Here is a 243793-nt window from a genome sequence, read left to right as displayed (position 1 = left end):
CTAAGACAAGGCATTAGCTTTTCCCTTAACCACCAAAGAGGTGATGATGTAAATGAAGGGGACTCTATAGAGAGTAAAGGGAAATTTTATTCAATTTCCCATACTAAAAATTGTTTCCATGAAGGAAAACCAGTGTGTGAATATGATTAAACCTTGGACTTGGTATTAAGACATCTGGCCAGGATCTATCAACCAGCCAAGTAGCTTTGTGTTAGGTGTTTCAGCTCTCTGGGTCCCTGTTTCCTCATCTATCTCAGGAGAGGATGGGAACATCTATATGAAATGAACATATGACAGGTCCACAGCGAAAGAATGACCAATGTCCAGTGGTATGCTTGTCATTATTTACTTATGTTCCTGACTGAGAGAAGTGCAGATTGAGGAATACCTTGAGGTCTTGAAACCTCCTGCACCAACTGATTAAACTGGTCATGGAGGTCTGTTCACCAAATAAAAGTTCCGGTGTTTGTAGCTTGTGCTTCAGACCAGAATAAAGAGAGTGTCCTTGTTTTAAATTCCCAGGAGCCTTGGCTTCTGCACGCTCGGAAGACACTTCCATTTCCATCTATGCTGGAGCTACCAAAACCAAAGTACCACTGATTGAGTGGCTTAAATAACAGAAATTGTTTGGCTCACAGTTCTGGAGGCCAGAATTCCATGATCAAGGTATCTGCAGGATTGGTTTCTTTGAGGGCTATGAGGGCAGAACCTGCTCCAAGCCTCTCTCCTTAGCTTATAGATGGCATCTTCTTTCCATGTCTCTTCACACTGTCTTCCCTCTATATGTGCTTCTGTGTCAAAATTTCCACTTTTTATAAGGATCCCAGTCTTATTGGATTCGGGTCCACCCCAATGACCTCACTTTAACTTGATTACTTCTGTAAACACCTTATCTCCAAATGAGGTCACCTACTGAGATATTGAAGGTCAGGACTTCAACACATGAATTTGGGCGGGGGACATAATTCTCCTTATAACACCATCCATATGATTGCACCCACTCCACTGCAGTTCCTAGGTCATGTCACAGTTGGCAGGATGCGCCTTTGGTAGTGAGTCCAGAAAATGACCACGTTCTCCTTTAGGCTCATCCATCTCATTTAGCCTCAGTCCTCCTCCCCTCCCCCTAGTTCTTTAAACCAGTATTTGTTTCTTTTTTTGTTTTTTATTTAAATTCAATTAGCCAACATATAGTACATCACTAATTTCAGATGTAGGTTTCAGTATTTGTTTCTTATATTCACAGTCCCTTTGATTTGGTGAGTGGCACATACGTATGTGCATGTGTTTGTGTGGGGGAGAGAGAAACATTAGCACTCAGTTCCTTCTGTCAGTGCTCCTGCTCTGTAGAGAAGTGGCGCATTCACGTGTAGGCTGTATATGTGTCTAATTCCAAATACCTAACTAGCTTTGGGCTCTTGTCTTAGGGTTTCCCTGGGGGCAATCTTGATAAATGAACAGTAAAGCTCTGACTTCCTGGGGTGAAGCAGTAACCTCACATCCACACCTCCCGGAAAACCGTCTCGGTGTAAATCAAGTCTCATCTCAGCAATGATCTCATCACACATTTATTTTGGGTTGGGTCCCAACGCCCTACCATAATAGCCATCATCTCCATTGTGGACTCAAATGACCCACTTTGCAGTTGAGTTCATCCTGGAATCCCATCGGGAGAATGGGGAGAGTGAGGGCCCCAAGGAAAGTCTGCGACTGGTGTCTCTGGTCCTCAAAGGCTGAGGCCACTAGACTTGGTGGTGTTTAGGATGGAGAAACTATCTAATCAATGCCCACCTGTCCAGGGATCTTAGCAGCACATGACTTCCAAACTTGGGCTCCCAGTACATTTTTGACCTTCTTTTGGGTTTAACTACTAAAGTTAATACATGATCTTGTTCACCCTATGACTAGTTAAGTATTTAAACTAACTGGGCATAAGTATCTTAAGCCCATTCCCCTAAAAATGTTCCAACTTCATGTACTGGGTCTTTGTAAAGCATGAATGAAGCAGAAGCAGGTGATTTGGAAGAGGTAAGAACTCACGCAGGGAAGGCTAACAGCTGGATTCCCATCTTCATTGACTCAGTACATGAAGATGAAGCCTTTAACTCCTGGTGCCCAGTTGAAAGTCCATTCCAGCAGACAACCCCACTGTCTGATGTGATTCAACTCTGTAAAGCTGCTGGATGAACATTCCAAAGCTGATGGATGAGTATTCTGTTATTCACTTCTCAGTTCTGTCAATCATGATGACACTGGACCTTCCCAGTTTCCAGGGTTGGAGAGAGCTTTCTCATTCTAACACAGCACAGGTGGTACTGGGGCATGCTGGCAAATTACAGCATGAGTTCTACTTATCATCTGAAAGTAAGCAAACAACATAAAGCGAATATGGGATGGACAGAGGGAGGAGTAGGGAAGGGGTAAAAAAGCTCAGGATTCTCCATCCTCTGAAGATCATTGAGAGTTGGTAAGAAATGGACCACACTGTCTACCACTTTCAGAGTGAACAGTAATAATAGGTGATATTTATAAGACATATGTTGTGTGCCAGGCTTTGTGCTAGGTGCTTGTGCATTTTCCCATTGAATCCTAACAAAAATCTTTGGTAGGAACCATTTCTAAGAGTAGTGAAGATCAAATGTGCTAATGAGCGTAAAAGTACTTAGAAATGATGAAGTGTTATCAAGCCACAAAGATTCAACACATGCTACTATTTTTTTAAATGACCCCTGAAATACCTTTTAGTCTAAGACTTACATAGTGAAATAATAGATGCCTAAAAGATATGTGATATGGCCCTATCATATACCACAAAGCGTCACCCAAAGAAATGACATCAGCTTGTTAGAGAAGGAGAGAAATGCTGTGTGACCTGCTCAGGGAACCACAATTATGTAGAACCTTCCTTCTAAAACCATGAGGGGACTCCGGTTAGATAAGTTGGTGACCCACTGAGACATGCATGTGGTCACCCCCTAGCCCTGGTGGAAAAGAGGTCAGATTTTGCACTGTCTTTTGTACTCTGATTAGTGACTCTGATCAGGAATATAGAATTTCCAAGGTTTGATCTCTCCTGGACTCAGTCTTCATATTAGTGGAACAGCACTAAATGAGCTGATGTATTTGAAAACATCTATCAAAGCGCTGACATTCGGGAAGTAATAAAAATAATAATTAAACACCCACTGTTCTAGCTTGGTTGGGAAATGAAGACTCAGAACTGGTGGGGTTTATTTAGACTGACACATTCTATAAAATGGGTGGTGTTTAAAGGAAGTGAGTCTAGAGGCATCGGAGCTAGTGGAGTCTAAATGCCCTTTGGGCAAGAATCTTGTTTGTTCCTATTCATACAATGCCACCCACCTTGTCATTTGATCATTTGCTCTTTGTTGGCAATTGTTTTTTCTGGAGTGTAGAGGCCTCTGAGGCAGTTTGTGAGGGGACATTGTAGAGTTGTCTTTAATCTCATTAAGAAATATTTAGTGAGAGGGGCACTTGGGTGGCTCAGTTGGTTAAATGCCTGCCTTTGGCTAAGGTCATGATCTCAGGGTCATAGGATCAAGCCCACATTAGGCTCCCTGCTCAGTGGGGAGTCTGCTTCTCCCTCTCCCTTTACCCCTCCCCCCTTGTGTTCTCTCTCTCTCTCTTAAATAAATGAATACAATCTTTTTTAAAAAAAAATAAAAAGAAAGAAATCATTAGAGAGGCCAGGACTAAAGCTGAGAACATTCAACTGTATGAGGGAACACCTAAAGAAAATATGTTGACGATGTTGAGCAGCAGCATTAAAACAGGGACTTCAGAATTTGGCAGACTGGTGTGTTTGTGGGCAAATTCCTGAACTTCTCTGAACTTCAGCTTCAATAATGAGCTATGGCAATTCATAGAAACCACTTGACCCATGCATAATAGATGTTCCATATTATTATTTTCAACGTACTTTTAAATACATCGTTTTAAATTGTTTTATTTGGAAGTGAGATGAACAGGGTAGGAACTAGACACAGAGATTTTCAGGTCAATGGGCTTCTTAATACCTCCAGCTCTGTATTCTAGTTCTGACCCTGATAACAACCCGATCCAGCAGCTGTTGATCTGCCCTTTGCTATCGGGTGGAATGAGACTAAATCATCTTCATATGATGTCCTTCAAATGACTGTATAATCACATGTGTTCCAGAAGTGGGAGATGAACTCTGTCAATAATTAGAAGTTGAGGTCTGAGGGCAGAGAGGGTGGAGAGGTGAAGGTCAAATCACATGGCTGCCAGTCAATCACAGGTTCTTTTGAAGGACTGGCTGGTGAGTTCTGGAAGATGGATCATCCCTAGCTCTTGGGCTTCAGAGTTGCAGAGGCAGACTCCCAAATGAAGGAATTCTTGGTTCTTTCCTATGGCCTGACTGCTCCACACAAAGTTGGGGTGTTGGGTTTAGGGGAAGGCCTGGCTACACTGAGATGAAGGAGACAGATGGAGAGATGGAGCTTGGCAGATTTGGTGACTGTGGTGACTGACTTCTTAGGGGCTATAGCTCATCACAGCTAACACCCCAGATACCTGTAGGCTGGCTCTGGTCTGAGACGCCTGGAAATTTTCTTATGCACAGTTTCCCCCAGGTAAACTTAGTTGAGGGGGGAGTCTGATTCCACATTGCCACTGCACTCTGAGAGCTTCTGGTCCCAGCCCAAAGCCCGTCTCAGCAATTTAACCATGGAGAGAGAGTGGGCAGCTCACATGGTTTTGGGAGGGGACATCAGCAGCAGTGCCTGGGATAAACTTGCCTGTTGATTGGATCCAGCCTTCCTGTTACACATGTTCTTGAATACGCTGCTTGTCTTGTCCTCCATATGCTCAGTGTTAAAACTCTGAAGTCAAATGTAGCCACTGGAGATGATAGATCACAATTACGCAGCGTAGGAAAGGCAACATGGTCTTCTGGAAGCCCAGCATCTTCCCTCCCAGCGGAGTAGCAGCAGAAAATTGGTGCTGCCTTCTGCCCATTCTCTACACCCAGATCCAACACGCTGACCCAATGCATTGCAGCAGGCTTTTTTATTTTATGTATATGCAGTGTGTGTATTCTGTGTGTCTGTTGTTGGATTACTTGTTTAAGATAGACTGCTGTACCTCAAACAACACTCTTCTAACAGCAAGGACCCTCTCCTTCAGAGTTAGTCTCTAGAGCTTTGAGTCATGGGTAAACAGTCTGCTCTGCCTATTTGGTGGCTTATTACTCAAAATATATCTTTTTTTTTCCTTTGGCAGGGCAAAGAGAACTTGGCTAGAGTGACAAAACCTAACTTCAGGGCCCCTGAAAAACCTTTATTCTTTGTCACAAAATGGTCTCAGATTTTGTCCTAGAAATGGCAACCTGCAGAAATTCTTTTCTTAAGCTTAAGGCTTTGTTCCCAGGCAAGATGCTAGAAAAGCTCTGTATAAGAGGACACATATTGCTCCTATCTCTCAGGATGAGTATCAGCTTTTACAGAAAATTAATTTTGCCAGGGAAGAGATGAGGTTGTTTGACTGGGTTGTCAGGGAGGAAATGGGAGGAGGCTGGGAAGGCTGGGAAGTGGGACTCCCTTTAAGAGGACTGAGGCACAGAAATAACCCTGCAACGATAAAGAAGCAAAGCTTTCATTTTTCATAATTTCGAGGAAAACCTGCCCTGATAGTGAGGATCTGTGAACACCGAGGTGCGCTGTATTCTGTGCTTCTCTTCAGCCAAGCCACTGTTAAAGGGTAAAGCCACAGCATTACAAAATGGACACAGGTCAAAGATTTTCTGTAACTTAATAATTAATGAGGGAACCGGCAAGATGTGACTACTGGTTTGAAGGAGAGTCAAAGAACTGCACAACCACAGACTATGCAGGATGCCCAAATCAGTAATAAATGGTGACATTTCCTGAACTTGCCCCAACTTGAATGAAACACCCTATCACCAAAAGCCTTCAGTGCCCATTTTATTGATTGTGGGACTTGGTGTCATCTCCAGCAGCACTGCTTCTAGTTTTTGAAAGTGATAATAGCAACCTGATTCTGTTGCAGTTAATCGTAGAGGATTGCTGCAAAGAGGGTTTCCCGGTGTTGACTTGCAAGCCTCTGGACTGCTTTCTGCAGAGGGAAAGGCCCTGTCTTGGAAGGGATGACAGAGATGCAGGGATCTTTCTTCTTCACCGCTGACGTCCTGTGTGATCTAAAGAGATCCACATCTCAGTTTTCTGTTCCCAAAAAGAGGGATGAAAAGAACAGCTTTGACTTAATTTTCCAAAAGTCTTTGCAGGAAAGCCAGGAAAATGCTTGTCGGGTGAATTTAAACCACCACCGGTCCCATATCCCAGGACATAGAAGTTGTTTGATTAAGAGGAAGAACGTCCATGGCCCTGCCCAACCTGGTTGGTGGAATCCTCCTCAACTCACCAACACCCTTGTCATTTCTCCTGGCAGCCTTCTCCATGCTGTTTGTTTGCAGGGACATGACACGCTGGCGCCTGGAGACAGGGCAGGGCGGGGAAGGCTTTGGAATCTGTGCAAGCCATTGCCCTCCCCACCCCCGCAAAGCTTTGTCCTCAAGCTCTGTCTCTGAGGCCCTTGGATCAGATTGCTTGCTTCCAGGTGCCAGAGAGACACTTTTCTGTTTGCTCTCCCACCCAGGCTGCCCTCGGTTTGTCCTTCCCCTAGGTGGGGGTGGCAAGTGACGGAGGCCGTTGAGAAAGGAGTCTTTCTTCTTTTTCCCCTCCCTTTCTTCCCCCTACCCCCTCAAATTGCAAGAGCATTTTGGCTTCTTTCCATCACTTGGGGCTTGTGTTGGAGATTTGAATCTGCTCTTGTTTCCTGTAAATAGCCCAGAAGTTCAGGTACAAGTGCAGTCTTTACAGGTGAGCTGTTTGTGGAACATAAGCAGGCATGCATGGAGCTGGCTGCATTGCTGATAGAGGATCTCTTCTGAGCCCAGTCCAGTGTAGCCTATGGTCTCCCCAATATTTCCAGCCTGGTCTACGTAGCCTTGTCCCTGGCTTATTTGCTAATTCCCTCAGGCATAAAATATCACGGAATTTGAGCACCGTTCATGCCCCCAAACAGCTGGCAAAGATTCCTTGTCCCGCTGTTAACCTCTCTGGCTTATGCCTCTTTCCTAAGCGTATTGTCTTTTTGAAGAGGGGAACTATTGGTTATTTGGATGGCAGACCTTGTACTTTAGGGAGGAAATTTTATGTTGCAAGTGGATAGAAACCCAGCTCGCACTAGTTTAAGCAAAAACAGGAAGGGAAGACTTCACATAGCTGAGAAGTCCAGGGGTGTAGATGAATGCAGAGATCCAAAAGATGTCACAAAGACCAGGCTTCCTGCTGCTTAGGCTGCCATATTTAGCAAAGAAAAATACAGGACACTCAGAAAAGCTGAATGTTGGAGAAATAACAATTATTTTTTTTTAGTACAGGTATGTCCCATATTGCTTCTTATATTTTATCTGGCTACATCTACCTGACACAGCAGACTGTGTCAGCTTTTTCCTCCTGCATATGTTGGGATTACTCTGAGGCAGGCTCTAGCCATGAGGCAACAGAATGGCTACTGGCAGCCCTACACTCATATTTCAGACCTTAGGCACCATGGAAATAGGGCCCTTTCCCCCAAAGAGTTCTAGCAAAAAACCAAGATTTCATCTCCTTGATCTGGCTTGGGTCTTGTGGCCACCTCAGAAGTGACCACTCTGTCCATGGGAATAAAATACTGGCTAGGTCTGGTCATGTTTCTGCTTCTACTGGGATATAGATTTAGCCATGTATGAACCCCTTGGATTAAGAGTTGGTGGGAGAGTCCCCAAAGGGAAACCAGAGTGCTGTTACTAGAAGAAAGATGTTAGCCAGAGGTCAACTCTGTGGTCCAGTGGTTGGCATGCCCTTGAGCAACGTTCCTTGGAACTCCACACATAACACACTGGCTTCTTAGAGTCTGATGCAGATCACAGAGGAGTGGGGCATGGTTTTTTCCCCTATAGGATGAGTTTGGAGGATGGGTGGCAATCTAGGTAGTTCCTGAACCAAACAGCAATGGCAGTACAAAAACATTTCTTTAGTACCTTCTCTCTGTGGCCTGTGCTACCCAGAATGAGTCCTATGTAAAGATAAAAAGGAAGGCATTGCTGATGTCCATGAACTTACCTTCTAGTGAGAGATATCATCATGTTATACTTTGTTCTAGGATCTCATAATACTTTCTTTGTTTCTATATACAGGTAATTCTGAGTATATAAAGAGGGAGTGAATTAATTCCAGATAAGGCTTACTGGAGGCGATGCATTTGAGCTGGGTCTTAAAGGATGGGTAGAGTTTAGACAGGCAGTGATGAAAGAAAGAAAGAGAAAAATCCCAAACAGGGGAACTAGAAGAAGCAAACCTGTTGACTTCATGTTGCTGCTAGCCTGCATAAGATGGCATGGCCTTGACATCACTCAGGGTCAGACAGATGCTTAGAAATCCCAGGCAAATGAATGGTTGGGTACTCTGGCATTCCTTCAAATACTTGTTCATAGTTAATTTAAAAGAGAAGGCTGAGTGATGGGGTGGGGTGCAAAGGAGAGTATTTGGGGGAAGAGGAACCCTAAGTGGGAACACTCAGCTCCTTTTCTACTGCCCTTGGTAATTCCACTCTGGCTCCAGACCAACATAATCCACTCAACAAAGGAAAGAGTTGTGGATAAGTGGACTCGTCTTCCTTATTTAGCAGCTATCAGGGTAACTTATGCCTAACTCTGGGTGGAAGGGGGGCCTTAGCTCCTTGATCTTGGGTTCCTTTTATACCGTCTTCCTGAGGTGTGTTCTAATCCATTCTATTTTCTTATGTTGCCAAGGTATTTCATTTCCCTGGTGATGTGATGGTCTGCCTCTTCCTCCAAATCTGACACTACTCTAAAGGGCTGAATATTGGAAAACATTTTGCCCCTATAGTCCATGGCTGCCTAAGTGTGCTGCTCAGAGAGATCTGAGTGTATGCTGCTGGCCTCCGAGGCAAGGGCCACACAGAGTGTGAACTTTTCTCCTGGAGAGACCATCAAAGGCTGTAGTAAAGTCTGGGAGCATGGACTGTGTCCCATTAGGATGAAATTCCTGGGTCCTCCATTTACCTTACACTGAGTGATCCTAGAAATTCAGGATAAGAATTGAGATGCCATTGTCCATCTGATTATGCTTCTCTGAGGACTCCCACCTTCAAGGATGCACATCTCTTTGGTGGTGGTAGGAAAAGTATCCAGCCCTTGAGCCCACAGCTCTTCCTACTCACAAGCTGCACTAATCCCTAGCCCAGAGATCTCTTTCACTCATGCCTCCAATTGATATTGGCCTGATGAGGATCCTTACACAAAAAATTCTGGATTAAGTTTTGCTCGAAAAATGTTCTTGTTTCAGGTTTGTGTCTTTGAGATTTTTTTAAATGACAGATTCCCGGATGTACTATATGTCAGCTAATTGAACTTAAATTAAAAAAAAAAAAAATGAAGACACATTTCCCTGTGTTATAGTGAGGATCCCCTAAGAAATGAGCTGGGATATGTGACTCTAAAAAAAAGAGCAATGAACAAAAAACTATCCAGAAAAATAATCATTTTGACCCACATAGGGTCAAGTTATACTTTTGAAACAGTGAGTGGAAATTTAATTAAACTAGACAAGAGAAAAACAACATAATGGAATAATATGGAATGCAATGAAATAATAGATCTAAATGAGGTTGTATCATATTCCTGTCCCCAAAAGAAATCGTCCCTACCCTCCTGGGGCAAAACTGAGTTGTATTCTCTACCAGGGAGGAAATGGACCAAACTTCACTTCATTTTAGGGCTTGGCCATCAAGTTAGTCTTTGTGGACAAACTCAAGGTCCCATGGGCCCCCCCGCCCTACCCTCCCATGGTGTGTGTGTTTATTTGTGCCCCTGCTCTTTACCACGTGCATGTGTTGCTCCTTTTATCTTGGGATTTCCTCCTCCAGAGCGACTTTGTCTTTTGTTTTTCAGCTACTGGGTGCCAAAAACAATAGCTCAGCCTAAAATTTGTCTTTCATCTGTTCTCATTCTCCTCATCTCTCTTGAAAGGCTCTCTTTTCTTAATGTTTTAAAAAGGAGTCCTCCTCAAGGAGCCTTAAACGCACATGGCCAAGTGAAAGAAACCAGTCTGAAAAGGCTGCATACCATATGATTCTGACTATATGATGTTCTGAAAAAGGCAAAACTATAGAAACAGTAAAAAGTTCAGTAGTTTGGGGATACGGGAGAGGAAAGTATAAATACGTGGAGTACAGGATATTTTTAGGACAGTGAAAAATATTCTGTATGCTATCATAATGGTGAGTGTACAACATTTACGCATTTGTCAAAACCCATCGAATGTACAATATGAAGAGCAAACCCTAATGTAAACTATGGTCTTTAGTTAATAACAATGTAATACTATATTGTCAGATGTACCACATTGATGCAAAAATAGGGAAACTGTGCATGGTAGGGAGAGAATATATGGCAACTCTCAGTACTTTCTGTTCAGTTTTTTAATAAACTGAACACTACTCTTTAAAAAAGTCCAATTAATTTTTTTTAAATGTCCTTTTATCCCATGTACTTTCCTCCTATTTTTCCTATCTCTGCGTCTCCCTTCAGGAATGTTTGAGTTGAAAGTACTTAGATTTACGGAGAGTCAAATTTAGATCTTCAAACACTCCTGCATCCTCCACACTTCAAATTATTTCATTAAAACAAAACACAAATTTCTGTTTCTGTGCTAATCATAAATAACTGGCACATGTTCACTTAAAACATGAAGCTGAGTCTTGGGCAAACTTCAAGTTAACAAGATGTTCTTGCTGCCTTTAATTCTGTTCTTTCAGATCACAATGTCGTGGTCCTTTTTTTTTTCCCCCTTTGCCTTCTCACTGACATAAACACTGTCCATAAGAAATTAATGCAAGGTGCTTGTAAGCAGGGATCTTGTGCGTAACTTTACAAAGGCCCTTTACTCTTGGCCTGGTTGGGGAGAACTTGATCGCATCTCTTGCTGACCCCTTCTGACCATCCTTACATGCCTCCCAGGAGCTGACCAGGGAATCCAGTGGGTTTGACTTAAGAGTGTGGTTCATTATCTTAAAAACCCTGGTCACACATATCTGGGATGATCCCTGAAGACTCTCCAGATATTTATTTAATGAGAGCAGCAAACCCAAACAGAGAGCTGTGTGGTTACAAAAAGAATTTTAAACAAAGTCCTTGAGTAGTGTTTGACCCCTCTCTTCTATAAACAGGCCCTCTCTGTCATCACGCTGGCTATTCCACAGGGGCCAGAGTTATCTGTCTTAAGACACTGAAATCATGGGGTACTGTGCTTCCTCAAGACAGAGAAAACAGTCCCAGACCTCAGGGATGGAGGCTCACTGGCAGATGTGTTGGCAAGGCTGTCTTAGGAGCCCCAATATTGTTATTTCCCCACTTTCAGTCCTGAAAGTAGGGTTCCAGGCTGAGAAGTAGAGAAGGAAAACTCCTCTTGGGCATTACAATATGTCAGGCACCGTTTGAGGCATTTTAAATGAGCCGCTCTACTTAGCTCTTGGAGGTGGGTATAAGGATTCCCCTCTTTACAGATGAGGAGAATGATGGGCAGAGAAAGAAAGGAACACATACAAGGTGAAAACATTAGGATCGGGCAGCCCTGGTGGCTCAACGGTTTGGCGCCTGCCTTCAGCCCAGGGCGTGATCCTGGGGTCCCAGGATCGAGTCCCACGTAGGGTTCCCTGCATGGAGCCTGCTTCTCCCTCTGCCTGTGTCTCTGCCTCTCTCTGTGTGTGTCTGTCATTAATAAATAAATAAATAAATAAATAAATAAATAAATAAATAAATAAGAAAACATCAGGATCATCCCTCTAGGGTGACACTATCCAATGGTAACGTAACATAATGCACGAATGGGAGCCACATATATAGTTTTAATTTTCCAGTAACCATGTTTTCTTAAAAATTAAAATAAGCAGGTGAAATTAATCTTAGTATTTTATTTAATCCAATACAGCCAAAATATCATTTAATATCATATGATAATTTTGATGAGGTTATTTCCCCCTTTGGGGTTGTATGAAGACTTCAGAATCTGGTGTGTATTTCAGGCTTACAGTTATCTCATTTCAGACCAGTCACATCTCAAGTCACACAGGGATCAGAGCCTCTATATTAGACAGTGTGTTCTGGATCTTTTGCCCTTATCCTTGGTCTGTTTTGCCCTAGCATCACCTATGGTCTGTTTTGCCCTAGCCTTCCACTGAATTGTGTATTAACGTGATGCCCTTGACTTTGAGGGAAGAACACAGCCATATGGAGTGTCAAAGCCTCTGCTGTGGGAGAATTACTGACTATAGATCATTCACTACCCCTTACAGCCTCATGCTATATCAAGGAAGTGTTTTATTGTTGTTCGTCCAAAATGGTATGTCCCTTTTTTTTTTTCCATTTTGTAGCTGATTCTGCGTTTTGTTTTGCATTGGCTACCAGGAGGCTTGGGGCCAAATTGAACACAATTTTCACTAAGGGGGGCAATACAATAACATAAATATTTTGGACTTTGTGAAGATGCATGATATGCTCACAGTAAAGTTTTCTTTTTGGTAATGGGCTAAACATACGTGTTTCCCTGCCCAGGCAAAAGTTACTATATATAATTTAATATGTGAATAGCCCTGAGGAATCTGCTGTTAAGTTATGAGATATAGCATGAATAATTTTTTAAAATTTTAACATACTTTTGAGGCTTTTAGTAGGCTTTTCTTTCTTGAAAACTTACACTGTGCTTCCAAAATTAAGTAAACCATGAAGTACTATTCTCGCTTTCCTTTTTGTGATATGAAGAAATACAGAAGAAGAAGAAAGAATAATATTTTTCTGAATGATAGCAAGAAGAAGACTTTCCTACTTCTGTAGAAATGATACATAGCTAACGATCTCTTCCTCTGACTTCTGTTAAATTTACAGGGGTTTAGTACTATTCCCTCTATTTCATGAAGCCAAGCCAGAGAGGTCCTCCCAGCTGGTGTTGCTGCATTGTTGGCTCTATCAAAGGTATTTGCAAATCACTGTAGAAGATAAGGTGATCTTTGAGGTCATCCAGTATAACCCCCTTATTTTACAGAGAAGGAAACCTTAGCCACATCACCCACAGGGATCAATAACATTTGTAACGGTGTCATTTAACAGATTTGCAAAGAGTGGGTGCATTAATGGACTCTGCAAGAGGAAAGGAAGGCCATCTCACAGACATGAGAATTCATAGGATGCATCTTCTTATCCAGACTCCAAACCTGATCATTTGAGCTCAAATGCTTTTTAAATCCTCAGTGGTGTCACCCTGCCAACTGAAGCCCAAGCTCTCACCACTTAAAGAAAGTTTGTTTCTGTCTAAAATGCCTTATATTGTTGGTTTATCCCATCTTTGATGGTTTGGGCCACCAGGTGGAATTGGAGTGCTTGTATATATATGTGTATGTACCAGGCATCCACCAGAGTGATGCAGAAAAATAAGATAAGCTCACGTTCCTTGCTTTTAGGTATGCAATGGAACCCCTCTTCTGCCTCCTTTTTATACTCCACCACCAAGTCTTTTTCTCTTTTAGTCTCCTCCATCTTACTAAAATTTGCCATACCACAGTGAGGGACACTGGCCCAAACCAGGGGGTCATCCTTGATTCCAAACTCTGCCTTGCCACCAACCAAAACTCTCATCCAGTCATTTACCTGTGTTTCCAACTCTAACTCCAGCTCACCCTCTCCACTCCTCTCCACCTGCACTGCCATCAGGCTGGATTAGATGCCATCACCTCCACGTGAGCTCCTAGACTGTCCTGGCTCTACTCTCCCTCCTCTACAATCCATTCTTCACAAAGTAGCCAGCAAGGACTCTTAGAGATCGAATCAGATTATGTTACCTCCTGCTGAAGGCCCTTCAGCAGTTTGGGTTACATGCAAACTTTCCAAGACGGACTGTAGCGTTTAGCCCCTTCCCACCTCAGCAGCCTCATCTCACTCTGCTCCTGTCTTCACTAACAAAACCCCAGCCACATGGGGCCCCTCACATCCCCTTGGCTGCATTACCTTGAATTAACCTCACTGTATTTCTGTATAAACAGTGTGATGTACCTGTTAGTTGAGTGTGCAAGTTGGCTTCCATCTGAGCTCTAGGGGGGAAGTTAGATAATATTTTAATCACCCTAATAAAGAATCTATGCTCCAGAAATGGCCTCAGCAAGTGCTTTAAATATCAATTTCTAAATCTGTGTTAGAAGACATATTAATTACCATACATAATGCTAAAAATAAATTTTCACTGATGAAATAAGTGGTGTTCAAGATATATGATGGGCTGGAAGATTGTATAACACCTCCACCTTTGCATAAATAAAATGTGAGAAGCTGGAAGGTCCAATGCCTCTGAACTTTCTGAGTGACATCCTTGGTCTAGACCTCCTTTTGGCCTTGGGTGCCGCTACTTACTAGATGGCCCTGACAACACATCCTAGTGTCAGAATATTGTTGCCTTTACTTCAGCATTCACATTTCAGACAAGGTATTGTGGGTGCCCTGAAGACCAGAGCAGGATGTGTGGCTGTCTTTCTATGTGCTCACTAATAAACATTTGAACATCTGGTGGCATTTGCTCTGAGGCTTGCTTCCATTGCAGTGTGCCACCTGGCACATGGTTGTGGAAGGGCCATGTGGCTAACCTCCTACTCTGATTGTCTAAAGAATGTGATAGAAACAGCCAGATTGGCCTTGGATGAGGCCCTGCCACCTCCAAAAAGACAAAGCTCCTTAACACCTCAGGAACTTCCATTTCTTTTGCCAGGAGTGCTCTCCTTCCATGTCTCCCTTGATGGTCATCTGATTTTGCTAGTTTAAACTTAAATTTCAATTTTTTGGAGTGGCTGTACTTGACCACTGTTTCTAAGTAGGTCCTCCTATGTCAGTCACCCACCTGATTGCTCCCTGCTCATTTCCATTCCACTGTGAATCACAGGGAATGGGCTCTGGCTAGATTTGGCCAATGGGAGGCACTAGTAGCATCCTGGAGGGTGGGGAGAAGCCAGGGTATTTTTCTCCTGCTTTATCTGAGTTGGCATCTCCCAGTAGATCGGCCCTCACTTCTAGTTCTTACTTCCACGGAGAAACAACCCTTCTATGATTGTAGCTTCCAGACAGTACCAGGTTCTGGGCTCTGCTCATATCACCTCTTTCCACTGCCCTCCAGCCCTGGGGGTGGCAGAGGACTTCCTGTGTTACTAAGCTCTGAAGGTTCTCATAGCCCTTTTTCTTTCCATCATGTGTACAACATACTTCTTGTATTTAATTTTCTCTGATTATGATACCTGGATGCCTCTGTTTCCTGAGTGGGCACTATTCTAATACGCCCTGTAATAGCAGAGTATGTCACCTTGTTTTGTTTTTTTCTCCATAGCTCCGTTCACAAGTTGTAATTATTTACTTGTTTATTTGCTTATTAACATCTCATCTGTTTCCCACATCAGACTGGTATCTCCATGAGAAGGGACTCTAGGATGTGGTCACAGCACATCTTCAAAGTCTTCAGAAACCTAGGTGCTTGATAATAATTTATTAAGAGGATAAATAAATCTAGTGCCTGCATTTTGAAATCTTGGATCTATGAGCCACTCAGGGGACCCATGGATGAGCTTCAGGAAATAAATAAACCTTTGACATTGAATGAAAATATTTGTATTAATTTGTTTGTATGTTTACCTCTCATTGGCAAGAGTACATGACTTTCACTAGAGGTTCAGCATAGTAAGACTTGAAAATTAAGACAGTGCACCTAGTAGAAGAGATACCCACATGTTACATTGTTATTAGACTTTTATAATATTGATATTAACTAAAGTACAAGAGGAGGATTGAGAGGCCCTCTTTTCAGTTGTTGAAGCCAAAAATGTAGGAGTCATCCCTGACATCTCATTTTCCCTTATTCTTCACATTCAATCCATCAGCAATTATATCAGTTGGCTCTACCTTCAAAACACACCCAGAATTCGACCTCCACCAACATCACTCTGGTCCAAGCCACCATTATCTCTTTTCTGGACAGATGAAAAATGACTCCTGTCTGCTGCTACAGCTCTTCCCCTTAAATAGTCTATTCTCAACACAGCATCTCAGTCTGACAGAAGGCAGATCATGTTAGCGTTTCCTCCAAATTCTTTAACAGCTCCCATCTCACATAGAGTTAAAGCCGAAGGCCTCCTAAAGCCCTCTATCATGCAGCTTCTTGCTCTTTCTCATTCTCTCTTTCTTTCTCATTTCCTACTTAATTCCTCCATGGTCCAAACAATCTGCCTAGTTGGTCTTTCTTTTCCTACCACAAGACCTCTGCTCTTTTCTGCTGGTATGTTCTTCTCCCATACAGCTTAATTTTTGTTCTTTCAGCTCTCCAACCACGCAACAAATAACACCCATACACCCCTATCTCTCTAGTCTGCTCATCATGCTTCACTTGTATTCATAGCATGAATACATACATTCACAGCCATCAAACACAGTAGAGATTACCACCTGACACAATATAGATCACATCTTACACAGCAGGGATCATCATCTAACATTACACAGCTCACCATCTAACACAACAGGACCACAATCTAACACAGCAGGGATCCCCATCTAACATAGTATAGATCGCCATCTAACACATGAAGGTTCCCTACCTAACATGACAGGGATCACCATCTAACACAGCAGGGATGATTATCTGGCACAGCATGGATCGTCATCTAGCAGAGCAGGGATCACTGTCTAACTTAGTATACATCACCGTCTAACACATTGAGGATCACCATTTAACACATGAGGGATCACCATCTAACACAATGAGGATCACCATCTAACACAGCAGGGATCACCATCTAACACAGCAGGGATCACTATCTTACACAGCAGAAATCAACATCTAACATAGCACAGTCACCATGTAACACAACATAGATCACCATCTAATATAGCATGGGTCACCATCTATTTATTTACTTATTTATTTATCATCTCACTTTTCCAGTAATGTATAAGCTCCACCAGGGCAAAGACTATATAATTCAAGTCCAGAAGAGTGCCTGGCACATGGTAAGTTCTCCCTACACATTTGTTGAATGATTGTGATGGTGGCAACAACATTCATAGAATCCTAAAAGATGAGTCTGATTTGAAGGGGCAAAGAAGGTTGGGTGACCGGGAAGGAGAAAGGTAAGTGACAAGCATCTGTCAAGGCTTGCCTGGGATAGAGTTCTCTCTTTCTCAGTCTGTTTTAGTTTCAGAATTTTTCATTCACCCATCACCCATTTTCCCTCCCCAGAAGTCCTGCCTCATCTGTAGAATTGGCTCCCCCTTTTAAATTTCTTAAACTTTCTTTCTTTCTTTCTTTCTTTCTTTCTTTCTTTCTTTCTTTCTTTCTTTCTTTTCTTTCCTTCTTTCTCTCTTCTTTCCTTCTTTCTCTTTCTTCCTTCTTCCTTCCTTCCTTCCTTCCTTCCTTCCTTCCTTCCTTCCTTCCTTCCTTCCTTCCTTCCTTCCTTTCTTCCTTTCTGTCTTTTTCTTTCTTTCTTCCTCTTTTCTTAGTCCATGGATATAAGTGGCAGAGGTCAACTACTGACTTAAAGGAAGTCAGGCTAGAGAGTTTTTTATGTTCTTGACTTGAACACTATTGCATTCTTGACAGGTGTGTGCCTGGCATACTGATGAATAATGTAGCAGGTGATTGGATTGGGGGGGGGCAGAAATTGTTGATGGGGCAGGGGCAGTTAAAGTTAAAGCTTGAGCAAAGTTAAAAGGACATATATGCATCTTACATATATAAGTGAGAGAGAGAGAGAGAGAGAGAGAGAGGCTGAGGCGAAACAAGACCTTCCTGAACAGTGGAGGAGTTTCAGGTCATCCAGTAACTCTCGTCCAACCTCTCCATCTGTCATCCCGAAATGCTGGTGAGATTGACTTCAAGGAACACAGTCAACTTTTGTTTTTGGAGACTGCAGGGTAAATATTACAGATCTGGAAATTGCTGGCTTACAACTTCAAAGCCTTGAATAAAGCTGCTGGACGATTTGGAAGCCACCTGGCAGGAAATTTAACTTTTGCAGTTTTGGATACTTTTTTCCTTCTCATTCCTTAATTCCTACCTGCCTTCTGCCTCCTTCCCAACTCCAAATTAGCTATTTGGATGCTGTAGATGCAGTTTAGACCTGGGTACCAGCCAAGGTCAGGAGGCTCAGTATATGAGAAGTGAATGCCAGCTGTATTTCAGACAGAATCTCCAAGGCTGGAGAGGCAGAGGAAGGCAGACCTTGGTTTCCTGATGCTGGATTTTCTGCTCTTTTCTATACGCACACGCATGCACATGCACACATGCATGCATGCATGCAATGCACTCTATCCCTTTCTACCTTTTCTACCTTTTCTACTTTTAATTTCTTGCTTTTAGAAAGAATGGTGTGGTGACTCTGTCCCTTTTCTGTCTGGATTCAGTCCTCCTCTCTCAGCCCCCTTCTCCATGGAGGCACTAGCTCTATCCTCGAAAGGGTAAAAATAGAGAACAGTCAGTAGGGAATCAAAGAAACAAAAATAATAAATGGACCAGAGGGTTCTCCAAAGTTTAACAAGGGCTTTTGAAACCTAACTTCACACTCCAGAAGGGAATAATAAGCATTATAAACTGTGATAACTCAATTCAAACAAAGATGTGATTATAATTATCAGGAATCATAGAAACATGGCCCCAATTCATGAGTTTGCTAATTATTGACACTGCTGTCAATGTTGAAACTAAGTTCAGGACTTTCCTCTGGATTATTATATATAACAATAAGCTGTATCTATCTACGTACCCATCTATAGCGCTATAAATAAATATAGATATGATCTATTTCTATGATGGCTCAATGTTCGCACTCTGTGGTCAGCGTACACTCTACAAGCATGTGCTTGGTGTGACCCATAGTCAATCTGTCTCTGCCTTCTAAATACTTAAGATCAACCCTGTTTGTTCTTTATGGTGTTGACCCTTGTACTATAGAATTTTGAAAATCTGTCTGATATGAAAACTAAAATAAAAGCAAAGACTAGGTTTAAGATATGCCTCCTCATTAACTTAATGCAGCCCCTCCTTATGTATCATTGTAAACATCATATTTGATTTGCTTTTAGAAAGGTCATATCTTGGTTCCTTCACAACCCCCCAAAATCTGTATTTAAGCAGTGGGTTTATAAATGTGACACATTCACTCAGCAAACTTTTTTTTTTTTTTTTTTAAGTATCTGCTATGTACCAGGAATGGTGACAGACTCTAAGGGTACAGAGTAAATGAAATACTGTTTGCCTCAAGGAGTTCACAGTGCCACAAAGATTCATGCAACAATAGTTCAAGGTGACAGGTGTTGTGATACAAGTAGTTGACACAGGATAGGGTAGGAACCACCAGAAAGTATACCTGACCTCCAAGATGCTCTCCAGGGAAGGGATTCTGGGGGAGGTGATGGAGTTTTGAAAGACTAGCAGGAGTTAAGGTGAAGGGGAGGGTGTGGGAGGTTAGAGAGTGTGTTCAGAGAGTGGGTGTGCAAAGGTGCGATCTCCTCAGCAGGTTGTGTGCCACTGAGACTTTGTACCTGGCATCTCCAGAGCAAGGGTGTGGAGAGATTCAAGGCAAGCAGGCTGACAAGATACTGAGTGAGAAATAAGATCTTAATGGTTTAAAAGAAAAAGAAAAAGAAAAAAAAAAAAAAAAGAAAAACCCTAGGTACATTGTGATCTAGAGGCCAAATTTACAGTTGAGAAAAATCCTTTCTTCCTTAACTCTACCCCATCATTGTTTCAAGAACTGGGTCCTTGTTTTACCAGTTTTACCAGCAATGAATATAGCTCCTGAGGAAATGACTTTTTATTTTATTTTATTTTATTTTATTTTATTTTATTTATTTTATTTTATTTTATTTTATATTTTTTAATGTTACAGTATTTCTTTCTTTTTTTAAAGATTTTATTTATTTATTCTTGAGAAACACAGAGAGGAGAGAGAGAGAGGCAGACACACAGGCATGGGGAGAAGCAGGCTCCATGCAGGGAGCCTGATGTGGGACTCGATCCCGGATCTCCAGGATCACACCCTGGGCTGAAGGCGGCGCTAAACTGCTGAGCCACCTGGGCTGCTCAATAAATGACTTTTAAAATTAGATTCTACAAAATGATGAGCACCAATTACAAGCAGAACCCAGATCAAATAGAACAGTTGAGTATATCCTAATTTTCAGAGATATAGCAAATGTCACTACCAGATGTCTATTATTTGATTAAGGCTGGTAAACTTTTAAGGATTAGCAGGTTTTTAAAACCCTTGGCAATGTAATGCTAAGAGGTGGTGGCCTTTAGGGACTCTAAGACAAGTCCTAGAGTGGAAGGTCATCTTGGTTTCTGACCCTTGCTGGCAATATTAGATGACAGAAAAGGAAGAAACCTTCCCAGCATGACCTCCGTGAGAGACTATGTGTCCAGGTTGGGGATGGAGAATGTAGTTTGGATCCAGACTGGAAGCTTGGCTTGGGGCTAAGGGTGGAATCTTGGCTCCTCTACCTACTTATCAAGACTCCTTCTCTGTGTCTCTGTCTCCCATCTGTAAAATAAGGATACTTACCACAGCCTACCCTTTGGGGCTATGTGAGAATTAAATATAAGTGAGAGTGTGTCCAACATTTGTACCCATGCCTTTTGGGTGAGAAGTATAAAGGAAGGAATATGGTCCAGGAGCCAGGGGACCACATGACCTACTGGTGGTCCACTCGGCCCTCAACTGTGGCTCCCTAAGCAGAGCCAGGGTCTTGTCCATGGTGTGTGAATTGTTGGTTGTTAGTCTGCTGAGCCCTCTGCCCTGCTGCGGGGAGACACACAAAGCACAACTTTGCCCCTGGGAAAACTGCATCCTTGCCATGCCTGGGAGAGTGCTCTGTGCCACTCTGTTCCCCGTTGGCTTTGGATTTTCTCCTTCAGTCCAAATGCATTTGCATTGTTCTCTAAGTCTGACTGAGGCTTGAGAGGATTCCATGTAATCCCTGGGCTGGTTTCCTTTGGTTACACACACACACACACACACACACACACACGCATGCTCACACTTCATTCTCACCAGGGTCCCAGGAGGTGAAAAGCCCACTTTAAAATGTGCCAGGTTTAGGCTCCGAGGCGCCCTGAGACTTCCCCATGAGCACAATGGGCTGATTGTGCAGGCTTGTCTCAGTCCTGTGGCAGGTCGGCAGGCCAGCTCCAAGCTCATCTTAAACAACTGCCTCCGACCTTAAACCCAAACACCACGGCTGCGCCCCTGGATCCAGGTCTGTTTTCCTAGAATATCTGGTTACAGCATTTTAAAAATGAGCAACCTCATTATCAATAGTGTTTCTGAGAACCCGGCATTCTTTTAGAAAATGTTAGCTCTCCAGGGCTGGCAAGAGCTGCAAAGTAGACACATTCTCTTGCCTGCCACCCCTCCCTCAGGTGACACCCAGCCAAACCCAACAGCCTGGCTTAGCAAAAATGAACACCAGGACTCCATTTCCACCGAGGAGCTGAGGTCCTGGGTGGCAGAGGGAGGGAGTAGGGTCTCCTTCCCCAGAAGTCTTAAAGAAGAAGAGAGACTTTTTACTTGTGCTGAGTCAGCATCACATTACCCTGTGAACACTGGGTTAGAACCTGGGTTTTGTTCCCCATCTATAGCATGTAGCGTTGTGTAATCTCCAACAAAGTATTGCAATTTACCGAGCCTCTGTTCTTCACCTGGGAAATAATACTTATTGTGAGGACCAAGCGACATAATGTACGGAAAAATGCCTTCCAAATTAGAAAGGCTTCAATGTGTAAAATTACCCCATTCCTCCTAATATGATCTTTCCTTGTTTCATACATATATGTGTATGTATGTGAACACATGGGACTTTCTTATTCCCTTCAACCACGTTAGAATTTTGAAGGACAGAAATTAATTTGAAATAAATTTAATATTAAAATACTGCTCTTGACATGATCCAGGGCAGGGAGCAGACAAAAAATAAATGTATGAAGGAATGATTAAATTATGTTGTTCATCATCTATTTAAGAAGGTAGGGAGCTATGCACTGAGTTCTTTTTAAATTCCAAATTTATCTCTTTCTATCATGGCTTTCTATCGTGTGTGTGTGTGTGTGTGTGTGTGTGTGTGTGTGTTTCTTTAGTTTCAAAAAATAACTATCTCCTTCTAGTAGACCAACACCCAAGGGTTTCTTATGTTTGAGGGAACATAGAGCATGGAATCTTTACTGAGAGATACCATTCAAAAGTCTTGCCCTTGGGGCGCCTGGGTGGCTCAGCAGTCGAGCATCTGCCTTTGGCTCAGGGCATGATCCCGGGGTCCAGGATCGAGTCCCGCATCAGACTCCCTGCAGGGAGCCTACTTCTCCCTCTACCCAAGTCTCTGCCTCTCTCTCTCTCTCTCTCTCTCTCTGTCTCTCATGAATAAACAGATAAAATCTTTAAAAAAAAAGTCTCTCCCTTTGCTAACTGTGACTTTAGGCATGTTACCTAACCTCTCTGAGCCTCAGATAGGACATCGGTAAAATTGGGTCAATGTCTATCTACCTCACCAAGTCGTGGTGACGATGGAATGAGATAGTATATGCAAAGCATCTTTCATGTTGCCTATTCAATCCAAGTCTGACATTTTACCAATGTGGTGAATAGGGGAGGAGGAGGCGGGGCGTGGCAGACATATGATAGGGATAACACATGAAGTAGGAGCCCAAGGCAGAGAGGAAATGCCCTTTGAAGATCTTTCTAAGAATAGAGCCCGGCCCTATACTGCCATAGCCCTCGGAGTACAAAGAGGATGAAATCAGCATTTTGAGACTGAGTGTACACTCCCATTCTGATGAGAAACTTATGGTCACTCAAGACTGACCTCCCAGGAGACCCATTTGAGAGATATCAATGGGCCCATCCAAGGAAACAGTTGAGGTTCTGACTTAGGCATGTGAAGAACTGAGATGAGAAATGGGGACTACATCATGAACATCTTCTCTTTCTCCATTCTCTCCTGAGGTCATACCACCGCGTCTCAAAGCTTTAGACATCACCTATGTGCTGATGACTGCCTCTCTGTACTTCCACTTTGGACATGTCTCCCAAACTTGAGGCTTACAAATTTAGTTGTCTACTTTATATCTACTTATAGATAAAAATACAGATATCAACTTAAAAAGTGCAAAACTCAGTTCCTGGTCTTCCTCTCTTTCTGTATAATTATCTCCTAATATCCCTTAGATCTCATGATTGGGTCCATGTTGTGTAATTTTTTAAAAAGCATTAATTGAACCATGTATCTATATGGTTTGAGGGACTGTGTTCAGCACTGGGGAAATAGAATAAAATAAAGGATGGTTCCTGCCCTCAAAATGTTCCCTAAGTAGTAAGGTTACATGGCACATTGTCCTGAAAGTATTTTATTATAAGTCTCCACATTGCAACATATGCTGTAGAGAGAAAGGACAGAGAGATGTCCCCACAGAGTGATACTGAAGGGGTGACATTTTGAGTTCCTTCTTGAAGAATGACAAAGAGGCTACTGTTTGTGGGTACTGTGGTGTTCCTGTTCTCAATTAGTTACTCTTGACCTATTTGAGAGGATTGCACATACCCACACCATAGATCAGCTTTGGCTGTGGGACTTGAATTTGGCAAATGGAATGTGAGCAGAATTGTTGCAGGCTGTGTCTGAGCAGAAACCTTCAAAGGAATCACCCGGTTGTGTTGCTCCTTTCCTTCTTTTGCAAGCACACTCTTTCCCAGGGAGCAGCGTCTCCTTCAGCCTGGGTCTCAGAATGAAGAAGATCCATAAAGAGCTGCAGCCAGTGTAAAGGTCAGTGAGAAATAAAACTTTGTTGTTGTAAGCCACCAAGATTTTTGAATAGCTTATTGCTACAGCATAAATGAGTAAAGCTGACTAATAAAAATATTGGTACCAGAATTGACGTGCAACAGAAAATCCACAATGTGTGCCATTGGCTTTCAGATTAAGCACTCCTGCAGCAAGGAAACTTCTTTTTCTTAAATTTTTATTTAGATATATTTTAATTAACATATACTGTATTGTCAGTTTTAAAAGTAGAGTTTAGTGATTCATCAGTTGCCTACAAGACCCAATGCTCATTACGTTAAGTTCCCTCCTTAATGCCCGTCACTCGGTTACCCCATCCCTCCCCACCTCCACTCTGGCAACTCTCAGTTTGTTCCCTACTGTTAAGAGTCTCTTATGGTTTGCCCCCCTCCCAGTTTTCATCTTATTTTATTTTTCCTTCCCTTCCCCTATGTTCATCTGTTTTTGTTTCTTAAAATTCTTGATGTCTCCCATTATTCAGAGGAGAAACATTTGGTAGACCTGTTGCTTCTAGTATCTTGGAAGGCAGATTATGTACCTGTATAAGAGCTAAATCTATGTAAAAATCTAGTGAAAAACCACCCCAAGGCTCAGGGTACACAGAAGTAAGCAGTTTTTTTTTTTTTTTTAATTCATGTACCTACAAGTTGTCTAGAGTTCAGATGATCTAAAACTGGATCTGGCTGGGCTTGCTGCCAGCAGTATATTGAGCATATCTACCTTATGTGTTTCTGCAAGTCCTTGGATCAGTGGCTAACTGAGGCATTTGCTTCTTGGGATGGAAGGTAGAAGTAGGGATCTACACTCCTCCCATGGAGTGGGTCAGAGAGGCAGTGGATATTTGCTAAACCATGACCTGGTTTCCTATAGTATCTAATGAACTTGGGACTTTAAGTGAGTAAATGGGAAAGAACACAGAGATTGTAGTCATGTGTACTATTTTATTTGTCATCCAACAGTAAGTAGATGCTTGCCTTGGGCAAGCCACAATTTCTCTAAGTCTCATTTAAAAACCATGAAAAGCAAACCAGTAGTTTTTGCAAGGTATGGAAATCCTAGCTAGCTCAAATAAAGGTAGTGATTGGGTAATGGTGTTTCTCATCAGAAACATTTTGTGGAGTCCAAAGGAAGCTTAACTCTAACTGGGACTTAGGACAGAGGAATCAGCAGCCCAGGGGATCTTCAGTGACCTGCGGATCTTCATTGATTGTTCTGCAATTAATTTGACTTAGATGAATCGCATGTATCTGTTTCTGTTCTAGTGAACTTTAGTTATGTGTGCATTTGTGTATAGACACACATGTATTGCAATCTTATATACACACAACACTCCCAAATCTTTCTGTGATATAGGAATAGAATTCATTTTGCTCCTTGGAAGGATGGGGATATAAAAAGAGAGCTGTTCGACATGCAGGTTTTCAGTAGAGTTAACTAAAAATATGGTGTTTGGTGCAAGAATAGTTTTTCCTAAAAATAAGTCAGGTGGTGGCATTTCAAGTTTGGGTTGGTGTGAGGCAAAGCAGAAATTGTATTCAGCTGGAGGTTAAGGGACCATGAATACATACATTCTGAGAAAATAAGAGATGTTATGCATGAAGCTTTGGGTTTAGAGGGAGTTTGAATTAAGTTTGCCTAAGTCTGATTAGCTCTATTCCAGATCCAGGTGACCAAGGTCCTTATTCTGGGCCCTCCACTTCAGAGGATCCCTTCCTGGCTCTCCTGCAACTGGAACATTCCCTTTGGAGTAAGGAGTTTTCAGAGTCAGTGATATGCACATCTGGGACACATGCCCTTCACAGGACTCTGGAATCTCCAGCCCAAATGGTTTCAAGCTGGTTTCCTAGGTCTGCACAGGTCTCTTGCCTAGGACCCTCTGAAGAGAGCATCACCCCACCAGTTATATACTTCTAGGCCAGAGGAGTGGCTAAGGAGATTTGGTAACAGACATGTGGATATAAGCTGAGTGTTGGAGCCTAAGATGACTACATTCATACATGTGAGGCCCTTCTGGTATTGATGGGATGGGAAGAGTAATGGTGTGGACAGACGCCTCCATTAGTACTCTGACTCCAGACCCTGCAAATCTGAGAGGAAGGGTTGTATCTGAAGGACAGGGAGCCCCAGCTGACATCCCACAGAATATAATTTGAGGAGCATTGCAAAGCCCTGCCTATAATACAGGGAATGCTTTAGGCAAGCATGCCCTGAGAATTAACCACGAACCTCCTTCTTAACTAGTATAGTAATGAGGCAGTAAGAAAAATCCAGCTACAATTTTAATTTTCGAAAGCTCATTATACATTATGATCTTGTAAGAAAAATATCCCATATGCGGCCATCTGTAGAGTGAAATAGGCAAGACTGGGTACTCACACAAGGCAGTAATTTCTCTATTTGGAATGTTAGCAATGTTCTCTCCTTGGAAAGTTTATAGAGCTTATATCCTGCCTGTATGCCTTTAATAAAGAAATGTTAAATATTTTAAAATAAACTTTCTTTAATAGGCTAGAAATACAAATCCTCCAGGTCTTTTGCTTCTTTAAACATCCTGAGAGCTATAAAACCCCCTGGGTTGGACCTAGTGCCACGTCAGAGTGTGCCCACTTCACTTAGTTTTTGGGGTCCTCTCTGGTTTATGGGACTGCAGCTGGGGCAGGGAGAAGATTCTGGACATCGCCGTTCATTTATTTGTGTCCGTCATCTATCTATACTCTTCCTTCTGCTTGACAGAGTGAACTAAATGCTTTCCAGCTTCGGTCCTTACTTTTCTTTGCCCAAAGAGACTTAAACTCCTCATTATGTGTTCCCCATCCACACAGGACTCTTTCTGTACAAAGCAGTGTCTAACCTCTTATCCCCACTATCCCTCATCCTTCTCCAGGATTCCTCTCCTGACTGTAGCGAGGAAAGGGTACTGTGCTTGGAACCAGATGGCCAAGATTGCAAATCTAAGGCTCTTCATGGACTAACTGGGTAATGTTGGGAAAGTCAGTTGAAATACTTCTATTATAAAGAAGCCAGGCATTCATCAATTCCTTCAAAAAATACTTACCCAGGACTACTACATGTTAGCTGGGGAGGCACCAGGAAAGCAAAGATGAAACTCCCAGGTAAACAGGGAGTGAGCAATTTACCTTATTTCGTTATTTACGTTATTTCTTAAAGAGATGAGTAACACCTCCCTTGTCTTTCTCCCAGGCGAGTGGTGAGGGTCAAATGTGGGACTACTCTAACTGGTCTACTGATACAAGTGGTCAAATAGGAGAATGCAAAAAAACAAAACCAAAAACCAAAAAAACCTAATTTCAGAGTTCTGCACATAGTTGACGTGCAGTAGCTGCCCGAGCCAAGTAAATCTACCTTTCCAGTATTTGTAACTATTGTTTATTTTTTGTCATCTCATCCACAACTTCCTTTAAAAATATGCGCAGGAGAGCAAGAAGGTTGAAATGAATTACAATAAAGTTTGTTTTGATGATTTGAAAATGGGATCCCCCTGGGATATTTCAAAACCAGGCTCAGGACCTCAGTCTTGGAATAAGTGGATGGTCTTTCATATTTAGAGAGGAGGAAAACAGTGGGGAATCTCCAGTCTAACAACAGAGATCATTGTACATGGATGGGGCAATGGGGTCAAGACTTAGAATCAGAATAATCTGAATACAAATCATGATATAGAAAAAGGAAATTTTCCATCTCTACTAACTCTATGAGCCATTGGTTAGAGTTACAGATATGCTCTTCCCTCAGCAGAGATGTATTAAGACCATATGTGAAGATAAATATTCTGGTTGGAGCAAGATAGGAAAACAAAAAGCGAAGAGCACATCAGTGGGGCACCTCATGGACTGCTGTGTTTCCACCCACACTAAAGAATACTCAGAACCACAGGGGGTTTAGATCCTGTTCGCCCTTTCATTTGCTCATTTATTCAACAAATATTTATTGAGTGCCTGCTGTGGGCTGGGAATTCAGAAGGAAGCAAAATCTGGCGTGGTCCCTGTTTTCATGTGTGTTAGTAAAGGACACTGACATTAGTCAAATAATCACACAAACCATCTTTAGTTGTGGTGGTGATGGTTGCTGGGAAGGTGAAGCACAGGACACAGGAGGCGACCACGCAGAAGAGATTGGTCCTCTCTGTAAGAGAAGACGCAGTAGGGTCTGCTGAGGATACAAGGCTTGACCTCTCCTCTCATTGTCACATCTTTCTCACTGTGCCTCCTGCCCTTACCTGCCATCTTTTAGGGATCCTTGTGACTACATTGGGCCCACTTGGATAACCCAGGATAACCTCCCCATTTCAAGGTCTTTAACTGAATCACATTGACGAAGTCCTCTTTGATACAATAGGTGGCATATTCACAGGTTTGGGGGATTAGGATGTGCATGGACTAGCTTTGGGGAGTCATTATTCCGCCCACAACACCACAGCATCCGTATTTAAACGTGAGAAGGCGTGGAACAGTAAGTGAAATATGGAAAGCCATTTTCGGTTTTAAGTAACTGGAGATCATAGCCTAACGGCATCAGGCTCAGTTGAAGAAAAGTACTGCAGGAGCAGTGCTAAGTAAATGAGATGCAGAACCCAGAACTTAATGCCTGAATGAAATGTTTATGGTGTATAAGGCTGGTTCACTCTAAAGGCAAATAAAATTCTTGATAATCCAAGGGATTTGCGAATTGATTTGAAAGTACATGCATTCTGGCCCTTTGCCTTGCCTTGTATATAGCCGGGCTGCCTGCGACAATCCTGGGGTGTTATTCCTCTAAATGCATCACCTTGCCCTTGGAAGGAGTCTGGTTTCCTGCTTCTTTGAAGATTCCAAGTGTGTGCTGTTTATTAGCACCACGATCCACTCCTCACACATACCTCTTTTCAGAAGAATCTATGGTTTAATCATGTTATATGTTTCCCTAGTAGAATTTTTCCAGTTCTAGCTTTCCCAGTTTGCTTTTATGGTAGTATTTTTTTCTTCCCTCCTCACCTTTCTCAGACATAAAAAATGACTGGCTCCCTTGAGCCCCCCCCCCCCCCTGCCCGGTGAAAAACTCAAGGGCCTTTAGGAGTAGAAATCAAGGGAGCACCGAGAAGAGATTCTACGCTGCACCTACTGTGCCTGGTAGGCTCAGTGGCAGCTGCGGTTGGCAGTGTTTTGCTAATGTTGACTCAAGCCTTCTCTTTGCCTTCCATTTTCAGGGTATAGGGGAGAGACCCCTCACATTCTCCTGACCTGTAAGAGGCAGATAATGACATCCTATCTCAGGGGAGATGATGTGTGATAATGTATGCGAAGTGCTTATAACAGGCCTGGGATCTAATAAGCTTTTTTTTTTTTTTTTTTTTTTTTTTTTTTTTTTATGATAGTCACAGAGAGAGACAGAGAGAGAGGCGGAGACATAGGCAGAGGGAGAAGCAGGCTCCATACACCGGGAGCCCGACGTGGGATTCGATCCCGGGCCTACCAGGATCGCGCCCTGGGCCAAAGGCAGGCGCTAAACCGCTGCGCCACCCAGGGATCCCTAATAAGCTTTTTTTTTAAGATTGTATTTATTATTTATTCATGATAGACATAGGAGAGAGAGAGGCAGAGACACAGGCAGAGGGAGAAGCAGGCTCCATGCCGGGAGCCTGACACGGGACTCGATCCCGGGACTCCAGGATCACGCCCTGGGCCAAAGGCAGGCACTGAACCACTGAGCCACCCAGGGATCCCCTAATAAGCTTTTAATCCAAGGGGCAGGATGATGATGATCATCATCGTGATTCCTCAATTACTTTAACCCTTTTCTTTTGGTTGGGTTCTCTAGCTTCAAAGAGGTGGGGATGCTTAAAAAAAAAACAAAAAACCTTTTAGTCCTTTTTCATATCTTGCTATACTGATAAATAAAATTCTAGTAACTAACCCTACCCCTTGCTTATTTGGCCTACACTTTTCTCAAATTTAGCTTCAATTCTTTGTTATTTATGCCTTGGTTGGTTTTCATCAGTTATCATCTCTAAGTGACTGCCGTGTGATGTTGCTTGTCAATTATGATCCTCTGGGGAGTAACTCTAGAGAGAGAGAGAGAATTCTATCGTTTCTAGTTCTTTAGGTTGCATTCCTCCCAAAGCACTTTTTAAAAAAATGTGAACTGTGAAACATGCTGAGCTGTTCTGGCTTAAATCATTGGGTTACACATTTCCCTTCTCCTTGTAAGTTGGACAGTTCAAAGTGGGTTGTGAAGATGACCTGCTAAATGTTTGTTGCCCCCCTCAAATAACCAAGTTGATTAGAGACAGACCAGTGTCTCAGATTTTCCTGAAGACCCCTTCATGACCCTTCTGCTCTTTCATGTCTTGCCCCCAAGGAGCCCTTTCCCATCTCCCTCAGAGGGTCTAAATGCTTATTTACAAGACTCACAGAGGGAAGGAAGAAAAAGAACACCAAAATGATGGTTCATTGCTCAGTGCAGCCCCTGACAACAGATCCCCCCAGCTTCCCCTCTTTGCAGCCTATAAACTGCTCTGTAAAAATTAAAAAGCGTGAATTTACAGGGCCCAAGAGGAGCTAAGAGGTAAAGACCCATCTCCAACCAATGGGTCAGGCATGCTGATGAAGCAGGAATATGAGGCCTTGCCAATTTCTGGCCAATAAAATATCTTCCCTGCCTTCCCAGATCCTTGACCTTCTCTTTCCCACGCAAAACTAAGTAGAGACACAAATGAAGGGGAAAGGTCAACAAAAAAACCAGCAAAACAAAGCAAAATACCCAGCATTCCCTGGCTTTGAAGCAAAATAGTTGGGTCACAATGGCCTCCCTTCTGGGCCCTTTATTCCTCTGTGGATCCATTGGCCATCCTGCCTGCTTAAGCGCTTCCTGATTTTCCATTTCAGGGAAGTCTGGGTTGGTCACTAGCAAAGATTGTTGCCAAAAGACTTCCAGCTGGAAATAGAAGCCTAAGGTCCTATGGAAATAGGGGTGATCAAGTGAATCCCTTTGAGGTGATAGAAGAGAGACAGGAAGAGGCTTGAGGGACATGGCTGGACTGTGCCGGCTTTGTGATTGGCAGGCCACTTTAAATATGTTTAAGTCTCAGCTTCCTTATCTATAAAAGGAGGACAGTGGGCTGGAATGGATCTTGAGATTTCTTCATCTGATATCCTCTAGTTCTGAAGCAGGTCTGGGACCAGGGCAAAGGGGTAGCAGGAATTGGCAGGGAACAAATGGGACAATATGGGACTAAAGCTCTGAGCCTTTGGCTTAACCTGTATGACCACTGTCACCTGCATGTGGCCCATTTATCTAACTCTGGCCAAGATTACAGATCTGTGTTCATATGGCTGGAATGTTTCCAATTCTCTGAGTTTGAGACAGAAAATGAGAGCAAGAGTGGGAAAGAGAGAAGAACAAGATTAAGGATGGACAAACCTGGGTTGGGTAAGAGGAATAACTCTTACAGAGGTACCAAATACTGAGACAGACAAAATTATGATAACATTCCTTGGTTTTTCATTTAAGGATAAGAAGTATCTTCTCTGTAACTTGAGGATGCAGCCAGTTACCCACCCCACACAAACTTCCCGGGCAGGCAATGAATTTGAATTACCACCAATCATCTTGTGGCATGTTGTATACAGGGAGCATAGCAGTGGGGATATTCAGATGAGTTACTGTTTGGGTAATGAGTTGCTGCAGAAACCTGAATTTGATGAAAATAGATATGGCATCCCCTTGACTAAAAACCGCTAGAACCCAGAGAAGGCATCAGTTAAGCCGCTGGGTGGGCTTGGGCTAAAACTAAGGGCTAAATGTTCAAGGTTCATCCAGACCAAGATGTATATGTAAAACAGGGATGGTTCAAAATGGACTTTTCAAGGTAAAAGAAGGTCAAGACAGCCTTCCAGAGATGTACCAACTCCAAGATCCTGGATGCAGTGAAAGAAATACCTGAACTAGAAGACAGGCTCTAGTTTCCTCTGTTGAACAAGATAATCGGAGGTTCAGAAAGCAGAAGTAGTTTATTTAAGGCCACACAAATGGTTAACTAATAGGCTGAAATTCATACCCACGTTCATTCACTCCTTCGCCAATAGATATCAAGTATACCTGTTGTGGGCTCTAGGGTCTGCGCTTCAGTCTCCCAACACCTGCCCAATTCTCTTCCTGGTGGATCATGAAAACTTGATTAAATGTAGAAAATTGGCAAAACTGCATACTTCTTTCCTTGCCGAACCTTTCTTCCTTTTGTTGAGATAATGGGTTGGAGAAAAAAAGCATAGATGATAGATGTTTTCCATTTGGACCGAGAGTTGTGATCCTGAGTTAGGGATGAGATCTCTATATGTATTCTATAAATACTCCCAAAGTAGCCTGAGCTTCTTTACCTATGGCCCTTTACCAATAAAGCACTCTAAGGGGCTTTGCAGGGAGTTGGGGTATATCTTAGAGCCAGGGAGACATATTCAGAGGGGAGGTGCAAGTTCAAGCCTTGGAGAAGTGACTCAGGAGAGCAAATCTTTGCTAATGCCCACTAAGTCAAAGTTGTTCTATAAATAATATTTATTGCCTCTGTGGTAAGGTCTTGAGTTTAGTGGTTATGTATTTTTTTTCCTTGTTCAGCTTCTTCCTTGGTCGTATATGTCTTCTGCATCCAAAAATGGGCTTTGGAGCTCCCAATGTATACATCTGGGTGTATGTGTGTGTGAGTCTGTCAAAAGAAGGACATCTGAGCCTTGTTATTTAGGGTAGATAGGGCTCAATGAGGTCAGCCGGGGTTTGAAGAGTTCAGGTCAAGACTCCCACTGGCAGGGAACAGTCACATCTTCCAAGCTTACTAGCCAAGTGCACGCTCTCCTGAAAGTCACTGAGCTGAAGATAAACATGGAGCTTGTAACAGCTTTTTCACTTGATGTCCTTTATTACATGTTCCACACTTTAAATTCCTTTGCTTCACTCCTGTATTCTTCTGGCTCTTTCAGAACAAACATTGAAGTGGTGTGTGTATGGAGAGGGGGGGGAGGCAAACTGCTCTTTCCCCTCCATCCTTCCCATCCTTTCTGAGTGACTCACTTCAACTGGAACAATTAATCTTAATCAAGATGGTATGACAGTAGAACGAAGATATCCATAGCAAAGCCCCTCGGTGCCAGAGACTTGGTGAAACAACCAGCTCCTTCCTCGGAGCTGCAGTGGGGGCAGCCTGGAACTATTTGGTTGTTTTAAAAATAACATTTTGCAAAATTAGAGCTGCTCATATCTGCAGGACAGGCAGGAGTTCAGGAGTTGTGAAATGCCTGTGCATACCACCAAGTGTGAGCAGGCACTTTTAATAGTGTTGGCTGGGAGGTGAAACGGATCACCAGGCCCAAATGATCAACTCCACCTTCTCTGGGGGAGACGGAGGACAAATCATTCCTCGTGTTTGCACTCGTGTTTTTCTCTGGAGAACTCAGAGCTTCCGTGCATGTGGCCTTAGCCATTATCCTCATTTTCTGACAGGTACAATTACTCATCTCCTCTGCTCTCCTCTGCCCATCTCCTGTTTTGTTTTTCTCGGCATGGGTCACACTTTCCAACAAGCCAGGGCTACACCTGGAACTCTAGAAAGGCTGGGTGAACAGAGTGTACTTCTTGCAGACAGCTTAGCAAGTCCTGGGACAACCAGAAGGAACCACTTCATCACCTTAAGAATGTGGTCACCTCTTGTAATTTGCAATTAACTGGTCAAATCCTCATTAACAGGAAGACTACTATTCCTCTCTTAAGGTCCAAGAACTCCAGGGACACAGTCCAAAGTGTACAATCTTATTTCCAGATACAAAACTGAGGGAAAACTGGAGCATACTGTCTACCCAATTACAGATGTGTTGTTTTAGCTCCTTCCACAGGTGCCTTTCTTAAAAGTTCCCCGGGTACAGACTGATTACCTGCACTCTGTGCCCTTGGGGGCCAAGATATGAGGTTTTGAGGCCACACATGGGCACCAGGGTTCCAGCCGCAATGACTGATGATGTGAGAAAGGCTGTAATTAGAGGTGATGAGGTGGTGGTGGTGTCGAGGGAGAGGTTGGTAGAAGGGGTTTCCAGTTCATTCAGGCAAATTCTCTCCTTAAGAGGCTGTGGATCCTTGACTCCTAGCAGATCTCAGCTGGGACCATCCCAGTCTTCCTAATGTTCTGACTTAGTCTAGTCAGGCCACTGTAACAGAATACTGTGCACTGGGTGGCTCAAACAACAGAAATTTATTTCTTGCAGTTTTGGAGGCTGAGAAATTAAAATAAGGATGCCAGTAGATCCAGGACCAGTGAAAGCTCTCTTCCTGTATTGCAGATGGCCTCTTCTTCCCAACATGGTGGAGAGCAGAGAGACGGGAAGCTTCTTGTGTATCTTCTGATGAAGGTACTCATCTGATTCATGAGAGCTCTACCCTCATAACCTCATTACCTCCTAAAGGCTCCACTGCCTAATACCATCATGGGGAGGGTTAGGATTTCAACATATGAATTTTGAGGGAACACAAACATCCAGTTCATAATATGTCTCAACAAGGTCCCTCCCTCAGGGAGCTCTTCAGCACTTTTCCCCTCTGCATTTTTGTGAAAGGTATCAGGCCATTAAGGTTTCTTTATACTCTTTCCCCAGAGGAATGGGGAAATACACCGGCTGGCCTTAAATTCACAAAACTAAGAAAAATCCAGTTATCTTTCCTATGATCTGCTACCTGTGGCTTGCTACCTTCTCTTCCAGGAGTTTGAACTAATGATTTTCTATATTCTGTCTTATGGTACACACTGTTGTACTGGGAAGAGGAAAAAAAACATCCTTTGGTTGGATTGTGCTCCAGGGCACCCAACAGCCTTCAGTATTATTCACAAGTACTGGGTGCTATATGAACCCAATGAATTATTGAAGTCTAATCTGAAACTAATGATGTACTATATTTTGTCTAATTAAATTAAAACAACAACAACAAGTCATTGGTTGGAGAACAGAAGTCATAATGTAAGATCAGACTCCCCTGGTATCCCTTCATATTGGGTATGTCAGTTCAGGCGCCTATTGATGGAGCATTTTCCAAAGTCTATTTTCATTCATGATGTAGGCACTTCTTGAGCACTGACAGTATTCCAGGCACTCATTGGGGGATATTGTAGTACAGAGAGAAAACATTGAAGGTACCTGCAATAGTTACGTAGTCTAGTGAGGTGGGGTTGTGTGCATAAGCAATCGTGACATAAAATAAAAGTAATAGGTTTGAGTAGACTCTTGAGAACAGAACCAGATGCAAAAGCTATCATGCTACTTCTTTAATGGGGAGTGCAGACCTATGAAAGGAGGAATGAGGAGAAAAATGTGTGAGGAAGGAAAGGGGAACAAATGGTAAGAGGATGTTCTACGCAGCAGAGCAGGATACCACTTGGTAACAAGTGTAACTAATGGCTCAGTTGCATAGGACTTTCTTTCTAGAAGCCTATGAACTGAACTGCCAGGACCCAGGAACGTACATGAGGGATTGGGAAAGGAGAAGGGAGAAATAATTCACTGTTTCCTGTCTCCTATTGGCCAGAATTTCACTGCAGGAGACATTAAGTCCCTGCACTTATAGGTTTGTGAATGTGTATGTTTCATGGATTCATGGATCTCCCATTGGGTTGAATGCCGCAGTAGCAACAGGACTTCCACTAAAATAGAAGACTAGGGGTTCCAAAGAGAGACATGAAGGAAGTCACTGTTGGATTGTACTCATATGAAATTGGTCAGAGGCCACACAGGGCTGCTTGGTGACAACTGAGGCAACATTGGCCCCCTGAAGCACCCTAGAACTGGGGAAATCTGAGGTGATGCATAATGGGAACTTATCCAGTAACATAAGTATGGTCTAGATAAAGTACTTTGGGGATCTAGAAAAGGAATTGTTTCTTAGAAGCAGACTGGGAGTTGAGGGAAGATATTGGAAAAGGTGAACCCTGGGTGGTTGCAGATGGTTGGGATTGAGGGGTAGAGTTGTGTGGGGTGGGGCTGGGTGGAGGCATCCTGAAAAGGGCACTATGATTGCAAGGACATAGGAGAGTACTGAGGATGAGTGAAGACCAGGCTCTCTTGGCCAGGGAATGGGAAATGTGAAGGGATGTCGAAGGATAAGGCTGAAAATGTAGTTGGAGCCAGCTGGTAGAGCTGGGGTGAGGAGTTTTGATTGGAATCTTCTGACAATGGGAACCATTGGTGCTGTTGCAATAAAAGTTTTAATTCAAGGATGTGAGCCCCTCTTCTTCGCTAATTCTGTTCTGTGTAGTCAGCCACTTGAGCACATAGTGACATTTTAAGCAAGAATATTATGGACTAGATTTTTAGAATACCAGATGTCTATGGAATATACTTAAAAGTTCAGTATATTGTCTTTTCCATTTGCCAAAAGAATGCATTGAGACTTGCAACACATCATAATTGAGAGTCTTACTTTTACTGGTTCTTGTATTAGAGTCCAGCGGAATAGGTCTGGATCAGGCATGGGCTGAAACTGAGCGCAGATGATGTGGTCAGGACTCTACACACTCCACTTTCTAACTGTCCACCCTCCTGTCCTGGCTTCAATCTCAAATAAACACCCCTTGGTGACAAGGGCCATCAGTGGCTCCAGGCTTTAGCAAGTTCCAAAATTAACAGTGACTGGAGGAATAGAATGCCCCATTTAGAGAGAGAGAGAGCGAGAGCAAGAGAGAGAGAGAGAGAGAGAGAGAGAGAGAGAGATTCTGGCTAGAAGTGGAAATGAAAGAGAATGGTTGTCCACCTCCAAGATCAGAAATGTATTGGCTTTACTGAAATTAGAGCTTAGTTCTCAACTGAGCTGTCTCTTGGAATTGGTGATAGAGAACAGGGTGGAAATAGCCATTACTACTTGTTTTTTATTTTTAAAGTTCTTTGGATAAGACAGCTTAGATTAAGGTTCAGACTTGCTGAAAGAAGTCCTATTCAATGTTTTGTTTTGTTGTGTTTTGTTTTAAAAAGGAGACCATAGCCTTACCCTACATGCAGCATTGCTTATTTCAGCCTTTCTTCTCTTGGGGAACTGAAGTGGGAAGCTTTTCCTCTGCATATTCCATGAGGGGGAACAAGGACTGGAATGTGGCCTTTACTACCCAGCCATTCTGGAAAGGAGCTTAGGCCCTTGCATCAGAGGAGTAGACATAAAAATATAATCCTTTTAGAGAATGAAAGATGGCATGTCACCATTTTGGGTTTTTGTTTCTTTCTTTCTCTCCCCTACTTGAATTAACATGAAGTCAAACCAGATCTTAGAGCAGAATTGGCTGCCACATAATTTAGACATGTTTGCATAACATTCCAAAAATAATTCAATAAGAATAGGTTTTTCTTGGAATTTATCACTGCCTGGCAAATTAGAACCCAAACACAACAACTTTGTGCTAAAAAGGCATGAGACCCAGCAAATGGAAATGACAGTGGCAGAGCAAAAGGAAACCCAACAGCCAGTCGACTTTCATTATCTGTGATGGTGTGAAGCAGAAATAGAAAACAAGAGACAGGAGCAGGGACAGACACAGCCTGTACTTCAGGCTCCCCATCTTATCCCAGACCGGGCAGCAGCTGACAGGCCAAAGTGGCAAGAGAAGGGTATCTTAGGTCTCCAGGAATGGTTCTGAGAAATTCCCTCATGCTGTATTTTTCTGCATCTTCAGCTGAACATTTTTTTTTTCCTTTTGGGTTCTAAAGGAGAGGATCCATATGTCTAGAAAATAATAAACTGACAGAAACATATAGAAGCAATGAAGAGTAATTTCTGAGGACAGGGACAGCGCAGTAAAACCTAAATCAGAAGATCTGGAATGATTTTAGTGTTTTCCATTCTCACCGGGACAAGTAACGTCTCCCCTTTTAAAATGAGAGAGGATGGGATGCCTGGGTGACTCAGTGGTTGAGTGTCTGCCTTTGTCTCGGGTCGTGATCCTGGAATCCCAGGATCAAGTCCTGCATCGGGCTCCCTGCAGGGTGCCTGCTTCTCCCCCTGCCTATGTCTCTGCCTCTCTCTGTGTGTCTCTCATGAATAAATAAATAAAATCTTAAAATAAAATGGGAGAGGATGCTAGGTAGCTCTGATCACAGGGAGAATCACTATTAGTGTAGTACTTCATAGCTGGGGGGCATTTTAAAACCCACAGGATGTATATAGGAAACCTCGGTGTAACTCTGGCCCTTTCATAGACGGGGGTTCCTTAGGTACCACTGCTGATAGGCCACAAGCTAAAGTCCTTGTAAGGCCGATTATATGCTCAGATCACCTGCCTGTGGTTCAGTGTGTGGCCATTGGACTCTTCCTCACTTTGGACCTTAGTAATTGAGTGCTATGGGCAAAGGGAGGTCTCTGCTCCCTTAATGTTGGTATCCCCAGGACTCATCACACTTTCCCCCATCTCCCTGGTCACCTCATACATGCCATGGTGGTATAGTCCTCCAGATGTACTGCCCAGAACCCATATCTTTAGCTTAGACTTCTCTTCTGATCCCCGTTGTCTACTCAACCCCTTGGACTTCTGGCAGCATCCCACCTGCACTTGTTCCTATCTGAAACTGGAATTGTTCTTCCTCTTCTTCTGTGCCACAGGGTCTTAGGTGAGTTCAGGTAACTATAACAGAATACCATAGACTGGGTGACTTAAATAATAGCACTCATTTCTTACAGTTCTGGAGCCTGGGAAGTCTGTGACAATCAAGGTGTCAGCAGATTTGGTGAAGGACTTCTTCGTGGCTTTCAAATGGCCACCTTGTTACTGTGTCCTCACATAGTGGTGAGAGGAAGCTCTGGTGTCTCTTCTTCTTATAAGGCCACTAATCCCATCATGGGGGCTCCACCATCATGACCTCATCTAAACCTATTTGCCTCCCAAAGGCTCCACCCCCTAATACCATCACATGGAGGGCCAAGGACTCAACATATGGATTTTGGGGGAACACAAACAATCAGTCTATAACACATAGTGAATGATTCTATTATCACTTTAGGTGCTCAAGTCAGGCACCTGGAAGGCAGCCTTGCCTTCTCTCTCTCCTTCACCATCTATTTTAAATATATCAAGGTCATTCTGGTTTCTATCAGCCCTCAAATGTGTCTATTTTTCTCTATGATTGCTACCACCACCCTAGCTCAGGTTCCTGTTCTCTTGTTCTGGACTTTGGTCATAGCCATCAGATTGGTCTTACTGTCTCCAATCTGTCCCCTTCTAGTTCCTTCCCCATGCTGTAGCCAAATGATCTTTCTAAAAAGCAAATCCCATCATGTCTCTCTTCTACTTCATGTTCCTCTCTGGCTTCCCCCTGACCTGAGAATAAACTCTAAATTCTTTAGCATTACTTACAGGCTTCACCTCCTCAGCTTGTCCCACCCCTGCCCTCAGCCCTGTTTAGTGCCTTCCATGCACTGTGGTCTCTGTGCTTCAGAGATCCGAATCTTCATACAGGATGAACAATCTCTTCTATGCCTTTGCCGGGCACTTGCCCATTCTTCAGGTAACTTTTACTTCCTAGAGAAAGCCTGCCTGGATTCTCAGTCTTACTTAACTGCAGTGAAAGAGGAATTTCCTAAGTCCAAGGTAGAAACTAATACCAAGTTCTTTTCCTCTACCTAAGTGACTTTTCTACAGAAGGGACAGGCTCATCAAATCTGAACAAAGCAAAAGTAAGTTTTATTGTCATCTCCCGTCTCTAGTGGACCCACTGAAAGGGGAGTGGGAGTCCCTAGCTCGTGGGAAAGAATATTTAGACTTCTGGGCAGAATGCAATCACTCAGTGTTAAGGGCATATGGTGTCTCAGCACTTGCAGGTCACCATAGGGTTTTGGGTCTAACTTGCCTGGTTGGGGGGAAGTTTGGCAGGTTCACCAGTAGCTTCTATCAGCTATAGTAGCAATGACATAAACAATGAGTGCACATCCTCCATGACAGGAGCAGAGAGAGGCCCCTCCCTCTCAGATGCTGAACTCTTCCAGAGCAGCTAGGATTTAGCTAAATCATCTTTTACAGATAATCATAAACATTCTTAAATATTGCCAAAGCCAACTATATTCTAATAAATTCAAAAGTAGTATGCTGGCTACAACACTTTAAGAGAGATATATCATCTTGTCAAAAACTGAAGGCTATAGTTTTAATTGATTTAGAGAACATTCTGGGGACCAGAAGGAGTCTCATTACAAGGTGGCATTTCCCTGAGACAAATGTCCTGAAGGGGGGTATTTTTCTAGGGACTCCTATGAAGCCTCCTTCTTGGGTGGAGCTAAATGCACCTTCCTGTTCTGGGATACCATATATCTGCATACTTTTCCCATCATAACTCTTGATTCTTTGCCAAGGTGGCTTATGTAATACTTCTCCCTCCCATCAGAGCCTAAACTCTGTAAGTGTAGGGACCTGGAGTGGATTTTTTCAGTGCTATTCCCTAGTCCCTGAGATGAACTATGAACTCAGTAAGTTATGGTGGAAGAAGTGCATTTTTTTTTAATTTATTTTTTTTTTTGCTGCTCTTGCTCAGGACACTGGTGGGAAGGGGGAATAAGGCCTCTGCAAGTGCACTGGCTTCCTTCTGAACCAGACAGAACAGCACTTTCATTTGAAGACAGAGTATTCTGTAGAGAAGCTACCCTATCCTTGGGTTAAGAGCAACAAACAGAAAGAAGCTTGTCATCGTAGCAACCATAAAATGAGGTGGTGGTGGGGGAACAGACAGAGGTGACATTAGAAGCCCATAAAGCAAGGAGAACCTGGTGTGTAGGGTCAGAGGGGAGGCAAGTAGGGCAGCAGACACTTGATCAGTTTCTCTCGTGTCACCTCAGGTTTCACCAGCAATTAGACTGATGGAATATGTTCCAAATCCAAACACCTCATGTCCCTGAGGCCCTGGTGGTCTTGATGAATAACCTCCATTGTGAGGCAGGCTACAGGCACTGCCCTGTCTACATATAAATCATGCCGTCTCTCCCTTCACCCATTCTACCCACCTCACCCCCAATCCCAACCCTTTTACTCCCTTTTGTGCCACAAACTATTAGGAAGACATTAGGTAAATCATCCCAGCAGGAGTAAGACTGCAGGAGAAACACTTCATTCATAACCACCTCACCACTCCCTTTGTAAAAAGCAGGGTGAAATGAAGACTCTAGTGTCCTTTGGAAAAACTCAACATCTGGGAAACATGTGCTAGGAAATGCTGTTTCTTCTTCTCCAAATCTTAGGTAAGATGGATGACCCCACTGTGAGAGGGCAAGAAAGCCGGGCTGGGGAAGCCATAGATTGCTGTTCTCACTCAGCACCCCTGAATATCTCCAAGATGGACCATGGTGTTTGGGGATAGGGGTGGGCCTGAAAAGGAACCACAGTGAACTAAGGCACACCTTAAGATCTTACTTGTGGACCCAGATCCACACTACCAAAGTTGGAGTCCCACTTGCACTACAGCATAGCTATGCGATCCTGAGTTAAGTTTCTCAACTCCTGTAAGCCTCAGTTTTTTTTCTGTGAAATGAGGATAATAATCATACCTAAGTAAAGGGTAATTTGGCATATTGAATAAACTGATGCAAGAAGAGGACTCAGTAGAAGGAATAGCACCTAAAAAGTCCTCAGTAAAAATAGATATTATTAATATTGATTCTTGGTAAAGCATCTAAAGTGGCATGCTTAAAAAATTAATATGAAGACATTCACAGAAATGTTAAAAGAAAATATGACTTCAAGGAAATTTCCTGACTGTAGCAGGATACCTGAGGTTATACCCATGATACATAATTTACTTATCTTTTCTTTTTAATGGCTTAATTGGAAAGTTTTTGAAGCCTTGAGTCAAATACCCTCCCCATTCTATTTATCTGTGTGTCTCTCTTTATCCATCCATCCTTCTATCTTCTATCAATATTATTTTGTAGTTATTTAGAAAACAGAATTGAAGATCTAAGAGAACATCTTAAGTTGTGAAACCAGAATCAAAACCTAGAACCCAGAGTTTTTGTTCTTTTTTTAAAAATTTTATTTACTTGTTCATGAGAGACACAGAGAGGTAGAGACACAGGCGGAGGGAGAAGCAGGCCCCCTGCAGGGAGCTCAGTGTGGGACTCCACCCGGATCCCAAGATCATGCCCTGAGCCAAAGGCAGACACTCAACAAGTGAGCCACCCAGGCGTCTCCAGAGTTTTTGTTCTTTTATCCATTCCTATTTATGCTGATGCTCACTATTCCCAGTGAGCTTTTGAGGCACACAGGGAGGGCTTTCTACATGCCATTTGTACTCCTCATCCTGAAAAGTGGGCATGGTTATTTCCATTCTGCAACTGAGAAAACAAAAGTTTGGATAAGTAAAATGAGCTGACTTGAAGGTCATGGTGGCATTAGTCTTTGACCAGTTGAGCTTGGATGTATCAGATGCCTGAGAAAGTGCAAGGAACTTTGCATTCTAGCAAGAGAAGGGAGGATGAAAGCAATAAGAGGGGAAAGATGTTTGAAGGTCTGTCCACTGATATATCCTGAACATCTAAGAACAGTGCCTAGCACTTAACAGATAGTCCATAAATATTTACTGGGAAATGCTAAGTGAATAAACGGATATTAAACATAGTAAAAAGCCAATTCAAATGTTTTTTTTTAAATTTTAAAACTCATGAAAGGCATTTGCATTACTAGTTTGCCTCTTACTAGCATGTTAGTCACTTTCTCTTTTTTAAGAAACAAAAAAGAGTTGCTTCTTTTTCTAGAAGCAACAAAAATTGGTAAAACCCAAAAGGTTTAAGAAAAATTACACTCTATACCTCAGAGATCATAGAACATTCACCTTTTCAATCTAGAAAATCTCTCCTCCGCTGAATTTCTGTGTAATGACACTCTCATGCTTCTTCAATAAAATCATCCCTAAATTTCTGACATCCACTGTCATATTCTTCTGTATTCTTTCCATTGACAGATTCATTCATTGTCACAATTTCTACTACATCCTGTGTGGGGAAGACCCTTAAGTCCCTGGTTTTAGTCCCACCCTTTCCTTCAAGCTTACTACATAATTTTGGTGCTTGACTTGTCAGCCTCATTGTCTTTCTTGCTGGTCAGAAATGGAAGAAATTCTCTTCTCTTCTCCTGGCATGCTCATTTCAGTTAAAGACCTCACCATCCTCCCAAGCACTCCATACAGAAACTTCTGTCATTAGTGACCTTCTCTCTCCCTGACTCAGCACATCCAATTAGTCACCAGATCCTGGGAATTATACTTCCTCATTTCAGTCCCTTTCTGTCCCTTTCTGAGACTAGTGCAAACTTATACACTATTGTTTGACCAAACATCTTGAAACCCAGCCCATTCCACTTCTCTCCATTGTCCATAGTTTCACATCACTGAAAAATAGTTGGAGCACCTCTCAAGACTCTCGTTATTCAACCTGAACAAAATTTTTACTGATTTCCTCCAACTTGCCTTTATATTATAGTACCAGCATTTCCAAGTTTTCAAGATATGCCTAACTCCTCTGGTCCTGTCTTTTGCTTATGTTGATCCCTTAGCCAAGATGTTACCTTTTTGCTCTTCTTCCTCCTGCAATTTCAGAGCTGGGATAGAAAAGGTGAGTACCACATGAAAAGATTGCCTCCCTGTATCCCCAAATACTGTCTGTCCTCTGAGCCTTATAAAATACCATATTTTCATAAGCTTCTTGTCACATCCAAAGATGTGTCACCATTTTAGATGAATATGTTGTGTCCAGCCTACTAGCTGTGAGTCCTTTAGGATCTATACCTGGTAAATGTTGCGGAGGAGCCAAAGACTGACATGATACCTCACACTTGTGCCAGATTATTAGTTTTTACCCCATCTCCTCTTTTCCCTCTTTCTTTACTTCTTTCTTCTTTACTGAAGATGGACTTTGGCAAGATTTAGTAGATGTTAACATAGTAATTCATCAAAATTTTCCTAAGAGGCAGAATTTATCAGTACAAGGACTAGTTCAAGTAGTTCAGCACTGTGAGGGGGACATGAACATGAAGCATAAGAGAAAATGAAAATTAAGAGGTTCCATGGGAAACAAGGACACCTCAGCTGAGGTCTGGTGTCTGTGATGTCATCAATATAATTTTTAATGATGTGCATTGATGGATGTTTCCCTCAAAGATGATGAAATCACTTACTGATAAGGTATATCTCTTAATTCTCATGAGCTGTACATTAGGCAAGCATCAAACACTAAGTTGCATGCTGATAAAGCTGGAACTGGGATATCCCCCTCCACACCCCCGAATCATTTAAAAGTGTGTTTACCTAAAAAGTCACAGAAATCCTATGTAGTTTAAAGACGTAATGATTTCCTTTGCTCACACTGCAAGAAATTCAGAAGTAGGCACACTAGAAGTGGGTATGGCAAGAAATGCAGAAGTGGGCACGCTGTGGATCTGAGATGTATCAGGAACCCAGGCTCTTTCTCTTCTTTCTGTTTCGGAGCATTTACCTTCTGCCTTCTTAGTCACATAGTGTCTGCTGCACCTACTAATTCCACATCTGTGTTTTAGGCTTGAAGAAGGCTGAGAGCCAAAAGGCTTTACTTGAGGCTTTAACTATTTATTCAGACATTCATTTATAACATGTTGGCTGGATTTATGTCACATGAATAATCCAGGCTGGATGATGATTAAGAACATCAAGTAGTTGACTATCTAGCCTCTTTTACATAGGAAAGCAAGAGAGAAGTTGGTTAGAAATGATTTTTAATTGAGCCAAACTATTTTGGTTATTATATCCTCTGACTCTCCTCTACCACTATTATGGTCTTTGGAAACAGTAACATGCATCTAGCTTGCATGTTAAAACTGCATAGTAAAAACTGGGTTCTGGGACATGTATGTATGTCAGTATGTATTTGCATCCCTGCTCTAGTGCTAGGTATTTTGCTTATGAATCCATTGGTATGTGTTATGATAACTCTATTTGTATCAAATTTTCTTATACATTAAAAATAGGGACATAAGAACTTGGCTTTCAGTAATCTAACTCTGGAGACACTAAAGGAATCACCCCATTCCACCATGACCCCATAGATGCTGAAAGAACACTGTTGAGGAATCTGAGAGTCCTGTCATGTGAAACTAAGCACCACTATTTTTTTTAACAAGTGGAGAAGATATTATTTAGACTTTAAGAATCTTGTCCTTAAAAAAGAGAATGTTGCCCTTCAATTTCTCTGGGTTATAATGTAAAGGGCAATTTGAATTTTGGGCTTTAATTCTCCCTGGACGTTTAATACTGGGAGGCAGTTAAATTCAGGTTTGAATCACTCTTATTCTACTTACATCATATTTAAGATTGTATTGCCGTTAACTTTTGATGAATTGTGTTAGGCATCTCGGCCAGTGACAACTTGAGGTGGGATATAGGCAGGGAAATGGATTTCAATTCTGGGATATTTAACTGATGTACCATTCATATCCATTTCAGAGCCTTCCAGAACAAAGGTGAAACTGTCTTCCGTGATCCAAGGGGTCTACTACACATGGAGGGGAGGTCAAAACAGGGAGAGACTTCACAAAGTGGGAAGTAGAACTGCCCTGAGAGATTCCAAGGGAATAGTCTAACTCCTGGTAGACCATGAGTTCCTTAACAACCAATGGTTTACAAGAACAAAATCTTGAGAGTGTTGGAGGAAATATGCTCCATTCCTCATGTTTTCAAAAAAGGGCGAACATTTCCACCTCATTACTCAGAAAGGAAAAGTAGGGAAACACTCTCCTCTCCTTCTCCACCTTTGTCTTAAGTGTGATTGGGTTTTAAGCCATAGGAGCCTGTGACTCAGTCCCTTCTGAGTTTTCTTTTTCATGGGCCTTTGCCCTTTCTTTCCTACTGAGCTCATGAGGGTCAGAGGCCAGATGTGACTAATTACTAGAAGTTGTGCAGGGGACACACTTTCTCTTGACTGCTGGGGCCTTAGTGGCTGTGAGGGAGTGAATGTGGGGAAGGGATTATTTTCAGCAGACCCTCACACTCCATTGAGAATAGGTCCTAAGCTCTAGGTCTGAGAACTGAGAAGTATTTAGAAGGTCAGTTGTGGCCATGGATCCAGGCCATAGTTTCCAAAGTAGTTTTATTAGCCATCAGGCTGATGTTTTTCTCTCCCCATCATCTGAGTCCTGCGTCTAAGTTTCAGTTGGTGCCAAAGTGAGGTGGAAGAGATGACATTAACTATCTTCTCTAAATCCCCAACAAATATTAGCAAGAGAAATGTTTGTTGGTTCAGTAGAACATTCTCCCTGAGGGATCTGACCAGCCACACTTCCAGGGTGAAGCCTGCGTGAATTCTGTAGGGGACAGATAGAGTTGCACAAAGACTGACTGGGTCCCTAGGGAAAGGAAGAAGGAGAGATGCCCAAGAAAGATGGGATCTCAGGTTGTCCCCTGGGGGAAGACTCTGTATAGACTGATAAGTAATTCAATGAAAAAGCAGAGAGAGTTTTTTTGTTTGTTTGTTTTGTTTTGTTTTGTTTTGTTTTTAAACAGTATCTGGAGCTACCTGGTATTTGTGAATGATTCATAATAACATTTTCTTTCTGGTGCTGTATCAGACCTTCATAGCTTTCCAAATATCACAGGAATTGCTAATGGGATGCATATATCTGAGATAGTTAAGAAATATCTATTAAATGCATTAAATGAATATGAGGATTTCTATTTCATAGAATTAATAAGAAATCTAGCATACACACACACATACACACACAAAGACAAAGAAAAAAAAAGACAAAAAAATCTAATAGGAGATGATTGGAAGGAAAAAGAAAAAAGAAAGAAAGAGAAGAAAGAAAAGAGGGAAGAAGGAAGAGGGAAAGAAGGAAAGAAAGAAAAAAAGATTTTATATATATATATGATATTTAGTGGCAATTATTACACTATCAAGCTGACCTGACACCTTTATATTGAATACTTTCATATTAAAGTCTTTCTTGCAAATTGTTTCATTGTTACTTCAAGCCTGAGGACAATACCCTAGAATGACCCTAGGTGAGACTGCAAATACAGGAACATTCAAAGTATTTCCTTTGTGTTAAATGGAAAATTGTTAGGGTCACAGATGCCAGGATGAAGGATGGAAAAGAGACAAATCTAATCAGGAAATGCGAAAGCTAAGATTTTAGCAAATTAACTCACCCTGATGACTCATCCCAGATGTATTAAGTTTTCACATTTTACAGCCTCTTCATTGAAAATACTAAATACCATCTGTCTCCAACAGAGGAGTTAATGTTAGTCTTAAAGCCTTAAAGTTCACATTTCCTAATTCTTTTGTTTGGAAATAAATAACCTTTATGTTGCAGTGACATGGTCTCGGGAATGTAGTTTCTTTGCCCAATTGGGAGGAAGAAATGCAAAAATTACCAAACTGAAATCTCAGGTTGTGAAATGTTTTGTGGGTCAAAGGTGGTTGGTCCTGTGTACAAGCTGCCTCCACTGGATTCGTCCCTGGGATTCTTTTTAAGATTATGTTCCTTGCCTTTTTAGCCAAATCTCAGTTCTTGCTAAAGTTGAGCCCACGTGCAACACAGGAAACGGGAAATACCTGTCTGGTCCAATCATGATCCTTGGAAAGTGCTTGCAAAGGACAAACAATGGCCCTTGCATTCATCCCGACCCCTATACTCAACAACACTTTTCTTTTTTTTTTTTTTTTAGTAGAAAAATGCTATTTGGTTTGTGTGAAAATATTTGGCTTTGTACACTTTGGGCGCTTCAAGTAGGAATGGGGAAAGTTATAAAGAAAATTCACTGAAAATCTTTTTCACCCAAGGATAAGAAGAATGATAAAGTGTAATTAAAGGGAGAAAAGACTGGCTCTGCTCTTGGGATTCCAGGGACCCAACTACAGACACAAAGCTATACCGTGAATTTGATGGGGATAACGACTGGGTCTCATTCTAAGGTTAGATTCTGGTTCCAAGCTGGTCACCGACTTGCCAGTGACCATGTGCAGGTGACCTCCTGCCCTGGGCCCAGAGTTTTCCTTCTTCAAGTCTGGAAGTAGGACTGAGAGGGCCTACGGCAATCTACAGATCACACTGAAGCAGAATCTTGAGTACAAAGGGAAAAAATTTATGCATGGACACATGGTTTTTGGTAAACTGGATTGGCAGCCCCGAGACAAGTGCTCTGAGAGCATTTATTTCGCTTTGTCCCATGCTCGTACTTCAGTTCTGGTGCTCCAGGCCTCCTGAAATTGGGCTCCAACTTATCTTTCCAATTTCTGTTACCACGTCTTTCCTGCGCCTGGGTTTTTTCTGCAAACACCTTTTATGTTCCTTTCCTGGCTGTTTATGCTACCTTCCTCCTTTGCTCACCCAAATCCCACTTCATCCCCTAATCACAAATGAGGTTTTCAGTACATCCTTCCTGACATCCCCTTGCTTAACCTTTTCTAACAATTTAATACGACTTATCTTCCTATAATCTAGAGTATCTGAGCCTCGGCATTATTGATATTTTGGACCAATACTATTTTGATGTAGGAGACTGTTCTGCTCATGGTAGGACATCAGTAGCATTCCTGGCCTCTACCAACTAGAGTATCCCCCTCTCATCCTACCCCCAAGCTGTGACAGGTGACAATGTCTCCAGAGATTGCCAAATATCTCTCAGGGGCACAAAATCACCTTCAGTTGAGATCACTGCTCTAACCCTTCACCCTCCTCATGATATTAATGGGTTCAAAACCATGCAGACCTAAATTCAAAACCTGGCTCTGTCACTTCTTACTCCGTGACCTTGGGAAAGTTACTTAACCTCTCTGGACTTTCATTTTCTTCTGTGCAATGTGAAGGTAATAGTTTCTGGCCGGCAGAATTGTGAGGATTATATGAGTTTTAGGAGTAATTCAGACATGTTTGGGATTGTGGATTGTCTGTTCCTTGGGAACAGCCCTCCAGAAGCTGGTTTGCAGTGGGTCTGAGGAGTCTTTTGAGAGAGAATCGCTTCTCAAGGAAGCACTTGGACTCTTAGCAACCACCACACAAGAAAATACTTATGTAGTGCATCCATCAGTGGTCTAGGTGCATTGGATACAGTATATAAATTAATCTATAGCAAAACTTAACAGATGGATGGAGAGTAGGAGTGATCCTGAGAACACCTTGGTGATTCGCATGTAAGTGACATTAGGTACTGTCCCTGTCATCCATGCCTGGGTTGCTGACATTGAGGGCAATGTGACTAAATGCTAACACAGAAGTTTAACTAAACACCATGTTATTTGTCACACAAGTGTCACTCATGTGGGACCTGTTTCCTACTCCTCCCCCAACCCCTCACATGAAGAGAAGGGAGTTAAGTCTCTACCTGACCAAATTTCTTAGTATATTTGTCACAAGGAGGGCTCCAGTTGCAAGGGAGCGGCTGAGGGGCAGTGTCTGAGCCATGTCGGTGACTGAGTTCCCTGGGGGAGCTCTGGTGCTCCCTGGAGCAGAAGGGCAGATGGAAGGCATGTGCAGGTGGAGGGCAGTGTCAGCACGTCAAGTGTAGTACTGCCTTGCTTGGGCTGATGGTAGTATGGCCTCCTGAGGGAATGCGCCATGCCCAGTGGAACAGAGTAACTGCAGGCTAAGCCCTTGTGGAAGTATCCTGGGGACTCCGAGAATTCTTCAGCAGCTGAAGGGTGCAACAACCCTGGGAGATTGGAGTTACTATAATCACTATAGTGCAGATATTATGCATCTACCTATTACACATCTATTAGAAAATGTGTCTGACACCCAGTATGGTGTTAGCTCTACCCTTCGCCCTTGAACTAGGTGGTGATCTCCTGGCGCGGTTGAAATCATCTACCATCTTCACTTGCTGTAGGGCCAGCCTGGCTTGGGAGGATGTTATTCACCGTTTCCATTGTGTGGAAAGAACTCTAGCAATCAATTTGCCCATCAAGTAGACAGCAAAAACCATATTTACAGAAATGCTCATAAGTGTTTCATCGTAAGCAGGGAAGTAAGTGACCTAGGTACCCTGAGGGCCATTTCATGCTGAGCTTTGGCTTGGTGCAAAATGGCAAGATGGTGTCAATGATGACATCTGTAACTCATGTACATTCCTGGACTTAAGAAGACCTCCTGCAGGCTCTGGTTTTCCATGTTGATGATTGACTTTGGGAAATGTTAGTGCAGACTCAGGCACCAGCACTACCGTATCTTTTACTCATGTAGATTGGTTCAATTTTATTCACATACACAGATGTGTCATTTGATTATCACTAGCACAATTCACCAGACACTTCAGGCTCTCTGCCTTCTGGGTGAATAGTAGGATTGCACTTCCCAGTGATCTGCGGATTGGGATGGCGCCATGTGACCTGTGCTGACCAATGAGCTGAGAGTGTAAGCGATGGGTGTCACTTCTATGCTAAAGTATTTAATTGTTGGTATGAAGCCACTCAGAGTTTTCTTTCCCTCTGCCACAGTGACCAGCAGTGCCCCAGACGGCAATTGCTTCATGGGGCTGGATCCTATTGTGCGGGTGGTATGGGACAGAATGTACAGCCAAAACACAAGGGAGGTGTAGCATGAATAAGAAATAGATATTTGTTTTTTTGTTTTTTAAGACACTGATATTGGAGGAAAGGGAAGGATTATATCATGGCACGACTTGGCTGGTACTGAATGATGCATATCATGTAGCTATAGGTCTAATATTACCTGAGCACCTTCTTGTGCCATACACCATGTTAAGCTGTCAGAGAAAGGTATGAAGTTATCAAACCTAGAACTTACGACTAAGCCATCTCTTCCATTCCGATGAAAGACCCCAGACAGCTCCAAATTCTGTAAAGCATAATTCAAAATCTTTTATTTTTACTCTCCCATTTACTTCTAATTTCCACTGACCACACTGTAGTTGCCTGGATATTAGAGGGTCTGGAAGACCTTCTATTCTCAGTGTATATCTACCCTAATATATCCTCAGGCAAGAGAGCGTGTGTTTAAAGATGACAGAGACCCTGGAGTGCATCCAGACCACTGGTGTCAGGAACCTCACATTATACCTCTATTTGCATAATGATACCTTACTAGGACACAGTGACTTTTATTTACTTCAAGGCGCTGTCACATAAATTATCTCACTCAATGGGCTGGTAGTTTTAATCTGACTGGCCTGGTTTTCATTACAAAGGGAAAGGTCACACAGCTAGCTGGTAGTGAAGAGCTAGGATCCTTCCAGATCTTTTTATTTTTTCACTCGACATGGTTCCAAGTCCATGCTACAATGCAGGGTGCCGGGCCAAGATGCCAGCTACCACAACCCAGGGCAAATGGAGTATGTGGAAAATATGTACAGATTTCATGCTCTGACACTTACCACCTACCTCTCAACAAATCTTCCTGCTTAACTTTAGCAAAATAGTGTCTTTGAGTGGAAAAAAAAAAAAAAGAAAAAAAAAGTGCGGATCATCATGTCTGAGTATTTGAAGGTCATTCGTCCTAAAGCTGACCTTTAACCCCCTTCTTTTAACCAGATTGATCATCCAATCTGATCTCTTATAAAATTCATGACCAAAGTGCCAATGCCAGTGCTTTTGTCATGAAACCAAAGGGTTCACTTAAGATATATAAAATACTAGACTTTTGACTTATTCTGGTTTGATATTTTGAAATACTGGCCCATGTCTTGCAAAAACAAGTTCTTCTTTCTTCTTGCATTCTCCCTGGCTTCCTTACTCTGTCGCTCTGTTCCTGCTCATCTGTTTCCTCTCCTGCTTCTCTCCTCCCCTTCATTCCTGTCCCCCTTATGAAGGTATATAAATAGTCTCCTGGGCCACAGCAGGATCTGGGTTTCGAAACATGAGCTGAGCCAATCTCCCACTTAGCAACAGGGTCTCTTTCACAGAATTCTTGACAAAAGTATTTGGCCTCTGTTTAAAGTGTTCAGTGCTCCTTCGTTCTCAAAAGAGCTCATTCTAATGATTGATCATTTTAGTAATTACATAGTTCTCCAGTTTTTAATATTAGCGAGATAGGAAAGAGCATACAGGCTGTTTTGCGGGAGACGCTCAGCTGCCTGGTAACTTCGCTATGTTATTTTCCAAGAGACCTTGGGCAGAGCGAGTAGCTCGCGCATCTCCCCCTCCCAGGCAATGAGTCTCTGATTTTTAGAAACCACAAAGGCTCAGTGTTTGAGACCACTCTTAAGGGCTTTAGTATGCATTTTGAGTTTCAATAAACTAAAGTGAAGTGGGCCCCAAATTAAGTGTGGTATGCAAGAGAGGGCAAGTTTCAAAGCCCTGAGAGAAGGACAGTTGGCAGCTGTTCTCTGAGATTCTCTGCTTCACCCAAGAGGGTACTTTTTGATGACCTATGACCTCCATACACTTCTGCTGGCTGGCTTGCGAATACCCCTGGCCTCTCCCGCATCACTGCTTCTGCTCCTTGCTGTTCCCTTTGCCTACATCTTTCCAAAGCTTCTCGTGAATTACCAACCTGGGCTTTTCTACCCTCTACTAGAACAATTGATATTCTTGCCTCCACTTCCTACCCATCTCACAGTAATAGAAAATTCTTGCCAGTAAGAAGGCAAGAACTAGATATGACTTATGTTTTTAAATCCCTGCCCAGCACCTAGCCCAGTGCCTTGGCTTCAGAATGGGTCTGCAGTCCTAGAAAAGAGAGTCCGTGCCATTTATGGCCTCATTTATTCAAGGTGAGGTCACTCTGATAGGAATTTCACTCCAAGGAAGTAAGTCCAGCCCATCACTCACTGTGAAAAAAACCACAGCTCATAAATCAGCCCGGGCATGTTGTCCTTCCAATGCAGAAGCCTTTAGGCAGAGGACAAGCTGCCTAACCGAGCAGGAGTAGGGGGTGTTACGGAGGAGTGGCAGCGAGGAAGCTGTTGCATGAACTTCCCTGAACCTCTTATGTCACTGACTTGCCAATAAATTGGCTTAAAAGACAAACAAACAAACAAAAAACTAACATGCCCAGGCCTAAATCTGATCCCTCCCCAGAGAGACAGGAACATCAGGCTGCAAGCCATGCCCACACTGCACCCTCTGGTGTGACCTCAGAGGGCAGGGCCAGGAACTGAAATCCTGATTTAGGGGGAAACAGAGCTGTGTAAACTGTGCCTCTCCACTCGTGAGTGATGCCAACATAATTTAAGGGTGACATTTACCTTCTTCTCCTGGCTCTGGTGATAGCCAGGGTGAAAAGCAGAACAGGACAGACAGGAATGAGGGTTAGCATGTCATTGGTGTATGGGATGTTCTCAGGGTGCGTTGGGGTGGATGCAATTTCCAAGACAGTCGAGGCAGCCCTGACAGCTTCCCCACTAGTGACTGAGAAAACTCTGTGGGGCTATGTGCAAAGGTGGAGTGGGTAAGGTAAGAAGCTGTCAACAACATCCCTATGTAGTATCTTCATGCTACTGGAGGAGCTTTCACTTTTTTTTTTTTTTTTTTTTTTAAATGATAGTTGTCTGGTAAAATAGAGAAAAAAGGCTGTGCAGGGATATGGAAGCCTCAGAAACCTCACCTGACTGTGCAGGGGGAGGGGCGGCTGTGAGCAAGTCTGCCACTCCCAACACATGGCTCCGAGTCTGGCTCCATCACCCCTCATTCTCTGTAGAGTTCTAAACCCACAAATAGCACTTTATGATATGTTACCTTACAGTAGAACTGTCCGTAATTACATAATTCACATAGTAGCTTAATCTTTTAGTAATTCAAGATAAGCCTTTTTGTCCTTAAATGGTTGTCAATGTCTAGAAAGCTTTCTGATGTTCTCTTTTGTGGGGTTCTTTTGTGCCCCATCATGGTTGACATAATTCTGGGCACTACCCCGTGGGTATTTGTGAACAGGCTCCGTAAACAGCTTTATTACCTGACGTTGATAGAATTGTCTAATTTTTATTCTGCTGTGACATACGAATGAAGTCTTCTTTATTCTTCTGTGACAGTCTTCTGTGACACTTCTGTGACAGTCTTCTAAGGGCTGATAGCCGAAAATAAGAATGAGCATGGACACTAGCCATTATCCTTGTAACCCTCTCTATACAAGTAAATGAAGGGACAAGGTCATGCTGTTAAAAGAGATGCATGTGAGTGGCTTAGAGTCCTGCATTGGTCCAACCCCCAAGTGGGTGGCCTACAGTCAACGGAAGCACAATACTGATAAGAACTCACACTTATTGGGCACTTAGTATGTGCCAGACATGTCCCAAGCTCTTTTTATGTTTTCACGCATTTGATCCCCACAACAGACCCTGCAATTATAACTGTGTCAGAGAAAGGAAATTCTGAGGGAAGTTAAGCAGCTGGCTTCCATGGACCGGTGGGCCTGTCTCTGAACACAGGGAGCCTGGATTCCAAAACCATGCTTTTAATCACTGAGCTGTACAAGAAAAAAATACGTCTGCTCACATTTATACCCTATCTCTTGATCTGTTTTAAAATAGATATGGAAAAAAATTGTTTTTATTTCATTGCAATATGGGGAAATTTTGTTTTACTTTGCTTTCTCAACTGAAATGTTAGGCCAAGCACAGGGTTGTTGTTGGCCATCAGTTTGGCATATAGAGCTATCGATTGGCAGCTTGGATCCATGCATGCAGAGAACATCTCTGGGAAGGGATGTACTGATTAAAGATAAAATGAGGCTGATGTACTGCTCCTGGGAAAAGATTACATGTGCCTCACAATGGAACAGTAGACATGACCATAATTAATGAAGCAATAATCACTTTTGGGCTTATATAAGATCTGATTCTTTGGTTACAAGTGTTTCCATTTGAAGAGAGCTGGAAGGACCCTTTGGCCTGTGGTACATAATCCATAAAACTGTTTCATCTTCAGGTGGCAGTTATGCTTGATCAATTTATCTGTCATTTCCAAAGAGCTTCTGAGGCTTTCTTCTTCCTGTCTTTGTGCTTTCAATTGGTTTTAATCAGAGGCAAGATGCTGATTCAGCTTCTAGCCTGGATTTATTCAGCTGGTGCAAAGAGTCAGTTGGAGGGTTACATTTACATTTTTATCACTGTCTTTTTAAGCCTGAATAATTTATCTTGTTCTTCCTAACCCCTTCTCCCCCCTCATTTTGCAGAACCAGAGTGAAGTTCTTGCTTTTGGAATCAAACTTATTTTGGATATGCCTGTCATTTCTTGTGGGCTTCGGACACCATCCCTTTTCCATCAAGGCAAAGTTTGGGGAATCGCTTCTTGGCCTCTTGGCTGAGATCAAGTGTAGGGCAAAGTCTGAGAGAAACCTTTTTTTGTTTTCCCCACTGACTGATTCATGTTAGATTTGTCAAGATTTCTTGGGTTCCCCTTTCTTTGCATGGCTTCCCTTTCTAAGCGTGTGGATTCTGCAACAATTAACTGGTTACTAAATGAAGATTGCTGGCTAGGAATATATATTTTTTAGAGATGTTTTAATTTATTCATGAAAGACACAGAGGGGAGAAGCAGAGACACAGGCAGAGGGAGAAGCAGGCTCCCCCTGGGGAGCCCAATGCAGGACTCAATCCCAGGACCCCGGGATCATGTTCTGAGCATGACTGACCCTTAACTACTGAGCCACGCAAGTATCCCGCTGGCTAGGAATCTGATATGTTCCTTATAAATGTATTTTTTTTAAATGAAGAGTTCAAAAAATGACAGTAAACTCTAGGGACATAATCTTATAGAATTCTACACGGGGGCTTCTTTCTTGAATAATTTCACTGTATAAAAGTAGAAATAATAGTCCTGATAGAGTCAACAAATTATGTTCATGGAAATAAATGCTCCCCATTGTGCCAATAACTGAGATATTATAGTTTATATATGCATGAACATGCTCAGGTGCACACTGGTGGAGTAGATCTGAATGAAATGATCACGTACTTTTGTCAGTTAAGAAACAGGGAGGAATAAACACATATCCATGCACACACACAGCTCAAGCCAAGACATTTAGTGTATAATAGAGAGACATGAATGCTAAAAAAATCACTACTTAATTTATTATTTTCTGAAAAAATTCACCTTAGGTTTGTTAAAAAACGAGCTCTTTTGTATATTTAAAATGGGTGTTGAATTACTAAAACCTTAAGAATCTCTTGATCTTTTTCAGGGACCTGCTTTAGGGTGAGAGCTCATTAGGATTTATGACTCCAAGGGAGTACTAATATTCAGCTGAATTTAGCTGATGTGTTTCCTTCCCCACCACCCCTAGGCACAACTTCCCCAGAGGCACTGAAGCCTGGAGCACATGTGGGAAGAGAGATTCTCACTTCTCACCAATCACGGATTTCTGAGTATAAAATTGGAATCCTTTCTGGGGGAGATTAATAAATGACCAACAATGGGTTAATTTCACATGTCAGCTTGGCTAGGCTGTGGTATGTAGCTGTTTGGTCAGACACCAGTTTAGATGTGGATGAGTGTAGTTAACATGAAAATCAGTAGACTGAGTAAAACAGACGACCCTCCATACTGTGGGTGGGCCTCATCCAATCAGTTGAAGGCCTTAAGAGCAAAGACTGAGTTTTCCCAAAGAGGAAGCAGTTCTTCCTCAAGACTGCAGAGTAGAAGCTCTGCCTAAGTTTCCCCACCTGTTGATCTGTCTTGAGGAATTCAGATTTTAAGATGGCATTATCAGCTTTCACTTCTAGCTTGCCAGCCCCCACTTCAGATTTTGTATTTGTTAACCACCGTAATCATGTGACTAATTCCTTAACATCTATTTTGCCCTCCTTCCCCACCCTCCTCTCTTTCCCTCTTCTTCTCTCTCCTCTATCTTCTATTGGTTCGGTTTCTTTGAAGGACCTTGACCAATACAGATGGCAGGCAATCCTCCTCCTTGCTCCCCAGGTTGGTGACACCCCAGCTCAACACACTCTACAGTCCTTTTAACAAAAAAATTTTAGTGCACTTTTTCATGGTCAGATCCAAACTGCAATTTATAGCAGTTGATTTGTAATGGTAAAGAGTGAGATTTCTGCCATTCCCAATGATAAATTTCAACTCTGGCTTCCTTGGACTCAGTTCACAGACCACCTCTTCCATAAAGCCTCCCCTGAGGAATCTTCCCCATCCCTAGCCTGTGGCAGGTTCCCCTCTTCTCTGTTCCCATGGCCCCCTCTGCATATATACTACTTCATCATGTTTAGCATGCTGTTTTGGAATTATTTAAATATATCTTTCCTCTCACTAATCTGAGCTCTGTAAGCCTGGGGTTAGAGTTTACTTATCCTTATATCTCTGGTAGATAGCATAGCATTCCCACAGTGTAGGTGTGCATATATTTTACCCTATAAGTGAATAAATGACAGTTTTATTTCATGTCATCCCTAGAAGGTTTGCTCTATATCTCTAGAATGCATGGAAAGAGTATAGACATTGAGTCAGACACTTCTGTCATCTGTTCCAATTCCCTCAGCATCTAATCTTGGACAAGTCTTTCAATGTCTTTGGCATCTTCCCTAATTTTTAAAACAGAAATGATAAATTGTGCCTCCTTTATTGTATTATCATGGGGACTAAATGAGATAAGACGTGTCTTTTCTCTCCCGTATCACCAAGGATTTGTTCCAACACTCATCTAAGTTCTTTGAAGTTGTGTTTTCAGAATGCACAGTGGTCTCTGGCTATCCCCTTCAGTCCCTCATTTCTGGTCCCTTGCTGGAAGGAGGATCTGAGCACTCTAGGCTCTGACTCAGCTCTGGATCAGGATAATCTCTCACTCTAACTAGAGGTATTTCTTTGGGGTCTTTTGTGGAGGCAGAGGAATTATTTTATATTTACTCTCTGAGATCCACCTCAATTGGTGATTCTTAACTGGCAGTGATTTGGGCTAGCAGGGACATTGGCAATGTCTGGAGATATTTTGCCACAACTGGGGTGGGTGAAATGATACTGGCATCTAGTGGGTAGAGGCCGGAGATACTGGTCAATAACAATGCAAAGGATGTTCCCAGACAACAAAGAATTATCTGGTCCTAAATGCCAATGGTGCTGGAGTTGAGAAACCCAACGGACACTTCCCTCTTCAATACATAAAGGAAGACACAAGTCACAACCATGCGTCAGAAGGTTGTTCTGCATTTTAAATTGTTAACAAATTTCTCCATCCATCTTCCCACTTTGTTTCCAGACTAGATTACTATTTATTTATTCTTATTCTACACTAACATTATTTTCTTAAAGTGTATATTAATATAAATATGAGTTTCAGTTGGATGCTGGGCCATGGCAGAAATTTATTAGCGTCAGATGGTCATATAGGATAGAAATGAAGTGAGGTGCAACAGCACACTCACCAAATCTTCTAGCTTTATTGGTGGTTGGAGATATTCAACAACGTAACATCACTCCACTCAGGCTGCCCTGGTGTCCTTCCCTGCTCTGCCAGCAGAGAATATAAGCTGTGTGATATCGCACAAGTTACCTGACCTCTCTGTACTTTGGTTTCCTCACTACACAATGGGAATAGTGCTTGCCTCAGACTTGTAAAGATAAGTTACATAAAACAAGGAAGAACTGTCTTTACCTTGGCTCTGCAACTTTGTGATTCTGAACCAGTAATTTACCCTTTTCAGGCCTGAAGTGCCTCACCTATAAGATGCGAATATTGATAGTACCTATTTCTCGTGATTGTTGTAAGGATAAAATGGGTTAACATATGGGAAATGCTTTTGTACAAGTGAGCCTTGATAATCTGTAATAGTTTCTCTTCCTTGAACAGCTGCTGCATGGAATCAGCTGGATAAATCATGGTGATTCATTCACTCAGGATGAAAGATAGGGATTGGTCAAGGGGGCCCAATGATCATCCATGAATGTCACTGTCTGGACTTGCTCTCATTCTCTCTGGGACTAACACAGTGAGGAAGGGCCATCTGTAGAAAATGGGATATAGTAAAGCAAGAGTAACTTCAGTACCATATTTCTTGAAGCACTTAAAATATTTCCTTAAAGCTGAGGAGAAACACAGACTATAGAGAACAGAATCCTTTCTCTGCTTCCCATCACCAGCAACATGTTCACATTCCCTTATTCCCATGATATTCTGCAAGTCCAGCTTGGAAGACTGGCCTAGTAACAGAATTAACATGGTGGTAATTTGGGGAAAAATTTCTTTCTCAATTGGCAATAATCACTTCTAAGCTAACCCCCTGGGGCCATGATCCTGTCACTGAGTGGGGCTGAGTGATGTTGGCCTTGGACTTATGGGTAAAATGTAAACTGCAACATAGGGCATTAATGTGGATTCGGGCTAATTGGTTGGGGGGAAGAGCAGGGGACCATCAATCTGTCTTTGGGTTTAGGCTTGCCCAAGGGCAATTATAGGCAAATTAGAGACTAATTCTGTGAATAAATGACATCAAGAGAATATCCTACTTGCCTGGTAACTTTTGGCAATAAGACCTACCCTGTATCGGGGTAGAAGATGGATGGGAGGAGCTTCAGAATTTTATTTTTATTAAGGGATTATTATTAGTGTTAATAATTCACAGAGAGTCATGCCTTACGTTATGTTTGGGTTATGTGAATTTTCTGTGGGGTGGTGAAAATTAATCAGAAAGCATCTAAAGCACTAGAAAGAAAAGGAGATATTATAAGTAGGTCTTATTTCCAAGCCAAATTATACCCTCCATATCCCATACAAAAGTGGTTTACTTTATTGGACCTTGCAAAGAAAATGAGCAAAGAGATAATAAAGATGACTGGGGAGATTTGAAAAAGATACAAATAGGACATGAAAATTAAGAATAAAGGTGCCAAAATTAAATATTCAGTGTATGGGAAAATAGCATATTATACACAAACTAAGAGATAGTTATTGAATTGGAAGATTGTGTGAGCAAAGTACCCAGAATGTGACACAAGGAAACATGAAAAGTAGGGGAGTGTGAAGAGAGAAGGAGGCAGAGTGAGGATGTGGTGGGAGAGTAGAGGAGAAAAAAAGAAGTATAAAACAAGTGGAGGAAAAAGTATTAAAAAGGAGATGGTAGAAATAAATGCGATTATTCCAATAATCTCAATAATCTGACTGGACTAGACCTAAAATTTAAAGGGCAGAGATCCTTTTTATTGGGGTGAAAGAAGTATCAATGATTCTTTTTACAGGAAACATAAGGAGATGGAATGCCTGAAAGTGAAAGTATAAAAAAAGAAAGAATGGGAAAATGCATGGCAGAAAAAATACCAAAAGAAAAGTCTGGTAACTATTGAAAGCAAAAGGTATTATAACTGTTTGAGAAATACATAAAATTTTTACAATGTTGAGTTTATCAATCCATATTTTTGTGTCTTTAATGTATAAAAAGTATAGATACTGAAGGTATACAATTATATATATAGTGAGAAAAAGCACAATCAAGCTAAATAACTTGCCCATTGTATCTGCATAGTTCCTACTGTGTGTGTGTGTGTGTGTGTGTGTGTGTGTGTGTGTTTGAGAAGATTTAAGGTCTATCCTCTTAGCAAACTTCAAGTATACAACACAATGTTGCTAACTGTCGTCATTATGATATAATTCGATCTCCAGAAGATACCATTTAAAAAAATATAAGGGACACCTGGGGGGCTCAGGGGTTGAGCATCTGCCTTTGGCTTGGGGCGTGATCCCAGAGTCCCAGGATCAAGTCACCATCTGGCTCCCTGCATGGAGTCTGCTTCTCCCTCTGCCTGTGTCTCTGCCTCTCTCTCTCTTTAGGTCTCTCATGAATAAATAAATAAAATCTTAAAAAAAATAAGACTAGTCACAGACTTGGAGAAAATGATTTGCCACACATATAGCCTCTTTAGAATGAATGGGTATTTTCAGCTTGGGGGACACAGTCCATTGAAACAATAGGAAAAAATCTTATTTTAATATCTCTCTTTATAATGTCCATAAACATATCTGCATGTTTTAAAAATTTATATAAATGACATATTATATTTATTATTTTGCAAATTAAAAAGGTATTTTTAGTAACAGAAAGAGTTACTACATAATAATAAAAGAGTTAATTACATAAGAACTTTTTTAATACCAGGCAGCCTGGGTGGCTCAGTGGTTTAGCGCTTGCCTCCAGCCCAGGACGTGATCCTGGAGACCAGGGATCGAGTCCCACGTTGGGCTCCCTACATGGAGCCTGGTTCTCCCTCTGCCTATATCTCTGCCTCTCCCTCTCTGTGTCTTTCATTAATAAATAAATAAAATCTTAAAAAAATAATACCAATTATAAACTTGTAAATAATTGACTATGCTTGAAATAATGAAAAGAAATTAGATGTACAGTGAGAAAAGTATAAATCTACTGTCTTCATGAGAGATTTCAACATATACTTCTCAATTATTGATAGATCAAGTAAAATAATAGTAATAGTAATAGTAATAGTGATGATGGTTAGCATATTAATAAATGAATATTAAACCACAAACCTGGCTTAATAACATATAGAGAAGCCATATCCAAAAAAGCAGTACCATATATCCATTTGAAGTCTATGTGGAACATTTATAAAGACCGGCCTTATTCTACGCTATGTAAGTTTTCACAGATGTCCAACATGTAGATATTTATTTACAGGGCATGTTCTCTGACAAAGTGAAATTAAAATAGAAATCGTTAACAAAAAGATGAATTAAAATATATCGATTTTTGTTAATTGAAGAAGGTCTAAATGTCTAATGTTCAAAAATAATAACATTAAAATAAATCTTTACAACTAAATGAAAATACTACATATATAACTTTTAAAGATTCAGTGAAAATAGTACTAAGAAGGAAAGTTAGAGCACCGTCTAATTATATTTGACAAGATGAAAAGTTTCTCTTTAGTAACTTTAGTAACTGAAAAGTAATGAGCTAACAATCCAAATAAAGACATTAAAAATAAAATAAAAATAAAATAAATCTCAGGAAGTAGAAGAAAGGAAATAATAAAGATAAGAATAGAAATTAACAAGATGGAAAGCAAATGAAATGAACAAATGAAATAGACCAACAAAGCAAAACTTGACTTCCTTAAATGTTTTCAGAGAAACATCTTTTGCCAAGATTGACTGAGAAAGAGATGGCACAAATAAAAATATGGGACATGAAAAAGGAACATAACTATAAACATAAGAGAGGTATACAAAACAAGAAAATAGCATAAAAATTTTGTGACAATACATTTGGAAACCTAGATGAAATAACATCCCTCAAAACATAATAAAACAAAAAAGGAAGAAAAACATCAAAACTGAGTCAATGAAAAATAGAAAGCCCAAAGGGTTCTATAAAAACTAATGAAATTCAATCTGTAGTTGACAATAAGCCTGTGAAGGAAACAATAAGCCCAAATTATTTTACAGGCTGGTGTGTTGTAAGATGTAATTTAAAATCATTAACAATGAGTATAGCGTGTGTCCTAAACAATCATGTTCAATGCCACTCATGAACAGTCGGCATAGGCATGCTGCTACGCATTTAACCGAATGTCAGCACAAAACTTTCAAGAAAATGATCGTTCCAATATTACGAAAATCTCTAGAGATTAGAGAAAGGGAAACTTTCCCTTAAATCATTCTAGGAGGTCAGCGTAATTTTGATTCAAAATCAGGCACGGACAGAAAGAAAAAATAAAAGTACAGGTCAATCTTACTCTAAACATGGATGTAAAATTGTTAAATAAAACATTAGCAAGATAAATTGAATAGTACATAAAACTATGATACATCATAATAAAATTCAGTACATTCCACAAAGCAATAGTGTTTTCACACTAGAAATCTATAAATGCAATTTACTACATGAACTGAACACAGAAAAAACAATATATAATCATCTCAATAGATGCCAAAAAGCATTTGATGAAATCCAACACATATTTTATAGATTTAAATATACACGGATACATGTGCACTTTATAAATACTTATGTGTATACATAATTACATGTTATATGAATATCCTTATATAATTTTATAAGTATAGTCTTAAAAGTATATATAATGCATATATGATCTATACTTATATAAATGTACAGTTAGATATAAATAGCATATATATGATGATAAATGCAAATATTTATATACATATTTACTTATATATGAATAAAGGTATAGATATGTCATTATATATGAGTATAAACATAGATGTATGGTAGGATTAAGTTCAATTGTATGCTTTTATTTTGGGAGTGACTTGGTTATTCATGGCTCTTTTTACTTCTATCTAAATTTTAGAATTCAGTTGCCAAGTTTCTAAAGAATCATTTAGGGCTACTTTAATGGGAATTATACTGAATGTATAAATCACTAAAGATGGAAATAATTCTATCTATGATATTTAGGCTCTCCTTTCATGTAGCTCTTTTTTCAGTTAAAAAACTGAAAATATAAAGGACAATATTTTTATTTTTCTTATCCTTGAGAAAGGAAGAGATCTCTTAAATAAGACACAGAATGGCTAGCCACAAAGAAATGAATAATAGGTATATAATAAAAATGAAAATTTCTCTTTATTAAAAGATATTATAAAGAAAGTGAAAAAGCAAGCCATACGTTATAAGATGTTTTATTGGCCCAAGAATTAACAATGCCCCTGCATATTTGAAAATGAAAAAAAAAGAACTTCTGCAGGTCAGTAAGAAAAAATATTAACAACAGAAAAACAGAAAACATTTGAAACAGCACTTAATAGATGAAAATGTAAATGGCAAATAAAAATATAAAATGTTTGGTCTTATTAATATACAAGAAGACACAATACTAAGATCAAAATGAAATACCCTTTAAAGTTCTTCAATTGGCAGTATCAAGAAGTCTTATAATTCCAAGTGTTGGTGAGAAAGTACGTTAAAGTGAATTCATAAGTTGAGTCTATATTAATACAACTACTGTGCGAAACAATTTTGTCATTCCTTATAAAATTGAATCTTTGCATTCCTCCAGACCCCATGTTTTTTACATTTAGGGGTATACTCCAGAAAAATCCTCACGTATGTGTACTAGGAGACATGTAAGAGTGTTTATGGCAGCATCATTAATGAGAGTAAAACCAGGAAGTGTACACTGATAAAAAAATGAATATTCATTGGTGGCATTTTGCACAAAAGAAGAGTTTGAGTGGAAATGATTGATCTATAACTACAGGAAGGAACAGCAATCAATTTCAAAAACAGAAGTTGTGTGGGAAAAAAGCCAGGTGTGGAAAATTCTGTAGTAGGCCTTGCCATTTTCATACAGTTTTGAATTTAGCAGAAGTACTAAATTGCGGGGGTGGTGGTGGTGGTGGTGGTGGTGGTGGCAGTTAAGTACAAAAAAAGGCAAGGAAATGATCATGACTGAATTTAAGAGAATGATTAAGATAGGTGGTATGGAATAGGAAGTACACATTGAGATAGAATGGAGTGGGTAATGGTCTAGCTCTGAAATCGATATACAGGTACATGAGTTTCTCTTATTATTGTGGGTCAAAAATGTATAAATATTCTTTTGAATGCATCAGACAGACGTATGTAGATAGATCTACACATATGTAGTATAAGCTATGTTCCTGACATTTGGAATCGAGAGAAGTCCTAATTTCCACTAAATGGGAGCATTGCTCTTCTTTGATTAAATTACATAGACTAGGCTTTAATGTAATACATCAGACAGAAGAATTTTCCAAATATTTAGAATGAGAGTGAGCTCCTGTAATTTGAAGGAAATTATTGAAATGAGAGCTCCTAGAAGTTTCAAAGTAGATGGTGGGTGGAAGATGAACCATAAGGTGACCCCCAGTGAACCACCCTCTGTGGGTAACTCCCTTGAAAGTGGTCAGAGCTGATGACCTGCTTCTAATCAAGAGTAGAGCAAAGGTGATGAGATGTCAGTCCTGTGATTAGGTTACATTATAAGGTGTAAGTGCGAGAATGTCTCTCCCTCCATTATGTTTTGTTATATAAGCCTTTGTCTTAGAAAATAATAGAGAGAGGGATGCCTGGGTGGCACCGTTGGTTGAGCCTCCAACTCTTGGTTTCAGCTCAGGTCATGATCTCCCCAATCTGGGGTCGAGCCCTAAATAAGGCTCTGTGCTCAATGGGGAGTCAGCTTGACAGTCTTTCTCATGCTCTCCTTTGCTCCTCCATTCTCTCTCTCTCTCTCTCTCCCCTGTGAATAAATGAATAAATAAAATGAAATGAATAAATGAATAATGAATAAATGAAACCTTAAAAAGGGCAGCCCCAGTGCCTCAGCAGTTTAGCACTGTCTTCAGCCTGGGGTGTGAAGCTGGAGACCTAGGGTCGAGTCCCACATCAGGCTCCCTGCATGGAACCTACTTCTCCTTCTGCCTGTGTCTCTGCCTCTCTCTCTCTCTCTCCCCCATCAATAAATTAAAATCTTTAAAAAAACAAAATAAAACCTTAAAAAAAGAAAATAATAGAAATTCTCTATGAAAAAAGAAAAAAAAGAAAATGGTAGAGAGAAATTTTCCTTCTGTCCTTGAGGAAGCAAACAGAGAATGCCATGTCACAGAAAACCGTGGGCTGTCTCTAGGATCCCAGGGCTGAGAGCCAGTAAGGAGCTGGGGCTCTCACCCATATGAAGGAAATGAAGCCTTCTAACAGTCTGCTTGAGCTTGGAGTGGATGAGAAAGTGATTGGGCCGATACCGTACATGCAGCCTGGGGACATCTTGAGCAGAAGACCTAAACATGCTGTGCTGGAACTCTGGACCCCAGAAACTGTGAAGTAGTACATGTGTGTTATTTCAAACTGCTAGATGAGTGGGAACTTGCTATGCAGGAATAGAAAACGAATACATGGATGTGTCTGCTTGTTTCGTATTCCTACAACACAACACAGTGCTTAACTCAGAGACAGCAGAGTGTCAGTGTTTTTTTTGTGGCAGACGGATGAATGGAAGAAGTAAAACAAGCACTCCCCCTCTCCAAACCCGTCCACCAGGATGCTGAGCAAATGCTCCTGGCAACAGAGAAAGGCTTCCGTCTTGGAAGGTGGGTGGTAGTGAAGCCAGATCCGTGAATTGGTAGGCAGGGAGAAGGGAGTGTCTGGCCCCAGACTGTTTTCTCAAGCTCTTGACACCTGGAGAAACATTCTCAACAGCAGGGACAACTCTAGCGAGAAGCTGAAGAACGTAAGCATCAGGGCCTCTCCCTAATACCAGCTGGGAGAGTACCTCGCAATTTTGTTTTTGTAATTCTGTAATCATTTCATTTAAGAGGGCCTCATAGACTACATACGCAGAAGGCCCCACAAAACCTGGATCCACCCTGAATAAAACAGAAGGGAACAGGTAGCCTCAAGTTTCACCTTTGAACTTGCAGAAGATCAAATATGATGCTTGCAAATAGAGGTATTAAATAAGTAATTCAACAGCATTGCTAAATCCCCAGAGGAAAGATTTCTTTCATTCATTTGTTCCTTCCTTCCTTCATGTATTCTTAAAACTGGAGTTATTGGTTGCTTATTGTTGTTTATAAATTGTTACAGTGTATAATTGTTACTCTTTGATTTGTTACTTTTTTTCCCTTTGACTTCTGCCTCTAGGCTTCCTTGAGCTTGGTCATTTCTTTAGTGATCTAGTCAGGAGGCAGGGACTTAGACCAAATCATCCAGTGAAGTCCTATCCAAGTTCAGAATCTGATTATCTGATCTATCCAACATTTCTCAGCAAATAAATTGTTTTGTGGAAGAACAGTATCTGTTTTAGGTTTTAGGTCACACTGGTCTCATCTGAGGACCTCGTACATGTTCAAGTAAAAGCCACAGTAGAAATCTGAGTCATGAAAAGCAGATACAAGTATTATTAACATTGTACCTCGTCCCTATTTTTATCAGTGGATTTCTTCCTTTCCTTTCTTTGAATTACCAGTTGTTGGATGTCTGTTATTTTGCCAGGGTTTGGGGTCCTACTATGTGGGTGGACATTCTTTTGGAAGTCTTTATAACTATCTGTCCCCTCAGAAGTGATAGATAATTAAAGCCATGAATCTCCAATAATATAATGAAAGCATTTGAATGAGGTTATTCCATAAAAAACATCCAGCAGTCATCCCTTCCACCTTCTCCTTCAATCTGTCATAACTGGGAAAAAGACAGACTTTCGTAGAATCTCTGGAATGTTCTATCCTCCTTGCTCATCACATCCTCCCCACGTTCTTATGTCTAGAAGTGTCACTAAAACTTAGTGTCTGGGAAGTGAGTCCATGTAAATACCCCATTTTCTTCAATATTTCTCAGAGCCTCTGATTCCCTCTACCCCCTTTCTCACCCCTGCCACTCCTTTGAGCTTCCTGATTGCTGCACAGACTACTTAATGCCTTGCCGGCTTAGCTGGTACTTGCCAGACTCAAGGCAAATCCAAGCTCCATTTTAGTGGAAATCACTCAGGGCCCTAGATTCTTCTGTGTCTGTCTTTAGGCACCATGTATCAGTTCCTAGAGCCTCAGGACACACATTTCTCTCCCATGGACTCTTTTGTAACCACTCATGTTCTGCAATGCAAATTGATTATACCATTGGCATACAGGGGAGTGATGTCAGTATAACACGGTCAGTGGGAGTGCAGAAGCCCCCAGAACTGCTGCTACATAGCCTTGAGGAACTTTTCAGCGGTATTTGAAGAAAATTAGAATTTTTCCATTGCACTCAGGGTTTTCTCCCCAGGATCTCACCCCAGAGGCCTGTGGCAAGTTGCAAGAGCTCTTTGGCCACCATAAGAGCAACACCAGCTGCCCAGAGCTCTGCAGCAGTCAGCCTGCCCAGCACCCTCATAGGACCTGCTCTAAATAAAGCAGGCCACCCACAGATCCATTTGACAGTCATTGGGCATTTTTAATGTTCAATGACACCATGGTTCTGATGATTTTTGTTCATGTTCTGGTCACTAGGCAGATTTGAGGTAATGTACCCTCTCCCACTTTTCCATTGGCTCCATTGTTTGTAGTATACAAGGGCTTTGAAATGTTCTTCTCACATTGGGTCAGAAATGCATATTGTTGATGCAGCTCTGCCCCTCCAGAAGTGTGCGCTGAGGTGCCTAGGATCTTGGAGACCTCCCCTAGGTGCCCCATCTGCTATAAGTTTGCCTGTTTCACAGTCATGAGGTATATTACTTCTTTAAAAAAAAAAAAAAAAACAAAACTTTTTTTTTTGTAGATTTTATTTATTTATTTGAGAGAGAGAGATAGCACAGCAGGGGAAGTGGCAGGCAGAAGGGGAGAGAGAAGCAGGCTCCCTGAAGTAGGACCCTGATGTGGGACTTGATACCAGGACCCTGGGATCATGACCTGAGCCAAAGGTAGATGCTCAACCGCTGAGCCACCCAGGCGTCCCGGTACATCACTTGCCATGTCGTAGCTTCATGCTGGCCATGCTTATTCCCATCATTTGAGCCCAATGAGCAAAGAACTTCTTTCTCTTAATTTCATCAGCTTCTCACCTGTTGCAGGCTTTCTCCCATACCTCTTGGCCAATGGGGTCATCACTGTCTTTCTAGAAATCACACTGTGCCTGAGTGTCTGGGGATCAATGCTGTGTTTGCTTTGCAGGAGGAGGCTGAAAAGCCCAGTGCGACTATATAGTTTGACACTGCCAATTTCCCCCCAAATCTGTTAATGCGCCCTGGAGCTGAAAGTCATAGGCCACAACTGCTCCACATTGAATGGATAAACAAACCATAAATAACTCCAGGGGCACGTCGTAAAACGTGGGGCCAACTTGCCTTTTCCAGTCCATCTGTCTCTAAAAGCTAAAGGGGTAATGCAAGGGAGGGGGCCTCCTTCCCAGAGGCTTTGAGCAACACGAAGGAATCAAAACTTAAACCAGAAGTTCCTCTGGTGGGAGGGGAGCAGCTGGCCTACACCTTTCCTAAAGCCAGGCTGAGAGGAAGGAGGTTGCTGTAATTGAAGGAAGGGGAAAAGGTAGACCGGAGGAAGAATCAGAAGAACCAAGACTTGGTTCTAAGGGGGATGGAAGGGTTTTTTTGGAAAATACTTAAAAATAAATCTTTTGCCAATGCATGGACATGCACACATGTGTGTGTTTACGTGCACACACACACACACACACACACACACTTCTTTGTGACTAGAAGACACTTTGATCCTCGCCTGTAAAAAGAAAAAGAGAAAATTGTAACCAGATCTGAAAATAGGCCAAAAGCAGGTTGAAACTGGCCTGTATGTGGGTTCTCTTTAGTTCACAAAGGTTTATAAATACTTGTGAATAAAATGCCTTCAGAAAGTGTATGTATTCTACAAACTGCCATAGTCTCCACCATTCCCTAATGTCACACCAGACACTCTTCACTGTGTCTGTTGCCTCTCTGGCCCCTAGAACAGGATTTCTCAACTTTGATACTAGCAATTCTTTGTAGTGGGGGCTGTTCGTCCATTATTGTGTGCTCAGCAGCATCCCTGACCTCTGGGGATGCCCATTGAACCCACTAGCTCCCTACCACACCAATATTTAGTGACATCTAAAAATTTCCAGAACAGAATTGCCCCCAGTTGAGAATATCACTCTAGAAATATGTGACTTCACCATCCACAGGCTGGAGGTTTTCTGAGACTGAGAGAGGCAAAGGGATGTACTGGCAGTCCTGTAACTACTTAGTGCCAGTCCCAGAGGTAATTCTGTGAGCTCATACTCTTATCACAGTGCTCCCTCTCCCACAATGTGGACAGTGGATCTCCAAGTCCTTATTTTCCTATTATGTTCCCTGAGTCGGATAAACAGTATTTATCAGAGGTAGCATACTTACCAGTTTCAAAATACAGTTTGGAGTGAAATAGTCAGGTGTATAACTTTGCGATGACTTTCCCCATCTCTGAGCTCAGTTTCCTCACCTGTTCAAGGGAGCCATGGTGGTCCCTGATACCAAGCTATTATGTACACGTATGGCCAGAGTGGTGGCTGAGGTGAGCATTTTCTGATTGGCTTGTGGTTCTGGCATATTTGTTGTTAAATATTTCAAATATCTTCCTATTTTATAATTTATTTATTTGCTGTGAGGATTAAGTAAGATGACACAGTTAACATTCTAAGCTCATGACACTGTTACCTATTATTTTCATTGCCCAGTCACAATCAGGTAAAAGGAGGAAGCCATCTACCACTTTGACATTATGTCCTACCTCACTCTACTTTTTGAGGATGACCCACTTTTTCAGGACCAGCTGTAAACTAGCACACAGCTTGCCCTCTTTTTTGCTTCTCAAACCAAACCAAACCAAACCAAAACAAAACACCCACCCTGTTCATTGTAAGACTTTCTATCTAAATGTTATGTAAATGTAGACAGGAATAATGTAAGTACTAAACACAGGGAATCTTATGGATGTCTGTGGATCCTGACTCATTTTCTTAGGTGGTACATTCAAGATTCCTTCTCTTTGAAATCAGTCTGGTTGGCTTTCTCTCCTGAGTGCTAAACAGAGGAGCTTTAATTTTATGTTAGCAGGTGGCTGTTTTTATAGGCTCCTCAGCCCTTCCCAGAGCTCACATTCCAATCAACTCTCCATATACATGCTGCTGGAGCTATGCTCGGACTTTTCTTAGAGAGGAGGAGGCTACTCCCTTGCACTCTCAGAGACTCCCCCCTTCAGTGGGCTGTAGACACTTCGGTCATCTTCAGTTCTCACTCCAAAAGTGCACTTTGTCTTTCCAGATGATCTCCATTGGCCCCACTGCCTGCCCAGGTGACTCAAATCTTGGAACATCATTTTGACCAAACACCAGAAGAATATGTGTAGAAAGACAGTACTCTGCAGACCATCTAGGCTTTGTACATGAAGGAGATGGTTACCCATCTAGGGATCTAAACAGCAGGACAGCTGGATGCTTGAATGGAAATTCAACATCAGAGCAAATCTCTTTATAGAGACTCAATTTGCCACCTACAGGAATGGCCACTCTTCCTTTGATGTTACATTTAAGAGCTAATTCTTGTTACTTCACTCTTGCAGCCCAAGCTATTCAGAGTTTAGCAAGTACATCACAAGACTCATGGCTTTCAGAGTACTGGGAACATGAATGCTAATGGGGCACATGAGTTCTCAGTGGTCAGTCCAGTGTCATATTACTTCAACACCAAGTGAACCCTGATATTGTGCCAATCTGGTCTTTTTTAAGTGAGAATTAGTTGGGGCCCAAAGATAATATTTTTTCTGAGACTATAAGAGGGAAACATGATCAGTAATAACACAGATCATCTGCTTTTGCTCCTGCTTGCTCAGACACAGCTTCCCCAGGTGTTTCTTGGAGTGTACCCTAGAATTCACTCATATGTTCACCACCCAATCTGTCAACTGTGAGTCACTATCAGCTTAGCCTCTGTATATTTTCTCTCTCATGCCCTGGTCTCCTGATCATTGTTTTCAATTTCCAAAGCCATTTAGAGGACTCCTAAGGATGCCAGTGTTTATACCAAGTGGAGCACCTCTCTCAGTTGTCTGTCAAGCATTGTCATGATGGCCTAGGCCAAGGTAGGGCAGTGACACACTCCTCAGTTCTCTGTTGCATATATTTCAATTGAAATACAGCTCTTTTTACTAGAAGTCTGAACAAACACTATTTTTTTCCCTTTTTATCACTGAAAAACTATTTTGAGTGAATGATCCCCATTCCTTTTCCATAATTATGGTCAGGAGCCTGAAGGGATCCTGATTTTCCCCTTTCCTAGGCTCTCTATTGTGGTTAGAATGAAGATTTTCAGAAGTGTGAAGATTGTAGAGATTTTTATGATTCTTTTGTGATAAAGATACCGAAGGGAAACTGGAGAGATGAGTGATATATGACATCATAATATTAATAATTTGATTATATAAAATATGCTCAATGAAGTATGCAGCATGCAATATGTCTGGTTCAAACAAGGGCTGAAAATATTTAAATACAAGCACATTTAAACATTTACTTTTATTCACTTGCATATTAATTTACTTATTGCTCACTTTGTTCTAAAACTGATTTACGACAAGAGATCTAATTTGGATTTGGTTCATGAGATAGAGGCCTACAAGTTCATTTAACCCACAAATTCAATGTGATCCTAAAGTAATAACCTCTTGGTGACCACACAGTGTAGACCCTGTCTGGAGAGAAGGATTCATCCCTGCATACAGCACCTTATGAGGGCAGACACAGATGGAACAGAGAGCAAGATGTATAGGATGGTTAGAATCGTCATCATATGAAGAATTTTTGAAGAGCTCAGGGATTTGAGATTATTCTTGGGAAGTAAAGAATGAGTCTGTGTCTGATAATATATTCAACTATCAAGAACTTTCAAATGGAGCAAGCAGCACTGCTTTCTAAGGCTGCACCAGGATGGATATCCAAAAGTTGTAGTAATGCAGATTCTCATGCAATAAAAGGAATAATTGCTAAACAAAGATTTCTAACAGAGCACATACTGACTTGTGAGGCCGCATGTTTACCTTTACCAATGAGGCTTAGAGGCTCAGTGACCACCTGCAGTAATATCATATGGAGAGTTTGTCCTCTCTGGTCCTCTGTGAGGACATGAGTCAGGGACGCATGGCCTGGATGCTGAGACAGCCCAAGTGGCAACAGTTACTGGAATAATAACACCCTTTACCTCTTTGGTTAGGTTTATTCCTAGGTATCTTATGCTTTTGGGTACAATTATAAATGGGATTGACTCCTTAATTTTTCTTTCTTCAGTCTCATTGCTAGGGTATAAAAATGCCACTGATTTCTGGGCATTGATTTTGTATCCTGCCACACTGCCGAATTGCTGTATGAGTTGAACCAGCCTTGCATCCTGGGGATAAATCTCACTTGGTCATGGTGAATAATCTTCTTAATGTACTCTTGGATCCTACTGGCTAGTATCTTGTTGAGAATTTTTGCATCTGTGTTCATCAGGGATATTTGTCTATAAAAACTACAGAACACTTCTGAAGGAAATTGAGGAAGACACAAAGAGATGGAAAAATATTCCATGCTCATGGATTAGAAGAATTAATATTGTGAAAATGTCAATGCTACCCAGAGCAATTTACACATTTAATGCAATCTCTATCAAAATACCATGGACTTTTTTCAGGGAGTTGGAATAAATCATCTTAAGATTTGTGTGGAATCAGAAAAGATCCTAAATAGCCAGGGGAATATTAAAAAAGAAAACCAGAGCTAAGGGTATCACAATGCCAGATTTCAGATTGTACTACAAAGCTGTGATCATCAAGACAGTGTGGTACTGGCACAAAAACAGACACATAGATCAATGGAACAGAATAGATAATCTAGAAATGGGCCCTCAACTCTATGGTCAATTAATATTCAACAAAGCAGGAAAGACTATCCACTGGAAAAAAAGACAGTCTCTTCAATAAATGGTGCTGGGAAATTTGGACATCCACATGCAGAAGAATGAAACTAGACCATTCTCTTACACCACACACAAAGATAAACTCAAAATGGATGAAAGATCTAAATGTGAGACAAGAATCCATCAAAATCCTAGAGGAGAACACAGGCAACACCCTTTCTGAACTTGGCCTCAGCAACTTCTTGCAAGATACATCCATGAAGGCAAGGGAAACAAATGCAAAAATGAATTATTGGGACTTCATCAAGATAAAAAGCTTCTGCACCACAAAAGAAACAGTCAACAAAACTAAAAGACACCCTACAGAATGGGAGAAGATATTTGCAAATGACATATCAGATAAAGGGCTAGTATCCAAGATCTGTAAAGAACTTATTAACTCAACAGCAAAGAAACAAACAATCCGACCGTGAAATGGGCAAAAGACATGAACAGAAATTTCACCAAAGAAGACATAGACATGGCCAACAAGCACATAAGAAAATGCTCCACATCACTGGCAATCAGGGAAATATAAATCAAAACCACAATGAGATCCCACCTCACACCAGTGAGAATGGGGAAAATTAACAAGACAGGAAACAACAAAAGTTGGAGAGGATGTGGAGAACGGGGAGCCCTCTTGCACTGTTGGTGGGAATGTGAACTGGTACAGCCACTCTGGAAAACTGTGTGGAGGTTCCTCAAAGAGTTAAAAATAGACCTGCCCTACGACCCAGCAATTGCACTGCTGGGGATTTACCCCAAAGGTGCAGATGCAGTGAAACGCCGGAACTCCTGCACCCCAGTGTTTATAGCAGCAATGTCCACAATAGCCAAACTGTGGAAAGAGCCTCAGTGGCCCTTGAAAGATAAATGGATAAAGAAGCTGTGGTCTATGTATACAATGGCATATTCCTCAGCCATCAGAATCGACCCACCATTTACTTCAACATGGATGGAACTGGAGGGTATGATCCTGAATGAAGTAAGTCAATCAGAGAAGGACAAACATTGTATGGTCACATTCATTTGGGGAATATAAAAAATAGTGAAAGGGATCATAGGGGAAAGGAGAGAAAATGAATGGGAAATATCAGAGAGGGAGACAGAACATGAGAGACTCCTAATGCTGGGAGACGAATAAGGGGTGGTGGAAAGGAAGGCAGGCAGGGGGTTGAGGTGACTGGATGATGGGCACCGAGGGGGCACTTGATGGGATGAGCACTGGGTGATATGCTAAATGTTGGCAAATTGAACTCCAATAAAAAAATTAAAAAAAAAAAATAAATGAAAAAAAAAAAAAAAACAGGACCTCTTAAGAGGTCCTGTGCCAATGAAAGGGATGCAGGCAGTAAACCTGGGAATGACATTGAAGGATGGAGAGCCAGGTGTGTCCTGAATAGGTCACTAAACATGAAGGGCAGGACAATTGGAAACAGGATGAATAGGGTAGGGGTGGCTGGAGACAAATGGGATCTGATTTCATGGACTCAATCCACTGGTAGTTGCATTTTACTAACAGGCAAGTTGATTTGTTTCACTGATCCAGGTGGGTATTTTTAAATCAGACACCCACTCCTGACAGATTCCTGCTTTAGTAGGAGGTTAGATTCCTAGGTGATATCCTACAAGCCAAGAAGTCAATATCCGTTTTTGCTTGGCTCTCTTATTTCTGTCAACGGAGTCCCAAGAATAACCCTATGACTTCATGCATACCCATACCCTTCAGGTTCTTGCATCTTCTCAAAAACTTGAGTATTAGGTTAGGGAGCTAAATACCTGACCTTAACTGCCCTGGTCTTCAGATTCCTTATCTGTAAAAAGAAGGACCTGTGAGAAATTCTCTTTTGTCACTTGCATATATTTTTCCTTACCCCAGGCATCATATTCCACGACAAATATTAGCTAATATATTTTTTTTCCTTGGCCTTCAAGTGCATTCCTCTGGTTCCCAAATGATGTTACAATCTGGTGAACCATTTAAAACATGACTGAATTACTTCTCTAAAAGTACTGGCTCTAGATGTCATGGGACTCTGGAATGTGAAGATTAAACAGAGCCCAAACAAGGTGGTAGGAAAGAAGAGTGTCAAAAGTGTCTACATATGGGAATATATCTTCAAGGCCTAGTTTTAAAGAGATTTGTAGAATGAGAGCAATGTCTAAGTCCAAATAACAAATTCTTACTGTGGGTTCTCCCAAAAGCAGAGTCTTATACAAGGCAGCTGTGTGAGTGGTATACTGAGGAGTGTGATCCTAGAGTGTACATGTGAGTGTCAGGGCAAGTGATTTGGGAAGGAGGAAGAGTCCATCAAAAGTGCATCACTGGCTTGGTAACCACTAGGGGTGGCTAGTTCTTTGGCCCGTTGGACTGTCTGAGAAGCCTTATAAAATGAGTCTTAGAATTATTCCCCTGGGGGAGGAGGGGATAAAAGGACATCTATCCATTAGTTCCCATTTCCCATTTTCAAGGATTACCCCCACCCCCACCCCTGGTATTAACCCTGTAACTCCTTAGAGCTATAAATGGAAGCGCTGAGGGATTGCCATGAGCATCCTAAACTGTGACATTAGCGAAGCTTCAGGGCATGAAGCAAGGAGATGAGAGCTATTGGATAATTCATGGCTAAAGCTTGACAAAGTCTTCAGGGAACTGGTCCCCACAGCCACTGGGGAATCGGAGTGAAATAGATAGGTTGTGCAGTAATACACAAGAGTTGCCCAATAAATATGCATAACCCATGTTTCTTTAGATTTTATCCTTTAGGGTATGAAAATTGAGTGACCCCAAATTCCCTGCCTCTCACTGCTACCCCAAAACTGTAGTTCCCAGCTGGTAATTTCACATGTGCTCTTGAATAAGTCTGATCAGCTTCCCAAAGGATCCACTGAGCACTCCTTCTGCTTCTTTGGGGGACCATTGGTCCCTTTGGGGTGCTGTCTCCTCTGCTGGGCATCTCTTTTAGTCCTGCTAAGTATCACCAGCTCTGTTCCTAGATACCATGATATACTTAAAATCCTTTTTCCTCTGCAATTAACCTCAGGGCTTGGTTATCTGGCCAGACTTCTTATTCCTAACTCATTTATCCTTTTCCAAGAGATTTCTCAGGCCTTCAAGGAAATAGATTCTGGGCAATGGGTAAGTGTAAACTTACCTAAATACTAGCCTGAACACTTACTGTAGACATAAAACAAATGTCATTTATGAGATCTATTCAGAGGAGTTCAAAACAGATGAAGCAAGGAGTAGAAGATAAAGAGAGATGATGGGGAAGGTGCGGTAGAGAAGGAGAGTTGATGCTCAGCTAGAAAGCAGAAGAAGTGAAGGGCACCTGGGTGGCTCAGTTGGTTAAGCATCTGCCTTTGGCTCAGGTCATGACCTCAGGGTTCTGGGATCGAGGCTCACATTGGTAGTTGGCATCTTTGCTCAGTGGGGAGTCTGCTTCTCCCTCTCTCTCCCTTTGCTCCTCCCTCCTATTCATGCTCTTTCTCTCTCTCTTCTCTCAAATAAATAAATAAAATCTTAAAAATAGAAGAAAACAAAAGAAGTGAGCATTCCAAGCCTCCTGTATTTTGCCCATGCTACTATGACAATTTCACATCACTTGATACATGAAAAGTGATTAATGGTCTTGGTACAAATTGCTATTCTTGTATAGATTCTGTAAGTCATGTCCTCCATGTTCTCAAGTTTCTAAGATTTTCCAGAGAGGGTATTTCCGTAACTTGCATTAGCTACCTAATCCTATTAAACTGTGCTCACTGTCTAGAATTCCTTGCAAAAGATTACTCTAAAGCCCACATCATATCCTGAGCTTATTTCTGAGTCAAAACCCAATAGAAATGGAGAATAGCTGCTATATTCTATGTGCCCTGTGGAGTTTATGAATATGCTTTGACCAATTAAACTAGGTAGTTACTCTTTCCTGCATCTCAATTTCTCATATTTTTTGAGAGCCAGGGATGAGTCGCTACTCAGTCATTCCAGTGCTGTTAATTTTGGTTCCAACAGAAAACACAAGGAAAAGCCATCAACAGGGTTTCAGCCTGCAAAGGCTTCTCCTCTGGGCACCCCTTGTTCTCACTCAGAGTGTCCTTAGGGCGCTGAGGCTGAGGCTCTTTTCAAAGTCACATAGGGGCACCTGGGTGGCTTAGTTTGTTAAGTGTCTGCCTTCAGCTTAGATCATGATCTCATGGTCCTGGGATCGAGCCCTGCATTGGGCTCCCTGCTCGGCAGAGAGTCTGCTTCTCCCTCTCCCCTGGCCTGCCCCTCCTCCTGCTTGTGCTCTCTCTTTTTCTGTCAAATAAATAAAATTAAAATCTTAAACAAAATGAAGCACAACACAAAAAACAAAGTCACCTAAATCCTTTTGAAGATTAAGTTAGCTTATCTTCTTATGCTCCTTGTGGAGGGTGTGAGTGAGAGTGAGAACAGGGTAGAGGCAGGGAGCCATGAAGATGCCTCTTTAGGGTCAGCAAGAAACTGTCAGGAAGGGTGACAATATACAAAATATTGGAGGGCGAGACAAGTTTTTTTTTTTTTTTTCTTTTGAGAAAGAGATAGAGTGCAAGGAGGGGCAGAGAGGGAGAATCTCAAGCAGGCTCCACACAGCATAGAGCCCGATGTGGGGCTCAATCTCACAACCCTAAGATGATGACCTGAGCTGAAATCAAGATTCAGATGGTTAATCGACTGAGGCACCCAGCCACCCGTTGGGGGCTGAGACAAGTTTGCTATACAAAGTCTTTTCCTGTTTCTTTGAGCTCAGCTCAGCTATTTTTGTCTGTTGATCATGGTTGCTGGACTAGTAGACACTGACAGATAGAAATGGACCCATTATCCTTATTTCATATATGAGAAAAGAAAACTAAGGATCAGTATGTCAACATTTTTCCCCCACAATCACACAGCTACTGAGTGGGGGTCAGGCTTGCAACCTAGGATTTAAACTAGTTTCTCTCTCTCTCTCTCTTTTTAAGATTTTGTTTTATTTTGAGAGAGTGCATGTGCAGAGGGAGGAGCAGAGGGAGAGAGAGAATCTCCAGCAGATCTATGCTAAGCACAGAGCCTGATGTGGGGCTCTATCCCACGACCCTGAGATCATGACCTGAACCTAAATCAAGAGTCAACGTTTAACTGACTGAGCTAACCAGCCACCCTAAATCCATTTTATTTTTTATTTTTTTTATTTTTTATTTTTTTATTTTTATTTATTTGTGATAGTCACAGAGAGAGAGAGAGAATGAGGCAGAGACACAGGCAGAGGGAGAAGCAGGCTCCATGCACCGGGAGCCCGACGTGGGATTCGATCCCGGGTCTCCAGGATCGCGCCCTGGGCCAAAGGCAGGCGCCAAACCGCTGCGCCACCCAGGGATCCCCCTAAATCCATTTTTTTTTTAAAATTTTTATTTATTTATGATAGTTACAGAGAGAGAGAGAGAGAGGCAGAGACACAGGCAGAGGGAGAAGCAGGCTCCATGCACCGGGAGCCCGACGTGGGATTCGATCCCGGGTCTCCAGGATCGCGCCCTGGGCCAAAGGCAGGCGCCAAACCGCTGCGCCACCCAGGGATCCCCCTAAATCCATTTTTTTTTTTTAAATTTTTATTTATTTATGATAGTTACAGAGAGAGAGAGAGAGAGGCAGAGACACAGGCAGAGGGAGAAGCAGGCTCCATGCACCGGGAGCCCGATGTGGGATTCGATCCCGGGTCTCCAGGATCGCGCCCTGGGCCAAAGGCAGGCGCCAAACCGCTGCGCCACCCAGGGATCCCCCCTAAATCCATTTTAAAACTGTTTTAGTTAGTTTTTTAAAGATTTATTTATTTATTTATTTATTTATTTATTTATTTATTTATTTATTTAATTGAAGTTCAATTTGCCAACATATAGTATAACACCCAGTGCTCATCCCATCAAATACCCACCTCAGGGCTTGTCACCCAGTTATCCCATCTCCTGGCCTTTTTCCCCTTCCACTACCCTTTGTTCATTTCCCAGAGTTAGGAGTGAAGAAAATCAATCAGAGAAGAACAATCATCATATGGTTTCAGTCATATGGGGAATATAAGAAATAGTGAAAGGGATTATAAGGGAAAGGAGGGAAAATGAGTGGGAAAAATTAGAGAGGGTGACAAAATATGAGAGAGAAGATTTTATTTATTTATTTGTGAGAGACACAGAGAGGGAAACAGAGACATAGGCAGAGGGAGAAGCAGGCTCCCTGCAGGAAGCCAGATGTGGGACTTGATCTCAGGACTCCAGGATCATGCCCTGAGCCGAAGGCAGACGCTCAACCACTGAGCCACCCAGGTGTCCCTTAAAACTGTTTTAAATCTGGCTTTATACAGGTGTCTCTGATCCCAGTGGCCCAGTTCTTAGCTACCAACTAAACTGACCTGGTATATATACTTTTTCTTGTTTGCTTTGAATTGTAGCAGATACCACTCTGGCCTTTTAAGGCACAGAGGTAAATAGTAAGGCAGATTCTTCTGGTTTTTTTAGAAGAAAAGACAACAAAATGAATCATTGTAACATGAAGGAAGGGTACTATAGATTCAGATAAACCACTATTGAAATAGAGCAAATGAACAACCATATAAAGCGCTGTAAGCACTGTGGGAATAAAGGATTTAATTAGGAATTAGTCCACTGCTTGAGATTTATGGAAAGGACTCTGGGCTCCTCATCCGTTCTCATTTGCCAGAAGGATCCTTGATTTATGCTCTTTGGGGTTGTGAATCCTTCCTTGGCAGTTCTGTCCCTCCCGGGGACCACAGCCTGAGTTTTGCATAACTAGCTATTAGTAGAAGTGTCACCAGAGACTGGCTATGGCTACCTAGCCAGACCACCACATGCTTCCTCTCCCGGGTATCCATGGCACTTCTTACATGTTCCATTTATACTTGCTTCCTATACAGCTGGTTCAGCGTGCACCCCCTGCTGGTTTGGGCTTAACAACTGGGAAAATGCAGAAACCCACTTCCCTTCAATATATAAAGGTAGCCTGGGATCATTGTCTGCTTTAACCAAAGCACTCAAAGTCTTTATGAGGATGAATAGAATTGTTACTTCAAATAATGCTTAAATCATTCAGTATTGGGGGATTTGAGTGGAGAGGAGGGAAATTAAAGTGCACAATTAAAATGAACAACTAAAATGAAAGAAAGATGGTTTTCAGAAAATATGCATAAGCAGATGAATGAATGAATGAATGAATGTGGTCAGATGTTGAAGGAACCCCCTGACACGGTGGCCACAGGAGAACGTAAGCTCCACTACTGGGTGGGACTTTGTCCTCACAGCCCGCGTGCTACTCTGTAGAGATGCTCAAGCGGCAAGGCTTGCTCAGTGAAGGACTCAACCAAATGAGGCTCATATCTTATGAATTATGCAAAATGAAAAGTCAGTAGAGAGTGGGCTTGTCACTGAGTAGGCTGGAGTCTGATTGCTCTTGGCAAAATAGTTCAGCCTCGTCAGAATAATGTAGGACAACATTGGCCGATGAAGGACCGACCAGAACCTCACATCCTGATTCCCAGGCCTGGGCCAATTCAGTGTGACCAGAGAAGTTTCACTTCTACACTTCTCCGAGCCTCAGTATCCCCCATTGGCCAAATAACATTGGATTAGGTGGTCTCTAAGAATATTTTGAGCCGTGTGATTGGATAGAGTTGGGAAAACACAGAAAAAGCCAGTATCCATGCTGGGAAGGAAGTGGGAGATAGAGGTGGGAAGGAAGGTGTGATACCTTTGAAAGGCCCCCATCTTTCATCTCCATCCTTTCCCCTTCTTCCCCTCCTTTCCACTCTCAAGGTTAATGGGCTCCTTGCCTGGCCTCTACTCTGCCCGGTGCCGATGTTTCCTGGCATCATGCTTGGCAGGCACCCGTTGGAGTAGAACAGAAGGGGCATCACTGAGCAGAGCAGATGAGGATAGAGGTCACAGACCTCGACGTGGTGCTGGGCTGCGCCAGGCCAGACTCAGAGGGCAATGTGTGTCCCGGCCAGAGCCAGGAAGTGGCAGAGGCAAGCCAAACGAACACCCTAGGTCCCTCTGGACTCCAACCAGCACTGGAAATTTTCACGAATGCTAAATCCACTTGCTACTTGACAGGAAAACTGACCCTTGAGCCATCTTTCCTCCAGCAGTCCCAATTTGTTTTTCCAGTGACCACTGCGATCTGCCCTCGGGCTCATGGAGCTAAATTGACCCCCTTGTTGAACCCCCAGAGGCACTCGCATGCACACAGGAGGGAAATCACGTGACCACAAACACCCACACTCTCCCATAGGCCAAAACACATTTGTGTGCCTCCTGGAGTCACCCCCAAAATAAATTTCTGGTCATTGAAATTTAAAAAGAACCGAGAAAATTCCAAAGCAGAGTTTCCTGCCATTTGAACACCTAAATTCAAGACCCACCCTCATTCTAGTTCATCATCCTTATCATCATTTTGGAGAGCAAACTCATTAAGGTGACGATAAATTTATTTTGGCATTTCAGATTTTATTGTCTAAGAATTTCCATGTAATCCATCCATTTCTGTGATCCAACGAAATCATCTGGCAGAGACTGGGAAGATGTGTACAAGTATGTACCGACTTTCTGGATCGCTGTTACTGCTACTTATGGTTATCAAGAAGGACAGGGAAGCCCAGGTGGCTCAGCTGTTTAACGTCACCTTCAATCCCGGGGAGAGATCCTGGAAACCAGGGATCGAGTCCCACATTGGGCTCCCTGCATGGAGCCTGCTTCTCCCTCTGCCTGTGTCTCTGCCTCTCTCTCTCTCTCTCTCATTCTCTCTCTCTCTCTGTCTCTCATGAATAAATAAATAAAATCTTTAAAAAAAATAATGACAAACAGGAGGATTGTGCTTGAACACAAAAAGTGGTAGGGAGAACACCAGGCTTGGATTCAGAAGCCCCAGTTCAAGTCCTCCTTACCAGCTATGTGGTTTAAGCAGTGTAATCCCTTTGAACTTCAGTTACCTCCTTGGGAAAACTGGAATAACAAAATCCAAGTAAAAGATTTAAAATGAAGTTTAAGAGAAACAACAGAGGTGTGAGTACCTGGCACACACAGACATTCGGTCACCTGTAAATCAACTACGATTCAACCACGCTCAGTAGAGTTAATTAATCTCAAGGCTTGGAAAACCTAAATAACCATATTTTCCTCCTTGGTCCTGGTGATAAGTATCGTTCAAGATGACATCTGTGAAGCGTTGCAGAATTTTGGTGTGTTCCACGAGTAACCAAATCAAGATGAAAGCATATGGTTTTTATATTGCAGGGATTACTAATTTTTCAAGAAATTAGCAGGCAATAAAATAATTTGGGTATGAGGCAATGCTCAGATTTCAGATAATGAATGCAGCCAATTAACCAGAATAATTCAGTCTCACTGACACAATCATTTCCATGTAAGGAGCCACACCTGCCAAACTCAGAAAAACAGATCCTTTGTGACTTTTTCCTGGAGCTCTAGCATTGAAGAGCTGCCACGGGGAAAGGAAATGCCCTTTTCAATTCTCTTTAATTCCTTTGACCCATATTCATCAAGATACTGAACATTTTCAGAATGGCTGGACTTCCTCCCTCATTCTCTCCCCTAGTCACTCTGCTACCTAGAGGCTACTGAATGGGACACGACAAAGTGCACTTTTCTCTGAGACGCCAACTGGGCTTTCCTTTGAATTCGATGCCCAACAATGTTTGCAGCCTTAATTCTTTAGTCTCCCATTTAAAGTCACAATTAAAAGAATGTTTTGGGATGATTTCACCCTGGTTGCAGAAGCTTCTGACTAGATAGCCATAGAGGCACTCATGGGGCTGCACTCTCCCTGCAGCCAGGCTCCTGGATGGACTGGGCTATGGCCGGACAGGAACAAAGGTCACTGGAGGAATATGTGTGGGGTTTCTTCGTAATTGTCGGGCCCTTCACACCTAGAAAATTGGGGTTGCTCTACCCTTCTGCATCAGCAAGAGGCGTTAAGCCCCTTTTCAACTTCCTTTCTGCCTCTTGGCTCCCTTAGAAAGACAATCCAGTTATTATCCCTTGACAGAGCTGGATCTGATCAGGAAATCATTTTTTAAAGAGACCGATGAAGTGCTGTGAGGGATAGAGATATCTCCTTCAAGGAAACCCTTCAGTCTTCCTGAATACAAAGAGAGATGGGAAATTCTTTTCTCAGTGAAGTTTTCCTTTTTATTTATTTATTTTTTTGAGTTGGCACAGAAGTATCTTTCTTTAATGAACATGCATGTAGTTTAATTTTCCAGAAAGGAGCATAGTTTACCTGAAATTTTTTTTATTTTTGAATTGGTTCTGTGTACAAAACCTAAATATAAACTAGATAGAGGCATCTCAGAACTTTCAAACATTTACTAAACCTCATTGTTCTGAATGATACCATTTTTGGGGACTTGAGTAGATATATGTCACCTCCCAACTTTGTAATCCTAGATCAACTACCTCAAATGTCATAGGACCTAGACCCTCTAATGATGGATGGGATCCAATAAGACTTTTGTTTGTAGTTCTTATAGTTAAAACATACAAACAGAAAACCAACTTGAGAATCCACATGGGGTTATCCAATCTGGCAACCTGTGTCCTTTATTTGGAGAATACAGCTAATATTTAATGTAATTACTGATATAGTTGAGTTTATATCTGCCTTTCTTTTTCTTTTTTTTTTTTTTTTTTTTGCTATTTGGCTCATCTGTTTTCTGTTTTGTTTTTTTTATGGGTTTTACCCTTTCTTGCCTTATCCTAAATTGAAAATATATTATTACTATTCCATTTTTTCTTCTGTGAACATATTTTTCTTTTTTTTAATAAATGTATTTTTTATTGGTTTTCAATTTGCCAACATACAGAATAACACCCAGTGGTCATCCTGTCAAGTGCCCACCTCAGTGCCCGCCACCCAGTCACCCCTACCCCCCACCCACATCCCCTTCCACCACCCCTAGTTTGTTTCCTAGAGTTAGGAGTCTTTCATGTTCTGTCCCCCTTTCTGATATTTCCCACTTATTTTTTCTCCTTTCCCCTTTATTCCCTTTCACTATTTTTTATATTCCCCAAGTGAATGAGACCATATAATGTTTGTCCTTCTCGGATTTTTCTATTATTTTTTAGTAATTATCCTAGGATTACAACATGCAGCCTTGATTTGTTATGGTCAAACAGATTATTACCTCGACCACTTCCTCAACATTGCTAGAACCTTCTGATTTTATCACTTCCCTTGTAAAGCATTATTTTTGTCATTAATTTTAGTTTTATGTATATTTTAAATATAAAATATTGTAATTACTGTTCTGAAGATAATATTATTTTAGTTTTGCCCATATGTTTACATTTTCCAGTGTTCTTGACTTCTCCTAAGGTTCAGTTTTTATCTGAGATGATCTTTCTTTTGCTAAATTAATTTTTTTTTTTTTGTATTTCCTGTACTGCAAATATAGTAATGCAAACTCTGGTATTTTTTTTTCTGGAAAAATGTTTATCTTTCAGTTTACAGTGTATTTCCACTGGTTATAGATTTCTGTTAGATATTTACATTCTTTCAGTACTTTAGCTGTCTCTTATCCCCTTATTGTCTCCTGGCTTTCATTGTTTCTTCTGCAAAGTTAGCTGTCTGTCTTATTGATGCTCTTTAGAAGGTACATATCTTTTTTTTTATTCTGAGTATTATTACGATTTTTCTCTCTGCCTTTGATTTTCAGCAGTTTGGCCATTTTGTGTTGGACATGTTTTGTTTTGTGTTTATCTTGCTTGGGTTTCTTTTTTAAAAATATTTTATTTATTTATTCATGAGAGACATAGAGAAAGAGGCAGACACAGGGAGAAGCAGGCTCCTTGCGGGAAGCCAGATTCAGGACTCAGTCCCAGGACCCCAGGATCATGACCTGAGCCAAAGGCAGATGCCCAACCACTGAGCTGCCCAGGCATCCCTCTTGCTTGGGTTTCGCTGAACTTTTCAAATCTGTGTCCTTTATTAGTTTTTGAAAATTCTTGGCCATTATTTCTTCTAATATTGCTCTTGGCCACTTTCTCTTTTTACTTCTTCAGGAATGTCAATCATACCTATGTTAATCTTTTGGCATATTCCACATGCCTCCTCCAGTCTTTGTATTTTTCCCCCTCCCTCAACCTCAGTTTAGACACAGCAAAACACTTGAATCAAAAACATCTTACCTGTTATTGAGCCCATTTATTGAATTCTTAATTTCAGACATTTGCACCTTTAAATGCCTACCTGACCCCTTTAAGAAAATATAGATTCATATTGCCTATGAAATTTCTGCATACTTCCAACTCTCCTGTCTATCGTTTCCTCTATTTTCTTAAAATATTGTGTTTATAGGCATACCTCATCTTGTCACACTTTGCTTTATTGTGCTTTGCAGGTATTGTTTTTTTTTGTTTTGTTTTGTTTTGTTTTGTTTTACAAATTGGAGATTCATGGTAACCTTGCATCAATTGAATCTATTGGTACCATTTTTCTAACAACATTTGCTTACTTCATGTGTCTGTGTCACATTTTAGTAATTCTCACATTTCTAATATTTTCATTATTATTATTTCTACTTTGGTAATCTGTGATCAATGATTTCAACTCACTGGAAGCTCAGATGATGGGGAGCATTTTTAGTAATAAAATTTTTTTAAATTAAGGTAGGTACTTTTTAAGACACAATGTTATTGCACACTTAATAGACCATAGTAGAAAGTAAACTTAAATTTTATATGTACTGGAAAACCGAAAAATTCATTTGACTTGCTTTATTGTGATATTTGCTTTATTGTGGTGGTATGAAACTAAACACACAAGGTTTTTGAGGTATGCTTGTATTTCAAAGCCCTTAACTGCTAACTCCAACATCTGAATTATCTCTGGATCTGTTTCTATTATAGAATGTAGGTTGTGTATAAAACAACCACAGATGCTCTGAATGAAATTAACTTCTACCCAAGAAAGACCCACCTTTCCTCTATTAGGTAGAAAAGACAAGTCACTGATCTCAGAACAGTCAGGAATGGAGCTTGGTCCGGGATGGGTTGCAGTTATAAAACTCAATTCACTTCTGATTTTCTTTTGTCAGTTATGAATCCAGGCTTTTGATTGAAAGCCTAAGTCCCAGAATACTATGGAGATTTGGTTCTGACCTTCACAGATTTTTAGCCTTGCTCTTTAGCCCTGTCCCCACATAACTTAACAATTTGGTGATATCTTGAGGCAGGGTTCCTCCCTTGTGGTCTTTGTTTCCTCTGCACCATGTGTGAAATTTCACTTGTCCTCTTTAAAGCTTTCTGCTTAGTTCTCCAGGCTTCCTTACAGACTCACAACTTAGTAAATGTTCCATGCAGCCATGCCTTTGAAACCTAAATTTTCTAACAGATAACTTCTGCTCCATACGACTGTCAAAATCTTTTTATTATTATTATTATTATTCTTTTCCCTTTCCTTCTGTAAATGTTCTCTATCTTGGAAAAGGCAACTCTCATCCTACCACTAAACTTGTCAAATGCCCCCTTTGAAAAAAAGTGAATGATGCTGATTGTATCACCTTAAAATAATTTCTTCTCTCTGGCATTTTAGTTGTTCCAGTACTTATTGCTTCCACAGATCATTCATCCTTTAAAACTGTGACTTCTTTGGTAATTTTTCTGGATTTCTCTGTCTGTGGCAGTAGGAACAATGACCTACTGTGATCTACTGCATTCTTCCCAGAAGACTTTTTGGGAGATTTTTTTCCCAAAAAAAATCATAATTTTCTGAACCATGCCCTCATTGGCTGATTCTAACCATTGTCAATTTTTTATTATAATGAAACATGGGTGCAATAGCATATGAATAAACTCAAGACAGAACTTGCCCTTTTTTTAAGTCCTCCAATCTTTCAAAATTATAAATCTGTTATTTTGGTAGGCACCCAATCAAAATTTAATGCCAGTTTTCTTTCTAAGAACCTGAACATCTATTTAATAGCTAATATAAATTGTAAGATAAATTTGGAATTTTAATACTCAACAACTGAATATTTTGCTTCTAACAGCTTGCAAGAAAATCTCTCTAGAATAATGTGACTATCAGCAACTCTTTTGGACTTTTTATCTATATTTGACACCTATAACAGACACCATTAATAGGGAAAACTACATGATATAGATCCTTCTATGATGTTTTTGATATTGAACATATATCCTTACATCTTAACACAACTATAAAAATAAGTGTTGGGTAAAACTATCTGACAGATTATAGAATACATTCGAGGGCTCTAAAGTATATTGTGTTCTGGTTTCTCTTATTTTTAGCCTACTATTTGATTAAATGAAATAATCTTCAGATGAACAAGACACATGTGCTGATGCAATAAAGAGTAGAGAGTAAATTATGATTTTATACACTGATAATATGGTTTCATTGTCACAAATCAGAGATGATCTTGACAGTTGGATCTAGCCCTTAGTATAGAAAGTTAAGTTCAATATCAGCACTGGCCACATTTTTTTCAAATTTCAGTGGGTTTCTATCAACTTACTCCAAATGGAAAACTAAATTATTTAATTTAGAGAGATGTATTTAGCAGTTATTTCAACATAGTAGATTCTCTAGGAGTCCAGGCACCCCAAATTGGTCATTCCTTAGAAGCATTATTGAGGCTTTAATTTTTTTTTTTTTAACAGAGAAGTGGAGCAACTGGTTGGAACTTTTTTCAGTGGTAACTAACCTTGGCAAAAGCTCCAAAATGAAGCACTTTGAGAAATCAATTGAGCTCTTTTGTGTGCTGGAATCTTATCCAAAGTGCCTTTGAGGAGATGGCAGATGGCAGGCAAAAGGCCTAGGGAGGCTGCTCAACCTTCCCATCAAGACTTGGAATATATGCATCTGCTCTCAGATACTTCCACGAACACTAACTATTCAGTCCTCATCAAGTTCAACCTTGAATTGTCTGCTATTTGACATAATGGAAACTTGACGGACAAGAGAGATTTTAAAATCTGTTTGGTTCAAGTTTGACTTATCTGGGAGAATGGGCATTCTAAGGCTTTAAAAATTGTTTGTTTAATTAATAAAAATTATGTCACTTATGCTCTGCGATGCCATAAAGAACTCAGGAGCACATATGAACTCTTTGCTATATTTATGCTAGCGCTTTGGTCTATATATCTGTTTTCTTCCTTGTCGTGGTCTGATTTTTCTACTTTTCCATTTTTCTTTGTTCTTATTTAACCTTTACTTCATTGAGTATATTTGTGCTATAAGCTACATCAAGTCTTTTTGAGCATGAGGCAGCATATAAATACATATATAAGTTGAATGTAAATTTCCTTGAATCTGTGGTATCTTCACAGCTCTGTGACTCTTGTCAGTTTTGACGGATGTTCAAATGATACAAGTATCTACTAACTCTAATCATAACTCTAGTGGGAACTATCTGGATAAATTCTCCCTTTGAATGATTAAGAAGAGGTCATACATTTTTCTGAGCTTTTAGTTCTCCCAGGGCTTCTTTACTTCTGTCAGGATTTGAAATTATGAGCACTATGATTTTGAAATTGCATAATCCTATTTAATATAGTCACCAAATCTATCATCTATCTATCTATCTATCTATCTATCTATCTATCTATCTATCATAATCATCTATCTATTATCCATCTATCATCTATTTATCTATCTATCTATCTATCTATCTATCTATCTATCATCTATCATCATCATCATCCATCTATCTATCATATCAAATCTGGAGCCAAGATAGATCTGGTGAACCAGGAAGCAGAAACTGGGGGATAATCATTCCCTCAGGACTTTATTTGCATGAAGACCCTTCAAAATGACACCGGAAGGGGAATGTAAAATAACAGCAAAACTCTAGAACACTTAGCTGCTACTTCCCTGCACTTCTATGAGATGAGTACTGACCCAGATATAGAAAGAAAGTGTTAGTAGGAATTGAAAGTGCTGTTCTGGTTGAGCCTTTTTTCCATGATGAAATGTGGGATGTTCAAAGTGATCCTTGAAAACTAGATGTTCAGGGATCCCTGGGTGGCGCAGCGGTTTGGCGCCTGCCTTTGGCCCAGGGCGCGATCCTGGAGACCCGGGATCGAATCCCACGTCGGGCTCCCGGTGCATGGAGCCTGCTTCTCCTTCTGCCTATGTCTCTGCCTCTCTCTCTCTCTCTCTCTCTCTCTGTGTGACTATCATAAATAAATAAAAATTTAAAAAAAAAAAAGAAAAAGAAAACTAGATGTTCAAATTCACTACAGAATTAAACACTAGGACAAACCTGTGCAAGGTCTACCACTTGGTGAAGGAGAGAGCACAACAGTAGCATAGCAGGGGACTAGAGGAGCAGCGTTTTCACCAGGGCACCCCCACAGCAGCAGAAGTGGGCAAGCACTTCCCTTGCAAGACCTGTGAGTACCACTTTGCCACAAGGAGATAAGAAGAGACAAGAATTTGAGCATAGGTCAAAGCATGGATGAAAGCAATAGGAAATAACTGGTTTCTGAGTGCAGATGAGACTCTACTAATACCTCTTAGAAACTGTTAGGGGAAGACTTCAAGACTCTGCTAATGCCTCATAGAAACTGCTAGGGGAGACCACAGCAGGTGTGAGAAGTCAGTGCAGTGTTACTAATGTCATTGGTGAGAGTTAGAGCAAAGATGTCTGGTGTTCTCTCTGCCCAGGATTTTGGCCAATCAAATATTAACCCTGAGACTTGAGTCAAATGGGATCAGAACAACAGCTTTGCTGTCCAGATGACAAGGCTTCCTGGAAACTATTTTGGGGATGCAGATTAAGTAGGAGGCCAAAAGTGGGATTCCTATTCTCACATTTTAAACTGAACTAATTGGCTTCCACTATGACTGCCTCTCCCCCATTCTCACCCAGCCACTGGTAGAGAAGCAAGAAAAGAGAGAGAAAAAATCTTATCACTTATCTACTTAATGTGTAAATGAGTGCAAGGCAAGCCCACTACAAATGGGAAAGAGAAAGAGCTTCTTGGTTTTGAAGCCAAGTCACCTTACCTAGTAGCTCAGGGAGGGTGATCTACTGGCAATCAGAGCCTCACCAACTAGAGAATGACTCTTCTTCTTTAAGAGGAGAGCTAGTAAGGGCTAAGAAAGACTCAAAAGGTGACAAGAGTTCCTTTCTCTGTGGGTCAAGACAATCACTTGGTTAGAAAAAGAGAAGGCTTCCTTCATGTATGAATGCTACCTCACTGAGCCCATTGGCTGGTGGGACCTGGCCACATCTGGGTTATATGCAGACAAAGGCAGGCCTTTGTCACAGAGTATCTACAGATATGTCTATGGGGACAGTGGTTACAAGACAGGTACAAGATCAAGAAGGCAATGGGTGGCCTAACTGTGAACAATTATCCAGTGGTGCTATAGATCTGTCTGCTATAACCAAGGCCACGTGGCCAGTATTGGAAGGTGTGACCTGTGCTTTTTACCTGTTGCTCCCCTTCATTGAGCTGTAGCCTTTCAGGCTTTTAGTCAGTCTTTTGTGGTGAAGTTGTCTGAACTGTCAATACAACCAATTCACAGAGGCAGTTCTTCAAAGTCATCTTATGGGGATGGTAATGGACAAGAGCCTTTTGAGGACACCCTGTAAGGGCAAAGGCACAGAAGTATATGTAATGAGGTGTAGGTAAGGGAGAGCTACGAGTACAGTACCATATGTTCTGGATGTTTGTGATATACACATGCCTTGAAAAATCCCCAGTCTACGTCAGTGCTTTTGCTTGTAAGTGTCCCCGTCTCTCTTGTAACAAAGCCCTACTGAGAAACATGCACTTCAGATTCAGTTTGAATCACATCAACTGACACTGTGATACAGGGGCAAAGGACAGAGCTAGATAGTGATTCAGATTCATGCCCCCAAAACATTACAGATTATGCTTGTAACTCGTGTCTTTCAGGGTCATTGGCAAATAGACACAACTAGAGACTGTAGGTTGGTAAGTGATGAGAGTTGTTGGAGATGGGAAATGAGTTGGGAGGATGCGATAGCATGTGAGGTCAGCACGGAGGGCAGATATCAGTCCACTCTCTTTCCAGAGGAAAGCCTTATCCTGAGACAATGTGGAGTCAGGAGAGACCTTGAGGCAGAGCCCTGCCAGGACCATGTCCATGAGCTGTGTGAGGTGAGCTCTGAGCCTGGCAAGGTAGAGGATGCATACAATCAAGGCAAAATGTTTCAGTATTTTAATGATTCCAAATTATATATTCCACAGTACTTCTTTCTTTGAAATTATTTACTATTATCTTGTGGACTATTTGCACAACACCATTCACTTGCTAAAATTAGAACAATTGGATAAGGTACTAAGTGTTGTTTTGCCTATTTGAAATCCCAAAAGTAAATCTGGCAAATAATGCCACAAAATGGCCCAGGTGTTTATTTCGTTGCTGCCATCGTCCCTTGTTTTTTATTTTTATTTTATTTTATTTTATTTTATTTTATTTTATTTTTTTATTTTATTTTATTTTATTTTATTTTATTTTATTTTATTTTAATTTTTTCCTGTTTATCTTTATTTCTTCCTTGGTTTGGTTTGGCTTAGTGGTGTGATGCTGGTATTCAAATTTATAAAGCTGTTTCATGGCCTTCTACTTTTCACGTGGAATCCATCCAGTGGGCGGCCTGCCCCAGTAGCCAGTGAGGCCCCTGAGTCCTGTCTTCTGCATCTCATAGTATCTATCTTCTGTTCAGGAGAGTTAAGTGTTAACCTTGTCCTGAATGCATTTGCCTTTCAGGAAGATTGATGGGAGTTCAGCCCGCAGCAGATAAACTCATCTGGGAGGGGCAGGCCAGAACTAAGCTGTGTCAACACAGCCTAAGGGCCAAGGAGAACCAAATTGATTACCCGGGTTATGTTCACCCTCCTCCTAGGTCCCCCTGCATTTTCAAATCTAATATAATGTGATGTCTGTATAAAAGTGGAGGGGGAGTTGCTTGTGTGGCTCAGTTGGTTAAGCTTCTGACTTTGGCTTAGGTCATATTCTCAGGGTCCTGGGATGGAGTTCCACGTTGGGCTCTGTGCTCAGTGGGGAATCTGCTTCTTCCTTTCCTTTGCCCTCTGCCTCTCCCCTGCTCGTACTCTCTATCCCTCTCAAATAAAGAAATAAAATCTTTTTTAAAAAGTAGAGAGAGAGAGAGAGCACAAACTTATGGAGGACTGTTTTAAGTGCTAGTCTTATGAAATGCTAAAATGTACCTAGAAATTCAGCAAAATGGACACACTTGAGTTTCCAAGGAAGAACACCTCAAGGCATTGTGAAGGTTGGAGGAGGGATGCAGGTACAGATAGATGATGTCCTTTCCCTCAATTCCTTTCCAAGGAGGGTGAAACTGTTGAGGATGAGATACACTTTTACTAAAAGAGGGTTACACAAACTGTTTTGCAATAGAGGCAGAGGGCCTCCCCAAGGTCACCCATCCTTTCCTCAGTCAGCAAATGACTATCATCTCAAATAAATTATAAAATAAATATTCAAAGGAAGGCACCCAAAGTATTATGCTGCCAGGGACATCTGTATGGAATTGCATCTCCAGGATCTTTTCTGCCTGGAGACCTTCTTCTGGCTTCTGACATGGATGGGGGTGGTGTTCAGATGGATCTGCTTTCACCTTCTGTGTAGTAATGGTCTCTGCAAGGTGATCGTGGCTTTAAAACTCCTCCTCCAAGATGCCCTTAGTTGCCAACATTTGGAAAGTTTCTTCTCAACATTTCCCCTGGGATTTCCTCCTCTCTCTTAAGGGTCTCTCTGTTTAAATGATGCAGTGGTAGGGTCAACACCTTCAGGGAGGTTTCTGGCTCTCCCTGATTTAACAGCAGTGAGAAGAGCCATTCGCTTGCTGTGAGACTTGAAATGAGCCACTTCTTGGGCCTCCATGTTCTCTTTACAGATGCATTACTATCTCAAGCTATCAAATTTAATTCCCTCATTCACCCAGTCTTGCAGGATTGTCATATAAGATACATGATGCTGACCTATTAAGTAAACATTAGCTCTTGTTAACACTACCGTCACTGCTAATGCCAATAATAATGAGGATAATAGTGTTATTTTGCCAGCATTATAGGAATTAGAAAATACTACAGGACTATGACTTAGTAGTCATATACATATATTTGCATCAGAAAATAGTGCTATCTGCCCCCCTTTACACCTCCTGTCAATATAACTTTATGAATCGTTGCTATGGATGAAATGTTTGTGTCCTTCCCAAAATTCATATGTTGAAACCCTAATCCCCAGTATGAAGGTGTTTGGAGATAAGGCATCCAGGAGGAAATCAGGTCATGAGGATGAAACCCTCACGATGAGATGAGTACCCTTATAAGAGATATGAGCTGACTTTGCTTCCCAATCTGCTATCTAACGTGTGAGAACAAAAGGGGAAGATGGTCATCTGCAAACCAGACAAAGTGCCTGCACCAGACACCAGATCTCCACTGGCACTTTGATCTTGGCCTTCCCAGCCTCCTGAACTATGAGAAATAAATGTCTGTTGTCTAAGCTTCCCAGTCCATGATAATAAGCCAAACTGACTAAAATGATGGTCATGTGCTATAGGAGGTCATGCAGTAAGATTTCTGGCTGATCTCAGGGTCCGCAGCACGGATGCCACAGGCAGTCCTTCTCCCCAAGTCCTCCTTCCTTACCCTCTGCTATAGAAGAATTTTCTTCTGTGGTTCAGTGCTCATGGTAGATGGATATGGGTGACCCCTTACCCTCATGTCCATGGATATACAGAGGGAAGATTGTTGTCCCCCCTCACGTCTGCTAGATTGGAGTGTTCCCAGCTGAGGACAAATGACACTACAGGAGAATGAAACTCCTGAGAAAGAACTTGCTCTAAGTGACAGGGCAGTCTGAACTTAACAACTAGACTCAGCCCCGAGGTCTAGATCATGAGAAGGAGGTAGGGAAAAGGGGCACAATGTGCTGCCTGCACTGGAACTTCCAGATCCAAATGGGCACATGTGTCCTATGAACACAGGCCAGGTGAGTGATACAGTTATTTCAGTATAAACACTGCCCCGTGTTGATGCTCAAGCAGCCAAGTGCAACACAAAGGGGCATTGTCCTTCTCATTGCACAAGGTCCATAAGGAGGACTCTAGCTTTGCCATCTCAGGTCATCATCATTTGATACGGCCGGCCTCCTGAGTAACTGCCACCTGGGCCTCTAGTTTCAGAGTCTTGGCTTGAAGGGAGCAGCTATGCTCCTTGCTTATAGGAGATCGGCTAGGATTGATTTGCAGTCATGGAATATTCTCTGGGATAGTAGACCAGAGGAATCTTGGAATGAGCTAGACATTCTAACTAAGAAAGGCTATATGGTTTCAGAGCATGTTAGCTTGGGCATAAAAATGTGTGAGATCTAATTAGTTAGTACTTGCTATTTGAAGAGTTCTATTGCACAAGGTGACCAGTTCCCTAGTTTGACTGAGGGACTGAGGGTTTCTCAGGACCTGAAACTTTCCACTTTAATAAATAAATAAATAAATAAATAAATAAATAAATAAATATCCATGTACATAGATATAAACATAACAATAAAAATAACCAGACTATATGTGAGACGGTGCAACAGTCGCTGTGGGAAGGCTCATCCTCCTTTTCACTTGTCATGTCTTGGACTTCACTCATATTAAGGAAACATTCACCCAGATTTTCAGGTGGCTTAGACCAGAGAGCTAACCTGCAGAGGGAGGTGAGCTATTCAAGAGCCGAGCTGGAGGAAAGAAGGATTCCCAACGGCAAAGAATAGGACTTGTTGTGCAAAGTCTCCACCACCTGGAACTGCCCCCCTACCATGCATCTCCACCGGCACAACTTTCCTTCCTCTCGCCAGGATATGTTAGAATGGATTCTTTCCAAAAAGGAAAAAACAGAGCCCCCAACAGAAACAGATCTCCATTCAGGGAAAGGAATGCTTTCTAAAATTTTCTATATTGCCCCATTCAGAAGCCCTCCAGGAGGCAGGCTGATTCTCTCCCTTGCAGAAACTGTTACTATGAGGCTTTAATGCGGGACCCTAAAAAACTCCCATTTTCAAATTGAACAGTTTATCTTGTAGGTGGGATTTTGTTTTCTTTTCATGCTGGACCTAAATTTGGCATCCTATGGAAGTTTTATTGCACAGCATTACTTGAGACCTCAGCCAAATCTCCCAGTTCAAGAATGGCAGCTGGGAAAAGTTGAATGAATGGGCTATTTTTTCTTTATTTCTTTCCTTCCCTTAACTCCATATGTTTCTCAATTTCTGGCTCATAAATTTAATTAAATAAATATTTTTAAACACAGAAGATGGAGAATGTGAGAACTTGGTAAATATGAAATGAGATTCTAAGTCTATGGGTGTCCATTTGGAAGCTAGTGCTATGTATTTAGGGAGATAGGTATTGCAAAGCCTTCATAGGGAAGATGAATTGGGATCTCTCTGAAAAAGAAAGATTTTGGCATTGAAACATATAGATAGAGAAGACATGGGAATATGGAGAGCTTGAGGAGGTAAACCTCTTACTATAAACTTGCAAATATATTTTTGGGAAAAGGGGTATTTCTATAATCTATTTTTTTGGATTAACTTCTAGGGTGTTTCCTAGAGACATGGGTTAACTCCTGCAGCAGTATCAGAGCCCCAGGAAGAGATTTGAGCTTATTTTGGAGATAATTGAAACAAGGCTTCAGGGCAATGTCTCAAAGGGATACTCAGGAGGGGAAATAAGCCTGTGCTCCAATCTGATGCTAAAGGAAGAACTAATTCAAGTATTCTTTGACTATATGTGCTCAGGCCAAACAATGAAAGAAGTCTAAGCCATTGTTGTGCTTATAGAATGAGATTTGCTTTTCACAGAGGCATGGATTAGCAATTTTGAAACTAATCTGTATGAATTTTAGTAATGATAAAATAAGTAAATGTAGTAAAAATAATGTGACCCAGTGTCCTTATTTCCAGGACAGGAAGTAACATGGTGAGGAGAACAGATGAATGAATCCAGTGGTGTTGGATTGGAATTGGAGCTCTCAGTGGGAACCCATGGCATTTATTACAGAGGGAGATGGAGGCAAAGACAGAGACAGAGACAGAGATGGATGTGGAAATAAATAAATAAATATATATATATATATATATATATATATATATATATATATGGGTGTAGATATGTTTGTGTGTGTGTATATATGCATCTGTTTCCTAGCTCTGTCCTCTTAAGGAGCATAAAGCCAATAAATCCCCGTAGTAATAAGCACATCTCACTTTCAGATCTTGGTTTCTAAATACCATTCTTTACTAAAAGGAATTCAGGTTCTTTGAAGAAATTGCTAATTCCATGGCTAGAAGGAAAGTAAAAGATGAGTCTAGAATATCTTTGTGTTTCATGAAGTAAGAATATGCTCCATGAATGAAGAAGAAAAGTCAAAAAGAATACAGAAGCAGCTTAAAAGAGCTTCCCCTGGGAAGCTTTGGAACAGTTTGGACATCAAAGTAAATTATGATAGTGAAGGATTATGGTCTGTTGAATAAAACAAGAGTCCACTAACTGAACTTAAATGAGCAACAGAAGAGAAAGCTCTTCCTTACATTAGAGAGTCAACTAATAAATATAGAAGGGATGATGAAAATAGAAATCACTATTTGGCAACTATGGCGGACAGAATGGAGAGCATGTCTGTAGACAGTAAGCCCTTTTAAACTTGTTTGTAGGATCTCACTGAGCTTGCTGACTAACCTTTGAGAGGCAAAGTATTTGAATTTTGCAGCACTGACTATATAAATCTAGACAGAGACACGTCTTGCTGTTTAATAAGACTTGTGTTAAAAGCCTACCATTTCGGATGATGTGCTGGGTGTGGAGTCAGGCACCTCCCCTGCCAGGGACACTGGTGATTTTGCCCCATGTTCAGACTGGTTTCAAGTTGAAGACAAGTGCAAAAGGCCCTCCATAGCCTCACCAAGCCTGTTGGGTTGGAGGGACTGTGCTCCACTCACAGGGAGCAAAACACATCTTTGTATCTTTGTATCTCCTATGGGGCTTTGAGCAGTGTGGTGCACATGGAGAGACCTAATAAATGCTTATTTTTTTAATTTTTATTTTTTATTTATGATAGAGAGAGAGAGAGAGGCAGAGACACAGGCAGAGGGAGAAGCAGGCTCTATGCACCAGGAGCCTGATGTGGGATTCGATCCCGGGACTCCAGGATCGTGCCCTGGGCCAAAGGCAGGTGCCAAACCACTGCGCCACCCAGGGATCCCCAATAAATGCTTATTGAGTGAACACATGGACAAATACATAAAATCATGGGTAAAGTCAGAGTTAAGTCTTCAATTAGTTATTGATAAACCTTAAAAAGAAAAAAAAGTTTCAATTTAATTATACTCCAATAGTAAAATTTATTCTTTTGGAGCCTGAAGACATTCACAATCTCTGTATCTCTATTCTTTAAAAATCTAAGTTCCCCTGCATTTATGAATGACAGAGTGTGCTGTGTGAAATACAGCCTTTGTTAATGCTTCCTGAATTTGAACATTATGTCGCTTTTTGATTCCTTTCACTTGGGATTCCAAATGAGCTCAAGTGGATTTGCTGGGGTCCTTGGATAGCTGGGAAGCAAGGCGATAAGGCACACACACACACTGTACACAAGCACACGTAGGCCAACAACATAAACAGACACCTAACTAGAAACAGCTGTTCAGAGCTATTTAGTAAAATGTTGAGTAGCTGGAACCAGCAGGATTGGGTGGGAATGAGTTCAAACTCCCCCCATGAGGCCTTCCTAAGGCTTTGCAGGAGGGCAAGAACAAGGTCTGGGAAGTGGAGAAATGGAATGGCTCATCCTGTCCTCAGTGTCTCAGTCCCTGCTGACTTTCCAGTTCTGCTCACCCTTGCAATATTACACACTTTTATTTATGTAACATTCAGGCAGAAAGCAGCCTGAAGTACTCTGGGGTTATTAATAAAGAAGAAATACAAATCAGATCTGAACAAAGGAGAAAGAAGCCTCAGATATCTGAATGGGGAATAGGAAGGATGTCACATTTGACTTTACCTGGCCTCTTTCTGGCTCAGGAAAGTCGTGGATAGATGGTAAAATTTACAGCGCATGGCTGAGTGGCAAAAATTTCAGCATTTAAGTCTGAGTTCCTGGCATGAGTATAATATTTGCACTCTCCCCAACTCCCTGTTTCCAAAGGAATCTGGTCCATCACTCAATAACATCTCCTCAGGCTCCTCCATGTTCTGAAGTGGGATGGTAGCAAAGTCATGTCTTTATTAGAGGTGAGAAATTTAGATTATTTTCAGTTAAAATGCTGTCTTCTGAGGAACAATATATAGTAGAATCACAGCTTTCAAAAATTGGAAGGATCTTGGAAACCGTATAGTCTAAGCTTCTATCACAGAGGAGATAACTGAAACATGGAAGGAGGAAGGAATTTTCCCAAAGTTTCAGAAAGACTAAGCTGACTTGGCATTGTGAACAAGAGCTAAAATCCCAATTCCAACCCTAAAAAGATTAGGTGGCACACATCACCGTCCATCTCTGAACTGAATCCTCTTTCTTTCTCATCTTCTTCAGCTGTCATCCAAAAATATCCAGCTTGATCGCTCATCTTAGTCATCTGTTGCTCCAGAGCCAAATAAAATTCTCGTTTAGCAGCTACAGGAAGCAATTCCTATTCTGTCCAATTGCCTCAGGGTAGTCAAGACTCTGGATCTGACACGAGGGATTCCAGTAAAGTTTTGAACAATGGTGGCATTGTTGGAAAGACGTGTTATTCCCAAAACGCATGAGTTGTAATTGCGTGTTACGGTGGTTAAGTTCGGAGTTTGAATATTGGCTCTGCCACATTATAGAAGGATAAATTTGGACAAGCTCTGTACTGCCTACCTCATAGGATTAAATAATATAATGTGTATAAAGCACTTAGTACTGTTTTTATTATGTTAAAATAATCATCATTTATTTAAAATGTAGTAATACTCCTTTATCACTTACGCTTCTAGAATAAATCTAAGTCAATATTTTGTTAACTTTCAGACACCGATATGCATGGGAGTTTGTCTTCTGGCATCAAAGCCATGTGAAGAGACCCAAGCTGGCCTGCTGGAGGGCAGGAGACATGGAGTGCTGTGGCCCCATGGCCCTGATGGGCAGCTCAGCAGCTGTCAGATCATGTGAGCAGGACCATCTTCAATCATCCAGCCTGCAGCTGACCCTCCAACTGATTATATATGCATAAGCAAACTCAGGCAAGGTTAACTGACTAGGCCTAGGCCAGAAGAACTGCTCTGCTGACCCAGAGAATTGTGATTTAAATAAATGACTGTTGATTTAAATCAGTAGTTTTTGAGATCGTTTGTTATGTGGCCCAAACTAACAGATACAGCGCCTTGATGTGTTCATGCCCCCAAATGAATGAGAGATGATCTATGTAAAGAAGACGCCAAGAAGTCTCCCTAAGGAGAATTCTTTTTTTCAGCAGACAGGGTAGTTTTACGTGGAGTTATCCCCACACTCTCTCTTGGCCCCTCCTTTTCTGGTGAGGAGAGTAGTCTGTGATCCCAGAATGGAGACTGTTGGTTGGGTGTGGTGGGGGACCAGGGTACGACCTGGCCTCATTAACACCAAGCTCTAACCAGCTGAGCCAATCGGCCTGTCCCTGTCCTTCTGGAAACTTTTACCACCCACTGTCTCCCAGACCAGAGCACTCCACCCATTAGTCTTCCCTGAGAAACAAAGATGCGTGCAAGCACGTAGTGGAAATGCCAGGCAATGAAACTTGGCAGACTCTTGTTTCCCAGTACTCTGTGTTGGGGTTCCATGAGGGCAGATTTGCCACATTGGAGTCACAGGTGCCAGGAAGGCCTTGCTCCTGGCTACAACAGTCTCCTGTGGGGGTGTCTCTAGAAAGAGAAATCCACTTACTCAATAAACTCATTCTTACCTTCCCAGTCTTTTTTGGGAAAAAGGTTCTTACTCATGTTGTTATTTTAATCTATTTTATCCTAATCCTAAGCCATTTCAGGTTCCAATTTTATTAGCACTGAATACTTCAAAGAAAAAGATCTGTTGTCTTGAATGTGTCAGTCAAACCCTAAGATCCTCTTCTTTTTACCAGCATGCAAGGGTAAGCGGAGAACTAAAAATTACATCCTCACACAGGTCAGTTTTACATGGTCTAATTCACTATTGCATGGTTCACCTACTTCTACTCTTGTTTCCCTGGGCTCTTAAAGGTAATGGCATATATCAGAGCGTGATTTTGGCAAGAGCTCCAGGACCTACCTTCTCTGCCCTAACACACTCATGCCTTCAACTCTTAGATCCTAGACACTCTGACTGCCATTTGATGAGTTTGCCAACTATCTCAGCTTTCCCACCTGGTTTGGTTTCTATGCATTCATATCTCTGAATTTAGCTTTCCCTGTTCTGTAAGTGAGAAGCCCCTGCTCTTGACCTTAGTCTCATGGAGCATCACTCCATCTTGGCCAGGACCCACCAGTACTCCTCAATCTGTGACAATCTGGGGACAGTCCCTACCATCTTATCCTCAATCAGTCCGCCTTTCCAAAATCAGTATCTCTAAACTATTATGAATGCTTTAACGTCCACCATTAGAGAATCTTTGTTTTAAGTCAATAGCCAGAAAACTTTTTTTTTTTATTCAGGGCATAATAAATATTTTAGGCTTCACATGCCACATTTGGTCTCTTTCTTTTCTTTTTTCAACCATTTAATAAGGCAAACACCATTCTTTGTTTGAGGACTGTAATAAACAGTTGTGAGCTAGGTTTGGCCCATGGTTTGCCTTAACCTTTCGATTCAGGCAAAGTCTACTTTTAAAACACAAATATGACTGGAAATGGTAAGTGAGCAACTAACAGCTCAGTGTGAATTAGTTCATTTTCCTTCTTTCAAGTTCCAACTGGACGAAACAAGTTTTGAAGAGGGGAGGAGGGAGGTAGGGATGCTTCGGCCAATCCTGTTGTACAGTCAACAGGAAGAATAGAAATCCTGGAGGCTTGAGCAAGGAGGAGGGAAGAAAAGGACACCAAGTCAAAGTATTCTATCATGTGTTGACGGGGCTAGGGGTGGTGTTCAAGGTATGTCAAAACTGGTAAGGTGTGGGCACTGACCACAAGAGTAGGATGTCAGGCAGCCTTTGTGCTGCAACAAGAACTAGAGGTTCCTGCTTCACTGAGCATTAGTGCTCTGGCTGCTAAATCATACACGGAGAGGTCCAGACTCATCTTGGTAGTGGGGCTGGGAGGTGAGAGGGAGTGTGGATTACAAGGCCTAAAATTCTGTGCTGCTTTGACATCTTTGAGCCTCACAGGGCTCCAAAGGCCTACCCATGAGTTCCTCTGTTCTCACCAGATGCTCCACACTCAGGAGGAAAGGCTCCCCACCTGGCTAGTTCCTCTATCAGCTAGACCAAGTGCACTGTGCCAGGTCTCAACCTAATAGGCTTTAGTTCCCTGCCAGTCCACAAAAGTATTCAAGTAAACCAATTGCATCCTCCTGTGGGAACCAGGGGGCACCTGCTCTCTTGTTACTAAAAAGCCTGCTGTGCATAGGTCCTGCTTATTCAGCTTATCCCCAAGAGCAGCTTTCTGGTGGTCATGTAAGGCATGCCTGTCCTTCTCTGGGCTGTGAGTGTATGTGACTAACACACTGCTGTGAATTTTATCTCCCCAGTGTTGGGTGTTATGCGTTCAGCCATCCCAGGCTATTTTGCGTGTTTATTGAGGGAAGAGAGAGGGGGCTTGGGAATGGATCTGTCCCTCACAAGTGGGTGAATAAGAGATGATCAGAACAGGGTGTCACTCTGGATCCTTTGGACAGTGAGTATTTACCAATTTACCAACCAGAAAAGAAGCATTTTAAGTTTAACAACCAGTATTTGAACAACGGATAGGGTTATAATGTATTTGGATCCCTGCTACTCCCCTCCTTTAGATTTTCTTATTGGACAATGTCACTCTCTAATTAAGGAGACTGTGAACTGATCCCAGTACTTTAGAGGTGACCTGGCCAGAATAGATTAGAGAGGCTATCACATTGTGTTCAAAAGTGTACTTTTCTAAACAGCTCTGCAAGGAAGAAACTCTTAGGCTCCCAACTCATTGGGAGTACAATTTTTGTGTTATTAGGACTTGGAGGAAATAAGGTAGAAATGGTGAGTGGGGTCATCATGGAATCTCAGGACCAGAACTGAACTCGCAGTCATCTGGTGCAGTCCCTTCATTATTCAAATAAGGACACTGAAGCTCAGGGAGGGGAAGTGATCTAAACAAAGTCACCATGGAGGTTGGGAGAGGAACAGCAAAGAGGAAACAGGAAGGGAGAAGGCAGGTATGAAACAGCAAGATAGGAATGATGTCGTAGGGATCCCTGGGTGGCGCAGCGGTTTGGCGCCTGCCTTTGGCCCAGGGACCCTGGAGATGCAGGATCGAATTCCACATCGGGCTCCCGGTGCATGGAGCCTGCTTCTCCCTCTGCCTATGTCTCTGCCTCTCTCTCTCTCTCTCTCTCTCTCTCATAAATAAATAAAAATTAAAAAAAAAGGAACGATGTTGTATGTAGTTTATGGTTGCCCAAGAATGAGGAAGTGAAATTAGAGCCCCTCAATGAAAAACTTGTCAACTGCTTGCCTTCTAGTACCCAGAAGCAATTGTTTCAAAAAATACAAGTAGAACTTGCAATTAAAAATATTGATACCATTGCCATTATTAGCCAAATTTCAGACATACTTATGTTAACTTACTTGACACCGTTACCTACACTGTGAGATAGGCAAGATGCAACTCTGATTTTTATCAACATCATACTCCATACTCCAACATCATACATCCTATGACTTTATCTCCAGTCACACAGCAGGGAGATTCTGACTCCAGGTTTCCCATTAAAGCAATTCCCCATTTTATGCAGGGGAAACTTTATCCTTACTGGATGTGTCTCACTCTTTTAAGTCAGTAGGTTGCTCTATTGTAATGAAATCCAGGGGCTTTTACTGAAAGCAGGTCCTAGACTGTAAGTGAAAGCAGGCATCATGAAGAGCTCTCCCAATTAAGAACTAGAAGAGGCAGATTCTTGCCAAGGCTTTGGCACTGACCAGCTGTGTGATCTTGGACACATCATGCCTGTCAACATAAAACAAGGAATCTGGACCAGGTGATGTCTGAGATGCCATCCAGTCCTACCATCCTGAGGCTTGTGATGGTCAGATGGATTTTACTTCCCAGTCAGCTGGTGAATGGATCTGGTCCCAGAGGGAAGCACTCACAGAAAGGCTGTAGGTGGAGCTGTCTCGTTAAGGCACTTCGGAACCCAGAAGAGTCTCACTTCCTCTCAGAAGTTGCAGTGAGTGAGCAGGGTGAGCCCTGGAGTATTTTTCTCTAGGGTCATCCAAACAATAGGCCTTTAAGATCTGTGAAAAATCACAACATTTAATTATGATATGGGCAAACCTGGAGGGAAAACAGACATTTCCCATCTGTTATTTATGGAAATGTACGTTGGTGCCACCGCATTGAAAGCCACTTCATAGTGTCCTTCATAGGATCTCAGGCAATATCCATCAAAAGGACAAACACACATCCTTCCTACCCAGCAATTCATCATCCAGGAATTTATCTGACAATCTGCTAACACACACACCATGTTATCTATCACTGTATTGATTTTAATACAAACGACTGAGCTAAGTATCCATTAATAAGAGACTGATTAGTTAAATGGTTGTTCACTAGCATTCTCCATAACTCTAAGTTAAATGAGAAAGATTTTAATAGAATATAATTTCTAAAATGGATTATTAGATGAAGAAAGCAACGTGCAAATTAAGGAAGTGCTCAGAAGACCACCCAATGATAAGATGGTTTGGTGATGGGCATTACGGAAAGAATGGGTAAAGAAGCTGTGGTCTACGTATATACAATGGAATATTCCTCAGCCATTAGAAACGACAAATACCCACCATTTGCTTCAACGTGGATAGAACTGGAGGGTATGATGCTGAGTGAAGTAAGTCAATCGGAGAAAGACAAACATTATATGGTCTCATTCATTTGGGGAATATAAAAAATAGTGAAACGGAATAAAGGGGAAAGGAGAGAAAAACGAGTGGGAAATATCAGAGAGGGTGACGGAACATGAGAGACTCCTAACTCTGGGAAACGAACAAGGGGTAGTGGAAAGGGAGGTGGGTGGAGGGTTAGGGTGACTGGGTGATGCGCACTGAGGGGGGAACTTGACGGGATGAGCACTGGGTGTTATGCTATATGTTGGCAAGTTAAACTCCAATTTAAAAAAATAAAAAAAATAAAAGCCTCAATTTAAAAAAAGGAAAGTATGTGATGTGATGAGCACTGGGTGTTAACTGATAGATCATTGCACACTAAATCTGAAATCAAGTATGTACTTTATGTTGGCTAATTGAATTTAAACAAGAAATGAAATAAAAATAAAGATTATATCAAAGGAACACAGGTGTCAACTGAAAGAGTTCTCAGTGGTCCAAATTGGAATAATTTGAGAAGCAAAATAAATAAAGTAGTACTAGATTATGTTATGGCCTGAATTATGTCAATTCATAATTTAGCGACCTACCTCTCAGTATACCTGTATTTGGAAATAGGGTCTTTCAGAAGTAATTAAGGTTAGATGGGGCCATACAGGTGGGGCCCTGATCTGATAGGATTTGTGTCTTTAGAAGAACCCTGAAGGAGCTTGTTCTGTCTCTAAAATGAGGACACAGTGAAGGCGGATCTCTGCTAGCCAGGAAGTTTGCTCTCACCAGAACCTGAGCCAGCCAACACCTTGACCTGGGCTTTCCAGCCTCCAGAGCTGTGAGAAAATAAATTTCTGCTGTTTAAGCCACCCAGTGTACTGCATTTTGTTATGGCAGCCTGAGCTGACTAATACAGATTATAATACAAACTATAAAAGAAATATCCATGGGTCTGTACTGCTATAAATAAATGACTGAATAAATAAATAAATGTGGGAAAAGAGATAAATCACCTGTGTAGAATTCCAAGTAATTTATTCAGATACTTGGTCCTCAAGGAGGAGGTATAGAGTGACATCTTTCCAAATAGCACCAGAAGGAAAGGGAGGAAAATGTGTAAATTTATGGCAGAGAAATCTGCCAGGTGATCATCATCAGCCAGGTGATCTGATCAAGGTTAACATCAAGAGTGCTAAGTCATATTGATGGTGTGTACTTTTCATATGAAAATGGCACTTGATCTCCATGATCTGATTTCTGTAGCCTTCCTCCCCAAATTCATATCCCCACCCTAAACATGAGAAGATCTTCAGAGAAGTCCCAGCTGAAGGACATTCTATGAAATACCTGACCGGCACTTTTCTATAAATTTAAAACTATCCTAAAATTAAGAAAAATTATTTAAAAACAACAAAATGCAGAACAATATGTTCTTCTCTGTTCCCATTTGTGTGTTTGTGTGTGTTTAAAGGGCAACTGGAGAAGATTAGAAAGAAGAAAAAAGGGAAAAACAAATGTCTCTGGAAGAAAACTCACAAAACTAGAAAGAAGCTTGGTAGATAAGAGTTTTTACTGTGTTTTCTTTTGCACATTTTTATTTTTACGAGAATATTTTTATCTCTTTTTTAAAGTATTAAATATTTGACGTAATGAAATATCTTAAATATTTAATATTAAACATCACTAAAACAATGAAACCTCAATAGGAATTACCCTTGGGAGTGGCATAAGAAGAGAGGGATGATCTTGGAGCTCCCTACAAATTTGGATTTGGGAAGCCAACTACAAGGTGGATGTGTCCATATGGCAGGTGCTTCGTGAGAAAGAAAAACAACATGTGGAGCAAGGTGCCATAAAGGTGATGGAGCTGCAGAGACTTAATGAGTTCAAGACATATAGACCTCAGCATCTGGAGAAGGGAGTTGAGGGACCACAGGGGTAGGAGCTAGGTCACTGCAGCTGCCCATATGGTCTTCACTTGTTTTCGGTCTTCTGCACACTCCTTGTCCTCAGGAAGTGATGTGACAGGAGTGCTAATTGGAAGTAAGAACTTGGATGCTGGAAAAGAAAATGCCCCCAACCTTTGCCCAGAGCTTGACCCAGGGCTCTGGGAGCTGCTAAGGAAGTTCCATGAGCTTCTTTTGTTTATTGCTTTAAATATACATAAATATTTTTGTTTTTTTGGCATTATTCTTCCTTTGGTTGAACTAGTGTCCCATCATTTTCTAGGCTCCAGCCCGGAAACTTTAGTTTGGAGAATTCCGTGGACAAAGTCATATTTCTTTCATCATCTGCACCATATATTTGGGCCCTGGTTAATTAAGCACTCAACGCCATCTGTGCACTTCCTTGTATTGTTCTCCAGAGAAAGCAAAGTGTAAGTCTTGTGTCCTATGCATAATCAGCAAACTCCTTGGGGGAATCATGTCTTGTAAGTCTTATATACCCTGCAGGCAACTCCGGGTTGGACTGACTATTTCATGCTTCTAGACCATCCCGTTACTGGTCTATTCCCCAACTTCTGTGTGAGTGTTGTCTTTCTTAGTTGGGGTGGTGGGGGCATTGCATTTATTGTTCTAAACCAGGACACTTTTGAGAGGGAAAATGTGGTGGTATTAGTAAAACTGAGGGACACCAGTCATAAACTGGAACCGTCTTACGGCAAAACTGGGACATGAGTTTAGGCCCTCTCATAGTATTTGCAATGTCAGGGGAAGAGGACAAATGGAGGCTCACATATCACATCTAAGTATCTAAAGCTATGCATGAAGCTAAGAAAGCATTAATAAATATATACTATCTTTCTGTCTCAAAAAATAGGCCTTTGTAATGACAATACTCATACTTACAGCCTTAGCCTCCTTTCCAATTAATTGGGAAATCCATAGGAAAATACCTGTATTCTGTGTGTAAGTTTGTTTACATATGGGTAGAAGGAGGGGACCAGGGGACTCTTTTATCTCTTGTTAGAGGCTTCACTGACCCCTTCCCTACTGTCCCTCTCTAATCCCCACCATCCAGATGCCTTCAGAAGGGCCTGAGAATAGTGGTCTCAAGCTTTTTATTCACCCTACTCAAGTCCAAGACTGGCAAACTCTGTCCACAAGGTATCCTAACCCACCAGCCCCAACCGTACAGGCCTTTTAAGTTCTTTAAAGAACACTGAAGCTGGAAGGCCAGGTTTGGGTAGAACTCTCAAACTCCTCAGAGGACCTTGCCACAATATGGTGACAAGTAGCCCTCAGCCCCAGATCCTGGATCCTGGCTCCTGGATTACCTGCTTTCTATTTCCTACCCAGACTCCTTCCCATACCTTGCAGGCATAGGTATGGACACCCCAGCTCAACAGTTCCAAGCTATGTTTCTGTTCCCCACAAAGAGCTGCCCCTTAGCCACTCCCAAGTGAGAGGCATGGCCCTCCCTTGGGAAGGAAATTCTGGGGTCCTATGTCCCCAGAACATGGTATAGAAGGTAGAGAATCAGTTATGGGTGGGCATGATCCCATGATCTTACAGATTTTTCATGCTCTGAAGAGAGGTTCAACCAGAGGAGGCTATGCAGTATTGTCCTCTAAAGTGTGGGACTCCAGGGCAGGATTCCTCTTGTCTGAATTGTATTGAGGACTGAATTGTGTCCCTCTAAAATTCATTCAAAATAGGTTGAAATTCTCAGTCTCAGTGTGACTGCATTCGGGGTTAGGTCCTTTAAGGAGACAATGAAGGTGAAATGAGGCGATAAGTGTGGGGCCCTAATCCAATAGACTGGTGTTCTTATAAGAAGGAGAAAGACACCAGATATATCTCTCTCTGTCTCTGTCTCGTCTCTCTTTCTCTCTGTGCTTGCACAGAAAAGGCTGAACGAGGACACAGTGAAAGTTGGCTATCTACAAGCCTAGGAGAGAGGTGTCACCAGAACCCAGCAACATGAGCCTCTTTACTTTGGACTTTCAGCCTCCAGAACTATGAGAAAATTAATTCTGTTATTTAAGGCATTCAGCCCATGGTATTTTGTTATGGTGCTCCAAGCTCTAAGTAGGCCAATACACTTGGAAATGAGTGCAATCCTGTGCAGATTCCCCCCCACCCCCCGACCCCAGTCTTAAACATGCTCTCTGCCTTCCAGATATAATGAGGAGGGAGGCCTTGATTAAGAAAAGGAGAGTGGGAGGTGGAATAAAGAAAGCTGATGGATGCAGAGCATGAACATTTCCAGGAAAATTGTACCCCAAGGGGCATTGTTCCTCTGTTCCCATGTTCACTTAACAAGTACCAAATTCCCACTTTTGCCAGACATGGGTGAGGCAGTGGAAATGCAGTTTGAACAAGATAGAAAAGGTCCCAGTTCTCGATGTGTCTACTTTCTGGTAGGATCACTGGATAGTAGTATCAGGGTGGTCTCTGAAATCCTAAAGAGATGGATGAATAGTATCCTCTTAGAAAACCTCAACCTCATTCTCCATATGTTCTTCATCTGAAAGGGTGACCCAGGAGATGGAAGTGGTGGTGGGGGGAAATCCCTCTGTTGCCTTGGTGATTATCCCTCCCCCTGACACCTCTGGCAATTGGAGAAGGATGGGTGTGATAAACCCTTCCAGCATCTGAGCTCAGCTGGGCTCCAGATGTGGCTCTGGGGAGCCAGGTTAGATGGGGAGGTCACCGAGAGGTGAGCTCAAACAGGTGGTCCAATTCCTGGCTCTATATGAATAGGTGTGGTCAATCCAGTGACTTCAGAGTTCCAATCCCTTACCTGTCAAACAGTCATTGGACTAGAAATTTCCTTGACTCCTGGCTACTTAATCCACCTGGGATTAGCCTCAGTTTTCACCAGCCCAAGATGGGTGCCTCAACGATTTTTTGGTTTTTATTGCTAAAGGAAACAGGAAAATGGGGGTCCCTTCCTCCTCTTGCCCACATTCTCTTTCCCCCTCCCCAAGCAGAATATGGCCCTGACTTTTCAGGCTTTGCTCGGTATTCCACAAATGGCATCATCACTCTGAGCCTGATAATTTGTGATTCTCCAGGCCTTGAAATAAACTTGATCTGATTAGCATTGATCATCTAAATTAAAAAAGAACTAATAAAAGGGATTTGTTTATTTTCCCAGGGAAGAATTTTCTTTATTTCTACATCTCATCTCTTTATTGTCAGCTCTTTTCAAAGCTATAAAAGCACCAGTTGGCTCCATACCAGTACATGCCTGTGGGCTTTCACTATTGTAGAATTGGGAGTGGGGAAGAACCTAAAATTTGTTAGCTGTAACTTCCCAGTGACAGAATTAAAGAATACCAGGTTGCACTCATACCTGGACCATGAGACCAGCCTTCAAAATTTTTTGAATACTATTTTGAATTTCTTCAGTTATCTTTCTGGACACTTTAAGCAAGCAAATCTTCATACTGAAATGATTTGGAAGAAGAAAAATTCACCTCCAAAATGCTGAAAGAAAGATGAAATCCCATTTTTAAAGCCAGTTTTACCTAGAGGAGCAAGTGATGCCTATGGTTCTGAATGGTATGGTCCGTCACTTATGTCCCTTTTTATTGGGTCTGTCTTCCTCAATTCTTAGGGTCTATCAAGTCACCTTGCAGTACTAAAAGGATCTGTGTAAAAGCATTATGCAAACAGGGAAATTCTGCTTCAATTTGAAGGAAGAGATTGGAGGGAGTAAATATGTGAATTTGCTAAACTGGAAAGATCTATTCTGTTTTTCCCAGATGTTCATATGCCTGTGCCTATCACCACTGCCCCTAGTTATGCCTATCTCATGGGACCTATAAAGTCTCCCACTTATATATTCCTAGAGCACCTTAGGCCCCAGTATTTAGCCTTGAATCTTCAGGGGCTCCCCTCCCAGATCCCCACACCCTCACATATCATCCCCACCCAGTTTCTGAATCTAAAATTATCCCATTTCCCAGAGTGCTCAGCCTCATCTCTTTGGCTCTTCTTTGGGTTGGGTTCCTGGCTAGCAATAGGGCAGAGAAGTCAATAGGCTTCTATTCTTCTCTAGGTCCCCAAGGAGGCCATAGCACAAGTATCTAGTGACCAGGAGCTGCTGTTACCAACATGTTACTGTATCCTAACTTGGCTGGTTGATCCTGGCCCCGTGCCCCCTCTCCAGTCCTTCTACAACTCCTAAGATTTCTCCTCCCCCTCAGAGCCCTCTCAGGAAAACCAAAGGGAAAATGAGAGTGTGGGGCCCTCGCTAGTGAAATGTGCTCACCCTCAAAATATGCGGCATAGGTCATCGTGGGTTATCTACTCAATTGGCAAGATAGAACATTCACTATAGGCATCAGCTAAGCATGAAATAGCCAAAAAATAAACAAGTTCACCTCTGATAACCTTTCAAGAATTTTGCAATCAAAACATCTAAGGTAAAAAACTTTTATTGCAGTAAAACTTCTAAGTCTTGTCTTTTTAAGTTGGTGTTCTTTATTTTGGAAGTCTCGTTAATTATTTTTCCATGCCTAGGGTCTTTTAGTATCTTTTCTGACCCCCACATATCACAGAAACAGCACATGGTCAGGAGTCATTGTAGGGGAAGAACTAGCATCTAGGTACCCTAGTTGGATGTATGAACTTGTTCAAGTCGTGTAACTTCTCTGGACATGTCCTTTCTTAATGTGTGAAACAAAAATCGATCTCAATGTTTAAAATCACTTTCAGTTCTAAAAGTCTGTGATGCTACAACTTTACATTCCTTTACATGAGCCAGCTAAGGCTTAAAAATTTTAATTAACTTATTACTCTCATCTTGGCTGGAAGCCTCAGATGCCATAGTTGTGTGCAGGGCATAAACGAAGCTTTAGCACGTGCTTTTGAATGGCTGCTCCTTTGGGACATGGCACATGACTCTGTGGCTTGAAGTGGGATGGAGAATACACCGCTCCTGAAACAAAGGACTCTGTAGGGTCTGGATGTTCAATACAAACTATAAACTGGAAATGACCTCCATGTTCTAACGAAAGAGGCTGATGAAAAACAGGTCCTCGGACCATGGTTGCACAGTTCCTGGGGACAACTCAGCTCCTGCTCAGCCTATCGCTCTGCTTTGTCAGTAACGGAGAAAATGGAAAGGACATTTCCTGGCCCCATATCCAGACCCAATCCATGCACCCCCAGGGGGAATCTTGATTAGAATCTCCGTGGGCAGTGACCTCTTGGGGAATGTAGTAAATCCTATCCAGTAGGTAATCTTTAAGGAGCCTTTAGGTTTTGGTGTCTTGTGACTCAAAACCTGGGGCCTTAGGAATAGGAGGTCCATTTCCAGGGAATTAGCCAAAGCTAATTCTGCGACTCCAATGTCTCTCTGTCATCAGCTCTGCCTCGGGTGGGGAGGGCGGGCCACCCAAAGTTGGAGCAAGCAACCATACAAGAACAGAAACTTCATAGCACTGACGTGTTGTTTGTGGTCTGGAAGGAGGCATGTGCAGTTTCTGCTTGAGAGAATCCAGGAAGTCTTCCTAGAGGAAGTGGGAGCCTGGGAGTGTTTTAAAGAGGGAGGAAGAAGGCAGATTGATTGATTTGAGATTAAGAAGGAAGGAGGCTTTCCACAGGCAAACCCAAGCTGATTAGCTGCCTGAATGCTAGAGGCTGTGAACTCTGGGTACCCACTCAGTGGGTGGTCTGTGCTATTGTGAGAATTACCCATGCACCCCCAGAAAGTTGTGGGCTGCGCTGCTGGGGTTGGGCTGCTGTTACTTCTCCCTTGAGCCTGGGGCAGGAGGCAGCCACAGGTCTCAGCCTGACAAGGACCTGAAGGAGAGGTGAAGGGGAAGAAGTGACGGACCTGGAGGACTGTAGCAGGCCCGTGGTCCGGAAGCCTTCACCTCCCACCCAGCCGCCCTTCTTCTCACCCTCCTCCCCTTCCAAGGCCCTCTAGAACAAGCGCTTTTCCCGCCAGATGTTTTGAATCTCCTTTCCCATCCTAATTAAAGACAGCTTTTCTTTCAGCTTGGGAAGGAAGGGGAGGAATATGCCCTGCAGCCCTATCCCTTGGCTCTTCCCTCCTTCCTCTGGGGTGAGATGCTCTCCATTTCCAAGCAAAAGGTGGAGTCAGATGGTTCAACCAGCCCCTTCCCAGCAGAGAGCAAGTCTCAGAAGGGCTCCAGCCCCTTTTCCTGGAAGGAGGAATGTGGTCTTCACCACATCTCACCCATCCTCTCCCCTATAGCACTCACCTCAGTAAGATGGCTGCAAACCCCTTATCCCCAGAGAAGCTGCACTTTCCAGCTGTCAGTGGGGAAACAATGCCTCTGCCTTAGAACAGACATCTTTCCCAGGAGAGAACTGTGGCTAGTTAGAGAAATTATTCACTTTTCTGGCCAAGTACCACTGGAACCACTCAATTAGGGATAACTGTAGTTCAGCACCAGCTATTCCCAAAGGCAGCCATGTAGAACAGAAATCCTGTCAAGATGCACCCGTGGGCCTGCACAGTCTTCAGCCAGTCCCAGTACTTGGGTCCATCTGGTTTGATATTCGGTAATTCTGGGCATCATAAGGCAAAAGTGCAAAGACCTCTATAGAGCAATGTGGAGGGTCACCCTCTCATTGGATCAGTAACCTACATTTTTCAGACCACCCAAGCCTGAGGATGAAAATAGGATCCCAAGAGCAAATACAGAACTTCTCCAGAAAACTACACTTGTGTTCTGCGGGACTTCCAGCTCCCTCTCAAATTTCTTTAAAGCAGCCTTGAGTGTCTGTCTCCCTTGGTGTCTCATCAGTAGCCTCAGAGCAGAGAGTGTCCATTATGTGATCTGCAAGGCAGTCCTCAGGGCTACCGTGTGACATCTGGTGCTTTTATCTTTTCCCACTCTGGCTCATTTGGGGTAATGACTCCCATTGCTACTGAAACTCTGTCACTGATGTCTGCTGGAGGCATTTAATTCTTGCCAGTATCCAATGTCAAAGTCATTGCTGTCTATGGTGGGGCATCCTCCTCATCCGTTACAAATGAAGACCGTGGCACCAATTCTACAGATGCCCTGCATGCTAATATTCCAGCCTTTTTGTTTTGTTTTGTTTTGTTTTGTTTGCTCTTTTACTGGTCCCACAAAATCACAGTGACTTCCATCAAGGAAAGGGAATCTTCTGGGGCGAGACATTCTTTCCTCTAGAACTGGTGAGTCTGTGTCCTGAAAGCAAACACATGTGACCTGACACTAACTCCACTCCATGGTTCCTTGTATAAATAACTGGCAGACTTATCCCATCAGCCCTCCACGTATGGCATGTCTTCTAAATCCTAGCACTCAGATAGTTCTAATTTATGATTAGATGGATTCAGAGTTACTATGACTGTGGTAGTTAATAGCTTGGATTTGAATCCTGGTTCCACCACTTACCTGCTCTGAGCTTTAGTTTCCTCACCTGTAAAATAGGGAAGATAATAATTCTCCCGTCACAAAGCTGTGTTAAGGTCAACACATGCAACTTAACATACTGTTTAAATGTGGTCAATAAATATTGACTATTATAATTTTTATTAAAATTTTCTTAATGAAGAAGGGGTTGAGGTCAAGATGAGTGAGATGACTTATCTACTACACATCCAGTGAGTGGCAAGGGTAAGTCGATATACCTCTAGGCATCTGGCTTAAAGTTCAGTCTTCTTGAGTAACATCATCTTTCCACAGTTCCACAGGTATGTATTTACTTAGCAGTTTTTTTCCATTTAATGTCACTGATGAGCCCATGCCGAAAAGACTTAATATGCAGACAGAGTTAAGGGAAGGCAGGAAGAAGATGAAGGAAAGCAGACTACAAATTCTGGTAAAGCAGAGAGAATCATCCATGAGTCATTTAACGGTAGCCAGCATCTTCAGGCTTCTTGTTTTATGGAGGAATTCACAAGACAAGTCACCTTCACAGGAAAATTATGAGGTTTGGAGACTAGTCAAACTATGCTCAATTCCTGGCACACTGGCCAACTATTGGCTGGGGTCTTTTAATAATGCATTAACTAGCCAATATGAGGGAACAAGAAGGGACCTTAATAATTGTTCCTTTATTGAGAAAGCTCAAACTTGAGAATTACAAAGGGAAAAGAATTTTGCTAAGGTGACACATCCAAGATCTGGGTGGAGCTCGAACTAAAATTCAGGTCTTATGAATATTTTAATGTGGTCTAAATCTAAAATATTTTCCCAAAGTCTCCAGAGTGAGGCCCTGAGAAGGGATACCTTTCTTGACTTGTCAGTCACGTGCAGGGTTGCTCTGATAAAACGACCAGGATTATTAAGCTGCAGACCAGACACAGGTAGTCAGTGGGAAGCCAGAAAGCCCTTACTTTTGTATCCTCTTCTTGTTGAATCTCAAGTGCTCAGGTCTTGGTAGAAAGAATGTTCTCCAATAGGCTAGGTTTACTCTTTAATAAAATAGGTAGCTGCTTTCATGACGATAATTTAAGGTGGGGGGCAGGTTAATGCTCAGTACTACCTGCCTATTGTATGACACATTAAACTTAGTGGCTTAAAACGCAAAACTTTTATCAGAATTTCTGTGTGTTGGGAATTTGAGACGGACTTGGCTGGATGGTTCTGGCTTGAGATCCTTTATGAAGTTGTGGTCAAGATAGGAGCTGGGGCTGCAGTCATCTGAAGGCTTGACCAAAGCTGGGGAATCTGATTCCAAGATGGCGCACTCACACAGTTATGGATTGGAGGCCTCAGGTCCTCATCACATGGAGGTAGAGGGCCAGTCTTGGCAGGTGATGCCCCCAGAGGGAGTGGTCAAGGCAGAATAAGGAGGATGCTGCTTCACTTATGATCGAGTCTCAGGAGCCATAGACTGTCATTTCTGCCATATTCTGGTCTGTAGGCATGAGTTACTAAATCCAGTTCACACAAATAGAAGGGGAAATATCAAGAATTTGTGGATATATTTTAAAATCAACACATGCTTTATCTACCTGAGCATTATCCATTTGTTGGAAATTTCACCATCGGTAAATTCAAGAGAAATTAAAAACAAAACAAAACTCATTTTCAATTTTCAAATGATTTAAATTTATGTTAATTGTGAGTGTATGGGATGGCACTAATGAGCAGTTGGATGCTTAGGTTCTTTTTTACATTGCCTCTGGCATGCCATAGGCCTTGGACATGTCACTTCTTCTGGACCTGTTTCTTCCTTTGTAAAATAAGGTGCATGGACTACATTTTTACAGAGTCCCTTTTGACTCTGCTATTCTCTCTCCCAATATTATCTATCACGTTTCAAAGTCCATTTATGACAATATCTCCTGTGTATGCTATCTACCCATCCATCCACGCATGTATGTATGAATATATATGTATATATTTAACATGTTTTATATGTGTCTCTATATGTCAAAAGCCTGTTTAAATAAATCTTTTATGGCCCTTTAGTTTTAGAAGTAAGGTGAGGCTGTTTATGTTACAAGAACATATTTTATTTGCCCACAGCAGCCAAAACACAGCATGCTATTTCTATAAATGGGGCATGATGATGTTTTGTTATGAAATGCCTTTTGATGTAGGACAGCCACAGTCCGATGACTTCCAAATATATTTCAGCCTACTCTAAAGAATAAAATGATAGATCTTCTCTTGGCCACAGGGTCTCTGCACACATTTCCAGGAACTTGAGACCATTTACTAAATCTAAACAGAGAAACATTGTTTTAATGGTTATAGATGTGTCCACTCAGCTTTGAACGAGCCCTCCCTCCTACTCCTAGACCCTCATGTCTGAAGCCCAGCATGAATTAGTCAGCCTGGGTCACAAAAGGAGCAACATACCTGAGTGTCTTTTTAAGACAAAACACCAGCAGTCCAGGTTTTTCCACAGACTACTGTGACTCTTCCTTGACCCATCATTCCACGTGTAAAATATCCATTAATCAGGGTGTGTGCATGTGGCGGGGGGGTCTCTTTATTTTCCCCAAGGACTATACACCTATAGAACAAAATGTTTCAGGGAAAAAATATCTTAAAACTATGCAAAATAATTTAGGAATTGAAGAAATTGAAAGTATTGCTCTAAAGATTTTTCTAGTCTCTGGGTCTTTCCTAGTAGCCCTACTGTGCATATACCTCCCAAGGAACTACTCATACAGGTACAGAAGAGGATCTTGCTCCAGATTTTCATAGTGGTAGTGTTTGTAATAATGGGAATTAGATTCAGTTAGATGTCCATCTTTAGGAAATGGACAAGTTCGTGTGGTAGAAGCATAGTATGGATACTGAGCAATGATTAGAAGTGTATCAGCTATCTATTGCTGGGTAACAAATTACTCAAAATTTAGGATCTTAAAGCAACAAATATTTATTATTTTGTAGTCTCTATGGGTCCAGGGCCAGTATAGCCAAGTTGGGTTCTTTGGCTTAGGACCTCTCATAAAAGGGCAATAAAGTGAAATCCAGAGCTTTAGTCATCTCAAGGCTTGACTGGACTGGGGGAAAGTTTACTTCCAAAGTCACTCACAAGCTGTTGGCAAGATTCAGTTTTTTTGTGCTATTGAACTGAGGACCTCAATTCTTTGCTAGTTGTTAGCAGGAAAGAGGCTTCCATTTGGGCCTCTGTAGAAGGCAGCTCTCAACATTTCAGCTGGCTTCCATCAGAGTGAACAAAATAAGAAAGCAAGAGAGGAAGATGGAGCTGTAACAATCTTGTAAGTGATATCCATCACTTTTGCCACATTCTGTTTATTAGGATCAGGTCACTAGGTCTGGCTCACATGTCAGATGAGGTGATTGCACAGGGCATGAGTACCAACAGGCTAGAGCCACTTTAGGAGCTGCTCACCAGAGGAAGTGACAAAGTAAAGGACCACACGGTATTAAATACAGTACTTAACAAAAAAGGGTAAGAATTGGGATGAAGTCTGTAGTTTAATTTGCAATTTGTGCAAATTAAAATACAGAGGAAGCCTTAAAAAAAGCATACATGTTTTTTAAGGATACAACAAACTCAAGGGTATATACCAATTCATGGCAATGTGTGCCTACTGGGCATGGAGAGTGGAGGAAAAGTGAGAATAAATAACTGCATAAATCCAGAGTGGGGCCTTGCAGACACAGAAGAAAATGGTTAACTGAGAACTCATAACCAAGCTCAACTCTCAGCAACTGAGGTTCATAAGAAAGGGCAAGTAGTGAAACAAACCCTGTAGGTCTCCTCATACTCATGCCTTCACAGAGGTTTCTCACCAAGATCCCACACTCCAATATCACAGTGGATTAAAGCCACCTCAAGGGCTCAGAGACTTCTACCAAGTAAAAGTAGCAACTGTGTCATCATGGCTTACCTTGCAGTCAGTAAGAAGCTTAAAAATTCAGTGTGCAAAAGATGCGCCCACAGGGTGACCAACTGTCCCAGGGCCAAAAAAGTTCATGGGATTGTGAACACTAAGATTAGAACAGTCCTGGGAAAACTGGGATGAATTGGTCACCTTAACAATGTGGAGCTCATAAAAAATGCAAATGGCAGAACCTTCACGGGAGACTGTGATTCAGTGTGCTGAGCTGGACCAGAAATCTGCATTTTAAGCAGCACCAGAAGCCCTTCTAGTATAGTTGGTCCACGGATCACCCTTTGAGAAACACTACTGTAAAAGGATACTTTTGAAAGGTATTGCTGGTAGCGTGAAGGCTCTAGCAATTCCCAAGTTCATGATCACAAATCTTATGAAGCCTTCTGAGAGTAATTCTTCTTTACTTGTTGATAATCTGAGAGCTCTAGTTCACAGTTCACTGATTCCTAGAATTTGTCTTCCACATAACACAAACCCCAAGATCTAGGAGGCAGAGTTCAGGAAGGGGTCAAGACAGAAGTTTAGGAAAGAAGATTTCCCTGACTGGCTGTTAATAGAAACCACACCCCATGGCTGGATTAGTCAGCTACAGAAAAGTCTCCTGAAAGTCACCCACCCCACAGTGAGATCTGAGGAATGTGCTAATAAGATTAGAGTGAGAACTTATAGGTCTTCAGGAAGGAGCCTGCCTAAAATGTAATCCCTATAAAATATTTTCCATATTTGGAAAATTAAAAGGTTACGCAAGTACATTGGGAGGAGAAAATGCGATGAGGTAATGATGAGGGCCCAATAGGATCTAGCTGAAGGAGGGTGGGGAGTCCTGACCTCACAGGGAGAAGTAGAGAGATGTGGATCATGAGTGGCTGCAGTTGTACTCAGGTAGGTCCATCCTTATGAGGAAGGGTGTGTCAGACCACAAAAGTTTGTCAAACACTTGTAGTGACCATCAGTTGTTCTTGTTCTATTTTTATATTCATTAAACAACTTCTGAATCTCCCTTTATTCTTTGTTCTCCAAATGTAGACTGAAATAACTTCTGTGTGAAGGGTGCATGGGAATTTAGAGTTGTTTGCACCCTCCTTAATTTTTTGATTGGATTCCAGGTCTAATGAAGGTAAATTCTAATGACCAGAAGACCAAAGCAAACAAAGTTCATTGGTGGGTTCAGAAGTCATCTCCAATGGTAAGAGCTGTCATGGTTTTAGATTCCTCCTGAAGCTGACCCTGAGATAAGAATTCAAGTGTCCTTTAGGTTTATTTGGGAGAGGATCCCAGGAAACAAATGTGGAACAGTAGAGAGTAAGACAAAGAAGGAAGAAAACTGTTAAAGGTACATATAAGCTAGCTACCATTAAGGGCAACTGGCATTACAGTCTGGTTGGGAACTCTGAGGCAATATAGACACCATACTCTCTCTATCTAGAATATGCTTCAGAGTTATTCTAAACAAGGCATATTCATCTACTAATTCTCCATCTGTCATCGGTTGAGAGCTGCTTCTCAGGGGATTAGATCTCAGATACTTCTATTCCATCCTATGTGAGGGCTGAGCATGTTCTCATGACTACACAGAGTCACAGATGTTTTCCATAAACAGCCTTGAGACTGTAGAGATGAATACCAGGGGGTTATGGGTGGGCTATCAACAGCAGTCTGCTATAATAGCTCAGATTTGCTGCATGCTTATAGGATTCCATGTGCCAGATTAAATATGTATCATCTCATTTAATATCTGATTAATATTCCCCATTTCCCAGATCAGGAAACAGATGTAGAGTGCAAAGTGACTTGCTTGTGGTCACACAGTCAGCTAATAGTATAGTTGGGATTTGAACGGTACAGTTCATTTTTAGAATTCAAGCGTTTGGCCCCTTCATTCTACTGGATCCTAGAGTAGTTTATGTCTAGCTCAGGGAATAGAAATAGATTTCAAGATGTGGGTGTAAAAACCACCTGCTTCATGAAGTGTGGATTGGATTTCAGTTTGGGACTCAGCACTGGTCTCAAGTATGGACATGTGGATGAAGTTTAAGAATCACCAAGGGTCCTGTTTGGCTGGAATATAAATCACAGGTAGTTGAGAGTAAGTAATATTGGGGAAGATTTTGAATGCCAAGGTGAAGAGTTTACATAAAGAGATTGGGCAATAAGGAACTCTTGAGGCTTTTAGAACAAGGGCATGACAGGAGGTGGGCTTGAGTAACATCAAAGAGTGTCACTAATATAAAACAATGTTAATCAGGTAACACTGAGAGGAAACAGGGAATTTGTTGAGTTGACCAAAGGAGAGGGGAAAATGGAAAAACAGGTTGGAGTCATGACAATAATTCAGGAATTTGAAGATACTTCTTTCAGAGGCCCAGAACCAGTGTGGATTGGCATGGTTGAACAGGTGAGAAGAGCAGTTCTGATAAAGACTTCTAGGCCAGATGATGGACCCTGAATGTTAAAGGACTCTAACATTCCAGGCATCAAGGTCATTAGTGGAGCACACTGGAGAGAGGTGACCAGACTAGCTACCTTGGACTTGAGTATTGCTGGACTTTCTAGCTCCACTTCAGCATCTGGTCCTAAGCTTTCCTATTTATTTATTTTTTTAAATTTATTTATTTATGATAGTCACAGAGAGAGAGAGGCAGAGACACAGGCAGAGGGAGAAGCAGGCTCCATGCACCGGGAGCCCGATGTGGGATTCGATCCCAGGTCTCCAGGATTGCGCCCTGGGCCAAAGGCAGGCTCCAAACTGCTGTGCCACCCAGGGATCCCTTTAAGCTTTCCTATTTAGAGACAATTTGTTTGTTTGTTTGTTTGTTTATTTAAATATGCATATTTTATATTGAAGTTCAATTTGCCAACATATAGTGTAACACCTGGTGCTCATCCTGTCAAGTGCCCCCTCAGTGCCTGTCACCCAGTCACCCCATCCTCCCACCTGCCTCCCCTTCCACTACCACTTATTCATTTCCCAGAGTTAGGAGTCTCCATGTTTTGTCACCCTCTCTAATTTTTCATACTCATTTTCTCTCCTTTCCCCTATAATCCCTTTCACTATTTCCTATATTCCCCGTATGAGTGACACCATATGATGATTGTCCTTCTCTGATTGACTTACTTCACTCAGCATAATACCATCCAGTTCCATCCACGTTGAAGCAAATGGTGGGTATTCGTCCTTTCTAGAGACAGTTTAATCTTCTCACTCTGGGTTGACCAGACTTCATGTGAATTGATGTGATTCATTTCACTGAAGAGAAAAATCAACGAATGATGGTTTAATAAATCAATTCACCATGACATTCATAATAGCTTCTGAGATACTTAGGTTGATAGGCTAGTTGATGCATTGTCTTTGAAGAAAGGGACTCTTCTCTCTCCTTTTGATAGCTACAGAATGACAAGTGACCAGAACCCTACATGCACACCTAGTCTAAGATTTTATATTCACCTTTTGTCTGGGCATCTTAATCCAAGCTCTCAGCTATGCCTCTTTGCTGATGACTTTTAAGTTTGTATCTCCAAAATTCATCTTTTCCCTTGAATGTAATTTCCAGCTGCCAGGTAGGTGTCCCAATCAGGACGTTCTGATAGCACCTCAAACTCAGCATGGTAAGCATCAAGTTTGTCACACTCTTCCACAAACAAGTTTGTCTTTCTGACTTCCTAATTAATAGTAATGATCCTATCATTCCAACTTGCCAAGACTCAACCCTGGGGATTGGCTTTCACTCCTTTTCAACTGTCTATTCTATCTAATGGGTGTCAAAACCTGTTGATTTTACTACTACAATATCTCTTTAAGTTGGTGGGCCTCTCTCTCTTCACATTACTATAGTATATATACATATATATAATAGCTCAGATTTATTATTTATTTATTACTATATTACTATATACTATAGTAATATAGTATATGTATAGTATACTATAGTAAATATATATGTATATGTATATTTTTTAAGATTTTATTTATTTATTCATGAGAGACACAGAGAGAGAGAGAGAGAGAAGCAGAGACACAGGTGGGGGGAGAAGCAGTCTCCATGCAGGGAGCCTGATGTGGGACTCGATCCTGGGACTCCAGGATCAGGCCTTGGGCCAAAGGCAGGAGCTAAACCGCTGAGCCACCCGGGCTGCCCACTATAGTATATTAATAGTAATAGTTTTGTAATTAATATAGTATAGAAACAGTATAGTATAGTAATAGTATAGTAATTTGTATGGCATAGGAATTAGTATAGTAATAATAGTAGTATAGTAATTATTATTTTTTAAAAGATTTTATTTATTTATTTATTCATGAGAGACAGAGAGAGAGAGAGAGAGAGAGAGAGAGAGAGAGGCAGAGGGAGAAGCAGGCTCCACGCTGGGAGCCTGATGCGGGACTTGATCCGGGGACTCCAGGATCATGCCCTGAGCCTATGGCAGGCGCTAAACCGCTGAGCCACCCAGGGATCCCCAGTAGTATAGTAATTAATGTAGTATAGTAATAGTACAGTAATAGTAATTATATAGTTCAGGTTTTCATTGCCTATTATTACTTAGCTTCCTACCTATATATGATATAGGTATATCCCCATTCCTTATACATCTGTCAGAATAAATGGGGCCTCATCTTCATAGTATTTTTCTGTATATTGTCAATTATATTGACAATTAATGATTATCAGTCACATTTCAGATGAGAAAACTGAGATATAGAGAGGTTAAGTGACTTTCTCAAGATAGCCCGGTAAGTGACAGGATCTGAGTTTGAATCCAGATCTCTGCCTCATCTATGAACAAAAGGCCACATTGAGCTTCTTGGCGTCTTTTCTAGATTTTGAGCTCCTCAAGGTGGGGTTGTTTTGTATAACCATGGGACTCTCGCACAATGCCTTACTAATAGTAGCTGTTGCTGGATTTTTTTTTCACTGAATGAAGATTCTGCTTGATGGTAACATTCAGGGGAACGTGAAGCTGGAGGTCACTTGGTCCTGCTGTTCTATAGAAGGGAGATTGTTCCTAATCCAGTCTGATGACAGACTTTAACCATCCCAGATCATTTAATGAGTATCTGGCTAGGGTAGAAGGGACCCAAGAGAAATCAGGCTGCAGTCTACATGAAACCAGGCATTCAGCTCAAAAGCATGTGCTAAGCTGGACTTTCTTTGTTGCATACTTGGAAACTCATACTCTTAACCTAACAAAAGAGTCAGAATTGGAGACTTAAAAACACAGAATGCATGTAAGAGAGTGTTTGCAAATGTAGGTGGAGCAGCTGCTCTCTGGGAGACCCAGTAAAATTACTTTCTGGCTGAATGAGCTTGCAAACCCTTTCTTGAGGCTGAGCAGTGCTATTTCATGCCTCTACCGCAGGCATTTCTCTCTGAAAAATCAACGACCCAAGAAAGCGGTTGGTGGTGGGAGGAGGGGGAGTCCCTGAGCTAATCCTTGAGGTTGAGACAGAAACACGACTGCTTTGGATTCAGCCTGGGGAGATCAAGGGAAAGCATGACTGCTCTGTTTGGAGAGGCCCGTCTTCAGCTGGCACCATTCTGAGCACTCAAGTTCTCTGTCAATAAGCACTTTACAGGGGGAGATAAATGGATTTGAAGCTGAGGATGGGAGGAGGGTGTCTGGGAAAGAATAAACACATTATCTGAGCCCTTCCACCAAGCCCCTTCTCTGACATGCTCAAGGACTTAGACCATGTGGTTAGCAGAGGCTGGGTGGGAGAGAGGGACTCTATACCCCTGTGTTAGCAGAGGTCTGGTCCAATAATAATAGAGAGTATTTGAGACCAGGCTCTGTACTCTGCTTCACCCACAGCGGTGCCAGGTACTGTGCTATGGGATCGAATATCAAATACCAATTTAGCTACCATCTTGACAGCAAAACTAGAAATAATTGACTTTTTGCAAAAAGAGAGCATGAATATTCATTCTAGGCAGGTAGGTGGGTGGCAATATTCTGCAAACACAGAACCTGAAATCAAACACCTGGGCAGATTCAGGAAAATTTGACTATGTCTATGTATTTTTTTTTCTTAAGTGACATCCCTACCCTACATATTTTTAAATGCAAGAAAATTCCTTACCAAGGGAGTATGAGTTTAGGAAAGGGTAGATTCAGGCACACTCGGGTCTTGAGATACTAAATCGATCAGTACTGGCTTTATTTTTATTAAACATGACCTCCCCTGCTGAATCCAGGGGAATCAGGCACCAGTATTCAGCATTGAAGAATGCAGTTTTGAAAAATGATATACTTAGTTAGATTCCCTCACAGTGTTACTTGGGTGTTCTTAAAACCCTTAGAAGAGGCTTGTCCTTTTAGTAACATCACTAAGTACATCCTTATCAGATAGAAGTGGCTTCTTAGTTCTAGTACATTCCTTGCCCCACCACATTTGTTGATATGGTGCATACACACTCCTTTTGTTGCCTTTATCCTATGTCACCCTACTTCTATGCACTTTGTGATCTGGCAGCTATTTTTAGCTCTGGTTTTAATATATGTAACCTCGTCTAGGATCAAGGGTTAAGAATTTCTTCCCTTTACTTCCCATTACTTCCTGTCTCTCCTCACTTTCCTAGTTCTTGTTCCCACCATCTCTGAGCTGGACAATGGCTAGAACATGCTTCTATCTATTTTCTACATTACCTCCAAGTAGATGCTATGAAACAGGAACTTTCCCTGTCATCTCACTTCTAGCCCACTTACCTCCAATATCTCAACACTCCTCCCTTTCCCCTTTTGGCCCCAAATCTATATAAGACAAGGGAGAAGTCAAGGGAGGAATCATCATTTCAGTGACTTATCAACTGGATGGGGACTGGCCTCTTTCCTAGGCCAAGTGACAGAGCTACCAAGACAACAACTCTTTGAGACTCTGGATGCTCCAAGAAATAAAGCCTGGGATTCCAGTCTCTCATTAGAGGTTTCTTGGGTAGCACACTTGATGAAGTTGACAAACTTCCTTGCATGCATCTCTCTTCAACCCCCACCTTCACCTCCAGTAGGGAAAAAGAAGACTGGATGGAGAAGAAGAGAATCTGCCCTCCTTCCTTTTATGTTGCCATGGAGACATGAGATTTCTTTTTTTTTTTTTAAATTTTTTTTTAATTTTTATTTATTTATGATAGTCACACACACACAGAGAGAGAGAGGCAGAGACAGAGGCAGAGGGAGAAGCAGGCTCCATGCACTGGGAGCCCGACGTGGGATTCGATCCTGGGTCTCCAGGATCGCGCCCCGGGGCCAAAGGCAGGCGCTAAACCGCTGAGCCACCCAGGGTTCCCGAGACATGAGATTTCTTTGGGTCAAGTGTCCACCACAGAATGGAGCTACATACCTGCTGTTTGGCTGTCTTTTCTGCTCTCTTCCACTCAGGGAGGGTGACCAATGTGCCCTGGCTCCCAGCAGCAATAGGTGGTGACATCGAGCAGGTAAGGGAAAGTGCTGTTTGGAAATAAGAAGCTGGAGACCAATCTCTCTAAACTGGACAACTGATATGAATCTCCTTCCTCTGAAGGGGTGAAGAGGAAGTACTGGAGTGTCAGCCGACGGAAGGCGTCAACTATCAGCCACATTGGTGAGAAAGGCACAAATGGCCATGGGAAAGACAACTACAACAGAGACTACTACTTAAGCAAGATGCTCTTATTTTCTCTGTCTTCCGACATCTGGCACAGGCTAGAGCCTTGGATAGGAAGAGGGATAGGTTGGCCTGGGGCAGGAACCCCTCTTCTGGTTCCTTTAATCACAAAGAGGAGAGAGGAAATCCTTAAATGGAATATGAGATTATAGCTTTAAATTGGAGCATTTCGATAACTGAAAATGACCCCAAACTGGCCACCAGGAAATTATGCTCAAGATGTCATTACTAAGGCCAGAAGGCATGGTGGAAGACCTGGGGGAAACTCATCCAAACTACTTCTTGTTTGCAGCCACTGAGCAGACAATATACAATGACTGACTTCTCATCATGACCCGCAAGTCTCATCATGTCACCCTGCTGATGAAGAGTTCCCAAAGACTCCTATTCTTTCCCCTACAGGATAAAAATGTGTTCTTTGCATGACTCACAAGGCCATTGGTGATCAAGTCCCTTTATGCCTCCATGGTGTTATTTACCTCTTAATTCCAGGTTTGACACTTAAACAATTATCTCAGGGTATCAGATTCTCTGCCCTTCTGCGTCATTGCACACAGCGTCCTCTACCAGTAGAGCCCCTTTCCCAGGGGAAGTTCCATCAAGTCTTGGTTTAAGCGTGATCTTGTCTGTTAAGCCTTTCCTAATGTTTGGAGGCAGAATTACTTATTTCTTCTGCCATTTAACCTGTATGTACATACAGCTCAATTATTTTATCAAGCTACTCCTTGTGGCAGTATTTATATATCTGTTTTCTCACTAGACTCTAAGTTCCTTGAAGGCATCAGCTGTGTACTCTCCCTCATAACCCCATGTGTGGGTGGGGTTATGAAAAATAGTTTGAAGAATGAATCTGGAGCCTATGCCAAGAACATGAAATTTTCTTCAAAGAGGCTGCCTTAACTCTGAGATGATATGGCCTTTGGGCTAAAGAAAGAAAAAAAATCTGATTTTATCTGTCAGGGTTCTTTCTATTTGATATATGCTCCTCTCAAAGTCTCTCAATTTGATGATATATCATGTTATTTCTAGTCGTCTCTCCCTGGGTGGAAATCCAGTTTTATTTAGATTACGAAATTCTAGAAGGCAGGCCTTATCTTGCTATGCTTTCCACATGGCAGAGACATGTTCGATTCTATAAAAGATTTCCTAAAGTCTTACCTGTGCCAGACACAATGCTGGAGTAGCAGACATTAAGTGAAGCAGTCATGGCCTCTGTTCTTCAGGCCTCCAAAGCCTAGTCCTTCTCTGTCTTGAAAGGTTGTCCTCTTTGACCTTGAGAGAGGTTCCTAAGAGGGCCTATAGAGCAGTGAGGACAGAGAGGGGTGCCAAAGCAGTTGGGCCAAGCCATCAAGAGATTCACTTTACAAAGACTGAGATGACAAAAGTCTCATCCAAATTATCCTCCCAACCTTTCTTGGTTCTAGCCCTAGAGACCTTTGCATCTGTCATACTCAGTGTTGACTGCATAGTAGTTGCCACTAGAATATGAAATAGTGGAAAGAGATGGTTCTTAGAATAAAAAATGATTGAATTCAAATTCAATTTAACCTAGACTGAGCTGGTTGGATTTGTCACTTATTTGTCCTGTTAAATCTTAGCTAGGTTGATCGACATTTTGTAGATCTGATATAAATATAGGAGGGTTGTTGGGGCTGAGGCATAATGTTCCAGACATTTCCTTGCCTTTCCCATTCCTTCATTGGCTGCTGCCCCATTATAAGTGTGTCCAACACACACGCGCACGCACACACACATACATGCACTCACTCCTAATGCACCCATCTCTCACTTTTCAACTAACTCCTCTCCTTTTCCCTGCTATTATTCCTTTACTGTCACCATCTCTCAAAAATCTTGCTAAATTGCAACAATTATCTTTATTCTGTTCCCATAAATGAAGTATTTCCTGCCTTCCAGGCTTTTCACCTCAATAATTAACATATGTTTCTGAAATTCTAAATATACGTAAGTCTGCCTTGACATTTCTTTAGTTTTAGAGAAAGATGTGTATACATCTAGTCTACATACAGAGAGACTGGGTATGCGATGTGCGTGTGTATCATACACATACGTGTGTATGTAACAAGCAGACACATGATACATGTAATAAACGTAAAGTGGAAGTATACTTTCTACTTCAAGGCCTTCACTCTCTCTCTGGTCTTATTTCAAGGACAAAAGCTTTGCCTCCCCCCAAGTCACAGAGCCGCACCCCCTTCATTTCTTAAACCAAGTTTTCTCTGGTCCTCTGAATTGCACTCTGATTGGCCGAGTGCAGAGGCCCAGCCTCCAGGCTAAACTCTGGTGTGTCTTTTAGTTACTAAGGCCATAAATCCTCCCCTTAGCTCTCTCTCAGGCATTATTTAAATTGGTCAGATCGAGAATCCATCCATTTCTTTCAAGCCCAACCCATGAATAGCTGTTAACACAATGTGAGAGTTTAAGGCCTTAAGCATGTACCTGCCTGCACTTCTCAGTTCTTCCTCCTTCCCTCCAGGAGCACTTGCCTGTAGTCAGGGGGAGAGGGGAGAAAGCAGAGCCTAAATAAGCTGATTTCTCAGGAAAAGCATTCCTCTCCATCTTTGCCATTTTAATAAAGCTTAGCTCGGGGAGAGATTTGGAGTCCTTCAAGAGCAGACCCGTTAAAACAATCGGGGAGTGTGTAAAACAGAGCTCAAGCCCTGCCTGCTGGTCTCTGAACTGACGTCACCTCATAAATCCACAGGCTCCGTTCCCGGCCCCCGATCTGCAAGGCACAGCCTGGACCCATCAGTGAGCTGCTTTTTCTGGAGATTAATTATATGTTCAGACAGAGGTCAGGTGGAGAGTCTTTAAAAGATTGCTTCAGTGTTTCGGCCCACCCCCTCTCGTTTGGGTGAAAAAAAAAAAAAAAAGTTTCCCTATGCAGCCTAGCTGCAGAAAGGAACATCATGTGCCTAGAAACCAATCCACCGAATGAGAAGGGGTGGGCCCATCATTTGACCCACACTGCCCAGCAACAGGGGAGGGCCTGAGAGCCAGGGTAGTGAGGGGGCTGTCCCTTGGTTCTTCTTGCCTGCTGCCCCAAGGTCATAGGTCTCTGATTGGTCCCCAGGGCAGTCTGTGGTCAGAACGTGCATGCAACGAATTGAGAAAGGCATAGGGGTAGGAGCAGCCAGCTGACAGAGGGACAGCAGTTGGGAAGTGTCTGCATCCAGGGGGCCATGGATGCTGTTGGAGGCTTTGGAGCTGTCCTGCCAAGACAAGGTGGGGTTTGCACATCATCCGCCTTGATGTCTCTCTGGGGAATCACACACACACGCACACACACACACACACACACACACACACACTTGAAGAAAGGGCAGCAATCATTTAACAGAAAACAGAAAAGAGAAAGGGTGAGGTATAGCAGTTCAATGTCAGAGTGTTTCCAGAAGGAAGATAGTCCACACTGCGTGCTCTGAGGATGCTGGGGAATGGATTTTTTTTTTTTCCTGAGAAATTGAAGGGATTGATTAAGCCCTGGTGAATCAAAAACTTTCTTCAATTTTGTTCACAGTTTAGGGGGGTGGCTAGTAGGGATTTGTTGATAAATGTTGATAAATCTAACAATGATCTCTCCAGGGGACAGAAGTCCTGGTTTCTGTGGTGTAAACACTCTCATCTTTGGTGCTGACTTCAAGTCCCAGTGCGAGGACTCTGAATGTGGAGATGGGAGCTCTGTACGCTCTCCCGAGCTGGTGGGAGCTGCCTCTGGCTCAGGCTGGTGGTAATGGCCACACGAATAAGTTACTAAGCTATATTCTCCATTCTTGTGCTAAAAGAGGCTGCACAGGGCAGCTGAAAAAGTCAGAGCCCAGTGCAAGCGTTGATTCTGGCCTGGCCACCCACTCCCAGCTCTGCCTTTAAACTTTGCACACTTCTCTGTGTAGGTTATACTTCAAAAAAAAGTTGAAACATTAAACAGCTTAAAATGAAGAAGCCTTCCCATCCCTTGCAACTGTGGATACGTAAGATTTGGTGCCACCATTTCTCATTGTTCCATAGTTTCCATCTTTGATAAGGCACGGGATTGTGCTCCATTGTCAGTGAGTGAAAAGAATTCCAGGCTGCAGCTAGTGTGTGGTCCCCTTTTTGAGGAATTGTAAGAGAAAGCCTAGCTTCCTTCCAGGTAAAGGGCCTGATTGACATAGCCTGATGGGAATCATCGAGAGTTCTGGAATGTAGCTCCATTCATAGCCCTTGGCTCCTGTGCATGCCCCAAATAAACACAGACTGTTGATGGTGGTTTCAGATGAATCCCCCTGCAAGTGCTGGCATAACTGTACGGCCACGGGGCCTTACCCTCCAGGGAGGGAGCCCTGAGCACAACTGCATGGGGGATGGTGTTGGAAGGGGCTGATGAGGGGTGAGGGAGAGAAAGGGTCCCTGAAAGCCAATCACAGTGTCCTGTGGTTTGGCAGTTGGCCTAGGAGCCCTGGGGCCTTCTGGGGAAAAGCCAGAAAGAAAGGACAGGGTGAGGCAGCGAGGGAGAGGGTGGGAGGAACATGCTTTCACAAGGCAGGGCTGGCTGTGTGTGCCTGCCAGGGTCAGAATTGCTGGCTCTTTCCTAGAGTGGCTTTCTAGAAGGAAACTAATGTGCACTGGACAGGGCATGTTCACCATTTCTTTTCGACCTTGCAAGGCAGATTTTATCACCATTTCTTGATGGAGAAACTGAGGTACAGAGTAAAAGGCTTGGCCCTGTGCCATGCAAATTTTAAATGTTAAAGGAGATTTGATCCCACCTGTGCCCAGGGCCCTGCTTGCCTTGGTCTTATGCATCTTTTTGGCACCTCTGGATCACACCTTTGGATCTGTCAACCAATCTAGTCCAACACCTGTTTGTCTGATTTTCCTTCGTTTCCTTCTCTCTCTTGCAAACAACCCTTTGGTTGTTGGAGTGATTGACCAGACTGATTGTGGTGGCCTCTGGTGATGACAGGGAAGGGGCACTCAGCCTGCAGCTTCTCTGTAGGTGCAGGTTCAAAGCATACCCGGCATTGGCATGAGAGATCTTAGGTGGGTTGGCACAGCCAGGCCTCCAATGCAGCCTTCTGCCAGAAAACTGTTAATGACACCAAGGATTTCTTTAAATTCTGACTTTGGGGCCCAGCAACCTGTGTTGAATCAACCATGTGTCCTCACCAGAGTATTGACACTTGTCAGCAGCTCGCTCAGGATCCAGGCACGGCTATCTCTCTGTCCATCGGCCTCTGTGGCCTCCAAATTCTCCCTGCACAAACACGAAACTCAACCACAGACTCCTTGCAAAGGCGCTCAACCCTTGGCACTCATTCAGAATAAGCAGGCAAGTCTCTGGACCCTACCACCCTGCTCCAAAGTGAAACAAAGCCGGTATGGCCTGCCACCTCTCTTCCTGCATCTATCCCATCTTCTGTGTCCCTTCTGTGTCCCACTGCCATTCTGTACTTCTCCACTGAAAGGGAAACACTAAAACCCCTAATTGCTTTCTTTGAAGAACTTTTGTTGAGTTTTTATGGTTTGATGTTCGTTTTTCCCTGGTGGTAAGGTGGTAGTTTTGCTGGCTGCGCATAACAACAAGAGATTTTACTGTGGTCCAAGTAGGTCTCCTTTATTGTTTTGGAAACAAGACTACATATATTAGAGCTTTGTAGATGCTAGTGATAACAGTGCCCAGCATTAGTGGTCATGGCAGCTATCATTTATTGAGCATATACTATGTGCTGGGCAATCCTTTAAGTGCTTTTGAAAAGTATTAAAGAATCGTCATGACAGCTCCATGAAGTATTATTTATATTTTCATATGAAGAAAACGAAGCTCAGATGAGGTAAGTTAAAATTTACTTACATTTTTGGAACTACTAAAAAATAAGTCTGGCACTAGAAACTGTGTCCTTAACAAATGTTCCATGTTGAGATGAACCCCAGAATCTGTATGTGTGTGCATCAAGAATATTAAGCTTAATTGTAGAAAGTGGCCATTTGTAGGTCAGAAACTAACATAGGCCACCTTATGAGGTTCAACGTAAGACAGCAAACCCAGAATCTCCAATGTGTGGTCATCAGACTCAATTTTCTTTGTATTTTGGTGCCCTCCACAGAACAAGCCCTCAATCTGCAAATGTTTTCCAAGAGTAAGAGTGAGAGATTGAATGCCTGTGTAAGTGGGAACGAGATAGGAATTACCAGAAGCAAAGGCAGGCTTCAATCTCAGGGAGAAAGAGTTTGTAAAGGCAAAGGATGTGTGTACACATACTTGCATCCGGGCCACTGATGCTTGGGAGTCCACGTCTCTTAAGGAAGTCCCCACCTTGTCTCTACCTTCACCTCTGTGCAACTGACTGACCACCATGTTTCCATCCCATATTTCTCACTGTGTATCCTAGTGTCAACCTAGTACCTCCAAAAGAAATGACTGACGAGATGGTCTTTTGAAGAAAGAATTCCCAAACTCCTTTCTAGCGCCAGTAGTCTGAATTGAGAAAGTACTGGTTTCAGTTGGATGGAAACTGAGAGAGAATCATCCCATGGTCCAAGCCTCGGGATCAATCCATCTTCTTCACTTTTACTTTCTCCCTCTTCTCATCACCAATAGGACCCAAGTGATTTAATGCCAGTTCTTTGTAACCTTCAAAGCCCTAGGAGGACCTCATAGGGAAGGCCTCTGAGGAGGTTCTGGAGGGGTGGCTGAGGGAGGTCCATGTACCTTGGGGTGAGAACTAGACCATCAGAGAAGAAGGTGGGAAAGGTCAGAGGCAGCTCAACCTTGCTAGAGGGAAGGGTATCGGGAGGAACAGAAGTCCTAGGGAATGTGTGTCTGCAGTCAAGGCTGAGAACTATAGAATAATTATGCTGATCTGCCATTGTCCACTGTGAGAGCTGTTATGTTCCAGTTCCTTTAACTAGTCAGCCTTAACTTACCCATATGTAGTTCGGAGTAATGTGATCCCACTCAAAAAAAATTATACGTAAGTACATAAATGTATGAGTGTAATAAAGATGTGTGCAAATACACAACAAACAGTAAATTTTGGTCACTGCGGGGACAGGATATTGAAGAACAGTGAGTAGTAGATTATTAAAATTTTCTTTATACGTGTCTTATGCAGCTTGAATTATCGAAATGCACATTTCTTTTAAAAATAATTTTAAATGACAACAATTTTTTTACAAGGGCATATATTTTTTATTGAGAGGACAGTCTTAATAAAATTTTTTCATCATCAAGACCTGGACTTGCCCATAGAGTCACTGTGTTCCTCTTAATGAATTAACAAGAATCTCTCCTTTTTTTGGAGAGAAGGTTGGAAGAGGGATGTTGATTTAGGGTAGCCAGATAAAATACAGGATGCCCAGTTAAATTTGAACTTCAGATAAACAGTGATTAATTTTTTAGAATAAGGAGGTCCCATGAAATATTTCCATGCATGATCCAGAGAGAACCTTGTTGTTTACATGGGACATATATATTTATACTAAAAAATTATTCATTGTTTACCTGAAATTCAGATTTAACTATATTTATATTTACCAAATCTAGTAACCCATTCGGGCTGCCATTACCACAAATGAGCAGCGCTGGTCTTAAGGAGCTGCTTTGATCTGCACCTGGGGCAGGAGGGGAGTGGAAATGTGCTGTTTCCCAGGGGATTATTTTCATCAGTGGCTCCCAGCTGGTATGCAGTGGGGAGATGCTTCTAATTCATCCTGCTATGATACAACAATTATGAAAGTAGATTCATCTCTCAGTATCTCATCCTCTTGCCCTACTTTTCCAAGACCTTAAGTTTCCTAAATTTGAATTCCTCTTCTAGAGGTATTTTTAGAAAGTTGACTGGAGAGAGATACAATTCTTCAATGTCCCAAATAAGCACATTATTAACCATGAAAGGCAAAGACTTGTTTTAGTCTTTGCCCTCAAAGAATTGGTAATATGATAGATTGATAGTATGGTACTCCACTATTTTTATTATATCTCTACATGCAGCACAGTGCTGGGACCATGGCAAGCCATGTGTGTGCACAGGTGTGCCTGTATGTCTCCATAAGTGCATGCATGTGTATAGTCAGAAATCCTCCCCTTATATACACAGCCTTTCAACTCCTTGTCCCTAATTGCTGGTGTTCAGATGGACACTTACTTACATGGGGCTTGCAAAGAACCAAAGCACACGAAGCATCACACAGCTCTATTCATTGAGTTCGAGTTTTAGATTCACCAACAAAGGTTTTGTTCTTTTCTTTGGATGATCCAGGGATAACTTCAGTTTCAAACCATTTTTGTAAAATCTGCCCCAAAATGCAAATCTTTGAGAGATTAGCCTGGGCACCTGCCTCAGGAAGCTACAGTACTGCTTCCCTGGGGAGTTTAATGATGTGGAATCCTTTGATCCAGAGCTTTCTAATGTCTAATCCATTAACAAAATTGCTTTTTTCCATCACATCTCTCTTCACCAGACTCAATTAGTTCTGCCTATAGAGTTCATAGCACAGATAGAAAGGCAGATGCTTATCCTAGTTTCCAAGCACTCCTATATGCGTCTTGAATGTGAACCAGGCTAGTGTGACAGTCGCATTGGCTCTTCTGAACTCATGCCTTCATCCTACCCTGTCTTTAGCTTCTCAAGTACACAGTAGCTATGGGCCAGAGGACTCGACTGATTAAAATTTCTAGAGATATGTCACATGGGAAGGAAATCTTCATTCGATACCTGGAATGGTCCAGCAAAGTCATGTTGTTTATCCTCCCATTCCTGGAAACAAGCAGCAATCTTTATAAAGGCAAATTCTTGGATAAAAGTAAACCTACTAAAAGTGTCTGAGTGAGAGTCTACAAAACCTGAAATTGTAATAAATAAGGTAAATACACCAAAAAGGGCAAGAAAAACAACATATGCACTTCTTGAGAATCTTGGAAGGAAAAGAATGCTGTTATTTTGAATAATTAGGATTAAATGAGTCTAACTGCAAAGAAGAGACCCTCTCGATTTCCAAGTCATAAGGAATACCATCCCCATCTCCACTCCAGGCACTTCTCTCCTTGTCTTGCACCCTTCCTTTTATACCCTCCATTCAACTTCTTATACTGACTCTTTTGCTTATCTTGTCTAGCTTTGTCTTTGGATTGATTTATCTGTTGTTCTGGAGACAAGGAGCTAGGGAATCGGGCCCCTTAAGAACTGTGCTTGCCCTGTGGGTCTGGGTTCCAGCACACCACAAAAGCTAAAGTTTTGCTGTGAACTCATCTGGCAGAAAGGTTTCCATTTGTACACAGAACATTCTCAGTAAAGACAAATCTAGCTTCCTCTAAATAGAAATAGGTAAAAAAAAATCTGAATTCTTTAAAATACTGACCACGTTGGGGTGCCTCGGTGGCTCAGCTGGTTAAGGGTCTGCCTTTGGCTTAGGTCATGATCCCAGGGTCCTGAGACTGAGCCCCACATCAGACTCCCTGTTCAGTGGGGAGTCTGCTTCTCCTTTTCCTGCTACCTACCACTCCTGCTCCCCCTTCTTGTGTGCTCTCTCTTTGTGCGTCAGATAAATAAAAAAAATCTTTAAAAAATAAAATAAAACACTGGCCATGTTGCTAATGCATCTGAACCCACATAACACTCCTTCCCATGCAAGTTTCTGTATCTAGGGAGGATTTGTTAGAGGTCTTTTTTTCCCCTTTAATTTCTCTAAGAGACCAGACAGTAGTAAGTCATCTTTTACAAATATATGCAAGACAGTAAGCTAAACTCAGTTGATGATACTTCAGTAAGGAGCTGTTGAAGGATGAAAGAATGATGGATTTGCATATACTTTGTGTTCTGCTAGAAGGAGATTAAGTCCAGGTTACAGAATAAGGTGGTGGCAGAGAGACAGCCAGAGAACAGAACATTGCTGGATGGCAGTTAGGTTTCCTTCAAGATGCAAAGACACATACATAGTATCTCTTCCGCTACACAAGAAAGCAGCCAGGAACCCTCCTGCGCCTTCAGCTATACCTGAAATTTATGCCATAGAAAGTAGTTATTCCTCAGGCAGAAAATAACATAGAGTCTAGATTCAAAACAATCTGTTTTCCATTTGGTAAAGGAAAGAAGAACACTCATAGAGGAAAAAGAAATATATTAGTAAGTGTAAAACAACAAATGAAGTATTGAAGTATATTATGAAAAGTATATTTCTATGTAATAAAGATATGTGAATGTCACTCAAAAGGATAAGGATATTCCCTTCTCTTTGATTGAAGGATGATGTAAAATGATCTTTACCAATAAACATTGGTATACCAGTCATGCACAATTGTGGACGTTTAATCTTGAAGTTTTACAGTGGCTAATTCAGCCTGTAGTTGTAAATTCCCTGGGGCTGGAGTCAATGTTTCCTTATCCTACGATAACAATTATGCCTATGATTAATATGAGTAAATGCTAATATAATTAATGATATTCAATAAATAGTTGCCAAGTTAATGAATCATTCAAAATAGTTATTCAACTAATAGTTGTGGGTTGCTTATCTTGAAAACATGGGCGTCGGAAAGGGGGGACTCTATACTCAGCACTCAGCACAGTAAATTTTTCTCCTGTACTCATGGGTGGCATAAACACACAAGTATAATTTAAATCATGCACACACATGCATGCAAAATAAGTAATCCCAGAAGTGAGGGCAGTAGGGAATCAATAACTATTAGTTAATGAGCAGCTAGGAGAGTCACATACTGAACTAAGAGAGAATAGTACTCCAGAAATAAGAGTTAAATTAAAATCATATATTTTAGGGATACATACATTTGGCTCCAGCCTTGGTATTCTCAAAAACATCAGCCCTTCAACTTTAGCTTCTTTCTTCTTCAACATTAATCCTGCCACTTCTCAACTTTTGTGTAATTAAAATCATGTGATCTAATAGGGTCCTATCAGAAATAGTCGGCATAACAACACTAGTAATATGAACGATGCATATTTATACACAGAATCAGGTAAGTATAATAAGTGTAGCTTTCAATGATGAGTTCCCTCTGTGCTAAGTGTTGAAAATCTTTGTCCTTTGAGGTAGACATGTATGTAACTTATTGAAAGAGTGATGGAATAATTATAACAATTATGAAAGCTGTTAATCTCATGAACATAAAACAATTGCTAAGAATCTTCAATTAGCAAAATAAATGGGAAAAATGCATTTCCAGTTAATATTAAAATTGAAAGAATATATTAGCTCGATAAATTTAGAAAGAGCATGCTTTTTGAGGTAATATACTTATAGACATTTCAATAATAATGAGTCAGAATAATAAGATATCTTCCTGGATAGACATATTTTGGTCATAATTTTGATCTTTGTGAATTTTTTGGTATACTTGCATTTATAAAATAAAATTAACATGAAGCAAAATACAAAATAAACTTCAAGCACCATATTTAATTTTTAATTATTTAATTAGATTCAGGTCATGAATCACTCAAGACAATACAAACTTTATTAACTTTCTAAGTATAAAAGCAGAAGGCTTACTTTGTCATCTCAAAATTTATTAAAGACAAAAGATCAACATCCTTGATATATTCCATATTGACATAATAAAGAATATAAGGGTGCCTGGGTGGCTCAATCGGTTGAACGTCAGACTGTTTTGGCTCAGGTCATAATCTCATGGGTCAGAGGATCAAGCCCTGTGTGGAGCTCTCCACTCAGCAAGGAGTCTGCTTGATGATTCTCTCTTTCTGCCTCTCCTCTCAGCCCACTCTCTCTAAAGTGAATGGATATCTTCTCTCATTCTGTAGGTTGTCTTTTAGTTTTGTTGACTGTATCCTTTGCTGTGCAAAAGCTTCTTATCTTGATGAAGTCCCAAACCTACAGAATGGGAGAAGATATTTGCAAATGACCTATCAGATAAAGGGCTAGTAACCAAGATCTATAAAGAACTTATTAAACTCAACACCAAAGAAACAAACAATCCAGTCACGAAATGGGCAAAAGACATGAACAGAAATCTCACAGAGGAAGACATAGACATGGCCAACAAGCACATGAGAAAATGCTCTGCATCACTTGCCATCAGGGAAATACAAATCAAAACCACAATGAGATACTACCTCACACCAGTGAGAATGTGGAAAATTAACAAGGCAGGAAACCACAAATGCTGGAGAGGATGTGGAGAAAAGGGAACCCTCTTGCACTGTTGGTGGGAATGTGAACTGGTGCAGCCACTCTGGAGAACTGTGTGGAGGTTCCTCAAAGAGTTAAAAATAGACCTGCCCTACGACCCAGCAATTGCACTACTGGGGATTTACCCCAAAGATACAGATGCAGTGAAATGCCGGGACACCTGCACCCCGATGTTTCTAGCAGCAATGGCCACAACAGCCACACTGTGGAAGGAGCCTCGGTGTCCATCGAAAGATGAATGGATAAAGAAGATGTGGTTTATGTATACACTGGAATATTCCTCAGCCATTAGAAATGACAAATACCTACCATTTGCTTCGACGTGGATGGAACTGGAGGGTATTATGTTGAGTGAAATAAGTCAATTGGAGAAGGACAAACATTATATGGTCTCATTCATTTGGGGAATATAAGAAATAGTGAAAGGGAATAGAGGGGAAGGGAGAAGAAATGGGTAGGGAATATCAGAAAGGGAGACAGAACATGGAAGACTCCTAACTCTGGGAAATGAACTAGGGGTGGTGGAAGGGGAGGAGGGCGGAGGGTGGAGGTGACTGGGTGGCGGGCACTGAGGGGGGCACTTGATGGGATGAGCACTGGGTGTTATTCTGTATGTTGGCAAATTGAACATCAATAAAAAATAAATTTATTATTAAAAAAATAAAGGGAATGGATAAATCTTTAAAAAATAAATAAATAAAATGTGAAGAAAGAAAATGTTAGAAAAAAAAAATCACTACTCCCAAAGTACCTTACTTCACCACCGATCACAAATGAAAGAGATCCTATTTAATATTACATTCAGTGTTCAGTAATGAACGCATGAGCAATATGACACCTGACAGTTCTGAGAAAATACTATTCTAGCACTGTAATTCAAAGTTTAAAAACTTAAATATTTCATAGTAAAACTTATCATTATAACTGAATTTTTAAGCAAAATTCCAGAATATTTTTATATCCCCATGCTTTATTTTACAATAATGGTAATATTTACCTTCACCTTTTATTTCAAACAAGTATGATTTTAACATTCTCTCATTTCTTATTTGGTCAAAACGTTTATTCAGTGTTGCCTAATTACACTTTTTTAAAAGATTAAAATCAGTTCCTTCCTACAGGCTCTCACATATACTGTTGGGAGAATATAGAACAATTTTTCTGGAAAGTTATTTGTCAACATTTATGAAAAAGAAAAAAAATCCTCTGAAATATTTAATAGATTGGAGCTTAGGTATGGCTGCTTGTGTACATCTGATGTTCCCATTAAAATTCCCAAAAAAATACCCAAGGGAGAAAAATAAACTATACAAAACACATTCATCAACATAACTCCATTGCTGGCAGGAATGTCATCATGGTACAAGCCTTATGAGAGAAATGTGGCAATATTGAATAAAATCATGTGTACATGTGTACTTTTGGCCTGGAAGTATCACGTCTAGAAATTTCCTTGAGGATGGGAAGAGTTATACATTGCAGCACTATTTACAATCGCAAACTATGGGAAACAGCTTATATAACCAGACATAAGAAAGTTGTTTCATAAACTGTGTTATAATCACACAGTCAAGTACTCTGTTACAGGAAGAAGCAATGAAGAAAGAATTCTCTGAACTAAGGTTGAGGGATTTTCAGAATATATATATATATATATATATATATATATATATATTTAAGATTTTATTTATTTATTCATGAAAGACACAGAGGGAGAGAGGCAGAGACATAGGCAGAGGGAAAAGCAGGCTCCATGCTGGAATCTGATGTGGGACTAGATCCTGGGACTCCAGTACCAAAGGCAGGGACTAAACCACTGAACCATCCAGGGATCCCAATTTTCAGGATATATTAAGTGAAAAAAGCAAACTACAATGGAGTATAAATGGTATGCTTACCTTTGTTTAAGGGAGAAGGATAAAAAAGCCAATGACATGTGTCTACTCACAAAAATAATAATAATACCATAAGGATAAACTAGAAACTAAATTGACCGGTTGCTATGTTATTGTGTATTACTGCAGTGGCTGAAGACAAAACCCATCTATTAACTCACTGTTCTGTAGGCCAGAAGTCTGGGTGGGCTTGACTGGGGTTTTGCTGAGAGTCTCATGCAGACGAAATCAAGGTGTCCGCCAGTCTGAATTCTTATCTGGAGATTCTGGGGAAGAACCCACTTCCAAGTGTATGCAGATTGCTGGTAGAAATCAGTTTCTTGATGTTGCAGGATTCAGGGTCCACGTTTTCTTGCTGGCTCTTAGCCAGAGGCTGCTCAGATTCTTGGCTCTGCCTCTACTCCTTGCCACACGATCCTCCCATCTTCAAGACAGCAATGATGTGTCAAATCTTTTGAGTGGCTCTGACTTCTGATTCCAGACTGAGAAAATTCTGCTTTGAAAGAACTCATGTGATTAGACAAATCTCTCTTTTGCCTTATAACATAATCATGAGAGTGATAACTCACCATATGTACAAGTTCCATGCACACTCGAAGGGGTGGGCCTTTAAAATGGCCAAAGTCATTGAGGGTCATTTTAGAATTCTGTCCACCACTGTTACTTATAAAGGGTGAGTGAGAAGGAGGTTGAAAGGATAGATGAAACTGGGAGAATCTCATGTTTTGACACATATCTGTTGTGCACTTCAGACTTGGGCTATTGTATTAACATTTCACATAGACTTTTTTTTAATTCAGCGAGGAGAGGAGGAAAAAAATCCTAAAATGGGATTCAAACAAAAGCAAGTGGACCAAGCCAAAAATCAAATAAATAATATAACCAGGCTAAAGTGGGAAAGAAAATCTAGCCTGTATAGCTTCTGAACATAGTATTTACACTGTATGCCCTAAGGCTCAAGGGAAAACACCAACAATTTTTAAATAAACATTGAACTTTAGTTAGTAGGTTCTTTTTATTCAAAGAAACACGGGTTAGCAATTTTTAAAATACTTTTAATGTACTGAGCAAATAAGTGCATATATTGTAGAGAATAGATGCCATATTTCTCACTGTTAGATAAGGAAGTTCCAGCTAGATACGGGAAAGAATGGAAAGAATCCTATGCCACTGAACTTGCGTGGGGGGATCCATGGAAACTCATAGTTTCAAGCATGTAGATATTATATTTGCACACACATGAACTTGTATGTATGAGTGTATATGCATGCATACATCCGTTTTTTTATATTTGCTGATAGGATTTAGAAGCAATCATGCCCATAGCATTGATCTAAATGCCATTTGCCACTAAAAGGAACCAAGACGTTTTTGAGAAATGGTGGATTCCGGGGCTAGAGTAGGGAAAAATACAAAACAAGATGAAAAAAGTCTCCACCCCAAGATTGCTAGAACTCATACAGCAATTCGGTAGCGTGGCAGGACACAAAATCAATGCCTAGAAATCAGTGGCATTTCTATACACTAAAAATGAGACTGAAGAAAGAGAAATTAAGGAGTCAATCCCATTTACAATTGCACCCAAAAGCATCAGATACCTAGGAATAAACCTAACCAAAGAGGTAAAGGATCTATACCCTAAAAACTATAGAACGCTTCTGAAAGAAATGGAGGAAGACACAAAGAGATGGAAAAATATTCCATGCTCATGGATTGACAAAATTAATATTGTGAAAATGTCAATGTTACCCAGGGCAATATACACGTTTAATGCAATCCCTATCAAAATACCATGGACTTTCTTCAGAGAGTTAGAACAAATTATTTTAAGATTTGTGTGGAATCAGAAAAGACCCCGAATAGCCAGGGGAATTTTAAAAAAGAAAACCATATCTGGGGGCATCACAATGCCAGATTTCAGGTTGTACTACAAAGCTGTGGTCATCAAGACAGTGTGGTACTGGCACAAAAACAGACACATAAATCAATGGAACAGAATAGAGAACCCAGAAGTGGACCCTGAACTTTATGGTCAACTAATATTCGATAAAGGAGGAAAGACTATCCATTGGAAGAAAGACAGTCTCTTCAATAAATGGTGCTGGGAAAACTGGACATCCACATGCAGAAGAATGAAACTAGACCACTCTCTTGCACCATACACAAAGATAAACTCAAAATGGATGAAAGATCTAAATGTGAGACAAGATTCCATCAAAATCCTAGAGGAGAACACAGGCAACACCCTTTTTGAACTCGGCCACAGTAACTTCTTGCAAGATACATCCACGAAGGCAAAAGAAACAAAAGCAAAAATGAACTATTGGGACTTCATCAAGATAAGAAGCTTTTGCACAGCAAAGGATACAGTCAACAAAACTAAAAGACAACCTACAGAATGGGAGAAGATATTTGCAAATGACATATCAGATAAAGGGCTAGTTTCCAAGATCTATAAAGAACTTATTAAACTCAACACCAAAGAAACAAACAATCCAATCATGAAATGGGCAAAAGACATGAACAGAAATCTCACAGAGGAAGACATAGACATGGCCAACATGCACATGAGAAAATGCTCTGCATCACTTGCCATCAGGGAAATACAAATCAAAACCACAATGAGATACCACCTCACGCCAGTGAGAATGGGGCAAATTAACAAGGCAGGAAACCACAAATGTTGGAGAGTATGCGGAGAAAAGGGAACCCTCTTGCACTGTTGGTGGGAATGTGAACTGGTGCAGCCACTCTGGAAAACTGTGTGGAGGTTCCTCAAAGAGTTAAAAATAGACCTGTCCTACGACCCAGCAATTGCACTACTGGGGATTTACCCCAAAGATACAGATGCAATGAAACGCCGGGACACCTGCACCCCGATGTTTATAGCAGCAATGGCCACGATAGCCAAACTGTGGAAGGAGCCTCGGTGTCCAACGAAAGATGAATGGATAAAGAAGATGTGGTCTATGTATACAATGGAATATTACTCAGCTATTAGAAATGACAAATACCCACCATTTGCTTCAATGTGGATGGAACTGGAGGGTATTATGCTGAGTGAAGTAAGTCAATCGAAAAAGGACAAACATTATATGTTCTCATTCATTTGGGGAATATAAATAATAGTGAAAGGGAATATAAGGGAAGGGAGAAGAAATGTGTGGGAAATATCAGAAAGGGAAACAGAACGTAAAGACTGCTAACTCTGGGAAATGAACTAAGGGTGGTAGAAGGGGAGGAGGGCGGGGGGTGGGAGTGAATGGGTGACGGGCACTGGGGGTTATTCTGTATGTTAGTAAATTGAACACAAATAAAAAATAAATTAAAAAAAAAGAAAGGCAAAAAAAAAAAAAGAAAATATTTTGTGCCAAAAAGAAAGGAAGTGCACAAAGGATGATGCAGATATGTCAGATGGACATAGAAGCCAGTATGAAAGAGCTTGGATTGGCAAAATCTGGGACAATCTGAGCTCCAAATAATCAGAGCAAAGGAATGCAATCCACTGAAGAGAAGAAAATCCATTAGTCTACACTGACCCAAATGGGTGAATGAATTAATAAACAAAATAGATAAGAAGGGGATGCTTTTCTCACAGAAGAAAAGCAACAAATAATCATAGAAAGAATGATGGAATTAGAACATTACTCTTAGGTAACCAGTATAATAATAATTGATTTAAACAAAATCCCCAATGAATGCTAAAACTAACACGTGGGAATTTAAGCAGTACCAGGATACTTCTATAATCTCACTGTCCCCTCCCACCTCAAGGTAGTTATCTATTACAAGCAAGAAAATAGTGACTTTTTAGTGGAGGAACTGGGTAGACACCATCTTAACCAAAAGATCAAGAAAAGCACCTCCAGATATGAGACACATAGATGCCAGGTGCCTCCTCATCTAATGCGTTGAGAAGAAAACAGCATCACATCTGTGGGTTTTTTGCCAAAGTCATGTAACCTAAATCTAATCGAGAAGAAACATCAGGCAAACCCAGCTTGAGAAACCTTCTACCAAATAACTGGGGTTTGCATCCTCCTCAATTGTCACTTTCATCAATGGCAAAGACTGAGGGACTGCTAAATTAAAGCAGCTTCGAGGGACATGGCAATCAAAAGCCAAGCATGATCCAGAATTTTCTTCCGTTATTAAAAACATCACTGGAACATTTGGCAAAATATAAATAAGGCCTGTAGATTAGATCCTATCTACACTGCATCAATATTAATTTCCTGGTTTTGATCATTGTTTCGTGTTTATATAAGAGAATGTCATCATTTTCAGGAAGTACACGCTGTGGCATAGTAGTGTTTAGGAATAAAGTAGAAAGTCTGTAACTGACTTTCAAATGATTCAAAAATATGTATATGAATATTTGTGTTTGTAATATATATATATATATATATATATATTGATATAGCAGCCCCAAATATAATTCCTCAGTGTCCACCTCTAGAAATGGTTGGAATGGAGGAAGCAAAGTATATGTCCAAAGTGGGGCTTCTGGTTATTTCCTGCTGAATAAAGACATCTCATCTACACAGCAGGGTCAGCTAGAGGCAGATACATTGGAAAATGGCATGTTCCCCACTGCAGGGAGGCAGTGTCCTGGGGAGTTACTACATGAAGTTCAAGTACATTACCAAATACAATACGCTTGCTCCATCTGTTCCCTTGGGGAAGCAGAAAAAAGAAGCAAGAGCCTTGCTAGGACTGTGATCTTCAAAGCATTAATCAATGAAGAAATATAGTCCCCACAACTTCAGGCTCCCACAAACACCCAGGTTATGTCTACCTCGATTGATAAAGAGTCAGGATTTCCCTTTACATTATGTTGGAAGAAAGTTCTACCTCTCTAGACTCAGAGGGGCAAAGTGTAAAAGGTTCCTCCCTACACCCCCCAAAAGGCTGGCACTTCTTCAGTCCCTGCCACAGACAGAGCAGGACGGAGAACAGAATACTTGTGAATGCCTAGCCATCAAAAATGTTATACTGCCCAGGACAACCCAAACCTCAAAGACCATGATAATGCTTGTGATATAAGCAGTTCTGACAGCAGTCCTGTCCTGTCTGGATACATTTGGAAGTTGGAGAGAAGTGGAGCTTCTTCAGGACTCTTGGGGAGACCAAAAAAACCCCTCCTCTGACCTCTTGAATAGAAATAACCATTCCCATCAATATCAGATATGTACTCCTTCCAGTTGTCTTTTCCCAGTTGAGTCCCTATTTTTGTTAAACCTGGTGATCACTGTCAATACTGCTAAAATAAACAGATATACTAGCTACTTAAAAAAACAACTAAGACTCATGGCTGCTAAAGCTAGCCCCCCACAACTTATCCTGTCAATTACAGCTATACCCTAAATAAATCTCCTTCTCTGTGATCTAATTCCATCCTCAGCCATGATACTATCTGCCTCTTCTAGTCTAGGGACACCAGTCCCTTAGACTACTAGACCAAGAAAATGGACCCACTGCTAAGTACAAATGATCCAGGCTTCCAGTGGTTTTGTGCTTTTTAATATTAGACTTTATGCAGTGATGATTTCTGGTACCTGTATGTTGCTGATCCCATCCTAGGTAGATCTCTGCTTCTCTCACAGCTAACTAACCTTCAACCTCAGGATAACGTCTTAATAAGCATTAGTGCTATAAGGAAAGCCCAATTTGAAGCATACATAAAAATGACAAGAGAAAAATAGTGTTGTGAACAGTGAGAAAATACACATTTTTTTCCTTAGGCTATGAACTACCAAGGCCATTGGCCTGTGGTCAATCATTCTGTCGTGTAAGAGAAGAAAAGTAGAGAGAAGTCTGAACTTCCTTTCTTTTTAGAAGACAGCAACTTCACTCACTTGTAAAGCATGGCCTGCCAAAATGCCAAACTGACCAACTGTTTTGATTTTGTTCCAACACCTCCATCCAGGTCCCCCCAGGGGTGACTGCAGGGAGCTAATACACAGAGGTTGGTGGAGTGAGACAGGGATGGAGAAAAGGGTCTGAGCTGCTGAGGCTTACTACTGTTGGAGTCTGTTGAGGAACTGTGTAGAATGTGCCTCAACTTGGTCCTCCAAATGGCAGTGAAACTTGAAGTCGGCACCAAGGAATACACCCTAGGGTGCCTATATCATCTGTTACTAAACCAACAATCAGATTAGCAATTCTTCTCCTTCTGGTGAGTGTTTGGGCATGGTGGTAGATGTTGGATCCACCAACTATCAAGAGCAGGAAATAAGCCCTGATCTTATTAAATGATGCCTAAAAGAAATGACACCTATAAATTTGAGTATCTTCTGCTTCTTCTCTCTACTGTGTACCCTATAAGTAGAGGCTTGTCTCTTGTCCATTTTCAGATCTCCCAAGACTTCTAACATTGCCAGAACAACTCCTGGAAATAGCTTTGATTCTTTGAATTGTACTAAGGGTATAATTCTATTTAAAACAGTGGTATATTAGTTGTCTATTGCTGTATAGTCAATTATCCCAAAACACAGAGGCTTCTTGTTGAGATTGTAGTTAAAATGTTAGCCAAGATTGAAATCTTATGAAGGCCTTGATGGAGGCTGAAGGATCTGTCTCTAAGATGGCACACTCACATGACTATTAGCAAGAAGTTTTAGTTCTTGACTGGCCTATATCAAGTGACCTTGGTTGTTCTGCATGGGGAGCTCTCCTTAGGGCTATGTCCTCATGTTATGGCAGCTGGCCTCCCCCAGAACAAGTGATCAAAACAAGAAAGGAAAACTGAAGGTGTAGTGTCTTTCTTTTATTCTTGGAAGTCTTACTCCCTCATTTAGCCTCATTATATTTGTAACAAGTAAATCACTGAGTATAGTCCATACTTAAGAGAGGTAAATAATTTATGGGCATATTTTAAAACTACTGACCACATGGGAAGAATAAAGTCTGAAGGGTCTAACTCCTTGAGTTAGTTATAACTCCTTGAATTCAGCTGGAGTCAACATATCACAGCGGGTTAGAGTGAGATTTGTGCTGAAGTGGATTCAAGTGCAAGTCTTGGTCAAGGCTGGCTTTAGGGGCACAAAGCTAGTGCATCCCCCAGAGCCTTATACTGACAAGGCCCCTATGCTTGGTTTATTGTTCTGCCATTGCCATGGCAAAATCCTTAGTAATTGTATCTTTGTACTTGGGTTTTGTAAGTGAAGTTCAATGGGACCATGGAGCATGAGGAAGCCACAGAACAAGTGTTTCCTGCTGTTTCTTGGCACTCTATTTGCATATAATGTTCATAAATCCCATGAACACAGCATTCTGGTAGAACCACAATGAACTGGAGTTTGGTGAGACTCAAAGCAAGTACCAGGTGAGCAGGTGGTGGCTATGACGGAGTGAATTGGGCCTCCAGCAGCCCAGAGAAGCCACATTTGCCATTGGAATGCTTCATGTGCAACTTGCTTCGAAGGCGATGCCATTCCAAGAAACAACAGTAAGGAATCTTATCACATCCTTTATTACTCATGTTACTTCCCTGTTAGTCAACCACATGCATGGAGAAGGATGACAGAAAGAAAAGGAACATTTGGGCAACTCACTGTTCCATTCCTTCTCAGCCTTCTGTACTCACTGGCAACTCAAGATAGTGTTTTTTTTATTAAAAAGTTAAGTAAAATTATTGGAACTAGTTTTGTGCAGTTTTTACATTGTTCTGGTAAGAATGAAACGTGTGTACATAGGAGCTACAAAATATGAATTGTGTAATTCAGTGATTCTTCACAGGAGTACAATGCTCTTATATTTGCATTTAAAGGTATTATTGCACAATATAGGGGTGAACAATAAAATCTATGCTAATAATATCTGGTTTTAATTTTCCTTCACTTACAACATTAAATACAGTAAATTAAAAATACCATAACAAGTTAAAAGACTTTGTGAAAGAATGGAAATAGCTCTATATTTTATAACACATTTAATGACAATTTTTTCCTGTCTTTTGAACAAGGAATCCCACATTTCCATTTTGCATATTTTGCACAGAGCATGAAAATAAGGTAGCTGTGGTGGTCCTGGCTTGCTCTGCTATTTCTCTGTTCCATAATGATTCCTGAATGACTTGTTTCTCCAAACTTCAGTTTCCTCTTCTATAAAGAGGATCTCAGTAGTATATATCTCATAAGATTGCTAGAAGGATAAAATGACAAGAGGCTTGAAAAATATTTAGCATAGTGTCTGGCTGGCACTCAACAAATCAATGATAATGCTCAATAAATAGATAATGGTATTGCCAGCTGAGAGCTGGATATAGACTTACCCTGGTCTAAAAGTCCCATCTGATCCTGAGAAAGGAACATTGATTTCTCAAGAACATGGGTGAGTCCTTTCCTGGGAGACCACATTGAGAGAAAACATCCTCACTAACTTCTTGCTCTTGTGGTGAGCTTAGCCCAAGAAGAGTCAATCCTCAAGTAGTAAATGCAAGGAGTTCTTAGGATCAATGACTCCAATGTTTTAATTTTGCAGATAGAAAAGTGGGGGCCCGGGTAAGAAATAAGGACCCTGGGGGGATCCCTGGGTGGTGCAGTGGTTTAGCGCCTGCCTTTGGCCCAGGGCGTGATCCTGGAGACCCGGGATCGAATCCCACGTCGGGCTCCCGGTGTATGGAGCCTGCTTCTCCCTCTGCCTGTGTCTCTGCTTCTCTCTCTCTCTCTGTGTGTGACTATCATAAATAAATAAAAATTTAAAAAAAATTCTAAAAAGAAATAAGGACCCTGGTCACCTGTTTAAGAACTGGCAGATTCCAGTCCTACCTTTGGCCCTTTTACTTCTCAGCCATTTAACTCACTGTGGGAGAATTTTCTCTCATGAAATCCAGTTGGCTGGCATTGGAGCTAGAGGTCTCATCTGGAAAGGACCAGTAGACCAGAACACCTTCCTCAAAGGAGATGGGGCCTTAGGTCCCATTTGCAGAACACTTTGGATGCCTATGCTGCTTAGTTCCCAGTGAGTTCAATTGAGTGGTAGTCACAGGAACAAAAATAAGTTGTGTTTTCATAGTCAATTCTGCTGATAAGCAGTGGAAAAATGTATGAGATGTGCAGAGAAGAAACACAAGCCGCCTCCTTGATCTTCCCTTTTACCCCGACAAAGCTATTCCCAGGAGAACAAAGACAGTAACTCAGCATACCCCTTATGGTGGAGGTGGTGGTGCTGGTGGTGGGGGAGGCAGTGGCACATACTCCATGAATAAATGATAGTATGGTCAGTTGGTAACCACTGGAAATGTACTCCTGCGGTGAGAGAAATGGTGGTGGTAGAAGTCTGGATGAAGTGGTAGTAGAATTGGGTCGTCAAAGTCGGGGGACGCGGGGGTAGGGGTGAGGAAAGTGTAAGGGAGATATGGGGAGGGACATAGTGATAGAGGAGGTTGTGATGGGAGTGATGGTGAAGGGGTTAGCAGAGGTGATAGGGTAGGGAGGTGGTGGTGTTAGAGGTGGAGTGGTGGTGGACATGGTAGGGAGGTATGCAGGAATAGGTGTATGGAGTTGGGTGTAGAGAATGGAGTGTGACACAAGATAAACCCAGAGCTCTGACTGAGTCTGACCTTGGCATTCTCTGTTGAAAGAACTGCTTCCCTTATCTCTTGATAAACTCTGAATTGCTTGCTGTGGCCCATCACTACCTCTTGAATTTCATCTGCCTTAAGGCTCTTTACTCCTCTCCCATTTTTCTCTCCAGTCAAAAACCAACCTACTAAAAATCCCAAGGCTCACTTTGCAGTTTCATAGCATCCTAGTCAGGTAGTCTGGCTCTTGCCTTTGCAAATGATGTCTTCTCTGCATTTGGAAGAAATGCCCTCCCCACTCTTTATTTGTCCTTTAAATCTCAGACATCCATCAAAATGGCTACCCTCACTTCCCTCCCAGAGGCTTCTCTGGGCTATGTGCTCACCTAATCTCCCTGAGGTCTTACCACTGACTAATACTAAATGCTGACTCTTGGTGTGCTGGACTGACTAGAAAGTACTGCTAGCAGTGGAGGCATAGGATGAAGGACTGGAGACTCTGAGAGGAATGATACACTACTCACAACTAGGAGGGAAGTTGAGGAGAAACAAGAAGGAGGGAATATGTGTGAGGCATTTTTGTCTGTTGGACTGGGGATAGCAAGAGGGAGTGGAAACAAAAGATAACATGAGACAAAGACCCCAGGTCAGAAAATGTCTCAGTCTGGGCAAGGTGGGGCTTATCTGCCAATAAGGCCCATGGGAGGGTTTTAACTCACCCAAGAGATGGAATTTTCCCTGTTTGTCTTAGAATGTTAAATGTATTCTCCATTGTACTACATCTCAGATGAATTGACCCTGGGATTCGTCTTTGGAAACTTCTGAAGTTTGATCACTGATACTTTTTCTCCTTAAATTGTGTCTCATTCACTGACTAAAGCCATCAACTGAAAAGAAAATGCTGTCTTACTGCTAAGTCCTCGGGATTGTCTAGTTCCAGTTTTGCAGGATTGATGTCAGTCCCTTCCTGCACTTGGGTGGACAGGAGGGGAATTTCCTCCTACCTGTAAGCATCCATGTCTTGCCTCCAGTTGCCATCCCAGCTCTTCCAAGACCATCTTGCCTGTCTCTTACCCACAGAGAGTTCCGCCTCTCACACTTTCTAAACTATGGCAAGAGAAAAATGCAAAATAAAACAATAATGAAAAGTTTAATGACAGTGTCTTCTGCTATACTGTGTTAATTGCCCTCTTAAGGAATCCAATATTATACAAAAAAAAAAAAAACATGTTATCAAAACCACTATTACTCTGGGAAAATGCAAGTTATTGACAAAGAAGGTGTAGATTAAAAAGGGTAATTTTTTCCCTGAAGTAATGTAAAAAAAGTTGATTTTAATAGTTTTAAGTTATTTTGTTATGACTTAAGTAAGCAAAATATAGCAACTTGATTATCAAGGGATTAAAATAAATTTAAATGCCTCTGAGAAAAATTTTCAAGAGGGCAACAATGTTCCAAATTAATGAGTAAATACTCATTACCTAAATAGGTAAATAGTATTTAGTTATTAATAAACAAGTATTTAGTTATCAATGTTAAACAAAAATGCAAGCTGCCAAATGAATAACCAGCTACTCAGACAAAGCAGCTGTAGATTCCTACAACATCTTTGAAAGTTGTTTTTTTTTTCCCTAATACATGCTTATGTGCTATACTAGTCACCAATTACAGAAGCATTTTAGCCAGCAGTAGAGGACATGGGGCCAGGTACATAGAGTGAGGTTATGTAACCTTGAGTAGCAATAGAAATGACTGAAATACAAAGGGATAGTTTGTAAGGAGTTGAGTGTAAAAATTAAGAATTAGCATCCTCATTTTTACATTGCTTGTAAAATAGATGCCATAAAGCTTTAAAGGAGATATATTCACAGGAGCACAATATAGTTCAAGCTGAGGGGGACTAGGTGGCATTCATCAGTCAGATTAGGAGGATTGGGAAAATTCAAGGAGAGAGAGATTCTGATTCCAAGAAGGAGAGAGCAGAACAGGAAAATAAGGAGGAACTGAGAAGCTGGGAAGCAGACATACATATGGCAGGCCCAAGGCAGTGGATCTGGAGTACAGAAACTGGGGATAGAGTCAAAGGGAGAAAAGGGCAGGAGAAGAGACAATTAAACATCTCAGTTTAGACACATGTTCCTGAGAAGAGAGCCAGGACACCGGTAGAATGGCCAAGTGATGTGGCCATGATCTTCAGCTCAAAGAATGCTAGAGTGGGAGGGACCCCAGAACTCATCTAATTTAAACCATTCATTACCAGAAGAGGACAAAAGAAGGCTATGACTTACCCAAAGTTATGGAACTGGATGTTCCAGCTTTAATTCAATGTTTTGGGGTTTTTTATTTTTTTATTTTTATTTTTTCTACATCATGAAGCCAGTTATAGATCTTATGGGAATACTCAGGACCTATATCAGAACATATCTTTCTCCTCCAGAAACAGAAGGTAGAAAGGTGATCAGTTGCACTTGGAAATAGCAAATGTGGTAAAAGAACAAGTCCTAAATCCCTGCCCAAATTAATATCCACCAGTAATTACCAAGTTCAAGGCATGTGCTAGGCACAAGACAGATTGTTCTGTTGCTAGACGATAAGCCCATCAGGGTCAGGGACCAAATTTCAAGTGCCTTTCCATCTCCAACATCTTGGCATAGTCATCTCTTAATAAATATTTGTATCTTTCAACCAGGAATGACTTTATCTCTAGGGTCCCTTGCATCCCTATTCCTCTCATGTTGCATAAAGATTCACTGAGATCGGAGAAGAGAAAAATCTACAGTCCCAGAGTGAATTAAGAACAGAACTCAAATCTATGCTTCCCTTTGTTCTCACCATTGCTTTTGCTACTTTTTTAAGAGGTCTAAGACACAGGTAAGGGCTGAAACAAAAATTAATCATAATATAGCAGTTGAGTAATCTTAAAGGCAGAGTCTAGATGAAAGACCTATAAACTGAGAAATGAAAACCCAATAAGAATTTCTTTAGAGTCCAAGGCTGGGACTGTTCATAGCCATCTTGGTATCTGCAGCATCCAACACAGGGCTTGGCAGATAGCCCCACATTGCTACTAAAGGAAGCAGCTCCAATTTTAAAGTAATAAACAGTATATCCTGTAGTTAAACTGCTCCCCAACTTCTATTGAGCGCCAGCTTAGTGCTTCACACTTGAATTAAGTTGACAGAAGCCTTCAGAACAATATTGTGTGAGATAAACACAATGGTTGTAGTCTGTGACCTGAAGTTCTTTTCCTATGGGAAAGCCAGTTTCAACGATGATTTGAAGATCAAATGAGGTCAACATCCAAACAACACAGTATGTACTGTGCTGCCGGCAGTTAGGGAGGGGAAAGAATGGGTGTTTTGGAGCACTAGACATTGGGCAACAGTCATGCTGCTTGTCCAAAGATGGTGGCAGTAAGAGGGATTCAGTAATTGGACTATGAAAGAACACAATTTGAGCTATGGGTAGAGAACAGAGAGAGTCATAATCCAGGATCTCTTCAGGGTTTCTCAATCCTTTAAATATTTTCAAAGAAGAGATACCCACAGACTTCCCAGGACCATCATTCCAGGCTATTGTACAACAGTGCTAACAGGACAATTAATGACATTTTACCAGAATAAGATAGCAATTCATATGGGTTGGATTTTGTTTTTTAATTACTAGGGAGAAAACAAATTCCAGTTACTTTTTTGACCTAGCGGAGCAGCCTTTACAGAAAAAGGAATAAAGCAATGTTGTTGAAGAGCAAACACAATTGTCTTGATGAAGGAACATCAGATCAGAATGTAATTCCCTTGTTCATGTTTTTCTTAGAAAGCGTTTTCATTCTGTCTGATTCTGGGAACAAAGCCAAAGCCTGCTTTAGAGGAACAGAGATTTCCAGGAAGTTGGGCGGGTGAGGGTGGCTGGGTGGGTGGGAGCCTGGGGAAGGTTTGTAGGGGGAGATAATTCTGGTACCTAAGTGCAAGCCCAGGAAGGATGAGGTCTACAGTCTGTCTCTTATTCTCTGATAGGGCCTCTGAGAAATGTTTAAGGGCCAGGGAGAGGTAAGATTGAACCAGAAGACACAGCCTGGACACCTCCCATTCCCTTGTCTCAAGCAATTAACAAACCACAAAATCAGGGTGGGAAGGGAGGGAGGCAGTGAAGCCAAGGTGGAGATGGACACCATTCCCCAGTCTCTGCTGATTACACCTACCAACGTCAGGCTAGACACAGGTTTCACAAGGCATCAGCCTGTGTTAGAAGCAGTCCCAGGAGAGCAAGAGCCGCTTTCCTCCTCCTTTCCTGTTCTCTACATCACTCTGTTTCATCTATGTTTCCACGATAGTGAATGAAAACAGAGAAGTCCAGGATCCAGAAAGGAAATGAGGATATAGACTAGGACTTGCAGAAAACAGAATTGTACAAGACATTTTTTTTGTTAGGTGTTTTATCTACCTGCCTCACTCATAGGCTCTTCACAATTCTGAAAACCCAGGCTTCAGCCCTGGTTCTTAACACAAAAAGTGTGAGTGACTGTGGACAAGTCACACAACTTTGGTCCCCTTACTAAGAAGTGCACAGTGTGTGTAGGATGGGAATGATGATATTTTCCTGGCAGCCCCTGAGAGCTGAGGTAAAAATCAAATGAGATTAATATACGAGGAAGCCTTGGTGAGCTGTGAAGTGCTGGAACATATGGAAGGGATTATCATTAGTTAATAAATTGCTCTCTGAGATCCCCCCTGCCTGAGAGATGGGTGTTTCCTCCATGAATCTCAAATGTGTATTCTTACCCTGATCCCAAGTCACTTGGACTCTGGCCTTAAAGACCTAACCAAATCTTTGGCACCAGCCAGCATGCCAAACCTCTCTTCCTTCCACTGTCTTCCTTTGCCGTGTAGCTTCTGAAGCAGGAAACCAAATCTCAGGTTCTAGTAATAATGAAATAAGGGGCCTCAAAAGCCCTACATCCTCACCTTGAGGTCAGCAAAGAAGGGAGAAGCATCAGGGTGTGATGAGAGAGGGTGCCATGCAGAGGGAAGGTGGGTGCTGAGCAGCAGGAGGGAGCTCGTTGTCCTGATGGTGGGAGCAGGAGTTGAAAAGGTGATGTATCATTTTCATGGATGGTCTGGGATAAAATAAGAGCCACCAGAGGAGAAAATTAGAGACGGAGACTGTGGGAAAGGAGACATTCGTAAAGGAAAGGAGAACACCGAACATGCTAAGCACCTGCTATGAAGCTGTGCCACCCACTTCCATGTACATCTATCATCCCATGTCCTCCAGCCCATCTCCTTCCTTGCTTGGTTCTAATGTATGACATCACTGGATAGCAGACATCTCCGGGTGGGAATATTCTAGTAGCATAAACTCTTTAGGAATCCAGACAGTACCCACCCATTGACTGCTGGAATTAAAAGCCTGGATCAGGAAGGGAACTGGTGGACAGAAAGACAGAGAGGAACTTGGGGGTGATGTTGACGGTAGAGGCACATCCATCTTTATTAGGAAAAATTCCCAAACAGTAAGTCAGACTCCTTCACAATCAAAGCACAGTTGGAATACACTGAGTTTTCCTTTCCTCCCTCCCCAGCTGTTGTCTCTACTGAGCATCTGCTAGCCCTTCAGAGATTCTCAGGCTAAATGATGGGCTCAATTTCTAGACTCCATCACTGTGATTAAAAACTGAGATATATGGATAAAGAAGCTGTGGTCTATGTATACACTGGAATATTCCTCAGCCATTAGAAATGACAAATACCCACCATTTGCTTAGATGTGGATGGAACTAGAGGGTATTATGCTGAGTGAAATAAGTCAATCAGAAAAGGACAAACATTATATGGTCTCATTCATTTGGGGAATATAAATAATAGTGAAAGGGAATAGAAGGAAAGGGAGAAGAAATGGGTAGGAAATATCAGAAAGGGAGACAGAAGATGAAGACTCCTAACTCTGGGAAACGAACTAGGGGTGGTGGAAGGGGAGGAGGGTGGGGGGTGGGGGTGACTGGGTGATGGGCACTGAGGTGGGCACTTGAAGGGATGAGCACTGGGTGTTATTCTATATGTTGGCAAGTTGAACACCAATAAAAAATAAATTTATAAAAAATAAAATAAAATAAAATAAAAACGTTTAAAAATAAAATAAATATAATATAAATATAAATATAAATAAAAGCTGAGATATGTTCAGATCCCAATGCCAGTTCCTCTACTAGTGACCTGTGTGGCCCTGCTATGTCAGTTCAGAGTCAGTTGTCCTATCAGAGCTAATAATGTTTGTTAGAAGTTCAAAAAAACTCAGATATATATGGAAAATCTCAATCCCAATGCCTAGTTCAATAATTGGAGGGCTTGCTATTGCCTTATTATTAATCATCCTTCTGTTACCTCCTAGCTATCTCTACTTCCTCAAGGACAAGCATTTAATACACTTACTATGTGCCAGGCTATTGTAATAAAACAGAAAATCCCTGACCTCAAAAAAAAAGAAAAGAAAATCCCTGACCTCAAAAAGCAAGCAATCCAGTGTTAACAAATAAGGAGAGCTTCAGATCACAAGGAGACGTACTGGCCATGGGCCTGCATTTGACAGAACATCACATGGATGGATGGAGAGGGGTAGGCTTGTTTGATGGGCTCCAGAGGACTCTGTGGAGAGGTGGGGAAGGGTATTGGGGTAAATTCCTGAGTGGGGTTATATCATCTCTCATCAAGATTCTGCAGAGAAGCCCCTGCCATGGCTTATGCTGGGCCTACAGCCTTCAAGCTTTGTTCCAGCCTAAGTAGACTAAGACTTTGAAGAGGCATTTCAGTGCCATTTGGAGGGGAGGACTCATCCAGAGCAGTTTTTGATTGTATCTGTTTCATAAATTGGTAATCTAAGTTAGATTTGAAGAAAAGGTCAAGAAGATAAACATGTTCAGAGATTTCCAAGCTAAACGATTTCTGAGATCCTTTCCAAAGATGGGGTGCTAGTCCAAGTGCAGAAGTCCCTGAGGCTGACACATTGTGGTTTCCTGTTCATCTGTCCTCAGGGCCCGAAGGCTTTGTGCAAAGCAGTAGTTCCCTATCCAGGGTTCTTCCATTCCACCGTGCTGTTCACAACATATTTCCTAGCACCTCCTTATCATTCCAATCCTTCTCCACTTCCCCTCTCAACACAGCTCATTCTTGCCAATGCAGGAATCAGAGAAGAGGTCAGTTGATCCAAAGAGAGATTTAATCTTTTGAGAATTACTAGAGAAGCAAGTTTTCTGTTTGCAGAGGGACCTGGTGAAAACATAACAATAGGTCAGACAACCGTTGACTTAATTTGAACTCTATTTCATCGGGTCAAAGTCTTGACCTTCAGGTCAAATGTCACGCTGTCAAAAATATGTAAAAATAAGCCCTCCAGGGAAATAGGAGGCTGAGTGTCCCACTAAGGAAGCCCTCTTTCAACTCTGAAGCCCCAGAGAGGCTGGAAGGGGACTGTTAGGCTAAAAACAGGGCCTGGTAGGAATTTTCTCATTATGTGGGGACTGTTCTTAGATTGAGCTGAATTCTACATTCCAGTACAAATTGGAGGTGAACAGTAATTCAAGGTCACTGCTGACTTCTTTATCACTTTGTGGTAAAGGGCAATGTCTCTTGTTTAAAAAATAAGGAAAAGAAAAGAAAAGAGAGGGAAGGAAGGGGGAGGGAGAAAGAGTGAGGGAGGAAAAAAGGAAGGAAAGGGAAGGAAGGAAGGAAGGAAGGAAGGAAGGAAGGAAGGAAGGAAGGAAAGAAAAAAAGGAGGGAGAGAGGGAGGAAGGAAGGGAGAATCTTTGGAAAATAAAAATCACATTTAGTAAGTGAATTCCAATGTGCTTCTTCAGAATAATAGCCTGGGGTACAATCATGCATCTTAAGTTTTAAAATTCTAAATATTTTTTAATGGGGCTATAAACTTGAAACAGAACACAAAGCTGTCAAGACCTATTTGCAACCCCATGTTGGGAGCAGCTGACCAGGGAGTTCAGCCGCTGCATGCAAACCATACAATAGACACTTTATACATAAACATCTTTGTGTTCCTAGCGGTTCTATCCCAAATCAGCCAATTGTGTCATGTGTCACAGTCACGTGTTAAGGGAAATGCCCATCTTTCTGTGAAGGTAGCCAGAAGTATCCATGTGAAATAATTATGCTGCAAACCTTTGTAAACTTCTTATTAAGCACATGTCAAAATTTAATTTTATACATCCACTCATCCATGTCTTGAGTAAAATGGGTTGAAATCACAATTTCTTGATGCTCCACATGTTTATAAGTAAGGATCTTAGTACAAGTTTTAAAGTCTCATTCTTCTGTTTGGAAATTTATCTCATATGCACCATGGATATTTTGCCCACAATTCCAGGAACTCTGCCTAGATAGAAAGCTATTTTGCCTAGGGTGGCTCATCTACTCCAAGGGGTGGGGGAAGTTCCATGGCACTGTTCAAATCAGCTGGCATGAAGCACTGTTGCATGTACACAGAAGGAAGTCAGGTGAAGATACGTCGGAGCATCCCTTTACTCTCGAATTACCTGCTGGTCTTACACAAACCTTCAGAGAGAAGCCCTCTCAAATGTAGCTGTCCCGTGCATTGTTAGAGCAGGATTTTAGTCAACTTCTCCAGTATTTATTAAGGTATGTGTTCTCAATATTTTAAAGTGCCAGGTAAGAGGCTCAAGATTTTATTTCTCATAGCCAAGTGCATGTGTTGAAGACCACTGGGGTGCCTTGTATATAAAAAGACCCTGCATTGGAGTTTGCAGCACATAATATTCACATCCTTCTCTTTCAGAGTTCTGAGCTAATCTAGACCTATACCCAAGAATTAACTGGAGATCATAGGCTTAAATGGTTGTGGAATTGAACCAGAGAGCACTTCGGATATGAATGAAGTAAAACAGACTGCCTTTTTATTTGCCCTTGTGATGAAACCTTGGGACCCAAGGCCAAATAAATCTATATTGCACAGCTGATGCTTATTCAGTCAGCCAAAAGGAAAATGGAAACTTCCCCATGAAACAGCAAGTCTTGGTGGGATAGAAATGTGTGGATGGTAAGCTCTGCTGTGTTTCTGACATTTAACTTGCTAACTGCAAATAGGCAGGAACATGGATCGGTGGATTGTGGCCTTCCTCTCTTTCATTAATCATATAAATCTCCTCCTTCCCATGGGGAGAACCCGACTGAGTCTAGATGGGAGTTGAAGGGAGTTCTCAGTAATGATTTTGTCAGGGCAGAAGTCACTCTTCTTTCAGCCAGCAGTGTGGGGAGAGGGAAACTCTCTGTCTCTATGCCCTCATCACTGGAAATAGCAGGATAGGGGATTTGGCGATAGAGGACAGCATAGATTTTGGACCCTGGCTGCCTATGTAAGCCCTCCTTCTGTCACTGGTTGTGTGCTTTTTTTAACCTCTCCAAGCCTCAGTTTCTTTAAAAATAAAATTAGGATAGTGAGTGCTTTTTTTCATATTATTGTTGTAAAGACTTAAGAAAATAAAAATTAAAGTCCTTGCCACAATGCATAGGCAGCAAGGAATGCTAAATATACATGGGTTCACTATTGTTAGTTATTTGGGCCCATTGGAAAGAGACTTCTTTTCTTAATTTTGCTTCCATGCTTGAGTTTCCTTCCTCATACCCATGCTTCTATGCTCCTGTGATGGCACAAGAATAAAAGAAGCCAAATCTGCTGAAATGGGATGATTAGGGCAAAGATGAGCAACTGTCTGCTATAGACTCAATTTTCCAAACCTTGAGTGCCCATTTTGTGTGAAGAAAATTGGAAGAGGGATCCCTGGGTGGCGCAGCGGTTTGGCGCCTGCCTTTGGCCCAGGGCGCAATCCTGGAGACCCGGGATCGAATCCCACGTCGGGCTCCCGGTGCATGGAGCCTGCTTCTCCCTCTGCCTGTGTCTCTGCCTCTCTCTCTCTCTCTCTCTCTCTCTCTCTGTATGACTATCATAAATAAATAAAAATTAAAAAAAAAAGAAAATTGGAAGAGTCACATAATCTTATGTGCCTAGCAAATGGCCCTTTACCTCTGATGGGCCTACATTAGCCCAAGTAACTGAGGAGACACTCATTGCAAAGGAAAGACTTCCTGGTGTATTCTTACCTGAGATGATCCCCACTGATAAGTCAAGGCTAAATAAAAAATAAAAAGTTAGTGAAGCTCATCTCCTTTTGTAAGCCCCTTCCTTCAGTGACCTGATAGACCATGGGGCTGGTTTGAAATGCTCTGGTGTAATGGAGCTGAAGATGAAGACCAGAGTTCCCTGGGTTTATCTGAATGAGAGATAATGAGAACTTTAATGGGTTGTGACTATGAGAATAGTAACTAGGATAGTTGAGATCTAACATTTTATTTTTTTAAAAGATTTTATTTATTCATGAGAGACACAGAGAGAGGCAGAGACACAGGCAGAGGGAGAAGCAGGCTCCCTGCTGGGCACCTAATGCAGGACTCAATCCCAGGACCCTGGGATCACAACCTGAGCCAAAGGCTCAACCACTGAGCCACCCAGGCGTCCCGAGGTCTAACATTTTAATATATTTCCAACTTGTGTATGCTAGATTTGTTTTGTTCAAAGAATTAACTGTAGTCATCAATTTTATTGGATTTGCGTGTTGGTTTTCCAATCATTCATTTCTGTACTTGCTGTATGATACCATGTTCTCAGTTTTTCCATTGTTTATTTTTTCAAATAATTAAAGGGAATATTTTATCTAGTTATTTTTATTCTGTCTTGTTAATAAATGAAGTTAAGAATATGAATTTGTTCTCTCAAAAAGGTTTTGGCTATATCCCATACATTTAGTAATATAATGTTTTGTCATAGTTTAGTAGTTCATTAAATGCCATTGTTTTCTAATGAATACTAATTGCAGTTTTGATCTCTTACATCCAGTAGTCACACAATAGAGTTTCTTTTTATTATTATAGTAGTTGTTTGCCTTATGCATTTTTAAAATTTTATTTTTTAAAGAGTATTTATTTATTTATTTATTTATTTATTTTTTTTTAGAGAGATTGAGCCAGTGAGAGCACAAGCAGGAGGGAGAGGGAGACTCCCATTGAGCAGGAAACCTGATGTAGGGCTCCATCCTAGAACCCCAGATCATGACCTGAGTCAAAGTCAGACGCTTAACTGACTGAGCCACCCAGGTGCTCCTACAGTTTTTGTTTTAATATCATTTTAATATAATATTATATATCATAATTATATTTCATTAGCATATATAATGATATATAATGTCATTGATTGTTGGATCAACTATGTGGTGGCAAGAAAATATTACCATTATAATGATTTTCTTTTTGGTAGAGTATATTACCAGTATTTGAGGATATTGTATGGACAAATGAAAAAGAGGTGTGAGATCTGTTTTTAGACTTAAATATATATATAAATAACATATCACATATATATCATATATCTGTATATACACATATATATCAGATACACACACACATATATATACATATATGTACACAGGGCTATATACGTATGTATTAATATATCATTAATTTTACTATTTACCTGCTCACTGACTTAATTTTTGATCTACTTCATCAGTGGTGAACTGAGTGTGTTAGAGTCTCTCATAATAACTGTGTGTTCATTTTCCTTTCATTTTTCCCTTATACTGTACTTCTATGGTACCTGGGTGGCTCAGTGGTTGCACATATGCCTTTGGCTCAGGGCATGATCCCCGGGTCCTGGGATCGAGTCCCGCATCCGGCTCCCGGCAGGGAGCCTGCTTCTCCCTCCACCTATGTCTCTGCCTCTTTCTCTGTGTCTCTCGTTAATAAAATCTTTAAAAAAAAATTGTTCTTCTAGCTACTTTTGGTTTTTATTTTGGTTTTTATAGTTTGCTGTGAAATTCCCAGTGTATAAAGATACCATCATCATAGATTATGTTATTGATCAACATATTTTTCAAATCATATTAATGCCTTTAGCCTTTAATTTTACATTGTTTAAAATTTATATTGGTACCTCTGCTTTTGATTTTTGTTCTGTTTGCCTCTTAAATACACTGTGTTTTTGTGCATTTCTCATGCCATCTTTAAGGCATTTCTCTTAAAAGCAACATGTCATATTTTTTATTATAATCCAATTTAAAATCCTTCATTTTAAATTGGGGAATTCACAGTGGGCATTTGGTATCCCTCATCCCACCCTGCTGTATGGAAGTGGGACAGTGCAGTGACTGGAAATAAGTAAGTGAGCCTCGGTTGAGCTCTTGAAACTGCATCTTACATCTGGGAGACTTCAGGAAAGTGGTTTATCCTCCACCAGTCCCTGTTGATGCATCTGTAACATTGAAACAATAATATTACTATGGTTTTTAAAAAGGGTCAATAGCAATAACAGAGCAAAGCACCTAATAGTGCCTGGCACATCACAGGCACACAATAAATGTTGACCAGCCTTTTATATATAGTGATAAATCTCAATATCATGCCATTCTATACAAAGATCCAATTATTTTAAGTTTTGTGTTTGCCATTCCTTTTATTCCTTATTTCCTATCTTTAGATAGGTGGACTAGTTTTGTTAGCTTTTATCTTCACTAATGATTTGAAAGGCATACATTTGCTTTTAACTTAATTGTTTTAATTTTTTAATATCTTTATGTTTTCCAAAGACATTATTTGAATCTTTTTTCTGTCATTATCACTACCAAAAATCACTTCCTCTTATGTAATACATGGAGTTTTGATGTCTGTCTCCCTGATCTTTATTAATATAACCTGGGGTTTCCATTGACAATTCTTTTATAGTAAGTTGGTATTTATACAATGTATATTTTCTTCACAAAACATAACATTTGCTTTGTTTTATAACCCTATTTTTAATTACTTAGAGACAACTCTGTGAATAATAGATTTAATATGAACCACAAGTCTTAAAACACCCTTAGGTCCAAATTTTTAACCTTATCTTTTTCATTTATTTTTCAGTTTCCTGGAATATGTCATCAAGAAAAATCTTCAAGATGAAAATGTACCAGACATCTATTTTTAAAGCTCTGATATATCTGGAGATGCTTTTACACCAAAAACAAGTGACCAAGTGTGACATCCTTACAGTACAACCCTTTGTCCAAAACTCTGAGGACCTTGTCCTAGCTGGATTTGGCTTTGCAGTACGGAAGATAATTCTGCAGTAGACATAAGTTCTGGCCCTGTGTTTTGTTTTGTTTGTTTGTGAATGTGGGCCAGATGCCTCCCTGCTGTCTCCCTGTCACACCAAGGTGGAAGTGAGGGGTGGGAACCCTGTAGAAGGACTAAGGTTGTTGCTATTTTGGCTTTTCTATCATCTCAGCAATAGTTAGCTTTTATATAGAATCTCAGTTAAAATTTTACTCTTTATAACACACAGTATTTCACCTGAGTTTATGTGGAGATATTCAGGGTTGCTAGAGGGACCACATAGACACGTTTTAGGGGAGAATGGGGAATCTTTCCCACAACTGTGGAAGGATCACAGGAGGAATGTAGGAATCTCTCCTTACAGAGGAAATTGAAGCCTCATTAAAAAGTTCTGACTTGAATCCTTTCCCATGCTTGGTCCAATGTCCTCAAATAGGAGAGTCCAGGGTGTGTTGGGTTTTATTCTCTTAAGTTAATGTAGTAATTCACATGTTACTTGGGATGGAAAAATTAGCCATACAGCCTGTCCTCAGATTGTTTACACTAAGCCAAAAGGGAAGAGAAGAATTGAATAAAAATTGTAATATATATATATATATATATATCTGTATATATACAGAAACATCAAACATAAAAATTATGTTAAAGACTCCAGGTAGCCTGTTGACCAGCAGTTGGGGCTGAAGTGGGCTATTGATTAGCATGTTCTCATCAAGGTCTCTGGGCCTGGAAGTCCCTTTGGATGACCACTAATGTGGATAATGTGTGTAAAGAGGATAGACCACCTTCCCAATTCTGAGATTCCTTGAGGATGAAGGGAAATTAAATAACAGTGTCTTGGAATATCCCTAACTTGTTTCCCTCTCCTCAAAATGTCTGTGTCTTATTTCGTGTTCCTGGGCAGTCCCCAAATCTCCAGCACATCCACAGCCTGCCCTACAGTGGTACTGTCACGGCAGCCACTCCTATAGCTCTTACATATACTGTAATTATTTCTCTATAAATGCATTCTTTCCTCTAAGAAGAGTAAGTTCTTCAAATACAGGGATAAATCCTAAAGCTCTAGATAATAGAAAGATATGAAAGGATACCTGTCATTCTGTTAGCATTGGTTTCCTCAGGAGGATGGAAATTGTTGTCTCAAGTATATGAGGTTTTACTTTTTTTATTAAGAAAGTCAGTGAAGGAAAAGGAAAGAAAGGTCAAGAAAAAGCAAAAAGAGACAAGAATAAGGAGGAAAGGAGAATTCTAATTATCATGCCATCATGCCCGTCCAGCCAGAAACCCTGATGATTTGTTGAACAAATCCATTCCCTACTTGCCCATATTTACCTTTCATTCTGGGCTCACCTTTGGGCTCTTCTCTCCAGGCTGCTGATTTCACAGAGACGAGGCATCACTACAACTTAACTTCATTCTGCTTACTCTGGCCCCACCAGACCAAGGATACTCCCAAACCCACAGAAGATTATTGTTATTATTATTTCCTCTCCACTTCCAAAGGGGGGAAGAACTAAAAACCACAGATAACAGAGGAGAGTTTCCTTTCAGGCTGAAAGCCTCTGACGGGAAGGAAAAGCAGGGCCTCCGATCCTGCCCGCCAGCTCCCGGCCAAATGTGGAACAGACCCACGTGGTGGTTTGGGGATGAGGGCTGAGCTCTTTCTTCAGTTTGGGATCCTGAAGAGCTTCCCAGCGTCCCAGCTGCCCAAAGCCCCAATTTCCTCCACCGCACTCAGATGCAGCTGAGTCAGGCTCGGGCCAGGCATCATGATGAAGGGGTTGTGTTTGCTTTTGGTTCCAGCACTGCCTGCCTTCGCAAGCCCTCTGGCCCTCTCCTGGACGACCTTTGGGCACTTCATCTGCCGGGCTGTGCTTCTTCTTCTCTGCCCAGCAATCCAAAGATCATTTCTCTTACACTCCTACTGAAACTTGCTGATCAAAGTGGAATATAGGAAGCAATGCCTTGCCTGCAGATAGCCCATGAGTTGTGCAAATTTTCACAAGTCAGTTTTCTGGATTTCCCTCAAGGCAGAGGGGGTAGGAAGATCAGGGACCATCAGGGTGAGTTGCCAGAGCATACTGGACATGCCATGGCCTCTTGTCCACTTGTAAAATGAGTGTAAGAATTACTGCTCACAGGAGAGAGTGGAGAGGTAATGAATCAGTGTTTGGCACACTATAGGTGCTCCGTATCAGCTCTTCCCAGTGTTTCTTTTCCAGCAGAGCTTGCTCTCTGATAATTCCTTCACATCTCTCTGCTCATGCCTCAAGCTTAACCAGAGGCATGGCTTAATAGGAGAGTCAGGTGACAGCTGCGCTTTCTTGCGGTGATGGCCTTCTGAGACATGACTCGTGCTTTTGTTAGCTAACCTATTAGAGGCCGTAATGGAGAGAAAGGCGCACATACTTGTGGATTTGTGGAGACTGCCAGTCACAAGACATTTGATACACAGGAGTCTCCAACTCTGCTTCTAGAGGGATCTCTCATCACCTCCCCACAGTCTGATCTTTGTCTCCTGTCCCCCAAATGAGTGATATCTTACCTAGCTCTTTCACCACGTCCATTAGCAGACAGATGGATCTTAAAATCTATCCCCTCTGAGCAGAGGCTTTCTCCAGTCACACATCACTTAAGCCAGTGTCTGGCAAGCTACATTCTTCTTGTGAAGAAATGAACTAAAGGGAGAGAAAAAGAAACTGGGAAAAGGAAGAAAGCCCTTGGGGAAGTTAATATCTAACAAAATAACAAGGTTTGTGGCGGGGGGGCACACCAAGGTGCTTAATAAATGCTGAATAAACCAACTGAGTTATTACATTTCCCCTCATGTCTGAAGTTTCTAGGCTGAAGGTTCGGTCCACTCTTTCTCCTGGGAGGAGACTACACTGTCTCAACAACCCAGAGATGGGGCATTTGGGAGGATGAGGATAAATGGCAGGAAGAGAAACCCACAGTCAGCAATGTATATTCCATGACTTTCTCTTGAGTTGGGTTTCATACAAATTATATCTACTGATTATGCATTATCTGTCAGGTGCTCAGCTCCTTAGAGTGATAACCCCCACCCCGTCTTTGTAGCAAGTCCATGAGAAAGGTGCTGTGATGGCCTCACAGTAGAGGTGAGGACTGTGGGCCTCGACCAGGCTGTGAAATGAACCCCAGACACACAGCCAAGTCATGGCAGGGGTGTATCATTCACAAGAGTCAAGCCTTGATCTCACCATTGTACCATATCGCCTCCTCCGTTATTAGCTAGTGTGACCCCGGACCACCTGCTTCTTGACTCTGCATCTCACATTTCTTGTCTACTGCATGAAGGGGTGGGTGACATAGTCTCTATGTTTCCTCTACCTTTACCTCTTAATAGCACTTTCAGTTCTCTAATGCAAAGGGAGTTTAAATAAAGCCTATTTTTCAATTCTCAGGAAAGCTAGTGAGATTCCAATTAGTTAGCATCCCCAGACCACCACAAAAGCAGAACTTTCCTCTAGGTTGTCACTCCAACTCATCCGCTGCTCATTGTCCTTGCCCTTTGGTTAAGGTTACCAATGAGAAGAAAGGATCTCCAAAATGCTTTCCCAAGGTATTCCTTTTCCATACCCCCACCACTCACCCCAGCATTTGCCTATTCCTGATGCCCACAGGCAGGTTTAGGTAGGATGACACAGAGTCATACTTAACAAAATAATATTAATCCCCCCCCCAATATTCAAAGTGAAAGAGGAAGGAAGTAACTTCATTTAAGCATGGAAAATAAAACTGCACACAGCATATGCCAGCTCCAGACCCAAACCAGTTCCTCACATTCGGTTGTGGTTGCACAGAGTTGAGGGAAAGGGGGAAAAGTGCTATTTTCAGTTTCTGTAAAGTATTGAGGAAAACTGCAGAAATACATCCAGACTCCCAAGTTTGTGCAGAAGATATCCAGTTCCTTCATTCAGTGTAATAGCAGGCTAATATTAGAATCTCTGCCTTAATAAGCAGCTATTTAAAAAAGAAAAAAAAAAAGAGAGAAAAAGCTACCTTATTATAGGGTGGGAAATTCCCAGGAAGAATATGGGAAGGAATCTGCAGCCAATATACACAGCTTTAAATGTTACTTTAAATTCAATTTTAAAAGAGAGATTTAGCAGCTGTGATTAAAGTCTCTTGTCTCTGAATCTGCAAACACAGAAATACGGTGCTGAGGAATTTAGACATCTATCATGGGCTTTAGATAGCTTCTAACCTTTCAGCTGCCTTTGGGTATTTTAAAGTTGTACATATCTGCTTTTCTCTCCATAAATATGAGGCATCACATTTATCTAGCAGAGAATGAACATATTCTGATAGCAGAAAGCTCTTTTGTATAGAGAGAAATGGAGGGAATGGAGTAAAAAAATAAAATCGTAGGGCTTCTCCTTTCTTACTTTTGACTCGGTTAAGATAAGTAGAAAATCTAAATGGCTTAGGATCTTAATTTATCAAGCTTCCTTCTGATTGAACAAGAAGTTCATTAAGGAGATTTCAAAATTGGCTCATTCAGTGACTCAAAGATATCATTATGGATCCAGGGTTTGGGGTTTTTTTGTTTTTTTCCTTCTTTCTGGTCTGTCATATTCAATCTATCAGTTCTGTCCTCGAGCTCTTCCTCCTCATGATCACAAGATGGCTGCTGAAGTTCCAGACATTACATGCAGATGTTGCAACTTCAAGCAGAAGCAGTCTTCTCTTCCTGTATAACTATTTTGGGAAGCAAGGAAATCTTTTCCAGAAGTCTCCACATACTTCCTCCATGATTTATAAGACAGAATTTCATCTTATTTTTATTGCATGGCTAGGATCATGAAACTACCATGACAGTCTTAGATTAACTGTGACCCTCTTGAAACATATAACCTTGTGGTGGAGGGTAGGTTTAAAATGTAACCAAGTCCCTAGGAACTTGGAAATTTGAAAGAAAATAATGGATGTTCAAGCCAACCAATAATGCTAGTGTGCTCCAAAATGAAACATTCCTAATAGTCTGCATTACTGAAAACATTCAGAAGGGAACATTCAGGAAATATGGAGAAATATATTTTCTTATATCTACTGCAACTATTTTTCCAAAATTGCAGATCAGATTAATATAAGTGTCTTTAGGGGAAATAGTTGATGGAAAATAATTTGAAAACTGAGACTTCTGTATTAAAAAAAAAAAAATCCAAGATATACAAGCACTCTACATTTCATGGTTAGACTAGAATACAGATTAAGTGCACAGACTCTAAAGCCACAGTATGAGGGTTCATATAATGCCTCTGTCACTTACTAGCTGCTAACTCTGGGTAAATGATGTAATTTCATCATGAGGATGATAGTGGCACTTAGTTGTCAAGAGGACAAAAGGAGTTAAGACTGGTACAGAGTTTATTTTTTTATTTTTTATTTTTTTTATTGGTACAGAGTTTAGAACAGTGCCTGCCACACAGAAATTGTTACACAAATATTACCCAAAATTGTTATCTAATAAGTATCTTATCGCTTCGGGATCCCTGGGTGGCGCAGGGGTTTGGCGCCTGCCTTTGGCCCAGGGCGTGATCCTGGAGACCCGGGATCGAATCCCACGTCGGGCTCCCGGTGCATGGAGCCTGTTTCTCCCTCTGCCTGTGTCTCTGCCCCTCTCTCTCTCTCTCTCTCTCTGTGTGACTATCATGAATAAATAAAAATTTATAAAAAAAAAAAAAAGTATCTTATCGCTTCATATGCAAACGGATCTTTTGAAACCTCTATCCTTAGGTTCAACGTGTGTTCAAGAATATTTGCTGAACAAAGGAATGAATAGAAAATTACCCCTTCTCAATCTTTTCCTACACGGTATTTATCTTTGTCAGGAACTAAATTAAAATTTCTTCTCTTGTTAATTTTTTAAAACCACAATCCAACTAAATCTAAAGCAGATAAATAGACTCTGAATTTCTTCTAAAATGAAGGCTCCCTGGTCAGGGGCCATGTGTGTTTTCTGCACTACTCTGTCTCCTGCATGTCTGGCACACCTAAGAGTTCAGTATATATTGTATTTTGTCTTTCTGTAAATGAATGAGCAAATAGACATAAAAGTTTCTGTCTCTCTCTTAAGTCTGCCCCCATAGGCAAAATTGGGTAAGTGGAAATAGATTCCTCTGGAAGATCTCAATCTTTTTTCCTTAAGTTCCTCCTTTGGTACAAACTTTATCAGTTCCTGTCTCCATCCTCCATCCTTTCATAATCTATCTCTTCTTCCCCACTGAACTTGAAAGTATCTAACCAAAAGCAGGTAAAGATGAAGAAATTCATAGCAAAATGAAATAGGTAAAAAAAGACTCAAAGCTGTCTTCTGCTTCTAGCCATGACAGAACAAGTTGCACCAGACTTACTCTCTGTTATGGATTTAATTGTGTCTCCTAAAAAGATGTTGTATTCCAACCCCCTAGTACCTGTGAATGTGACCTTATTTGGAAAGATAGTCCTTATAGTTCGTCAAGTTAAGGTAAAAACAGTGGGGTGGATCTTAATCCAATATGGATTAAGATTATAAAGGGAGCACTTTATGTAATTGAGTACTGGATGTTATATGCCACTGAAGAATCACTAAAATTGACCTCTGAAACTAATTTTAAAGGGGGGGGTGGTGGCAATTGGAACCAGAGACATTGACAGAGGGAAGAACATGTGTAGACACAGGAAGTACTTCCTCTACAAGGCAAGGAATGCCTAAGGCTACCAGTAGCTAAGAGAGAGACGTGAAATGGAATTCCCTTCTGAGCCTCCAGAAGAAGCTGACATTTTTTTTAAGGATTTTATTTATTTATTCATGAGACACAGAGAGAGAGGCAGAGACATAGGCAGAGGGAGAAGCAGGCTCCCCACAGGGAGCCCGATGTAGAACTCAATCCCCAGGCCCCAGGATCATGCCCTGAACCGAAGGCAGACACTCAACCGCTAAGTCACCCAGGCATCTCCAGATGGAGCCAACCTTGCTGACAACTTAGTTTTGGACTTCCAGCCTCCAAAACTATGAAACGACAAATTTGTTTCTTAAGTCACCCTAGTTTGTGGTGCTTTGGCAGTCCTAAGACCCTCCTACTGAAAACAGCTATAAAACTGGACAGAATTTATGAGGGAACTGCTTGTAGACATTTGGACAATAGTCAGTACAGGATCGTGATCCTTGAGAGAAGACAAACACATGAGATAAATAAAAGTGGAAAGAATTCATCACCAGCAGATCTGCAATATAAGAAATGTTGAAGGGGATTCTTCTGGCTTAAGGGAAATGACATCAGATGAAAACAACCCACAGGAAGGATAAAGATACCAGAAATGAAAATATGTGGGTAAATCTAAAGAGTGCTTTTTTTGTTCTCTTAACTTCTGTAAAAAACAACAGATTATTTAAATAAAAGTGTTAACATGCAGTTAAAGGGCTTACTACATAAGTAGATGTAGAATAGATGTCAAAAGTCACAGAAAAAGTGGGGGTAGGGTGCATGGGATTTCACAGTGGTAAGACTTTCACATTTTATGTGAAATGAAGTGGTATAATGTCAACTCTAGGTACTCTGTGATAAGTTAACATTTTATACTGTAATTCTTGGAGGAACCACTGAATAAAAATATAAAGAAGCGTAGCAAAAAGCCAATAGGGAACAAAAAAGAATACTAAAAATATTCAATTAACTAAAAAGAAGGAAGGAAAAGAGGAATGGAGGAACAGAAAAAAAAATGATGAGAGAAATAGTAAACTAATAAGGAGATAGAATTACACACAAATAAAATTATATTAAATTGTAAATGAACTAAATACTCCAATTAAAAGGCAATAGTGTCAGACTGGACAAAAAAGCAAGAGATCCACTTTATATAAAGATGCAGATAAACTGAAAGTAAAACAACGGGGAAAAGTTATGCAAAGAACAAGCACAAATAGATGATGCAGCTGTATTTGTGCTAGAGAAATAATTCTAGCCAAAGAACTGTGCTAAAAAACCTTAATACAGGATTGATAAGGATAATATTATCTTTCTTTCAGTAAGATAAAAGAGTTAGTTATCCAGAAAGATATAACAGTCTTAAATGCATATGTACCCAATAACACAGCTTTAAAATAAAAAAAGCAAAAAGTGACAGAATTAAAGGAATAAGCAGATGAATCAATAACTTGAGTTTGATATTTTAACACTCTTCTCTTATTAATTGATAAATCAATTAGATGTAAAGTCAGGATGGATATAGCAGATCTAAATCACACTATCAACAAACACAATCTCAATTGAAGTTTATAAAACATTTCACCCAACAACAGTAGATCACGTAGTCTCTTCAAGTGCACAAGGAACATTTACCAAGCTAGGTCAAACAATGGGCAATAATATAAGTTTCAATAAATGTAGAAAGATTAAAGTCTTGCAGTGCATGTTCTCTGGGTACAGTATAATGAAATTAAAAATCATATGATGCCCAAAAATCCCAAAACATTGTAGAACTATAACAATACATTTCTAAATAATCCATGAATGAAAAAATCACAAGGGGTAATTAAAGTATTTTGAACTAAATAATATAAAAATACAATCTATAAAATTTATGATACATAGCTAAAGCTGCACTTAGTAGGAAATTTACATCATTAAATGCTTACATTTGTAAAAAAATGTTTTAATATCAGTGGTCTAGCTTCGTATCTCAAGAAGCCAGAAATAGTAAACTTCAATAAAATAGAAGAAATTAAACGTCTTTGAAAAGATGAATAAGGGATGCCTGGGTGGCTCAACAGTTGAGCATCTGCCTTTGGCTCAGGGCATGATCCTGAAGTCCTGGGATTGAGTCCAGCACTGGGGTCTCTGCATGGAGCCTGCTTCTCCCTCTCTGTCTGTCTGTCTCTCTCTCTTTCTCTCATAAATAAATAAATGAAATATTAAAAAAAAGAAAGAAAAGATGAATAAAATGTGTCTAATTAACCTGTAGCAAAATTGGCTGGAAAGGGAGGGAGAAGTAACAAATTACTAATATCAGGAAAGAAAAATGAGATATCACTAAAAATCCTACAGATATTAGGAGGATAATAAAGGAATATCATGTAAAATAAACATTAGGCCAATAAACTCAACAACTTAGAAAAAACTGGATAAATTCATTGACAAACACAATTTACCAAAACTAACATAAAATGTATTAAAAAATCTGAATGGCCTTGTATCTATTAAAGAAATGTAATTCATAATCAGAAACTTTTCCAAAGAGAGAACTCCAGGCCAAGATTATTTTGCTGGGAAATTTTATCAATTAGTCCTCAAAATTCTGTCAACTATAACACACACACACATACACACACATATGAAAAGATGCTTGATTATAATTAGTCTTCAGGAAATGCAAATCAAAATCCTACTAAAAGTTACTACTTCATACACATCAGAATGGACGTGAAAACTCCGACTGCTGGCAAGTATATAGAGCCACTGGAACTGTCATATATTGCTTGTGAATTATCCCTCTGGAAAGCTTTCTGATACGTTTTTATAAAGTTAAACATAAATGTACTCCATGACTCATCAATTCTGCTCCCAGGGATTTACTCTGGAGACATGAAAACACCATCATGAAAATACTAACACAAGAATGTATGTAGGAGTATTTTAAAAAGTGGGGACAAATTTCCAGTCATAAGATAAACATGTTCTGAGGATCACAGTATTGAAACTACCATTGAAAATATGGTTTTATACACTTGAAATTTGCTGAGAATAGATCTTATGTGTTCTTACCATACACATGCAAGTTAACTATGTGAGGTGGTAGATTAACTTGATTTTGGTTCTCATTTCACAGTGTGTATGTATATTAAATCATCAAGTTATATACTTTAAACATGTACAATTTTGTCAATTATTCCTCAATTAAAGTGGAAATAAATAAATAAAAAGTAATAGTCTAAAACAGGAAGCAAATCAATGTCCTTCAACGAGAAAGGAGATAGAATAGGGTTTATTTGTATTGTGGGATAGTACTCAGCAATAAAAAAGGAACAAACTGCTGATAGATCAAACACTGGTAAAGCTCACAGGCATCATGTTGATGGGAAGAACGAAGACACAAAATGCGATTTCATTTTCATGAAGTTCAAGAACAAGTGAAAGTAAATCTGTGGGAATTTGCTTCTGTGGGCACAGAGGATTGGCTGGAAAGGGGCATGAGCAGTGGTGTGCTGGTAACCTGGCTCACTAGGGGAAAAAACATCCCTTGTTTATAGCGTTTGTTGATTCCCTACCTTGGCCATCTTTAAACTAACGATATTATTTAGGGATGAGATGTACCAAATTGTCTGGGTAGTAGCTGACTGCAGCACACCACTGGCACCATGGGATTTTTTGGCCTGATTAGGTACATACCCAAGTCATCCTAGAAACTAAATTGGCCCCATCTCTCAGGCTGGATGGAGAGTCTTCGTTGGAGTTGGCCCTCCTCCAGTCAGGCCAGTAACCATCATCCTGGGACCCATTCCTCCTTCTAGCATTATTCTTACTTCACATTCTCTGTAACTTTCCTCTGTAGGCATTTTTGTTGTCCTGGTCTTTGACTTCCAGGAGTAACAAACAATGTTTCGCTGAATCCATTCATTCATTCTCAAAACTCTTCCTAAGTGGCAGCTTTGTTTCTGGACTGCTCTATGAGGCCATGTGCAGCTGGTTAATACAAACGCTTTGAAGATGGTGTTAATGACTCCAAGCAACCAGAAGCACAGCAGCAAATAATGAAATAGTCATCCTTCAGCAGATGACTCTGGAACCGAACCTAAACCTTGTTTCCCTCCTGTGAGGGTCTGACCCCTCGCAAACAAATCTTCCATTTGGACTCCACCAGTCCTGGGATAGATAACAGCCCTCCCTTATTAAGGGATTTGTTGCTGAGTATTATTTGGTATTTAATTTTATTTTGGGTCAAAGGCTTCAAAGCCTCACCTTTTTTTTTTTTTTTTTTTTTGTCTGTAAAACTCCCATTATCTCTCCTTATAGATCTGTCATTGATATGGGCCTATAAATACATATGGCTTTGTTTATAAAGACATACAATATGCACACCCGATTGCTATCTGTGCACCAAGCTTATATTTGGAGAATCCTTTTCAGAGCTAAATTTGATACAGTGCAGAGGCAGCTGGTGGATTAGAGGGGCCAGGAGGGAGAGTCACTGGTTATCAGTATAGAAAGACTGGGTGAGGCATGGATGCTCTGAATGCCAAGTGCCAAGTATTCACCGGGGACAGGGAGACTAAGGATGCAGGAAAGAAAAGGGACAGAGACAGGCAGGCACACAGCCATTCAGCCCCTCTTTTGTTTAGGGTTTTCTACCCGTAGGGACATGCTCAAAATCAAAAGTCTTAGTGGAGGGACCTCACAGCCCAGCTCTGCCAGACAATTTTCTCCTCGTGCCTTCAAACTTACCTGCATGATTGAGAGGGCCACTTGCTCCTAAGCAAAGCCTGGGGACTCGGAGGGTAAAGGAGAATAATTAAAATAAATTAGAGGGTGAATGGGGGATGGGAGATCATGCCTGGTCCTGCTGCTCAGCCTGAGGCTCCAAAGGAGCAGGGCCAGGTAGGATTATTGCCAGGAGACGATCTTCCCCAAATCATGTCCCTATCATAATGATACAGACGTCTGTCTCCTCCCAGAGTGATGCTACTGTCCATTCAGTCTATGGCTCTAGGATCTGGTAACTTTGTTGGTAAGTAGCAACAACTGCCAGCTTGCACATATTTAAAACAGTTCCACATATTTTTCTGTCTTTACTATTTTACAAGGTTGGTTTTTGGGGTTTTGTTTTTGTTTTTGGTATAACAGCGGTTCTGAACCAAGGGTGATTTTGCTCCCAAGAAACATTTGGCAATGTTTGGAGACATTTTTATTTGTTGCAATCGGGGTTGTGGGTGGGGTGGGTTGCTGGCACCTAGGGTGGAGTTGACAGATAAAATACAGGACACCCAGTTACATTTAAAATTGAGATAAACAAAGAATTCTCTGGAGTTTGTTGTTTGTTGTTGTTGTTTAGTATTAGAATGTCCCAAATGTTGTACACATCATATTTTCTCTAAAAAAAAAGTATTCATTGTTTATCTGAAATTCAGTTTTAGTGGCTTTCATGTACGTTTATTTGCTGGATGCTGCTAGACACCCTAAAAGCACAGAATAGTGCCCTCCCTACCTACAAAGAATTATTCAGTCCAAACATCCATAATGCTGAGGCTGAGAAACCTGATGGTACATGGTAACAGAAGCATAGTTCAGGTGCTAGAAAATAGACGATTTCAAATTCTGAACAGATATACCAAACGTGACACCCGTCAAATGAACACGCAGCCTTTATGAGTCATTAATATACATTTATGTGTACAACTTGTTTCACCTCTAACTTGAACCCTTTGAACAAAGGCATCATCAGCCTGTGCCCCCTCATCTTTCTGCAGAGGTGTTGGTGGTCATCTCAATAAAGGTCCCTAAAGATATCAGGTCCTGGGGATACCTGGGTGGCTCAGTGGTTGAGCATCTGCCTTCGGCTCAGGTCGTGATCCTGGGATCCAGGATCTAATCCCACATCAGGCTTCCTGTGAGGAGCCTGCTTCTCCCTCTGCATGTGTCTCTGCCTCTCATGAGTAAATAAATAAATTAAAAAAAAAAAAAGGTATCAGGTCCTAACCCCTAATTAATGTTACCTTCTTAGGCAAAGGGGTCTTCACAGATGGGATTACATGAAGGAGATTATTTTGGATTATCTATGGACCCTGAATGGCATGACAAGTGTCTCCTGTAAAAGAGAGATTTGGCACCCTCAGAGGAGAAGGCAATGTGGTGGAAGCAGAGTGAGCAGTGAGGATATTGGCGTCTATATTGGAACAAGGCATCCACAGCCAGCAGCTACCACAAACTGGGAAAGGCCAGGAACCCATCTACTATAGAGTCTGCAGGGAGTGCAGCCTTCCCACACCTTCATTTCAGCTCAGGGAAACTCATTTTGGACTTCTGGCCTCTAGGACTGTGAGAGAATAACTTCGGCTGTTTCCGCCACCAAGTTTGTGATAATTTGTTACAGCAGCCCCAGGAAATTAATACAGTGTTCTCCTGAGGATCAAAGCCAGAGTCCACTCCTTCCAGGAGGGTGTGTCCCAGTGTCAGAACAAACATAACCTACTAGATCCAAGACAGGGAACCAGAGGCAATGTGGCCTTTGTTGATATTCATCTTTGTGTCACAATGCAGGATATTTCTGGTGATGAATTTTGAGCTCTGTAATGGTCTGTAGTGGAAAAATAGGCAACTCCTCAGATCTCTCTACAATTTTAATAGGGAACATGTGTGAATGTCTAGGCACTGTGAAGCCCATGTCTAGAACTTGGGAAAAAAGTTGCCTAAATGAAGGCCTACTTATGCTTGCCTCCCAGCAATTGTGAGTCAACTCAGCTGTGGCTGGTGAGCGGGCTTTTGGGGAACAGGAGACTTTATCCCATGTGGTCCCATCTAGAGCTGAGGCCATAGGATTGAGGAAAATAAGCTTTTGGTTCAGAGGAGGAAATACCATATTTTGTGTGGCGTGTGTGTGTTTTCTGGAAGGTCAGTCATTTGAGGTCCTTTGGAAATATCTTGTGAAGAGATTGAGTCCCGAGGGATGGCTACACATTTCTTTGAAAGCCTTTGGACATTTGGCTGTGCTCTGGAGATGGATGGCCAACATCAGGAAAATGCATGCTTCCAAATGAAAAATAGGAAAACATGTCTCAGTGCCAAGAGTGATAAGAAGTTCTTATCTCTTGAGTAACAAGAAAACATCCCGTGGTTATTATAGGGGAACAAACAAGCAGAGACTCTGTGGTCTGTCCTGGGTCTGCACCTCTGGCTGGAATCCCTTCTTTTTCTCCTGCCTGTCTTAGTTGAACCTGGGACTTGAGAGTTTTTAAAACAACCCAAAGAAGTGCAATGGGCTTTGCCAATTTGGTGTTGGGAGATCAGCCGTCATCTCTTTGTTGTAGTAATTTCTGGAAAGAGATGCCAAGTTACTCACTTTACTAGAATGCTATGGAGGGATTGGTGGTGGTTGTGTGGGGGGAACAGGGTGTGTAGCCTTGAAGTGGCTGCAGCTCAGACAGCTGGATCCTGCTGGGCCTGAATATTCCTCGAACAACATGAAGATGGCCAGAGTTCAATGATCAGTCGGCCTTACCTCCAAGGGGCAGACGCTCCAGATGGCCTCTTGAAATCACTCATTGCTGTTGACCAGAAAACCTCACTCTTGGGGCCAAACTTCATTCCTGGGTTAAAATCTAGACTCTGGATTCTCCTAGCTTTTCAACTATCAACCTCTCCAACCCTCCATGTCCTTACACATAAAATTGGAAGAAAAATACCTACTTTACAGGATTGTGACGATCGTGTGAGAAAATGTATACAGAGTGCTTAGCGCAGGGTGTGGTACATGGCAAGTGCTCAATAAATATTATTAGATGCTTCATCAGGGCACTGAGAGTGATCGGGGAGGAGGTGGGTAGGAATCGCTATGCTTTACCCTGTGCAAGGAGACTTTCCATATATATTATACCAGTCTTCATAATAGATACCCTGAGTTTTTCCAAATTAGTCTGATAATATGGAACACATTAACATGCTAGGCAGCTGTCACTGTCATCATTTATAGGACCCCACCTGTCACAAAGAATGCAAAACTCGCTCCCCAAATACCTAGGATCATGCCCTCTGTGTGCGTATGTGTATGTGGGTGTCTTGGAAATATCTCAACTCTACCATTTTATGTCAAAGTCAGCTTACACTTTAATCCAGTAGCCCGAGGACAACAAAATAATGAGATATATGAATGTGCAGATGAAAAGAGTTGTTTTACAATTGCTTTTCAGTTTTCCATCCCTCACTAGTCAAGGAAGGGTAGTGGCTAACAACAACCCGTACTGGCATTTTTATTTTGCAACACAAAACGAGATGTGGAATAGGGTTTTCCCCAGAGCTCATCTTTTCTCAGTAAAGCTGTGTAAATTATTTCTCCACACCTACGGTCTTTCCAATATGCCCTGGCCACCTCTGTGTGTCTGGGGTTATAAAACATAACTCCACTCTTGGTGCTCTCAGTGATATTAGCTGCTCTGGAGCATGACCTTTCAACCTTGGCATTATTGACATTTTGGGCACAATAACTGTGTACTGTGGCACTGTCCTGTGCACTGCAGGATGTTTAGCAGCATCCTGGCCTCTACCCATCAGATGCCAGTAGCATCTCTTGAGTGTGACAATTGAAAACATCTAAAGAGACATTGTCAAATGTCCCCTGTAAAAGCCACTTTTCTATCTGGCTTATAAGGCTCTGCCTGTTTCCATCCTGCCTTTTTCTGTGGTCTCTCTCTCAACACTGCCTCTCTGCTCTGTGAGCCAGCCAAGTGGAAATTATTTCAGGTCGTTGACAAGGGCTCCTTCACGTCTGCCCCAACTCTGAGTTAGGGGCCTAGGAGATATTTCTTCTCTCACAGCACTTACTCACCACATGATAACTGCTGTATATTTTTCTGTGACATGTTCCCTTTCCAATGCCCTCCCATGGCTGGTCAGCTCAATGAAGGCAGAGGCCCCACCCCTAGTGCTCCCCGCTGTGTCCCAGTAGCCAGCACAGTGCCTGTCATTACATAGATGCTCAATAAATGTTTATTTAATGTGCTCCTTAAAAAAAATCACTCTCTGGAAGAAAGGAATATTTTCTTTGAAGCCCTTTAATTTGTGGAGACCATAAGTAGGTCTTGCTGACCTGTTTGTCCATATATTAGCAGATCTTAATTATAGGATAGATGTTCTGGATTTTGAGGCTCATTTCATCAATCCCCCTGACTTGATGCAAGTTTATGCTTGAGCATTCAGGGCAGACAATTGTCATTAGCTCTTAACACATGATCATCAAAACATTTTTAAAGGAAAGAAAGGGGGCCCGGAGCCAGTAAGTCCCAGATCTGGCCCCTGAGCTCCTAACAGGGGCAAAAGCCAGCACAGCATGGGGTAGGATGAAAATCCAGCTCAGTGCAAACATAGTTAATAAGGGAGCCCTAGAATATGAAAAGCTGCTGACAAAAATCAGGACTATTTAGTCTAGAGGAGAAGATTGAGAAGCAATCTGATAGTGCCACTTTAAACTACCTGTAGCCTGGGGCCATTGCAAACAATTCAGATGGATGGTCTGTTTGAGGTGAGTGGACAGGCCCAAACTTGTGTCTACTGAGAGGGGATTGCTTGTTAAAGGAATTTAAGTAGGCACTTTCGAGGGTGTAATTTCAACTGAGCTTTTGGAGCAAGTCTGAGAGTAAAAGGCAAAACAAACTTTGCTTAGGGACTGTCCCAAAATTTCCCACTAATAGGCTATTTACTGTGGATTTAAGTTTGGAACTTAAATGAGAATTGCAGGCCATCTGGTTTTTCCCACTGGCTCCAGACAGGACAGTATCCAAACGGAGGCATATGTTGGCGGCTTCTTAAAACACACACACACACGCACGCACGCACACACACCCCTACTTTTGCACACGAACACATACTACTTCTTGCTACTCCCCATGATACATACTGCCCCTTTTCTTCCCAGGTCCATTTCATGACTGTTTCTTTGCCTGTTATATATTGGGTTGCTTTTACCTTCCTTTAGAGGAATTATAGAATTCAATAAGAGAATTTTCAAGGTCCTCACTATATAGAAGAGGAAGCTGCAACACAGCAAGGATGAAGAACTCTTCCAAAGCTCAGAGGGATTTAGAATATTTGGGCCTAGTGCCAGTTCTTTGGTCAACTCCCAACAACATCCTCTACTTATATGTAATCAAGAGCCAGCATAGAGAATCAGAAGGCATTAGAAAGTTAGATCAGAAAACAGTTGGTGGAACATTTAGTATTCCTTGGGTTCAAGCAACCTTTCTTGGCCAAGGTTTTATGCAAAACTTAACCCCTACAGAAAGTGATTCGAGTTAACTTTTTTCTCAGTTCTCCTGGAGTTGGCACATATCTGGTACCAGTCTAGAAGAGAAGTTAAGCAATTACATACAAGTGCTAGGGCATTAGGGATTCATACTCTAGTGTAGGGGCTAACAAACATTCTCTGTAAATATTTTCAACTCTGTGGACCCTATAGTTTCTATCACACCTTTCCACCCTGCCTTCTGTGGCATGAAAGTAGCAACAGACATTACATAAATGAACGGAAGTGGCTGTGCTTTAGTCAAATGTTATACACTAAAAGAGGCAGTGGATAGATTTGGTCTGCAGGCTGTAGTTTGCCCACTTTTGCTTTAGTGGAATTGTAACTGAAGAGTATTGAGTGCATGCAACAGAATATACTGAAGAAGAAAGAGAAGTATTCAAAGAATAACTCATAGAATAACTCAGGAAGGAAAAGCCCTTGGGAAGCTCCAGGGATCTATATACCCCTTCCCTGGGGTATCCTGGTTAGGGAAAATCAGTAAGTTTCTAACAGGGAATCTCATTGGCTTAATTGGTGTCACAAGCCCACCACTTAATAGGCAATCCCACCATGGATGAGCAGAAGGGAGGAGAGGTAACTCCCCACACAAAAGCCAAGGGACTCTAGCAAGAAGGGAAAATTGATGTGGGGCCACCAGAAAAAAAAAAATCATCTCCATCCTTTAAAGAAACTTTCTGAATATAAAGGGGCATGTTAAAAAATAAAATAAAATAAAGGGACATGTTCTTTCTGAATCCTGGCATTGGTGCCATATAGAGAACGTTCAAAAACAAATAAAACAACTTTAGACTCAGCTGCAATTTCAACTGCTAACCCAGATCCTGAAATCTTCAGCACAAGAAGTGTGAAATGGGGTCATGGAAGAGTCATGGAGAGAGCTTGTCCAAATTCCAAACAACCACACCCTAAGTTTTCAATCTCTATGCTTAACCAGCACTAGACTAGCAGCTCCACACTGCAGAAACTAGGTCTGTTTTGCTCACCTTTGCAATGCCCGAGACCTATCAAGTCAGACACTTCCCAGTTCATTCATTCAGTCATTGATTCACTCATTCATTTACCTAACAAGTATTTGGGAACCTTCTCCAGTCGAGTTCTGGGGATGCAACGGTGTGCAAAGGTAGGCATGGTCCTTGCCCTTATAGAATTTAATATAAGGGTGGGAGAAGGGATGGACTCTAATTTTTAAAAGTCAAACAAATATAAAATTATAACTGTGATAAATGCTGCAATGTAGCAGGAGAAGGATCCATCATACTTGCAAATACTGGGGTAATAGATATGGTAAGAGTAAATGTGGGGCAGAGCATCTTCAGCAGAGAGAACAGCACATGCTAAGGTCATGTGGCAGAAGGGAACATGAAAGAAAGCTAATGTGGCTACAGCATATAGATGACAGAAAATCAAGGTCCAGATGAGGCTGGAAAAATAAGGACCAAAATGTGTGGGGCTATATAAGGCCAAGTTAAAATGTTGCCTTGTATCCTAAGAGTCTTGGGAAGCAGCTGGGAGATGCCATTCAGATTTACATATTGAAGATAAATCTTGAATTGCTAAATAGAAAATAGCCTGGGTGGCTCAGTCAGTTAAGTGTTTGCCTTTGGCTCAGGTCATGATCCCAGGATCCTGGGGTCAAACCTCCCTGCTCAGCAGGAAGTCTGCTTCTCCCTGTCCCTCTGCCCTTCCCCAGCTGTGCACTCTCTCTCACACAGGCTCTCTCTCTCCCAAGTAAATAAATACAATCTTTTAAGAAAAGAAATAGAAAATAGCTCAGGGTTAGCAGGAGTGGATACTGGATGAAGAAACTAGTTAGTAGGCTATTGACAAAGACTTGATTAGGGGTGGCAATAATGAAGAGAAACTGATGGTTGGAAAATACTTGAAAGGTAGAAGAGTTTGGATTGGCCAATGGATTGAATGTGAGGAGTGAGAAAGAGGGAGGTATAAATAGAAACTTCTAGGACCATAGGTATCCAATAAATATTGTTGAATCATTTAATGAATACCTGCTCCTCCATCAGAACACAGGGACATCCTTAGATGTCTTCCTTTAAAGGCATGAATTTAAGGCTCACTGATTACTTTTCCAATTTGCTGTCAAGGTTCTGTTCAAATAGCTCCTCTACTGAGAAACCCTCATAACTTACGTTAGCCACTCCCTCCTCTGTATCCATGTTACACTGTTCATACAAATAATTTATGTTTATGAGATGGATGACTGGCGGTAGATGAAATGGAGAGATTATAAACACATTTAAGGCAGGGGCTGTATCATACTCACCCATCTTTTACCAGTTTACTAGTTCTGTATATGCTACATAAAAGGGGCCAGAAAAGTTTGTCACCTTAGTTAAATTGGGTTGGAAGCCTGCAGCTCTCCTCTCAGAGCTTCCAGTCTAGTTTGGTAAATAAGACAAAAAGACAGTCTAAAAATATTGTTTAAAATCCAACTAAGGAACTGAGCATGACCAAGGTCTGAGGGATTTGATAGAGGTTATGAATCAAGAGCATTCTTTGGGGTTTGAAGTTATCTAAGGACACTTTGTGAGCATTGCATGGAGAGCTCCCTGTGGATGTTCCCAACTTTGGAACTGCCTTGTGTAATTCTATTTGGAATGACTTTTTTTTTTTTTAATAGCCTGTTGGAACCTCTCTGAGCTTCCTCCCATCTTCTATTCCATCAACTTTTTTTTTTAATTTAAATTATACTTAGTGAACATACAGTGCAATATTCATTTCTGGAGTAGAAGTCAGTGATTCATCACTTACATACAACACCCAGTACTCATCACGAGTGTTCTCCTTAATCCCCATCACCCGTCTAACCCATCCCCCACCCACATCCCTCCATCAACCCTCAGTTTGTTCTCAATTGTTAAGAGTCTCTTACGGTTTGTTTCTCTCTCTCCATTTTTTTTCATTCCCCCCTTATCATATGTTCATCTGTTTTCTTTCTTCAATTCCACACACGAGTGAGATCATGCTGTATTTGTCTTTCTCTATTTCACTTAGCATGTTACACTGTAGCTCCATCCATGTTGTTGCAAATGGCAAGATTTCATTTTTTGATGGCTGAGTAATATTCCATTGTGTATACATACCTCATCTTCCTTATCCATTCATCTGGACTCTCTCCATACTTTGGCTATTGTCAATAATGCTGCTATGAACATCAGAATGCTTTCACTTCTTAGAATCTTATTTTTGTGTCCTTTGGTTAAATCCCTAGTAGTGCATTTGCTAGATTGTAGGGTGGTTCTATTTTAACTTTTTGAGGAACCTTCAAACCATTCTCCAGACTGCACCAGTTTGCATGGAATGACTTTATAAACCCCTCGGGTTGGTCTTGTGGATTCCCTGGGGTCTGCATTATGGAGAGGAGTGGGGTAGTTTGTGGGGAGAGCTTCGGCAAAGATTGGGAGAATGGAATAAGCACACGCAAGCACAGGCCTTGAGAATTCTGGCTTCCCCAGAGCTGAAAGAGGCTGGGTGGTGTAATGGAAAGAAATCAGGAAGCTGTCAGATCTTGTCTTTAATCTTGATTCTGCCTCTTTACTTAGCTGGGTGCCCTAAGGCAAGTTGCTAAACTTCTCTCAGTCTTGATGTCCTCATTCCTTAAATGAAGATAATAATAATTAACCTAACTTGTAGTGTGTGTGTGTGCCTGTGTGTGCGCGCACATGTACATGAATCAAATAAGAAATTGCACTTGAAAGTGTGTTTTGGAAACTAAAGCAGGGGTATATATTTCATTTTTTCTGGAGCTCTCCCCAGAGAAACATTGAATTAGAATCTGGGAGTGGGGTCACAGAACAATATTTTTTGAAAGCTTCCAGGGTTATTTTGATATGTTGCCAGTTTTCAAACCTATACATCCAAAAGTCTCTAGAAAGGAAAAAAAAAAGTAACTTAAGAGGTTGTTGGCAAGAAGTTGGAGCAATGATAGAGGCTCCTCAGGGGTTTATAGATAAGAAGGATGAGATGAAGATCCCCCATTACCCCTGTCCTTTCTCTCTTTTTAGATGCTCCACATCACCTCCAGGGTGAAACCTTCATTATTTCATGCTTACTAATCAGAATCTTGGCTAACAGTCTCCCTATGCTGCTTATCCCTCCAAGGCAGATCTGTTTCATTCGGAGACAGGCTGAGGTATTGGGGAGGTGGGTCACTGTGGGACACACTAAGGATCAACATCCGGGGGAATGAAGGATGTGGGTGGGACAGAAGGAAAATCAGGCAGTCAGGACAAAGGCCTCAGCTGGCCCCATGTGGAGCTCGGGACCTGTGCATGTGCTCCACATGGGGGTGAGGGTACCAGTCGCTGGAGAGGGTGTGGCCCTTCAAAGGGGTTGGCTGTGCGCTCTCCAGGGCCAGCACTCTCAGCATCTGGAGAATTAGTGCTCAGTCCTGAAAAGGTCTGGGCAACAGAGCAAAGGCTTCACTGCAGGCTCACTGCCAGCTGGAGCTCCAGTGTAAGTCCACCTTTCCCTTATGTAAAATCTATCCCCCTACTGTCCACCCAACAGGTTGGCATTCAGAATTCAGCAGCCTACACTTGAACTATACTTTCAGACTGATTCCCTACTACTTTCTTCTTTTTTTTTTTTTTTAAAGATTTTATTTATTTACTCATGAGAGACACAGAGGGAGAGAAGCAGGGACACAGGCAGAAGGAGAAGCAGGCTCCATGCAGGGAGCCCGACGTGGGACTCGATCCTGGGTCTCCAGGATCAGGCCCTGGGCTGAAGGAGGTGCCAAACCACTGAGCCACCCAGGCTGCCCTCCCTACTACTTTCTTATATGTTTATTTTACTCCAGCCAAACAGGACAGCTTTCCTTTTCCCATGACTAACCTCTACTTTCCCCTGCATCTTGGGTCAATTAGCCCTCACTTTTTCTTTCTTTAATCTCTCACCATCCTTCAAGGTACACACAATGGACAATTTAAAATTTTTTGACTGCCTACAACTTCCCCTTTTCTTCTGGTAACAATATATGCTCCCTCCTGACTCCCACTTTCCACCTCTCTTTCCCTCTCCTTCCCTCAAACACACACACACACACACACACACACACACACACACACGTCTGTTTTGTACATAGAGTATCTTGGCCAAAGGTATTAGCATAACGATTAAGGTCCAACCAATTATGAAAAGAGCAAAAGATATATTTACTTTGAATATAAACACTTTCAAATTACTCACTAAGTCAAAACTCTGTGAAAACAATCAAAGATTGTGGACATAAGAAGGTAGGTCTTTTAGCTTGATTTTCAATAAGCTTAAAACACCCAATTTTTAAAAGGTCTCTAGTCCAAGAATGTCAAGTCAAATGTTTTTATGGTTTCAACTACTCTAAAAAAAAGTGTGTTGGGGGGAGAACAACCAGACCATGACAAGAACAGTAGACTTAGAGCAAGAAACTGAAGTCAAGTCTCTGTATTCTTCCAATTTGAAAAATTATGCCTTCGAGCAAGTTGACTTCTTCCTCTGGATTTGTATTTGCCCATTTCTAAGAGGAAGGGTTGATGAGCGCTACAGTCCCCATTAGTCCTAACGGTCTGTGACTGTAAGAAAAGGAAAAAGGAAATGGAAGCCTACCCACTGCCATCTCTTCCCATTCTCCTGCCCCCTTGTCCTTCAGGATAAAGTGTTATTGAGCACCTTACACTTTCTCAAGTGAGCCATGTTTTTTTTTTGCTCCCAGGCCATAAGCACTCTCCTTTCTTGAGTCACTTTCTTCTCGGGCTGATTAACTCTTATGAATCCCATGAATGTCAACTTATATGTTACTTTACCTAAAGAATGGGACCCATGGTTTTAGGTTGGGAGTCCCTAGAAGGCACTCCCATAGCATTCTGTATTGTCAAAGACTACCTTTCACTTTATGTATTTACTCAGTTAATTGTCTCCATCTTCAACCCCCACTCCCCAGATAATCATCTCTGAAAGAGCAGGAACACATGGGAGGAACTTAAAAACTGACACCTGGATAAATTAATTGATGAACAAATGTGACATAAACCAATGTAGAAACAGTGCAAGACTGATGATCATTTGCTTCTGGTCCTATTTTTTTTAATTCAGATATTTATTTATCTCTTTCCCACCATGGGACAGATGTTCACATCCGACCCATGAACCATCAGTGAGAGAGGTCATTAACTTCACCAGAGGGAAAATGATGCTGACTGCAATTTTAACCTCCTTTGACTTTCCAAGAACTGCTTTGAGTACATTCTGTTTTCGAAGATCAGCCTCTCTCCTGCTTCCAAAAGCCTGTCCCAGCCTGTCCAGCTCGTCTCTGGCCCTAGATGCAGGGGGGATATTGAGTCCTTCAGTTTCTGAGCCAGTTCCAGCAGAAAAGCAGAGCTTGGAGGAAGCTGGATTTGATATTCTTGGCCTCTGTATGCTCCCTGATTATTATTTTTTAATATCCTGAGAACAGATTAGGATGAAGCAGATTAGGGGAAGTCACGAGATATGTCATAACTGAGCTTCTTTCTCCTGCAGGCATTCCCCTGAGGAGGCAATCTGGATGTATCCCATAGTATCACTGGGTAGGACTTAGGCCTGCTGAGTGGAGGAACCAACTTAAATGCAGTCCATGAATAAGCTTTCCTTTTTCTTCCCCCACCTGACTTATTCATAGAAACTGGGTTAGGTGACACATGTAAGAAAGATCCAGTCACTGAAGGTAATGCTACCTTGTCATTTCTCCTTCCAATAAATATGTTGGCTTTCTTCACATACATACTTGTCTCTTCACAGATGTTCCTGAATCATGAAGGATCCTGCCTTTCCTCCCAGTTGTGAACTGTTGAAATCCCAAATCCAAGCTTTGAGTTTTTGGTACCAGAGGTTGAAGTCCCAACTGTGTCAATCCCTTACATGGGATTGGCCTCACAAGCCTTTGGTGAGTGTTGCACATGATGGCAGAGATGACAGAGTCTGACACAGTCACAAACACAAAGTGGATTCTCAGTTAAAACTCATCCATCCAGTCACTTCCATGGGTGACCAGGGACAGACCAGGTTGATGCCTGTTGTCTGAATAATTATAACTAGTGTGTCCACTTTCCTCTAATAAGTGTTCCATTTGGGTGATGAATTAGAGTTTTAGGGTTATGGCCATCCTACTTATGACTCAGAATTCAATGTGATTCATTTTTTAATTGTTCACTAGAGGGTTCTTCTGAAGCAATGACATTTATTACAGACACACTTTCCCCAAAGTGCTCAGCTACCCCTCATTTTTCCATCCTTCTATCCTCTCTTTCTTAAGCCAACGGCATATTTCCCACTTACTTGTACTGGGACAACCCATTTAGAGATCAGAAAGACGTGATATAGAAACCACCCCACACTGGATCTATTGGGAGGGTGCAACTTTTATTTTCCCCACATTTCCTTCTAAGGAAGCCACTTAGATCCCTTAAGGCAAAGCCTAGAACATTCCAGAGTACTCTGGGGGTAGCAAATATTTGGCCAAGAAGGAAAGATATGACAAATGGCAAGTTCTTGAAGAATCCAACATGGCATTTTATACCACATGATTCAAGCATCAATGGTTAACCAACAAGTGCTAACAGGAGAAATCTCTGAGTTATGGAAACATAGTGGTATATGTGCCCGTCCACAGTGATCAGCAAAATAGAGAAAATTCCCTCTGCATCTATCTGCCTGTTGACTTCAGTCTGCTCAAGAGGGGCATAGTATTCCTCATGAAAATAGGTTATATTTTGATTAGTATAGCACCATTCTAGAGTATATAGCTCATTAACTTCCAATATTAGTCTGCCACATAGTGCTTTCTATATGACTCTGTGCCCCTGTACATGCTTCCATTTGGTTCCACACCTTCTGTCAACATTTTCAACTTGAGATTAGTTCAATGAGCTTCTTAGTCTGGTTTATGGACTACAGTGTTTAATCTCTTTGTCAGTGAGCCATTCTACACAAAATCCCATCAGCACGTCTCAGACACATGACCCTCATTTACCTCTGGGCCAGAGCATTGCAGGTGGAACTCAGACTGCCCTGTCCATCCTGAGTCCCTCTTCCTCTGATGCTTCCATAAAGTGGAGCTGATCTGCCTGGATCTTCCTGTGCCTCTCTAAATGAACGAAAGTCACGGGAGCCAACTGCTACCAGAGATTAAAAAGATTAATAATAATAATGATTAAAAACCCCAATGGAATGTCAGCAGAGAGCAGACCCTGTTCACGATGTGGTATGTTTTCTAAGCCAATGTGGAGGGGAAAAAAAGGAGGGGGACTGGAGCAGAAACCAAGAATAACATCCGATTTGGTGCTTCCAGCCCATTCCAGGTCTTGACAAACAGGAGGCTGTATCCAGGCTGGTTTCTGGGAAATAGAGTGGATCTGTGTGTTTGCTGGTAGGTGCAGTAGGAAGCATCTGCCTGCCAGCACAGCAGTGAGCAACATGTTGCCGTTGGATCGATTGGACTTAATGTGCAGCTGTGCTCTCACTGAGTGGGGAGCTAATTACTGCAGAAAGACACAAGCTGCAAATTGGGTGACTTCACATGGAAACTATGAGTAAGGTGAACAAACAAGGACTCTTGGAGTTAAGGTGCACAGGCTGGTAAAACAGGCTGGAGAACCATGCTCCTATCCAAAGGGCTGCAGATTGTGCCTCTGCAGATTGAAAGGGGCTCCAGAATTGAGTCAGAAAATGGGTAGAGGGAAAGAAGAAAGACAGAAAACACCCACCCCAAAGTACACAGTGCATGTGGTCTCACAGCAAGTGTCAGAAAACATCCTTCCCATACTTTCCCCTATCATATTCTTTACCCTCTAAGGGTCATCTTTCTCCTCTAAACAAGAGTGAAATTGTCCTCTTTGTCAGATGACTACTTTCAATATGCATACCTACCATTAAGAACGGTGATCACTATAACTTCGATAGTCCATTCTGAGATTTCCTGATCTTCACTTGGTCAAAGTTTCCTCTGACATGTGATTTGCTGTAAATTTATTACATTATTATCTCACTCAACTAGATAGAAAAAATAAAAGGAGAACGCCTTGTCCTCTGGCTACTTATAATTCAGAGGATGCAGTTCAAAAATTGTGATATTTCAAAAATCAGACTGTTCAACTAGTATGTTGTGACTTATGGGAAGTCAGTGAACATCTCTGAAGCTCAGTCACCCCGGTTACAAGGACGGCAAGACTGGTCCCATTAACCTTATGTGACTATCTTGAGAAGCCAATATAAATAATTTAAAAATGGTTTGAAAAGTATAAAATGTGTTTCCAAATGCAAACTAAGGTTATGTCTTAAGAATGACAAAGATTGATCTGTGACTGATTTAATCATTAAATTAAAAGATCGACTTTCTTAGAAATTTTTGAAAATTGTAAATAAACCTACAAATCTTTCTTTACCAGAAATAAAAATTTTAAAACCCCAAACAAACATGTTCCCAGAGCATTTCCTTAAACTCACATTCTGTTTTGCAGACTCTTTGAAAACTACAAAAAGAACTTAAATTTCAGTTGTGGAATAAACATTTTGACTATCTGGAAGGGTAAATGTCTGTTTCCATTAAGTGATCCCAATTTCAAAGGCCTCATCTGAGCCATAAGCCATCATTCTCTACTTGGAAGGCAGAGGAATAAATTCTGACAAGGACAGAAACTCAAGAAGTTGGCAACTTACAAAGATTCTTTATTTTCAAAAAACTATGGTGAGAACAGTATTGGCAAACAGCGATGCTGTATATGTGTAAAAGCGTGCATGTGCAGGCAAGCGCATTTTTCCATTTTAGGATAAAAGTAAATAATAGTGAAGTGAAAGCAATAAGCAATTTTTGCTTTCCCAACACAGTTTCAGAAAAGCTGGTTTCAGAGAAAGGGACACCTAGAAAAATTAAAAGGAAAAAAAAAGGAGAATATATATATAGAGTTTGGGTTTAGTTACCGGCTTTGGTGACTTTTGGTGCAGATTTTGTTGGTCATCCTTCCATCATTTCACACTTTCCTAATTTTTAATGGAACCCTGCTGTGGAACAGGAATTATACCCTTCTCCACAAAACCATATGTTTCACATCACAAGCATGGAGATCCCACTGCCTTGCCAGTGACTAGTTTTCAGTGGGCATGTGCCCCCACATTTGGTTAGACACTGATATATGAAAGGAAGTCTTCTGGGAAGTTTGTAGACATGATACCTTCATTGATTTCATGACATAGCCTTTTGTTCTGCTGGAAGGTGTCAGCCTTCTATGGCTGGAATGAGACAGCCTTGTCATGATCTGAGAGGAAGTAGCCGAAGTATGGCAGACCAAAAGAGTAAAGAGACTCCTATGATAAAGTAAAGAGGTTCTCCTGACATTATTGGGTGGCTGCATAGCCAACACTGGCATTGCCCTTCTTCTGGATTTTTTTTTTTTTTGTATGAGCTAGAAACAGCCCAGTAAGTTAAGTCAGCTGAATTGGGGGTTCCTACAAGTTTGCAGCCAATATTATCCTGTTTCATTCTCCACCTATGTTTAAAAATTGATGCTGTTTATGATATAGAAATGACACTGAATGTTGGAAAATACGTGGGCAGAGTGGGTGCCATGTAGAGAAACATGAATAAATCGCAGCTGAATGACTTGCCAAATGGATTGAATGCATTCTGTCTTAGGCATCATGCTAGGTGCTCTTTGGGAGCCCAAGATCTAGTGCTACCATAATTTCAAGTACATGGTGCTGCATTCTCACAAACCATGGAGTATACACATTACACATATGGTCCCGAGCCATAATTTTTCCCACAAAAGAACCTCTGCTTCTTTGTGTCTCAAATTGCTTATTTACAATGATGTGCTCACTGCATATATATTTTTCTCAATCCATTTAAAGTAAAAAGGAATGCTTTGGAGCACCACATCTCGGTTTGACTAGGACTTACTAAACAAATGATTGTTTACCATAAAGCACCTGTTATGAACTAGACATAATGCCAATGGCTTGAGGGGATACAAAATTTTAAAGGCAACTCATGTCTCCAAAAGGTCTATAGTTTAAGAGAAAAGACGTGTAAACATGTAATTACTATATAAGTCCATTTATGTTCTATCAACAACATGAATGAGGTTTTCACGAAGGAGCAGAGTGTGGCAATCCACTTCTAGTTGGTACTGTTAGGCAAGGCTTCATGAAAGACACAGAATTTGAGTTGTACCTTGAAAAACATGTCGGCTTTTGATAAACAGTGGGGATCTAAGCATGAGAACTATAATGGAAAGACCAGCATCAACCCAGGGTGGCAGAAGCAATCTGCAAGACCTGTTCACAGATGGGGCTGACCAGACATTGAAATGACTTAGGACCAGGATGGCATGGCTAAAATATTTCAATGACAGGAACCAGACTGCAAAATATCTTGACAAGCTGGAACCACAGACTGAGTCTAACATGGTGGAAATGAACCGGATGAAATATACCATTTTGCATTTAATTATTAAAGGGGAAAATGTTCATAATCACAGCTGCTTATGGTAAAAAAGACTTCTTGTTTTGGTTGAAAGTGAGCTCCCTATGTATCAAAATAGTATTGTCTAAAAAGCAGAGATACGCCTAGGTTAAATTTCTCTCCAAATATATAGGATGGCTTTAACTTTTTGTTCAAAAGTGATCATAACAGACTGTATTAGCTTTCTATTGCCACCATAATAAATTGTTATAAACTTAGAGGCTTAAAACTCATAAAATTATTATTTTTATTATTTTTTTACAAAATATTCTTTTAATAGTTCCGGAGGTCAGAACTCCAGTAACAGTTCTCACCAGACTGAAATCCAGGCATTGGCAGCCTATATTGTATTCTGGGGCTCTATGGGAGAACCCAATTCCTATTTGTTCAGACTGTTGGTGGTAGCCTATTTCTTGGGTTTGAAGGGCCAATGTCCCTATTCCTTTGCTGGCTGCAAGTTGAGGGCCATCCCCAGCTGCTGGAGGCCACCACATTCCTTGGCTCATGATCTTCCTCCATTTTCACAGCCAGCAATGGCAGGTTGAGTCCTTCTCATGACATATCTCTGTGACACTTCTTCCATCATTGCATTTCATTTTTACCACCAGGAAAGATTCTCTGCTTCTAAGGACTCATAGTGTTAGACTGGGCCCACCTGGGTAATTCAGGGTAATCCCCTCATCTCAAGGTCTATAACCTTAGATACAGCTAACATCCCTTTGCCATATAAGGTAGCATATTCACAGTATTGAAGATTAAGGGATGGACATCTTTAGAGGGTCATTATATTATCCTCTTACTTGAACTGTTCTGCTCGGTGCTGAGTACCACTCTTGATAATCTGGGGCAGATCTATAGGAAAGTGATCACAGTGGTTGGAAAATTCAAAACTGTATCCTGTGGGGAGTGTTGGAAAAGGCTGGGAACATTTTCCCTGGAAATTTGGGAGTGAAGGGAAGCATGATAGCTGTTTCAAATCATCTTAATGCCTGTCATATAAAATGGGCTTATTCTGTGTTGCATAGAATGTAGAGCAGAATCAAAGGAAAAAGAAATAAACTTTAACTCAATATACGGAATGTGACTGCTAGTCTCCAAAAATGGCCCTGATGAGGTGAGCTATGCCTCTTGGTATTCATACCCTTATGTAGCACCACCCCACCCCACATTGAACTTGGCCTGGCCTGTAATTTGCATTAATCAGTGGAATGCAGCAGAAGTGAACATGCAAGACTTCTAACTCCAGCCATGAAGAAATCCTGGTAGACTCCATTTTCACACTTTGTTAAACCTTGAACCTGCATATCAGAGATCCAACTACCTGCTACTGGGAAGACCATGTGGAAAAACCATGTGGAGAGGCCCGATGACGAGGAGAGGACCCAAGAATACACAAGGGAGAAAACACTCAAAGTCTTAGTTAAGCCTCTATTTGACTGTAAACTCATGAGAGACCCCAAGTAAGATCAAGAATAGTGTTTAGATGAGCCCAACCAAATCCCAACCCACAGAATCAGGAGCTAAAAAATGATTGCTATTTTAAGCCACTGTTTGAGGGTGTTTTGTTATGTACCAAAAGCTAACTTATTCAGCTGCTCACTTCATTGCATGTGTCTATTTGTGTACATGTCCAAGCACATTTTGAATTTTTCAGCTTACGAACCAGAATTGTTTTTCTTTACTTTTGATTGCAAACTAATGCCATTGGCTTTCACAAATCATTTCAACCTCTTGCCAGCATCATTCTTGATTTATTGTGTTGCTTGTAGACATGTGCCTATGTATATTTGCTTGCCCTAACCTAGTGATTTCCTTGATTGCCCAAATGTATGGAACACTCTCAGTCATTTTGCTATCATAATTCATCTGTCTTTAAAAAATAAAAAATAAAAAATTAAGTATATTTCAACTGGAACATGAGTCAGTAATTAAAAACAGATGGTTTAAAGAGTAGGTTTGAAGCGAGTGAAAATACACCAAATAATGAAAAAGAAGCGGAGAAACCAGAAACCATCCAAAATTTCGATGGACACAGTGTTGTCACAGGGACTTCTTACAACAAAATTGACAGCAAAAATGGGAGCACTCTTCCAATGAGAACAGAAGTGAATTGAGAATATGTATCAATCATCAGTTTAAAGAAACAGGCATCCTTCCATCTTGGGTTTTAATATTGTGGCAATTCAAATGAGCCTAAATCAAGGTGGTTTTCCTCTAAAATAGCTGCATAAAACTATAAACTCTGCAGTCACATGTACACACACACACACACACACCCCATGTATTCCTGCCAACAGTGTCCAAGCGTTCTAATTTCTCCATATTCTCGCCGGCATTTGTTCTCTTTTGTTTTGATAACAGCCATCCCAAGAAGCATGAGGATAATCTCACTGTGGGTTTGATTGCATTTCCCTGATGATTAGTGATGTTGAGCACCTTTTCATATATCTGTTGGCTATTTTTAGGTCTTCTTTCGAGAAATGCCTATTATAAAGTTTCCTTAAAAACTTAAAAATAGAACTACCATGTGATCCCGCAGTCCAACTTCTCAATATCTAAAAAAAAACTGGATTTTGAAGAGATATACTCCCATGTTCATTGCAGTATTGTTCATAATAGCCAAGATATGGAAACAACCTAAATGTTCATTGACTGATAAATGGATTTTTAAAAAAGCTGGTATATACATACAATGGACAATTATTCACTATTTAAAAGGAAGATCTATATGAGGTGATGGCTGTTAACTAAACTCGTGGTGGTAATCATGTCATAATATGTGAAAATAAAACCATCATGCTAAATACCTATAACTTATACAGTGATGTATATCCATTATTTTTCAGTAAAGCTGGGAGAAAAAAAGTACTAAAAAAAGAAATCCTGCCATATGTAGCAACATGCATGAACTTGGAGGACTTATGATAAATGAAATAAGCCAGTCACAGAAGGATGAATATTCTATAATCCCTCTTATTTGAGGTATTTCAAATAGTCAAATTCATAGAAACAGAAGAATAGTGGTTATCAGGGGCTGGGAGTAGGTAAGGGAAGTAGGGAATCATTCAACTGGTATAAAGTTTCAGTTATGCAAGATGAGTAAGTTCTAGAGGTCTTCCATGCAACCCAATGCCTATAGTTAACAATACTATATTGTACATTGAAAAATTTAAAAGAGTAGATCTCAAGTTAAGTGTTCTTACCACCAAAAAGGAGGAGACAGAAGGAAACCTTTGGAGGTAATGGATATTTTATTACTTCAATTATAGTGATGGTTTAAGGAATGCACGTAGATGTTCAAAGTAATCAAATTGTATACATCAAATGTAGGCAACTTTTTTGTATATCAATTATACTTCAGTAAAGCTGTTTAAGAAAACATGCAGTTTTGGGGGCATCTAGGTGTGGCTCAGTCAGATAAGTGTCTGACTCCTGATTTCAACTCAGGTCATGATCTCAAGGTCTTGGAATCAAGCCCCAAGTAGGTTTCTGCCCTTAGTGGGAAGCCTGCCTGAGGATTCTCTTTCTCCCTCTCTCTCTGCCCTGCCCCTGTTCACATGTGCGCGTGCACTCATGTGGACTCTGTCTCTTAAGTAAATAAATAATTTTTTAAAAAAATATTCCATTTTGTATTATAACCTCCAAAGTCTTAGACATTGGAAGAAAGAGAAGACTTAGGAGCAAAACAGCATTAATAATGACTGGTTTTGATGCGATACTTATGTGATGAGCCCCATGCAAAGAACTTTGTGCATAGGACATCTTTTAAAGCTAACAGCAATCCTATAGGTTATATATTACTATTTTCTATATGTTACAGATAAGGATATCATTACAAAAGGAAAAATTTTTATTGCCTGTCTAATTGTACTTTTTTGGACTTTTTACTGATCAGTTCCAGTATCACCTTGGTTAGGAAAGCTCAAATAATAAGAAAAAAATATGGTGAAGGTCTGCATGGTGACATGCCAGAGTCTATTTGGGATGGGGTAGGTAAGAAGCATCAAAATTGAAAAAAGTGTTCTTATCAAATACCACTACTAAATATTCTTTAAAAAAATGTTATCTTATAGTTCAATGAATGCATGAATTTTAATGATTTTACAGTTTCACTGAGTTTTTATGTTGGCTTATTTTTAACAAAGCTGTGTCCAAACAAATGAGAAGAAATCTGGAGTGTGGAAAAAGCAGTGGGAAAAATAGCTACAGTAGTAAGAAGAAGACAATACTTAGCTCCTTAAGCATGTTGCATTCAATCTTCAAAAACATTCTTTAATATAGGTGCTAGACATCTACATTTTATGCAGCCAGGAACTGTGCCAGACACAGTCAAAGCCTCCATTTTATTTATTCCTCATGGGCATTCTGCAAGGAGGGTGGCATAATTTTTACAATTAAATGCAATGAACTCTGAGAGGTTAAGTGACAAGTTCAAGTTTGGGCCGGTAGAATGAAACGGAGCTGCCATTATCATTTATATCTTCCTGATCTTGCACGTTTTATTGCATTCTTCTACCTGTTACCTAATAAAAGATACCAGTAGTGATGGCAGAAAAACAAAAAATGAGCATCATATTACTCTCAGGGCTCCAGAACCCAAGGGACCTTCAGCCATGAACAGCTGTTGATTTCTAGTTTCCAAGAACCAGGGCAGGGGCTTTAAACAGGTTCAGGTTGCAGTTTTGCCACCATCCAGTTGGGTATCTCCAACTTCCTGGGTCTTAAGTTCATGATGAGTAAAGTGAGAACTCAAATAAGACAACCCTTTAGAACTTTAGATTTGAAGGAGTGGGTGCAATAAGACAGGATGTCTTTTCCAAATGGCTTACATCAGCCTACATTGCCATCCATAAAGGAAAGCAACATAGAGGTAAATATTTGAGTCATTCCTTAAACCCCATCAATCCCACCTCTTGGACCTCCAAAGTGTCTTGCATAAAGATATTCATGACAATGTTCATTTTAAGAGCAAAAAAAAAAATATGGAAGCAAATCATTAGTTAATGAATTTCCTTTTTCTAGATATTTTGGATATATTCATTTGGTAGAACATTATGTAACATATAGAACACTGCTTATGGGAATAACCAAGAGTTGTTTTTAAGTGAGAAAAAAAAAGTGTAATCATTATATGTAAGAAATGATGACAACTAAATAAGAGTTCATGTACAAAAAAAATAAAATAAAGACCCATGCATAATGGCTCCACTCAAAGATAGTCATAATTAGTATCTTAATATGTTTTGCCAACCTTTTTTCCATCTACTTTTCTGTATGTCACCTGATATACATCAGATCCCATCAACTCCCATCCATTGACCCAGGTTAATTGGGAGTGGTGCAAAGTCTCAAGTGTGCTCACATCCTTCCTTTCAGGTACTGTGGACAAAAAAAGCTTACAGTGTTCTCCACTTCCAGCATTTTGTTAAAGTTTGATATCTATGAGGCCAATAGGTCACTTCTCATCATGGTTGTGGCTATTGCTCTCCTTTATAAAACTAATAGTGGAGCCAAGTGTATCTTTGTTGATATTCTCCAAACTATCATCTCTAAAAGTCCTGATCAAGTTCCCTGAAGGAGAAACATGCCCTTCCTTCAGCTTTTGCTGGCTGATTCTCTCTCTCTAGATTCCAGAACCTAAGCGTTGGAGCTTAGGTAAAGGGAGCAACAGGTGAGAGGGACAACATGCCACCTTTCCCATGAGGCTAGGTAGCTACATGACAAGCTAAATTGGTTTAAAATGTAGCCAGCACTCCAGGAATGGTTTATTCTCCAGCAATTCTGGGCAGTCTCTTCTATATGCCAGACTTCTAGCTTCTATGCTGTCTTGGACTCTTGCTACTCAAAGTATAGAGTGTAGACTGGTAGCTTCAGGGTGACTTGGGAGCTTTTTGGGAATGCAAAGGTTCAGGCCTTACCCTAGGCCTACTAAATCAGAATATACAGCTGATTTCTATGGACCTTGACATTTGAGAAGCACTGTTTTAGACCACAGTCCTCTATAGTCTTTTCCCTGAATTTTGGGGTTAATGAATCAAATCAGATTCTAGACAAACTATCTCTCTTATTCTACTTGATGTCTAAACTATATATTATCCTAACTTAATTCTGGTTCTATTTTTACATTAATTCACAACTCAGCTTCTTTGTAAGTAGTAAAGAAAACTCTGGAGGAATACTGACAGATGGCTCTGTACTAGGAGTGTGGCCTTGGACAAGTTACTCACTTAACCTCACCCAGCTTCATTTTAATTTTTTAAAAAAATCTTATTTATTTATTTATTTATTTATTTATTTATTTATTTGAGAGAGATAGAGCACAGATTGGAGGAGTGGCAGGCAGAGGAAGACAGAGAAGCAGGCTTCCTACTGAGGAGAAATCCCAACTTGGGGCTTGATCATCGTTACCTGAACTGAAGGCACACGCTTAACTGAGCCATGCAGGTATCCTAAACAGCTTCATTTTAAAATATTTATTTATTTATTTGAGAGAGAGAGAACAAGCAGGGGGCATAGGCCTAGGGACTGGGGGAAAGAGAATCCCACACCAGGCTCAATCTCATGACCCTGAGATCATGACCTGAGCCCAAACCAAGAGTTGGATGCTTACCCAACTGAGCCACCCAAGTGCCCCTCTCCCAGCTTCGTTTTTAGAAGTGAAAAAGACAAAGATAACTTGAAAAATGAAGCATTGGAATGTTGTCATTCTTGTTTCCCAGACAAAACTCCAGTAAAGAATTATTATTTCATAAATTAAAGCACCACTTCCAGTACAACTGCAGTCTGCTAATAGGAACATTATGGATGAACACGAGCTCCTGAATGTACTTTACCTTCTTCTAACAACTGCATTGATAAGTCTGTTTGAACAGTCTCAACTATATCCTCAGCACCCGAAAAGAATATAGATAAGGAGAAGAAAATTAACCTCAAAGGTTAGGCTGAATTTCTCTCTTTCTTTCTTACTCTCTACTTTAATTCTGTCTTTCTCATCACGGGGACTTACAGCAGAAAATGATTCCTCCTTTAGGATGGATTGATTTACAGAACTAAAGATTCTGTACTGCATTCTCAAAGTTGGATCCAGGAATCCATTTTGTTCTCCTGTTGACCACACACACACCTAGTAGGAGTAGGAGTGAGGAGGAATCTGGGTAATAGAGTTCCTCAGAGATCACAGGCCAAAGTATTTCTGAATAAAGTGGAGAGGTAATGGCATCTGGCCATGCTTGCAAAGACTGAGCTCCATGTTCTGTTCTGCATTCCTGGCTTTTAATTTTAGGTTCTTAACTAACTGGACATCTAAGACTTTACATTTAACTATTTAACCCTGCCAACTCTCTGCCTCATAGCCTACTTTTCCTTCCACTAACTTGTTCATAGGAGTTACTGTAGGAATTCCTGATGAGTAAATCTAGAGACAATGAACTTTCTGGGGGCAATTCAATGGCATTCAGCACTCTTTTTCACTAGTCTTATGATATAACTTCTTTTGGGTCACTTAGTAAAGAAAATTTCCCCAAAGTAGCAGTCACTAAGCTTAGATTACTCTAGAAAGAAGAAAAGAATGATAGATAATCTATTTTAAGCAATTATTCTTTGCTAACCATTTTATATGTTATAACTGCTCTAACCACAACTACTTTAAGAAGGAGATCCTATTATTCTTATTTTACAAATAAAGAAGGGATCAGATAGCACAATAGATTCAAATCAAGGGTTCTTATGGTGGATCCATGGGCTATCTCCTCAGGAGCTTGTCCAAATATGGCAGCTTCTGATTCCAAAGGAGAAACGCTCAGACTGGTATTTAGGGACCACACCGATAGGGTCCTTTGGAAAATTCTTTCTTGTTTCTTTGAGAAGACCATAGCTATGAAGACCTTGAGTCATTTTGTATTTTTATCACAACTTTTGGATGGATGTAATACTTTCCCATACATGTAGGACACATAGAAAAGAATGCAGGGTGTAGCACCCAACCTGGAAAATTTGTTCTTTCTACTTTTGGTCAAAGGATGTGGCCTACTTATATCATTTGGTGAAGAATCTGGGGCCAGGACACAGGTCTTTACTACTAATGCTGAGATTTGTCCCACTGTCTTGCACTCTAGCTTCATGGGGACAAATAAAAATGGTGGTAGCCAAGAAAAAGAACAGAGAGAGCAATACAAATTTTATCATTGAGGGAAAAGTAATAAGGAACCATAATCCTTTATCCACAGAATTTGTTAGCAATGGATCAGAGTCTGGAAAGGAAACAGTAGTAAGTGCACTAGAAGGGGTTTTCAGAAGAAAGGATGAAAGGAAGTGTGATATGTGAGAAGAAAATTAAGAGTGAGGGACCTGGACATGAGTCCAGTATGCCACAACAAAGCTAAGCAGTCTTACATAAGTCACCTCCCCTCTCTCTGGGCCTCAGTTCTTACATGAAAAATGATATGAGGGAGAGGGGTTTGGTGATCTCTAAAATTTCTCCCTGCTCAAAAATTCTGCGTTCTGTATGTAGCTATGCAGCAAGAGGTGGTTAAACACTGGCTTCTCCCCAGAAAAGCCTTTGGGTATTTTGCTCATTAAAAGGATTAGCTGTCCATTTGCAGGGATGTCTCTTCAATGAGGTAGGGACAGAATGGCCCAACACGGTTTTAGTTTTGATTCGCTTTATGAAGTACGGATCCAATTCCCTGGCAAGTTAAGCCAAGCACGTCTTCTCATGTGTTTTAGGAATCAAGGCATTTGGCTGAGACAAAGAGCAAATGCCTCTTATTAATGTGTGACAAATCCATATGGAGAAAAACACTGTTTCTTCTCTCCCATATGGCATAGCTGAGTAACACTGGCTTTTCTGGCCTTGAAATGGTTCCATGAGCCAGGTGGGTGGTTTATTTCACAGGCTAGTGACAATCCAGTGTGTCTCTCCCATGGAGATGAAGAGGGGAGAGAATTCTTCTCTATAACCCAGGACTGTCAGCAAGGTCTGTGACATGGACCATTGGCTCTTCTATGAAGATGAAGGGTAGATAAACTACTGAGAGGAAGAAGGGAAGAAAATCCCAAACTGATTTGAGTCCTGGACCTGAACTTTCCTTGAACCTCAAGATTTTTGCAATTTTGTCTTAACAAGGGTGGATCAGCTTCTTACCCTCAAAAACCCTCAAACCCCTTCCCACCCAATTTCAATCTAGTAAGTGTGATGAAATCTTTGGGGGTGGGGAGAATGAGCAAGGAGGAGGCAGCTCTGTGACTTAGCTTTAAACTGTGGGTCCAAGGGATTACCACTCAGGGGCTTCTAGTGTTAATCTCATTTTGGTAAAATGGGATCGATTAGGTGTTTCCCCTTTCTGATGTTTAGGGTACAGAAAAAATATAGGGAAGATTGCATTGACTAATATGAAATATAATCAAAACAATAGCAGCAACAAAAGTCCAAATCAATCAGTAAAATAATTCTAAAATCTACCTTTTTTTAAAAAAAATATTTTATTTATTTATTCATGAGAGAGAGAGAGAGGCAGAGACACAGGCAGAGGGAGAAGCAGGCTCCATGCAGGGAGCCTGATGTGGGACTCGATCCCTGATCTCCAGGATCACGCCCTGGGCTGAAGGCAGGCGCTAAACCGCTGAGCCACCCAGGGTTCCCTGCTTTAATATGTATTAATTAATCAATACATTATTAATATGTATTATTATTCCTGTCATCTACCACATAACTAGAAACAAGCACATGTGCATATTTTTCTCTAATATGTAAGTTGCCATCATACTCAATTAGGCACAAATGTAAAAAGTTTGCTTAAAAAAAAAGCAGGTAAATGACAGCTTGTCAGGTTTGGAAGAAAATACTAACAGTCTTACTACATTCTAGATAATCAGAACCAGGCAAGTTATGAAAACAAAATTGGACAAACCCACACATGTGTGCCCCCAAACAAACATATACATTTTGATTTCCTAGAAATGGTGATGGTAGATTCGAACTTGCACTGTATTGAGAAGGTTCTATGTTGAACATTAGAGGACTTTTACCTATGAGAATGATTTAATTGAGTGGTCAAAGGAAGCTGTTTTCCTTCTTGGATTCTTTCTTAAAATTCTAAAAATCTAGGATTTTTTTCCAAGTTCAACTAGTCCAGTGGAGAAATTCCCCTGTAAAGTTGCCTGGTATCAAATTAACCCACACTTGCTAGACTGTTTCAAGGTATGGAAACATATACCAAGACATGTTCTAGTGTCATACAATTGCAATAATTAAAGAGTCTTCCTTATATTATTTTTTTTTATTTTTTATTTATTTATGATAGTCACAGAGAGAGAGAGAGAGAGATAGGCAGAGGCAGAGGGAGAAGCAGGCTCCATGCACCGGGAGCCCGATGTGGGATTTGATCCCGGGTCTCCAGGATCGCGCCCTGGGCCAAAGGCAGGCGCTAAACCGCTGCGCCATCCAGGGATCCCTGAGTCTTCCTTATATTAAATCAATATTCATAGTTTTCACTTTTGCCCCTCTGGAGCTATGCAGACTATCTGATTTGTTCACATGACAAATCTTCAGGCTCTCCAGTCACTTGTTATATACTTCATAATTCTCTGGGATTTCATATTAAGCATACCAAATTGTTTGAAGTGAATAATTGTAAGAGTAAGTGGAAAAGCCAGCAGGTTGATGAAGAGATCTCAGTTAACATTTACTGGTCATGTAGTATGTGTCCACAGTGTGTAAATTTCTAAAGGTACCTTTGAAAGTCCAACACCCTGACCTAATCTCTACACTCCAAAGGGCTCTTCTAAGATCAGAGTAGAATGGGCCATCACTTAGTATACTTTGCAGGAGGAGGGGAGTATTACTGAGAGAAAGAGGGCAGATGATAAGACTTAACTTCACAATGGCCTTCTCAAACCTGTGATTCTACAAACAACTCTAATTCTATACAGGAACTTAAGACTCTTGGCTTGAAAGCCACAAGAGGGCACTAGACTACTACATGGACCTAGATCTACTTCTCACCCAAAACACAAAGCAAGGGTCAAGTAGTGGGGTTACCTTACTGACAATAGTAGATGGCCACATTGATTGTACGTCCTAAGCCTGTGTCTGAGATACAGCATGTAATCATGGATGATATACAAAGCTATTGGCTATGAAACATGTATTCAGATGCTAAGCTTGGGTTATGCTAAATACAGTAGAATTCACATGCAATTTGAAAAAATGAAAAGGAGTAAGGTCTGCTTCCCAAGTTCTAAGAAAAAGCAAGATGGATCTTTAGGCTGTGAGTTCTGAAAACAACACAGGCAACATAGTGATTGTCAGAGACCAACAGCAGGAGTTAGACAGATGGGAGCCTTCTGCATCTACTTTTGGAAAGCCTGACATCTGATGAGGCTCATGTTTGGCCACAAGATTATCTCTGGATGATGATATTTACATTGGGCATCACCAATCGTCTCTGCTCCTAAAGTGCTCTGTACATAGGGTTCCAGGAAAACTAGTCTCAGGCTAAATAAAATACACTGAAGAACCCCTCACCAATGAAAATGAGTCTATTCAATGTCATCACACCATGTGAAAGAGACAAAATTCAGCTAATTAAGTTGTAGGTTAGTCACATCAACCAACAGATTGTTTTGCATCAGTGAAGAAGTATCCACGCACAAAGCCACAACAACCAATCAAGGTAGTTCAGCCAAATGTGAATCAAAAAAGGGAAAAATAATCAAACAGGTTGCTTGGAATCACAGAAATTAAACTCTGGACTGAAGGCCTGAGATTTCCACTTGTAATAATTATGTTGACTATTGTGTTGGAAAGGACTGTTTTGGTATCATAACTATGTATGGAATATACTTATTTGTAAATATAATTAGAAAGAAAGAAAGAAAGAAAGAAAGAAAGAAAGAAAGAAAGAAAGAAGAAAGAAAGAAGGAAGGAAGGAAGGAAGGAAGGAAGGAAGGAAGGAAGGAAAGAAAGAAAGAAAGAAAGAAAGAAAGAAAGAAAGAAAGAAGAAAGAAAGAAAGAAAGAAAGAAAGAAAGAAAGAAGAAAGAAGAAAGAAAGAAAGAAAGAAAGAAAGAAAGAAAGAAAGAAAGAAAGAAAGAAAGAAAGAAAGAAAAATTGATAGGTTGGTAGATAAATAGAATAACTCAGATTGAGTCTCATAGAAATGAGTTACTTGCTTGGTTTATGGCAGAGGTTCTTGCTGCAACAGGAAAGGCAGGAGAGGGTCATTTTTCTGAGGCAGCTTTTAGCTCTTTGGTGGCAATGAACACCCTCACAGCAATTAGTCCCTGTGAAAGAAGTCTCTAGTCATGAAAGTGGATTTGCAAAGTCAGCTGAAATCACCAAGGATGTTCTCTTCCTCCTAGCTTCTTGTTAATTTGCCTATATTCTAAGTTCTGGATTGATGACTTTCATTTTCATACTGTGTCAGACCTTCCTGATTTTGATCCTCTTGCTTCCATTGTCCTTCTAACATTTGGCTAGGCAATGCTCTGTGGCTCCTCTCCTCCTCTGTGGACCAAACAGAGCTCTCATCTTCCACTTTCTGACTTCAGCCTAACTTTTCTCCTTAGAAATCTTGCTTTTCCTGGAATTGATCTATATATGACATTGCCTCCATAGTTAGGTCCTTTTTAGTGTCAGATATATTGAGCCTGTTAAAGATATTTTGACTACTTGAATTGGCTTTGATCAACTTGCTTGCTTGGCTGCTATGTTTTAAGTGACATTTTTTCTCATGGTTTTATACTTTGCTAAGTTCTCACCACCAATTTCTGCATATTCTCTGGGTTTTTTTTTTTTTCTCTCTCTCTTTTATTAGATTAACATTGCACTTGAACTTCTATCTTGACTCCTTCAGTTCTGTTTTCAGAGTTCTACCTATAACAGCTAAACCCACCCCAAACTGATGGTGGCCTCCTCTTTGCAAGTTCAGGCTCCCCTCCCACCACAGACCTTATCTTTTGGCATGATCTCCAGCACTACGGGGGGGGGGGGGGGGGGGTGATTTCAGAGGAAAGTGGCCCAGAACCTTCTCTCTGTATTTTTTTCCATATGGCGGGACTTTGAAGCTGCCTTTCTGGCCTGTCTTCCCTCTGTTACCAAACACACACTTTTTAAAATTAGGAAATGAAAATGATAGTTCTACTTCTAGCCAGGAGCTCGTCTAATGTGCTCCAGGAAAAGGATGATTAATGGAGCTAAGGCTTTATGCCTGAGCCAGGGGGCGGCAGCTTGTGGGGAATAATTGAGACGCGCCAACTCAACCATAGCCTCGGATCAGGTGAACAGAACTGGCTTTGGGCCTACCAGAGGCCTTAAAGTTAGCCAGTAGCTCTGGCAGGGAAGTTGCCCCAGTAAGGGCCTGGTGGGCACACGTGGCCCAAAGGAACATGGCAATTTTCCGATTTTTTGCTTTATATAGAGAATCAACCTAGTCAACTCTGGCCTACAGGAATTTGTCAGCAGCTGGAATATTCAGACTGGTTGTCCAGACCACCTAAATTATATGGATAATGGCAAACGTTTCCTTTTGCTGAATGTCACATGGACTCATTCCAAAGTGCTTTTTGGGTTTGAAGCACTATGTGTAATAGTCTTTCACCAGAAGGGGGAAAAATAAAAAAGAAAAATGTAGGGAATTTGAATCCTGCTTTGTCAAAAACTCAGAACTGAGAGTAGGAAAATTCTGTATGATCTTGGCTGAGCAGTGGTTTTCCACTTCTCTCAATGTTGAAATTAATTAATCTAACTGCATGAAATACTCAAAAAGCACCTTCATATGGTTTCATATCATCTGAGGTTTGTGATGCCAAAGACTTATGGCATACATCTTAGTTACTCTAGTTTAATATCGGGTGGTGCCTAGGAGTTCACGAGCATGACCCATCATGTACTATATCCAACCCAAATGGTATTTCTTCCGTGAGAGCTCACCTGGATCCTCTCTAATAAGAGAGGACCTTTCTGGTTCTCTAGTAGTTGGTGTGGCTTCCTTTGCTCAACTTGTCAGGTTACCATTTAAATTCATGTATTTCTTTTCATTCACAAAAAAAAAGTTCTTTCCTAGTGACCTCTGCAAAAACAAATATGTAAAATAAAAAGGAATTTGCAAAAATAAAACCTACCTGTACTGTCTCCTCTCAAAATCAAGAATTGCAGTTCCTACTCATCATTAAGGGAAGGGTGTAGGAACACCAAAGAAATGATATTAAGATTTGAGTAGCACCTTAAAAATAAAACCAATCATTTTTAAATGCATGATCTCATTTGCTCCCTACATGGGGCTCTTCCCTCTTTAGTAAAATGGTGGTTATAATGATTAGGCCTGGAGAGGTAAAAATCACTCAGCATATAAATGGGAAGATTGGAATCAGACCTGAATTTCGTCTGTTCCTTTCTCTCCACCATGTTGAGACCCTGTATGCCCCAGCATCCCCAGAGACAAAGGTCTGGGGGAAACACAAAGGGACTTCTATTTTCATCATTCGGTTCTAACAAGATGAGGATCAGCAGGCGGACAGACACACTTGGGAATAATGGCTCTGCTCTCTCAACCGGGCCCCCTCCCCCAGTTCCTTTATCCCCACTCCGGGTGACCTCGGCAGAACAAGCTCGCTCTGTAATGATTACTTCGTCAGCAGGGGCTGTGTATTTAGTAGCAGGAAATATAAGCTTTTGTGGTCAGTGTGACGTCACCCACCCACTAAACAGGCCTTTATAATTTGACCACAAAAAGGATTGAAAGGGATAGACACATACACACAGATTAAGAGGCGATAGGACTGTCAACAGTTGTCTGAGCAGTGAAAGGAGCATTGTATCTTCCAAATGTTTCCCAAAAGTCTGATGTTTGGTCTGCCGTAGACAAAACATCTGGATGATATATGGCGTTTTCTCTTTGTAGCAAGTGTCCCAACTCATCCATCTTGCTCTTCCTTTCTCCTTCCCTTCCTCTCTCCCTCTCTCCTTTTCTCCTTTCCTCACTCCCTTTATCCTTCTGTTTCCCTTCCCTTCTCCTTCCCTGTTTTACTCTCCCTTAATCTTAAATATCCAAATATATATCTTTAAATCTTTTAATCACTTTCTAAAATTCGGGTGCATGGCATGTGCACACATACACAAACCCACAAAAATCAGCTTTATTCTTCTCCTGGATGCTTCACTACTCAAAAGAACAAGAGAGAGTGCTACAAAAACAAAGAGAGAGATAGAGAGAGAGAATGGGAAGAGAAACATTTAAAGAGATAGAACTATTAACGTATTTGAATTTGCTTCCCACATATGTCTTCGTTTTCAAACTAATTCCATAGAGAAGTAAATGACCCCTTTTTAGAACTAGATGAGAAAGGATCTTTTAGTTTGATAAGGTGCAAGTTCAAGGCAATATTTCACTTGTATATTTTACTTTATTTTTTTATTTTAATTTAGGAGAAAAATGAAGCATATTAAGCACTAATACCAACACTCCCATTAATGACAAATAGTGGAAGAACTTAGAGGTGGATCCGGATAAATGAAAGTCTAGATGAGCTAAGAAAGAAGGGTATAAAGGATCTTCTATACAGTAACCTATATAATACCCCTATATTAACTTTTCACAAGTTTGAGGCAAGGGAGACTGTCGAAGATTGAGAGAGACAGGGAGAGGAAATCTGAGAGGTGCTGGCTGATGTGTCTGACCCCTGAATTAAGGCTGATGGAGAAGTATGGCTTCCTCTGATTTGGGCTGCTGTGGAAACGTCCCTCCAAGGGCTCTGAGCTTTCCTCTGAGGTACAAGTAGCAGGAAACACCTGCTTCGCTTCTCTGATTTTTTTCCCCTTTGGGGAGTCTGGGTCCCTTCCTACCCCTTTTCTGCAGTGCACAAGTGGACAAGCAGATTTTCCACATGTCCCAATCTTTCTTAAGAGAGGAAGGCTGGAACCATCTGTTAGCAAATGATGCACTTCAATGGCTTCCTTACTCCTTTCTCTATTTTTTTTTCCTCCTCTTCTAACTGATTTTTTTTTTTCTAACTGATTGTTATGACTGCTTCTTCAACCCTACTTTTTTGTTCTATACTAATAATATTCTTCTCCCTGGATATATGAGGCATAAGTAGACTCAAAAAAATCTGATAGGTTGAGTGTTCATTTTCTTCATCATGATTCTTAATTTGGAGTTCTTCCATTTCCCTCCCTGTAATGAAGGGGGAAAAGAATGGAATCCCATTCTGGAAAGGCATAAAAAACAAATGCAAGTATGTATCACATCAAGATAGCAGCCCTCAAATATCCTCCCAGCCAGGGATGCCAAGCAATTAGCAGCTTCTTAGAGGTACTCATCCACTCTTGAAAAACAGCAGCAGAGAAATCATCTACATAATTGCACAAAGAAAGCCATTTTTTTTATTATTACGTAAAAAGAAGTTGTGAAATTTAAGAAATTTTCATTAGGCTTGCAAAGACTACAGGAGGTCACCACATCTATTTCTCTTTCTCCAAACAGCAATATCTCCTCCCCAGTCTCTTTCTGTCCTCTAGTAAAAAGAAAACCCTTGGGTAGAAAAGGACAAAAGGCAGAGTAGACCAAAAACAAGCTAAAGTGCTGGTTTTTTATTATTATTTTTTTCATGGGAAGCTCTCTATTATATCAAATAGTGGTCAATTTGGAAGTATAGTTTGCTTTATAAAGAAAGGGTGGGTGGTTTAATAGAAGTGTAACTAATCTGAGTCAATAAATCTTACTGAGTCACTGGAAAAAATGGGGATAGACCATGAGACCAAGATGAATCATCTCTTTTCTCTAGACAGTTTAATCTGTACAATGGGAGGGTTACACCAAAATATGTCTGGGGTTACTTCTATCCATGTTTTGTAATGTATGTGACAGAACAGAGATAACTATTTCATTTAAATTGCTCCTAGAAACCAAGAAGAAAATGGGAAACACCCAAATGAGGAAACAGACAAGGGAATAAAAAGAAGTAATTTACAAAAGAAATACTACACCGGGTCAGTGAACTTATGAACGGATAGTCAACCTCCTCAATGATCAAAGAAATACAAATCAAAACATAGGCTCTCATGATTACTTCTGAGCCTGGCCAAAAGGGAAAAGATAAATTTTCATAATATTTTCATCATAGCATTGTTATAATAGCAGAACATGGACCATGGAAACAACACATATGCCTTATTATGGTATATCCATGTATTAGAATACCCTCCTCCATTCAAAATGATTGTCTGGATCTATGTGTCTTAACAATGAAAATAGAGTAAAGAAAAAAAGAGAAGGTCACAAAACACATGCAACACGAGTCTACTTAAGGAAAATGAATGTCATGTGCATAACTGTACACGCACAGGAAAAAGTCTGAATGGACACTCCTCATAATATTAACAGTGGTTTTCTCAAAGTGTTGAAATCACTGTATAGTAGGCTTCTTTGTACTTTTCCATATTGTTGGGATATTTTACAGTGAACATGTGCTACTTTTATAATCAACAAAATTCATCTTCTTTGGGAATAATACATAATTAAATAAAATGCTGTAGGTATGCCACTCATAGAACATTGCATAGAAAACAGAAGTGAGCCCTATTTGGGCAGTACATGGTAAGGGGAGCCATTAACCTGGTCTGTTTACTCAGAGCTCCAGAATCTTGGATAAAGCTATCAGCCAGTTCCTTGCAGTTCAGCTAGGTCTCTTTGATAATTTGCTTGTATTTCTCAAGCCCCAGTTCCTTCATCTATAAGGATAATGACTTTTATCTCACAAAGTAGTTGCTATAATTCAATGAAATCACACATACATATTTCTTAAAAGGGTCCAGTAAATGTAATTGTTATATAATATAATAAATACAATTGTTATTATACAAAATTACTTCTACCATGCCACTATGCCAAATAATGATTATTGAATTGAATTTGTTAATTGATAGAAACTGGAATGATTTGCCTGTATGTTATTTGTAGTTGTTGTGTGTTAACTACTTAGGTTAGTAGTAAATAGAATATATATATTTTAAATTTCTTGATTTGAGAGAGAGAGAGAGAGAGAGAGAGAGAGAGAACAGAGAGGGGCAAGGGGCAGAGAGCTCCCTATTGAGCAGGGAGCCTGATGTGAAATTAATCCCAGGGCCCTGGGATCATGACCTGAGCTGAAGGCAGATGCTTAACTGACTGAGCCACCTAGATGACCCTAAACAGAATATTCTCAATAGGGTAGGGATGAAAGCTTTGGTCGTGAGTAACTTTACTTCCTTTAATGACAGCCTCTGGAACTCTCTACTATGGAGCCTCTGTGCCTTGCACAGCCGTAGAAGCATATCTGGAGCTCCTAATATCAATGCAATCTTGACGTAACTAGACACAATATGGAACATAAAGAAGAAAAAAGAAAACGCAAATTCTGCCTTCAAGTTGCTTATAATGTAATGAGACAAATAAGCCAATGTTCAGAAAATGCAGTATGATAAAATGTTATATGTGCAACCAAAAATACACACTTGAAAGCTAGAGACATTTATAGGATTCTCTCTGTAGGTGAAGGCGTCAGAGAACTGTGATGCCAGACTAATTTTTAAGCAGGAATTTTCTCTGGGGAAGATATGGAGAAGGACATTCCAGGCCTTGGAGGAAATGTACAAAGGCACTGGGAATATCATACCCAGGATACACCAGACATTCTCACAGAGAGGTTGGTATGATTGGGGCACAAGACACACGGTGGAAAATGGAATGAGATGGAACTGTATGTGTACAGGGCCAGGAGGAGAGACAGTACCTTGTAGGTCTGAGGGACATAAACTCTATCCTGTGGTCCACAGGACATGTCTAAGAAGTTTGATATGGACTGATCTATCTTGATCTCAAGTGTGATCCAATCATACTTTCCAGTGGAATAAATTGAAATAAATGAACCTGGAACTGTGGTAACATTAGGAGAATTTCACTGAAGTCCAACTGAGAAATGATGAGGATCTGAACCAAGACAGAGGAGAGGATGGTGATGGCCATGGGGGGGGTGGGTCACAGTGACAGAACTTATGTGGGGGCTGAGCGGTTCTCTACTAGCTCAACTGTTGGCTGACTATTAGAACTTGGACAGAAATCCCCAGATCTCTGATATTTCAGCTGTAAGATGTAGGGGGAGGAGTGGTGTATGGATCAAATCAACCTACAAAGATTATTTGGTTACAGAACTGGGACCTTAAGGTATGGTGAATAGACAGTCCTGACTATTACGGTGAGGTCCAGTATCTAGAAGGGGCATGTGAGGGGGTGTGTGAAAGGTGCTGGATGGACCTGAGTCTTTTTTCCAGAGGCAGGGGCGAACGTGAGCCGGACAAGAAGCTACCCTTCTCCAGAGAGATACAGGCAAGACGCTGTTGGAGTCCCTCTGTGAACTCACTTTCTGTGACCTGAGAAAGGGTCAGTGAGGACTGGGAGGGTCAGGAAGATGAGTTTAAGAACAAGCTGAGAAAATATGATACCACAGGAGAGTACCGGGAAAGAGCAGTCAGCAGCAGAAAACTCTGGCACCTAATCCTTGCCAGGAGAGGGGGCCAGATTGGAAGCAAGCAGAATCTTTCTGCACTGGGCTCAAAGGGGGTGAGCAGGGGGTGAGCAGGCTGGGACAGAGAGGTCCTGAGATGTGGCATAGGCAGAGCAGGAGTCCTGCCTGGCAAGCAGCACTGTCCCTGTGGCACCCCTGTATTGTCTCCAATGCATCTATCCATGGTCTCTGACCTGCTCCCCACCAAGCCCCACCTGGCCTACTCTGCCACCTGCCTGATGACCTGGGCTGGAAATCAGAAGAAAGGCCTGCCGTGTGTTAGAGGACCGCATTAACATCTGAGCCTTGGGACATTTATCTGTGAAATGAAGATAATCCATGCCCTATGCAGCTCACAGAGTTTTTGGGAAAAGTAAATGAATACTATACAAATCATCTCATAATGTTAAAAAATACTCCAGTGTTTGAAGGACGATAAATCATCATATCAGACCTTAGTTCATTTTAACTTGTCAGGCCAAGATACATTGGAATTTCAATAGAAAAAAATCAGAGTATCTCGTTTTATTTGGCTTCCGTACTGATATTCCTTGGACAATTTAACTGGTACTCCTTTATAGTATATTACAAAAATATTAGTAGATATTATAAAAATTTAGAAAATGAAAGATCTGTTAGTTCAGAGCAAGAAACCAACCCACACCTGAAATTAGCTATATCCTTACACCCCTTGGCTTCTGCTCTCTGGATAACTCAACAGACCAGTGTGGTTGTACACAGAGCCCTTTTCTGAGACCCAGTAGACAAGGACTCTGACCCAAGCCTGGCTGCTCTGGGCTCTACTGAACATTGATTTCCAAAGAGAGGAGATTGGTCTGAAAGACCATCCCACCGGATTCTGACTATGCAGCATCTTTAATACTTATTGAGCACCTCCTGTATTCCTCAAGCTGTAAGGGACTTGGAGGTGGCAGAGGGAGCACCATGAACACTTGTATACATTATGGTCTCTCCATGCCCCAAGAATCCTAGGGTAGTGGAGGGAAAAAAAAAGATGTAAATGTGCCGACACGTGAACAGAAAATTAGCAATAATTTCTCTCCTGTCTTATTCCCAACAAATGTTTGATGCACTTGCACATAAAGGTACACACAGTTCAAAAGTAATAAGAGCTGGGAAGGAAATGGAGTCGAGGGGGGTGGCTTTGCACCTGCATTTAATAGAGAAAGGCACTGAAGATTCCCAAGATGAGTTGTGTGCTAAGCTAGAATAGAGACCTTAGTCCCTTGGCTCCTGGTACAGGTAGGTGGTGTGGTGTAGGTGAAAGCCCACGGGCTATAAAGACAGATGACTCCTAACTCTGGGAAACGAACTAGGGGTGGTGGAAGGGGAGGAGGGCGGGGGGTGGGGGTGAATGGGTGACGGGCACTGAGGGGGGCACTTGGCGGGATGAGCACCGGGTGTTATTCTGTATGTTGGCAAATTGAACACCAATAAAAATAAATTTATTATAAAAAATAAAAAAATAAAAAAAATAAAGACAGATGAGCCTATATTAGAATCTCCTCTCTTCTCTGAGTGACCGTGAGTAGGATGTGATCTAATATTTTCATTTCACAGAAGAGTCACTGGGCGCAGGCGGAGTTGCGGTGAGGATTTTGGAAAGAGACATTGTGTGTGAAGTGTCTTACATGGTGTCTGACATGCCATAGATGACACCTGTCAGCTCCTTCTGAAATCTCAGGACATGGGGTTAAAGCCTGCTGGGGAAGGGCAGCCCTGACATGCCCTGGCATGCTCTGCCCTGCTCTTCTTTCGGTCAGATGTATGTCTTCTGCCTCTTGGCTGGGAGTCCAAAAGTATGTTCCTGGTAACTTCAGCAAGCCCAGGGCTGCTGGAAAGCTCTCGATCTGAGGTGGCAATGACGTGGCAGACCTGGACGTTGGGTATAGCCAGGGAAGGGGGAGCGCAGAGCTGCGCTCTTTGAAAGGAACCATGGTTTGTTGAGGTGTGATGTTAGGTTGTTCATTTGAGGTTTTCCTTGTTTCTTGAGGTAGGCTTGTATCATTGTAAAGATCCCTTTTTGGAACTATTTTTGCTGTGTCTCAAGGATTTTGGACCTTGGTGTTTTCATTTTCATTTGTCTCTGTGTATTCTTTAAATCCTCTTTCCTTGACCCATTCCTTGTTTAGTAGCATCTTATTTAGCCTCCACGTATTTGTGTTCTTTCCATATTTTTTCTTGTGACTGATTTCTAGTTTCATATCGTTGTGGGTAGAAAAGATGCTTGATACGATTTCAATTTTCTTAAATTTATTAAGATGTTTTGTGGCCTAACCTGATCTATCCTGGAGAAGGTGCCATGTATACTTGAAAAGAATGTGTGTTTTATATTTTCGGATAGAGGGGGATTAAAAGGTATGAAGTTCCAATTGTAAAATAAATAAGTCACAGAGTGAAAAAGCATAGGGAATACAGTCAACATTGTAATAACGTTATATGGTTACTGATGGTGATCACATTTACTGGAGTGAACGAGTAACATACAGCATTAAAAAATCAAGATGTTGCACACCTTGTACTGAAATTAGTATAACATTGTATGTTAATTATACTTCAATTAAAAAAAAAAGGAAACAGGGTTGAACCTAAAAAAAGGAAACAGGGTTGAACCTAAAAGAGGAAACAGGGTTGAACCTAAACAGGGTGAGCCACTCACCCTCTTTTGAGGCTTGAAACAGCCTTTGCCTCATTGTTCTGCAGCCATTATCTCCTCCGACACAGGAGAAAGGGAACAGTGAGGGAAAAGGAGTGTTTTTTTGCTGTTTTTTTTTTTTTTTTACTTGAAATATTCAACTCTTTTTATAAAATAGGCTTTGGGATGACTTTGCCCACCTGTAGGCTAAGGTAAGTGCTCTGAACATGTTTAAGGTAGGCTAAGCTAAGCTATAACGTCCACTAGGTTAGGTATATTAAATGTATTTTTTTCTTTTTTTATTTGAGTATAAATGATGTATAATGTTACATTAGTTTCCGATGTACAGCGTGGTGATTTAACAAGTCTATCCATTATGCTATGCTCACAAGTGTAGCTGCCACCTGTCACCATACACCACTATTACAATATCACTGACTGTGTTCCTTATACTGTGCCTTTTATTCTTGTGACTTATTCATTCCATAATTGGAAGCCTGGATCTCCCGCTCCCCTTTACCATTTTGCCCTGTCCCCTCTTCCATTAAGAAACCATCAGTTTGTTCTCTGTATTATAGGTCTGATTCTGCTTTTTGTTTGTTCATTTTTAGAGTCCACATATGAATGAAATCATATGGCATTTGTCTTTCTGTGTCTGACTTGTTCCATTTAGCATAATACCCTCTGGGTCCAAAAATGCTGTCACAAATGACAAGATCTCATCCTTTGTTACGGCTGCGTAATATTGCATTGGGTATGTTTACCACATCCTCCTTCTCCATTTTTCCATCGATAGACATACTTCCACATCTTACTATTGTAAATAATGCTGCAGTAAACATAATGGTGCATGTATCTTATCTCTTAAAATGTTTTGATTTTATTTATGTTAGTTAACATATGGAGTATTAGTTTCAGGAGTAGAATTTAGTGATTCATCAGTTCCATATAACACCCAGTACTCATTACATCACGTGCCCTCCTTAATGCCTGTCACCCAGTTACCCCTCCCCCCCAGCAACCCTCACTTTGTTTCCTGTAGTTAAGAGTCTCTTATGATTTGCCTCCCTCTCTGTTTTCGTCTTACATTATTTTTTCCTTTCCTTCTCATATGTTCATGTGTTTCTTAAATTCCACATATGAGTGAAATCATGATATTTGTCTTTCTTTGACTGACTTACTTTGCTCATCAAAATATACTCTAGTTCCATCCATGTGGTTGCAAATGGCCGTATCTCCATATCCTCACCAACATCTGCTATTTCCTGACTTGTTAATTTTAGCTGTTCTGATGGATGGGAGGTGGTATCTCATTGTGGTTTTGACTTGTATTTCTTTGATGCTGAGTGATGTTGAGAGCTTTTTCGTTTGTCTGTTGGCCATTTATATGTCTTCTTTGGAGAAATATCTGTTCACGTCTTCTGCCCATTTCTTGACCAGATTTTTTTCTTCTTAAGGGGGTGCCTATATATTTTCAAATTAGTGTTTTCATTTTCCTTGTTTTTGCTAATTCTTCCAGGAGTTTACATATATGTAAGGGGAAACAAACAACATTACATGGTCAGGCACATTGGAATTGAATCTAGGCTCTAATATTTCCTAACAATATGATTTGGGAGAAACTACTTAACCTCTATAAGTTTTATTTTTTATTTATTATTTTTTTTGATATTTTTTATTTTAATTCCAGTATAGTTAACATACAGTGTTAGATTAGTTTCAGGTATACAGTATTCAACAGTTCTATATATTACTCAGTGCTCACCACTCTTAATCCCCTTCACTTATTTCATCCATCCCCTCACTCACCTCCTTTCGGGTAACCACCAGTTTGTTCTCTATAGTGAAGAGTCAGTTTTTTGGCTTGTCTCTTTTTTTCTTTGTTCATTTGTTTTGTTTTTTAAATTTCACATATGAGTGAAATAATTTATTATTGAATTTATAATTTCACATATGAGTGAAATAATTTATTATCATTGACTTACTCATTTAGCATTATACTCTCTAAATCCATCCATATTGATGAAGATGGCAAGATTTCATTCTTTTGATTGCTGAGTAATATTCCATTGTATATATACCACCTTTCCTTTTTTTCCCCATCTTTTCTCTATCCATTCATCTATTGATGGACTCCTGTGCTTCTTCCATAATTTGGCTATTGTAAATAATGCTGCTATAAGCATATGGATGCATATATTTTTTCATATTAGTGTTTTAGTATTCCTTGGGTAAATATCCAGTAGTGGAGTTATTGAGTCATATGGTAATTCTGTTTTTAATTTTTTGAGGAACCTCCATACTGTTTTCCACAGTGGCAGCTCTAGTTCTCATTCCCACCAACAGTGCACAAGGGTTCCTTTTTCTCCACATTTTTGCCAACACTTGTTTCTTGTGTTTTTGATTTTAGCTATTCTGACATGTGTGAGGTGATACATCACTGTGGTTTTGATTTGCATTTCCCTGATGATTAGTGACGAGCATCTTTTCCTGTGTCTGTTGGCCGTCAGTATGTCTTCTTTGGAGAAATGTCTGTTCATGTCTTCTGTCCATTTTTAAAATTGGATTATTTGTTTGGTTTAGTTTGGTTTGGTGTTGAGTTGTATAAGTTCTTTGCATATTTTGGATACTAACCCTATATTGGAAATGTCATTTGAAATATCTTCTCTAGTTCAGTAGGTTGTCTTTTAGTTTTGTTGGTTGCTTCCTTTGCTTTGCAGAATTTTTTTTATTTGATGTAGTCCCAATAGTTATTTTTGCTTTTGCTTCCTTTGCTTCAGGAGATGTATTTAGACAAATGTTGCAATGGCCAACATCAGAGAAATTACTGCCTGTGCTCTCTTCCAGGATTTTTAAGGTTTCAGGTCTCATATTTGGTTCTTAATCCATTTTGAGCTTATTTTTGTGTGTGGTGTACAAAGGGGTCTAGTTTCATTCTTTTTCATCTAACTTTCCAGTTTTACCAACACATTTGAAGAGATTGTCTTTTTTCCATTGCATATTCCTGCTCCCTTTTCAAAGATTAATTGGCCATGTAATAGTAAGTTTATTTTGGGGCTTTCTATTCTGTTCTATTGATCTATGTGTCTATTTTTGTGCTAGTACTGTACTGTTTTGGTTACTATAGCTTTATAGTGTATCTTGAAATCTGGGATTGTGATTTCTCTAGTTTTGTTCTTTTTCAAGATTGCCTTGGCTATTAGGGGTCTTCTGTGGCACCATACACATTTTTGGATTATTTGTTTCGGTTCTGTGAAAAATGATGTTCATAATTTGATAGGGCCTGCATTAAATATGGAGATTGCTTTGAGTAATATTAACATTTTAACAATATTTGTTCTTCCAATCCATGAGCATGAAATATCTTTTCATTTGTTTGGTGTCATCTTCAATTTCCTTCATCAATGTTTTATAGTTTTCAGAGTATAGGCCTTTCACCTCCTCAGTTAAGTTTATTCCTAGGTATTTTGTTATTTTTGGTGTAATTAAAAGTGGGATTGTTTTCTTAATTTCTCTTTCTGCTTCTCCATTATTAGTGTATAGAAATGCAATGGATTTCTGTATATTTATTTTGTATTCTATGACCTTAATGAATTCATTTATCAGTTCTAGTAGTTTTTTGGTGCTCTTTAAGGTAATATATATATATATCTATATATATATCTGTATAGATATATATATATATCATGTCGTTTCCAAATAGTGAAAGTTTTACTTCTTCCTTACCAATTTGGGTGCCTTTTATTTTTTTTTCTTATCTGATTCCAATGCTATGTTGAATAAAAATGATGAAAGTAGACATCTTTGTCTTATTCTTGATATTAGGGGGAAAGCTCCCAGTTTTTCACCATTGAATATGATGTTAGCTATGAGTTTTTCATATATGACCTTTATTATATTGAGGCTATTGAAATGATTATATAGTTCTTTTCTTTTGTTGGTGTGATGTATCACAGTAATTGACTTATAATTACTGAACCACTCTTGCATTCCAGGAATAAATTCCACTTGATCATAGTGGATGATTTTTTAAATATATTGTTAGGTTTAGTTTGCTAATATTTTGTTGAGGATTTTTGCATTTATGTTCGTCAGAGATATTGGCCTGTAGTTCTCTCTCTCTATTTTGTAGTGTCTTTATCTGGTTTTAGTATCAAAGTAATGCTGGCCTCATAGAATGAATTTGGAAGATTTCCTTACTCTTTTATATATTTATCTTTTTGAAATAGTTTGAGAATAGGTAGTAACTCTTTTAAATGTTTGGTAGAACTCAAGCTGTCTGATCCTGGATTTTTTTTTTTATTGGAAGCTGTTTTGACTACTGATTCAATTGCATTGCTGAAATAGCTTTACATTTTAATCTACAAAATGGAAATAATAATTCTTGCCTTGCAAGATTAACCCGAGAAGTAAAATAAATGGTTATTTATATAATATATGTTTATTACATATATATATATATATATATATATATATAGTGTGTGTGTGTGTGTATGTGCGTGCATGTGTGTGTGTGTGTGTCATAGAAGCTACAAGAGAAAGTTCATGAATATGGAAGGAAGCTTGGATTTTAAGCTATAAGCAATAGAAAAGAACTGCAGGTCTCAGAAAGAGGACAGAAATAATACAAACAGTTTTTAAAAAGTAAATCTGAGGGCAGCATATAAGGTGGGTTGAAGCAAGAACAGATGGCAGAATGGAGACCAATAAGGGTCTGGTATGATTAACTAGGCAAGTGATGTTAAAAGTCACAGGTAACAGGGAGATGGAGAAGAGTGAGTCTTATGTGACAGCTATAGGACAGTTTTCCTCTCCCCATTACAGCTTACAGACTTGGTGTTTATGCACCCCCCTTCTTCCCCTCTAGCATTTTGAGTTACCACAACTGCTAGGCAGGAGTGATGGGGGTGATATCAACTCGAAGTAAGTTGGATATCAGCCTATCAAAGCATTGAGGCAAGGGTGGACTATGCTCCTGCTAGAATATTCTTTCTCAAAAATATATGGAATGTATGGAATGTATCAGGCATGTTCAAAGTGCTGGGAATATAGCAGTGAATAAAGTGCCTGTCCTTATAGAGTTACTTTTAAGCTGAGGATACCAGAAACGAAATAGATAAGAGAGAATATTTTAGATAAATAATTTAGAGAAAGGTAAAACAGGGTAAGAGGATAAAGAATGCTAGAATAGATAAGTCTCATTATTTTACTTGGGCTGATTAATGACCTCACTGATAATGAGACTTTTAAACTGATTCCTGACAGGGTTGAGGATACTGCCCTTGAGGATATCTGGGGAAAGATTTCCAGGAGGGGGAGAAGGACCAGAAGCAATGAGGTCAAGGTAGCTGGAACACAAGGGCCCAAAGGGAAAGGGATAGGAGATATTCTCAGAGGAAAGAAAGGGAATGAAAGGCTTTTGTAAGGATTTTGGCTTTCACTCAGGCGGAGAATTGTTGGAGAGATCTGATCCAAGGATTAATATGACCTGAATTATGCTTTTTTTTTAAGTTTTAAAGTTATTTTTATTGCAAAATAAACACAGATACAGAAAAACAATGTACGACTTACTTCATTTTATGAGACATTACCCCTGTACCATCACCCAGGTGAAAAATAGAACATTGCTAGTCACCCAGCAACCCCTCTATGTGCCCACCTCAGTTACACCTGCCTCCTCCAACCAAGTGACCACCAACTGATTTCATAACAATCACATCTATGTTTCTTTATAGCTTTTGTCACCCAAAGAACATCCCTGGGCATTATGATCTAGACTCGTACTTCATGCTTTTCATAATTCAAAATGCCTCAAGTTTCTTTTAATTTGCAACTCCCCCCTCCACCTCTTCTTTCCTTTATAATTTTTCCATTAAAGTTCCAGGCATTTGACCTATAGTTTCTCCTAGTCTGGATGTTGCTGTTTGCATATTTGTGGTGCTGTTTAGCTAGCTTTTCTTTCCTCAGAATTTCCTACAAACTTGTTCTGAGGCTTGATAGATCTGAATCATGTTTTAAAGGCTATTGAGAATGGACAGTAGGGGAGCATTGCAGGAATATACTTCTATTTCAAAATCAGTTAACTATCAGAATAATACCAACAATTTATTGGCCATTTATACCATGCCTGGCTTTATGCTAAGCACTTTTTAAACAGCATCTTAGTTAAAACCTACAACAAATCAATGAAGAGATTACTATTCCAAGTTACAGTAAGGAAATAGGCTTAAAGGAAATAAAACATTTACCTTCAGTAGCACAGCTAGCTAGTGACAAAAGGAAGATCTGATTTCAAAGCTTATTCCCTGACCAATATCCTACACAGCCTCTGGTTTTGCTTTACATTCAAATCTTAAATCATCCAGAATCTTAGAAATCAAAGTTGATAGAGGGCTTTAGCCATCAGCTAGAGCTTTTTTCCAAAATACTTCAAGATTCTTTTTAGATGATGGGTAGGCAAGGAGAAGCTCTTTTTTAGGTTATTGTTTGCCTGAATCACACAAGGGGTTGATGATTGAGCCTGGCCTGGTGACCAGATCTCCTGACTCTTCAACCATCATGTCACAGAAAGAGCTTTAGATGTATGTACAGAAATGTAAGCTGTCTATGCTACAGTTGAGATCCAGCAATGTGTTGGTGTCCCTCATTATGCAGGGAAGTGGCTTATTATCTAATACAAATCAGAACACCAGTCAACACAGACCAATATCCTCAGTGTAGCCCTTTGAATGTAGTTGGCAGACTAGATAGTCTTTAAGTAGAAATAATTTCTTGCTTTAATTTTATATTGAATGGATTGGTGTTGGCTATTTGGCAATTAATTCAGTGGGAGAAATCAACTATTGAAATGAAATCACATCCTGCACAGAGTTTAAAAAGTTTACAGTTTTCCCCCATTATCCGAGATTTCACTTCCTGAGGTTTCATTTACTCACCTGTCAACCATCGACTGGAAGGAGATGATCCTCCTTCTGACATAAGGTCAGAAGTTCAGTGGTAGCTTAATGCTGTGTCATAATGCCTACATCATTCACCAAACTTCATCTCATCATGGAGGCATATCATCTCACATCATCACAAGGAGGAGAGAGGTCACATTCACATAATTTTTATTACAGTATTTTGTTATAATTGTTGTATTTTATTGTGACTTATTGTTAACCTTTTACTGTGCCTAATTTATAAATTAAACTTTATCATGGATATGTATGTATAAAAAAAACCCATAGTATGCATAGATCTTCTTGGACTTGCAATAGGATTACATTCCAACAAGCTCATCATAAGTTTAAAATATTAATTAAAAAATGCATTTAATACAGCTAACTTACTGAACATCATAGTTTAGGCTGGCCTATCTTAAATGTGCTCAGTACACTTACATTAGCCTACAGTTAGGCAAAATCTTCTAAAACAAAGCCTATTTAAAAAAATAAATAAATAAAACAAAGCCTATTTGTAATAAAGTGTTGAATTTCTCATGTAATTGGTTGAATACTGAAAGTGAAAATCAGAATAGTTCTCTGGGTACAGAATGATTTTTTTAAAAAAGATTTTATTTATTTATTCATGAGACACACACACACACACACACACACACACACACACAGAGGCAGAGACACAGGCAGAGAGAGAAGCAGGCTCCATGCAGGGAGCCTGACATGGGCCCCAATCCCGGGTCTCCCCAAGTGAATGAGACCATATAATGTTTGTCCTTCTCTGATTGACTTATTTCACTCAGCATAATACCCTCCAGTTCGTCCACATTGAAGCAAATTGTGGGTATTTATCATTTCTAATGGCTGAGGAATATTCCACTGTATACATAGTTTCTACGGAAAGCATATCACTTTTGCACCATTGCAAAGTCAAAAAAATGTAAGTAGGATCATTGTAAGTCTGGGACCATCTGTATAGGGTTTCATACTATCTATAGTTTCAGGCAACCACTGGGATTCTTGGAATGTGGATAAGTGGAACTAGTGTAATTGTAAAATGTTTGCTGTCATAAAGCAAACAAAACAAAACAAAAATAAAAAAACATATAGAGTAAAATTAGTAAAGAAAATTCTCTAGATATTTTCTTCTTCAGAGACCAATGTGCCAAAATAGTTACTTTTTACTCTCAGCCTTGGAGTTAAATGTGCACATCATGTAACCATGATCAGTTCCCAAAGAAACAGATGCTGCTTGGGTATGTCTTGACCAAAAAGATGTCATCTAGTAATTGCAAGTGGCACTTGGTTAAATTGTTTCTATCACTCTTTCTCTTCATCTTGCATTTTTTATTGGGAAATTCTGTCCTCAGTGTTTGCAAGTCACTGCCTGCCTCTGAAACCTTTTATCCCTTTTGTTTCTTTAAAGGTAGCATTTTGCTTTACTCTTATGAGACCATACTTCTCTACTACTCTTCCTCACCCAGAATAAAAGCAGTAATTTTTTTTTCTTTTTTAATGCCCTCTCACCAAACTTGAACTGCTCTTGAGATCCTCAGTTTATTACACTTTTCTGTGACTTAGTTTCATATCCACCATATAAATTTCAAGATGCTTTCAAGGGTGACTGGCTGGCTAGTTGGTGGAGCATGCAACTATTGATCTTGGGGTTGTGAGTTCAGGCCTCATGTTGGATATAGAGATTGCTTAAAAAATAAAATCTTAAAAAAAGAGAGAGATGCTTTCAAGTTATTCCAGACTATTGTTCTGACTTAAATATCATTAACTCTGTGTTCTTAGGTCACCACTAAAATGTGTCAAGAGAAAAATCAAAACTTTCCACATTACACACAATTTGTGAGAGGAAAGAACAAAGATAGCTGTTCATTTCCAGCATGAACTTTATGTCTTTACATACTTGATGTTCACGGGAATAGCTAAAGTATGAGCCACTTGTCCTTTTCTGTAAAGAAATCGCATGCTCTTCTCTAAGAAGTTCCTTCATTCTTCTCTTTTTTCAGAATGAAGCAAAAGGGGAAGACATCTTCAAAATCATGGAGGGAAATCTAGATCTCATCCTCAGAACAGAAATGGGATTTAAAATAAATATTGCCAGGCTGGAATGCAGGAATCCAGCCATCAACTGTCCATTCTTAACCCTCCAGGGAGCACCACACTTACATTCCGCCAGACAGATGTGTCTGATGGCCTCCAGAGAAGGGCATTTCACCCCACTCACAGAGCACTTGGTCAATGGGTCTAGTGTCCAAGAAGCTTGTCAGTTGTGAAATTCATTGTGTACCCTGAATCTTCTTAGCCACGTTATTAACCAATATCCCCTTGCTCATTCCCCAGTGGACAAGAAGAACAGATGGCTATTCTCTTCTGTAGAGTAGAGTATTTGGAAGCCTTGGAGTCTTTAGGCAAAGCTAGTCAGTTACTTCCTTTCGTCCATCATCAGTCTTCTTAATAACATCCCCCATCCCCATCCTGTATCCACACCACATTAATTCTCATTAAAATCCTAGGTAAAATACACAATGAAAAATATCTCACTGTGAAAATACTGCAACTCTTGGTTTGTGATGTTGTTGTATCAGCTCCTTCAGATGGGATAATAAGACCTGCATCCGCATTTCTTTTATCCTATATGGTGACACATTAAAGCAGGTTTGAAGTTTATGTCCAACAACTTAGTATCAACATAATGTATTCCTTTGCTATAAGTGAGAGAGGCATTTTTTATTTGTTTCAGTTATATTAAACTGTTGTTGGTGAATTTGTGGCTGAGATTTTATCAGTTTTTTGCAGGATGTGTATTATTACACTGTTAAAAAGATATTACCTGGATTTTATCAATATAGATATTTGGTAAATTTATTAACAAATATTTATCTTGAAGATCTACAAACTCATAATTATAAAATTATTACTTACTGCTAAAAATAAATTAATCTCTAATTCCATTTTAGTGAAATTAAATATTTCCTGAATATGTTTATGTAATTTATTTCTAGAATTTCTGGTAATACATACAATAGATGTGAAAGGAATGACTAAATATTCCACTCTTACTTGCTCAAACTCCAATTGAAGAGGTGATGGGAATCTTGACAAGATATCTGACAAGCATTATCAAGTTGTGTTCACTGGGATTTTCTGACAAAGTAATGGTTATGTTATAAGGCATATATAGGTTTCATATGAGCTTCTATGTTAGTGCCAGGTATCCAAAAAAATGACATTTATTTAAGATGGGAAGAAATCTCTAAGATTACATGGTCATTAAAGTGTGAATCTGTGTGTTCATGCATGTGTATGTGTGAACTACTAAAAAGGGAATGAATGATGTACTATAATCTACATCCTGAATAAGTCAGACTATTGGCATGTATATTATCACTAACTGATGAAATCCTCTCTCTCATAAAAATTGCAACTTACATTTGAAAGCAGTACTAAAGGTATTTCCCAGAGACTTGATGCTGTTTGATGAGGCTCTGTAATAAACATTATATCATATAAGCAATTCAAGGAAACTTCAAAAAATACGTAATGGAAATAAAACACAGAGCCAGTTAAATATCTTTAGGGTCTACCTCTCCTATATAATTTTGCCTGTGGCCAATGGGCCTGCTTCCTAATCTAGTGTATCTAATTGCTCTCTGAGACAACATAAGACATACAGTAGAAACCAGCAAAGTGCCAAGCAGATAGAAACAGCAATTCTGTGTGTGAAATCACTAGAGTTTACATTAGAACCAGAAACTCTTATGACATATGGCAGTTCCCAAAGCCATTCAACATGGATTCATATGGATTTTTCTAGGGGACAGTTTCTTCTTGAAGTCTCATCATTCTAAAAGCCTCTGAGACCCTAAAATCTCAACACACAAGGATAGCCAATGGTATAGTGCAAGTCAAATATATCTAAAAGTAGGTAAAGCCAATTGCTTATATTTTTGTCTAAGTCAATAGTTTAGGTTGAGAGGTAATGGAGCATTAAGGAAGGAATATTACATTCAGACAAGAAAGAGCAAGGAGGGTTTGTTACCTTTTATTTTTCTGATTATCCTAGGAGAAAGATTTTATGGAAGAAAGCTCTATTTGGTATTTGCTGGGAAAATCACAGAGATTAGACCTTTTAAAAAGAAGGTCGTAAAAGCAATGTCTCAGGGATGGTAGTCTACCTAAGAAAAAGCTCATAGAAAGGAGAAAAGTGATGATTTTGTTGGAGAGGAGCTGGGAAGAGAAAGGGACCAAGAGAGGGACAAAGAGTGAGAGTGTACAGATTGTGGAAATGAAATGCGACTAGTTCCAGTTGAGGAATCAGAACCCTTTGAGGCCAGTTTCTCAACCATTTCATCTTCCTTATCTCTTGGAGTCTAAAACAAAATGCAAAAATCTTGAGGAAAACGAGTGTTGGAAGCCTATTTTCTTGTCTCCCAACAGATGTTTCTATCACTTCATAACAGCCCTGTCACAAGACTATTGCAGCCTGACTCAACAACCATTTTCAAGAGCTCACTAACTTTCAACCCTCCATTCCTTAGAAAGATGATCCTAGTCATTTGAAAGACTTTCTTTACTTCTTTCAAACTTGAACCATTCTGGATATGGCCTTTCCTTGCATGGACATCCTCAATTTCAGACCCAATGACCTGCTGGTAGAGTATCTTCTAGTTCCCTCAGTGCTCAGAGAGCCAAAGCCACAGCCACCCTCTTCCAAAGGGTGCTGAGAGCAGTAGGAAGCCTCTCCAGGTGTATTTGTCTGACTGAGACTTATTGAAACAAAGTGGTTTTCATGTCTCAACCTGCTCTAGGCCAACTCTCACTGCCTCATTTCCTAAAATGTATTAATTTAATCTAAGACTTGAATAGAATTCAATAATTTTTCACTACCATGTATTCATTATTCATATTAGAAACTCAATTCATATCAGGTTAAATATAAAAGGTCATTTATCATATGTATACTGATATATACTGGGGTATTTTATAAGACCTGAAAATAAGAATATGGTTGGGCATTAGAAACAATTGAAAACAAGAACTTTATTTTTTTTTAAAGATTTTATTTATTTATTCATGAGAGACATGGAGAGAAAGAGGCAGAGACACAGGCAGAGGGAGAAGTAGGTTCCATGCAGGGACCCTGATGTGGGACTGGACCCCAGGACTCCAGGATCACGCCCTAGGCCAAAGGCAAATGCTCAACCACTGAGCCACCTGGGCATCCTAAAAACAAGAACTTTAATGCATACATTTGTCTCCTTATCTTTATTCTCTGTGTTTTTTCCACACACCTGCTTCCTTTTTCTTTCACTTGGTGGAACTTTTCTTTCCTTTTAGCCACAAAGCAAAATACATATAGTTCCAGCTAACAACATCTGAGTTTTATGTGTGATGGAGATAAGCTGTTTAGTTCCAGTTCCAATGGGCTTTCAAAAGGACTATGTTCATGTGTCCACCTCTAAGCCAATCACCTTGGCCTAGAGGCCACATTTGGTGGCACTCATATGTTTTCATGGTAACGCCTTGATTAGTAAATTGACTGGAGAGGTAGAGAATAGAGTGAGTAGGGGGCCCATTCTGCTGAGGTGTACATATGTTCCTAAGCCCTATAATTGTATCAAGTGTTCTTACTGTTAAGACTTAGCAGGGTTCAGCACAGAACCTTCTATGTATGATATTAGGGAGAGATTTCCATGGTGACCGTCCATGCTACTTAGATTCTTGTTGCTGTCTTTTCACAGAGTAGCCATAACCCTGAGACACCACTCGGCCTATGGGTGAGACCTAGTTTTACATCTGACTCCAAAACTGAAGCCTTCTTCATAATATCTTTCATCTCCATCCTGTATCCACACCATATCAATTCCCACTGAAACTCCAAATAAAATACATAATGGAAAATTTTTCAGTATGGAAATATTGCATCTTTTGTTTTGTGATGTCATTGTATCAACTCCTTCAAATAGGTTAATAAGACCTGAATCCACATTTGCTTCTACATGATGTTATATGAGAGCAGATCTGAAGTTAAGTCCAACAACCCAGTATCAGGATATAAAATATAATCTATTCTTTGGATATGTAGGAGAGAAGACTTTTGTATATGTTTGTCTAAGTTACAGTAAACTATTATTGGTGAATTTGCAGCTGGGATTTTATCAGTTTTTTGGAGAATGTGTTTCTGGGCCTCTGCTTCCTCATCCAGAAAATAAGTGCTTTGAATTCTGAAAGATGCCTTTCAGTTCTAGAATCCTATAATTTTTTTAAGATTTTATTTATTTGAGAGAGAGGAGAGAGAGAGGACACCAACAGAGGGAGAGGCAGAGGAAGAAGCAGGCTCCCTGTTGAGCATGGGCCAAGGTGGGGCTCAATCCCATGGTCCCAGGACCATGACCTGAGCTGAAGGCAGATACCTAACTGAGCCACTCAAGTGCCCCTAAAATCCTACAATTTTATTGTACTTTGCACTGTTCAATAATGTATCCAGTAAGAGTTGACATTCATGTATTGACCTTCTCTGTAGCTCTTATGGCATCCAGCAGAAAATGGAAGCCATAAAAAACTCAGTAATTATATGTTGTTTATAGATGATGGTTGCGGTCACAAAAGATCTATCTCAGAACATTGAGAAATCCCAAACAAAATATGCTTTTAAGCACTTTTCTATGTCCATGGTACAAGAAGGTGAGAAAGGTATGCTTAGGCTCTCAGCAAACTTTTGAAGCACATTTATTTAGAAACTGAAGATCAGTTTAAAACTTTAATACTTTCCAAAGGAAATAGTTTCCTGAAAGTAATAGGACAACTATCTTTACATGGGAGAGAGAGATTCAAAAAGAAACAATAGGAGAAAAAAAGAAGTACCTGAAACACTTGCAAAACCTTGAAGTCCTATTGCACCTTGCTACTCAGGCTCTGGAAGCATCCCCCCACCCCACCCCCCCCAACCCCCCGCTTTGGCTGTGGTTCACACCTAGGTCACAGGACTGAAATACCTTGTGACCTCACTCCAGAGAGGTAGGCTGAGGCTGTGAGGATCTCAGCCACTGCACAGTTGGTGTGAGGGCTGGAGTGGGACCTTGGAGTCTTTCTGTTCTTTGGAAGAAGGAAAGAGAGTCACTTAGAACTGTTTAATTTTTACCATAAGATTATTTATACCATCAAACCTAGGTCCTTTTTGTTGCACCCACTCTTGATTATATCATGGTTACATCTTGTAGCCAATTATAAGTTAGAGAATCAGTTAAGAAGGTAAATTCTGATGGGTGCCTCACTCATACACTTTTAGCACAGTATCCTATATTCAAGTTAGCACCCCCTCCACACATGTATTTATCTCAAGCTCTCTCTGAAATTTCATTCTTTCTATTATCCATACAGGGAGACTGAACACTGTAAAGGGGAAACCTAGGCTGAATCAAGAAAGTCTGTGAGTCATAAAGCATACTTCTGTTGCTCAAAAACAGAAAGTCTTTCTTCTATAAGTGAGTCCTCTGGAGTATAATATTTTATATAGTAAAAAGAGAGAAGACACAGAACCAGCACCATCCCGGACCTATACACTGGTACACCCACAAGGGAATACTAACAGATTAGCTGTCGCCATCACCTCCCTCCTTCCCATTACCCACCAACCCAGGCTGACTTGAGTCTAAGAAAAACTCATGGATGTTGAGGTGTTAAAAAGATTTCAGGAATGATGGAACCAGATGAACACCATCAAGGACAATGCTAGGACTGTGGACCATTCAGTATATGATAATTAATTGTGACTATTTTTTTAATCCCCACACTTTTACCCAACTGAAATCGTGAATTGATTGCATTGATGTTTCCACTTTTCACTACAGATTGTGGGTAAGATGTTCTAACTGACACCTTTCTCTTAGCTGTGTGACTTTCTTTGGCCAATGGGAGTTAGCAAACAAGACTCAAGTATAACCTTGAAAAAACTTGTGAACCAGTGTTTGCTTCCCTGTCCCATTTGTTCCTGGGCTATGAATATGAGGATATGCCTCTGTTAACTGGATGGATAAAGGTGAGAGGTGCATGGAGGAAGGCTGTTGTTTTCCCAGTAGGAGCCATCCTAGACTAGCCAGTTCCCTTGGGTTCTGTAGGTGATAACTCCGTGAGTGAGTCTAAAGAAGTTTTCTGAAGCTGGCTCAGTTCAACAGAACTGCCACCCAGCCTACAGACTCATGACACACAATAGATGTTTATTGCTGAAAGGCACTGAGTTTTGGTGCAATGTGTTTCACAATAGCTGATTGATAAACCTTCTGATAATGATGATATAATTTTGGGGAGAAATATTGAGAGAATAAGCACAAGTTCTAGCAAGATAGCTGCTTTAGTGTCTCTGTGAGAGAAGGAAATGTGGCATTGTGTTACTAGAGAAAACATCTCCTTTTGCTTTCCTCTTTTTGGTCCACCTGCCACCTTGCAAAGAGGATATTTGCTGAAATTGTTTCAGTTTGTGTATGTTTAAAGGTACTCATGGCCAGAGGTGCAGTGAATGTTCAAGTATGTACACTTGCACTCATGCTGTGGCTTCAGCCTAAAAGGATCTAAAATTGGATCTGAGAATTTAGGCTGGCCTGTCAGATCTCTTTGATCTTATTTTCTGGGCTTATGAGCCTCATGCCCTATTTCAGATAAAGCAGCAGGTATCTGGCACTTTTCCTGACCATTCACAGGGACCAAGTCCAGGAGAGTCAGTGGCAGGCTTTTATAAAAGATATCAAATGGATTGGAGAGTAGGGTGGTTGAGAGAAAGAGGAAGAAGAACATGGGAAAGATAACAAAGAAAAGTTTATATTTCTGCTATCTGGAGAATCAAATGCTTTTCTAGCAGTCTCTAAATGGAATGTATTTGTTCATTTGCCAGGAAAGCTCTTCACAGATTAAAGCCTTAGCTGGATGGTGATGTGAGGTGTGTCCTAACCATCCTTCTGATGCAGGGCATACCTTTGTTAATATCATAGAGATACTGATGAGAACACTTCTTTCTTGGCCTCATATTCCTTTTACTGCATCCAGAGCCAATGTAGTAGGTAACAAAAATGGCCATCGTTCTTTGCGCTTGACTCCCATCAAATGGTGGAATCTATTTTCTGCTCTTTTAAGTTAGGATTGGCCAGATGACTTTCTTTCATTGATGAGACATTAGCAAATGTGACATAAGCAGAGGCTGGAAAGACCTTATATATAGGAACTTGTCTCCTCCCTGTCTCAGAATCCAGAGCCATCATATAAACAAGCTACCATATAACAAGGGTTATCCTGCTGGAAGGTGAGAGGCAAACAGCACAAGTTTTCATTGCACCAATCAATAGTCAGCCAAACTCCAGAACAGACTAACAGCTCTACAGAAACTCAGCTGACTGAAAGTCTATAGTAAACCCAACTAATACTAAAAGCACCTAGCTGAGTTTAACCTAAATAGCTGAGCCACAATTTAGATAAATAAGTATTTATTGTTCCATTCTACTAAGTTTGGACGTGAAAAGTTAACTAAAATGGCCAGCTTACAGTTTTTCCAAGGCAAGAGATTAGCACAAAAATTAAACAAAAAGAAGGCAAAATTTCAGTTTGAATTGTAGGCTGATGTTTATTAAATTTTCAACATAGTTTACTTTAGCATCCTCCAGATGACATTTAGAGAAAGATAAGTACTTGAGAGTATTTATAAATGCCTTTGGGAAGATTTCCACTTAGAAATTATTTCCATCATAGATTAGATAGATATGAAATGTGTATGATCAGATTATACACTAAATAAAAGCTACTGGGGATGGAGAGAGGGTGAAATGGAAAAAGAGGGTCAAAAGGAATAAACTCAGTTTTAAAATAAGTCGTGGAGTTGTGCAACATGGTAACTGTAGTTAGTAATACTGTATGGTATATTTGAAAGTTGCTAAGAGAATACATCTCAAAAGATCTCATCACAAGAAAAAACATTTTTGTAACTATGTATGGTGATAGATAATAACAGAACTTCCTGCACTGATCATTTTGTAGTGTATACAAATATCAAATACATACAAATACAAATACATACAAATATGTTTATTGTACATCTGAGACTAACATAAGACTATATATCAATTATACACCAATTTAAAAAGCTATCAGTTAATAAACTACATAGACAATGAGGAACTTCAGGATCCAATTCTTTTTTATTACTTTCTTTGGTTTAGGGCATGGAGAAGCAAGTTTATCATACATGCTGAATTCTTTTTTGTCACTTTCTTTGGCTCAGGACATGGAGAGGCAATGTAGTATAGTAGAAAGTCTTCTGATCTTGGATCCCACATTTCATTTGTTTGTTTGTTTGTTTGTTTGTTTGTTTGTTTCTTTCTTTCTTTCTTTCTTTCTTTCTTTCTTTCTTTCTTTTTGGATCCAACATTTCAAAACTGTCATTTCCTTACCCTCAATTTATTTATATTTAAAACAGGATAATGATAATTACATAAATTTATCTGAAGAGGCTGGAACATAGTCGTTATCCTGTGATAGTGGACCTTAGGGGTAAAAGAAATTCCTCATTGACAGATGAATGGATAAATATATATATATATATTTATATATATATATCTGGCCAATCCTGACTTAAAAGAGCAGAAAATAGATTCCACCATTTGATGGGAATCAAGTGCAAAGAACAATGGCCATTTATATATATATATATTACTCAGCCATCAAAAGAATGAAATCCTGTCATTTTCAATGGAACTAAAGGGTATTATGCTAAGCAAAATAAGTCAGTAAGAGAAAGGCAGATACCATATGATTTCACTCATATGTGGAATCTAAGAAACAAAACAGATAACCATAGGGTAAGAGAAGGAAAAATAAAATAAGATGAAAACAGAGAGGGAGGGAAACCATAAGAGACTTTAAACTATAGGAAACAAACTGACGGTTGTTGGAGGGGAGGTGGGTGGAGGGATGGGGTAATTGGGTGATGGGCATTAAGGAGAACATTTTATGTAATGAGCACTGGGTGTTATATGTAACTGATGAATCGCTAAATCCCACCCCTGAAACCAATAATAATAAAAAAGAGGGGCACCTGAGTGGCTCAGTCAGTTAAGTATCTGTCTTCAGCTCAGGTCATATTCCAGGCTCCTGGGATCAAACCCCACCAAGGCTTCCTGCTCAGTGAGGACCGTGCTTCATCCTCTCCCTCTTCCTGCCACTCTGCTTACTTATGTTTTCTCTTTCTCTCTGTCAAATTAATTAATTAAGATACACACAAAAAGGAATTCCATATGACAAACTGAGGTGTAGTTGTATTGAATAGAACAAAAGTTATCCTAGAAATTCATTTAGGATTGTCTACACAATGAACCAATGAACCTGCACAATGACCCCTCCTTTTAGTGAGAGCAAACATAATGAAATAAACAATGCACAAACAATAGATAAAATTGACAAACAAAAAACTTGTTCTTTGAAGAGTTAGTGAGATTGGTAAATCTTGGCAAAAATGAAGAAAATAAGGAGAGAAAACAAAGTATTATATCAGGAATGAAAGAAAAAATTGCCCATGGAGATTACAAATATTAAAAAGACAATAAGCATATTATGAGCAAATATAGGTCAATAATTCTACAACTTAAAAGAAATAGGCAAATATCTTTAAAAAATACAATGTCTTATATCTTAAATCAATAACCTAATCTTCTACCATATGAAACAAGAAAAAGCAGAACAAACTAGACCCAAAGCAAGGAGAAGGAAGGAAATAATAAATACTTGAGTGGAAATAAATAAAACAGAGGATATACTACCAGAGAGAAAATTAGCAAAACCAAAAGCTAATTCTTCAATTATATCAATGAAATTGACAACCCAGTAGCTCCACTGATCAAGGAAAAAAGACAATAATCAAATTAATAAAATCGAGATGGAAATAGGTGACATTACTATCAACTTTGGGGAAATAAAATCAATTGTAAGTAAGAAATATGAACAATTTTATGCCAACAAATTAGATAGTATAGATGAAATGGACAAATTCCTAGAAACATAAAAGCTACAAAACTGACTCAAGAAGAAATAGAAAATCTAAATAGACTTATAACAAGTGAAGAGATATAATTAGTAATAAAATTTTTTTCTCACAAATAAAAGCCCAGGGCAAGATTGTTTCATTTGAAAATTGGTAAATTTTACTCAATGTTTAAAGTATTAACACTAATCTGTAAAAAACTCTTCCAAAAAATAGAAGAGGATAGAATACTTCTCAACATATGTTATGAAGTCAATGTTAACTTGATACAAAATCAATCAAAGACAGCACAAGGAAAAAAATGCACAGACCATTACCCTTTATGAATATAGATACCAAAAATACTCAAAACAAACAGTAGCAAACTGAATTCAGAGACGTATGGCAAGGATCATACATCATGATGAGAGAGAATTTCTCCCAAGAATTCAAGCTTGATTGAACATAAAAATCAATGTAACACATGGTGTTAATAGAATAAAAAACAAAAGCCTCACAACATATAAATAAATAAAGAAAAATCACTTGACAAAATCCAGCACATTCTTATGATTAAAAAAAAAAAACTTAACCGACGAGGGATAAAGAGGTCCTAACCTGATCAAGATCTCTATAAGAACACCAAGATTATATACATTAATAGTGAAATATGAAAGCTTTTATCCTCAGATCAGGAACAAGATAAGAGGTAACAATGTTGCTACTTCTGTTCAAAACTGTACTAAGAGTTCTAGCTAGGGGAATTAATCAAGTAAAAGACAATCCAGATTAGAAGGGAGGAAATAAAACTATCTATATCTGCAGGTGACATGATCTTATACACAGAAAATTAAAAAAAAATACACACACACAAAAAAAATTATTAGAATAATCAATGGATTCCCAAATGTTTCAGAATGTGAAGTCAGTATACAAAATCCATTGTATTGCTACACACTAGCAATAAATAATCTGAAAATCAAATTAAGAAAGTAACTCCATTTATGATGCATTCAAAACAAGATTCTTAGGAGTAAATTTAATAAAATAAGTGTTAGACTTGAAAACCATCAAAAGAAGCACCGAAAGATTTTATAAAAAGGTCTAAATTAAGAAAAAGACATTTATGTTCATGTGTTGGAAAACTTAATATTGTTAAGATGGCAATATTCTCCAGACTGATCTATAGATCCAATGCAATTCCTATCAAAATCCCAGGAGTTTTTTTTTTGTTGAAATTGACAAGCTGATCCTAAAGTTCATATTAAAAGATAAGAGATCCAGAAGAGCCAAAACAATCTTGAGAAAGTACAAAATTGGAGGACTCACAGTTCCCAACTTCAAAAATTACTACATAGCTACATTAATTAAGACTGTATGATACTGGCATAAGGATAGGCATATAAATCATGAAATAAATTGAGAATCCAGAAGTAAAACCATACGTGATCAATTGGTATTCAACAAGTATGCCAAAACATTTCAATGGGGGAAAGAATAGTCTTCTCAACAAATACCGTTGGAACAACTGGATATCCACATGCAAAAGAATAAAACTGTGTCTCTTCCTCACAACATATCCAAAAATTAACTCAAAACAGATCAGAAATTTAAATGTAAGAGCTAAAAAATAATTTTAAAAAAACCCTCAGAACAAAACATAAGAATAAATCTTTTAAATCTCAGATTAGGCAATGTTTGTTTTTTAGATATGATGCCAAAAGCATGGGTAACAAAAGAAAACTTAAATTGGATTTCATGAAAATTGAAAACTTTGGTGATTTATTTATTTATTTATCTATTTATTTATTTATTTATTTATTTATTTTTGAGAGAGAGAGAGAGCACAAGCATAAGTGGGGGAGAGGGGAGGGCCGAGAGAGAGAGACAGAAACAGAGAGACAGAGAGAGAATCTTAAGCAGTCTCCGTGCTCAGCCCAACACAGGGCTTGATTTCACAACCCTGAGATCGTGACCTGGGCCAAAATCAAGAGTCTGACACTTAATTGACTGAGTCATCTAGGTGCCTAAAAAAGTTTTATGCTTTAAAGGACACTATCATGAAAGTAAAATGACAATCCAGAGACTGAAAAATTTTTGCAAACCATATCTGATAAAGGTCTAATATACAGAACATGGAACAAACTTTTACAACCCAACAATAAAAAGGCAAGTAACCCAATTTAAATAGGGTATATTATTTGGGGACATCCAAATATCTCCAAATAAGATATATAAGTGACCAATTAGCAAATGAAAAAAATGCTCAACATCATTAGGCATTAGGAAAATGCAAATCAAAGCCCTAATGAAATGCAACTCACACCCATTAGGTTGGCTACAACAAAAATTTTCAAACCCTCAAACATTGCTGGTAGGAATGTAAACTGGTACAGCTGCTTTGGAAAACAGTTTGGCATTTCCTCAAAAAGTTAAATATGGAGTTACCATATGACCCCACAATTCCACTCGTAGTTATATATCCAAGAGAACTGAAAAAAAAATAGATTTACCATACGTAAATATTCATTCTAGTATATTTCATAATAGCCAAAAAGTGAGACAGCACAAATGTTCATCAATTGATGACTGGATAAACAAAATATAGTGTATTTATGCAATGAGATATTATTTAGCCATTAAATGAATGACATGTTTATCCATATTACAACACAGATAAATCTTGACAACATGCTAAGTGAAAGCCAGACACTAAAGGCCACATATTTTATTATTCCATTTTTGTGAAACATCCAGAAAAGTCAAATACTTAGAGATAGAAAGTAGATTAGTAGTTGTTAAGGACTGAAATGGGAAGGAATGGGGAATGACTGGGTATGGGGTTTCTTTTTGGGATGCTAAAGCTACTCTGAATTAGATAATGGTGATCATCGTACAATCTTGTGAATATAGTAAAAACTACTGAATAATTTGAAAGGGTGAGTTTTATGGAATTTAAATTATATCTCATTATTAAAAATTGAACATATATCTCACCTTTGATACAGCAATTCCAGTCATAAATTCACCTGAGGGAAAATAAAGCATACATCTACAAAAAGACTTGTATGAGAATGTTCATGTCAGTTTTGTTCATATAATCCAAAAACTTTAACTGATCCAAGAGTCCATGATCAGAAGAATGAAAAAGGAAATTGTGGGATAGTCAAACTGTGGTATATGATGCAGCAATAAAAAATAACTACAGCAACATGAATAAATTCAAAAGCCATTATTAAATTGAATGAGAGAAGACAAGCTGAAAACAATAAATACTGTATAATTAATAAACTTTTCTGAAGCTTAAAAACAGGTAAAATCAGCACAGTGGTGTGGGGTTTCACTGGAAGCAGCATGAGTGAAATGTGGAAGGTGACTGAAATGTTCTGAATATTGATTAGAATGGTAGGCAGATGGATATATGCAGTCACCAAACTTCATCAAATTTGACGGCAAAGAGCTATGAATTTCATCGTGTGTAAATTTTATATAATTTTTAAAGTTAATATTTTAAAAGAATGACTGCAATCCAACTCAAGGCCAAAAGAAAGTCAGAGCTTTATTTTTTAATAGCTTTATTAATATTTAATTGACATACAATGAAGTGAAGATTTTAAAGCATATAATTTGATATTTTCTGATGGAAAACATGAACTCATAAAGAAGGACTTCAAGGGAGATTTCAGGGAAATGAAAAGATCTGATGAGGAAATGAAGAGTTTACATGAAGTAATCACAGGAGACTAGGACTTTTAAATTACTCAGGCACAGAGATCACAGGCTATAGTTGAAACTGCTCTAGAAGGAAAGAGAAAGAAATGTTAGCTACTTTCACTCCATCCACCACCTCAAGCCTCAGGAGACCCCAGGTCTCACTCTTTCAACTCATCTCTTTTCTCTTGTATAATACAGATATTTGGGGAAATTAAATAAATAAATAAATAAATAAATAAATAAATAAATAAATTCCTTGTCCTCCACTTTCAAGAACTTGTGTTTGTTGGAAGTGGTGGCAGAGTTGGAGATGGGGTGGAAGAGAGGAAACTCTTCCCAAATGAGATTTTTCAACAGTCCCAACCACTTCATGAGAAGAGGGTCAGTGAGGTCTTCCATCTACATTTCTTTCTGGATTTTCTCCCCACATCTCCATCACTGCGCAACCATGAATCCAGTGTGGTTATTATATACTACAAAAAAATGGTATATAATTACTTATGGCCTGGCAGCCTGATTGCCTGGATTTTAAGGCATTGCCACAAAGGCTAGTTTTTAGCCTGGACACTACAGTCCTGGGAAGAGCAACAAAGATCCAGAGGTCAGCCTCACCCTGAGTCCGTCAATGAGTTCACATGATCCTCATCCAACAAGGGGATATTTTTCCAGTAGCAACTCTAGCTTCTGGAACCTTAACCTGTAGATAACCAACGAGGTCATTTAATGCCATGCTTGCCACATCCTCAGCTGTAGTCACAGCTGGACTACAGAGTTTTAGTTCACAACTCTGGACTAAAACTCTCGCTTTCTATCTACCAAAGGTACTCCAAAGTGAGAAATCAGTGAGAAACATAAAACAAAGAGGGACGTGTTACTCTTCTTGTACTTAGAATTCCACCCTCCCACCAGCTCCACCCATTACCCCAGGCCCCAAACCAAAACGTTTACTCTCATTCTACCCAAATAGGCAGCAAAGAGGACCCTTCTCTCTGAAGGTTGCTTGATTTTTGCCCAGGGACCACTCCTAGCCCTGGGGAATATCCCCCTGCTCCAGAAGAAGCCATTATAAAATTAACTGGCGATAAAACCGACCACAGGGGGATTGTGGGGCATTTATCTTTTCAAACGTCTTGTTGTTTTTGTCCATCTGGTTGCATTTAGTCCAGAGGTATAATTTCCAGTGCTGCTCTTTTCTGGTAGACCATACAATTAAGGTATTTGAAAAACAAACAGCTCTTAACCACTGCACGGTGAGAAGCTAGTTTAGCAATCTGTGACCCATTTTCCCAGAGCAAACACAGTTATAGATCCAAGATGATCATAAAGCAAGAATTGAGAGTCAGGAATTATTATTTAATAATAATAATCTAACGTCTTCTGGCACTTCTCAGAGAAGAGAAAATGGGATATGAAGAGGGCAGGGAGAAGAGGCTGTTGAAGAAATTATACTCTTTGTAGCTTTCCAGTGGAAATTCTCAATATTTTCTTTAGGACATATTTATATATATATATATATATATATATATATATATATATATATATATTTGGAACACACAGAAGGGAAAGATTCAGTGATAGCTTTTACCAACAGACATGATCATATAAGGGAAATAAGGGTGCCTGAATCGCATTCAAGACAAGCATGGCTATGAAACTTTGAAAGCTGCTAGATCCATGCATGAACAGAATTAAGTGTGCAAAATAATTGATGCTAGAGTCACCACGATATCCTTGCGCTTAAACTCAGGTTATGAAACTTTTGCTTTTATTAGCATATTCTTACAAATAAGCATCACACTTCAATCTCACATGGGAATTTCTATGCATATTTTTCCATGGTGCTGTGGTGCAATGTACTTTGGGAATCTTTCAAAATCTTTCACTAAAAATGAAGTAATTGTATGTGTGTGTGGCTGGTTTTGGTCAGAAGTACAACTCAAGTCATTGATGCTATTCATCATTTGGTTCTGAATGACTTGTCTCCCCTCAAATCTCACCCAACACATATAAAAACATTCTACCAGCAAAGATTTTGGGGGCCCTTTGTTTTGGATTTTGAGGGCCCTTTGCAAAATAAGATTCCCTAGAGGTGTTTTAAGCCTTGCTGGTGTTCTCTGGGGACAGTGCTCCAAGAATTCTAAACCAGAACTCAGAGAGGGAAGAAGCCACAATGATCTTGTAGAGTGTCACCTTTACCATCATAGGGGGTCACTTCCTCAAGGACGTGCCCCTGTTCCTCAATTGTGTCCTGACTTGCCCTGAAAAGAACCTTTCATTTTGATTCCACACTTGAATCAATGAGGATAAATTCCTCTTTGTTACGAGACATGGAAAGATTCGTCTTGACAGTGATGCATCCCCCACACTAGGAAAGCATATGGGTACACTAGATATTGGTATTCAACTTCTGAAGGCTAAAGAATGTATGCATTTAATTGGATTCCTAGTCCTGGTTTGGGTCTTCAGAGGTGGGACTGTGTTACATTGGGTTTGTTGTTTTCTTGTTTCCCTCATTGTATGGATGGCCTTGTAGAGAATCTAGGTATAGGGTGATAAATGAAATAATCCAAATAGAGAGTGAAAAATTGTGGAAAGAAAAGCCTTATGAGCTTCAATATTAATGTCTGTATTCTCTCACCCCTGATCCGCTCCTCTCTCTATTTCTCTCCATTTATTCATTTCCCACATAACATATATACATTAAGCAAAAATGTGCTAGCTACCAGACTCTGTGTGAAGAGTACAAAGGTGATTATGGACCCTCCTACCTTCAAGGGGTCCATATTCTAGTCTCTCCTTTTGTCCTTCACTTTCCTCTCCAGTTCCTAGTCTGTACATATCACCATAAGGTATAAGATATGGATATTTACTTAGGAAAGGGATTTGGGAGAATTCAATTTTTTTTTCCCCAAAAGATGTTACCTTGAGGAAGAAATCAAACTAGAATTATAACAGAAGGGGAAACTTGATGGGATGAGCACTGGGTGTTATTCTGTATGTTGGCAAATTGAACACCAATAAAAAATAAATTTATTATTAAAAAAAAGAAAAAAAGAAATGGACCCCCCCACACACAAAAAAAATAACAGAAGGGGAAGTCAGATCAGGCAAAAAAGAAGAAGAAGAAGAAGAAGAAGAAGAAGAAGAAGAAGAAGAAGAAGAAGAAGAAGAAGAAGAAGAAGAAGAAGAAAAAGAAAAAGAAAGAAAAAGAAAAAGAAAAAGAAAAAAAAAAGAGAAAAAGAAAAAGAAAAAGAAATACTGTGAATTTGTTAAGCATTGAAACTCCTTATGGAAGCAGAATTAACTTTCTCCCCAAGGGAGCTCCAAGATTTGGAGCACCTTCCCCTCCCCTTCCCCTCAATTGGATATGACTTAAAGAGATGCACCAAATGAGTAGTTTAAGAAGCCCCGTGAGTTTTCCATTTGACAGTTTCCCAGGCTTTGCTCATCTTCTTCTCCACTCACCCACAACAGTTGCAGCTCCTCCTTTCAGAATGCAAGAGAAAGTTCCAGGGCCCCCTCCCTCCTCTCCACTTTGCCAGCCACCTGTGCAGCTGAGCTCCTCACACCCCTCAGCAGCTGCTGCTGAGTGAAGTCACAAGGTATTTTGGTCTGGATGACAGAGGTGTGAATGGCAGCTTCCACCCAACTCAGATGAGATCATGCATGTGAACTCTCTCTGCAAATGATAAAACCTTGATTAGACAAATGCAGGGGCGGCGGGGTGGGGGGGGGGAGGCGGGTACTTTACAACTCTGAAGCTCACTGCCTTTATATACATAGCAGACATACCGTAGGGAAAGGATCACTTCTCTTGTCCCCAGAGACAAGGGTCCATTTCCTTCTCCCATTGGCAGCATCCCCATTTCCTATATCTGTATCTGTTGGAGAGAATTGAGTCCAAGAGCTAAGGATGCAAAGACAGGAAGGACTAAATAGTCCTTATTGATCACCCCCTGTTGCAAAATGTAAAAGGTTCGCCTCCTGTTCCCACAGGGATGTTAAGTGTCATTAAAGATGAAACCAGCAAGCCTGAAAGTGAGTTCTCTTCGATGAGTGTGAGTTCTTATACTTGCAGAATGTCTGCAGCTCACCTCACAGGCTGTCTACAATGACTAAATGAAGGGAACACTTAAGGCATAAAACTGGATAATTCAAAAAGAATGAGGAAGTGAGAAAGGCCTATTATTTGGTTTCTTTCATTCCCCAGAGGTCTGCTTGCCCTGGCCAGCATCGATATAGACTCTAAATACCAGCTCCTTGCCTCTGGTCTTTTCCTGAACCAATCATTCCTCCACTCTATTAAACAAATTTTAAAAGCAAATCTCATCATTCACTCCCCTACTTAAAACCTTTCACAGGTTCACTTTGCCTAAGCCCAATTCCCATCAACTTATTCAATGCACAGACCTTCCATCCCCTGCCCCTGTCATTCCCCTCCCTACAGGGACCCTTCTTAGCTCTCTTCTCCTGTCTCTTTCATGGGCAATATGTTCATTCTCATCTTTTGTGCTTCCTCCAACACAATCTCTGGGTATTTGTGACCTGCCACTTCCAGGGCATGCCATTAGCCTCCTCCTTGTTTCTTTATAAAACTCCTATCCGCTCTTCAAAACCCAACCAAAACATCAGGTTCTGTAATTCTTTCACTGAATCTGATCTTTTCTGCCTCTCTGTTTTCTCTCCTCCTTATAGTGACCCTCTCATTGGATTTTATATGTTTAATTGAAACATAATGGCTTAGTAATTAAGTTACAAGCTCTGGAGTCAGACAGCTTAGATTTGCATCTTGCTTTAGTTGTGTGATTTAGGAGAGTTATCTAATTCTCTGTTCCTTACTTCATTCATCTGTCAAATGAGGGATTAAAAAATCATACCCATCTCAGAAGTTATTGTGAGAATTAAATGAGTAAATGCTTGGAACACTATCTGGCATATAGTAAGTGCTCAATAAATATCGGCCACTGCTTCTCTGCCTGTCTACCTCAAGGCTGGACTGAGCTACCCCTTAAGGACAGGACTGGGACATGAATCAGCCCAAAACACTTCTGCCCTGAGCCTTAGAATGGGTATTCTTTTTTTCTTTCCAAGTTAATTCTGCAAGTTTTAACCAACAGCTTTGATTGCATAATTTTGGAACTTGGAACTCCATCTTATAAGTGCTGGAGGCCCTCACATCCTTTTAGATAAGAGGCAAACCAGCTCTCACCCAAATTTCCCATTTCAAACCAATGACCCAACAGCACTGACATCTCCTCCCTTTGGCCCTTATCTCTGTCCTCATCCACCCTTCCAGACTCCTCTTCATGCTGCCTGGTTTATCCTCTATTTAGTGCCCACCTGGAGACTCTAATTATTACAGCTGTCTGAACATTTGGAAGTGGGAAAACTAGGACTAAGGAAGCCATTGGCAGGAAGGGACCACAGACAAGGTTTACCATGTGGTGACTGTGAAGGGTGGTCTGCCACAGAGAGAAGGTAACTGTCCTGGCCCTGTTCTCACACAACTCAGAGCGTGACAGACACATTGCCCGTTTCAGAATTGCCCAGGGACACTTTTCAGAGTGCAGCATTCCAGGCTGCACATCCCCCTCCCTTGCTCCCTGCAGCTCTAGTCAACCAGAAGGAGCCCCGTGGGTGGGGTCCAGGATTTTTCAGATTAAATACAACTCCCAGGGTATTCTGTACACACTCACACTCAGAGCCAGTGGCCTAGAGACACGAACTTAGATTCTGCTCCTGGTATGAACTTGAACTGTCTCAGGGTGATGGGGACATCCTCTATTCTGACTAACATACCTCTTCTCTTCCTAAGACCTCCACTTCTTCTTCAGATGTTGATCCTGATTCCAGAAAAACTGACTTAAGCTTCTTTCCTGAGAAAGAGGATCACAAATTACATCACACCTATTACCTTTGATTAAATCTACCTGCCCCATCTCTGCAATTTGGCCATGGACTCCACCAGGAGGTGCGAGTACGATTCAGAGAGTCACAGGCATAAGTCTCTTTGCCTGCCTCCACTTTCCAGTCTAGAGTATTAACCTAGGTGATGTCTTCCTACAGCTTAATTTACTGTTAATTAACATAGCTGATTACTGAGGATGATTTTCTTCTTAGGAACCAAGACTCTACAGATAAAACTGAAGTTCTCCATGACCCCTTTCCTTCCATACCTCTCTCCAGATATAACTACTGCTATCATTGGGTATAAGTCTTGCTAGAAATATTTCTGTACATTTACATTTATGGAAATATATACAGAAAACATGTGTGGAGGGGGTAGTTAGGGCTGGAGATATAAAGGTTTTATTTATTTATTTGACAGAGAGAACACAATCAGGGGGAGCAGGAGAGGGAGAGGGAGAGGGAGAGGGAGAAGCAGGTTCCCTGCTGAGCAAGAAGCCAGATGTGGGGCTCAATCCCAGAACCCTGGGATCATGGCCTGAGCCAAAAAACAGATGCTTAGCCGACTGACCTACTCAGGCACCCTTGGTTGTATATTTTAAAATAAATTATACCATACTATATATTGCTTGGTAGAGATTTTTCCCCCCATTTAAATTAGTCTTTGATGATAAGGGAAGGAAGGGAAAACCGATTGGGAAAAAATCAGAGAAGGAGACAAACCATGAGAGACTTAACTCTGAGAAACAAACTGAGGGTTGCTGGAGGGGAAGTGAGTAGGGAGGTGGGGTAGCTGGGTGATGGGCATTGAGGAGGGCGCATGATGTTATATGCAATGTTATATAGCCCTGGGTATTATACACAACTGATGAATTATTAAAAACTACATCTGAAATTAATGATGTACTATACGTTGGCTAATTGAAATTAAATTTTTTAAAAATAAAAAAACTAATTAGTCTTTGAGGTTTTGCCTTATCTTCATAAAGCTCTACTTCACTGAAAGGAAAAACATACATTGTGCTCTATCTTACGAATGTTCCATTATTTTTAGCATTGATGCAATGAATTGTGTTTAGGTTGTTTCTTATAAAGGGGATTACAGTAAACCCTCTGGCTGGTGCCTCTTGTGGACTCATGTGAGTTTAGCTCTACAAAGACACTGAACATGGAACAGGGGATGAAAGGCCATCCATATTTTAAATTTTAATAGAGATTGGCAAATGCCTTTCCAAATGTCTGTATTAATTTTTAATGCTTCCTGTCCTGTTAGGAAGGTACCCCATTCCCACGTGTGTCAATTGTGTCTTGCTGGTCCATCTTTCCTACATTCTGAGCTTCCAGGTGCCACTGGTTGTGACTCTGCTCTCACATGGCCATGTGAGTGTCTCCGACAGGCTATCTAGGCAGCCAGGGAGGCCCTGCTGCTTTGGAGTGCCCCTGACTCCATCCATTTCAGAAGGCGATCCTGAGACAAAGGCAATCAATGGCCTCCCACCTGTGCTTTAACCAAGTCAGTCCAAACTGACATTTCCTTTCATGAATGAGCCTGATGTGCCATCCTTTGAACAAGAAAGTGACCAACCCATTTCAGGTGGATTTATTGCTCACCTGTCAAGGGTTTGGGCAGTGCTAGGTGTTGTGCATTTTAGATGTGAATGCAGACTTTACCACTTGTCCCCAAGGAGCTTGTGACTGGATTAAAAGAGCAAGGTCGGTTGCAAGCATAAAACAAGTATGGGGTGTACTTGGCTGGAGGACTCTAACCAGAAAAAGAAAATCTATGAAGTATTCTCAATCCATGAGGTATTCAGGCTCCAATGGTTCTCTGCAACTTTCCTCAGTCTTGTTAGGTTCCTTGCTCAGTTTTCCTTCCTACCCTAAGAGCTCCCACTGCAGAGATGTGATGAGGGAGGGAACAGTAGAGGATGCATCCCATGACAGTTTGAAGGAAAAGGGAAAGAAAGGCCTTGTTGCTGAAATAATCAGTTACAGAAACTCCATAAGCTAGAGTGCAATGTAGATTTTTCTTTTGAAAGAGATAGAGCTTTATAAAGACATGTAAAACCTCCATGACATATAAATGGGGAAAAAACCTGACAGAGCAACACATACAGTATAGGTATAGTTTATTTAAAAATACAAAAGTAAGCACTGTGCATGCAGGGAAGAGAAAAGGAGGAGTTAAAGTGTCCTTCTGTTGACCCTCCTTCCTCTAAGTATGTCAACCTACTCACCAATACTCTTCTTCCAGCACCTCTCCACCCACCCACCCAAACAGCCACTTTTGTCCCTAGAAGACTTCATTCAACACCCAATGGTTACTGAGCAGCTGTTTAAACAGCATATAATACATTGTGTTAGGTGCTGTGGAGGACAGCGGGATGAATGAAACCCAGCTCCATCCTTCACTGGAGCAGCTGACATTTATCTACAGAGATGTTTGGTCGTTATTGCTGTTCAAATAATTCAATATCAATGCAGCTGGTTTATCACTGATCCTTTGT

The 243793-nt window shown here is 40.7% G+C and overlaps 3 long non-coding RNA genes across 3 annotated transcripts; 1 reads left to right on the top strand and 2 right to left on the bottom strand.

Annotated features, from left to right (window-relative positions):
* Window positions 1-397: 397 nt before the first annotated feature.
* Window positions 398-8808, bottom strand: LOC112656595 (uncharacterized). The gene is made up of 3 exons (XR_003134485.3): window positions 8401-8808; window positions 8166-8245; window positions 398-2358 (listed from the first exon to the last, which is right to left on the bottom strand). It is a non-coding gene; the product is annotated as an uncharacterized LOC112656595 (long non-coding RNA).
* Window positions 8809-23476: 14668 nt separating this feature from the next.
* Window positions 23477-99657, top strand: LOC125754493 (uncharacterized). Its single transcript, XR_007408860.1, has 2 exons — window positions 23477-23956; window positions 99359-99657. It is a non-coding gene; the product is annotated as an uncharacterized LOC125754493 (long non-coding RNA).
* A 16001-nt stretch (window positions 99658-115658) lies between these two features.
* On the bottom strand, window positions 115659-127972 carry LOC112656536 (uncharacterized). Its single transcript, XR_007408821.1, has 5 exons — window positions 127720-127972; window positions 126418-126555; window positions 124957-125063; window positions 120736-120867; window positions 115659-116263 (listed from the first exon to the last, which is right to left on the bottom strand). It is a non-coding gene; the product is annotated as an uncharacterized LOC112656536 (long non-coding RNA).
* Window positions 127973-243793: the final 115821 nt, after the last annotated feature.

Source organism: Canis lupus, chromosome 37, assembly GCF_003254725.2.
Source record: "Canis lupus dingo isolate Sandy chromosome 37, ASM325472v2, whole genome shotgun sequence".
Lineage (NCBI taxonomy): Eukaryota > Metazoa > Chordata > Mammalia > Carnivora > Canidae > Canis > Canis lupus.
The sequence above is the reverse complement of the archived record's forward strand: the minus strand, read 5'-3'. Positions and strand labels throughout refer to the sequence as shown.